Source organism: Tenrec ecaudatus, chromosome 9 (genome assembly GCF_050624435.1).
Source record: "Tenrec ecaudatus isolate mTenEca1 chromosome 9, mTenEca1.hap1, whole genome shotgun sequence".
Classification (NCBI taxonomy): Eukaryota; Metazoa; Chordata; class Mammalia; order Afrosoricida; family Tenrecidae; genus Tenrec; species Tenrec ecaudatus.
Genome location: NC_134538.1, coordinates 8,699,667 through 8,988,024, shown reverse-complemented (window position 1 = coordinate 8,988,024; position 288,358 = coordinate 8,699,667). Strand labels below are relative to the sequence as shown.

The 288,358-nt window shown below is 44.0% G+C and overlaps 2 protein-coding genes and 1 non-coding gene across 5 annotated transcripts; 2 read left to right on the top strand and 1 right to left on the bottom strand.

Annotated features, from left to right (window-relative positions):
- The first annotated feature begins 61,411 nt into the window (after positions 1-61,411).
- RGMA (repulsive guidance molecule BMP co-receptor a) lies at positions 61,412-85,721 on the top strand. The gene is made up of 3 exons (XM_075557883.1): positions 61,412-61,651; positions 78,743-79,242; positions 83,595-85,721. Exons 1-3 carry the CDS (start codon positions 61,576-61,578, stop codon positions 84,309-84,311), a joined length of 1,293 nt encoding a protein of 430 aa, XP_075413998.1. The 5' UTR covers positions 61,412-61,575; the 3' UTR covers positions 84,312-85,721.
- Positions 85,722-98,709: 12,988 nt separating this feature from the next.
- On the bottom strand, positions 98,710-258,107 carry CHD2 (chromodomain helicase DNA binding protein 2). 3 transcript variants are annotated; one of them, XM_075557881.1, is made up of 39 exons: positions 257,597-258,107; positions 257,125-257,255; positions 240,170-240,401; positions 233,823-233,909; positions 232,194-232,255; positions 225,665-225,772; positions 219,507-219,647; positions 217,054-217,187; positions 215,870-216,095; positions 214,292-214,392; positions 212,833-212,877; positions 212,483-212,661; positions 209,187-209,311; positions 204,383-204,599; positions 202,865-202,954; positions 201,837-202,027; positions 184,860-185,048; positions 163,674-163,836; positions 163,208-163,360; positions 158,854-158,925; positions 152,900-153,049; positions 151,725-151,873; positions 150,465-150,561; positions 149,959-150,051; positions 148,396-148,566; positions 147,402-147,577; positions 143,121-143,162; positions 142,063-142,202; positions 136,300-136,438; positions 135,979-136,129; positions 134,776-134,898; positions 130,925-131,053; positions 129,943-130,083; positions 123,549-123,683; positions 119,342-119,520; positions 116,850-116,949; positions 113,594-113,807; positions 110,263-110,503; positions 98,711-102,131 (listed from the first exon to the last, which is right to left on the bottom strand). In XM_075557881.1, the coding sequence occupies exons 2-39, from the start codon at positions 257,184-257,186 to the stop codon at positions 101,798-101,800; spliced, it is 5,481 nt and encodes a 1,826-aa protein (XP_075413996.1). In that variant the 5' UTR covers positions 257,187-257,255; positions 257,597-258,107; the 3' UTR covers positions 98,711-101,797. The 3 variants fall into 3 exon arrangements, with proteins under 3 accessions (XP_075413995.1, XP_075413997.1, XP_075413996.1); XM_075557880.1 differs by lacking the exons at positions 257,125-257,255; positions 257,597-258,107 and adding an exon at positions 253,510-253,985 and having other exon boundaries at positions 98,710-102,131; XM_075557882.1 differs by lacking the exons at positions 123,549-123,683; positions 257,125-257,255; positions 257,597-258,107 and adding an exon at positions 253,510-253,985 and having other exon boundaries at positions 98,710-102,131.
- A 21,486-nt stretch (positions 258,108-279,593) lies between these two features.
- Positions 279,594-279,703, top strand: LOC142457503 (U6 spliceosomal RNA). The gene has a single exon (XR_012786230.1). It is a non-coding gene; the product is annotated as a U6 spliceosomal RNA (small nuclear RNA).
- Positions 279,704-288,358: the final 8,655 nt, after the last annotated feature.

Sequence of the window (288,358 nt, the reverse complement as noted above, 5' to 3'; positions counted from 1 at the left end):
GCTAGTATTTATTTGAGAAATTATAATTACTATATGTTTATATTTTAGGACAAAAATATTTTTAGTTATGAGTAAAATAACTTGGTTACTCTTCTACTAAGTTTAGGCAGAAGAGGTAAAAATATTGCTAACAAGGTGGTCGAGTGTGCACTTGAATTAACAAGAAAAAGAAAATATGTCGAATCATTTTTGCAATCTGGATTTACTGATAATATTGATGGCGGTGGTGTGGAATAGCTGTTTTGCTTAAGTCGTAATAAAATTCTGGCTGTAGACAGCATGAAAGCAGCCAGACTAACATGACATCTGAATGCTAAGCAAGCAGCGCACAGCCGGAAATTGAAGAAGTGTTTTTGAACAACTTTTAAAATCTTCAAATAAAGAAAAATAATGTTTCAAGATATGTCTCACTGTCGACATAAAGTATGAAGTTGCATCGTACAAAACTTCCTATTTAATTTCAAAAACTATAAAGCCCTACACAATAGGAGAAGATTTTGTGTCACCTGCTATTATTAATATGTCAGAAATAGTCGATGCGGGGGAAATAAAGAGATGAAGTTCATAAAATTCCTTTATACAATGTTTTGCTTCCAAACAAATTTCAGAAATTAGGAATGACAAATTCCAGCAACTTTTTTTTACCAGGTTTAAGACTAGCCCAGAACTCAATGACATGAAATGAAACATCTGGCATTTCGAACATGGCACGGTTCAGATTCATGAAGGAAGCATACATGAGGCATTGTTGTTTGGTCACCCTTGGGAAGGGCACGCAAGAGGGGAAGATGTGTATCTCAGCGTTGATGAGTTGTTAACAAATGAAGGTTTACAGTGGGAAAACGGCATTGCCATCTGTACAGACAGTGCTGAAACAATGGTGGGTAAGAACGTTTGGATTTGTAGCACAAACTGAAGTCCATGGTCCTGGAGGCAGGAGGCAGGAAATCAAGCACCATATTGCACTGGGCAAATGGTGTTGGCCAAGAAATTAAAAAATATCCAGAAGACCAAGCAAATCTGTCGTGGTCGTGGTGCAACCAAGATGCTCCTTAGAAATGAAAATAGTGAGACTCCATCTGACGTATGTTGGCCATGTGTTCAAGAGCGACCAGCCTCTGAAAAAAAGAATGTCATCATGCTTGGTGTGATGGTTAGCTTCTGTGACAACTTGACTTGGCTGGGATTCTCAGGAGTTTCACCTTTAATGCAACCTAACACCGTGTACTCAACTCCTCCATGGAACATACTGTCAACAACCAAGCAGTTGAGAGACTAGGGTGGAGGGTAATGGAGGGAGGTGTCCTCAGGGCTGCGTGTGGCCTGTTCTTCTACAAGGAGATGCTCTGGGAGCCTCTTCATTTCTTGATGGCCTGGATCCTAGATCTGAATCATCAACCACCAGGTCTTTGTGAATGGGCCATCAGAGCCCACCTTGTCACCTGCCAATCTTGGAGTCATCCGCCTCTGCCTGCTTCCTGGTTTGTCAGCCTTGTCAGTGATACAGATAAGTAAAAGCTTCCAGCTTAAGTCCAACTCGTGGACTTGGGCCAACTGGACTCTTACAAGAGCTACTTGAACCAGTAGCTCTACAACTGTGCACACCGCTTTGTCTATCTAAATGTGTGTAAACATTCAAATACATATATACACACGTACATACAGATACACACACATACATATGTATGTTAAAGGAGTCCTGGTAACCTAGTGGTTACAAGTTGGGCTGCTAACTACAAGGTTAGCAGTTTGAAACAGCCACTTCTCGGAAGAAAGACAGGACTTTCTACTCCCATAAAGCGTCACCGTCACAGAAACCCACGGGGGCAATTCCACTCTGCCCTATAGGGTCACTATGAGTCAGCATCAACTTGATGGAATTGAGAATGTGTAAAAAGTCATCCCTTGTCTTGCTTCTCAAGAGACCAGCCTAACACACTTGGTAAAGTAGAAAATTGACAGCTTGACTGATGGACTGCCACAGTGGCTCCAACAGTGAGCTCAAATACAACAACGATGAGAATGGCACGGGACCAGGCAGTGTTTCGTTTGGTTGTGCACGGAGTCACTATATGAGCCAGAACCTAACCACAGCAACCTGTCTATTAGAGCAGGCTTATACATTGTGCGTTCTTACTCATTTGTGTCTGCCTACTCTGGTTTCTAAATGTCATGGTAAAGGTTATACTAATAGGACTCTATTGGCATTAATTCTTTTGATAATAATAACTTTTCAATAATACCCATAAGATGAATCTTAAAGACAAAAACTATGAGACTCAAAGTTGGGAAGTGATAGATGCAGCGTATGAACCCAAATGCTTCCTTTTGTCCCCTAGAATCAGTGTCTGTCCCCAAAGAAATGGTCTAGCCAGGAGTGCAAATAGCCCGGATTTAAATGCCAATCTGATGAGCTATAAAAGAAATGGTCCCAGCCTCTGCATTGTTATGCAAAATATAACACACAAAAATGTGCACATCTCAACTCATACACCGAACAGCTAATAAATACTCTCTGTGTGTACCATGTGATGATCTTCACAACAGAATGACAAGCCCTCCAAATTCCTAACCAGTTTCCTCATCCACCATATCCTAGCAGTTTCTTATACTTGGTACTCTCTCTCAGTTATATACTGTTCCTCTGAACTTCGCCGCCCATTTGTCCCTTTGTCATACTGCGATGATTTGTGTGATACTAAAATTCTGAAAGTTATGCTCCCCGTAATTCAAACATCCCAGGGTTACCCAAGGTGGGTATGTTCAAGCAGAGCTTCCAGACTAGGACCATAGGAAGAAAGGCTTGCTGATCTACTTCTAAAACTTAGGCAATGCAAATCCAATGTTTGCATTCTAGGACATTGATTGATACTGTGCTGGAAGATGAGCCCCCCCCCCCCAAATTAGAAGGCTCTCAAAAGATCCAGTTGTTGCAACTGTGCATTTGAGTAAAACAATAATTGTGAAGACTGTTTGGACCAAAGTTGTGTTCTATTGTACAGGTGGTTACCGTGAGTTAAAGCTGCCTCAGCAGCAAGTAATAATAACAGTGTGAGCCTGGCATGATAGTGGACCCGATTTTGTCCTGATTTTGGGGGTTGTCTTTGAACTTATCTTACTCTCCCCAATGTGTATTACCTTCATGGATATCCAGACTCCGTCCCATCAATCCAAGCTTCCTGGTCACTCATATATTAACAACCAAACCCAATCCAAAATGATCTCTGTGATATGTAGGCTTATTGTGCCAACCTGGCCAATAGGAGCATGTGGAATTAATAGGGTTGCAGTTTGGAGGGCAAAGAGAGAAATGGCTCAACAAGCCCCATCTCTCTTTCTCTTGCTCTCTGGTGATCAGACCAGTGTCTGGCTGCCTTAGCTAGTTCTCTTCCTAAACTTGTAAGCTACACTACCTGTGGAACAGCCAACCCATGGATCATGTCACTAGAGCTGGAGATTCCTTTGAGACCTATTTCACCATGCTACTGGTATATACATTGCTTGAGCTTGGAGTTCTCGGATCCTGTCATCTTGCTGTTGGTGACTCGCCCTGCTACCGGTGGCCAGACTGCCTGAATTTACCCTGAGAAGACTCAGCTGTCTGCTTCCTTGACCTTGGACCAAGCAGCCCTCGAGTTGAAGGACTTCCAATATATTAACTATTCCATGGAACTGAACTGAACTGAGACTTCTGTACAGCTGTGTGGACTAATTAGCTATTAAATTCTGGCATGCTGTATCTCTTGATCGATAGATGGATAGATATAATATATATACTATATATATATAATCGTAAGTGTCTTGGTTTTGTTTTTCTAGAGAACCCTGTCTAACACAATCTCCTTGCCTTTGTGTCTGATTTCCTGCCTCTACAGGGAATTTACAGTGACACTAAAATATAATTTAATGATCAGGACCCCTTCCAAGGTGATGGTGGTTGTTGAGGGCTGTCAAGTCAGTCCCAACCCACAGCAACCCTACAGAAAGAAACACCATCCCATCGTGCGCCATCCTCACAATTGACCTTGTGCTTGAGCCCATTGTTGTAGCCATTATGCCAATCAATCTTGTTGAGAGTACTTTCGCAATTTTGTATTTGTCATCTTGTCTTCCCTAGGAGGACTCCAAAAAGTCAATAAACCGCAGACTGCCTAAGCATGGATCCACCCCTTCAGAAATGAATTATGTATTTTGGAGACTGCTTGGTCAATTAGTGATGAGTTTGGGGGGAGCTGGCAGGTCATCGTTCTGCTATTTAAGCTGTGATCAGAGGAACAGACAGTCTTCTGTCCCACCTCTTCCGCTGTGTATCAGGCTCTGTGCCTCTCCCCTGCTCCACGTGGGATGTGCTAGCCTTGACCAGTCCTGCCAGGGTGGCCTTCAGGCAGGAGGAAAGGCCACGGTTCCCGGCTCAGCCACATGCCAGGGTGGAGGGAGTGGCCCGCCCAGCTCCAGCTGTGTCCACTGGGCTCTTGGGGAAGGGCCAAGCCCAAGCCAGATGATCTGACATGATGAAAAGGGAAATTCTCAGCATTCTTTCTACAGAAGAAATGTGCCAAATGAAATGCAGTGGGGAGAAGGAGTCTGGAGTTGTCTTGAGCAGCCAAGCACATCTTCAATTCTAACAGAATTAATACCAAATCCCTTGGTCATCTCTAATGGAGCTGAGTTCCACGGGGAACTGACATCTGCTATGGGGCGGGGACCTGGGGAGAGGGGCTCTTGGGAAGAACAGGGGAGGGTGCAGAACTGATCCCTGCGACGCTATCCCCATGCACACAGACTTCCAGTTTTAGAAAAACGCCTTCGCATTCCCAGAAATGACCCAGTGGAGCAATCAGATTACATTATTTTCTCCAGTCATCAATGCACAGCGATAGCTCCAGATGCGATGGGCCAATCCTTCGTGTTGAACTCTATCTTGACTCTCGGTCGAACCAATTATCCACACGATCCCAAAAATACCCTTGCTGGGGAAATGCTCCATCAAGCAGTCTATGCCTCCAGCCACCGAAGAGTTTGAGGAGTGTGGAAAAGGCCAGCCAGGACCCTCATTTCCTCCAAGGGCAGCAGGGGGAAAGATGGGCCCTAGTGGTGTTGTGGGTTGTAAATTGGGCTGCTAACCTCAAGGTCGGTCATTCAAAACCATCAGCCGTTCCATGGGAGAAAGATAACGCTTTTTACCCTGTAGAGTTTTGAAGTCTCAGAAACCCACAGGAGCAGTTCTATTCTATCCTATAGGGCTCCCATGAGTCAGAATCAACAAGGCAGTGCGTTTGGTTTTTGAGTTTGGGAGCAGAAGAAATCATGGCATATAGCAGAATCTGTGAGACCCGACCTACTTAGGTACAAGAATTATATAATCTGGCCCTTTGGCAAAACTAAATTTTCCCTCATGATTCAGCTTATAATGTCTTGCAGGAAGCCCTGAATGACCATCTCCAAACTTAAGGCTGAGCCAAGTACCTGCCCGACAACATCTCTCGGTAAGAACCATCGGTAATCAATTGCCAACAAATAGACGTTGACTCATGTGACCCCGTGTGTGTGAGAAGAACTGAGCGCCAGAGAACGTTTAATGGGTGAGTTTGGGAAGTAGATCACCAGGAATCTCGTCCAAAGTCCTGGGTGAATTTTTCATGAGTCACGGAACACAGGTGGTCGAAGAGATTAGCTAGGACAGTGGCCCACAGGAGAATGTTTATCCCCTCCACCATCCCCCACCAGGATCTGCCTCTATTCAGAGACAACAGACAAAGCCATTCAGGAACGCTGATCCAGAATTCCTTCTTCTATTCTTGGAGTGAGAAATCTAGGCTTTAATATGAAACCTCAAATATTTTTAATGTTAGCAATTAATCCAACCAAAAGTTGATGTTGTTGTTTTTGAACATGGGGGTGGGGTGGACAAACAAAAGATATCTGCAAACTGAATATGGTTCATAGACTGCCAGTTTGCCATGTCTGGTTTGGACCCGCTCCCTGAGCATCAGACCCACCAAGGCAAGCAAAATGATAGGACTGCACCCAGAGAAGGGCAGGAGGACAAATCTCCCCGAGTCCGGCATCCTCTCAGGACTCCAACACCATCTACTCATATCCGTGGTGCCCTCATGCACACAGAGAATGCATCTCGAGCTAGCACACGGTCTAGCACATCGCCTAGCACACGGTCTACACCACCCTGGCTGCATCCTCTTCTAGAAGGACACAGTTTTCTGAGGATTCCGACACAGGAATGGCAGCTGTCACCGTTACGGATCTTTTCACGTTGCCCCAGAATGTGTCTTGGAATCTGAACCTCTGTATCCGCAGATGTATTCTTGTTTGGAAATGCGGTTTTGACGTGTTAATTAGGTCATGCTGAACGCAGGCTGGAGGAGTCCAGGCAGCCTCATTTACATGTTTGTCTGCTAACACAAAGGTCAGCCGTTCAAAACCATCAGCTGCTCCATGGGAGTAAGAAGAGGCTTTCTACTCCCATAAAGAGTTACAGTCTCAGAAACCCACAAGGGCAGTTCTACCTTGTCCTCTAGGCCACGTGGAGTCAGCATTAGCTCGATGGCAGTGAGTCTGTTTTTGTTGGTGGTGGTGGTGTTGGTGTTTGTGTTGTCATCGTCCTTTTTACACAGCGTGGTTTCTACACCTAATTTTCCTGAGTTTATCAAAAGAGCGTGTGCGATACAGAGATAAACACACACAGGAAAGACGGGTGTCATGTAAAGATGATCTACAAACCAAGAACTACCCGAGACTACCAACAAGGAAAGAGTCAATAAGGCGTAGACTTTGACGTGGACTTTGAGCCTCAAGACTGCAAGAAAATGAATTTCTGTTCTCTAGAGCTGCCCGTTCATGGTATTTGTGTTAACTGAGACAGTTACCCGTAAAGCTGCCTGCTTCGTTTTAACTTCTTACTCTCTCACAGTCTGTTCAAAATCGCCTCCTTATTTTGATTGACCAAAGGACCATCCTAACTGACCACGCTCCCAGATGGAGATACGTTTTTTATTTGGGTCTGATTTGCCATTGTTGTGACGCCCATCAGAGACTGCAGCCTGTTTTCTTACAAGATTCCTGCAAAGTTGGTCCTCGGGGGCACGACAGAATCTCACCCCATCCTGGCACAAGAGTGGCCATGGCAAACATGAAATGGAAGCGCAGACCTCCAAGCTTTCCAGGCACCCTCTCCTCTCTGCCCCCCAGAAAGCAGCTGGAAACAGGTGTTCTCCGGGCTGATGGACCTCTACCATGCCCACCATTCCTGGGTCAGGCCCTGGGCTTCCTCACGCTTGTCCTGAAGACAGCACGCAGCTCATTGCCCATCCCACAGATGAGTAGACTGAGGGCCACAAGAGGAATTAAGTTGGCCAAGTAGCAAAGCTCAGATGGAGCCCAACTGGAGGCAATTCCAGAGTCCACTCTCTTAATACCACGAGCATTACAAACCCGGGGGCTGCTATTATAATCCCCATTTTTACAAATGGAGAAAGAGGCTCAGAGAGCAAGGATAGAACTTTCCTGAAGGTCACACGGAGCTGGCACAAAAAGCAAAGCGTCTGAGTGCATCCTGCCCAACAGTAAGCTGGGCGCCCTTGGACAATTCTAATGTCACTTCTGAATTGGAAAGTGGAAAATTTTACAATGATAACAAGAAGCAGAAGAAGAAAGTTTAATGCTGGCTTTGCTCTAATCCCTGTTAATCATGCCTTTAATTAAAAAAACTAAAGAAGTATGCCGGAGCGTGTTGCACCTTCCCACTCATTAGTACGTCTGATTCCTCCCCTACTTCGACTCCTGCCTTTATCAGTGAGCCTCACGCTCCTGTACTGTGAGGTTCCTGTACCAGCAGCAGCAGCAGCATCTGGGAGCTCCTTAGAAATGTGGACTCGCAGGCCTGCCCCAGACATGCTGCATCTGAACCTGCATGATAACAGAACTGTGGGCAAGTGGCTGCACAGGAAAGCAGAAGCACGGAACCCGGTGACCCAGAGAAAGCTGAGACCTGAGCAGATTTCAAGGTCGTTGCTTCTGGTGTCCCTAAGGACCGATGCACTGGTGACCCAGTCCTCCCCGTCCAGGTGGGAGACCCACATTGGACTCCCACTCCATAAACCTCCCGTGCAGCCTCCGCCTGCCAGGCAGTGAAGCCCTGGGTGTTGCTAGAACTGGATTCTGAATGGGGCTCAGTGGCGCGTCCTTCAAAAAATGGGTCCCAGTGGTCCTGTTCAAGTCGATCACAGCGATGGTACAAAAGCAGATGGAGTTTCCTTCTGTTCTGTTGTAGGGGGGCCACCAAGGGTGGGGGCCAACTCGAGCAGCTAACAACCCAGACAATGGCAACGAGTGAATGCTGGTTCCCTGTCTGACCACAAGAACAGCCCCAACAGAGGGATCTGCCCCAAACTCCTAAGGCCACATTTTCAGGCAAACAAGCCAGCTTTACAAAAGGTCAACCTGACACCTGAGACTTCAGCTCGCTCTCTACCTGGCCGCCAGACTGTTTACCTGGCAGCACTGCCTCTTCACCTGAGATGCCCACTCATCCTTCCGACAACGGCTCTAGGTCTGTGATTCCCAGGCTCGCAGGGTGGTGTCATCGTGGTGTCTTCTGAACAAAGGAAACCAGAAACAAAAATGATTAGAGAATAAATTTAACCTTGGCCATCTGTAAAAATTCACTCCAAAATGAAGGTAATGGGCGAATAACTGTGGGCCCTAGGGGCTGTCCATACAACAAAGCTAGAATAGGTTTGAAAATGTCCTTATAACGCCAGATCGTATGTGCCGCTGGAAGTTCCGTGGCCAAGCCGTGTGTGGTATGAGGCTGAGAGCAATACGTGGAGTCCCAGTTACAGGAAGGTCGGGGCTGTCAAACCTACCAGGAGTCCTGGGGGAGGTGCACGCTGGAGGGGGAGGCCCACGCGACCCAGTGCCAGAAAAGCAGGAAGCTTTATCCAGAAGGCCGCGCACGCAGCTCTTCCCAGGGCCTGCTGGAATTTCATTATCCTGATCATACCGTACAGATGGGAATTTAATAATTAATTAGGAAACAGCTCACCCCAGCGACCCCGTGCAAAGGGGATTATGCAAATCAGCTGAGATTGTGGCACAGGGCTGAATATTTTATAGTGTGTTTAATTTGCAAATATGACCCCACTGAGAGGGCTCAGGCAGGATGCCTATCATCGTAGTGATTATTATTTCTCATGCAAAACGACTTGCGTTTCCATAAAACCTTTTCCTTTTGACTGCTTTCACCAAACACTACCCACCCACCCCCCAAGAAATGTTATATTAAGAAGAATTAAGGGGGGGAAAAACAAAGAAGAAAAGTCACTGAGGTGCAGGAGAAAATTAGAAATGAAAAGACCTTGTTTGGCAAAAATAAAAAATAACCTGGACCCTGCCATTTGCCAGCCTTCAATCCCTGTTTACTCTCAAATCTCCTCCATACTGGGAATTCCTTTCTCCCTCGCCCTTTTGAGCTAGGCATCTGAAGTGTCTCTTCCTTGTGGCCTCACACTGCTTGATGTGTTCACTAAGGCACTCACTGACTCTGTGAGCTCCCCCAATGTGCTTCTCACAGTTCTCCTTGGCTTACATAAGCCAGAGTAGTTTTCACCGAGAGGAACCCTGGTGGCCCAGTGGGTACGAGTTGGGCTGTCGTACAACAGTTCCGTATCTCATAGACAATCACTAAATTCAAATAACACCAAACAAACCAAAAACCAGACCAGCATAGCTCAAAATACAGGGCCAGGAAAACATGTTTTGAGGAAGAAATGCTAATAAAGAATATAAAAGAATTCAACAGTTTAAGAGCCAGGTCAAGGAAAACACAGACAAAAAAACAGCAACAGAAGAACAACCAGACAACATAAATGGAATATTAGAAACAATTATGTGTTAGGTTGGGTTCTCGAGAGAAGCAAAACCAGTGGCACTTCCATGTGTTTGTCAATAGAAAGAGATTTCTACCAAGAAATGGCTTGTCCGGTTGTAGAAATAGGTCATTCCAGCCTGGTTCAAGTCAGGCTTCTCTTGATTCACGGAAAATGATGAACAGGAAGCAGGATGAGGAATCAGAGACACCAGGCGTCACATGCTGGTGGATGCAGAGGTCTGTGGTCTTTACATAATTTCATGCTGACTCTGATGGCAGCTGGAGTCCTGGAGATCTGTCCACTGGCACTGAATCCACAAGACTTTGTACCCACTGGCTTATGATCTTCCTGAATTCTGCACCACTGATTGCAACTGTGTGAGTTTGAAAACAGACTTATGGACTAGTATCGGACTTAGGGATTTTAGTTGGACTGGACTGGGATGTTTTCCTGATACATAAAGCTTCTTGATCTAAAGCTCTTTCTTACAAATATAGGAGTGTCACTGGATTTGTTTCTCTGGTCAACCTGGCCTAACAGAAGGTCCAAAGAAGGCTGAATGAATCTACCATCGGTAGTCCACTGATGACTCCTAGATCAGCGGACAACCAACCGGAGATCAGGGAACGAGATGCAAGCTACAGCTCTGGCAGAAAGCAAAGGGCCAAGGAGGAGTTGACTCTGCTCAGACTCTCTCTCTTATATAAAAAGGTATATGACACCGAGAAGGTGTCATCAGGCTGCAACCTTTACCCAGGAATGCCTACTTGACATAGTCCATAACCATCACATAAAACAAACACTGCAAATAGAAATCCAGAAGATTCAACTAAAAGTTTATTTTTTTTTGTCAATTTAGATACTGTTGATTTACTTCCCTTTATCGCCTTTTTGTTCTATTGATTTCATGGAAGACAGGATTAGTGAGACTGAAGACAAATATAGCAATGCTAATTTGTTAGAAGAATAAAGGAGGAAAAACAACAATAAGAATTGTGTGAAACATCATCAAGAGGAATAAATTCTTTTGTAATCAGAATTCCAAAACAGGAAGAGAATAAAGAAAAAAAACTTGTCAAAGATGTGATGGAAGGGAAAAAACAAAACTTGCTGCTATCAATTGGATTATGATCCGTAGCAACCTTATAAAGGGTTTCCAAGGCTGTAAATCATTATGGAAGCAGAAATCTCCCACTTTCACCACGGAGCAGCTGGTGGGTTCGAGGTTAGCATGTCCAAAACAGGCCCACAGTGCCACAAGGATGCCTTTGTTTGAAGAAAATTCCCCTAATATTGTGAAAGTTAAAAAGGTATCCACTCTAGAAGTTCAATGAGCCCCAAATAGGAGAGATCCCAGAAGAAAATCCCTAAGATATATCAAAATCAAACTTTGCAAAACCAAAAACAAAGAAAGTATCCTGAAATTTGGGAACAAACAAAAAGTTATCTACAAAGGTGAGCCGATTAGACGTGGCTTTGATTTCTTTGCAGAAATCATGCAATCAATAAGGCAATGAAATGACATGTAATAAGCTCTGGGTGAAAAATATTGCCAGTCAAAATGTATAAATCCAGGGAGATTTCCCCTCAAATACAGTGGCAAAATTAGGACATTCCCAGATAAACCGAAAATACGGGATTTTGTAAAAACCAGATGTGTCTTACAAGAAATGCCAAATCCTTTTTTCCAAAGGACCAACAACATCAAACAACAACCTGGTACTAAGACATGACAACATCACTCAGAAATCAACCCTGATATGAAAGTATCAAAAATAAAATAGATAAACCTACAGGGCTGAATTTAGGGAGCCATAGATATCAAATTGTAATCAGTGATAGCTACAACGAAAAAGAGGGAATAAATTACGCTATTATAGAATTCCCACATAGAAAAGGGAATCATGATAATACCATAATGGAACAGATAGCTTTAAACGCGAGAAGATCGTAATAAATCACAGCATTCTCATCTCAGTGAAAATTAATAAACCTTCGCACCCAAATGAAAAAAAGATGTAATCATAAAGTCTCAGTCAACATTAAAACAATAGCAATGAAGTAGATGATAAGAAAACTCATAAGCAAAAGAACTCAGCATAGAAAAATGTATTGCACGAAGAAACCATCAGCACCAAGCACAAAGAAACAGAGAGCAAAAGGAGAGGAAAAAAAGCATACCTATCGATAATTGCACGGAAAATAAATAGGCAGAATGCACCAGTCAATATTCAGAGTGTGGCAGAATGGCTAAGAAAACATGACTCATCAATACGCTCCCTACAAGTAACACACCTTGTACACAACGGCAAAAACAAACTTAAAATCAAAGGATGGCAAAACATATATCAAGCAAATAGCAACCCAAAAAAGAGCAAGTAGCTATACTAATGTCTGATAACAGATACTGCAAGGGAAAAGCCATTTAAGGACATTATATACTGATTGAAGAATCAATCCAACAAAAATAGTTAACTATAATAATACATCTATATACCCAATGAAAGGGCCCCCAAACACATAAATAAAACTTTAACAGAATTGAAGAGAGAAATAGAAACTCCCCAATAATATTTGGAGACTTTAATATATGACTTTTGATGAGGCACAAGAAATAAACTTTTGATGAGGCACAAGAACAAGAAATAAACTCCACAAATATTCAGAAGAACACAATCAACCAACATAACCTCATGGACTCATGTACAAAACACTCCAGCCAACAACGGCAGAATGCACCTTCTTCTCCAGGACACATGGAACATTTTCCAGTTCAGACCATAGGTCAGGCCACCAAAAAAGCCCCAATAAATGTCAAAATATTGAGATACTATAAATCATCTTCTCAGATTGCAATGCTATAAAATTGATATCAACAAAATTTAGATTGGGGGGAGCAAATATTGAAACCCTGAAACCTAAGTAACAACCTACTTAAAAACGGGGTAATGAAAAATTTTGTTCTCATGTCCTTAAAAGACATAAGAATGAAAACACCGCATATCAAAATCTATGAGAAACAGAAAAAGTCGTGTTCAGAGGACAATTTACAGCAACAAATGCACCCATCAAAAAAGAATAAAGACCCAGAATCAAGACTGCAACATAATACTTCCAACCATTTGAAAAAGAACAGCAAAAACCCAGAGCTACAAAAAGAGAGGAAATAATAACAACTCTCCCTGAGTGGGTTGTGACTCCTAGCCACCCACTAGGACAGAGCAGATCCCTGTGGATTTTCCAGATCGTAACTCTTTACAGGAATTAGAAAACCTCACCTTTCTCTCACTAGGTTGTGGTGTGCAGCCCAATGCGTAACCCACTGTGCTATAAAGATTAGAGTAGGAAAATAAATGTAAAATTAAAAAGCAATAGAAAGATTTAACAAAACTAGAAGTTGGTTCTTGAGAAGATTAATGAAGTTGCTAAACCACAGGCAAATTTAATAAAAGAACAAGATGCAAGTGACGCAAATAGGAAATTAAATAGAAAACTATATTCCAAAATATATGAAAACCCAAAAGACATGGAAAAGTCTGTAAAACCATACTAACTACCAAAATGAACACAATCGGAACAGGCACATCAAAGAAGAAACTGACCAGACCATTAAAATTTTTCCCAAAGAAATAGCCCTGGCCCAAATAGTTTCATCAGAACATTCTAGAAGGACTGACATTGATTCTACTCAAACTATTCTAGAACATAGAAAAGGAGGGATATTCCTGAAGGCATTGTCTTAAGCAAACATAACCTGATTTGAAATCCAGACAAAAAAAAAAGATTTTCTAAAAAGAAAATCTGTGTAAATGCCCTTAATTAGGTCAAGCATTTCTCATCTACTCATATTTTGCTGAGTTACCAGTAGACCACTATCTCTTATGAACATTGGTGCAGGAAATCCTAGCCAACAGAATCCAACAATAGCTTAATAAACTAGTACATCACACCAAGTTGGATTCATACCAGGTTTGCAAAGACAGTCCACACTAGAAAAATAAACCATGTAATCCGCACCACCAGAGAGAGGGAAAGAACTATCTGATCATATTAATTGGTGCAGAAAGGGCCTCTTACTATGTCCAACAACAGTTCTTGAGAATAACATGCTTAGCAATATATGAATAGGAGGAAAACTGCTTGATGTATACACAAATCGAACGGCCAACATTTGATTCATCAGAGAAAGAGAAAGATTGGAAGCATGGTCCTTGCAAATAGGAACAAAGCAAGTAACAGCCACTTCGGTTCGGTACTGTCTTAGCGTCCTCACCTGGAAAACCAAGCCCACTGCCGCGGCGCGGATGCTGACTCACAGACCAGCTCGGACACGGTACAACTATCTTTGAGCTGCCAGGACTGTAATTCTTTTATGGAAGTAGAAAGCCCCGCCCTGGTCCTACCTTTCTACCTAGAGCAATAAAGCAACAAAGGGAAATAAATCAACAGTATCTAAATTGACCCCCCAAAAAAAGAAATGAAACTATCTCTGTTTGTACAGGCTGGCGGCATCCCACAACTGGTTGTGGACAGGCATTCATTGTGCTCAACGGGGTTCTCACTGACTGGTTTTCAATCTCCAGGCCTTTCTTCCAGGGCGGTCTGAGTCTAGAAGCCGTAGCCACCTGTTCAGCGTTATGTCAGTTTGCAAGCCTCCACTCTCAGCAGGGTGGAAGCCGAGCATGAAGTGCTTGGCCTGGAATCAAACCTGAGTCTCCCACATGGAAAGTGAGAATTCTACCCCTGGACCCCCTCCTGCCCTGAAGTTTCCTCCAGGATGCCCTTCAAGATGCTCCAGGATGCTCTGCTGTGTGCCACGCAAAAATTCTGTAACCCTGGTCCACCCCTGCTTTCCGTGCCAATTCAGCAGGGCTGCCTGCTCTGGCCCTCGCAGCTCCCATCGACCCCGGGCCTCCCTTTCCCAGCAATGCTGCCTCGTCGAATCAACTTCATTAGACGGCTCTGGGCTCCCTCGTTTGCAGTCCAGGCTGAAGAAGACACGGCATTCCATTTTCCATCTCCTCATCTCTCTCCCTCGGTGCTATTTGTCATAGACCTGTTATTTCTCTGTATGAGGCCTGCTGGGACCCGGCTCCTGCCAACGTTGCTGAGGAAAATAAAAAGCTCTTGCACTTGATCGGGGCCAAACCTATACATAGACTTGACCCTCATTTCGGTTCCAATCAGAGCAGGAAAGAGACAGCTTGTTGTTGGAGGCTTTTGCTTCCTGGTATTGATTTTGGCTTGGACAGTGAAGGAGGGCCCTCGCGTTCCCTAAGCTCGAGCATGGGTGTATGTGGCCATATATAAGCTCATCCATTATGAATGCTATCTTTGAATTAAAAGACAGAGGGGGTGGGGGCGGGGGGACACCTAGCAAGAGAAACCAGAAAAAGCAGGCCGAGTACACCTATTCCAAAGAAGAATGAATTATTTAAAGCTCTTTAACCACTTTTTCAATTCATGGGCAACGTTTCCAGGTAGGAGAAGGGCGCAGCCTGCAGGCTCTGAGCCCAGCTGTTTGCTGCTGGGTGACCTTTGACTTGCACAGCTGCCAGGCCCCACCTTACCAGAGGAAGGCTGCAAGCCCGTTACCCCAGCCCTCCGCGGAGCTGGGCAGCAGACGCACCAGGGCTGTTGGGCAGCTGTTTGGTGTCCAGAACTGAAGATGGGAAAGAATGGTCTCAGACACCTGAGCGTGTCTGGCTTCCAGGTGCCCCCAGGGCTGCGGTGCTAGGGGTATGTCAAGTGGAGGTATAGCAGCAGAGCCCGCTAACACTTCCAGGAGGCCAATGCCAACCAAGATCAGTCGGAGGCCAATCTCTGGGAAATGAAGTCAGACTGACCTCCATCCTGTAACCTTTTATCAAACCTGGCACCAGCCATTCCTCCTATGACCCCCTGCAGGGCTCAAGAATTCATCATCATGGCCACGCGGAACGCAAGGCCATACTTCAAGTTAAGCAGCTTTCTTTTTTTTTTAAATCATTTTATTGGGGGCTCATACAACTCTTATCGCAATCCATGCATACATCCATTGTGTCAAGCACATTTGTGCATTTGTTGCCCTCATCATTCTCAAAACATTTGCTTTCTACTGGAGCCCTTGGAATCAGCTCCTCATTTTATCCCCTCCCTCATGAACCCTTGATAATTTATAAATTATTATTTTGTCACGTCTTACACTTTCCAACATCTCCCTTCACCCACTTCTCTGTTGTCCATCCCCCAGGGAGGAGGTTAAATGTAGATCCTTGCAATCGGTTCCCCCTTTCTACTCCATCACCCCTCCACCCTCCCCATATCACCACTCTCACCACATGTCATGAGGGGTTCATCTGTCTTGAATGTCTAGCCGGATTTGTAAGGTAGAATTGGGATCATGATAGTGGAAATGCGGGGGCAGGTTGTATGTTTCATCATTGCTACACTGCACCCTAACTGCCTTCTCTCCTCCTCAAGACCCTTCAATAAGGGGAGGTCAGTTGTCTACAGATGGGCTTTGGGTCCCCACTCTGCACTTCCTGTCATTCACAATGATATGATTTTTTTGTTCTTTGATGCCTGAAACCTGACCCCTTAGACACCTCATGATCACACAGGCTGTTGTGCTTCTTCCATGTGGTCTTTGTTGCTTCTGAGCTAGATGGTCACTTGTTTACCTTCAAGTCTTTAAGACCCTAGATGCTATATCTTTTGATAGCCGGGCACCATCAACTTTCTTCACTACTTATGCACCCGCTTTGTCTTCAGCAATCGTTTCAGGAAGGGGATCATCATGGAATGCCAGTTTAATAGAATAAAGTGGTCTTCCATTGAGGAAATACTTGAGTGGAGACCCAATGTCTACCTACCTCATCAATTTCAAGACATGGCCCCCCCACCAAGGTCACGAACTGAATAATCTCTTAGTTGGCTACAGACATCCCATTTGCATAGTCTAGAGTCACTTTGTTTGCAGTGTATTAACCCATTCCAATAAGTTACATACCAATCACCGGACAGGCTGCAGCCCAGAGCCAGGGATGGAGCAACCCCTAAACCCAAGAGGGGAGCTATTACAGCATCCAGTGCACCTTACAAAGTGCAACCTTAGTTGTGCAATGAATGTTCTCCTATTAAAAATGTATCTGGTGGGTTTTTTGTTTGTTTGTTTTGTTTTTTTAAAGGAACATATTTTGGCATATAGAATGAAAACAACAATCATCGATAAAACAGCTACGTAAAGTCAACTCCAGCTCAGAGCCAACCCATACGTGTCGGTCGCAACACACACCACGGGGTTTTCAGTGGCTGATTTTTCAGAAGTAGACCACCAGGCCTTTCTTCAGAGGTACCTCTGGGTGGACTTTAACATCCAACATTTTGGTAAGCACTAAGCATATGAACAGTTCCTATCCCCAAGGAATTCCTGACAGGTGAGGTGAGGGTACTGGGGGAAGGAAGGCCCTTACACGGCTCCTCTGCCTGAATATTTCTGCCTCCACTTGCTGTCCTTCAGGGAAGGTCAAGTCCATCCCAATTTCAGCCATATCCCTGTCCACATGGAAATTCGAGAAAGAGTACAGTATTAGCTAGGGGTTAAAAAAAAAGGAGAGAAGAATCATTTTAAGTTCCCAGGCTCATTGTATTCAAATAGCATGTGTTGTTGTTGTCATTGTTGTTATTATGTGCCATAGAGTTGGTAGTTGGCTCCAATCCAGAGCGACCCTAGGCACAACAGAACAAAACACTGCCCGGTCACACACCATCCTCACCATTGTTCATATACCTGAACAGTGTCAATCCATCTCATTGATGGCCCTCCTGTTTTTCACTGCCCCTCACACCTGGACCAAGAGGTAACATCATGATCAATGGAGAAAAGGTGGAAGCTGTCAAGGATTTTGTCTTGCTTGGATCCACAGTCAATGCTCATGGAAGCAGCAGTCGAGAGCTCAAGGGATGCATTGCATTGGGGAAGTCTGCTGCCCAAAAGTATTGAAGAGCGAGGATTTTGCTTTGAGGACTAACGTGCATCTGATCCAACCCATGGTATTATTCTCCACCACCTCATCTGTATGTGAAAGGTGGATGTTGAATAAGGAACACGGAAGAAAAGAATCGATGACTTTGAATTGTGGTCCTGGCGAAGAGTATTGAAAGCATGTACCATGGACTGCAGCAAAGACAAACCCATCTGTCTTAGAAGAAGTCCTGCCAGAGGGATCTTTAGAGGCAAGGATGGAGAGACTTGGTCTTACATACTTTGGACACGTTCTCGGGAGAGATCTGTCCCTGGAGAAGGACATCATGCTGGGTAAAGTGGAGCCACGTGTACCGTTTCCTAAATCCATATTCCCCAGTCTTACCTGGTACGATTGTTTCAGTACCTCTGGAGTGAGACTTCAGGAACAATTCTTAACACAGCCCCAGGTTTAGGAAGCAACACTGAGGTCTGGACTAGGTTTAGGAAGCAACATTGAGATCCCTGAACCAGTGGGTGCTCATCACATCCAATGGCCCTCTTTGCTACTGTCTTTGTGCTCAGGTAGTGACAGTTTCTAGAAGCAAGGAGGGTTTAGGCTCAAGCCAAGCATCCTTTTCTAAATTCCAACCCCGTAGGGCCCTCCTTGCTGATGAGAGTTGAAACAGCTTCCATTGTGTGAAAGTCAGCACTGACAGCTTGAGCATGATAGGCTTGATTACCCTATTTACAATAAGAAAAGTGAGACCTAGACAGAAGCTCATCTCTCTGTCTCCAAAGATTTTGCTTGCTCTCTCATTCACTCTACTAATTAGACTCTGAAAAGCTGAGCTGTCACTTTGATGACCAAGGACCACTTAACCCAAATCTTGGTCTCCTCATTCGCCTCATATGCATATGAAAGCCGGACAATGGAAAACGGAGCTGGTGCATATGAGCTGGTGCTGTCAGGTGCTGTTGAGTCAGTCCCACTCAGAGTGACCCTGTGCTGCGGAAGGAACCATTGTGCCCAGGCCTGAGCCATGCTCACAATTGCTGTGATGTGTGAGCCCATTGTTGCAGCCCCTGGGTCAATCCATCACCTAGAACAGCGGTTCTCAACCTGTGGGTCAGGACCCCTTTGGGGGTCGAGCAACCCTCTCATAGGGGTCACCCGATTCGTCACAGTAGCAAACTGACAGTGATGAAGTAGCAGTGAAAATAATGTATGGTTGGGCATAGGGGGTGTCACCACAACATGAGGAACAGTGTTTATATTGAGGAAGGTTGAGAACCAGTGTCCTAGAGGGATCTTTTTTGCTGACTCTCTATTTATCATGCATGATGTCATCTTCCATGGACTGGTCCATCCTACTAACATGTCTAAAGTATATGAGACAAAGTCTTGTCATCCTCACTTCCTAGGTGGATTCTGGCTGTACTTCCTCCCAGGCGAATTTGTTTGTCCTCCTGGCAGTCAGCCGTGTTTTCAATATTCTTCACCAGCACCGTAATTTAAACTTGTTCATTCTTCTCTGGTCTTCTTTATTCATTGTCCAGCTATCACACACATATCAGGCGATTAAAACTGTGTGGCTTGGGTCAGGCACACCTTAGTTCTCAAAGTGACAATTGGCTCTTGTGGATTTGTTTTCCTCTTCTTCAGCCTCAACCTGAACTTGTAGCTGATAAATGGTTAGAGTCTGTCTGTCCCACAGTCAGTACCTGGCCTTGTTTCGGCTGAATATATTGAGTTTCTCCATACTCTCTTCCCACAGATGCAGTCGATTTGATTCCTGTGAGGTTCAGATGGTGACGTTTTATGTGTATAGTCACCATTTATGTCATTGAAAATGATGAAGTTGTTGGTCTTGCAAAATGCAATCATGCACTCTCCACCTGCGTTTCTACCACCACAGCCATGTTTTCAACTACTGTTCCTTCCTTTTGGTTTCTAACTTTTTGAACCATTGTTATCTGCAAAAACTCCTGAATACAGCACGGACTGCCAGAAAAAGGAAAATAACAGCATTAGAAAAAATACAAACTTTGGTTTAACGCCAGAAGGGTTCAAGGTGGAAATTTCCTTAAATGAACTGGACTTTACCCCAACTCACCTGTAGCCGATGTATGGGACTGACATACTCCTTAACGTAAGGCTGAAATGCCCTAGTGTGGGAAGAAGCTGCTGGCTGCTGTGCGGAGGCTATGGGATTGGTGGTGGTTTGCCTTTGGTTCAAATCCAGTGCCTTGAGGGTGACCTTTGAATGCTTTTCTGAGATGAACATAGGAAGGGGTACCCCGCCCCCCCCCTCAAGGAAAACCCAGAAATTCCACTGAGCGGAGTTTTCTTATTACACATTTTTCACACTATGGGAGCATCAAGCAACTTGCTGAGTTAGTGCACCCAGTGGTGTCACCTGGGAAGGCTCTCTCTGATCACAGTAAGATTTTTCATAAAAGCAGTTTCACTCAAACCTCGTTTTTTGGGTTTGCTGGCTGATGTAAGGGACAGCGTGCAGCTGTAAAATTTTGTTTCCTGCTCAAGAAAAATGCCCTAGAAACGTTGTGAGGCTGAACACAGCTTACAAGGACAGCGCTATGGGAAAAAACTCAAATGTACAAGTGGTTTTCTCATTTCAAAGAAAAGGTGAAATATCGATTGATGACGAACCTTGTTCTGGAAGTCCGTCAACTGCCCACACAGATGAAAATGTCAGCTCTTCAGGAAACAGAGTTGTAAAACCAGAGACAGCAAGAGACTCTGGTATTCTCTTCTTTAAGCCAAGATCCATTTGATATTAGCAATGATACCCTTCCTTCAAAATCTTCTTCTCAATAGGCTTCAATTTCTGGCAGCTGCCTGTCAATGGACTGCTGTAACGATTTTTTTATTATTTTCTGAAAAATTGTATTTTTATGTGATATTATTCGAAAATTTCTGCATTCAACAAATTCTGTATTGTTAGCTCTAGATGGTAAAAAACAAAAAACCTCATCCTCGGGGATACAAAATTATGTATTGCTACATCTCCATCAAATCAGAGGATTTCAGAACTATGAGGGATCACTATTATATAAAAGAAATAGGACCAAAGAAGCTAGGCTACTCATTCAAAGAAATCCAGCCTTTATTGAACACCTACATATTCCACAAGGCTCCAGGATTGATGGAATACCGATGGAAATGTTTCAATAAGCTAATGAAGCTCTGGAAGCACTTACTCATCTATGCTACGGAATTTAGAAAACAGCAACTTGGCCCACTGACTAGAAGGGATCCATAATTTTACATTTTTTAAAAGAAAGATGACCCAACAGAATGCTCAAATTATAGAGCAATGTCATTGATATCACACGCAAGTGAAATGCTGCCAAAGATCATCCAACAGTGGTTGCAGCAATACATTGACAGGAGCTTCCAGCCTGGTTCAGAGGACTAAACTAAAGAATATCATTGCTTGCTTATGTCAGATGGGTCTTGGCTAAGCATACAGAACACCAGAAACGTGTTGACTTGTATTTTATTAAGTGTGTTAAAGCATTTGACTATGTGACTCATAACAAACTATTGATAGTCTTGAGAAGACTGGGAATCCCAGCAGACTGCACTGTGCTTCTGTGGGATCTATGGATCAAGAGGCAGTTGTGGGAACAGAACAAGGGCATACCCTATGGATTAAAAACAGAAAACATGTATGTCAGCGTTGCATACTCTCACCACCCTGTTCAATCTGACCGTGAGCAAATAATCAGTGAAGCTGGATTGTATGAAGAATAATATGGCATTAAGATTGGAGGAAGACTTATTAACAACCTGAGCTATGCAAATGACACAACTTTGCTTGCTGACAGGGAAGAAGACTTGAAGCCCTTGCTGATGAAGATCAAAGGTTGCAGCCTTCGGTATGGATTACAACACGATATAAAACTCTCAGACTGGGTCGGTCAGTCGCATCATGATAAACAGAGAAACGATTGGCGTTATCAAGGATCTCATGTTGCGTGGATCCACAGTCACTGGTCGTGGATGCAGCAGTCCAGAGATCAAGCGATGCACTACAGTAAATAAGTCTACTGCACAAGACTTCTTTAAAGTGTGGAAAGGCAAGAATATTACTTTGAAGACTAAGGTGCTCCTGTCCAAGCCATGGTATTTTCAACTGCATGTGAAAGTTGTACGTTGCATTTGAAAAATGAAGAATATTGAAAAGTACTAGGGACTACCAAAAGAACAAACACGTCTGTCTGTCCTGGAAGTACAGTCAGAACTCTGAGAAAAGACCAGGCCTTAGAGGAGGACATCATGCTTGGTAACGCTGAAGGGCAGTAAAAAGGAGGAAGATGTTCAATAAGATGGATTGACTCGACAGGAGTGATAATGGCACTGGACCAGGTCCTGCTTTCTTCTCCTGTGCACAGGGTCACTATGAATCGGAACCAACTCAGTGGCACATGAGTACACCAGCAGCACCATAGGCTCCTACCATCTATCTGAGAGAGAGAGAGAGAGTGTGTGTGTGTGTGTGTGTGTGTGTGTGTTCCCATGATGCCCAAAGCTATGCCACCTGTACTTCAAATGCCAACATGGTACTGCATGGAAAATGGGGTTCAGTGGCGTTTCCAGACTAAAACCAGTGAGGAAGAAAACCCTGGGGATCTACTTTTAAAAATCGGTTGATGAAAAAAACCTTGTGGATCACAGGATCACAACAAAGTACTGTCCAATGTGCTTGGTTCAAACACCTCATCAGGAGAGATCCATTGTTAGAAGACCATCGGGGAAGTGGGCGGTCAACAAGGATGCAGGAGACCCTTAGGGTGATAGCTTAACAGAGGTACTGTCATCCTGGTCTCGGACATGCCAGCAGTCATGAGGAGGATGGCCATTTCACCTGGGTGGACATGCAGTCCCTATGCATCGGCTCAACGGCAGCTCCCTATCGATCATCTACCAGGTGCCAAACTTTAGTCAGCCTTCTTTCTTCCCTCCAGTGCCCCAAGTCTGAGCAAGGACCAAAGTGAGGATAATGTCCCCTTGATCAGTTTACCCAAGAGGAAAGCTGATCACAAGAAGACACTTCTCCCGTCGAACCACAAAACGTCTTTGTCTTCTGAATTGTGAGGAGCTTGCAGAACCAGAGGTCCTCCCTATTTGCGGTAGACCTTACGAATATGTGTTCTTGCGAAGTCGGGATGAATTTTCACTTGACAGCTTGTGAATATGAAGATACACACTTTGCGTACCCATTTCACAAATGAGAACGCAGAGGCACAAGCAACTTAAGTAATTTGCCTGATGTCACCCAACTAAAGCAAGGTCATGTAACCCAGCAGCCTGGTAGGGAAGCTAAAGGTATATGCAAAGATTTTCTTTAACTGTAGTGGACGAAATAACCATCTTTTAACTGATGAACTGCCTGGCCCAACTCAATAATGCTTTGTTCCCTACATATCTGTGCTGCACACCCTCATTGCCTTTTTCAACAACCATGAGATTTTTTTTCTACAGAGAAAATATATAATTCAGTGCTTCCTCTAATATTAAGGAATTATTTCCCCTTCCCAACTCATTTCCAGTTTGGTCAGGTAAAGATTTAGGTTTGCTGTCCAAACAAGGTAAACCTCTCAAGGTTTCTGTCGGAGCTACAAGAATGCTAGGTATTTCAGGTTTTCTTACTCAGTGACTAATCTTTTGAACTGGTGAAAACTATTTTATTGTCTTTGAACTGGTGAAACACCTAAAAAATCTTAGGGCTGACTTCCTTGTAAAAAATAATAATAATACGCAGTCCATTGAATTATTTCTTGTGGCTCTTCTAGCCATAGCCTCTGTAACTGCCACCAAATGACTCTTCCCTGGTGAATCTGGTTAAGAGAAGATAGGGAAAAACTATTGATAGGATTCAGTTGTGGCTGTTAAACATGGTTAATTGAGATTGCCATCTTGCTGGGTATTAAATGAACCCTCTCAGAAGAAAAACGGTAGGTGGACCTCACTAGCAGCCAAAGAGAAGAGTGAGGAATAGAGTGTGCTCCTTGGACTCAGCTCTGTGCACTGAACCCCCTTGATCCAGGAGATGGTTTTTACACAGAGAAGGGACAGAAGGACAACAGAACCAGGAGCCAGAGCTTGAGATGGAACAGTGGTTGTCCAAGCCCACAGAGTGTGTAAAGCTGAGTGCTTAGGGACAGAAAGCTGTTTGGGGGAATGGCTGTCTCTGGGCACTTATAATTGGGAGAGCTGGGTTTGCTGACCCACAGAGCGGAAACTGGGTTCATTCCGTTTGAGGCTTATCGGGGAGTGGCATGCCTTCTGAGTATTTATCGGCAGCCCTAAAAATAAGCCTTTGTAAAAGTAAATCTCCTAATCGTGAGTACCGTCTGTGAGTTCTGTGTGGCCATTGCAGTGAATTTATGGAACCCAGGTGAAAACCAGAGAGTGAAAAGTGGGAGACAGAGCAGATGCGCTGATGCTGATGTCCCCGTTTGAGCAAAAATCAGCAAAACCCTTACCTCAGTTCCCAATGTGTCCATAGGACTCACTTTTTCCAATTAACTGAATTATCGTCAATCCAAGGTTTATCCATGACTTCCCTTAGAATTGTGCCTCCTTTTCTTAATTTTTGTGTTTTATATATTAAATATATAATTAAATACTATTGTATAATATTATATGGTTAAATATGTATAATTACAATTTTAATGACAGAGTAAGTTTATAGGTTTAAAACTGCTTAGCTGTGTTTTATTTTTAATCCATTAGATTTTCCTAAATGTGTTGTTGGTTCTTTAATTAAAAATTCAAGATAACAAATTAAGTGCCCTTTCTTAAGCATGCAACATAAAAATAAACTCAGTGTCGTCTGGTTGACTCTGATTCAGAGTGCTCCTCTGAGGCAGAATATCACTGTTTATATAGCGGCTGGCCGTGGAAACACACTGTCACCTCTTTCTCCTGAAGGCAGAGCGGCTGGTGGGTTGGAACCACCAACCTGTGGGCTCCTCACATCCAAAATGGGATGTATTGAAATGTTCCAAAACATCTTTCTAAATACCAAGACAAATGCATGTTCAATCTTGGTCAATCTTCTTGGATACAGTTTTTGCTTCTCATTTGTGCTCAAGCTCCACTTCAAACACTTGGAAACTGAAGGATTCGGAAAGATCATGAGAAGTTTCCATTGTCTTTTAATTCCATTTTTCTGTGAGCTTTTGCAAGCCCCCACGTGTATTAGAAATCCTGTGATGATTAGATTCTTGAAAAGATATGTAGACAAACTTGGAAACCTGTAACATGGAAAATGGTGAAGCAATCAATAACTTTAGAGACAGTCTGGACAGAAAAAGACAAAAAAAGAAACTGTCCGAGGTCACTTTTGACTATATTAGCTAATTTTAAAAAACTTATCACCTAGCGAACATATTGTAAGGGTGCACCCCCACGGCTTCAGAAGGGGTCCTGACACTGAATTTCCAAGTCACAAAGAAGTAGGGTATCTCAACCAGAAGCTAACAGGGCCCAAAGTCCCACAGGCTTGATAAGACAATGTAGGGGGTCACAAGTGTGCAAGTGAAGTGGGCAGTGCTTCAACAAGGACAGCCCAATGGCATTGAAAGTTTATTTGAGCCCTGATGCCCTAATGGTTCACCACAAGGTCAGTAGTTTGAAACTACCAGCCGCTCCTCAAGAGCATGAAGAGTCACAGTCTCAGAACCCTGTGCACGGACGGTCGACTCAGAAGCAGTGGATTTGGTTTCGTGAATTTGGGTGACTGATGAGTTCAAGAGGGTTTTTTCTTTCCTTTTCATTAAAAGTTCATGAACTCTTTAAAGCAGGTAGTTGTAGATTTTACTGGAAGCAATGACATCTTTTTCCAAGGACGGGGCTTTCCCAGTAGCATGGCCAAAGCGCATGAGACAAAGTCTCACCATTCTCTCTTTTAAGAAGCATTATGGCTGTACTTTTTCCAAGACAGATTTTATTTCTAGTTCTGTTGATAGTCCATGATGCACCATAATTCAAATGCACTGACTCTTCTTTGGTCTTCCTTGTTCGATGTCCAACTTTCGCATGTATAGGAGGCGGTTGGAAATACCATGGCTCCCGTCAGGAGCTGCTGAAAGAAAGGAAGACCCTCAGTGAGATGGACCGACCCAGTAACTGCAACTGTGAGAGCACACGTAGCAGTTGTGAGGCTGGTGCAGGACTCAGCAGTGTTTCCGGCTATTGCTATGAATTGGAACTGACTCAACAACACCTAACAATAACAACCTGGAAAGAGTCGAGGAAAAACCCTGCATGCATACTTCACTTAATCTTCCCCAGGGGTAATGTTTGCAAAGGCAAAATAGGCTATCAAACCCAGGATACTGATATTGATACAACCCACCATTCTATTCAGATTCCCCAGTTTTGACCTATATTCGTTTGCTTTGTGTGTGTTTACGCATGCTTGTATAAAGTTCTACATAGTTTCCCACCTGTATATATTTGAGTACCCTCCACCACAGTCAGCACAGTCAAACCAGAGGATCCATCCTCCCTAGGATGCCTTCTGATGTCCTTTATAATCATATCCACCTTTCCCCAGTCATACTCCCCGCCTGAACCCTTGACAACCTCTAATCTATCTTCCATTTCTAAAATGTGTCATTTGAAGTATAAGTGGAATCACACAAATACGCATACATACTTGTGATGACTGGATTTTTTTTTTTTTTTTTGGTCACTGGGCACCATTCTCTGGAGATTTTCCAATGCCTTGTTATTTCTGAGTCGTATTCCATGGTGTAGACGGACCACAGGGTGTTTAACTATTCACCTGTGGAAGACACGTGGATTCTTGAGGGATGCATTTTGACTATTATTAGCTGATAGGAGATTTGTATTGCTATAACTTGTTTCTTTCTCTAGGACAAATATTCAGGAGCACAATTACTGGGTATGTTATTTCTGTTGGCACTATGAGAACTGACTCAACACCACGTAACAACAACGTAATAGTTGGGTGTTTAATCTTCTTTTAAGAAGCTGCCATACTGTTTTCCAGAGAGGCTGTACTATTGCATATCCCACCAGCAAGGTATGCACAAGCGTGTCATAACCTCGCCAGCCATTGATGTTGTTACTGGTTTGGGTTTTAGCCATTTTAATTTTTTGTTAAGTTGATGTAGCGCTGACTCCGACTCATGAAGCCTCCATGTTTGTCAAACCCATGTTCAAGGTTAGACCAAACCGAGTGCCAACAAACCCACGGCAACAGATGGTGATCCTGGCGCACAGAGTAGAGCTGTTCTTATGGGCTCTGAGAATGTAACTCTTTAAGAGATAGGAAGCCATCGTTGCACCGAGGGGAGGCCAGTGGTTTCAAACTGCTGACTTTGAGGTTAGTAGCCCACTTACCGCCACTGTGTCCCCACGGCTCGTCCGTACACCATAGGTCTTGCCAATGACTGATTTTTCACCCAAGGCACATCTGGGTGACTCAAATCTCCAACATAGCAAGAAGCAGCAATTAGCAAACATCACCTGTCTTCATCAAAGACCTGACCATTCTGACAGGTGTGTGCAGGTAGCTCCTTGTCATTTGTTTTGCATTTCACTAGGAGCCCTGGTGCTCACCCAGGTAAAGTCCTCCGCTGCTAAATGAAAGATTGAAGCCTCTAACCCACCCAGTGGCTCTGTTAGAGGAAGACCAGGCAATCTGATAGTCCCCTGTGTTATGAGTTAGTTTTGAGATAGTTATGAGTTTTACTACGCATTCAACTCCACTGGGCCGCACCCAACCACAACCACAAAGACGATGGCGACTGGTATTGTGCAGGGTTTCCCCCTGGAGCTGTGAGTTGGAGGAGCAAAACTGGGATGGTTTAGTATTCTCTGTTGTGGAGTGGTACTAATAGCAAGGTCGGCAGTTTGAAACCAGACAGACAGACAGGGCTTTCTACTCCTGTGAAGAGTGACAGTCTCAGAAACTCACAGGGGCAGTTCTGCCCTGTCCTCTAGGGTGTCTATGAGTCAGGATGGACTCAAGGGCAGTGAGTGATAAACGAATGGCTACCGAGTCTCCAGCCAGGCCATGGAAGGGGACTAAGCACCAGTTGCCCCCAGGATACTTCCAGCTGTGGTCTTGTGTCTGCCACCTTTTTAAAGATTGTAAAAATGTACATGTCCTAAGCCCTTCCCTAAGCCCTAAATGTACAACGCACACACATAGCAGGAACTCCAGCGCAGCCTTGGGGGATAGGCAGAAGTGAGACCGAGGTTGGCAACGTCTCGGGGGTGCTGTGCCTCTTAGCCTCACCTGTGGGTCTGTAAGAAACAGGTCTTGGATGCTGAGGCTGCAGGTGCCAGCCTTGTATTTGGTACTTAGTAAGGTTGCTGCTTGATATAAGGCCCAGGAAACGGAGGTTATTTTTTCAGAGGGAGGGAGAGAAGGAAAGCATGGGGAGGGGAGGGGAGAGAGAAAAAGCAACGCTAGCTGAGCCGAGTCTGCTACTCAAATTGCAGTTGCCGGTGCCTCGTGGCACAGACGGCACGGATCAAATCCAAGATCGCACTACAAATGGGAGGATTGGGAGGAGGGGGCAGGTGGAATGGTTCTTCAAGAACATGAGACTGGCCTCTTCTACCCTAATAATCCACCTAAACCCCCCAGCACTCAGAGGAGCTAGCACCCTAACAGGGAGCCCGAAAGGCAGGCATCCTAGCCTTCATGCTGCCGAGCATCCACGGGGGGAATTATACTCGAGTAAAGCAAACTTCAATAGGTGTGATTGGGGTGGTTTCAGCTCTGATCTTCAGAAGCACCACCAAGAAATTTGGGACCCTTTTAAAACACTCATATTTATACCTTGTCTTTCCTGATGATTGCGACGTTAACAACCCGACCCGTAACCACTATGTATGTCGCCACGGCTTTTCCGTAGTCTATGTGAAGGGCTGATTTTTCCAAAGTAATGGCCCAGGCACCGCTGGGGAACTCATTCCTCCAACCTAAAATTAAAACGAAAGGTTTCTAAAATTAAAAACCCAATGTCCAGTCCCTGGCTACTTGAAAACAAGCAAGTTCACTTCCGCTGTATACACTGGCCCCTGAAATCATTTCCCTGGAGGCCCCGAGATTCCTAAAATGAATCCAGTCTAAGGAAGCTGGGAGGTGGAGCAGAGGAGGGCCTGCCTGCCCCTTTCCCCCTGGGATCCTCACAGGCCGATGGGCCACGGGACCATCTACTTTCCAAGGAGGCTGCTCCCATAACCCAGCGGTGTGCACCTTCCACGGGCTCTGCACCCCTGGCCTAGGGAAGGCAGCTGAGTTTGAAAGCACCACCTCCTCTTTGGGGTGATGCCAGAGAAGCCCACGTCCCCACTGCCAGTAAGGAAAGCCCCCTTCCCCCAGTATTTGAACTGAGTCGGGATGAGTCTCCTGGGGCTCACTACCAAAGTGTCTCAAGCTTCCCATTACACCCGAACAGCCAAAGTTCCACGAGACCCTGGCATTTCAAGTAATGGATCCAAGGATTTGGAGACATCACAGAAAAGAATTCTCCAGCCTTTTCTTTTGCCAGCAGGCATTTCTTAACCAGTGACTCCACTCTTGTCATTGTTTCCTTTAAGAAATAATGCTTTCACTCTTCCACCCATGTACACACACACACATGCGCACAGAAAGATAAAATCTCAGGATAAAAAACTGACTCTTTAGTTGTCAGTGTGGAGCTGGCTGTTTGAGAAACGCTGGCTTGGAGGCTCTGCCCCTTCCCTTGGGAGCCCTGGTGCTACAGTGGTTAGTTGTCGGGCTGCATGCTATCCGCATGGTCGGCAGTTTGAAACCACCGGCATCGCCGAGGGAGAAAGACTGGGCTTTCTACTCCTGTAAACCTTCTCGGATACCCACTGGGGCTCGCTCTGAGTCAGCATTGACTCGATGGTAGTGGATGTGGCTGTTTCATTGTTTGTGTCCCCTCCCCTGACTGCTCCCCTCCCCTGGGAACATCTGCATCTACAGCTTATCAAAGCAAGATGACTCTGCCCCGCCCTCCTGTCCGTGATCGTCTGTGGTCGCGCGTGCCCGTGGCAATGAATCCACTCCCCTGAAAGTTGTGTCCTCGTTGAAGAGAGAAGAGCAGGAAACACTGGACTCACAACAGAAACATCGTTCCTATTATTTAGCCATAGTAAAAGCCAAAATCCAAACCGGTTGCTTAATCGCATCCTCGAGGTTGGTTCCCGTAATGTTTTGTCTGTGACTTGGATGATATTTCAGCGGTGTGACCTGACAGCCTATCTTCTACAAGATACAGGAAGCGACCTCAGGCTCTTTACGAATCTTCAAGACTTCGGTGTGTGAGAAATGCTCACCAAGGCGGGTCAGTTTTCCGCAGCCGGCCCTGCGCAATGGGAGATTATTGTTGGCTTCGTTCTGATGAATTTCCTGTTGCCACCCAGGCTTGGTGCCTGAAGAAAAGCCCCTGCGGTGATTCCGCATCGATTTGTAAGACATCGGAAACCTTTGAAAGTGTGATGTGCCTGTGGCTGGGTCTGTAGATTGCCCATCTCTTACGATCAGCTCTCGGTGCAGATGGTCCCCAGCACTGCACTGTGAAATTTGTAGTGTGATGGGCGACAGGAAGGCGCCTCTTGGGGGCTCAGCGAGCGCGAGAAGAATCAACCTCCTGTATTAATTACAGCTAACGTCCTCCCACCTGGACATTGGCCTCTGGTTGTGAGAGTGGAAGCCAACAACCGAGAAAGGACTCCTGGGGAGGACCCACACCCCTCTCGAGGGGCCCCAGAGATGGACGGGTGACCTATCAGAGAAGAAAGCCAGGCACACAATGACCAACCGACAGAAGAAAAGTGCAATCTTTGATTTAATTTTTAATATAAGCTGATACAAGATTTTTAGTACAGAACTTGGGAAATAAAAAATAATAATTCTTCCACGTTTCTTAGGGACTGGAACAGAATAGGAACAATTAAAAATTGTCCTGGTAGGCGATTTGGTTGTACATGTCAAAGGTCAACCACACGCATGTTTTGGACTCAATTATCTCGCCCACAGAAATGTATCCTGGGGAATAATGAGGAATGTGTAAAGATGACCCTGTATGTGGACATCCACTAAATATCCAACAGTGGAAGCAGTTTAAAACAGCTCTGAGATATTTAAATCCACCACTGTCTGTAAGCTTGTTGTACTGTGGTGACTTGCATGTCCCAATGATGCTAGCAGGCATGCCACCATTCTTTCAAATTTCAGATGGGTTATCCATGGTGGCTAGGTTTCAGTGGAGCTTCCCAACTAAGACGAGGAAGAGAAGTCTGGCGATCTCATACAAGCCTGGAAAACTCACTCAGTGTTCGTATATAAGTGATACATAAACTTCTTTCTCTTTGAAGATTCCTTACAAAGGGGGGAATCTCTAGGGACCACACCAAGAGCTCCAGAAGCAGGTGAGACTCAGTTTCTACCTGGGGCCCTCATCCAAATAGTTAAGGAAATCCAACTTCCACACCCATGAGGTTCATGAGACTGACCAGAACCATCCCCTCCCAGCATAGCCTGGTCTGTCGACAGTAGGGCAGTTAGCAGATGTATGAGCACTACTTGGTACTCCACTAGAATGGAGAGTGCTGCAGAAAGTGGGGCACGGTCGTGCTCCCAGTAGATGTACATGGCTTCAGCTTAGCAGAAGAGGTGGAGAAAAGAACGGGAAGGAAAATGAGCCCCAGGTCTTCTGGGGAAATGCACTGGCTGTGAACTCAGCTGTATGTGTTTGAATCTCGATTCCACTACTCAGTCATCAATTCATTGAACTTCTTTGAGCCTCCGTTTCTAATAAAGTGAAGATACTCATACAGACCAAGCTCACAAGAGCCCTGGTAGCACTGTGGGTTAGGCATTGGGCTACTAACCACAAGGTCAGCAGTTCGAACCTACCTGCTCCTCTGAGGGAGAAAGATGAGGCTGAATACGCCTACCAAGAATCACAGTCTTAGAGTCTGTGTGTGTTAGTCAGGGTAGATTAGAGAAACAAATTCATAGACACTCATATGTGTATAGGAAAGAGCTTTCTATATAAAAAAAAGAAAGAGCTTTCTGTACAAGAGCAATTGAATATTGAGAAACCTTCCCAGTCCAGTCCAGATCAAGTCCATAAGTACGATATTAGCCCATATGTCCAATACCAAACTATAAATTCCTCTTCAGACTCACAAAACACATGCAATGACAGCGAATGCAGGAAGATCACAGGTCAGTGGGTGGAAAGCTTTATGGAACCAGTGGCAGCGGAAGCCTCTTAGCGCTGGCAGGGGTCTCCACGTGGCTCCTTCAGCTCCAGGACCCTAAGCTCCATGTGTCTTCTCCACAGGAATGTCTCCCAGGGAGTGAGCATGGGCCCCACCTCCAGTAAACTATTTGCCTCCTTATCGCCACCGCATGAGGTATTCAAGCTAAGACCCCATAGACAGGCTAAACTCCACCCCTTCACTCTTAAGTCTCAAATTGACAACAGGTTATGTAACTACCACACTCTGAAACCCTGTGTACGGTCATTGAGAGTCTGGAAGGACTCAATTGCAGAGGAGCGGGTTTTAGAGTACCGGTGTGAACAGAAGCATCCCTAACACATAGGAACGCAGTACGTGCTGGCAGGGAGGAGACTCAGTAAATGCTAACAAAACAAAACCCTAGTAGATCTGCCTCAGTACCAAGAAGCCAGCGAGACTCCCAGAAGCAGCCTCGCCCTCCCTGCCCAGTCACCACAAAGGAGTACGGCGTGCCAGCTGGCCCCACAGCTTCTAACTTGTCGAGGTTGGGGGTTTTGTGGGTGCTGTTGTGGGGCCTCTGAATGTGCTCACACGGACCACAGCCCAGCTGTTCTCCTACAACTGTGGTCGCTCCAGCCCTCCCACGATCTCGTGTCTGAACCAGTTGGCAAATCACTCAAAGCCTCACAGAAAAGTCAGCTCTCTCATCACCATCTATGTGATCCAAACTCACGAGACAGCGAGGAAGAACCGTACTCTTTGCTTCTTGTTTCTGGGGCGGGTAGGGCTGTGGTTCACAAGCAAAGCCCACTTACGCTTAGTCTTGATTATGGTTCTGACCATTAGACAGAAAAGAACTGGCCTTTGGGAAAGAAAGCTGGAGAGAAACAATGAGGAATTTTAACAGACTGGTGGAGCAGAGGGATAATGTGTAAGCTGCTCTTCAGGCAGGTGACTGGAAGAGAGGCAGCAGAAAGCCCACTCGAAAGTTCTTGGCAAGATGTTGTCAAAGGCAAGAGTGGGGTGTTACGTGCCCACGGGAACCCTCTGAGTGTCAGAATCGAACTCTGCTCTATAGTTCTCAGTGGTTGATTTTTTTTTTAATTTCCCTGGTGGGCTCAAACCTCCGACCTTCTAACAAACAGCCAAATTCCTTAACCGTTTGTCCCACCCAGTGAGTGAAATTAATTAGGTCATTCTTTTCTTACAATGTGCACAGGCATTGGGCGTTTAGCTTTACCAGATGTCCACGAAACCAAACTCGCTGGCGTCTAGTCCATTTCAACTCCTGAAGCGACCCTAGCAGACAGAGCAGCACTGTTTTTATGAGTTTCCAAGGCTGAAGATCATCATAGGAGCAGAAAGCCTCACTTTTCTCCCAAGGAGCAGCTGGTGGGATCGAACTGCCGTCCTTGTGGTTAGCTGCTCGAGGAGTAACATTCTCACTATGCCACCAGGCCATCAAATATAGTGATACCAGACCGGCTGAACTGATAGCTATCCAAGCCCCTTCCAAGCCTTGTGACTTCCCTCTGTGTCTCTGTAAGAACACTTACCAGCTCCAACACTATGAGGCTCCTCTCTCTTCTGGTCTGTGTAGCATTTGGGATTTTCTCTACACTTTCCCATGGATTCCTAACACCCTGGCCGTGCTCTTGATAGCATCTTGCCAAGAACCATTGCAGAATCTTCTAACAGGACTTCTGCTGCCTCTCCTCCATTAATCTACCCGAAGAGCAGTTTCGTCTGCATTATTCCTCTGCCCCACGACCTCGATAGCTCCCTGTTGCCCACTCTATAACCGAGATGCTACACAGCATGGCCTCTACCCGCTGTCTATCACATACCTCATTTCCAGCCCACACATTTCAACTACCAGTTTTAATCGCTCCCTATTCAATGTGCCCACTCTTCCCTGTCGCTGTACCTAAATTCAATCGGAACTCTGGTAACGTCGTGGGTTCTAAGTTGTCTGCTAACCACAAGGTCAGCGATTCAAACCCACCAGCTGCTCCTTGGGAAAGAGATTTTTACAGCTTTGGAGCCGCACCGGGGCAGTTCTCTGTCCTCACGGGTGACCACTAGTCAGAATCGACTTGATGACAGTGGGTTTGGTTTTGATTCGTCACCTTTGTTCGTGGGGTGCCCCTGCCTGGAATGTTCTCCCTCCTTCCCAGCCGTCCACATGCTAATTCAATGTTGGTTAGTGTTGCATATCCCTGGGAAGCATCTGACCTAGGAGGAAACACAGCTTCCTCTAGTCGGTACAAAACCAGCAGATCCCAAGTGGGAAGTCGAGGATGGGATAATGAATCTCTCCTCCTTGAATACTCAAACCAAACCAAACCCACCGCCATCTAGTACTTTCCAACTCCTAGCAGCCCTTTATAGGGTTCCCGGGAGTTTATGTAAATCTTTACTGGAACAGACAGCCTCGTCTTTCTCCTTGGAAATTCTGATTTCTCCTTTAAGTGCTCGTTGACTTTCGAATCTGAATCCATTTTGGAAACTGTAATGAGGATGCCACTCACCATGAAGTGTTTGGATAGAGGATGTACACTGGTACAGATGGGAACCAGAAACACAGGGAATCCAGGATGGATGATCCCTTCAGGACCAGCGCTGAGAGGGGAGATACCAGGAGGGTGGAGGGAAGGTGGGGTAGAAAGGGGGAACTGATTACAAGGATCTACATATAACCTCCTTCCTGGGGGATGGAGAACAGAAAAAATGAGTGAAGGGAGATGTCAGACAGGGTATATGACAAAATAATAATAATTTATAAATTATCAAGGGTTCATGAGGGAGGGAAGAGCGGGAAGGGAGGGGGGGAAATGAGGAGCTGATACCAAGGGCTCAAGCAGAAAGCAAATGTTTTGAGAATGATGATGGCAAAAAATGTACAAATGTGCTTGACACAGTGGATGGATGGATGGATCGTGGTAAGAGTTGTACGAGCCCCCAATAAAATGATTTTTTTAAAAAGAAGTGTCTGGATAAACCCAGCAGAGACAGCCCTGGGTGCTAGTCCTACAAAGAGTCCCATCACTTCCCTCTTGCACCGTTTGTCAGCTGGAGAGAAGTCCTTGTGCATCTGGCCCCAATCCCCCTTCTGAGGGTGCGCCCGCCTGGGGGCGGGCTCCAACCTCGTTTGATACAGACACTGCACGTCGTCCCATAGCTGGCAGCACCGGCTTCCCTGTGCTGCTGTGGTGCATTCCGAAGCTCCTTACACCAGACTGCAGCCCTGCCAGTCCCCAGCACAGCACCCTTCTCTCTGGCCCTGCAGCTCTTCCCATTCGCTGAGGGTTTCCAGAAGGGCTGGTCAAGGGCGGGTCAGCTGCAGGAGGAAAGATGGAATAACCGGGGAGAGGCACAAACTCAGCTCTCCCCGTTTTCCTGAGGACAGCTTGCAAACTCTTTCTTGACAACCACATATTGGACATGTGAGAAACTGGTATAGATGTCACTTTGGAGCTGCACTAGACGGTTACTCCCAACCTTGTTTTAATTGGTCTAGATACCTTTTAGAGGTGGGGTGGAGGGGGTGGTGAGGGATGGCTCTGTGGGTTAGGTGTTGGCTGCTAACCATAAGGTGTCTAATTCAAAGCCATCACCTCCTCAGAACAAAGACGAGACTGTGTGCGCCCATAAAGATGTGCAGTCTCCCTGAGAGTTGGACTGGACTGGAAAGTGAGTACGCGTGTGGAGCAAGGCTAAGAAGCCCTGGAGGCAGTTAAGGGCTCAACTGCTAACAAAAAAATTGATCCTGTGAACCCACCAACCACCCTAGGGAATGAAGGTCTACTCCTTTAAAGATTACAGCCGTGGACACCTATTGGGATGGCACTGTCCCCTGTCATTGCTTCGAGTCAGAACTGACTCAGTGGCAATGGGCTTGTCTTTTGTTTGTTTGCTTGATTTGTTTGTTTTGACTAATGTTAAACATTGCTTGTTCTAATTCTTAAGGAATTTAGGTTCTTTATAGTAAAATCAAAACAAAGATTCCCTGGGCTTTTCATGATTGTTTCTAGATTGCTGGTGGAAAGCAGGCAGATTTGCTAACTGGCAACATTTGCTAACACATCCCACGGCCCTATTTGACTCTGAGTGCTCGTGTGTGTATTCCCACTGCCTGTGCATGGTCCAGCTTAATCAAATGCTTAGTGAGCAGATTAATATCCATCGTCTTCCCCACGGGCACCTACACTCAGCAAGGTAAATATCTGCTGGCCGCCTCTGTAGTCCTGGGGTTGAGCTAAGAGATGTCTGTCCTCGTTTGGGCAGTGGGCTGCCTGTCTGTCCCCCCAAATGGGAAACCCCTGCTGGGTACTTTCCAAAGACATCACGTTAAAACAGGGTGCTCTCACTTACAGAGATTTTTTTTAATGCCAAGTTGTTTGAACGCACAGTAAGAAGTCTCGCTCACGGTTGATGCTCATTCAGACATTGCTGTGGAAGGCCAGCTATAGATAATGATACCAAGAGACCTTGGCTCCTGCCCTAGTGGAGCTTACACTCCATGGGGAAAGGTCAACAGGACGCCCTAAAGAATGCATAATTAGAGTGAGGTCCGGGCCAGAGAGTTGTCTAGCTTTCCAGGGGTCTTATTGTAATCCTCAGTGGAACTGAGCTATCAAAGCTGAACAAGGAAAGAAGGATATTCCCCCAAAGGGTAGAGCTGGAAGACACACACACACACACACACACACACACACACACACACACACACACACACCCCATCTAGTACAACTCCTCTATTTATAGATGAGGAAACTGAGGCCCTGCAAAGCTAACTCTGCAAAGGTCGGAGCTAATTTTAGACAAAGCAGGAACTTGAAACCAAGGCTCCTGAAGCTCAGCCTCTTCCTACTAAATCACACGGATGGTATTTTTATCCCCGCGATAGCTTAGCCCAATTCATTTGGCCAATAAACCCAGAAGAGTGACTTAAAACCACATCCCTCAAGACAACAGGCACAGTCGAGTTTCCATGTGGATCGAACCTCTTCATGCTTCAAATCTGAAAGGTTCTCATAAATCAACATCCAGGCGGTTTGCGTGCAAGAACGGGAAGCGTGCAGCCGTGTCCAAAGCGTCCTGGGCAGTGTCAGTGACAGTGCATTGCTAATTTGGGCGTGAGCTGTGTCCAAGCTGACTTCACGCCCCAGCTGGGGTTTCGGAGCTGCAATGGCGATTGGGTGGCTCAAGGAGTCTAGCTACCAGCCAGGGGTCCTTTCCCTGGGCGCCAGGAGCCTCCAGGGATTTACCCGCTGCTGCGGCGTGGTCTTGCTGCGGACAACGCGTGCATGCGCTGCATACTGAAAGGCCGGTAGCATGCACTTGCACTAAGTGTGTGTGTGCATGTAAATGTGCAGAGCTAGCCGGAGGGAATCTCGGCGGGGCACACCCTGACCCGAGGTTACCTCTGGAGGACGAAAGCGACGCGGAGACGTACGAAATGTCGCCTGCTTCTTACTCTGTGTACTACTGTGTTGTGTTACATTGTACGTAAGCACGTATTCGGGCGCTGTGCATTTAACACATAAGTACGGGTGGTTTAAAATAGAGCCTTAAAAATAGCGTCTCAGTGGAACAAAGGTGCATTTCCGCAGCGGCCCCTCTCAGGAGGTAGCTTCAGCTTCCTTCCCGGGAGACCTCCGATTTCTAAGTCCCCGTGGGCACCTTGGAGCTGAAGGGGAAATCAAGCTCTCCGCTGCCGGGGAGTCCGAAAGTTGGAAGGGCCGGGGTGGCAGCGGGGAGGAGGGGGTCACCGCACTAGTCCCCAACATCCCTTAACCCGAGTGTTAAAGGAAAAGTCCACGCTTCCTCTCCCCCCGCCCCAAACTGGAGCGATAAGAAGGGTGCGGTCACAGCGGGGTGGGCCAATTCTAGCGCGCACCTCCAGCCGCCCCCACCCGGACCTCGCCCCGCACTAGCCCCCCGCCCGCGACTGGGGCGCCCGGCCAGCCCCCTTCACCCCGCGCACCGCGGGCGGCTGCGGGCGGGGCCCGGGGAGGGAGGGAAGGGGGAGGGGCGGGGAGGGAGGGAGGGAGGGGGCGGGCCGGGCGCCCCGCTCTGCAGTTGACTCCCGAGCGCGGGCTGCGCTGCCGAAGCCGCAGGGGCGGGGAAGGCTGCTCCAGGCGCTCGCAGGCATGCAGCCCCGGAGCCAGCGGCGCGCCCCGGGCCGCTGCTGAGCCGGCCGGGGCGCCGGGGTCGAACGCCCGCCGAGCCCCTCCGGCCCTGCTCCCGGGCAGAGGAGCGGCGCCTTCCGCACCCGGTCTCCGCCGCTGGCCCCTGGAGTGCCACCCACCGCGGGCACAGGGGCTCATGCAGCCGCCAAGGTAAGCGCAGAGCGGGATCCGGGCACGCCGGACGACCGGCCGCCCCGACACACCGGTGACACCGGTCGGGGCCGGGGCACACTTCGGTCCCCCGCGCCCTGCGTCGGGGCTGGCTCCGGGCTTGTCCCTATTTGGAGCTTGCCTGCTTCCGTTCTCTTGCCTGGAAACTTTGTGTGCTTTGCATGTTGCGCGTGTGCCCTCCTCAAACGTCCTCCCGCGTCAGCCAGCAGCGTGCGTAATTGGGGACACCTGGCACGAGTCCCTGCCGTTGTGCTGACCGCCAGGCCCTCGGGGCGGCCGCTTCGCCCGGCCCGCGGAGCCCCGACAGAGCAGTGCCCCACCCCCGGCTGTCCCGCCGGGAACTCCCATTGGCCTGCGTCGCCCGGGCCCCCGCCGGCTGCCGGCGGATCTCGGGGCAAGCGCTGTCCCCGCGAGCACCCGAGCAGCGCGCAGGCAGCGCGGGACCCCGCGGTGGCCCCTGTCCCAGGATCGGACGCGCGAGGAGGTGCGGGACTCGAGTTGGGCACTAGCGGCCGGGATTGGGATCCCCGAGAGCGACGCTGGCATCCCTAAGTGGACGCGCGGGCGGGACACCGCGAGAGTCCGAGCTTGGCTCGCAGGGTCGCTCGACCTGGGAGGCGACTGGGGACAGGTGCATTTAGGGAGAGGCGGTGTGTGTACGGGGAGGGCTGGCGTAGGGGTGCGCTCAGATGTAATCCTTGATTGCAGCCTGTTAGTGTAATTGCATTAGATTTGCGCCGAGATAGGATCAGTTCCCCCAAATTGATATTTTAATGGGCGCCGCGAGCAGCTATTATGTGGTGTGGTTTCACCCGGCGTTGGAGTGTTTATTTTGCAGAGCGGGCGTCTGGCGGGCGCGTTCGTGGACGGCGCGCCATCTAGCGGAAGTGGTGAGCAGTTCGTGCCTTTGAGGCACCCAAATTGGGTGCTCTCAAGACGGAAGGCGTCTTTCCCCAACACCCCCAGCAGGAAGGCGATGGACTAGATCGGACGGTGAAGGGTAGAGCCCTTTTCCTTGTATCGATGATCCTGCCCAACTCAGCACGCCAGACACCAGGGGCAGAATTGTGGGTCCCATTGAATGGCAGGATCCTCAGAGCACCACCACTTTCTACGTTGGACTTTCAGTTTCCCGGGCGAAAACATAATCTAATAGCTGAAAGAGGGATCCTTTTTCCAGCTATGTAGCTTAGAGATTACCCCAAACCTATGCATGGACCTTGCTTTTCTCCAGAGGGTCACAGACAGGTGATTTTTCAGTCCCCACTGGAAAGGGTTTGTCTGTGATCCCGAGGGCAGCGGAATGGGAGTTGGGGAAGGACATCTTGTTAGCAGAGCACATCGACTGGCTGGAAATGACAGTTCTGCACATATCAAACAAGGGGTTTCCTGTATCGCCACACCCACACCAGGTGACCAGCAAACCCTCATTGTAAGCAAAGTGATCGCCAATCAACAATTGGGCTGCCTTTTGCCGGTGAGAAGCGGAAAGGACAAAGGTCGTGGGCATTGACAGGGCTCCCGGTGCCCCGTGGCTGGTGTCTGCTGCCCCCTTCCAGGTCAGATGACACTAGCAAAGAGCTGGTCCATGCCCTGTTCTGAAGGGCATGGTGCTTCCTTGTGTAGGACAGCATGGCTCCTGGAGAAGCTGTGAGCAGCGAGGATGCGGAGTGAACACAATGCTTCCTTTTCTCACATGCTCCCTTCGTTTCCTGACAAGGTAACAAATGGGTCCTTACACATCCGTAGGCACATCAGATGGTGGATGGCCTGTCCCCTTTCCTCATGATCCCGCGGTTTGCAGGACTTTATTAAATCACCAGACTGGTGAGGAAAGGGATATTACAGAAACCTGTAGCCTTCCTCAGGGAGGATGTATCTGCCCTCTGTCAAGGACCCTGTCCGGTTCTCTCTTATGAGCTCCTCAGTGCACGGGCTGCTGCCTCCCCAGTGCATGTAGTAATTACTGCAAAGCGGAGGTGTGGGCGCTTCTGTTGAATGTAACCATTTGACAGGCGCTTCCACAGAAGTGTGGGCCAAGTGCAAGAATTTTTAGACAGAGCTGCAAAATGCAATGAGTAGGAACCGAGCAGGCAGCCCCGTTAAGGCAGAGACTAATGCCAATCTTACAATGCGTCTCACTGCTCCCAAGAAGCAGGCGAGAATGGGAGCTGTGATTTCCATCTCTCAGAAGAATAAACTGATGCCCAGCAAGGCCAGGGCAGCCATAGGGTGCCCACAGACAGGGTTCTGCTGGTTTGAAGTGTTTTGTGTTTGGCTTCCCACCTCCCACCCTCCCAACTGTGCCAACAAATGAATTAAATCCAAGCACTTGCTCTGACCAAGTATGGTAGCAAAATGCGGTCATGCCTTAAAGCATGCAGAGTATAATATGTAAGGAGACACAGTCGCAGACATAATCTGTATAATATATCTGCGGTATCATATGTAAAGAGACACAGTCACAGATCCATGCGGAAATCTGCCGCCCAAATAGGAAGGACATGCCTAGTTGAAGCCAAGGACAAACAAACAACGGGGACTGTCTGTTGTTGTGTGAGATGAAAAGACACTGCCTCTTACAGCTCATTGTTCTAGACCTTGACTTAGCCTATCTCCAAGAGAACCTCTGGTGACTGATGGTGCGGGTGTTCTCCGTGAGTCTCTAGAAGAGCTTTGCTAGTTTAACCAGTCATTGTTTAGTCTTTCAACAAAGTGATTGTAAATTTAACCTGCAGAAAGGAGGCCCCAAGCCTTCTGACTTGTCTGGTATCCAGCCCCCCCCCCCCCCCCCCCGTCTGAAGACAAACCAAAAACCGCATTTCCCCCACATGGAATCGCCATCAGGAGAGACTAGAGCTGGGCCCCAGAGAGCTCTCAAGACTGGGACCTTGGGGGAAGCAGATTGCCAGGCCTTTTTTTTCCCCCCTGAATTCCAAAGACAGATGCCTCGTTTTCTTATTTTGACGGAGGGACCCCGCGGTTTTCAATAGCTGTTCTCAAAGCAACAGCACCAAAAAAGAAGCAATACACAGGGTCTTTTGCGGGGGCGGGCGGACGACGGAAACAGGGCTTTTGTACTCCCGTAACGAGTTTGCAGTGTAGCTGAGTCAGCAACTACTCCATGGCAGAGTTTCCTTGGTGGACAAATACGTGCAATTGTATTTTACTACAGCCCCCGGTTTACCAAAAAAAAAAAAAAAGGAAGCCACCGCTAAGTGGCCAACATAAACGCTTACTGTGTACTAACCTGCGTTGTAAAATTGTTACATCCCGATCACTACCGTAAAGAGAGAAAACGTAGCCAACACAGTGTGGGCGGGTAGCGACTACAGAAGGGCTGCTTGTGTTTACCTCTGTGTTCCAATTGTTTGTTGAAAGCAAAGCTCCAAGAAGCAGACCTGGCAGAAAACAAGGTTCCGGATTTGCCAAAGTCTGACAAGCCGGCCAACACATAAAAGCAAAGATCCCATCGGCAATCTGGAAAAGCAGAGCCCTCCCAGGGGCCTCTGGGGCCTCCACCCGACAAAGCAGGTATCCCCCACCCTCTGGGTAAAGTGCCCTAACACGCAGGTGACCGCCCCGCCCCCTCATGCCGGCATCATGTAGGAGTTCCCATCCAGCGTGGGTGCACCTTGCTTCTCATGCTCTCATCTCTCCAGATGGTCACCAGCAGGCTGGCTCCTGGGTGACAAGTAGCCCCGGAGACTTCTCAATGATCAGCTACACTTTCTAGAATGAGCCTTCCTACCTTCAAGTCCTGTCTGCTGATCCAGGACTCTCTTAAGTTGCTCAATCCTGAATCTTAGCTTGAGCTCCAGGCCACCTGGGCTGCTAATGTCGTTGATGCCCGGAGTGGATTCTGACTCAGAAACCCGGTGTGTGCAAAATGGAACTGTACTCAATATTGAGTTTTCCAGGCTTTGACCTTTGGGGAGCAGGTCACCTGGACTTACTTCCAGAGAGCCTCTGAGTGGAGTGGAATCTCCAGATTTTCTGTTACTGATCCAGCATTAACTGAGTCACCGAGGAATATGGGCCTGCTAGCCACCAAGTCTGCAGTGTGAAACCACCAGCCATTCCATGGATGAAAGCTGGGGCTCCCTGCTCCTGTACAGAGGCGTACTCTCGGGATCCCATGGGGGCAGTTCTGCCCTGCCCTATAGGGTCGCTGTGAGTCAGAATTGACTCCAGGGCATAAGGTTTTTTGAGAGAGCCACATACTCTTTGATGTACATCTTATGCTGTACACATCTTTGGCCCCTGTGTACAGAGAGGTAGCCCTGTCTAAGCCCTCAGCAAGCATTTCAGCGCCATTCCTCTTAGACTTTGTTTTTGAAGACGGTGTGGGCGTTTTTTTCTTCTGATAGCTGTTTTGGAAACTGCCCTCTCTGGCAGTGTGCTCATGCTGCCCGAGGCGGGCTCTTCACTGCCCTGTGTGGGTGAAAGGCAGGGGTTCTCACGAGAGGAGAGGCAAATGTGCTGAGTAGTCACCAAGCACCCCTGATATCGGGACAGCATTATATTCATTCATTGGTCTTTATAGTGGCTTGAATGAATGTGTTCCCTGATTTCCTGCCCCTTCCTGCCTTCTGAGCTTTGTTTTTGAGTAAGCCCCACCCTTGCAGTCTCCTCTGGTTGATTGTTTTCAGGAGTGTGATTGTTAATTTTGTAGGCCTGTTTCTTGTTTGGTGGAAAACTTGAGTTCGGTTGAAAGGTGAGTTCAGCTCCTGACTGGGTGTCTAAAGAACCACCAAGCAAAACCAAACGCACTGCCATCGAGTCAAATTCCAGGACTGTCCGTCTTTCTGGACACAGCCTCAGCTTTCTCCTGTGGAACTATGGAAGGGTTTGACCCACCAGCCTGCAGTTACCAGACCAGTGCCTAACGTGGTACCACAACCAGGGTATCCAACCATCTGGCCTTTTTAATCATTCTGAGTTTTGTCTTCCATTCTACCCAGGACCTTCTGTTGTCCCTCCCGATCCGAGTAGTCAGTAGAGGTAGCCAGCCGCTGTCAGGTTGTCCTGGTCTCAGGCTAGTGGAGGCTGAGGTGCAGAGCATCTGTCAGTCCTTAGGATGAGTTGAATCTTGAATCTCTGATTGTCTTCCATCTTTTGCTCCAGGTGGGGAACATCTTAGATAGCTACTCTCAAGCTTTCAAGACTCCAATCCTTACTCACAGAATAGGGTATAAAACACTGTGGGACAGTGTTTTAAGACCATCCTCAGGGACTCCCGTTGCTTCCAGCCAGGTTCGGTAGAAACACATAAGCAAACAAAGCCTTCCCCACTGGAGTGGTTCATTGTAAGCGTTGACTTGGCCAGGCTGTGATTCTCAGTGGTTTAGTGGACACGCAAGTGACTGCTGTCCAGTAATGGGGTCACTTTGCATGGTGTGACGGGAGATGATCAGCCAGTAGTTGAAGAGGGTGTCTTTGGGGTGGCGATCTGCCTCTAGAATATAAATGGGTATTCTGGAAACTCTTGTTTGCAGTCTCATAGCCTGATCTCCAGATCTCGGGACTGCAGCCTACAGAAGTCTCCTGTCTGCCACCTGACCTGGAGAATTGGGATTTACCAGCCCTCCTGGAGCCAGCAGAGGCTCCAACCTACCTTACAGATTTGGAACATGCTAGGCCGCACTGTGGGTGTGTGTGTGCTATTTTCTTGAAGTAGATACATCTCACTGATTCTACACCTTAAGAGAACCCAACTAAGACACCATGATGACCTCCCATAGATACAAATATATATATATATGTGTGTGTGTGTATATGTGTGTGTGTGTATATATATAGTCTTCATATGTATATGTGTGTATACACATATATATGCTTCAAAAAGTTTGTGGAAAAGTGGACTTAAAAGATACTGGGATTAAACTTTTTGAGACCCTGTCAGATATATAAAAACTCACTGTCTTAGAGTCGATTCTAACTCACAGTGACCCTACAGGACAGTGTAGAACTTGCCCTGTGGGTTTTTGAAACTAACTCATTAAGGGAGTAGAAAGCCTCTTCTTTCTCTCCTGTAGCTGCTGGTGGATTCAAACCACTGACCTTGTGGTTGGCAGTTTTGTTGACCTTGTAGTTAGCACTGGACCACCACCCCAGAGCTGAGCTGAAGGCAGTGAGTTGGAGGTAACAGGTTACAAACCGTATTGGGCACGTCTGAGATCCCCCTTGAAATCCCTCTTCTCTCCAGTGTTTTACCTGTCCCGGCGTCCTTAGTTTGCTGGTGCTGCCGTAAGAACATATTCCGCAAGTGGGTGACTTTAGAGAACAGGATTTATCTTCTCCCTGTTGCGGAAACTGAAAGTCCAAATCAGGGCCTCCTCGGCTCTAGGGAAGGATCCTTTCTAGTTGGTTGTCCAGTCCAAAGAGTTCTCTGGCCCTCCTTGGCATCTGTCTTTCCTCTGTGTACGTCTCTGTATCTATTCTGCTCTTTAATCACAAAGAAGTAACTAGATTTAGGACCCACCCTTCGTTAACCTAATTAACCTAACAAATTTCTGTTTCCAAACAGGATCATAGATGTAGGTAGAGATGAGGAGTCAGTGTACGTGAAGATAAATCAAGAAGTATTGTTATAAAAATCATAGAAACTTTTAATAAAGAAAAATAGCAAACTGTGAAGTTACTGCTTTTTGACATGTCCTCATCCTAAGCTCCGTACACTTCTGTCAGCACTGGGCTGCTAACTGAAAGGTCGGCAGTTCAAAACCACCAGCTGCTCTTCGGGAGGAAGACAGGGCTTTCTACTCCCGTCAGGAGTTACAGGCTTGAAAACTCACAGCAGCAGTTCCACCCTGTCCTTACAGGGTCCCTATGAGTCACAGGTGCTTGCTGGCAATGAGCTTGAGTTATGGAGCCGTCCTGGAAGAACTGTGTGCGCGCTTCCATTTACCAGGTCAGAGCGGCAGTTTGGGCTTCCTTAAGGGACTCAAATCAAATTCCTTTCCGTGGTTTGGAGTGTGGGAAACAAAAAGAAGTCTGAAGGGGCACAGTCGGGGCTGAAAGGTGGATATGGTGGGGTGTCCCAGCAGCGTTCTCAGAGACCAGCCCTTGACAACCCTGAAAGAGAGAGTCAGGTGCACGGTTGTGATGGGGGTGGGGGAGGGGGCTTCCTTAGGGTCACTTACCTGACCTTCATCTCAACAATACAATTTGACTATTCCTAAAACTTTGTAATAAGGCCCCATGATCATCCATTGTTTGTTGAGAGAACTCTATCAAGCTTAGCCCGTGGGGGATGCCCAAAACAGAGTTGCTGCGATGTTCTGAGCCGACCGACCTCTGCCGCGGATTCAAGTCTCTCCAGCATTCCCTAAAACACCTGATCCAGCTAGAAATGGCTGTTTCATGTGGGGCAGCGTTCCTGTAAACTTAGAGGAAGTTTCATTGATTTGGGAAGAGGTCCACTGAGGGGGGGGGGGGTTATTAAAAATAGGATATTAGCCCTGATCCCAGAATCTTTCTTTTCCTCAACACGCATGCATTGAGAAGTCACCTTACCAAGACGAGGACAGGTGCATCGCGCAGCCTCGGCGGGCCACGGAAGCATGCAGAAACAGGATTTGTGTGGCATAAACCCGTGCTCATAAAAAACGGGAACCTGCTAGCAGTCCATACCGACATAGGCTCATAATTTGAAGGGACCCATTTCAACCCATAATGCCAGTGGATCTCCACCATGGTGGCTCTGCCCCGCAGTTTGTGTACTTAGAAACAGTGATAGCAAAGCCTGTAAGATTCGTCCACAAACTTTTATTCACTTTAGCATCATAGTGCTAAGATAGCGGTTCTCAACCTGTGGGTCGAGACCCCTTTGGGGGTCAAACGACCCTTTCACAGGAGTCGCCCGACTTATAACAGTACAAAATGACAGTGATGAAGTAGCAACGAAAATAATTTCATGGCTGGGCGGGGGTGGGTGGTCACCACCCCATGAGGAACTGTATGAAGGGTCACGGCATCAGGAAGGTTGAGAACCCCTGCTCTGAGACCTTGCTGGCTGATTTCCTCCTGCAGGGATGCCATTACCAGTCCAGAGTCTGGCTCTCCACGGTGTTTGTGTAAAGCATATTTGCTGGGAAAGTTGCTGCCCCATGTGCATTGTTCAACCCGACAGTGGCATCCTGGAGAGGAAATAGTTCTTGCTAGAACAGGTCTGGGGTTACGGCGTCTCCCACCCAGGCTTGCGTCGGATTCCCTCAAGAGTATTTAAAAATGCATGTTTCGTGCTCAGAATCAGGAAAACGGCGGGGCTCCCGCAAAACAATTGGGAACTTGAATAACAAACATGCGTCTGAGAGGGTGGTCGTGTGTGTGTGTGTGTGTGTGTGTGTGTGTGTAAAATAGCCTTTCGTTTAAAATTTAATTTAATATCCTTTATGGAAGGAGGTGGAGTATAAATGATAATCAGATTTTGTAAAAGCGAGTGCGTTTTCTCAGAAGGTCTCCCTTTATTCAGAGGCGGCAGCTGAGTGGAAAGTAAAGCAGAGCTTAGAAGGCAGGCTCCCCTCCCCAAGAGATGTTTATGGGCTCCTAAACATCATTGTAAGTTGAGGCAGATTGCTCTTGCCCCAGAACTTGGGACTTGCGGAAGCTTCATTTTATGGATTAGTGCCACAAATGTACCTTTGCTATGCCCATCATACATGTGGACTTGAAAATGCTTTTTTCTTTACTGTCCCAGGGCCTGCCTGGTTTGGAATCTCTGAGTAACTCAAGGTCACATGGCAAGGGCAAATTAGATGCCACTTCCTCCCATGCTGCTAGAGTGTGACAATATTTTCCTTTTTCTCTGAGGGGGGCACTGTGAGAAAGGACATCCCTCAGCTCCAGGTACCCTACTTCATGAATAAATATTTGCAAGATGCCAGGGAACAGATTCCCACCCCACCCCCGGAGGCATAGTGGTTATGCATATAGGGCTGCTAACTACATGGTCAACAGTTCAAAACCACAAGGCACTCCAAGGGAGAAAGACGGGGCTTTCTACTCCTGTAAACAGTTAAACAGTCTCAGAAACTCAAGGGGAGTTCTCCCCCATCCTATGGGGGTCGCTGTGAGTTGGCATCGACTCGATAGCAGAGAGTGTTTGGTTGGTTTTGATTTTAAACGAAGGGCAAGCCAAACCCAAACCAAAGACCCTTCCCTGGCCAGTGGTGGTCCATAGGGGCCGAAGCCCGAGGAGCCTGGGATCTGAGCCGTGCTGGGAAAAGCTTGTAGACAGCACCACCTGTGGTGATCTGACACTGATGTAAAATAAACTAGGATGGCAGAGAAGAACGCTGCACAAGTTCACACGTTGGTTCTCTCTGGTTTGACCTGCCTCCCCACCTTCCATCATGGGGGACCTTCCCTAGTTCAGCTTGGTATCAGCCACTCTAAACAATGCTGAACTCGATGAATAACTTGTTGCCAAAGGCCCTCGGTATCTGTGCTTGGCACCGAAATTGTTCACTAGTCCAAGTGCCCAAGCCACTGGAGCATCTTGGCGTGAGAGACGCAGACTCGCCGTCAGTTCAGACAGTTGTCATTTGGTAGCTAAATGGCTCCCAGCTGTTTATTCTCCCAAGAGTTCACTGGGATGGAACGAGGTAAAGACTGCGCTGTCAGGCCAGGTGCCTGTGGTGTGTGTACCTGAAGCTGCTTTAAATTAGGGCTGGGGTTGTTCCAGACTGTGCGGAGCTAATGCTATTGAAGTAGAGCACTGTGGGTAATGTAGATGTCACCAAGGCAAACTGCACATCTGGTGCTGGTGAGGTCAGGCTTGGCAGTGTTCGGTGTGTCACGGAAGTCCGTCAACAACAGAGACTTGTGAGTCCTGGAAAGGCCTGTGTGGGTGTGCAGTAATGGGGGTCAGCAGTGAACGCGGGGGTTCCTGAGACACCCCATAAACACTCCTCTCGCACGGCACTGAAATTATTCGTCTCCACATCTGACCCCCTTATTAGGCTTCCCAGGTGGGGGGTGCGCTGTGGGCTGTTCGTCTCAGAATCCAGAGAACCCTGCGCTGGGCCGGGCCCAGAGCAAGGCCTCCGCGCTTTGTGCTTGTTGAATCAGTAAGAGGGGGGAAAACAAAAAAGAGTATTAATTTGGCATGTGTTGGGGGAAAAATGTGACGAACCTCCTAACACATTTAAAGACATATCCAGAGGCAAATAAAACCTGGGAATGTGTTTTAAACCCATTTGAACAAACTCAAAAAGGAGGTGAGCTCTAAGAGTTTGGGGGAAATGCTTGCTTCTGAAAACAACTCAAGTGTGTGTGTGTTGGTGAGGAGGTCTGTACCCTTTAATTACAAAGAGGAAGGGGCCCTTGGGGGGGGGGCGGGAGAGGGGGGAGGAGGGAGAGAAAGGAAGCTCTGGAGAAAACTACGATTGGAGGACTCCTTTGTAAGAATCTCCGAAATCAACAATGTTGTTGTCGTCGTTGTCGGTGTCGTTAGCCGCCCTTGGGTTGCCACAATGGGCGTGGCCAGCCCTTCTACAATGGGATTGGGCTGTTGTGGTTTGTAGGGTCTTTAATGAGAGATTTGCTTTAAAGTGGACCGCCAGGTCTTCTTCTGGGCCTGTCTTTGAAGATGTGGAAACGCCGCTAACACCCAGCACCAGAGCAACTCGACCGCCTCTGCTGGCCGCCACGTGGTGGCCGAGCATGGGGCTCCTTGACCCGGAGCCAGTCCCCCCATCTCCCACGTGGTGGTGAGAATTGCACCTCGGAACCACCCTGCCCCCTAAGCCCACGATCCCGAAGTTCTTCAAGCGAGAGTAGGAAGCCAGGACTCAGAATGTTGTGGAAGAAGACCCCACAGAGAGAAGTCCTCTCCTAAATGATCCTGAGAACATGCCAATCCAGGAAGCTCGGCTGCCGGCTGTCGCTAATGCCACCGCAGAGTGAAGAAGTCCGTCCTGGTGGCCAGCGGGACAGCTGTGTTCCCGTGGCTGCCACCACAAAGTGCCACCGACTGAAAGGTGGCTTTTAACGACAGGAATGAATTCTCAACTGTTCCGGAGACCAGAAGTCACCAAGTCAAGGGGTGAGCAGCGACAGTGGCTTCTGCAGGTTCTGCAGGGGCACCTGTCCCAGGACGGACGCTCCCTTAGCTTCACGAGGTTGCCAGCGATCCTCGGTGCCCCTTGACGCGCACCGTGAAGTGCCGCCGAGTCAGCGCCAGCTCGACACCCGGTGTACCATCCTCAGACTTGTGTGAGCTCGCTGTTGGCAGCCACAGTGGCCGTGTCTGGCTTTAAAGACCTTCCTCTCTTTGGCTGCTCCTCTCTACCCGGCAAGATGCCCTTTTCCAGCGAGATCCCTCCCGCTAACGTGTCCAATGTAGGTGAGGCAGAGGCCCTCCAGCCTCCCTCCCAAGGAGCATCCTGGCTACACTTCTGCCAAGAGAGCTTGTTTCTTCTTCCAGCCGCCCATGGGCATGTCAGCGTTCATCGCCAACACCTGATGCACTGTCCACCCGCATACGAAGCCATTGAACGTACCACGGCCTGAGTCATGCGCACCGTCTGTCTCAAAGTGACATCTTTGCTTTTAAACACTGTAAAGAGACCGCGTGCAGCAGACTTGCCCAATGTGATACGCCTTTTGTTCACGGTTTCTTCCATTAGTGCTGATCATAGATGCAAGTGAAAGGAAATCCTTGACAACCACAGTCGATCATGATGTTGCTCACTGGTCCGTGCCCCCTTTCTTCCTGTGGGTCTCTGTTTTCACGACTTTCCTACAAAGGCGCGGTGACCTTAATTTGATTCATCTGCGAAGAATCTACTCATTTTCCAAATAAGATCCATTCACAGGGACCAGGAGTTAGGAATTAGCTGTATCTTTTTTTTTTAAATCCTTTTATTGGGGGCTCATACAACTCTTATCACAATCCATACATACATCAATTGTGCAAAGCACATCTGTACATTCGTTGCCCTCACCATTCTCAAAACATTTGCTCTCCACCCAAGCCCCTGGCATCAGCTCCTCATTTTCACCCTCCCTCCCTGCACTCCCACCCCATGAACCCTTGATAATTTATAAATTATTATTTTGTCATATCTTGCATTGTCTGACGTCTCCCTTCACCCACTTTTCTGTTGTCCATCCCCCAAGGAAGAGGTTATATGTCGATTTGTAATTGGTTCCCCCTTTTTCAAGAGGCAGGCCAACCCCCAACACACGGACCTAGCAAGTCTCACTTCTAAGGCCATCTTGAGGGACTATCGAACGGAAAGTGAGATCGTGTACCCCAAACTCACTGCCATCACGTTGATCCCCGTGACCTGGGGGAAGAGCCGCACACTTTCTGCGAAGCACCTGAACCTGCCCATCTGTTAGCATTCTCAGAGGAGGCAGGCACAGGCTTGGAGAACAGGGAAAACCTAAGGATGGATTAGGTTTAGCTTGTCAAAATTCTTCCGAACACCCTTCTACGCCCAAGGTCACTCAGAATATTAAATCACCCCAGAACAAGGGGAAGGGAGCATCATGGATTGGAACTGCCCTTGGAGACCGGAAACAAAATATAGGATAAACAGGTACTTTTCTGGATGAAGAGTGATAAACAGTGGGGTTCCCCCAGGGATCGCTGGTGCGCCCAGACGTCGTTTACATTTGCATAGATTATCTGAAGGGGCGAATGCTGAGCCGCTTCCAGGCGCACAGACGAAGTGAACCGCTCTGTCGAGCGGGGCAAAGACACTGTGATTGACTTCAGGACGGCCTGGGAGTTAGCAGGAAGATGCCTGCTGAGCTTTCGCAGGGGCATGCCTCGGAGAGCATTAGGGGAACATAATCCAAGCTACAAGATAGACTGCCTGATTTATTTCCAGCCACAAAAAGGGATCTGGGGGTTTTTACAGAACGTTTGTTTGCAAAGGCTGTGCCGGACCAAGTGTTCAGAAACTGCTGCGCTGCATCCTGAAATGGTATCGGAAGCCAAGGCAACACGAGGGCCCCACCTGGGCTGCACCCAAAGCAGGGATTTGTATTGCCTTCCCCTCGAGAACATCTCTGAGAACTGTACCAGCGTGAGCAGAGCGACCGTCCCCAGCAAACCTTCCAAAAGAGGTTTGTCCTCCATTTATCCCCGAGGCTCTTCCCTGGAGAGGCAAAGCCAGGAGGGTGGTATGACGGACGTCTGTCAAACCTGGAAGGCAGGGAAAGGGGAGCAGGGCTGGTTTGTCAGGCCTGAGAGGACCAGACCTCCAGCAGGGTAGCCCTCCCAAGTTTGAAGCTGAAATTGAGGGACGAATGAAAGGGATTCCTTCCCACTCCAACTTGTCCATTGAAGCCGCTTAGTTCTTCCAGACAAAGGATAGGCAAACAGGTGCAGGGAGCAGGACCGTTGGGAAGGAAAGGGAAGTGGGCAATGGGGCTGTTCAAGATTTGCTACATTTGTGGCCAGTTAACGAATAACGGACGGGAACACTGCCCCCCTATCCTCACAGTTGTTCGTATGCCGGAGCCGTGGATCCAGCCCCTGCGGCAATCCATCTCGGTGTAGCCTTCGTGTTTTCACTGCCCTTCAGCTAACCAAGCCTGCTGTCTTTCTCCAAGGATTGGTCTCTCCTGACAATGGATCCAAACTAAGTAAGACCAAGTCTTGCCATCCTTGCCTGGAAGGTGCACTCTGGCTGTACTTCTTCCAAGACAGGTTACTTTGCCCCTTCAGCGGCTCATGGTCCTTCGAAAGTTCTTCTATGACACCAGCACTCAGATGCATAGACACGTCTTTGGTTTTCGTTATTCAGTGTCAAATTTTCACATGTATACGAGGCGATGGAAAATGCCATGGCTTGGGTCAGGCGCACCTTTGTCCTCAAAGTAAAACCCATGCTTTTCAGTACTTGAAAGAGGTCTGTGCAGCAGATTTACTAATGCAACCCCTCTCTCTGTGTTAGTCTGGGTAGACTAGAGGATCAAATCCACAGAAACTCATGTATAAGAGAGAGTTTTACATGAAGGGTGAGTGCACATTAAGAAAGCATCCCAACCTGGTGCTGTCCAAGCCCATAAGTCCAACATTAGCCCATCTGTCCGACACCAATCTACAAAGTCCTCCTCCATCTCACAAAACACACGCATTGACACCGAGGAGAAAACCCGAATCAATGAGCGTATAAGCATCTCAGCGCTGGCAGGGGTCTCCACATGGCTGCTCCAGCACCCTGGGCTGCGTCAGGGTTGGTGCATGTGGCTTCTCCTTGGGAATGTCTCACAGGAAGTGAGCCTTGCCAGCTGAAGCAGGGAACTGGCTAAGGCAGCTGCACCCTGGTATGACCATCAGCAAGCAAAAGACAAAACAGAAAGGTGAGACTCACCAAGCCACTTATCTCTGCCCTTCAATTAAGGCCACGTGTTTATTGGCCATGTTGGCACAATAAACCTTAACTATCTCACCGTCTTTTGATTTCTTGATTGCTGCTTCCATGAGCATTGATTGTGGATCCAAGCAAGCTGAAATACTTGACAACGCCAACCTTTTCTCCAATTATCATGATATTACCTATTGATCCAGTTGTGAGATTTTGGTCTTCTTTACATTGAGCCGCAGTCCATATACTGAAGGCTATAGTCGTTGATCTCCATCAGCAAGTGCTTCAGGTCCTCCTCACTCTCAGCAAGCAAGGTTGTGTCATCTGCATATCGCAGGTTGTTAATAAGCCTTCCTCCTATCCTGATGCCACATTCTTCTTCATCTAGTCCAGATGCTGTGATGATTTGCTCAGCAAACAGACTGAAAAAGCGTGGTGAGAGGATACAACACTGCTGCACACCTTTCCTGATTTTAAACTGTGCCGCAGTACCTTGTTCTGTTCACGCAACTGCCCCGATCCAAGTTCCTCAAGAGCACATTGGGAAAAGGAAACGAAGCCTCATTGCCATCTAGTCAATGACCCATGGTGACCCTGCAGGGCAGGGCAGAACTGCCCCAGTGGTACAATGGAGTCTTCTAAGATTCCCATTCTTCTCAAGGTTACCTACCCATAATTCATTATGGTCCGCACAGTCAAATGCCTTTGCATAGTTAATAAAACACAAACATCTTGCTGGTATTCTCTGGTTTCAGCCAAAATCCATCGATATCAGCAGTGAGATCCCTCACATTACATCCTCTTCTGAATCCAGCCTGAATCCGAATTTCCTATCAATGTGCTGTTACAACCGTTGTTGGATGATGCTCAGCAAAAGTTTGCTTGAATGTGATATCAACGGTATGGCTCTCCAGTCGGAGCATTCTATTGGGTCACCTTTCTTTGGAATGGGCACAGATATGGATCTCTTCCAGTCAGTGGGCCCAGTAGCTGCCTTTCCAGTGTCCTGTCATCGACAAGCGCGCGCTCCCAGTGCTTCATCAGCTTGTGAGACATTTCAGTTGGTATTTCATCAATTCCTCGAGTCTCATTTTTGGCTAATGCATTCAATGCGACTTGAACTTCTTCCTTTAACACTATTGGATCTTGTTCATATACCACCTCCTGAAATGGCGGCCTGTTGACTATTTCTTTTCGGTACGGTGACTCTGGATTCTCCCATCTTCCCTTGCTGCTCCTGCATCATTCAGTATTCTGCCCATAGACTCTCTCAGTATGGCAACTCAAGGCTTGACTTTTTTCTTGAGTTCCTTCACTTACGATAGGCTGACCATATTTTTCTTTTTGGGGTTTCTAAGTCTGGGTGTTGCACATTTAATGATAATATTTGGCTTTGTCTGCTCAAGCTGCCCTTTGAGAAATTTTCTATTCAGCTCTTTGACTTCCTCATTTCTTCCCTTTGCTTAAGCTACTCCAGGGTGAAAAGCGAGTTTCAGAGTTTCTTCTGACATCTACTTTGATCTTTTCTTTCTTTTTTTCTTCCTGTCTTTTTTTTTAAACATTTTATTAGGGTCTCATACAACTCTTGTCACAATCCATACATACATCAATTGTGTAAAGCACATCTGTACATTCATTGCCCTCATCATTCTCAAAGCATTGGCTCTCCACTTAAGCCCTTGGCATAAGGTCCTGTTTTTTCCCCCCTCCCTTTCCCCTTCCCCCCTCCCTCATGAGCGTTTGATAATTTATAAATTATCGTTTTTTTCCTATCTTGCCCTGTCCAAAGCCTTCCTGTCTTTTTACTGTCTGCCTTCTTCATGACTGATGGTCTTGATGTTCTCCCACAGCTCATCAGCTCTCCTGTCATTAGTGTTCAGTGCATCAAATAAATTCTCGAGATGTTCTCGAAATTCAGGTGGAGTTGACTCAAGGTCATATTTGGGCTCTTGTGGACTGGTTTTCATTTTCTTCAGCTTTATTCTGACCTTACATAGGAGCAATGGATGGTCTGTCTGTTCCACAGTCAGCCCCTCGCCTGGCTTTAGCTTCTCCAGCGTCCCTTTCCATAACTATAGTTGATTTGATTTCTGTGTGTTCCATCTGGGTACATCCATGTGTAGTCACCTTTTTGCGTTGTTGAAGAACGACACTTGCTATGAACAAGTCATTGGTTTTGCTCAATTCTATCACATGACCTCTGGCTTCTTTCCTATCACTCACTCCATATTTTCCAGCTTCTGTTCCTTAATCTTTCCAATTCTTACATCCCAATAACCAGTAATTGTCAATGTATCTTGGTTGCATGTTTGATCAATTTATGACTGAAGACATTGGTAGAATTCTTCTATTTTTTTTTACCACCAGTTTTGTGGTTGGTGCATCAATTTAAATAATAGATGGATTTCCGGAAGGCAGGTAGATATAATCCCATCACAGGTAGTATTGTACTTCATGTTTTATTTTGCAATGCCATTTTTTGACCAAAAAAAAAATGCTACGCTATTCCTCATGATTTTCATTCCCAGGCCGGTCAGTCATGTGATTTGCAGATTCCAAATGACCCACACCAGTCCATTCCACCTCATTAATGTCCAGGACATCAATCTTTATCAATCAATCCATTTTGTGTCTGATGGTCTGGAGGTAGAGGCTCATGGTTTCATGGATATCATAGCTAATGGGTCTGATGTCCTACTGTTCTGCGTGTAGTGACTGGGGTCTGAGAAGCTTGCAGGCGGTCATTCAAGGCATGACAAGTGGTCTTTCAAAGGAAGAAGAGGATTCTGGAATAGAAGAAAGATAGGCTTGTGTGGCTAATCGCCTCCATGGACAACTATCTCCTTTGCCATTCGGTTAGAACTGGAGGATGCCCAGCTACCATGACTGAACAGTTGATCAAAGAATCTATAGAGGAATCCTCATCAGAAGGGTGGGAGTATTGGGGGGTGGGGGAAGGCAGTACAAGATTTCAAATTTTCATGGACCCTAGATTTCTAGATCCAAAGAAGCCGATGAACCCCTAAAAACTCTTCACCTGAGATTGTCTTTAAACCCTAAACTAAAGGTATCTTGTGAAAGTCTTCTTAAAACCAAACAACATTTTAACTAGTTAAAGAGAGAGCTGCGCTGCTGACTGCAAGACGAGCAGTTCAAAACCACCAACGGTTCCAAGGAAAAAGGGCACCCATTCCATGAAACATCTACTCCCTGAAAGAGTTCAAGGTTCATGGGGGAGGGAGGGGGAAAAGAGGCGCTTATACCAAGGGTTCAAGTAGAAAAAGTTTTGGAAATGATGATGGGAACATTATGTACAATTGTACATTTGTATACAAATACAATTGTATACTTGATACAATGGATGCATGGAATGTTGTAAGAGTGTAAGAACCCCCAATAAAATGATCTTCAAAAACAAAAGTTTCAGTTCAGAAATTCACAGGGGCAGCTCTACCCTGTGCTAAGGGTCACTATAAGCCGGCATCTCCATAACGGTGAGTTTGGGGGTTTTAATTTGAGTAAAAAGGTTTGCTTCGAGCATTGGTCAGTTTTAAGAACCGTCTTTGTGGGATCAAATAGACACCACAAACTTGGAAGATTAGACAGGAGCCTTAAAGGACTGTGAACTGATGTTGCTGGAAGAGAACAACTATAAAAACGAGAGTGGGGGAAATGGTTGTACAACTGTAAACAGTGTCACTGGATTACACATGTAGAAATGGTTGAATTGCTCTCTCTCCTCCTCTCTCTCTACGAACACATCTTCAAATTCCAACCATCATAAACACTCACCCTCACCCAAAATTGCTACTTTTAAACCCATCCAGTGTAGGAATCAGAGACCAGATTAGTGCTAAGCTCTTCCCCTTTAGAGGAACAGTCTCAGAGAAGATTCTGATTGGTGTACACTCTGTCATGTGACGGCCACGGCATTCCTAAAAGTGACTGCTATCAGTTTGCATTGCTTTTACGCCTGATGGACTCTACCTGGTCCTCATGCACTAGTGGAGAACATGGTCCAGAAGTGGGTAAAGTTTACAAGGCTAGCAATCCTCTCTCTTTGGGCAGCCATTGGTCAGATTTGCACCCGCCATGCCGGAGATTCAAGTTTGCTTCTCAGCCAGTGCACCTCCTTACCAGCCATATCTGAGTGGCAGTGGAGGCATACTGGTTGCCGTGATACCGAACAGGCTTCAGCAGAGCTGGATTAACAGGCTAAGAAAACAGGCCTGGAAATCGACATCTAAAAAAGCAGCCAGTGAAAATTGTACATCACCGCGGTGCATGGGATGATCATGAATTGGGTCCCACTCGACAGCAGCCAACTGAGGGAGCTCGTAAAAAATACTGCTGCCTAGATCTACCCCTAGAGGTTCAAATTCATTTCCACTGGGGTCTTCCACAAGAATGAATTCCTCCCTTTCTCGAGGCCTGGGTGGGGCTCGCAGGTGTGGAACGCCACATGCGTGCAGAGCCTGCCCTGGCCTGGTACGGCTTTCCCAAGAGTCCTCTCCTTCCCACCTCACCTTCAATTCCTGTCTCCATGCTCCAGCTTCCAGATCCTGAGCAGGCCACGCCTCGGTACATGCTGTATTCATTGTGCCTTTCCCTGGAATCCTTTCCCGGCTCCCCCTCCATGCCCACCGCCTGGCACCCCTGGCACACTCCCACCCTGGGAACATGTCCCTCCCTGGTCCTCACCCCAGACTGGGCTGGCGGCCCTGGCGCCTGTGCGTTCTGCTTTATTGAAGATGCTTGTTAAGTTATCTGCTGCGCCTTGACTTTAAGCCCGGTGAGGACTTGCTCACCCTTGTTGGAGTGGCAGGCACGGAGCATGCAGGGCTTAGCTCTGCCACTTACGAGCCTGCAGGTCGGGTAAGTGCTTAAGTGCTCTTGGCCTCAATCCCCTTCTCTGGAAAATGAGGACGGTAATAAGCCGTCACTACCGTTGAGCTGATTCAATGCTGACTCACAGGAAGTGCACACGGCAGACCAGAACTGCCCCGTGGGGTTTCCCAAGACTGGTGGCTCTCTACGGGCACAGGTAGGCTCCCCTTTCCCCTGGAGTGACTGGTGGGTTTGAACCATTTGGGGTTTGAATCCTGATCACCACCTGGGCTCCACCGTGGATGATAATAGCGTGAAGAAGCTAGAGAGAGAAAGCACGTAGCCGGCCCCTGACTCAACGGAAGAGCTCATCAAATCATCAGCCAGGATCGCTGTCCTAACGGCTCTTAATGAATCCTGAATCGAGGCATCTTCCAAAGATGGCCCTGCCAGTCATGTCTTCCCCAGGCTCAACTTGTCCCGTCTTTTCCTACTGCCATCCTGCATTGGTTCCTACCAGCCATGTGAAGAGAGGCTAGAGAGTTGACTTCTTTATCCCTCCCAGGACCTAGGGCAGTGCCTGGCACCCAGTAGGTGCTGAATGAATGTTGACAGATGACTTGGGAATGCCCGGTGCATACCCAGAGGCCGACAAAGCTGGCGTCCCTGGGCACACCACGCTAACATGGGAACACCACACTGCTACCGGGTGGCTTCAGACTCACGCGGAAATTCTCCCTTTCCCAGGCTTTCTCCAGGGAAGAGCTTCACTGGGGACCCAGGAGAAAGGGCAGGTGATCAGATTGTGAAACAAGATGTTTGAAGTTGGCCACCAAACTAAGTTCTCCTAGAGACACGGCCAACTCGCAGAGAGCCCCTGCATGTCACAGACTAGAACTGCACTCCATGGGGGCGTTATTGGCTGGGTTTTTGAAAGCAGACTGCCAGAGCTTTCTTCTTAGGGTGGACTTGAACTTCCAGCCTTTTGGATAGCAGCTGAGCACATTTCCCACTTGCTTCATCCAGCAATTCCGAAGTCAGCTGCACGTTGGGTAACAAAGTTCTTGGGGTAAAATGGATGGCTGACTTCTAAACCCAAAATATTCAGGATTTATTCCTGTAGAAAATTGAGGAGTTGTCAGTAAGCTGTTTGGTCTGGGCTAGATTTCTCCTGATACTCTCAACTGCACGGCGGCCACATCTTCTCTGTGTGAGGTCCAAATTCAGCCGTAGTCAATGCACATTTCTCCTGAAGAAAACGCTACTGGCTGTCCTTTACTTAAATTGTTTGCTTATGTCCTAGACGTTGAATCTCTTCCCCCCACCCCCCTCCCCAAGTGGGTGCCTAGCAGGAACCCCGGGGGGACTCCCATGGCTGAGGGCTTGCATTTAGTTGCCCCTTACAGACCTGAAGAAACTCAGGTATGGATCTTAAAAGGCCTGTTCTTGCAGGTCCTCTTGGGCACGAGCTGCTGAAGGGCCTGCCTGCTTCCAGGTCTTCCATAGACTGCAGGGTTCTCTTGGGGACAGAGGGGAGCAGCCCGGCTTCCTGACCTAGAGATGCTGCAGCCCTGGGGTGGGAGTGGAGGGGAATGTTTATTCACGTCTTGGCTAATGGGAATGCTAATGGGTCTGTTCTCTCTCATTAGCCAGAGGCTTTAGAACCAGCTTGTGAAAGCAGAGTCCAGCACATGGTGTTTATTGGTGAACCTCAGAGATGGAAAGGCCACTAGGTGCCTTCATGCCGGCTGGCTTCATGCCTGAGTCAATGTCCCTGGGTTGGTACTGGAATGGACCGCTGTCTTGTGAGTCTGCAGAGTTAATTGTTGCCCCAGGACTGCCACGCTGGACTGAGATGGCCATGTAAGACGTGGACTTCAAGGCTTCCACTGTGAAAACCCTCAGTGTTTTGCTAACTGGTGGCCCCACATGAACACCAGCTTAGGGGGACTGTTACTTGCGCCTGTTGATGGTTGTTCTTGTTAGCTGCCCTTGAGTTGGCTCTGGCCCAGCTCCTTCCATGCCCAGTCGGGCACCACCCCTCTGGTAGGTTGTGGGTCAGACCGGAGTGATCCACAGAGTTTTGCTTGGCTGATTTTTAGAAGCACATCTCCAGGCCTTTCCGACCTAGGCCTTATGATAGATATAGTACGTCATGAGAAAAGTCTAAATTAGCTAACAACCGAAATTCTCCTCCCCCCTGGTTTACAGCTGGTTAGGCTAAGTAATGGGTTGAGCGAGGGGGGTCTGAGAGAGGAATTGATTTACTAAAAGCAATTGCTCCAGCCTATTTCATTCAAAAGAGCTTTCTCAGGAGAAACTACCACCAGCGCTGGAAACCTCCCAACCACAGGGACTCTTGGGGGGGGGGGGGAGAACACATTTTTTTCCCTGTTGGAAAAATAAGCGGCTGGGCTTTGAATATCTAAGTTTTAAATACCTATGGCATAAATAACCTTATTAAAAAGAAAAGGCCCTGTCAAGTATGAAATGATATATTAAATAGATTTTAAAAATTTAAGTTAAGGTAAAAACAAAATAAAAAAAAACAGCCCACAATGCTCTGGTATGGAACTTGCAGACATAGTGTCAGATAGGGAAGCAGACCTGATGCTGTTGGCGCGTGGAAAGCACTTTTTGCAGGTAAACAGACATAGCCTGAGAGAAACCGCTGGTAGTCACTGTGATCCATAACACACCTGGACCAGGCCGTCAAACTCCTTTGGGATGAGTGCTCAGCGATCTGGGGCTGGATTCCAGGTGTGATTTTCCTGGTGAAGGAAGTGTGTCCCCAAGGAGACACTAAGGTTGCTGTGGGGCAGCAAGAACTGCCGATGGAGGAACCTTGCCTGGTACCTTGGCAGCACCAACCCACCTGTCCCAGGACGTCCGCGTGTGCTGTGTGTGCTGTAAGTTTGGATGATTAACCACTTGACTGCCCCATTGGGCTCTGTGAATTCGTTTACTGGTTTATTATAATATTGGACAAGGAAATCTGACATTGCGGGACTTGTCAGTCCTATGTTAGGCAGCCTGATTAAAACAGGTTAGTGGGGTGCCTCCCAGGAGTGACCAAGTTTGGCCTCGCTGACACCATTGGAGCGCAAGTTTCTCCGAAAGGGGACCAGTTGTGCCCTGTGGCTGACTCCCCCCCGCCCCACCCACCCCGCAGGCTCCTCCAGCACAGGGGAGACCCACGCCCCAGGTGGCATAAATAGCCCAGGTCAGCGGGGCTACATTAGGGCCTGAGATCCAGCTCCAGTGCCCCCCCCCTGCCCACGCACGTATAACTCGGCCGCCGAAGTACCCCCCGCTTGTCGTCTCCCGTCCCCGGCACAAATTTGAGTGCGAGTTATGGAAAGGCTTGGGGGCGCCTTGCCATCCACCCTAAGCGCCCTACGGGGCTGGACGGTTTCAGAAACGGTGCCGGGTTCTGGAGATGGCGCGAGGGTCAGGGAGCGATGGCGCGCCCCGCTGCTCGGGGGGGTTGGGGTGCCCCAAGTTTTTCGGAGCGCGCAGCATCCAGGCCTCCGCGGTGCCCGCCGGGCCGACACCCCCCACCCAAGTCCTCCCGCTGGCCACACACCCCCTTCCGCGGGCCGCGGTGAAACCGGAGCGCACGGGGGCGGGGCCCGCGGGCGGGGGCGACGGGGCCGCGGCGACATTGGAGGGGGACTGAGTGATGGATGGCGAGGGCGGGGCGCCGAGCCGGGCGCGGGGTGGAGCTGGCGGGGGACGGGGCGGGGGACGGGGCGGGGCGCGGGGGGGGGGCTGGTCACCGGGCGCCCGCCGCCGAGGTGGACCGAGCCGCCGGGCTCGCTGCTCCCGCGGGTGGCGCGAGGCGGCCCTTTCTCCGCAGCGCGATTGATCCCGGTGCTCTTTTCTTCCCGACTCTTCTTCCAGGGAGAGGCTAGTGGAAACAGGCCGAGCTGGATGGACGGGTATGGGGAGAGGGGCAGGACGCTCAGCCCTGGGATTCTGGCCGACGCTCGCCTTCCTCCTCTGCAGCTTCCCGGCAGGTAAGGCGCGGCCCCGGGGGTCCCGGGCGCCGCAGGTCTGGGCCCCGCAGGTTCGGGCACAAATCGGAGCCGAACTTTTCCGACACCCCTCCCCTTCGGGCGCCCGCCTCCCGTTCCCACTGGTCTTTGTTTCCCCCGCGCCCCGCCGACCCAACCAGGGATGCCTGCGGGGGACCCGGGCAGGGACCCCTGCCGAGCTGCCGCGGGTGGTCCCTCGGCGCGGGCCGCCTCCCGGTCCCCGGCCTTACGAGTGTGGGGGGCCGGGGACGCGCCCCAAGTGGGCCCCGGGAGAGGGAAAGGCAGGGAGGCCAGGGCTCGGGGCTCGCGCTCCGGCTCCTCGCGCTGCAGTTTGCAAACCTGCCCGGCGCCGGGGGCTGGAGGGTGGGGCGCCCGAGGGCCTCGAGGCGTCCCTGACCGGCCCTCCTCGGGGACTGCGGCCGCCCGACGCGCTCGTCCACCCCGGGAAAGCGGCGGCCGCGGCCCGAGGGAGGCCAGATTGCCGTGTGATAACATCCCGCGTCGCTCCTTGTTTGTTTTGATTGTGTCCGAAAGGGAGAGAATTTCAGAATTAACGCCGAAAAAGCCCATCTGTTTCCAATGAATCCCCCATAGTTTTTCACAATGTTTTTGGCAGATCACTGCTTTCAAATTCCTCGGAGCCCGGACCTCTTGTTTTTGTTGGGGGAAGGGAGACTGACTCCACAGAGAAGCATTTGTTCCTTCCCAAACTCTCCGGTTCGGCGTCTTTTTCTTGCCTTTCGGGGGAAGGCACGAAACTTAAAACCCCGGGTCTGTTTTCTTGATAATGTTTCGTAAAACTTGTATTTCATTTTTGCCGTGCGCTGTTCACAGCCGGGAAGCTCCCGTGAAACTCTTCATCCCCATTTTCCAACTGCTTAAAAGTTCAAATAAACTGCGGTGGGCCAAGTGGTCCCCGTTGCAGGGCAGAATCGCCCGGCAATTTCCATTGTTTTGTGGGGTTCAGAGGTGTCTCCCCGCTCCACCCCGCACCCCAGTCCACCCCCTGCCAAAATGGGGTCGAGCGCTGGCGCTGCCCACCTACCCCCCCCCTCACACACCCCACCCGCCCCAGATGCCGATCTGCTTTGCAAGAAAGACTGCAGTTAGACTCGGGTTGCGTTTTCTCCTGCCCCTCACCGATGAAACTAGCAGGACTGGGCAGCCCAGACTCGGCCTGCATGCAAGTGGGGAGCCCAGTGTTAACTGGGGGAGACTGACCCGTTCACCTTCAAGCCAGCCCAGCCCCACGGGCTGCGGGGTTACACCGCCTGCTGGTGCACCTGGCTCCTTGAGCAGCTGCAGGCCGGGGTGGGGGGGGACGGGACGACACAACCTGGACCCCGTGGTGAAGAGAGTGGCAGTGCCCGGTGAGGCCTAGCTCCCTGTCTCCCTAATAAAACCTCCGCAGCGGGTCAAGCAGCCAAGTGCCTCCCCCACCCACGCACTCCTTTTAAAAGCCCACCTCTGGAACAGTCCGCACCAAGCCAGCCTTGCATTCCACCCCTCAACCTTTTTTAAAAGTTCATTAGAAGCGACCCCCTTCTTGAAAAAGTCGTTTTCCTTTCTGAGAGGCAGGCGCTTGCAATTTGTGTTCAACCCGGGTGGGGCTCGATCAAGATCCAGCCCTTTGGAAGTTTTATCAGATGGCTTGATAAATGGCTTTTGTTCCTTGTCTTCAGAGGGGGAGGTGATCTCCTCTTCAGGCTGAAATGGAGAAGTGGGGCTTAGGGGCCGTTAAAACAACACCTTCCCGCTCTTAAAGAGGCAGCACTTGTGGGCCCCTGGCCTGCAGTGTGGAAAGGAAGGGCTAGCCAGGCAGTAAGGCTCAGGAGGGAGCTGCAAGGGCCGGGTGGTGTTCTGTCTGTCAATTCATGTAGCCATCAGAGAACCGTATAAATGTATACTGCATGTTTTACAGTATCCCCGCCTAGTCTGAGGAGCGCCGGCGGGTTATATAAGTCACAACCCGAATTCCATCACTTTTGTTTCCAAGAAACCCATTTCTTGTTGGCTTCCCGGCTGGTAACCCAAACCTGGCAGATAGAGCAGATAGCTGGCGGCGGCTGTGCCAGATGGCTAAGGTTTCTTCTAATTTGAGCCCTTGGCAGCTGCCTTTAGTCAAAATTGCCCACCTTACTGAAAACTGAGATTCGACTATCCCAAAACTAAATAAACAGGGTGGGGAGTGGAGGGTGGGGGTGTGCTCCAAAACGTGTGTGCTCAAGAAAGCTGGGTCAAAAGACAGTTTCTGAAGGAGAGATGAAATGGGTCGTTTCCACCACAAAGAGGCTGCCTGTCCTGTGCTCTGGCATGCTGGCTGGGAGAGGGGCTACTTTGGAATATTGTCAAAGAATTTTGCAGGCTTTGGTGGGGGGCCAGATGAGAAAAGGTGGGAACTAAAGCTGGTGGAGGGGGTGGGGGGGCGTGGGGATGGGAGAAAGGAAGTACAAAGCGAAGAGGAAACACTCGGGGTGCCCCAGCTTGTTCCAGAGCAGACAGGTGGGGCGACGGATCCACGGGAGCTGCGTCGAAGCGCAGGTTTGCTCGTTGGTGCTGATAAAGTTGGGAGGCTGCCCAGAGGGAACCCACAGGGGCGTGAATTGGATTTCACATCATCAGGGGAGAAACGTGTCTTAACTGCTGCTAGACTGAGCCAGGGTGTGCGCTTACAGGGTATTGTACGCGTTCAAGGTGCACCCAGTAGGTCCCTCCCTCTGAGACAGCACCCAGTAGGTCCCTCCCTCTGAGACAGCATTAGGCCCGCAGCTGACCTGGGGTGGCCAGCAGCCCTTGCTCTTTCTCTGGGGGGGGGGGGTGTCTCGGGGATCTCTGCTTGGGCCATGATGTCAGTCCAGAGGACCAGAGTCACATCTACCTGGAAAGAAAACCAAAAAATGAGCCATTGCCAACTCGCGACCCTGCAGGACAGAGTGGAACTGTCCTTTGAGGTGTCCAAGACTGCTCTGTCCTATGGGAGTAAAGAGCCTTTTCTTTCTCCCGCACGAAGCGATAGGAGGCTGCAAAAACTTCCTAGAAGGGCCTTCTGCAAACACCTTCCACTTCAAAAATGCGGTTGAAGAGCAACTTTAAAACGTTCAGACCATGTTACTTTATTAAAAGCGATTTCTAAGGGAAGGGAAGTCCACCAAGGCCATAGGTTTGGGGCCTAGGGTCATGCTTGCTGTTCACTGGCTCCAAGCTACATACTCAAGCACACCATTCTGAAAACCAAGTGTTCTTCAACCAGCACACTGGCATCTTCTGGGAACTGACTGGAAATACAAATTCAAGGCACCCCCTCCCCCGAGACCTACCAAAGCAAATACTCTGGGGGTGCCAGTGCGGAAGTGGGTCTTAAGAGACCTGCAGGTTCTGCTTGCTTAAGGGCCAAATTTCAAGGACGACTGCCCTGCCAGCAGCCTGTCATGTTTCCTTGCCTCGTGCCCTTTGAATGTAGACTGCAGCTGTTCTAGGAATGCTGACCCACTGTGGGGAAACTGAGGCTTGGGGAGACAGCTCTGTGCCGTGTGGAAGTTACTTCTGTGCCATTAGAAAGGAGGCCACAGGCGTCTCTCACTATCAAGAATAGAGTATTCCTCTGAGCCCTTCTTAGCCCGGACTGTGTCAAGCAATACAAACAAACTAATATATTGGGGATATTTTTGTCAGACCTCAAAACTAAGCCACAATGTCTTTCCCAGTAACACAGCAAGTCTAAAGTACCACTGACCCACAGCGCGCACAGACAGAGGTCAGAGATTGGGCGCGCGGCGTAGTTCCCAGGGAAGGAGGTTGGCCAGGCCTCTCTCACTGCACCGCTCACCTCCACCCTCCCTCACTGCACAACCAAGGCTAAGCTTTAGTTCGCTTTTCCACATCTTTCCATTAAAGCCAAAATCCTCCCGGGATTTCCTTGGGGTGGGGAAAATAGGTATTAATGTAGGTTCTTTGTAAAAGTGAAGGCGCGTAAAGCAAACTTCCCAGAAGTGGGCGATTCCGGTATTTCGGGCAGAGCTGCTGTCCAAAATGAGGCAGCGGGTCAGGTCACTGCCCCTCCAGTTGGACTTGGTGTCACAAAAGGGAGGGTCAGATGATGGCCAGTTGGCAGAGCCAAGGGGCAGCTGTGCAACAGGCCAGGGGTCAGTGCAGGGAGCTCACTGAACAGAGCCTCGGCTTCCTAGAGAGCGGGGTGTCGACTGGGAATCTTGGGGTGGAAGGGAACTTGGAGGGGAGCAGAGACTATCCCCAACTTGCACCTGAGGCTGGAGAAGTGGCTAACACTCTTGGGGAGGGAGGTGGGGAGAGGGGACCAATGGGTTAAAGGCCACAGATAGAGCTGTTCCACGAGCTGGTGGCACATAGCTGAGCTACTAGCAGAAGGGTGATTGTCACGCGCCAACCCCCCTCCCCCAGAGGCAGTCAGACGAAAGGTCTGGTGGTTTGGTGCTGAACACCCCGTGGGGTGCAGTTCTGCCCTGACCTACCTGGGGCCCCCATGAACCAAAGCTCACCCATGGCAACTAGGTGGGCTCTTTGTTTTGCTTCAGGGTGTTTTTTGTAAATGTTTGTTTTGTTGGTATGCCACGAGGAAGAAGTGGCTCTGGAATTTCTGGGAGCAGCATCCATGTTGATAGGAAGAACAGAGCGGATTCCATCTCAGGACGACCTCATGGGTACCCAAGTCAGCCATGCCCCATAGGGTGCGATTCTTCCGAAGAGGCTCTCCAGGTGTCTCCCAGGGCCCTCCGGGCGGGCTCCACCACCAGCCCATGGGTTACCAACCCTTGTTCCATGACTTGCAGCACGAGCCCTGGTCCCAGGTCACACCTTGCCTCCCCACGGGCCACCACCACTAAACACCAAAACATCCCTGACTGGTGGGAACCCCTGGCCTGACTCACGCTGCTGCCCCATTTGGAATGGAGTGACCACCGTTCTGTCTTCTTGATCAAGACCCGAACTCAGTGCTGTGTGTTGGGGTCCAGTGCAGGCCCTGCACCAGAGGACTCCCGTATGCCCTTAGCTTTGCGGATGTTTTGGTGAAGGTGGTCTTCTAAATCCCAGCTTCGAGTCTCAAGGGCAGGCACCCCACTTCAGCTCCCTTGTCCTTTCCCACCCACCGCAGGCATACCTGGAACATGCCTAACACTGGACATGGGTTTGGGTTTTTCTTATCAACTGTATAGAGACCATAGCATTTTTTCCTAGAGATTCCTAATTTTTTTTCTGATTTATAACAACAGTACTAAAGGTCAAACAGAAGATACATAAGAAAACACAAATAGAATATTCAGCCTCTGAAGGCTAACCATCATGCATAAGGATTGTCACCATCATCCTTCACCATGTCATCTGGGTGACGCCATTCTGTCCAACGTGTTTTGGACCAGCGTACTCATTTTAAGAGGCCTTCTATTTATTGAGTGTCCACAATGCATCGAGTGCCCCAGTAATTGTTTTAAATACATCACTTCGTAAAACTCTCACCCTATCTCCCCGAGGATTATCTTTTCCGTTGTATTGATAAGGAAGCAGGTCAGAGAGGCTCAGTTTGGACAAGTGCAGTCACTGAGTTTGCTGGGGAGCATGTATCTAAGACGGGGACCTGCCCCACAGGGGTTCCGAGGCTGAAGTCGTTAAGGATGCACACTGCCATGTCTGTGTCTTCTGCGGAGGGGCTGCCAGGTTCACCCCACAGACCATTCCATCTGCTACCTGGCGCTTAACCACGGGGCCACCAGGATGCTCTCCCTCTAAGGCACTCAGGGAGGAAAGGAGGGAGAAGAAAAGCACTGAGGAGACGACTGGATCGTGGAATGAAGCGAGACCACGTTTTCCTTGGCCCTGGCTTTGGGGCCTCCTGTCCCAGGTACCATCTCTCTGCGGCTCAGCGTTCCAGAGAGGAAGGCGGGGTGACAGGACTGTAACTGCAGATTTTCCCAAGTCAGATAGCTGTCTTGTTTGCTTTTGTTTATTTGTTCCTTTTGTGTGCCGTTTCCCCCAGCAGCCGGATGCCTGTAAAGGGCTGCCTGCTCCCAGGTCCCTGCAGAAAGAACCCATTCTTGCTCCACAGGCTGAGGCTGTCCCATGAGGACAGGCTCCCACACGTGTGTGCACCAGCTGGCCAGTGTATGCCCTGCCAATGCAGGAGGCAGGCGGAGGGGAAGGCCGGCTGGGCTGGCCGTGAGGGAGGAGAGCCCCTGCGAAGGGATCCTGACCTGGAGCAGCCAGCCAGTCGGATGAGCCCAGGGTTGCTGAAGACAGCCAAGGTGGAAAATTATCATCTGGACCCAGAGCCAGAAAGGCTTGCACCGCAAGTCGGACAGTGAGGGGCCCGCCTGCGCGCTTCATTTCCATCTGAAGACTGGCACTGCCCACACCAGGGTCCCCACTGGATCCCCTTTGCTTGCAGCCTCTTCTAGCCAGAGGCTCTTGGGGCCCACCACCCCGCAACTGGCCAGCCCGACTAGCCTAGTGCCTCCCCTCTGTCACCCTGTCAGGCTTGCTGTGGATCTGGCTGGGCAGCCCCAGTGCTGGGAGCGGGGGAGGGCAGCCGTTCGGAGGAAAGCTGAGGTGTGCCCTGTTCTTGGCACCCGGTGTGCTTGCTTACAGTGACTTGGCACGTGTGGAGGCTGCGGTCCTAGCAGCGCCCAGAATCCAGTGCAGGAGAGGGCCTTCCAGGGGGAGCCCTGACTGCAGGGTCTGGTGGGGCCCAACCCTCCCCACTGGGGTTTGGCCTCTTCTGCCAGCTTCAGCAACTTAACCCTCCACTGCCCAGCGCCGCAACACCCACCTCCCCTGCCTCGGTCCACTAAGATTCTCAGCGAAGTGCCCTCTTTTCTCCTGTTGCCAGCTCCTGGCGGGAACCCCTAGAAAAGTCCAGTGGATTTAAGGGGTGGGAGACATGGCGAGCCATGAATAGTCATTTCTCTGGACTTGGCCTCCCTCAGACTTGAGAGAGGATCGCCTTTCCTAAAAGGCGGTCCATTTTGGCTGCCGGCAGGTTAGATAAGGTAAAGTCTGTTGAGCTGGTGAAAAAGCCAGTCCGTCCCCTGGGTGTGTTTCTTTCGGTGTCTGCTGCCAAGCACCTGGCTCATGGAGAAGATTCCAACAGAGGTGACACAACCGGCCGCCCCGGGCATCTCCTCGCTCCGGGAGACTCCTGAACACTGCCCGGGCCAGAGTGTGCCACACGCTGGCACACAGCCTTTCCCTGCCCTCTGCCAGGTTCAGTGCTAAGGACAAGGCACAGGGAAGAGGGTTGTGGGGCTACCTTTCAACCCCGCCTTCAAGGTTCAGAGTGACCTACAGTAGGAAGAGAGGCCGGGCGCCCTGCTGCCCCTTGGAGTCAGGGAGTGAGGAGATGAGCCCCATAGGGTTCGGGGTGAGGGCTGGTATTCAGAGGCTTGCTCTCCCCCACTTACCTCTGTCCCAGGTAAAGCCCTTGCCCCTTAAGTGGTTATACTTTTTTTTTTAAGTGGTTATACTTTTAAAACAGTGTTGTTGTTTTTTTGATCAAGCTATGGACTTACAGTCTGAATCTAGTCAGAATCACCTGAACCATTTAGACTATTAACCCCAGGTAACCAGAGCCCTGGTGGCACCGTGGTTAAGCATTGGCCTGTGATCTGCAAGGTCAGCAGTTCAATACCACCAGCGGCTCTTGGGAGGAGAGGGCTTTCTACTCCTGCAAAGAGTCACCAGTCCTGGAAACCCACCAGTTCCACCTATAGGGTCTCTGTGAATCAGCTCGTACTGGAGTTGGGAGTTCGGTTCACGTCAAGTAGGAACTGTGCTTCATAGGGCGGGATGAATGATTATTTTAGAAGTACATCACCCCACGTCCCTTCCAAGGTGCCCCAGGTGGAATCAAACTTTCAACCTCCAACTTTTCAGTTAGCAGTGAGCGGGCAATCCAGTTGCATCAATGACTAAAAAGTGAAAGTGCCACTGAGGCGCACAGATCATTGGCCGGAAGTGGCATCCCACCATTGGTGCTGAGAAAATGAGGGGGGTGGGGCATGGAGGAGGGTGGAGACTACCACCTTGGGCCACGAAGACCATTGCTGGGCATGTGGTTGGCAGATCGAAACCACAAGCCACCCCACAGGAGAAGGATGAGGCTTTCTACTGCCCTAGCCAGTTACAGTTCAGAAACCCACAGGGGCAGGTCTACCCTGCCCTACAAGGTCTGCATGAGTTACATTTGCCTGATGGCACTTGAGTTTGGTTTTTTGTTTTTGCTTTTGTTTTATTTTTTGAAGGAGCAAAACAGCCACTAGACGGTGACCTGCTCTCTTACCTCCAGCCTGGCATCTGTCTTTGTCCAGCGGCTCAAGGTGGTGGAAGCGCATGGGGAGAGACAAGGGAACTGCCAATCGCCCACAGTATGGAGCACGGGGAAGTGCTTGAAGCTGAGCGACACTGGCTTTGTCATGGGACACAGGCCTTCGGGTCTGGCTATCGATGGCTGTGCTTTCCTGCCTCGTGGCCATACTGTGTGCCCCTGCCAGGCCACTGTCAAAGCCCATCTGGCCTTCGAGCTCCGGTAGAAATATTACTCCTTTGGTTCCCTCCCATTGCCTCCATTCTTAAGTGTGTGCTACTGTTTACAATTCAGAAGAATTGCTTTGCTTCCCCGAGTTTGAAGGATTGGTGGCCTTCAGATGGGCCACTGATTGGTTCCTGGTGGCCTCCTCTGATGCAGGGTAGAACTGCCCCATGGAGGTGTTCTTAGCTGGGATCCATGGCAGCCTTGGCTGGGATCTCCATGGCAGCAGAGCACCGGGCCTTTCTTCCTGGGAGCCCCCGTTGAGTCCGGAATGCCAACCTTTGGATTAGCTGCCCAGCACCAATCGCTTGTGACAGCCAGGCTCCTCTGGGCTGCCCCTCCAGGACTCACTGGGTAACGATCTGGCACCGAGACTAGCTGGGGCTCGGTCCAGCCTCAAGCACCGCACAAGGCAAGTTAGTTAAGAAAGAGCTCAGAGCTTTCCACAAAGGACTAAGTGCCAGCACTGACTAAGCGGGAGGTGGGTGGGTGTTGTATTCAAAATAAACGTTACCCCTTTAAGAGGAGGCCGCTTTCCTCCCTCCTGGGGTCTCCCCACCCCCTCTCTCGGGGCCCCTGAAACCTGATCTAATCCCTTTGCACACGGGTAATTTATTGGTCTATTGGGTTTTTCTTGGTGGCAAATTGCATTGTCTTGATTCCCGGGTTCAGGCTCGGGAGCTGCTCCCCGCATTCCTTAGAAACCCTTTCTCTGGGCCGGCCGTTCACACCCCTCTGAGCTCAGCGGAATCAGTGTTATTGGGCTTCTTTGTTATGCAAACAGAGTGGTGATAATCAGGCTATTATTTGGGAAGATTGAGCTTGATTAACAGTTCAAAAGAGCTCTGAAAGCCGGCCTGTGAGTCGTGCTGGTGCACACACATTCTCACCCTGCAGGGGGCTGGGGGGGTACTAAGCACCCAGCCCTCATACTTTTCTGGGAAGCAGACAGAAACTCACGTCTCTGAGTTGATTCGACTCGGAAGAGACCCCAGGGCTGCCAGGGAAAGGAAAGCCATTCTCCCTGGCCAGCTGTGAAGTCGTTTCTCCTTGCCATGCCTCGTTCTGAGACCAGCCCCCTAATCCTGAAGTTCTTGATAGGACCACCTACATACGTACATCCCTGGGCTGGTGGAGGCCCTGCACTGCCGCCAGGGACGGTGCTGGGGTGAGGTTGTTTTAAAATGTCTCAAATCCTTTGAGGGGCTGTGGGCGTTAGAGGGCTCCAGGACCCAGCTGGTGGGGGGGGGGGGTCACTGTTCTCAGGGGACTCTCATGGGCAGCCAAGGTTGAAGTAGAAGGAGGATCCCCAAGGAAGCACATCTGTTGAGCTCTGTTGATAGCTGACGCAGGCTTGGATGTCAGCCTTCGCCGTGTGGCCCAGTGTGGGAGAAATATTGGGCTTTCTACTCCTGTAAAGAGTTACAGTCTTGGAGACCCACAGGGGCAGCTGGCTTTGAGCTGGCACCAACCCTCTGGCAGTGAATTTGGTCTAGTTATCAACAGAGTACTTTCCCCGTTTTCAGACTCAAGGGCAACTGCGTCCCTAGCAGGGCCAGGGAAAAGAGCCGAGGCCCTGGGATTCGAGGGTAGGAGTCCTTGGGAGGTACAGAGGGGTGGACTTAAAACTGAGCCACCCCACTTTCCACAACAGAGACTGGGCACCCACCCTTTGGGGGCCATCAACATCAGGGACCTCTGGTGTCCCCAGTGCCCAGGGGGAGTAGTAGCGTATGATCACAGAGCCAGGGTCTTGGTAAAGTGGGTTACACAGGGAAGCTGCCCGCTCTGGCCCTAATTCCGGGTGCCAGTAAGGAGGGTATCTGAGGGTGACTGCCAAGGGCCCCGCTGCCTCCCCTCCCTTAGGTCCTGGGGGCCCCTTTAGCCATCGCTGGGACCCCATGTTGTGAGCCAGGGCTGCTTGGTCCCCAAGAGGCAGAGAGCAGTCATTTCCCCCATGTCTATCCCGTACCAAGTCTCCCCGGGACAAGAGGGAAGGAGAGTTGGATTCCTTTTGGTAGCCCTGAGCCGGGCCACTGTCTTTAAGGGCCTCTAGATATACCCCTCTGATCCACAGTAGCTCATCCTAAAAGTTAGAGACCTTGCGAAGCCTTGGGGGAAGCCAACCTCGCAAGGTCGCACCACCTCATCTCATCTCCCTCCCATCTAAGGAATGGAAAAGGCGGTGCTTTTCCTGGTGTGTCTGTGAGGATGGCAGTCCCTGTGCGGCACAACCGTGTGTGCGCTGAGGCACTGACTGAAGGAGGTACCGTGGAAGAAAGGCCTGGTGATCCCCTGCAGGTCACAGCTCTCGCCATTTCAAGGTGGGGGCGGGATTCTGCTATGGAACGCAGGGGCCGCCCTTAGTCCGGGTTGCCAACTGGATGGCAGCTGTGATTGTTTCTCTTGCTGTAAGCTGGAGCTGCAGGTGCCCAGAGAGAGCAGGAGCAGAGGGGCACCGTGTCCCAGGACTAGGTCAGGGGAAGAGATGGAGATGGAAGCTCGTTCCGGTGGGGTCCTGGGCTCCCTGCTCTTGGAGTGCAATGGCTGTAGTGTTCAGTCAGTCCGAAGCCGGCTAAAGGGCTAGAAGGGGACGCTTTCCATCTGCATGAGCCACGCTGGAATAGCCCGTGTCCACCTGGCCAGGAGGCTGGCTGCCCTCCCTTTGTCCACCACAAGGCACAAGGGCTGGTCCGAGGCTGCCCCTGCTGGGAGGCTGACGCCCTCTGCGGCAGTGAGATCCGTTTAAACTCGGAAATGGTCCCTTGGACACTTGCGTCCGCACTGTCCAAGGTTCTTCAGCGGCGATTCAAACTGCATGTTTCAGGGTTTTAAAAGAGAACGGCACCTAAGAGCCAGCCCTTCTGGGGCCTCTGTGGCAGGGGACACCACAGCCCCCAGGCTGCTTTTTTGATGAGGGGCCAGGTTACATTTGGGTCACTGACCTGGGAGCGGGGGAGACCTGGGGCCAGGGGTTTAGTGGGGGGCAGGGAATTTTAGAGGAGACAGATTTTTTTGGGGGGGGCGGGCCATGGGACCCCTCAGTTCACAGCCCCTTGGGGACTGTCCAGCCCTGGGCAAGAAAGCCCCATTCGTATCTGTTGTAGGCCAGTACTACCAGTCATCTCCTGGATGTGGGGCAGGCATGCTCTGCCCACAAACTGGCCTCTAGCAAACTGCCTCCCCTCAGCTCTGTGGCTGGGGCATCTGGGCTACTGCCCTCGTCTGGGGCTTGTGAGAAGCCAGTAACCTGCCCAGGGCCCGGTGACGGCACGGCGTCCTTACTGTCATTGCTTTGTTGGAGAACTGCCACCCACCCTGCTGTCTCCTCTCCACTCCCCAGATCCACGTCCCAGTGCAGTCCTGGGTGGAGGCCCCCAGAGCAGAATCTTAACCTTGTGCAGCAGTGAAAAGGCACCTGGACCTCCCCAGGCATGGGGTTATATGAGACGTCAATAAAGGAGAGCAGAAAGCAGCTCTGTGCATGACAGACGGGGCTTGCTCTTCCCAGAAAGTGACCGTCTCAGAAACTGACAGGGCCAGTTCTCCCATGTCCTGTAGGGTCACCCGTCCTGTAGGTTTGCCCTCCAGCCACAGGGGCCTCTCCTTCTGGGGAGGAGACTTAGGAGAGTCTCAGGAGGAACCAGGAGAAAGGGTGAGGCTCCTCCCTCCTGTGAGGGAAAGTGAGTAGGTGGTGAAGCCATCTGGGTGCACCAGTAGCGACCCCTTTGGGGGTCAAACAACCCTTTCACAGGGATCACCGGATTCATAACAGTAGCAAAATGACAGTTATGAAGTAGCAATAAAAATAATCATGGTTGGGGGTCACTACCACATGAGGAGCTGTAGGAAAGGATCGCGGCATTAGGAAGGTCGAGGACCCCTGGTGGATAAGATGGTGTCTGTGGGTGCTGAGTAGATTGAAGGAGCTGCCCAGAGTCAGCGGGGGGTGCTGGAGTCCTCTCATCAAAGGGAGGGAGCAAGTGCAAGGGCTGGCCCCCGCCTACCTTATCCATGACTGGACTAGCCTCCGATCTCATGGGCTGCGAGCGAGCTCTCGTTTCTCACAGAGGCCTTGTCAGGGGCCTGGTTTGTGGAGGGCCTGCTGGACCCCAGCCTTCCTGGGCATTCCTGGCCATATAGAATTGGAGCAGAAGCAAGTGGGCAAGCGATTCGCCCAAGTTCCCAAATGGCTAGTAGGTGAGAGACCTGGACTTTACACGAGAGGTCCTCCCTCCGGTGGCCAGTGTCTGCTCGGGCCCTCTGTTGTGTCCTCAGCCCTGACTGATGACATGAGTTTCTTCTCCGGGTGACCGAGAATGGAGGCAGCCGAGTTCAAGAGGCAACCATGGAGAGGGGAGACACTGGGAGGGAGGCCCAGGCTCCTAGCGCCTGCCTGTCTGTAGAGAGCGGCCTCTGTCGCCCCCTGTGGGTGGTGGGTGGTGCTGCCACGCTTGCTGCCTTGCTCCCTCCTGCCCGCTGGGGTGGAGGGTGGTGAAGAGAAAGATAGAGGGGTCCTATGTGAGGGTTGACTCCTGGCTTGGCACTAAATTAGAGGTGTTCACTCATGGGAAGAACTGTCTCCTCAACACCCACTCCGCCTGCCATCACCCTACCAGTCCCTGTGGAATGGCAGCCCATAAGAGCCCTGGCGGTGTAGTGGGTGCTCATTGGGCTGTGATCCACATGGTTTGCAGTTTGAAACCACCAGCAGCTCCTCAGGAGAGAGACTGGGCTTTCGACTCCAGTTAACAGGTGTAGTCTCAGAAACCCACAGGAGGCCACTATGAGTCGGCCTTGGCTCAAGGCAGTGAGTTTGCTTCTTTGGGTTTGGCCAGAGGCAGGCACGCTCCAGACAGGCCGGGCGCTGGCAGCTTTACCTGGTTCCCTCCGTGACTATTGGAAATAAAGGGACCTGAACTCTCAGGCCTCAAAGTGCGGTCTGTGGGCTGAGCAGCCCCCTCACCCCCACCCTTGCTGGAGCTTGCTAGAGCTGCAGGCTCGCCAACCCCTTGGACTCCTAACTGCTTGCATTCTGGTCCGATTGCAGAGGGCAAAGGCATTGAGCATTGGGGCTCCCTAGAATGTTGGGAGCCATGTCTGGAGGGTGGCACTGCCTACTCATGACCCCAGGGGCTGGGAGGAATGCCCCCTCTTTAGGGCCCCTGGGTGGGGTGTTGCCTGTGTACTTCATACTCACTGGTGTACAGGAGCTGGGCCAAAGAGCAAGCAAATCTTTGTCACACACACACCCCATGAAAGCATAAGAGCCTCCCCCATGAAAGTCCCCACTTGGGGGATAAAGCCACACACCAAGGTCAGGCATGGGACCTGGAATATTGTCTGTAATATACTGCCCTGTGTTCAAGGTGACCCTGCCTTGGACAGCCATTCTAACCTTTGCCTCTCAGCCTTCTGTCTACACTGCAAGACCTACCTGGAGAAATAGCCTCTGGAGCCAGGGCCAGAGAGGATGCGTGTGTGCAGACCACAGGCCTCCTGGCTGATGGGAGCTGGAGGGGTGCTCGGGCAGTGGGAATGTGAAATGCACTGTGATTGGCTCTCAGGTCCCCAGACTGGATTTGAATCCTGCTTCAATTCCTTTCTGGCAGTGAGACCTTGGGTGAGAAAGTAAGTTAGCCCCACTGAGCCTGGCTTTGGTATCGCCAAGCCGTGGGAATGGGGGGTGCACCCTCCCACTGGGCCCTGGGAGGATATAATGCCCACAGCACTCCCGGAATCGAGTGGGGGAGCTGCCACCCACTGAACATGGACCTCAAGGAGCCTAGATGTCCAGGGCAGCTCCCGACTGTGCTGCGGGGAATTGAAATGTGCATTAGGGTGGGAATGCCTTCTCTCTTCCTTTGGTCTCTGTGAGAGCTGCAAACAGAGTGCCCCATGCTGGTGGACTTTGGGCAGAGCCGAGACAGCCCGCTTGCCAGTCTCCCTTCCTTCAATTCTCTTTGATACCCATCAAAGCAGAGTAGCTGGTTAGCACACAGTGACAGCTCCCAGCACTAACGAGGCTGCCAGAACGGCCACTGGCATCTGAAAGGAGAACCAGTAGCTAGTCACAACAGCCAAGGACTTCATTGCTGTGGATGCTGTGTGCAATGACTTGACTTTCAAATCGGTGGCCCCATGTGACAGTAGAGCTTCCCCATAAGGTTTTCAAGTGTGAGCTTGGTGGGAGTTGACTAACTACCACACAGGGAATACTCTGCACAGTGCCCTACCCCACCCCAAGTCTGCCTTTCTCCCTCCTAGGCCACGCTCGGTCCTCAGGCCGGGGGCTTGTCATGGGGCCATCCTATGGTTGGGGAACCAAGAAGACCTAAAGTTAAAGGATCCTGGGAGGGAGACATGTTGAGTAGCCAGTGGGTGAGGTGGCCCACAGCCACCACGTGTCCCTGCACAACTGCCACCAGCTACTCCGTCACTGACTCTCAGCCTTTAAGTCACCCTCCCTCACTACCATCGCGTCAATGCTGACCCACAATGAGCCCCTCTGGGTTTTCCGAGACTGTACCTGTTTAATGGGAGTAGAAAGCCCAGTCTTGTTCCCGAGGAGCTGCTGGTGGTTTCAAACAGCCGACCATGCGGGTCGCAGCCCAACGGGACCACTGTACCTCCAGAACTCTGGAGTCACACACGCCTCCTTTTAAATAAAGCTGGGGGAGAGGAATGTGTTTAGTATTGTATCCATTTTTTTATGATAATGTATTTTAGTTACCGGGTAGCTGGTGAGCGGGGCAGGTGATATCACCTGCCACCGACTTGCTGCTAGATTTTATTTTGTATCGTTCCTTTAATTGTGCAGTGTCAGGATTACCATGAGTCAGAATTGACTCGATGGCAGTTTATGGGTGGAGGTGTCCAAAGCAGGTAGAAGGTGTACAGAGTCTGATCCCCTCAGCTAGGGGGTCCTCTGAACCTCTCATTTCATTTCATGCACACCCCCCACACCTTCACTTCATGTTAACGGCTTTCTTGAAGGATTGTTGGTTTTAAAGCAAGACCCAATGTTTATTATAAAACAGGTTTCAAAAAACCATTTCTAAGTGAGCAGTTCAATGACATTAAGTACATCTACCTGCTGCACAGCCATCACCACCGTCATTCCGGCCCTGTAAATTCGATGTCCCTTAAGCAGGTACCCTGTGCACCCCCACCTCAGGCCTTGGTAACCACTGATAAACTTCTGTCTGCGCACCTGCCCATTCCAGCTGTTTCCTAATACACGTTTAAGTAAATATGTGATTCATTTTTTAAATCACCAAATGCCCCCTGAAATGGCCGGGGATCGCCTGCAGTGTTACAAACACAAGTTAGGGGGTGAGGGGCATCAGAGTCACAGGGGAAACTTGTGGATTTGAGAACTGGTTTCCCGGATGTTGGACACAGGTTCTTCAGCTTCCTGACACTTGGCTTCCTCCTATGGAGGCAGAGAGGAAGGTGGGGGCCCCAGTGCAGACCCCACGACACTGAGGGGGGCACAGCTGTTGGGGGAGATGTCCTCCGGCGGCTGCGGCTCCCATTAAATGTTCTCCTCCCTGGGTTTACCCCCAACTCAGTTTTATAAGTAAAAAGTCAAAGCCCAAGAAGCAAACAGACTCGTCCAAGGTCACAAACCATGGTGGCTCAGCCTGTGGTGGCATGGTCTCTCTCTCTCTCTCTCTCTCTCTCTCTCTCTCTCTCTGACACACACATACACATACACCAGTCCACACATGCCCTCTTGCCACATGCCGCTGTGCACCTGACCATTTGTGGGCATTGGGGGCTGCGCTGAAGAACCCCGAAGGGCAGGAGAGGGCAGGCTCCATGTGTGTAGGCATGAGATTGGCGTGTCTAAAAGCCATGGTCATCCCTGGCTAGTTACCACTGAGGTGTCAAAGCTTACTTAACAACAAGCAGCACAAGTACAGGAACGGGGGGACATGCTCCTCAGATGAACTGACGAGCCAGGCTGTGGACAGTGATCATGCTCTATTACAGTGTGGGCATGTGGTAGCTATGATACGTGTGGACTCCAGCCAGGACAGTAAACACGGTAGCCAGCATTCACTGGGCATTCACTGCCTACCACATGATCACTGATACTCATCAGTCTTGTGTGGCCCAAAATCCTTTGCCCGTGATTCTCCTCATATGGACCCAGGAGAACGGCCCCTTTCGGTTTCTTAGACTTTGCATCTTTACAGGAGCACACAGCCTGACCCTTCTCCCAGGGACGGCTGGTCGGTTGGAACTGCCAACGTGGCCTCGTGGTGTGGTTGGCAGTTCCCTGGTGTACTTAGTAGCATCCCATTTTTCAGATACTTATAATGAGGCACAAGAGAGCTGATTTTGCCCAAGGTCAATCCAGTGTCACATCTGTAACCGCGGGCTTAGCTTCAGTGCTAAATGTCTCAGCTTTGCCAATATTCTTGGGGCAGGCTACATGAGTATAAACTGACCTTTGACACCCAAGGAGGTGCCAGGCTCTGCCCTAACCCCGTGTCCCCATCTTTCCACAGCCACCCTGCCCTGCAAGATCCTCAAGTGCAACTCTGACTTCTGGAGAGCCACGTCGGGCGGCCACACGGAAGACGCCCCCGAGTTCTGCACCGCCCTGCGCGCCTACGCCTACTGCACGCGGCGCACGGCCCGCACCTGCCGGGGCGACCTGGCCTACCATTCGGCCGTCCATGGCATAGAGGACCTCATGAGCCAACACAGCTGCTCCAAGGATGGCCCCACCTCCCAGCCTCGCCCACGCACCCTGCCGTCCCCGGCGGCGGGGGACAGCCAGGAGCGCTCCGACAGCCCGGAGATCTGCCACTACGAGAAGCCCGCAGCTGCCCCCAACTACACCCACTGCGGCCTCTTCGGGGACCCGCACCTCAGGACTTTCACAGACCGCTTCCAGACCTGCAAGGTGCAGGGCGCCTGGCCACTCATCGACAACAACTACCTGAATGTGCAGGTCACCAACACACCTGTGCTGCCCGGCTCTGCCGCCACTGCCACCAGCAAGGTGAGGGTGAGGGTCAGGTTCAGGGTGAGGGTGCTGCTGGGCAGCCCAGGGACCACAGGCACGGCCCCCAGATGCAACTGCCGTGTTCCCATGCCTCAGTGTCCAAGGAGACACTCAGAAAGGGATATTCTGAGACTTCGGCCACGAGGGAAACCAAGCCGGAGCTTCTCCTGCCTGTGCCACGCGTGGGCGTGCGTGTTTGTCCTCCGTGGCGCAGACGGCCTAGCTAGCTCTTGGCTTCTAACCAAAATGTTGCCAGTTTCACTCAGTGGCTCAGCAGAAAGCCTGACAGGGTTCCCTGGAAAGGTCACGGCCTTGAAAAGTCCTTGGCGTCCAGATCTATTCTGAATCCCCTTGGATCGCCATGAGTTGGGGATCCAGCCGATACCATGGTGACCGGGGATCACTTTATACATGCCACACCCCCTGTTGCCGGGTGGATTCAGGCTCAGGGCAACGCTCTAGAGGACAGGGTCGAACTACCCCCTTGGATTTTTGACACTTCGTAGGAGCAGACAACCTCATGTTTCTCCCACAGAGTGATTGGTGGGTTTGAACCACTGACCTTGCAGCCAGTAGCCCACTGCATATATAACCCATGGTGCCACCGGGACTCCCAACAATGAAGCATCTCAAAACCCACTGCCATTGAGTCGATTCGACTCGTGGCAATCCTCTAGGACAGAGTAGCCCTGCCCTTTTGGGTTCCCAAAGCTGCCTGTACAGGGAGAGACAGCTGCATCCTTCTCCTGAGAAATGGGCAGGGGGTGAGGGGGTGGAACCACTGACCTTGTGGTTTGCATACAGCACACACACACTCATAGCCAAGACTCAGGCAGTGGGAGCTTTCCAGGCCCTTCCTGATCCACTTCCGAGAGAGGATCTCTTGACATCGTGTTCTGATCCAACCAGAGGAGGCTGGTGCCTCCAGGGTCTCGATGAAGGGAACACACCACCCGCCACCCTCCTCTGCCACCCTAGGCCCTGCCCACCAGAGACCAAGGGCTTTGAGCTGGCAAGAAGGACTCGAAACCCAGGGCCCTGGGCTCCCTTTCCTAGAGACACGCATGTTAGAAGGCAGTGGCTCCACAATGCCCGTCTGGTTCATGAGGGCCATTCCATTTCTCCTGTCCCTCTGCGCCCTGGGGAGGTGCCCTGCAAAGGGACTTGGCAGTCAGGGAAATGGTCCAAGCCCTGGCTCTGGCCTCCGCTGGCCCTCACATGGCACCAGCGAGGCTTTCCTGGGCCCTGCAGTTTGGGAGGAAAGGGAACAAGCTGGTTCTTGCTCCGTGGACACCTTCACACACAGGCCTTCAGTCCTGACCGGTGCTGGGCCTGCTTCCCCGAGACCCTGCCATAGCCTACCGCCACCTGCCCGGTCAAGACAGAGACGGACAGGGAGCCCAAGGCCACAGCTTTGACCCCAGCATCCGATGCCCTTGGAGAGGTGTTCCTTTGCCCTGCGCCCAAGGTGGGAAGGGGCCTGCCCCTCCCAACCCAGGGTCATGTGGGCACCACCTTAGGGCCCACAGACACACATTATGTGCCCATGAACAGCTGTGCTTTCCAGTCAACGAGTCAGGGCTGCGGCCCCATTGTCTGAGAGGTCAGCAGGGGTGGGGGGGTCATCACAAAGTGGAAGGAGATCTTGCCAACCCCACCCACAGCCTGTGCCTGGGCTTGGGACACCTGATCCCACCCAGCTCCCCGCAGACCACACTGGGCCCTTGATCCCAGACACACTCTGGGACATCAAATGAGTGAGCCATTCATTCATTCATTCTTGGTTGGTGGTCACTCGACCAGCGTTTTTTGTTTTCTGGGGGGCGGTTCCTGCTCTGTGTGCAGATTGCTGCTGGCCACTGGGGAAAGGGGGCTTCCAAGGGGGGCAAGGGGCACAGCAGAACATGGCTGACCCCACCCCTTCCGCTCTGACCAGGGCCCATCTCTATTGGTCTTGGCTGAGATCTCTGTCCTCACTGCAGGCCCGAAGCGGGCCCAGCCCAGCCTCCTCTCGGGTGTGTGCATCCGCTCAGGAGCCCTGTGCCAGTGCCGCTCGCGCTGCTGCATTGCCCCCCCCCCCCCACCTGCAGTTCTTGGGCTACAGACCAGCAGAGGGGGGAGGGACAGACTGGCATGTGGCCGCGCCGTGGCCTTTGGGAGCCTGGCTCTGCCCAGAGCATGCAGCGGCCGAGAATGCCCTTGGAGTCTTCCACGCACATCTTCTCCACCCCCCCCCCCCCCAGAGGGAAGAGACGGGAGGCAGGCAGGGTGAGAGGACACCCTGGTGGATTCCAGGGAGCAGGTGCTGAGGGCCCAGGACCCTCAGAAAAGATCTGGAAGGTAGAGGCCAGGGTGTTTTAGCCTCCAGCATCATGGTGCCTGTGCCCCTGCAGCCAGGCCCTCTGCTCTGAGTGGTGTTGGCCAGGCCTTTCCAGCTCCCACCCCTGGCCTATTTGTCCAGATAGCGGGGGGTGGAGCACATACCGCCTGTTGATGTATGAGGGTCTCCCTCTTCCCAGCCATGCTAGTCACCCCCCATTTTACAGGCAAGGAAGCTGAGGTGTCAGGAGGTCTCCCCACCTCCATGCCCTGCCCCCTACTCTCCCCTGAAATGCCTGCCAGCCCCCCCTCCACGGGAAACCTGGAGCGCCGTGGGGACTGAGCTTGTGAACTGCCATGTCCCGCATGCACCCCAGCCCTTGGGACAGGGCCTGCCTTCGCAGTGGGCCCAGGAATCAGTTGTGCCCGGTGGGTGGGGACGAGCCCTGGGGGGGCAGCACAGGCAGGGGGGCCAGTCACATGTGTGGGTGCGTTGGCAGTGCGCCACCCCAGCTTTCGATAGGCCCCCTTCATGCTGTTACTTGTGGTTGGTTCCCTGGCACGGACAGCCTGTCGGCTTTCCAGAAGACAGTCTCCACGGACGGATGGCGGTTAGAGTTGAAACCAGCCTTTCCTCTTCCAGCGAGACGGATGGGGCTTGGAAAACAGGACACCGCCCGCCCCCCCCCCCTTCCCGTGCCTGTGTGGCCCTGTGCACACCACGGCAGGGACACAGAGCCCCTCCTTGTGCCCCCCCTCCTCCCCATGGCAGGACCACCCACTACTCAGACCACCCTGGCTAGGCCCCCACAGGCAGCCCCTCACTTCAGGATGGAGAAGCAGAGGGAGCAGGAGGTGGAATCCTGTGACTGCTATTTTCTCAGCGGAGGCAGACGAGGGGGGCTCCCAGCTGGCTGGAGGGGCTGCAGGCACCTGAGACAGGCGGCCTAGCCAAAGGGTCTGTGGGGCGGGCGCAGGCACAGGCCCTGCCTTAGAGCTGGCGAGGAGGCCGTGGCATCTGTGTGTGTCTGGGCCTTCCATTCGGGGTGGGTCCAGAACATGCCCCTTGCCGGCCGCCCTGCATCCCCAGCCAAGGGCCTACAAAATGCTGTGTCGTCTTTGCATCGGTGTGGTTGTCGTGCGGCGTTTAAGATTTCTGTGGGAGTAGGCCCCCCCAAAGTCCCACGGCAGCGCTGCCCCTCGCTGGGCTGGCATGGGGGTGTGGTGAGCCCAGAGTCGAGCTGCTCCGGCCAGGTTCCCATTAGCTTCTGCAAGTGCTCATGTTGGAACTTTCTGCAGCACCTCCCTAGGCCTGGGCCCCCCAAGTTCCTGCCTCTGTCCTCAGCCACCCCTGGGGTGCAGTCAGATCGACTCCCCTCGGTGGCTCCCCCTGCCTGCCTTTCCCCACCAGAACTGGTTTGGTTGCTTCCACGCGGGGGCCCTGCCCTTGAAGTAGGTTGTAAAGCCAGAAAGCTGCTCACAGAAAACCCAAAGTCATTGCCATCGAGGCGAGTCTGCTCCCGTGCGCTTACGAGGCTGTAAATCATTACGGGAGCAGAGGGCCTCCTCTACCTCAGACGAACTCGCAAGAAATGCCTGCAGATGGTTTCTGCTGAAAAGCGCTACGGGTCACAAGGGGCCCTTGTTCCGTTAGCATGAGAGGGGTGCCTGACCGCGGGAGGCCTTCACAAGCCCTTGTCGGACTCCGTAGCCACTGCCGGGTAAGTACTGGACTGCTGACCTCAAGGTTGGTAGTCCAGTCCACCGTAGCAGTCCGGTGCTTACCTGGAAGTGCACGGGGCCCCTCTTGCTTTACTTGGGAACTCTTACGTCGAGAAGAGTGCAGAGCTGCGGCCCAGCTTGGGATGTGCAGGCCAAGGGCATCTCTTCTCAGTCCAAAGCACCTTGGAGGAGGCTGAGCGGGGCCTGCTCTCCCCACAGCAGAGCACCCTGGGTGGGGGGGGGGGGCATCTTCTGACCTGCTGTCGATGGCGCCAACTAACCGCCTCTCTTCTGCCTCATCCCCGTAGCTCACCATCATCTTCAAGAACTTCCAGGAGTGCGTGGACCAGAAAGTGTACCAGGCCGAGATGGACGAGCTACCAGCTGCCTTCGCCGACGGCTCCAAGAATGGCGGGGACAAGCACGGGGCGAACAGCCTGAAGATCACCGAGAAGGTGTCGGGACAGCACGTGGAGATCCAGGCCAGGTACATCGGCACCACCATCGTGGTGCGCCAGGTCGGCCGCTACCTGACCTTTGCCATCCGCATGCCGGAGGAGGTGGTCAATGCGGTGGAGGACCGGGACAGCCAGGGCCTCTACCTTTGCCTGCGCGGCTGCCCCCTCAACCAGCAGATTGACTTCCAGGCCGTGCATGGTGCCTCCACGGAGGGCCAGGGCGCCCGCAAGCCGGCGGCCTCCAGCCCCATGCCCACAGCCCCTGAGACCTTCCCCTACGAGACGGCCGTGGCCAAGTGCAAGGAAAAGCTGCCCGTGGAGGACCTCTACTACCAGGCCTGCGTGTTTGACCTGCTCACCACGGGCGACGTGAACTTCACGCTGGCTGCCTACTACGCCCTGGAGGACGTCAAGATGCTGCATTCGAACAAAGACAAGCTGCACCTCTACCACAGGACGCGGGAGTTCCCCGGGCAGGCCGCCGCCGCCCCCAGGCCCCAGGCCCCCCGGGCCCTCCTCGGCGCCCCCCTCCTCCTCCTCCTTGGCCTGCCCCGTGTGTTGTGGTAGGACCTAGAGCCATCCGTCCTGGGTGTGCAGGCTCCTGCACCCTGGTTTCTCCGAGGTGCCAGTGCAGATGGCCGCCGTTCTCTGCAGCCCGCACTCTGCAGGAGGTGGCCACGAAACCAGTGGGTGTGTGGGACGGTTACCTCCGAGCTGACGTGGCCCGCCACCCACCAGCAAGGGCTGGGGGGCATTGGACATTGCCTCAGCCCCTAGTGCACGTGACAAGGTTGTGGTGACTGGTGCTGTGATGTTTGTGACAGTAGTGTCGTGCGAGAGGGAGGGCAGCTCCCCTCCGCCCCCACCCCGCAGTGTGAATGTGTAAAGCAGAGGCCCCCCCCCCCAGGCCAAACCCGTCCCCACTGCCAAGGAGACAGACACTGGGACCCATCAGAGTCCACCCCCCGCCCCCTGAGATGCACTGAAACAGGCGAGGCCTCCTGCCACAGGCTGGCAAGGGGGGGGGTGCCCCGTACCACCACCCCCCCCACACACATGCACACGCACACAGGCCTGCTCCGCTCCGCCCGGAGGCATCAGTGAACACCCATCCCCAAGCAGGGTGCCAGGGCGCCCCTCAGCCCCGTTAGGAAATTGATGGCATCTGTTGGCCCCACCCACCAATATCCTGATGACCCCCTGGGGAGCCGGCCGAGGGACAGTAACTGCACTTGCTCCCCCCCCCCCCCCCCCCATCCCAGTGTGCATAGGAAGTTGGTCCTAGGTCTCAAAGTTTTTGAGCAGGCAAGGGACACCCTGTTGAGCGGTTTCCTCCTGCCAGCAGAGCCCCTGGGCAAGGTGTGAGCAGAGATGTTGGACAGGGCCAGCTGGCCTGCCCTGGCCCTCTGCTCCCTCGGCACCTGCCGGATACAGCCTGGCCTCCCCCTTGTCCCGGGGAGGGGAGCAGGGTTCCGCCCACCCCATCATGGAAAGTAGTCCTGTCCCTTAAACCCAGGAGAGAGATGCCGCCATGAGTGGCCCTGCTGCTGTCTGAGAGCCCGGGGCCAGCATGGGCCTGGGCTCCCCCCCTTGAAGACCATCTTCACGGACGCCCTGCAGTCCCACACTGACCACCCGCCCACCTGCGTCCCGGCAGCCCCTCTCCTGATCCCCAGGGACCTCACATACACTGGCCCCGGAGGCTGCTGAACTGGCGTCTCCCCACCCCCCTCCGAGAGGTCCTGTTCTCTGCCAAAACAGCGGGGTGGGAGGGGAGGGCCCCGGCCGGGCCCTTCCTGCTGGTGGTTAGCTGGCCCCTGTGTTGGAAGTGAAAAGTAAAGCACTTTATTTTGGTTGTGTTGATCGCGTTCTGCTTGGAAGTGAGCCCCTCGCTGTGTCTGCGCGTCGGTAACCCACGTGGAGCTTCACTGCATGTACATACTGTACATTATTTATTAACAGCTAAATGCAAGTAAAGTTTGGGTTTTTTTGTTTTGTTATTTATTGGGGGCGATTCCTTGAGTTTCTTTCCTGAGCGGGTTTCTTGGAGGGTGGAGGGTGACGGGGGTGGTATCGGTGGCCTTTGGGGTGGGCGGGCGATGAGCCGGAAAGCCTGTTGAGAATGCAACCATTTAACAAAAGATTATTTTCCAATAATCTTTGGGGCATGGTGGACCCAGGTGCCTCTTCTTGATCTGGCCATGCTAGAGCTTAGTAGTGGAACTCTGTGGTCACATGATTGGGGGACACAACAGACCCCCCCCCCAGGAGGATGCTAGCGGGGGGGGCGGGTGGCTGGAGATCCAGGGTGACCATCTCGCCTCAGTTCTATGAGGACAGTGGTCGAGGTCACCCTCCCTGTGGCATGACCAGCCCCAGAAGGCCGGCTTTCCAGGTACCCCTCAATTTCTGCCTTGTCTGCGCTGGGCCGAACCCACTCCCTTCACAATCGGGACCAGCACCCACATCAGTATGAGGACCACAGCTTTCATGAGGCCACATTCACTGCTGAGATCCGATGCCATTCCATCCTTAAAACTCTTCCAAGATGAGTTATACACCCATTTGATGGATGAAGAGACTGAGACCCAGAGTGTCCCCGTGCCCAGAGTTCCTAGCAAGGGTGGGGTCGAGAGATACATCTAGATGCATTTTACGGGAAGATCCTGCTCTTGGCCTTAAAGTGACACGCGGCAGAATCAAATGAGAATTGAGAACTGCTAAGTCAGGCCACGCTTCTGCTCGATCACCTAGCTCCGAACCTCCATTCCCTCTGAGATGGGCAGCGCCCGTTACATGGGGTGGTTTAGCAGTGTGATGGGTCGGTTCCTGTGAAGGACATAGAACACAGCCGAGCACAGTGTCCAGTGAAGGCCTTGTCATCCCAAAGCACCACATGATGGGAGTGGATGGGCAGGTGGGGAAGGGGGTACAGCAGCTCCCAGAGCCTGGGTAAGAGGTGACCTGAGAGACTGGCAAGGGGCGGAGACCAGCGTGAACGTGGCACCAATCCTCGGCAGCACAGGACGGCCAGACGCTGGAGGAGAGAACTTCCACCCTGGCCCCTTGATCTTCACAGGATCGCTTGAGAACGTGGGTGCCTAAGGGGTGGGGTTAGAGAAATGCAGAGTGGGGCCAGAGGAAGCCCACGCCTCTGAGCCAGTGGCCCACACTGGCAGCACCAATACAGTGGCACCAATACAGTGGTTGTCCTCAGAAATGCATGGGGATGAAGGGGTGGACATCAGTGAGGTGGCAGGGCCGTTGGCAATTAGATGATGCCCCAGAACACGATGGAGAGCGCAGGGCAGATTGGAAGGAAAGACTTCAGCCTGCCACCAAAGGGAAATGCTGTGGACACTTGCCAAAAAGAGTCCTGGTTCGGAAGTGTTTCGGCACCCCTAACAATCCAGCTGGGATCCTGCGCCAAGGACCAGCCAACTAGTTGCCCTTATGAACATGGAGATTTGCATTTCATCTTGAATATGGAACACGGCATCTTTAGCCAAATGATTCCCTAGAAGCAGCTTCATCGTGCACTGCGGGCTGGGGGTGTGGCAGAGACACAGTCACATGCCCCTGCCCCAACTTCCTCCAGACCACGGGCGGGGCAGCGCCTGACCAGGGGGCGCCCTGGCACACCTCGCACCGTCCTGCCCACTTGCCTGGCCGGTGTGTGAACCGAACTCTTGGAGTTCTTACTTTGCAGAGCAGAGGGTCATGTAGGGAGTGGGAGAGCGGGGGCTATTAAACGGGATGAGAGTCCTTTCTCATGAAGGGACCATTTCTGCGGTGACAAGGATTAGCAGCAAACGGAAGCAGAGGCCAGCCCGAGGCGAGCGGCGCAGGGCACTTGGGCCCCCGCGGCAGGCCCACTTGGCAGCTTCTAGAAGGAGCTCGGGGCCCCTGCTCGCTGTGTGGTCTCCCGCGAGTTGTTGGAGCCTCAGATTCCTGTGCATAAAATGTAATTATGAGTGCAAACCTCCCGCCGTGCGCGAGCGGACGCTCATAAATTGCCTCGCAGACGGCCCTGTCAGAGAATGAAGCTGCCACCCCAAGTGGCCATACCCTCCCTCTGCCTGCGTATGGTTCGTTCAGGAAATACAGAATAAGCAGCTGTTACGCTGTAGGCGCTGTGCTGTGGGTGACAGCAGCGGCCCCAACACTGTTTCTTGTATTCTCGTGGCAGAAACAGAACCGAGTCCATAAACGCCCATTCGTGCACTGCCATGCCCAGTGGTGACGCAGAAAACAGTAAAGATTCTGAGAGACAGCCTGCAGGGTGGAAGAATGGCAGCAAGTGGCTTTCCTCTTCCATGGAGCCAGGAAGGCTCTCTTTAGGGAATACGTCCCGCACAGATCTGGGGAGAGCCTTCTAGACCCATTCACAGCGCCTGGTCGCACTTGGACAGTTCAGAGGGCAGCAGGAAGCCCATGGAGGTGAAACAGGATGGGACGAGGGGAGAGAGAGTCCGAGGTGGGGTTTACAGAGAGCGAGCAAGCAGTGGTGGCCTTGTAAGCCAGGTTGGGGGTGGGGGGTGGACTTGTTCACCCCAGTTGCCCTGGGAAGCTGTTAGCAGACTTGGAACGTGGGAGCGTTATGTCTGACTTGAATCTTAAAAGAATTACTTCGTGTCCAGTGGCATGGTGGTTGACCGCTTAGCTGCTCACAGAGGGCCGTGGTTCACTGGAGCCGGCGGCCGGCTCGGTGGGAGAAAGCTGCAGCTGTCTAAATCAGAAAACAGCCCGGGAATCCCGTGGGGCCACTCAATTCTGCTCTGCGGGGTCTCTGTGTGGTGGAACGGACTCATGGCAACAAGTTCATGGAAGAGGGGAGACACCGGCCGTCAGAGGAAGAAGGTGGTATTGCAGGAGTCCAAGCCAAGGTCGTGGCAGTGCCAAGACCCTAAGAAACGGTCGTCAGCAGGTTTCGCGAGATACAGTGGGGTTTGCTAAGCGTATGGACAAGGAGAGAACATGAAAGGGAGCAAAATGAGCCCCGGGGGCAGGGAGCCAGAGGTGCTGGGTCAATAAATGGAGGTGCCGTTTCCTGAGACGGGGCAGATCGATCGGGGACACAGTAGAAAGGACTGAGCCATTCAGTTGCATCTCATGTTGACAGGTCAATGAGGCAAGCTTGGCGGAGCAAAAGAAGTGCCATTCTCGTAGGAGAAATCCAACCGATTGCTCTAGCGCTGATTCTGGCTCCTGGTGAGGCCACTAGGTGTTTACAGAGCGAAACTGTAAACTCCATGGGAGTTTGGTCTAAGGAAGCGAGTACCAGGCCTTTCTTCCGTGGCACTGCTGGGTGGGTTCAAACTGCCAACAAACCTTCAGATAAGTAGTTGAGCGGAAACAGTATGCACCTCCCTGGAACACCCCCCTCCCCCCAGCAGAAAGATGTGTCCTTACAATGGACCACGCTAGTGGCAAAGAAGACAGAGGATGTCTGCTGGATGTAAGTGTGGGAGGGAAGGCTGCAGAGGGCTGGTTCCTGCGGGGACTTCTGTGAGCCTTCCCTGTGGGCTTCACAGCACCTTCTAAATTGCATGTGGACCGAAGTCCTGTTATGATGCAAATGAGGCTAACGTTAAAACGAACCCAAACCCAACCTAACTCACTGCCACCAAGTCAGTGCTGACTCACAACGACCCCTGTGAGTGTCCGAAAGCGGAACTGTTGACAGGAGTGGAAAGCCCAGACTTTCATCAGGAGCTGCTGGTGGCTTCCAACTTCAGACCATGCGGGTCATGCGGAACCACTCCACCACCAGGGCACCCAACGTGACAACGAAAGAGGAGAGAAAACAAAAGCGATCGCAGGGAGTCTTGCGCGGAGTAGCACCCACATCTTTTGGCTACTCGAGCGGGCAGAGACCACGGGGGCGAGAAAGATTCAGATTCAGCTTCTGGGTTGGCCACTTGCTAGCAGTGTGCCCTGGAGCCTCAGTTTCCACCTCTGCCAAATGAAGGTGGCGGTTTCTACAGCAAGGGTGGCTAAGAAGACTGCTAAGAGGAAAGAGGGCCACCAGAGTATGGAAACATGAGACTATAGAAGAGGTACAAATCTAAGAAGGCCCTGAGCCAACCATACAGTCTCAAAGGTGCTGGCTCCCTCCCTCCTCCCCCACCTCCTCACAGTGAATGATGTAGCAACGTATGCATTGACGAAACCTCGATGGTTGGCTCCTTCACACAGGAACATGGCCACAGAGAAACCGTTTTGTGCCGCCAGCTTGCACCCAGGCTGGTACATGGGAGTTGGAGGCAGGGCATCTTGAAGGTGTGCCCCACCTCCTGCTTCACAAACCTGTGACCCCCACCAGGCCCTCTGAGCACACGAAGGCAGGATCCACATTTTGTTCCATGCATCAATCTCTTAGGTTAAGGCCTAGACACCTTTGGTCTGATAGGGGTCACTTGTTCGACTCTTAGAACAATTCAAGCGTTCTTGACTCAGCCCCTGCTTGGGCCAGAGAAGCTGGGTGTTCTGGTCAATGACAAAACAATGCACCAAGCCCTGGTCAGCAAGCTAGAGGTACCCCTGCAAGAGCCAGAGTCTGAGGACGAGAAGCCCTGCGTGGCCAGTGGGGCCTCCGCAGGGTGACCGTGGTCTTGAGCGGCCATCAGCTTCCCCAGGCAGACAATCTCTGTGATCCCAGAGGTGACCCAGCTGCTGGTGATGGGTGCCACTCCTGGGGCGCCTAGGCAGAGCCCAGCCGACATCGGGACAAGCACTCGCGTGCACCAAGTTTTCTGTCAAGTGCCCGATCCCCGAATCCCGTACTGGTTTGTTCCAGCTGAACGCCATTCTTGGCAGGAAGTGCTAGCGAGTGGTGGAGAGCCGGATCCCCGGCAAGGATCGCCAGCCTCTCACCCAGCGAGAAGGAAGGATCTGGCCCACCGGGAACCAAATGTCAAGGTCTCCAGGGCCAGGACCCTTTCCCCCCTGAGCAAAGCAGGGCAGATTCAGCCTGTCACCCTCTTGAATTGACGCATTCTTTCTTTTATTTACCGCGGAGCCCAGATTCATCTCAAATGAACCCCATCTTCTACAGGCGTTGATTTTGTTGATGTAGCATCCCAACAAAAGTAGCTCCTCCTTCCTTTCCAACGCTCTCCTGGGAGCTGCCGCCATCCCCTGTGTGTCAAGTAATGGTGGTTTTTGTTTTATTTGGGGGGGGGGGCGCATCCTGAAGCCCACAAACAATTCTAATGTGATGGTGTTGGGGATTCAGCAGTGATCCTGCCCAAGGGCGGTCATTCCAGCAGGGAAAGAGATCCAGTTCGATCCAGGGCGCATGGGAGCCATGCGGGTCATTGTGAGAAACGCCAGGGGTGGGGATTCCGAATACTGAAGAGAAAAAAATTGGCAGAGGAACTTGGCCCAGCCCTGGCCCTCACAGAGTACACTTCCAGTCCCCTGACCTTGAGTCAGGCATAGACTACTTCGAAACCCTGTCTTGTAGGGTCACCATGAGTTGGAATTGACTTAATGCCGGTGAGGGGCTTTTTGGGACAGACCGGGGTAGAACCAGGGCCTCGGCACATGGCAGTGGTGCAAAGACATGGGGCACTCAGTAGTGACAGCAGGGCAATAGCGTCATCATTAATTTGATGGCTGACAAGCTCGTAGGGCTGTGTGAATTCTACCACTTCCCAGCTGTGGGGCCATGGGCAAGAACCTCATTTCTCTGGGCCTCAGCTCCTCAACTGCAAAAAAAGGAATAAAGCCTATCTCCTGGGATGCTGGGAAAGACCGTCATGGATCCAGCCTCTGGCAGCTGTAGCCCTGCAGTCATGGCCCCTTTCACCCACAAGGCTGGGTCCTGAGGAGCGCAGGGCGGCCCAAACACAAAATGCACAGAGTCTTTCTACGGGTGGCTAGAAACTGTTTGTGATTTTAGCTCCTTTCAACTAGAAAATCAAGTTGCTTTGACTGCTTAAACCCAAGCCAGACTAGAAAGCCAAGAAAACTCAAACTGCATTCGTGTCAAGTGCTCCGTACGGTTTGTGGGCCTTCTCCCAGCCGTGAGGCTGGGATTCTGTTATCACAGCGGCTGCAGTCCTCTGCTTGTCTGCCATTACCCCCAGGCTGCCAGTCATCAATGCACCTCTAATGGACCCCACTCTTCTCTCCTCTCCTCCCTTCCAAATTATCTACACTTTGCTTAACTTGATTTGAAAAGCTGTCATCCCAATGAAAAAAAAAAAATGCTTCCAGAGAACACCCAGACCTCTCCACCTCACAGTGCATTTCTCTGTAAGTCCCACATGTGGGGCATAGAGATGCGTGGCTGCCTGGCATGGAGGACATTAATCAGATGAATATTTGAACCCACCGCAGACAGAGGGGGACACCGAGCAGTGGGGAGTTGGGTCGAGGGAGAGCGGGAGGAGCATGCCAAGAGGAGGAGGTGGGCTGGGTGCCCCAAGCAGTGTGGTAGCAGAGACCGCACTGGATCCTGGACCTGCTTTTCCTGGGCTGGGGCGGGGCGGTGGGAGCGGGTAGGGGGGCTGCCTTTGCTGGAGATGCGATCGTGACTGTTGGCTATACAGGGGACTACAGAAACGGTGGGAATGCCACGATCTCTGAGTTCCTTTTCCCTACAAACTTCCTGAAGCTCGTTGCCACGTCACTTGTGGCAGGCCAGATTCTGTTATAAATACTGTAATCCTCACCTGTTCTGGGGTGGGGGAGCGGGGACCCTCACATTCAAACATCTATAGACAAATTTATTAAGCCATCCAGACCACCACCAGCAGGCCATCACGGTGCCCAAGAATGCAAAGAAACATATGGACATGGAGACAAAGGACGCTGACCCAGCATCGGGATCGGCTGCAGACCAATTCCTCAGACCATTGCTGGGAATCTTACAACAGTGCAGACAGAAAAGCTTACACAATTGGTTCAGGGCCTTCTGACAGAAGCAGTCAGGGTATGACGGGCTGTGAGACCCTAGTGCCCCACCCCCATCGAGGGCACACCCCGGCAGGTCCTGGAGGGGGATACTAGCTGGGGACTGGTAGTCTTAAAACTCTGCCTGAGAACCGAGCTTTTCACATTGGTCAGAAAGAAGTTGGAGAGACTGAAAATAGGCTTAGGGCTCCCCCTGTGAACAAAGGCCTCCACAAACTAAGGACTTCTCAGAATGCACGGTCCAGAGCTCTCTCTAGGTCGGTGATCCCACTCGTCCCAGTCCCAGTGAAGACCTGCAAGGTTAACAAGCTGTCACCATCACACAGCAGGAACCTTTAGTTGCAAACCACAAGGTCAACCGTTTGAAACCACCGGCCACTCCTCAGGAGAAAATGAGGCCCTTCTATGCCCATAAAGAGTTACAACCGCCCCTCCCCCCAGAAGAATTTATTTCAGAGGACAGCACTGAATCTGCAGCTCCAGGAGAGGGACCTGTCTGATCACAGCACGTGGGAGCAAATGAACAGGGAGGAAGAGAGAGTGGAGCACATCCTGGCCCACCAAGCCTTGAGGGTGATATTCCCGCTCAGAGCAGCCAATCCACAGAGGACCATATGGCCCCTCGTTGACCCATAGCCCTACAGGGAACAACACTGGAGACACAGTGTGGGAATTCCGCCTGATCTGATCCCACCACACTGAGGCAAAACACTAAGGGTGTGGAACAGAACAGCAAGGGAACAGAGCAACAAAGTCCCCAGGGAATGCCAAAAATAGACTTTGGGGCCAGAGCTTGGCACCCCAACAGACTCAACTGGAAAACACGCCTAAAGGCCAACAAACAGTCCTTGAGCTAACTATAAGCTTTTCTTTCTTGTCGTTTTGTTGTCATTGGCTTACTGGTGTTGTTGTTTTGTTTTCTTTTGTTGCTTGGTTTTGCTCTGTCTTGTTTTTGTGCATGTTACTATCTCCGCAGGTCTGTCTAAATAAGATTGGCTGGATGAACAATCTGGAGGAGAAAACAACGGGACCAATAGTTCCAGGAGGACATGGGAGAGGGGGAGGTGGGGGAAAAGGTAGTGGTGTTAACAAACCCAGAGACAAGGGAACAAGTGATCCAAATCTGTGGTAAGGAGTGTGTAGGAGGCCTGGTACAGTGTGACTAAGGGTAATGTAACTAAGAGGAATTACTGTAACCCAAATGAAGGCTGAGCATGATACTGGGACAAGAGGAAAGTAAAAGGAAATAGAGGAAAGAGCTAGGAGGTAAAGGGCATTTATAGATGTTTAAATATAGGCATGTACATATGTAAATATATTTATATATGACTATGTGGAAATAGATCTATGTGCATATATTTATAGGTTTAGTATTAAGGTAGCAGATGGACATTGGGCCTCCACTCAAGTACTCCGTCAATGAAAGAATACTTGGTTCTATTAAACTGGAATTCCATGATGCTCACCTTCCCAATACAATTGCTGAAGAAAAAGCAGGCACATAAGTAAATGTGCTGAAGAAAGCTGATGGTATCCGGCTATCAAAAGATATAGCACCTTGGATCTTAAAGGCTTGAAGGTAAACAAGCGGCCATCTAGCTCAGAAGCAACAAAACCCACATGGAAGAAGTACACCAGCCTGTGCGATCACAAGGTGTCAAAGGGATCAGGTATCAGGCATCATCAGAATAAAATATCATATCATCGTGAATAAGGGGCAGTGCGGGATGAAGACCCAAAGCCCATCTGTAGGCAACTGTACATCTCCTTATGGAAGGGTCTCAGGGAGGAGATGAGCCAGTCAGGATGCAGTGTAGCAACAATGAAACATACAACTTTCCTCTATTTCCTAAATGCTTCCTACCCACCCCCACCCCCACTATCATGATCCCAATTCTACCTTACAAATCTGGCTAGACCAGAGGATGTACACTGGTACAGATAGGAACTGGGGACACAGGGAATCCAGGACAGATGATCCCTTCAGGACCAGTGGTGAGAGTGGCGATACCAGGAGGGTGGGGTGGAAAGGGGGAACCAATTACAAAGATCTACATATAGCCTCCTCCCTGGGAGACAGACAACAGAAAAGTGGGTAAAAGGAGACATCGGACAGTGTAAGATATGACAAAATAATAATTTATAAATTATCAAGGGTTCATAAGGGAGGGGAGAGAGGGAAAAAATGAGCTGATGCAAAGGGCTTAAGTGGAGGGCAAATGTTTGAGAATGATGTGGGCAATGAATGTAGAAATGTGTTTTACACAATTGATGCATGTATGGATTGTGATAGGAGTGGTATGAGCCCCTAATCAAGCGATTTAAAAAAAAAAAAAGAGTTACAACCTCAGACACACGACAGGGCAGTGCTAGCCTGCCCCATAATGTCGATGAGCCAGAATTGACTCGATGCCACCGAGAGAATCACACAGCAGTGAGGAGGCTGGTTGAACACGATACTCTGCCCCCGCTCTGCCCCTTCTCCCCTGATCCTCCTGCCTGGTGCCGGGTCCTGGGCTAGAGCTGGGCTGCCCTCTAGCCGGGCCTAGGTGTGTCCCAGCCACCCTCCATGCCACATCATGAAATCATGCCTTGGTGGTTAGGATGGAGTCACTCTCTAAGCCGCCAAACACCGTGGGTGGCACAGATGGCTAAGTGTTCAAATGACTAGCCAAAATGTTGGCGGTTTCAAACCTACCCTGAGTTGCTTTCAAAGAAAGGCCTGCCCCGTTGCTTCTGCTGTGGATGTCAGTTCTAGTCTCCCCCATGGGCTTGTCAGAATCCGCTGGTTTCTGGGTTTTGAGCCCCTGAGCACTTGACTGCTAACCAAATGGTCTGAGGCTCGAATCCACCAGCCACTCCACAAGAGCAAAATGTGGCAGCCTGATTCCAGACATATTTACAATTTAGAAACTCAGCAGGGTAGTTCCCCTCTGTCCCACACGGTCACCGGGAGCTGGCGAAGACTCAACAGCAGCAGGTGATTTAACATTCCACCACCATGCTTCTAGGGCAGCGGTTCTCAACCTGGGGGTCACGACCCCTTTGGGGGTGGTCCAATGACCCCTTCACAGGGTTCGCTTGATTCGTAACAGTAGCAAAATGACCATGATGAAGTAGCAATGAAAATAATTGTATGGTTGGCGGGGTCACCACGGCATGAGGAGCTATGTGAAAGGGTCGCGGCATGAGGAAGGTTGAGAAGCACTGTAATCTAGTGTGTTCAGAAATCCAACAGTGAAACGTTAACACCTGGCATGGCAGGGCCTTTCAAATGCTGAGTGCTACACACACACACACACACACACACACACACACACACACACACACACACACACACCATGCCCCCCTCAGCCCTTCCTGGAGCCCCCAGCATGGGAGCATCCCGCTTCCCTTTCCCTCTGTACAACCAGCAGCTGCCTGAGGTCACTGGGTAGCGCACCCAGGACCAGCGCACCCAAGGACCCCGGTGGGCATGGTGCTCCTGCCGCAGACGCATAGCCCAGCTCCCATGTGGCCTCGAGCCGAGGTAGGGAACCCAGGTCCCAGTATGGTGGGGGAGGCAGCGATGAAATCCTGGACGTTCTCACCTTGGAAAGGGGACGGGCCCAGGCAGGCCAGGCAAGGCTATTCAGAGGACACCAGCTGAAGATGATCATGAGGCTCTAGATTCAGCTGACAGCACACAGTAGGCTTGTTCTCGGGGTTTCTGAAACAGGAAACCTTTACGGGAGCAGAACGCGTCAGATTTTCTCCCTGGGAGCAGCTGGCGGTTTAAACTACTAATTTTGTGCTTCGCAGCCGAGCCCACCCCATGTACTCACCACTAGGCCCCATGACGAAAGGGAGAAACCAAATCCACTGCCAACGAGTCGGTGCCGGCTCACAGGGAACCTTTAGGAGCGGGTAGACACCCCGGTGAGTTTCTAAGAGGCAGTTCTTTACGAAAGTAGAGAGTCCCGTCTTTTGCCCCCAGAGCGGCTGGACACTGCAAACTGCTGGCCTTGCAGTTAGCAGCCCCATGTGTCAACCCTGTGCCCCCCAAGGGCTCCATCCAGGCCTCCGAGATACGCTCAAATATGAGGCTGCAGAGCCAGGCTGGAGGGGGAGGGGGGCTTGTGTGTGTGTGTGTGTGTGTGTGTATTGGGCTGCCGAGAGGGGCCAAGGAGATTAAGGTGGGTGTCCAAAGAAGCAGTAGGAGCATGTGACACGTGGCTGCTGGGAGGGAGGGAAGCTGGGTGGAGGACATCACGCAATCTGAGCTGTAGCTGCAGGTGAGAGCCAAGCAGGGCAGCACCAAGCCTGGCTGCCAAGGCCCCCGCGAGGGTGACCAGACGCCAGCCTCACCGCCGCACGCACTGCCCTTCGGCCTCCTGCTCCCAGCCTCCTCGCGGTCACAGTTGTGCTCTGAGGGAGGGGGGAGGGAGGGGGGTTTCCACCGTGGGAACTGTTTGTGGGCCTGTGCTGCCCTCTGCTGAACAGTCCTGGAAGCACACCCAGTTTCTCAGGATGCTGCATTTTCCCCAAGCATGCGGGCCCACCTCCCGCGGCAACTGGGCTCTCAGCAGCGACAGCCAGCGCTCCCCCCCCCCCCCGCCCTGCCCCGGAGCCCGTCTTTCCACTGCCTTCCAAAAATAATGGCAGGTGTCCAGCCCACGGGGCGCCCCATCTCCGTGACAACCTGACGAGCAAGCAAGGGAAATGAAGAAACGTGTGCAAACTCTCCCCATAGCCGCTGGCGGTAAGGAGTCCAACCTTGGCAGGGTCCCCACACTGCAAGTCATGGTGTGGTCAGAGGCAAAGCGTTGGCCAGGTCACATCCGTCACACACACACACACACACACGCCCCATGTCCCCACAAGCACATATCCGGCTGGGAAGTCACCAAGACTCCCAGATAACTGACGGGTTCTCGCAGACAGCGACGGGGCAGACTGCACTGGGGTCCGCGTTCATGGGGACCGCAGGTCCCTCCGGCTGCCTCCCTTGACCAGTCAATTTACCACCTGCCGTGGCTATGGAATTCCAATTCGGTAACGTCCCCGCTGCTGCTCCTTCAGCGGCTCGGTTTGGAGCCGGCAGCCCAGACTAGGCGCTGGCGGCCGCTGTGCCTTGGGCATCACGGAGTGACCTTTCTGTGGGCGGGAAGGGGCGGGCTTCCAGTAAAAGGAGCGTTTGGACATCAGTCAGAAGTCTGCTGCTGTTGTAACTCTTTGTAAACGGATTACTACATTTGTTCTTAAAATCAGATGGCCCCAACGTCCCCCGTTTGAGTTTTGAGTTGCCGCAGGATTGTGTTCCTCCGTGGGCAGGAATAGCTTGGCCCTTGGGCCTCCCTGGAGCTCCGGGCCCTGGCACCGGCCCCTCTGCCCACGTGCGGCGGGCCGGTCTCCCGGAACACTGCTGCTCTCTCCACCCAATGGTCAGGGCGCGAACTCTTGGGCGGGCACATAGGCCTGCCAATTTTGGTACCCAAAACTGGAGGCTTCACAACTGGTTTGGTTTCAAAGCCATTCAGGTCTATCTGTAAAATCCCACTCCGCCTGCAAGACAGGCCCCTCTGCCTCGGCCCCAAGCTAAACAGCGAGGTAGCAATGGGTCCGTGTTTCCATTAGGAAATGTTCCCCCCAACCCCAAGAATGAATCTTAAATCCCCCTCATGGCTGCAGGATGGCGCATAAAATGGATTTTATTGAACAGGGCGGGAACCCAGATTGTCAATGCAGCCTGCCAGTCTTCCCAGGACCCTCCCCGTGGGGCCAGGAAGACATGGGCGGAAGTGAAGGGCAGCCCTGAGCAAACGGCTGTCCGCAGCCAGCCAAATCAGCCTTCGAAAGGCAGGGCCATGGGCTGTGGGTGAAGTTGCTCAGGCCTGGGGACTGCAGTTCAAGCCCAGGCCCGGTGCACAGGAGAGTTTGAAGCCTCCTTTTCACGGCTGCCCCAAACTCTGGACGCCCCAGGCACACACAGCCCATACCAAATGCAATGCCAAGTGTCAGCCCGATTCTAGAAATCTGTAGTAACACTTTTTAATACACAAGAATCAAAAGTACAGCAGTTTTACAATGTAGGAAAATTTAATACATACTATATAAACAACATTATTTACATCAGAAATCACTAGGACAGTGGCATTTTTTTCCCACAAATATAAATTAATTACTGTTTAGTCAACAGGGTTTAAAAGTCCACAATTGTACAAGAAACAACAGCCATCTGGCCCCAGGCGAGTGGGGAGTGGATGGGCTGAAGCAGCCTGGAGCCTGGTCATGGTCATCTGTGCCCGCCAGCAGCCAGCGGCCCACCAGGCGGCTCCGGGCTGGGCTGGGTCTTGGTCTGTAGGTTGCAGTGTCCCCGTGTGCATTCTTACGTCAGTGGCGTCAGCACCACACATCCGGATGCAAAGGCAGACACCGGGCTTGAATGTCTACTGAGGATGTGCAGTGTCTATAGGTCCCGCCCAAGGGCTTGGGGAATGGCTAGTGGGAGAGTGAGCTGAGGGAGGCAGCTAAGCCAGGGGAGCAGCCCGCCACCTTTGGCGACCTTGGGGTTTCAGTCTAATGTGGTAATCCTGGTTTCTGTTCAGGGTTGACAATCCCCCTCTTCCTCAGCCCCTGCTACTTCTACCCAACAATTAAATCCTGCAGAGCTAGACTTCATGGAATACCATCTTCAAAGACGCCTCTGGCAGCCTCTCAGCCACAACCGAGACTTCTACCTGTGCAAACTTTGGGTTTTCAGTTAGGCATACAATTTTCATACTGATTTAAGTCAATGAGGAAATGCCCTTTCCCCCAATCCGCTCTTGCAAACATAATCCAACACCTAAAATAGAAGTTTTGATGGGGATACTGTCATTTTACAATCAAATTTAACACTGATCTGGTTGATACTGCCTTTTGCTACATTATATGGCACTAAGCGTCCTGAATGTGAACAAAAGGAAGCTCTTTTCTCCTCATGATGAGATCTTTGAGCAACAGCTTTGGAAATAGATGGGCAGGCACAGCTTCCTTCGCCCACCCTCCATCTGCAGGAGCAGCTGGCTCCTCTAGGGGGCACAGTTTGACTTCCCAAGGAAAGGGACCCCTGGGCCCACCTCTCCCTCGACCTCCCCTAACTCAAGGACCTGCTAAGCCAACTTTAACCTTCATCTTTGGCTTGGGCAAGACAAGCTTGGAATGGTATGAATATTGCCAGTGAAAAACTAAACTGGTAGGTTACTTTGTGGCCAGAGTAAGGTCTTCATCTCCTAGCTGCTCCCACTGGGCATTCCCAGCAAGCCCTTGGTGGGCTGGCTGTGCTCGGGTGGCTCCTCTCCAGATCACGTGTGAACAACCAAGTGCCACCAGAGGTAAGTGCAAAGGTGGTGGGGCCAATAAAGCTCCAACGCAAGTCACAGGGACCGGCTATCACCCGGGAATTCCCTTCTGGCAAGCCGCTCCCCCACGCCCAACATGCCTCAATGCTTCACTAGGGCGGGTTCAACTCGGGTTTCTGAGTGAAGGCAATAATGGGGCTGCCCAGAATACCAGCAAGTAAGTGCCCATGACCTTACAAAGTCCCTACAGGTTAGTGCTGGGAGGTTCCCCCCGTGGGAGCCCACAGGAGGTACGAAACATTGACATTTGGCAGGCATAAATTTAAGATACAGGCACACCGTATGTTCAACCCGTGGGCCGTCTCATCTAGACAGGCCTCTGGCTATGCTAAAAATACTGGCAGAGCTAGTGTTTAAAATGAGCAAAGCTGAAGGCCCAGCCCAAGCATCCAAACTGCAAAACGTGCTTGAAGGAAAAGCCCACTCCTCCTGCTTCATCAGTGCCTTGTGCATAAACAACGTGCCTCGTGGTCCTGCCTCAGTCCAATCCTCGTTGAGTCTTACTACCCACGGCTCCGTCACCCAAACCCTGGATGCTGATCCTGGGGGAAGAAATAGCTTGGGTTTGTCTGCAGACTTTACTTCATGATCTTAACAAAAGAAAAGAACATCGAGTATAATTCTAATAACCTTCAGCTAGCAGTAGAAACCCGTTCTCCACAAGTTAACTTATCTCATCAGACCAAATACTGATCGAGAGGTGTGATTCGGTATCCTCTGCTTCACATTGTGCACAGGAAACAACGAAGGTGCAGCTGCACTCCGACCTACGCAGCGCCGAGCGAGCGCCTCCTCGCCACCGCACTCCCACAGCCCTGGCGCCACCATCCCGGCAGGGCTGCTGCTGCTGCCCTCTCCTCGGGATGGACAGCCCACCACAGTAAGCAGAACTCCACCGGGAGTCCGGGTTCCCTGGCGTGCACACGACACCCTCCTTGCCCTCCCACCTTACACCCTCATCCTGCCGCTCCCCAGCCAAGCAAGGCCCATGCTGACTTCAATGTTGCCCAACTCACAGTACTCCAGTCGGCCCAAGGAAGCCCACTTTCCCGGCCATAGGGGGGAATGGCGGTGGCCCACTCGGGAGACCAACTCTGAAATGTACAAAGACGGTGTGGGAAAGATTAGTGTCAGTAGGAAAGAGAACATTTGTGGAAGTCGTTTCTCTTTCTCTTTAGGCCCCGCCTCCCCATAGGGTGCCACATCACCAGGCTCGAGTGTATCAATTCTCCCAGAATACACGAGGGGCTGCCCTTCTCCCCTTCAAGCCCTGTGAGCCAAGAAGCCCACCGTTCTCCCCCACAGCAGCAATAATCACATACTAGTGAATGAAATCATCGCACTCTGCCCAGTCAAGTCCTGGCAGCCTCCACTCATGCCCTCCCCCCTCCTCCCGGGAACGCTGCTGGCACTGACCATGGACAGCGCTAGGGTCCCCTCTTCCTGCCCCGGGGACTACCCTTATACCGCTGGTACACACAGTCACCACTTCCTGCTAGCACCCATAAAAGTAGGCGGCCAGAGCGAGGCTAGAATGAGATGGGGTGCCAAAGTGCAGAAGCAGTGACCCAAATCCATGCTGGACCAGACACAAGCCCCCCTCGGTGAAGGGCTCCTTCAGCCGGTGAGCTGACGGGCAGCAGCATGTCCAGAAACTCATCACTGGTCAAAATTACTGGGTACTGTTGGATCAGACCAAGAACATCCAAGTGCTTGATGACCCCAGCTCTTCCCTTTCCAAGCTGTTGCTTAGGTTTTCCGAACATTCCAGTTATAATCCGGGTTGTTTTTCTGTTCTAGTGATCTCTCCAAAGGAGACCTGTGATCCAGGGGTGACTTGGAGTCGTGAGGCGATTTCTGAGAGGGTGGTGAGCGAGGGTCTGAGACTCCGGGGTGCACTGGGGGTAGAGGCTGTTTGTACTCTCCCAGTTTGTCTGTGTGGAAAGAGCGGTAATGGTCCGAGGGTCCCTGGCCATGGTAGCCCATAGGTGGCCGGTGATCAGACATTCGTCGGAAATCCTGCTGGTGGTAATTCTGAGGCCTAAATTCATCAGATCGCCGTCGCTTGGAGTCATGATGGTGCCTGAAACAGAAACCCAGGGATCAGCTGAGACCGAAGGTAGCTTCCCATCCACATCTCTATCCCCCATCGGCTTGGCCTCGTGCTCTCATACTCAGGGGTTCTTCCAACAGACTCGAGGGCAAACGTTAACATGGTTAGTCCCCTAAAACCACCTAAACTAAAGCAATAATAAAGGAAAACCCATCCTACACAGTGGCCGCAATCACACCCTCACGAGAACACTGTTTCCATTGAGCTCTAGAATCACTGATGGCCATGTAAACTCATGCTCTCTTCGAGGAAACCCTGGTCGGATGCACAAACACGTGCCTATTACAGGAGCCACTCTAAGGGGAACATGAGCCATAGAAATTATTTTATGCTATCAGTAACAGCAAAGGAATGATCCACACGTATGCACACACACACACACACACACACACACACCCTACTGAAGAGTGCAGGGTTAAATGCTCTGACCCCTGCAGCAGAAATCACACTATTTCTGCTCAGCCTCAATGGGAGGCTCTGGTCAAGAACCCTGCAAGAAAGAGAATCTATTTCTTTTCATGAGAGGACATTCTCAGGAATTCACGGTACAGGAGGAGAAGTATGTGTTCCTTGAAAACAATGAGTGTTGTGATTTCAAGATCTGTCTGTGGTCATGAGATGGGTCTACTTAAGTACTCCCAATGATGTTACAGGAGGGCACAAGTCTTACTTTGAAGTAAAAAAAAAAATGTGCCTGGTCTGACATTGGGGCAAAACACGAAGGGCACAAAGCAACGAAGTCCTGGAGCACTCTTCAGAATCAGACGACAGGGCTTGGCACCTCATCAGATGCGATCGGAAAACATACAGAAGGGTCAGCAGACAGATGTGGAACTATGCCCTTTACCCCCTTCTTCTTCTTCTTGTCTATCGGTAAAAGAGGAAAGATAAACTATCCCCAGGAGAAAACAATGGGCCTGATGGTTCTGGGGGGCCAGGACAGAAGGGGGAGGTGGAAGAAAGGGAGGGGGCAGCCAACAAACCCAGGGCCTAGGGAACAACAAGATATCGAAAACCGATAGCAAGGAGGGCACAGAATGCCTGGTGGGGTTTGATCAAGGGCAATGTAGTCGAGAAGAATTGCAGAGAGCCGAATGAAGGTCGAACACGGCAGAGGGATAGGAGGAAAGTAAAAAGAAATAGAGTAAAGAACTTGGATGCAAAAGACATTTATAGAGGTACAAATATATAGGTATGCCACATGTAAATATATCAATATATGATAGGAATATAGGCCTATGTACATATATTTGTATGTTAGGTATTAAGGAAGCAGACGGACATTGGGCCTCTACTCAAGTCCTCCCTCAACACAAGAACACTTTGCTCTAATAACCTGGCATTCTGTGAAGCTCACCTTCCCGACACTATTGCTGAAGACAAAATGGGTGCATGGCAAATGTGGTGAAGAAAGCTGATGGTGCTTGGCTATTAAAAGATTTGGCGTCTGGAGTCGTAAAGGCTTGAAGTTAAACAAGTGGCCATCTAGCAGGGAAACAACAAAGCCCACAAGGAAGAAGTAGACCAGCCTGTGTGATCACGAGGTGTGAACAGGATCAAGTATCAGGCATCAGAAGACCCAAAACAATCATACCCAATGGGAACAAGGTGGGTTGGAGTGGAGACCCAAAGCCCATCTGTAGACAATAGGATATCAAGGGTCACAGAGAAAAGATCAGCAGACAGGGTGTAGTATAATAGCACCGACAAAACACACAACATCCCTCTAGTTGCCTAATGCCCACCCCCCACTCTCAGCATGACCCCAATTCTACCCGTGGCTAGACTGGAGCATGTACACTGTCAGAGATAAAGAGTTCTCGACACACAGAATCCAGGACAGATAAATCTCTCAGGAACACAGGATCAATAATGGGAGCAGTGAAACCATGAGGGCAGGGGGAAGGGGGGGATGGAGAAGAGAAAGGGGGAATCAATCATAAGGACTGACATAACCCCCCACCCACCCAAGGGGGATGAACAACAGAAATGTGGGTGAAGGGTGACAATGGATGGTGTAAAATATAAAAACAATAATAAAACATTTTATTAGAAAGTAAGAGAGAGAGAGAGAAAGATATGTAACTTCGGACAAGTCACTTGGGTCTCCCCAAGTGGCTTTCTTAATTGGCTTTCAAAATCTGCAGGCCTAGTCTGAGTCCTCAAAGGCCAGATGAGACACCCAGTGTGGTCTCCTGTGATCTGGAAGGGGGAAGAAGACAGCCAGAAAAGACAAGGCTCTGCCCAATGTTGGGCACAATATGACTGTCACTAGCATCTTCAGCCACCATGGATGCTAGGTTAATTACTTCCAATTAGTTAATAGTCAAGAACAGAGATTCAAGAGGACATTTTGCACAAAGCACACAAGTACTAGGGCACTAGACTCAAAGTGGCTCATTTTTAAAAAGGGGACTAGAAAGCACATTGTATCCCCTTACTTGAGCAGGAACAGATAGAAAATGAACCGGTTAACCAAACTCACGTCAGATATAAACCTGTCATCCAAAGTTTTTCCTTTTTCCGTTAGCCTAAAGTACAAAATCTTGCGGCTGCCATTAAAAAAAAAATTTGATTACATAGCTACTGTGTGTCCCGCATGGTGCTGGGAGGCAGCAGTGAAGAGGAGACAGTTGACCTTGGCTTCACTGGCCAGTCTCTGTAGCAGACTACGGTGGGTTGGGCACTGGACAGCTAATCCTAAGGTGGGAAGTTCAAACCCAGCAACAGTGCGGAGGGAGAAAGATGAGACTGGTTGCTTCTGGAAAGTGTGAGGAAGCGGCAGATAACTACTACCTCAAAGTTATGGATTTAGAAGTCATTGGACTTTGGTTCAAATCTCCTATTCTGAGGGTGCCCGACACTTAGCAATTCAAGACTACCATATTATTTGTGGTTTCCAAACTCACAGGCATAGTTCTGCCTTAGTGAATGAGCATTATTGAAAGTTTCACCCTAGCTCCAACCCCCATCAGTCGTGTAGTGTCCAATCACTTGAGTTTTTATCTGTACAAGTCAACAATCCATGTATTTTACTCTAAAAAGCTGTCCGATGTATGCATACTTTCCTTTTCTCAACAGTATTTTAAATTGTGAACCACTGGAAAAATTCATACTATCACTAAAGTTACCGTGTGCCCCATGGGGATGATTTATAACAGTCCCCAATAAAATTAGAAAGATGAGCCAGGGGCATAGGTAAGCCATAACTATATGAATGGATTTTGAACTCATACTTAATTGTAAGCCCTACTCTAAGAACAATTCATTTTCATGATATAGCCATATTCAATATTCGCCCTGATGAAGAGATCACTGCAGATATAGTCAAGTGTAGTGAAGAAATCATAGAGTGCCTGGCTATCAGAACAAATAGCGTCTGAGGTCTTAAAGGCTTGTCTGAAAACAAGTAGCCATCTCAATTAAGTGTCCACACAGAAAGAGTACGACCGCTTTAGTGACCCAAGGATTGTTAATAATGAAATCCAAGATGGATCAGGACCCACTGCTCTTCCTCTAACTGTAGCAGCCTGAGGTGACCTGCTAAAATGGTTCACTACTCGCTTGACCCAGAAAACCCTACAAAATCCTGCAAATCAAGAGGGTCGAACCTCCGGGTCCACTTCAAGAACACCCGTGAAGCTGCCCAGGCCACCAAAGGTATGCATATCCGGAAAGCCACCAAGCACTTGAAAGCCGTCACTCTACAGAAGCAGTGTGTGCCTTTCCAACGGTACAATGGTGGTGTTGGCAAGTGTGCCCAGGCCAAACAGTTGGGTTGGACCCAGGGTCGGTGGCCCAAAAAAGAGTGCTGAATTTTTGCTTCACATGCTTAAAAATGCAGAAAGTCATGCTGAACTTAAGGGTTTAGATGTGGATTCTCTGATCATTGAGCACATGCAGGTGAACCAAGCCCCCAAGAGGCGCCGCTGGACTGACAGAGCTCATGGTCGGATCAACCCATCCATGAGCTCCCCTGCCACATCGACACGATCCTGACTGAGAAGGAACAGATCGTTCCCAAACCAGAAGAGGAGGCTGCACAGAAGAAAAAGATTTCCCGGAAGAAAATGAAGAAGGACAAATTCACGGCTCGGGAATAAATTAGGCTTAAAATAATAAAAGTTAAAAGCAGGGAAAAAAAAATCCAAGACGAGTGGAGGGAAATGTATTGGACCTTAAAATCTGGACAGGCAGTTTGCAGAAGGTGGTTACAGTTGATAGTGAATACCCAAACTTCACTTGCAGTGTCACCCACATGGATTAATTAAGCCTTTAAAGAGAATCTCCTCTGACTCTTCCCCAAGGATGTGAGTGGCCTTGCTATCAGACAGAATACATTGTCAAGTGGATTCATGCCGATGTAATAAGGTTAAAATTTAACACATTATTTGCTCTCCCTTTTGACCCATTTAAAATTTGTTCTAGTTTTTATTTTCTGCTTTCTCTTGCTTTGAATTTTTTGTGTTTTACTTTGTATTGTTTTTGGGGGGTGAAGGAGGGTACGTTTTTCTTTGTATTAAAACCAGGATAGGTAAATCTTCTCAGAGTAACTGGATCAACAGTTTCTTAGGGTGATGGCAGGGGAAGTTGGGGAGAAATGGGGAACTAATAATAATGAGTACAAGAAAGAGGAACAAGTTCTTAAATGGTTTGTGATGATAACTGTACACAGTTCTTCCTAATATGTTCACCCACTGAATTGCATGGCCTATGAATTATAGGTTAAAAAAACTGCTATGAGACTTTAAAACATATTTACAGCCACAGAAATGCTACAAAGCAGCAGTTCTCTTCTGTCCTGTTGGGTCACTTTGAGTCTACAGCCGGGAAAGCCACCTGACGCAGTGGGGTCGGCTGGTAGCAAGGCTGAGCCATGAGCACCCCCTCAGCTCTGCTGTAAAGGAGTAGCTGCATTTGCCTCCGATCACTCCTAGAGCCGGGGCCAACTCAGCCCACGGGAGGGGTCAAAAGCAAAAAAGCCCACTGGGGCCAGATGAGACAAGAGAGAAGAAGAATGAGTAAGAAATGAGGGGTACAGGGTCCCCTGTGAAAATGACAGCTGCTCTTCAACCTGATGTTACCACATCTTCTGGAAGAGAAAAAAAGGGAAGACACTGAAATGTTCATGTGAAATTTCCCCATTTTAATATCATATATATATATTACTGCTAAATATGTCATATTGCTACAAAGTTAAAAAAAATTTTAAAAGCCAAAGCCTTTTGCCCTAGTGCAGCGGAACAGCAAGGGAATGGAGTGGCAAGGTCCCCAGGGAATGCTGAAAGTGGACTTCGGGGCCAGGGCGTGGTGCCCCAACAGACTGGACTGGAAAACGCTCCTAAGGGCCAGCAAACGATCCCTGAACTAACTACAAGCTTTTCTCTTGTGAACTGTTTTATTCTGTTCTTTGTCAGTGGTTTGTTTTTGTTGTTTTGTTGTCTGGTTGTATACTGTTGCTTTGTTTTCCTCTGTCTAGTTTTCGTGCATGTTAGTGACTCCACAGGTCTGTCTGAATAGGACAGGCTGGATGAACTATCTGGAGGAAAAACAACGGGACCGACAGTTTTGGGGGGACTTGGGGTGGGGGGGTAGGGGGGGGTAAGGAAGTGGTGTTAACAAACCCAGGGACAAGGGAAAAACATGGGACCCCAAATGGTAGAGAAGGGGGAGTGGCAGGCCTGGTGGGAAATGATCAAGGGTAAGGTTGCTTAGAGAAGAGGTATACTCTAGCCCAGGTGGCGATGAAGCATGGTAGTAGGGCAGGAGGAAAGTCAAGGGAGATGGAGGAAAGAGCTAGGAGTCAAAGGGCATTCATGGAGGTCTAGACAAAGACATGTACATGCAAATATATATAGGAGGATGGGGAAATAGATCTATGTGTCTATATTTATAGGTCAAGTATTAAGGTGGTGGAAGGACCTTGGGCCTCTACTCAAACACTCCCTCAATGCATGAATACCTTCTTTTATTAAATTGGAACTCTATGATGCTCACTCTCCAGACACAACGGCTGGAGCCAAAGTGTGTGAACAAGTAAATGTGGTGAAGAAAGCTGATGGTGCCCGGCTATCAAAAGAGATAGTGACTGGGGTCTTAAAGGCTTGAAGATAAACAAGCGGCCATCTAGCTCAGAAGCAACAAAGTCCACATGGAAGAACACACCAGCCTGAGTGAGCGAGTGGTCCCAAAAGGATCAGTTACCAGGCATCAAAGAACAAAAAATCATATCATTGAGTGCACACCTCCATGATAGGATCGCTGAAGACAAATGGGTGCATAAGCAAATGTGGTGAAGAAAGCTGATGGTGCCCGGCTATCAAAAGAGATAGTGTCTGGGGTCTTAAAGGCTTGAAGGTGAACAAGCGGCCATCTAGCTCAGAAGCAAATAAGCCCACATGGAAGAAGCACACTGGCCAGTGCGATCACGAGGTGCCCAAGGGACCAGGTATAAGGCATCATGCAAAAAAAAAAAAAAGATATAAGTGTGTGTATGTATGTGTATATGTATATATATATATGTATATATATATCATATTAAATGAAGGGGGAAGTGCAGAGTGGAGACCCAAGGCCCAAGTGTCGACCAATGGAGATCCCCTCATAGAGGGGTTTAGGAAAGGAGATGGGTTAATTAGGGTGTGAGGTAGTATCGATGAAGAACACAGCTTTCCCCCGGATCCTGGATGCTTCCTCCCCCCAACTACCATGATCCGAATTCTACCTTGCAGGGCTGGATAGGACAGAGGCTGTACACTGGTGCATATGAGGGTTGGAGGTACAGGGAATCCAGGGTGGATGATACCTTCAGGACCAAGGGTGTGAGGGACGATGCTGGGAGAGTGGAGGGTGAGTGGGTTGGAAAGGGGGAACTGATTACAGGGATCCACATGTGACCTCTTCCCTGGGAGAGGGACAGCAGAGAAGGGGGGAAGGGAGACTCCGGATAGGGCAAGATATGACAAAACAACGATGTATAAATGACCAAGGGCATATGAGGGAGGGGGGAATGGGGAGGGAGGAGGGGAAAAAAAAGAGGACCTGATGCAAGGGGCTTAAGTGGAGAGCAAATGCCTTGAGAATGATTGGGGCAGGGAATGTATGGATGTGCTTTATACAATTGATGTATGTATATGTATGGATTGTGGTAAGAGTTGTATGAGTCCCTAATAAAATGTAAAAGAAGAAAAGAGAAAAAAATGATTAGGGCAAAGACTGTACAGATGTGCTTTATACAATTGATGCATGTATATGTATGAACTGTGAAAAGAATTGTATGAGCCCCAATAAATTGTTAAAATTAAAAAAAAAAAAAAAAACAACAAAAAAAAAAACAAAGCCTTTTGCCCTAGTTCGACTTGGTAACCCTTGCAATTTCACACCATGCAAATTGGTGGCATTCTAGTCCCAGAAGGTACACTTTCAAGAGGCTCTAGGCATGATATTGTGGGGTCCTGGTGGTCAGGAACCATGGGCTGGTACCCACATGGCGATCCCTGCTACCTAGGCTGGCTGAGAGTCTAGCAGAGAGCTCAAAAATTGGGGTTAATGATTCTAGCTGATTACAAGTTCTTTCTGCAGTTCTTCAGAGGCAGAAAGAAAACTCTTTTCTTAGACAGATGAAATGAGAAGACCACCAAGACTGCATTCATGGTCCAGAGCATAAAACTAAAACATTGCTTTCAAACCCCCCCCCCCCATTCACCCTATTCCCCTAATAGCCCCCCTTCCTGAGTGCCTTTCCCTGGCTTATATCTATCTACTCCCTGCTTAGCTGGTTCCTCTTCACAACCCATGCTTAACAATCAGCATCTCCTCATCTTCCTCAGCTCTCAGAAAAAAATTTTTTTAATTCCCTACCCTCTACTATCCTCTCAGCACACAGGGCCACCTGTCCTGTCATCAAGATTCCTCTTAACAACCGGAAGACACCTTGATGGCAGGGGCATCTGATCCAATTTGGTATCCCTAACTAGCAGGGCTGTGCTGGCCCGTCAGAGATGTTAAGTATACATCTGAACATCTGATATGTCCCTCCTCTCGTGGAGTACAGAACGTTCCTGGGAGAGTCAGCACCTGGTGGTCTGGCCGTTCAGCATACCTGTCATAATAATCTCTGTGTCCCCGATGGTCTCGGTCACTGCTGTACTGGTCGTAAGGCCTCTTTCGAGACAGGTTGTTGGGTCGGTAGCTCCCAGAGCGGTGGGAATCCATGTGCCGCCGGTCCCCATAATGGTGGTCCTTGTACCAGTGCTGCTCATACTGATGGTGACGCTCGCTGCCCCATGGTGGGTTCCCGCCACCGTAGCTGAACTTCCTGTCACGCTGCCAGTCTCCTCGATCTGTAGGGGTAGAAAGGCCTGTAATGGTGAGAAACGGGGAAGGTCTTGCTCCCACCACAGCTGTCCCTGAAAGGCTGACACAGATAGCCAATGGGCTTCCTGTTCTGTGACCTTGTTGCTGTCTGTTAACCCCAAAATGGGATGAGCCCTAACACTCTTGCCCTCCACATTTTAAGACAAAAGTAGACCCGTCACCTCTCTCCTTCTGAAATGGTAATTAAAACGGTGGGTTTTCTTTTTCCATACCATCTTACCTTTCTGGGGCAGATAGTATGAGATTTCAAGCAAAAGAACAACAAAAACAGTAACTTGACAATGCGTTTTACATGTTCAAGACAGTATTTTTTCACTGACATATCTAGAGTTTATCTGCCTGCAGGTCATCTTTCTTGATGGCATTTATTTACCGATTCTTAACATTCTTCCCTCGCCTCCTTGCCTGGGGATGGCGGCAGGGGTGGGGTGGGGTAGTCAAGCTTCAAGCCTGCGGCTGCCAAAACGAGTATGACTCATAGCAACCATAAAGGACAGAGTAGAGTCACTCGTATTTGGATTAGAAGCTGAGCACTGCCCCACTGCACCACGAGGGCTGCCTTCGCTTCTCTGGAGTGGAGGCTGGAACAATTCAAACTGTGAGCCCCGTTCTCCTCAAAACAAATAGACACGTGGAACTCGTATTTGAAAATGGGGTTTTTGCAGATGAAATCATGCTTGGAATCTCATTCTAGACTTAAGTGTGGTAGCCCTTTCACACAAGCCCAAGAGGGTGAAGCTGTGAGACAGGGAAGAAATCCACACAAAGACAGACGCAGAGGCTGGAGTTACACGAACACAAGCCAGTGCAACACACCAAGCACTGCTGGCAGTCACCAGAAGCTAGACGAAGAAAGAGATGGATTCTCTCTCCCAGCCTCTGGGAGAAAGCCGCTGACACCCTGATTTGGACTTCTGGTTGCCAGAATTGGGGGAGAATAAATTACTGTTGTCTATGGCCCCCGGATTGCGGTAACTTACTAGGCCTCTGAAACTAGCACAAGAGGCCTGACCAAAAGCAACTGGGTGGCCTTATGGTAAATCAATCTTTTCCCTCCAACTGTACTAAAAAAACAAAGACATGTTATCAAATAAATGTCTCTCTACTCGCTTTGTTGGTCTTTTAGCATCTTTATATAGAGCCAAATCAAAAGAATACCAACATTAAGGAATTTATGCAGTTTAAATAGCCAGTCAGTCAGTGGCTCAAGTTTATTGCTGTTCATGGGTGGACAAAACCAGAGGATCAAGAAGTGAAAATGATTTACTGCTCAACACACAAAAAAGAACACACAGCAACAAAGACAATGACAATGTCATTTTAAAGATGGCTTCAAGCCAAATGGGAAGTCAGCTCAACCAGGGCATCAAGGTCTGTGGAATAGAGATGCTTAAAATTAAAGCTATATAATTTATTCCCAGACTAAACTGCAATGGTTTTCCTTTTTCTTGAGCATACCATGAGGTAGGTCACAGGTTAGAAGCATTGCATGATTAAGGTGAATGCCCAAGTTTTACCTAAGACTGCAGCTAGCTTACCCACTGAGTCAATTCTGACTCATAATGTCCCCATAGGGCAGAACTATTCCCCAGGACTTCTGAAACCGTACATACCTTACAGAAACAGACAAGTTTATCGTTCTACTTTAGAGTGACTGGTGGTTTCAACTGCTGACCTTGTGGTTAGTAACCCTATGTGTAACCCACTAGGCCACCAGGCCACCTTGCAGTCAGCTTATGAAGGTTATCAAATCAGTGGCATGACGAAGAACACATGAGCTTAATACCCAGAAAAAGTTAATGCAACAAATGCAGCCAGACTTATTGAGACGCAGGAGATAATTCCTACCCATCTTGTAACATCATGCAATTTTCCTTCCCGTAAAATAAATTAAATTTAAACTACTTAGATTTCTACAAGCTAATAACATGGCGTGCTGGCATTCAGGTACTTACCAAAAACAAAGTGCTCTTGCCCAAAACAAAATATATTAAAAATATTAATTATCTGTTTAGAAATGCCAAAGAACAACAAAATCAACTAAGACAAGAAGGACTAAGACACCAAGGAAGAGAAAACCTAAAGAGGGGCTGACTTTTGTGGCCACGAGGACACCTGTCTGTGGGGATGGGGTGGAGACAGACCCAGGGTGGTCTGCGCCATTAAAGATGCAAAGTCTCAGAAGCCCTATTTACAGCAGGGTTTTCCAAAGGGGGTGAGACCACCCCCTGGGGCCACTGGAACAATCCAGGGGGGGCAATGCAAAAGTAAATACCCACACTGTATCCCAGAGTATGGCCTACAAAAGTTGTTAATTGTGAGAGGACACAGAATACTTTTTCTTTCTTTTTTTCTGCAAAGAGGGCAGCAGGCCCAAAGAGATCGGGAGCCTCTGCTACACAGGGTGGGAACTGACAGACCCAGCGGCAGTGGATGTTCTGTCCATGAGCGTGTGGGTTATGTGCAGCTGTTTGCTGGCACGAGAAGGAACACCATCCTCATACATGTAATGTTTTCATTTCCACAGACCAAACCCCCAGGACAGGAATAATGTCAAAGGATATCTGTTATTAAAAGACTGTAGTAACTCACTGCAATTTGCATACACTGTTTCTTCTCATTTTTGCTGGTCAGAATGGACAAAAGATTAACTTACTGAACAACAACAAAGAAAGATCTGTATTTTCTTTGTAGGTCATCTTGTCATAATAGCTGTTTGAATTTCCTCTTCTGTGTGAATCCGTATTTCTAATCTTTGCTCGTGCTTTTATTTGGTTATCTCTTGTAACTGATTAAATAGGGGTCTTTTAATATTAGCAGTTTTGACCATGTCACTGATACGTAATGAAAACTTTCTCCCTTAATCTATCAATTGCTTTTTATGTTTGGTGGTTATATTTCTCCTAATCCAAAATTAAAATAAGTCTTCAATCTTTATTTTGTGCTTTCTCTCAATAAAGAGAACAAGATGTTGGAAAAGAATAAAGTTGCTCTTTTTGGAAAATGAAATGATTCTTTCCTTAGCACCTCTTTTAAAAAACCCAGATAATGCCTACCTGAATTACTAAAGTGTCTTTTGTTGGGGTGATTGTAGTTGTCTCTTGGGTGTCCGTGCATCTGTGGGCCGTGGGAGGCAGGCAAATGAGGCTTCTGAGAGTGAAGGTTGTGTGGGCCATGAGACTGAGACATCAGGGAGTCCCGGCTTGAACCAGAGGCCTCTGGTCGAAATGGTTTTTTACCACCAATCATATCATCTTTCTTCTTTTGTTCCTGTACAGAGAAGAGAAACCAAAGACCGTCAGCATCCCTGGCCTGCTTACCAAGGCAATCATTTTAAAATTATTTCCCTCTGGACTAGCTGTTGAGCTCAGGGACACTAAGGCCATGTCATAGCACAGTTCAGGCACAACATTCTACCTGCTAATTTGGGGAGCAGCGATTGCAGTCTTAAAGGTGCAACTCATCCAGAGGACAGAAGAGTAAAGAAAAGCACAGGACACACGGAAATAATTAAGTCCAATAGACTAAAGGACCATTAGCCTCCAGAACCTTCAGACCAGAAGAACTAGATGCACCTACCACTAACTGCTCTGAAAAGGTCCCGGATAAAATGGGAGGAAATTGCGGAACCAAACTCCGAATTGTAAGAGAAAAAACTTACAGGTTGGACCAGACTTACATGGTTGGTGGGACCAGCTCCCCCCCTCCCCCAGCCCCATCCCCTTGCCCACAAGACTATGGCTCTTAGTGATCCTTCAGGTCTGTGTTAAAATAACCAATCATTACAATCATAAGGGCAGCATTTATCCAAGCACAAGGTGCAGAGGATTAGGAAAGGAGGAGCAACAGAAATAGGAAAGAGGGAGACGTAGAATCAGCAATTCTGAGTCTACTGATACATTCTGGGGGTGGGGAGAGGGAGGGGGATTGCAGTGGATGAATGGAAACAAAATGTGCATTAATTGTTGAATGTAAAATTATGATCTATAAATGTTCAACTAATTCACAATTGAGTTTATATCTACCTACTATATCTCACCTGTTCCTCATTGCTGGTTTACCATTTTACTACCATCTTACTAAAAACTGCTCATAAATGTTAATGAGTTCACACAGCATGACACAACAGTAATCTAGCTGCTGACATTGACCTGACAGAAAAGCCTCTACTGATAAATCCTACGCATGGACTACATTAGTGTGCATAATCTGAAACGGGAGCCGGGCCATCAGTAGTCTCACAGAATCATCTTGAACCACGCAAAACCAGAACTATTAACTTCCTTGAGCTAATTACAACGAACCACTCCTGGCAGTGGGCACTACCTTGGACATACTGTCAGGAGAAACCAGTCCCTAGAGAAGGACATCACGTGTGGTCAAACGGAGGCGCAGGGGCAAAGAGGAAGGACCACCTCAACGAGATGGACTGACACCATGGCTGCTAGGAACCAGTCTACGTACGGAGCAGGACCGGGCAGCTTGTCTTCTGTTGTTTGTGTGAAGGGTCGTTATGGATTGCTACTGACTCGATGGCACCTATCAAGTGCAGTGGAACTAGTTCACATGCCAAGTTCATTAAGGTGGACATCCTAAATGTTTGAATAACTGCTTTACAACACAAATGTTTGATATAAAAGCATCAGAAAATACAGTTTACAAAAAAGAAACAAAGTGAGCTAGAACCAAAGGACAGTTACCGTTAAAATTTGGCCTACATCTCTCCAGCCTGTTATACATATATAGATTAAAAAAAATACTACTCGGTGTTATCTATTTTCATTTAATAGATTATGAAAACCTTCCCATGCATAAGTATTTTTCTACTTACTTCCTTAATGGTTGAATAGTACACCCTGATAATGCATATATGGACATATCATAAAGTATTTTCTTACTTTTGGATACCTAAGATACTTCCTTATAAACATCTTAAAATCTCTATGTCCTTTTTGCTTGAAGTTAAACAAGCGACCATCTAGCAGGGAAGCAACAAAACCCGCATGGGAGAAGCACACCAGCCTGTGTGATCATGAGCTGTCGACAGGAATAGCATCAGAAGTTCACAAACAAGCAATCACATTGACGTGAAGGAGCGTGGACAAAGTGGAGGCCCAAAGCCCACCTGTAACATAACTGGACTTTAACAGGACAAGAGGTTTCCAGCCACTCTCAGCATCATCCTTACTGCTCGGGCCGGTGGTGAAAACGTTAATGCCCACAAAGACTCCGTGACAAACCTTTGGAGCATGTTAGAAACCAACTGTGCAAGCACCTCAGAGGATGGGTGGCGTGCACAGTGGAAGGTCGACCATGAATAGGACCCTTCAAACCATAAGGCCTCCCGTGACATCAACTCTGCACTCTGTGCCTGTCGTCCCAACCCCATTTCAGAGTGCGTTGTTGCAGGATTAAGGTGACTGATATGCCGAGTCTCCACTTTAGTGAAGGATGTGACTCGAATCACGCCTTTTGCCTTTTTGCGGGTACAGTCTGCTGAAAGGCAAAACCCACACTTCCACATAAGCATGAGCCATCTCCAAAGAAGAGGGAAAGAAATCCCAGGACGAAACAAAAGAAGTCACCCGTGGAGCACATTCAAGATCTCTCTCTTCAAGTGGCAGCGGCTGAGACCAGAGGCACTTGAGGCTGTGGTATGGGGACCAGGAGACAGAACAGAGGAGCCAGCTGAGATCCAGCACTGAGCAAGGAGGAGCAGGGACAGAACAGCACCAAGACTGAGACACTGAGGCAGGGAAGCCAAGGGACCACCTGGCTTAGAGCCTGGGGACTAGCGAGGGACGTGGCTGTTGGCTGAGACCAACGCCTCTCCTTACTGTTTACTGATCCTGACTGTGGTAACCTGCTGACTGCGCTAATAAGCCCCCTTGATTGTAAGCACTGTCTGGGAGTACAGTGTGGCCACGCCATGGATCCTGAACCCAGAAGAGACATGGAGTGAATGCTGTGGAAGGAGCAGTTGGCCAGAAGCGGGGAAAGGAGGATGGAAGGTGGAGACACATCTGACCTATGTCTGTGGCACAGGGAAGCCCAGTACCTTTGACTCAACAAGAAAGACTGGCCTGCAGCAGCCACCAATTAGTTATCCACACACTGAACACAGCAGCAGGCTCCTTCATGCCCTTGCACTCGTGCTTCCATGGGACACGGGGGCCAAGAGCCAGTGGCCCTTTTAGAACCACAAACCAGTGAGCTTATGACGACCTGCCCAGCAGGTGAAAAAACAATAATTAAGGATTTATTTCTTTGGGATGGGTTTTTAAATTTTACTTAGAATTAAATCTGTTTTACCTCCTCTTCTTGCGATCTTTTCTTATGAGCCATTTTGTATAACTTGTGCAATTTCCGAGCATCAAATTCTGTAAACTTAGAAACAAAAATCCACAGGTTCCTTAAAAAAAGAAGAAATGATCAGTTCTGGTAAGTTGCAGAATTAATAGAGCAATTTCGTTCATCCTTTTTATAAATGGCAACCTATTGAACTTTGCTGTGATTCAGTGCTCTCCACCTGAAGAACTTAAGCTACAGGAATATTCCTTTGGGTGTTTGCACCAAGTTTGATGGCGAGTTCCGTCTCAGAGCTAAAAGCCCCTCCAGTTCTCAACAGTGGCGCACATGACTCTTGCCATGTATCCCATTATCACCACCATCTCATCTCCCAGCCTGGGATCCGCGCTTCCTTCTTTTCACATGCAGCGCTCTCACCTCGCCCTAGCAGGGCATTACTGACAAGAGAGAAGTCATGCCATAAAATGAACCTGAGACACGGGAGGCAGAGTGGGCTGGAATAAGTGATCCATGCCTCGCAGATCTCCTCCAGGGTTGTCTTTCTATGCCACTGATGGAACACCTATCTTGGCTCTCCAACTACTAAACTGCTGCCTCAGGTGGAAGGCATCCCTTGGGCTTTTTATATCACAACTCCAGTCCTGACTACCTCTTAAAACTACACCTCTACCCATCCCAGCATGGCCCCACTTCCCAGTCATTGCAGACGCACAGACACGCTGCATTTGAGCCTATACTGTTCGGTACACGCTTCCTTCTCTTTGGGACTCCTACTGCACTTGGTCTTGCCTTCACCGTTCATGAGGGACAGTTTCTCAGGAGTCTTGCTATATGATAAACTCTTAAAGGGAACGAACCTTCTTGTGGGTTCTGCTAGCTGAGAGTGTGTGCCTGCTGAACATAGACAGCTCTCAGTGGCTAGCAGGAAGCCAAGGGTCACGGAGCTGTGCACTAGGATAACTTTCTCTTATCTTCTAACTGAGATTACATCAAGTAGAGAAGGCCAAGTGCAGGCAGAATTTGGTAACAGTGTGAAGAGGAAGAAAAGTGCTATTTTAGAAACTATCCCCTTTCCCATGAATGTGAAGCCTGCCATGAATATCAAGGCTAGAAAGGGCTTTTAAAAATTCAATTTCCTATCAAACAGCAGTCCACTGGCAAAGGGTGTATCATTTAAAGATAAATAATGACACTGACCATGAAATGTGTGCATATATCAAAAAGTATTGATACAACATCTATTAAACAGTAATATCACCATATAAACTACGTCTCCATCTACTGCTGAAGGAAGTGGTCCATCTCCGTAACCCTTCCTCCCTAACGATGCCTGTGCACCTTGATTTGCACCTGGCCGAGTGGAAGTTTGGGCATCCTCAAGGGACTCCAATTGAGTTTGGGGAACAAAAGAAGGGGCGGGATCAGGGCTGTAGGGTAAAGATTCCCAAGAAAATTCTTGTGGCCGAGAATACGCAGTTGTATCGTTGTGATGCGAAAAAATTTTAATGGAAATGTTTTATTCTGTTACATATAATGTCACTATGAGTCAAAGCCAGGGGAAAAATTTCTTGACACAATTTTCCTGGTCCTTTTAACAGTTTTAAAATGATTTCTTCATAATAAGCCCTTGAGATCATCCGGTGTCCTTTGATAAGATCAATATTACCGCTTTGGAGTTGAAAAACCATTGCCACAACCTTCTGAGCTGACCTCTATGCCTTGCATTTAGCTGGCCCAGCAGACCCTGCTTCGTTGGGCCTTGTATTATTATTTTTGAGGCCCCCTAAAGAGACTAAGACATGTGTATCATTAGGAGAACTAGTCTGTAGACATACACCGATTGCCAAGTTGTCTTTTTGTTTTTGTTCATAATAAACCTCTGCATGTATGAGCTGAAACCCTAGTATCAATACTCTGTGATTGACCCTTATAAATGAATTCAAAATCACTGGGTTGTAGAAAGATACTTAACATTATCATTTTCTCTTAGAAATTCCACAAGTCTTCTAAAAATCTCAAAAGTGCCCATCTACATGAATGAATGAATGAATGAATGAATGAATGAATGAATGAAAAAATATACACACACACACAAGCCATGTCTTAGAAACCAAAGTTTTGATTAAGTGTCATTTCACCTCAGGGCTTGGTAGAAAACCAAGAACCATTCCCATGTCTGCACACTAACTTGAGGTGGGTAAGGTCGTGACAAAATAATTTCTACCCCTTCCAGCAAGAGTGAGTATTTTGAGAATGCCTGACATATCCAGTATTACTCTTCGTCTTTAGAAATGATATCACCCAACCTACTAAAAAGTGGCCTGGCCTTGTTCAGGAGGAAGAAGGGGAAGCCTACAGGTACGTATGTTGTCAAGAACTGGTTTTTGTTAGCAAATTTTTATCAAGTGGCTCTTCCAACCCTTCTATGACAGAACCAACCCACACCTGCTGGCTGTCAAAGCAAAACATGCAACCACATGGCCCAGATGGGTTACCTCCTCCACAGTTTGATGTGCTCCTGGTCTGAGTAGGCTTTAAGGCATTCGGCTATCCGGTCTCCGATTTTCAACAGGCAGTTCCGGGTGTGCTCCAGCTGGTCTTGCACATTGAGTCCCTTGTCTGGCTTGTCCAGCTGTTTCAGGGCCTTTTTCACGGGTCTCATCCTCTCCTTACACTGCAACAGGACAATGGAGTTCAGACATGAAATATCCGCAGCCACAAACGCTTCTTTGGTCTTTGTGTCCTAAATTCCCACATCCCCTGTGGCATACTGTTGCTAGAGGAGGGGAAGGACATCCAGCACCCTCACGGAAGAGCTCTGAAAGCAACTCTGCTGCTTAGTTAGCCCTCTTGAAATGCTGCTTTCTCCTCTGGAAGGAGGACATGACCGTGCCTCCCCCAAGGCCATTATAAAGATCACATGAAAAGCCAAGTTACAAACCTGACCGGAGAAGCTCCCTCTACAAACTACTTAAAATGATACCTGCAAGTCCTTTGCTGTTATGTGTCATTGAGCTGCATAAGGACCTTACACGAGCTATACTGTAATACACTGTATTGAACAATATTGTAGAATACATAGTATATAGATAGAAGGAAATGCTGCCTGGTCCTGCATCATCCCCACCACTGCTGCTATGTTTTAGTTCATTGATTCAATCACGTTTCAATCTAAGTTAGAGGAACCTATGGGAGAGACTTCTGGACCAAGGAATATTATCTCTCCACAAGTCTAATGAAAACACTAAAGGGGATGTCTTAAAAGGGGCAGAGAGGATCAACAAGAGTGAAAACAAGAACAAAACACTGGCAGCAAGGGAAATGACTGACTGGTTCTGGGAAAACGGAACCCTAAGCCAGCCACCTGAGAACCAATCTGATCATACTACAAAATTGCCCAAATGTTAGGCAGCTCTGCAAATAGGGAGTAAATGCTAAAACATGATGAAAGACAGCTTAAGAAGTACCAGAGGCATGTCAGCCTCTGATGTGGTCTCCCAAGCAGCGAGGCAGAGAACCTGTCTAGTGCTTAGGCAAGATCTGAGTGGACCTTTCATCGTATGCATTTTTAGTGCACCCAGTGGCCTCACCTGGGAAGGTTCTCTGTGGTCACAGTGAACTTTCCCCTAAAAGCAGTTTCACTCAAACCTCATTTTTTGTGATGGCAAATATAAGAGAACAGCATGTGGATGTGAAATTTTGTTTCCTGCTCGGGAAACATGCCGCTGAAACTGTTGTGATGTTGAACCCAGCTTACAAGGAGAGCGCTATGAGGAAAACTCAGGTCCATTCGGACGTCCATCAAGTTCCCGACCCGTAGTGCATTTGGACTTCATCCCCCAGGTCAGACTATCAAGCTATCTATTTTGAGGTACTGAAAAGATTGCATCACTGTGCGATAAAAAAGGCCTGATTTGTGTACACGGGGGACTGGTTTTGCCACCACAACAATACACCTGCTCATGCAGCCATCTCAGTGCACCAGTTTTTGGCAAAAAAGCAGCATGCCTATTTTGCCCCACACACCTTACTCACCTCATTCTGTACCGCTTCTTTTTGTTTCCATGAATGAAAAGGGACATGAAAAGATGGAAGAGGTGAAGAAAAAAAACGAAGGAGGTGCTGTCAGCCATCCAAACAGAGGCGTTTGAAAAATGTTTCCAAGAATGGAATCACAAATTTGACAAATGTGCAATGGAAAGTACTTTCAAAGTGATAAGGTTGTTTTGTAAAAAAAAAAAAAGGGGGTAAATAGTTAGGTTTGGGGAAAAAAATTCGTTTTTTGTTTTTTCGGGGGTTTTTTTTTGCATACCCTCTCGTATATCACCCACTTTATATGTACGTTCCAATAAGCACTTCAGCAGAGTAGCCCTCCCCTCAGCTGGGCTCAGCTTCTCACGATGCGGGTAAAATGAAAAGACTACTCAGTAGCTGCCATGCAGCCCTACGCTCGCCACCCCAAATCCAGACTCTGCACGCATAGCGACACTCAAGATTCGAATCACGACGGGCAAGGGCGCACGTATGCCTCAGAGGAGGTGAAAATACTTCCACTGGAGGGTAAACCTGGTGGAGCAGCCTCCCACGGAAAATAAAAACGCTTAACAGCACTTACATAGAACCCTCGGGGAGAATACACCCGGCATTATGTTCCTAATTGGACACTGTGCACCTAGTTTCTCTCCAGCCCGTGGTGCTCCCGGCTGTGCACAATATGCTACTGAGACTTTGACTGTCAAGGCTCACAACATCCTTCATAGACCACACCACAAGCATTCGACGTGCAAGTCCCACTAAGCAAACGGCTTCACCTCAAACTTACTCCTAACAGATTTAAACCCTTTTGACTTGCTGAACTTCCCTAGTGTGAGGAGCAGCAGGTGACTGCTATCCGAATGTTTTAGAATTAGAGGTCAGTGGACTTCAGTTCAGCTTTGAAGGTACCCAATGAATGGTGGTCCAGGACTACCAAATATTTAGTTTTTAATGCTCTACTTGCAGTCTGGAGGCATGGTTCTGCCTTTGTGCATGAATGTTACTGAAAGCTTTGCCCTAATCCCCACTGAAGTACAAGTGAAAATGTATACATGTGCACATGTGCGCACACAAAGCCCTGGTGGCACACTGAGCTATTAATAGCAAGGTAGGTGATTCAAATCCATCATTCACTTCTTGGGAAATGAGGTTGTCTGCTCCCATGAAAATTTACTGTCAGAATAATCAATGGCTGAGGATTTGGTTTTTGATACACAGGCATACACACACACACACACACACACACACACACAAACATATACACATACACACATGGAAATGGAAATAAATGGATATTTATTGTGGAATTTTCCCACAAGCTTTTTGAACCCCTCATATAATATATGTGTATACAAAGGAGCCTCCCAAAACATATGGGAAAATTCCATTAGCTTTTCATTGCATTTCCCACAAACTTTTTCACACACACGCACACACACGCACGCACGCACGCACCATGGAGTTGGTTTCACCCCTAGCAATACTATTTATACCAGAATGAAGCACTACCCAACCCTTTGAAAGTCATGCATTTCTCTTTTGGGATTTGAAAGTTGTCTGTGCTTTTCCTTTCAGAATGAATTAGCTAGTCCAGTGAACTATTATTTAGGGGAAAAGGGAGGTGGGGAAGGAAATTATTGACTGCACTACAGTACACTTCCAGTTAGAGGCTAAGGGACCCTGTGGACACACTGGCCTCTAGCTAAGGCCATGCACGCCCTCCCTATCCTCTTCCCTGTGCCCTATAAAGACATAGCCATGCCCTATCTGTGAACACTGAGAGCCCTAGTAGCCGAATGAGCGATGTGTTGGGTTGCTAAGTACAATACTGGCAGATCACAACCCCCAATGACTACACAGAATATGAGGGTTCCTGCTCCTGCAAACATTTCCAGCTTCAGAAACTTGGTTACTGTGGTGTCACTAGAAATCAGAATCAATTTGATAGCAATGGGTTTTGTTGGTTGGTTTGGCTGGTTGGTGTTTAGCTTTTGACACCACAGCATGAAAGGTGATATTCCATGTTCCCCACTGTTGTAACTCACTCCGCCAGGCTGCCTGGGTTTCTGCAGGGGAGAGTCCTCGGCTCACCATTCCTTGCTCTTGGTCTTCTGACTACAGTAGCCTCTGCTCCCTCTTGAAATGCACATTACCCAGTACCCTCACAGGTCCTTGGTGGATACCGTTCCTTTGTTACCTTCTACTCTTCACTCATAACCCAACTCCAACATGACTTCCTGATCATGCCTCCTTTGATCCAGTCCCTGCATCCTACCAGCTCTTCCTCCAGAGGCACAGCGGTACTGCCAACACGATGTGTGTAGTACCCCATCTCCTTTACACAGGCGTACACTTCTACGGCAGGGACAGTATCTATTCAACATGGTAGTCCCAGGGGTCACAGCCACGCAGAGGAAGTACTCAGTCAAGGTTAGCTAAAGTGAGCACTTCAGTTTCCCAACTGAAGAGTGCCCTTCAGAGCCACTGAGACCTTTTGGACGGGTAATACAAACAGCGATCCAGCCCTTAAACTAGACACCAAATAGGAACATTTCTTCCTGCCTGTCTGTTCTAGAGACAAGGTCTTCCAGGTCAGAAGCAATGTGTTTCCAAGCTAGTATTTTCATTCTTCCATCAGAGGCTAGCACCTGCGATTTCAAGACTTACTATGCTGAATGTCTCCTGGTCCAGGTCGTCATCCTCATCCTCTCCAATGGGGACAGGCTCACTCCCTGCGGTAATATGAACAGGACCCTGAGATCGCTGGGATTTACTCGAAGATTTGGCGTCACCACCTTTAGGCTTTGAAAGAAACAGAATGGGTAAATATATAATGGCCTCAGGTAATAAAAAAAGAATTTTGTGAAATCCCCTGAGGGAGCATGAAGCTAAAGCTAAATAAGCTGAATTATGCATCGTTTCGATTCCTGTCTCTCAACACAATCAATTAGAATTTCAGCTTCATCAATGCTTCTATAAATGGTACAAAAAGGCCAAGATATTAGGATCATAAAATGATAGAATGCACGGGGAGCACCATGTAGCAACTTTTATTAGTAAGTTTACAAAAGGACAAACACTTTGATCTAAAGATGACTACACCTGTAATGGTAACTAAATTACCTGAGTTATTGGCATTACCTAAATCAACAAAATAAACCCTCAAATTAATAAGGCTACATGTCTGATGATTTCATGTTCTAACATTTAAAAGGACGAAGCAATAGTCTACACTGTGTGATTGAATGAGAAGGCTTGAAAAGTTCATGGAAAATTCCTTTGTCTTTTAATTTCATTTTCCACATTTTTGAAGTCCCCTTATACATCAAAAGTATTATCTGAAAATCATCCTAATAAATCATTGACAGCTGCTATTTCAAATATGTAGTGAAACTACAAACTCGTGGATGAGAAGGCCTCAAATGAACCGGAGAGTAGTGGCTACCTCTATCTAGGAGGGAGAGGAATGAGACCAGGACAAGGAAACAGGTGAAGCTTTAAGGACCTGCAGTAATGCAGTGGTTCTCAGCCTTCCCAATGCCGCGACCCTTTCATACAGTTCCTCATGTTATGGTGACACCCCCCCGCCCAGACATAAAATTATTTTCGTTGCTACGTCCTAACTGTAATTTTGCTACTGTGATGAATTGGGCGAACCCTGTGAAAGGGTCTATTCAACCCCCAGGTTGAGAACCGCTGCAGTAATGGGTTCATGAAATACAGACTACTCTAGTTAAAAGGAAAAAAACTACTTGACATAACATGAACACATGTTACCAACAGGTGTAATCTATGAGTAGTGGATGAAATAAATGTTTTAACTATTATTTTATTTCAAAATTAAGAGCAAACCTTTAATGTGTAAATGTGTTAAAAGCAGTAAACACTGAAGTTATCAAGGATTTCATCTTGCTTGGACCTACAATCAATGCTCAGGGAAGCAAGATCCGGAGATCAAATGAAACATTACACTGGGTAAACCTACTACACAAGGCCTCTTTAAAGTGTTGAAAAGCAAGATGTTACTTTGAAGATTAAGGTGCGTCTGATCAAGGATATGCTATTTTCAAGTGCCTGATATGCATGTGAAAGTTGGACACTGAATAAGAAAAACCAGAGAAGTGATGTATTTTAATTATAGTGCTGGCAAAGAGTATTTCGAAGTAACATGGACTGCCATAACAACAAACCATTGTGTCTTGGAAGTGTGACCAGAATGTTCCTTACACTCCAGGAGGGCAAGGATTCCTCTCAGGTACTTTGAACATGTTTTCAGAAGAGACCAGTCCCTAGGGAAGGACATCATGCTTAGTAAAGTAACAGGGAGAGAAATGGAAGAACTACTTTTACACAGGCCGCAACGAGTGAGAACCAACTCAAGGGCACCTAACAACAATTAATATGTAGGATGGAATACGGAAGATGCAAAAAAAATCACTTATTTCTGGGTAATCTATGAAAAGATGTAGGACGCAAAAAGGAAATTTGCTGATGACTCCAAAACATCAATTCACTGTATGAAATTAATCTTCCTACCAGAAAGAAGCCATTGCCATATTGGGGGTGGGGGTGGGTAGGTAAATTTGTTCTTTATACTTTCATTTTAAAAATACCTCACTTAGGAAGAAAAAAAATTTTGAATTTCCAAACCTATTACAGAGCCACAGTAATTTTCAAAGACTGTATTGGTACAATAATATGTACACAGACCAACGGAAGAGATCCAAAAACCCTGAAATAAATCAATCTACTTATAGACAACTAATCATTGAAAAAGGGCCAAAGAACATTATATCTTCAACAAATGGTGCTGGAAAGACTGGTCTCTATCTACAGAAGAATGAAACAGGATCAAAGACCTATAACTCTTACAGCTATAAAAATACTCAATGAGAAAATAGGGACGTGTATACACATACTATTAAATATAATGCACAAAGCACACATAGAAGACAAAATGGATGGCTGGGGTCCTGTGTGCATCAAAAGATAACAACGACAACAAAAGATCCCTAAGTGTGTTAAAAGACTTCATCATAAGAGTAAGAAAATTCATGGACCAGTTAAAATCTTTAGCAATAACACAAAAAAAGCAAAGAACCAACCTTAAAATTTATAGAAAAATGTATTACCTCAATAAGCAAAAAATAATCCAATTGAAAAGTAGGCAAAGGACATAAACACACACTTCACCAAATATGATATCCAAGCAGCTTACATGAAAAAATGCTCATAATCCTAAGCTATCCAGGAGATGAAAATAAAAACACTGGTGAAGTATCACTGTACACCAACAATGTGACAGCCCAATTCAAGAAAACAATAAATTTCAGAGAAGGTACGGAGAGGTGGAAACTCTCCTACACTGCTGGCGGGTCTGTAGGTAAGTACAACTATTGTAGAAAGTGAGAAGGTGTGGAACGTGCCACTTCTATCCCAAACAATGGGACAGAAATGACATACGATTCAACAATACTGCTGGGTAGATACACTGAAGAAGTAAGAGTCATAAGCACGACTATATTCATTACAGCACTGTTCACAATAGCAAGAAGTTGGAAAGAGTCTTAGTGCCCATCAGTGGAAAAATGGATAAAGAAACTTGGGTGCGCACACACAATGGAATACTATTCGTCACTTAAAAACAACGAGGAAACCACAAAACACCTCCGACATGGATGGGCCTGAAGAACATGACGCTGGGTGAAGTTAGTGACGCATGAAAGGGTAACTATTGTAGGAGCCCACACGATAAGGACAAAATTGAAGACAGAGATGTGCATACCAAAGGGAACAGACTTTGGCGGTTCCCAAGGAAGGGAGGGCAATGCTGGGAAGATGAAGCGACAAACTAGAAGGCTGTCAGGTCCTGACATAGGTGAAATGGAGAATGGAGGTCCACTACAGGGAGAAGAGAAATCAGAGGAGGGGTGGGATAGGACACTAAGGCGAGGGTTGTAGACACGTGGTTTGAACTACTGAACACAGAGTTGATGGTTGGAAATATAAATCCCCCCACCTAATTCATAATAAAAAATTCATCAGAAAAAAGGAATACACTTCTTAGGGGGCACATATGCAAAGGTGTTAGTCAAAGTATGGTCAATAACAACAAAAAAATTGAAACCAATTTCAATATAAATTTAAATAGTTTCTAATATAATCCAAAAAATGGCTTCCATTAAAGAATTCTCTTAAGCAATTATTTACTTGTAAACTGAATGTATTGCTTTTTAACATATTGTTAACAATACAAGGCGTTACCAAAAAAAAGGGGGGGGGATTTTTTTTCTCAAAGCTATGTATTTAACTTTTTTTTCCACACAAAACAACCTGATCACCTTCAAAGTACTCTCCATTACACTGAATACATTTGTCAAATCTGCGATTCCATTCTTTTTTTTTTTTTTTTCAAAACAACAGATCAAAGATTTATTGGTAGAAATAGATCTCTAGTACATACTTTGTTTATATAAAGTGTACATTCTCTTAAAGGTTTTCATTATTATTTTGGCCTCCATGTGAACTTAACTTGTTATCTAAGCATCTGGTTCTTTTTAGACTTTAAATTTTAAAATTAGAGAAACCATGCATATTATGTACCTTACTTAACCCGAGGGATTGTTTGCACTTTCAAACGTTACCAAAATAGGCTGAACTCAAGTTATATAACCTCTATGTTCTAAAATTCCATTTTTCATTTCTGAATAAAGAACTACTCGATCAACGTGACATATTGCTTGCTTGCTAAGAAGTCAGATTGTCAGACTCGCTTCATTCAGTAAGGTCTATATTTCATGACATTTTAATCTACTTCCTCCCAGAGATGAACTTTGTCAATGTTTAACGTTGCGATTCCATTCTTGGAAACATGTTTCAAACTCATCTGTTTGGATGGTTGACTGCATCACCTTCCTCGTTTTTCCTTACCTCTTCTAAGTCATCAAATCACTGTCCTTTCGCATCCCTCTTCATTCATGGAAACAAAAAGAAGTCACAGGGAGCGAGGTCAGGTGTGTAAGGTGTGTGTAGCCAGAGAGACATACTGGTTTTTGCCCCAAAAATGCCTGAGATAGCTGCATGAATGGGTGCATGGTTGTGGTGGCAAAACCAATCCCCCATCTGCCACAAATCAGGCCTTTTTGTTACACACTGTTACACAATCTTTTCAGAACCTCTATATAGAAAGCTTGATTAACAGTCTGATCTGGTGGAATGAACTGCAAATGCACTATCCCCCTCACATCAGAAAAACAAATGAGCATCGTTTCGATCTCGATTTCACTTAAGGAGTCTTTTTTTGGGCGAGGTGATGATCTTCCACTGCCTTGATTGATGCTTGCTTTGGGATGCTTAGAATAGCACCATGTCTCATCACCAGCAATGACCTTGAGAAAAAAAGTCTGGGTGGCTTCGGAGCTGGTCTTTCAAAGCACAGCATGTTTCTACTCGACACTCTTTCCTGGTCAGTCAGAACCCAAGGCACAAATTTCACAGCCACCCTTCTCATTCCCAAATCTTCCTTGAATATTCGCTGAACCAAGCTCCAAAAGAGTCCAGATAACTTCCCCATCTCTTCAATGGTCTGTCGACAGTCTTTGAGCGCTGTGTACAAATTTCATCAACATTTTTGTCCATTTTGGAAGCCGACAGAAGTCCAGACGAAGTTTGTCATCAATCTACATTTCACCTTTTTTTAAACGAGAAAAACCACTCGTACACTTGAGTTTTTTCCCAAAGTGCTGTACTTGTAAGCTGTGTTCAACATCATGACAGTTTCTGTGGCATTTTTTCCAAGTAGGAAACAAAATTTCACAACTGCACACTGTTCTCTTAGATTGGCCATCACAAAAACGAGCTTTAGTGAAATTGGTTTTATGAAAAAATTTACTGTGCCCAGAGAGAACCTTCCCAAGCAACACCACTGGTTGTACTACCTCAAGGAGAGCTGCTTGATGCTCAACTAGCAGGAAGAATGCGCACTATGAAAGCTCTGTCTAGCGGAGCTTTTTTCTGTTTTGTTTTTTTTTCTCTGGAGTGGGGGGGTAAGGGACCCTCGTATATTGCTACAGTCTAATCTGATTTTTCTTTAAAACACATACTTCTAGGCATTAAGGCAAGAATTTCACAGGTATACATTAAGAAATCTAATAGAGTTATCTCATCACTGGGGTAGTAGAATTACAAGCAGTTTTCTTATTTATATATTTCAATAATTATGATTTATATATTTCAAAACTAATGATTAAGGATTATTTCCGAAATATATTCTTTAGGAGCCAGCAAGTATGGATGCAATACTTTGCTGGAATTCTGTGGTTTGGAATGGATTTTCTATAACTCCCAATTTGAAGCTTATGTTAACAGCAGGGCTTTATTTCCATTCTACTCCCAAAACTGTTCACTGTTTTAAATCCCTCCAACTGGTTGAATTGCTTTGTGGATTGTGTTTCTCCCATGAATCAGAGGACATTTCTAGTTGTGACAGTTTAAGTGCAGACTTCCTTCACTTGTCCTAACTCATTCACACACACCCCTCCACCGCTTGGAAACATGTAACAAAAGATTAGGTAAAGTTCTTTATTATAGAACATCATCTCTCTCAGCAAGGAGGGTCAGTGGCCTGCTAAAGGCCCCTCTTCCTTTTGGGATAACAACAACAACAAAAAAGACAATTAGTAATTATTTCAGGATCTTGAAGCCCCTTTTCAGTTTCTTTTATTTTTCAGTTTGGGGCACATACCCACATATCATGTAATTCAATTCAACCATACCAAGAATTGTGCAATCCTTACCCCAATCAATTTAAGAACATTATCATTTTCCTGATGGTGAAATCACTTTTAGAATGAGTTATGTACTCACAATCATTTCTAGTGGTCCCTCCCCCTGCACACGTACATTGTTTGCTCCCCCGCACCCCCTCACTCTCTCACCCTCCCCTACCTCCACTATAAACCCTTGCATCCGTTCTTATCAATATGTTCTTATCTTCCCGTTTTTAAGCCCTAAAAATGTCCAAAGCTCTGCATATTTTAATAAGGATGATGACATCAAATACCTTCTCCTTCTTATCTTTTGACTTCTTCCTGTCTTTATCCCCTTCCTTGTCTTTCTTGGAACTCGTTTGTTTCTCTTTGTTCTCCTTGTTCTCTTTCTTCTTCTGTTTCTTTTTCATTGGGCTTTTTTCTAAGCCATCATCCTAGAAATAAATCGGTTCCCAGAGATATTAGCTTTGGTCACAAAGTTTAGATTCGATTATTTTCCAGAAAAGATCTGTTGCCCCAACGAATCACCTCTGCATCTAGCATTCTAGCGACCACTGGCTGATCCCATAAAGTCAGATACTCTCAATTTACATCTGTTCCTATCATTTCCACAGAAACCCGTGACATAGCATTATTTTCACTTCACATTTGCAAGAAACGCACAGTCAGAGAGACTATAAATCTGCCAAAATCAGTTAGCAATTGCTAATATTTGAAGCATGTCTATATACCTCACAACCGTGCGATTTCCTATTGTTAGTCTTCTTGGACATAATCTCAAAGTACAACTACATTCTAAGGATAATGAAATAAAATCTTTTACAGCTATCACTTACCAAAACAAACAACTGACTGAATGGCAATAATTAACTTTTTACTTTGAGTAGGTCAGGGGTTGCAAACTGCTTAATTTAGTTTGGCCTCATACTACCTAAGCTGCCGAATACCTGTCTCCCTTTCCATTAGGCATGAACTTTCTGGGTAACCAGAGTCTTCACCACTCCCTGTCCTACCCAAGGCAGAAGCTGAGTGGCACTGCCATTTATCATTAAAACATATAATTTCCTATGAATCTTCATTTACTTCTACTTCTATGAAACTGCAGTTGCTAACAAATGAACCACTGAATCCTAACAAAGTAAACGAAGACACACCTATTCTATATTTACTTTATCTACTCCCCAAACACATATCAAAAGATTCTCCCTAACAGATGGCACAATAAATGTAGCCCCAAATACTAACAATAACCCATAGCTGACGTCCAGTCTATACCTTCACTTCACCCTCCTCTGATGGATTATCGGAGTGCCGCGGGGATGAAAACTCAACTCCATGCTCATCTTTCAGCCTGGGCACTTTGTTCTCCTTCTTGACGCGAGGCTTTCGCTTCTTCAATTTGGCCTGGGAAGGGAGAGAAATAGACAAAACCATAAATCAAATTTCTCAAAAGCATAACCAAATAATGCTAAGATTTTCTGAAGCAGAAAGAGTCATGGTATTCAAAGAGAGAATTCAAAAAAAAAATCAGAGTAGTCCAATTAAAAGAAAAATGAAATGCTGTAATATTAGTGTATCTCATATACTACATAAAAACAGTCATACGCTTTGGCCTATTAATTCCTTTTGGGATTCATCCTAAAGTCAGAATTCAAAAGAAAGATAAACACCTCATCTACAAAGATAGTCATGTCAAAAATCATATCATTAGAAAACCTAGCAGAGTACACTCAATGTAAACATGGAAATAGGCTAAAATAGTATCTACTCTATGAAACATGGTGCAGAAAAGTAAAAGAAGTGTAAGCACAATCTAACCTGTCTCTCCAGAGACAGGATGACCTGGGAAAGGTCATCCTATACACAAAAGGACACACACTACAAGGCATGGGACATTGATGATGTCGCCCACTAAAGGGGAACAAATACAAATGGCATACCTATGCAAACATGCACAACGAGGGTTCCCAGGGCAGACTGCAACTGACCGTGTCTCCTAACTGTGACTCCCTCTATTGCTAGTCCTGAATGAAAGTAAGTTGGGGAAACCAAACAAGATAAAGTCTCAAGATGGAGACACAGTGTGGGAATTGTGTCCGGTCTGCTCCCCAACTCCCACACAACAGGGTGAAACACAAAGGGAGCCCAGAGAGCAGCCAGGGGAGAAAAGCAATGAAGTCCTGAAGGAATCCCAAAAATAGACTTCAGGCTCGAGGGCATGGCTTGGCACCTCTACAGACATGATCGGAAAACACACATAAGGGTCAGCAAATGGACCCCTGGAACTATTTATAGGCTCTTTTCTTCTTCTTCTTCTTGTCTATCTCTATAAGACAGGCAAGATAAACAATCCCGAGGAGAAACAATGGGACTGATGGTTCCGGGGGAACAGGAAGGAGAGGGAGCCAACAAGTCCAGGGACAAGGGAACAAGAGATCTAAAATCGATGGCAAGGAGGGTGTAGAATGCCTGGTGGGGTTTGATCAAGAGCAATGTAGCCAAGATGAATTACTGAGAGCCAAATGAAGGTCAAACATGTTAGCGGGACAGGAGGAAAGTAAAAGGAAATAGAGGAAAGATCTAGGAGGCAAAATACATTTATAGAGGTACAAATATAGGAATGCACATGTTTAAATATATAATGATAGGGATATAGGTCTACTTATAAGTTAAGTATCAAGGTAGCAGACATTGGGCCTCTACTCAAGTCTTCCCTAAACTCAAGAACACTTTGTTCTATTAACCTAGCACTCTGTGAAGCTTACTTTCACAACAGGATTGCTGAAGTCAAAATAGGTGCATAGGCAAATGTGGTGAAGAAAGCTGATGGTGCCCAGCTATGAGAAGATACAGCATCTGGGGTCTTAAAGACGTGAAGCTAAACAAGCAGCCATCTAGCAGAGAAGCAACAAAGCCCACAAGGAAGAAACACACCAGCCTGTGTGATCACAAGGTATCAATGGGATCAGGTATCAGAAGACCCAAAACAAACAAATCATACCTGATGGGAATGAGGGGAGTTGGAGTGGAGACGCAAAGCCCATCTGTAGACAACTGGACATCCCCTCACAGAAGGGTCAAAAGGAAGGGATGAGCGAGCCTGGGTGCAGTATAACACCGATGAAACACACACATTCCTCTAGGTATTTCATGCTTCCTCCCACCCCCCCTCCCAACTATCATGTCCCAGTTCTACCTTACAAATCCGGCTAGACTAGAGCATGTACACCAGTACAGGTAAGAGCTCTTGACACACAGAATTCAGGACAGATAAGCCCCTCAGGAACAATGGGAGTAGCGATACCATGAGGATAGGGGGAAGGGGGAGAATGGTGAGAAAGGGGGAAACAATCATAACGATCGACATTTCACACACACACACACACACACACACACACACACACACCCCTAGGGGGACAAACAACAGAAACATAGGTGAATGGAGACAGACAACGTAAAATAAGCAAATAATAATTTATCAAGAGGTCACAAGGGTGGGAAGGTGTGGGAGGGAGGAAAAATAGAGCTGATACCAAGGGCTACTCAAGTAGAAAGAAACTGTTTTGAAAATGATAGCAACATCTGTACAAATGTGCTTGATACAACTGATGTAGAGATTGTTCTAAGTGCTGTAAGAGTTCACAATAAAATGATTTCCAAAAAAAAAAATCTCAAGATGAGTTAATTAGCAACCTAGTTAATAGTTTTCATGAGCAGGTTAAGACTAGTTTTCTGAATTATCTGTGAATTCTAATTACTCGTTCTATCTCTGAAACCCAGTAATCCAAGGAACCCAAGAGTTGGGTATAACTATAGGCAAACCCAGTGATATTCCACACAGCAACCAGAATTTTCCTTCATACTGAGGAGCAGTATAAATAAATAGCAACGGTGTGTCTGGAATAATAACACTGGGAAGGAAAGAGAACAATGTGAGACAATATTGACTTTGTGAAAGTATTTGTAAGAAATTTGCCAAAGAACAAAAAATCATATCATTGGCTGCACACCTCCATGAAACGATCGCCGAAAACAAACGGGTGCATAAGCAAATGTGGCGAAGAAAGCTGATGGTGCCCGGATATCGAAAGAGATAGTGTCTGGGGTCTTAAAGGCCTGAAGATAAACAAGCGGCCATCTAGCTCAGAAGCAATAAAGCCAGAAGCACACCAGCCTGTGCGATCACGAGGAGCCAAAGGGACCAGGTATAAGGCATCATGCCAAAAAAAAATAATATATATATATATATATGTATATGTATATATACCATAGTGAATGAAGGGGGAAGTGCAGAGTTGAGACCCAAAGCCCATGTGTCGGCCATTGGAGATCCCCTCATAGAGGGGTTTAGGAAAGGAGATGGGTCAGTCAGGGTGCGAGGTAGTACCGATGAAGAACACAGCTTTCCCCCAGATCCTGGATGCTTCCTCCCCCCAGCTACCATGATCCGAATTCTACCTTGCAGGGCTGGATAGGGCAGAGGTTGTACACTGGTACATATGAGGGCTGGAGGCACAGGGAGTCCAGGGTGGATGATACCTTCAGGACCAAGGGTGTGAGGGGCGATGCTGGGAGAGTGGAGGGTGAGTGGGTTGGAAAGGGGGAACTGATTACAAGGATCCACATGTGACCTCCTCCCTGGGAGAGGGACGGCAGAGAAGGGGGGGGGAAGGGAGGCTCCGGATAGGGCAAGATATGACAAAATAACAATCTATATATTATCAAGGGCTCATGAGGGAGGGGGAGCGGGGAGGGAGGGGAAAAAAAGAGGACCTGATGCGAAGGGCTTAAGTGGAGGACCTAATGCAAAGGGCTTAAGGGCAAATGCTTTGAAAATGATTAGGGCAAAGAATGTACAGATGTGCTTTATACAACTGATGTATGTAAATGTATGGATTGTGATAAAAGTTGCATGAGCCCCTAATAAAATGTTTAAAAAAAGGAATTTGCCATGAGTTCTGGGGCAATTCTTAAATTAAAATTGCTATCGCTATCGATTAAAACTAGTCTTAAAGGAACACCTGACCATGGGAAGATGGATAAGCAGATGCCACGCCTGGGAGGGCATTTCTTTTCCTAGCCCACTGCAGATGAGAGTCGCCGGCCTGACAGTCAGCCCCACTCACCGCTTCTCCGCCTTTCACAGCGCCTTTCTTCTCCAGATCCTTCCTCAGCAACTTCAGTAAATAGTCCACTCGCGTCTGCAGCTGCTTGCCCTGAGGCTTTTTATCGCTTTCCAAGGGCAGGATCTTCAACAGGAGAGAAGAGAGACACCCACCACCACCCGGCACCCAGGTTAGCGCACTGAAGAAGCCGAGACCACAACTCCTGAGCACACTCCTCGCCCCTCCCCAACCACCCAAGAAAGCTTCAGATCCTATCTCATGTCCATGGCTCCCAGCTGCTGGCAATCCCTGACGAGCCATTCTTGTTACACAAAATGGGATGGAGTAATCCAGTTCTCCCACTGGCTCCTACCTGTGCTGTTAACAGGGTAGAACAACTCAGGTAGGAGGGACTTGTAGGCTTCATCTGCTAGAGCATCCCAGCCGTCGTGGATTTCCTCCTTCCAGGAGCAGGGACTCCCTGGAGCTAGGTTAAAGCTTCATTTTAGATTTAAAATGCTTCTGAGAGCATTGCTGGAGAGCATTAAGCGATGCCAGGACATGATCCACTCCCTGCTATCCAACTGGACCTCTGGTCCCCACTGGATTTGATCTCAGGGTACTGTCACCCTCTTAGAAGCAGCAGGATGAGCGCTATTGAAATGCCAGGCAAAGCCCTGCTGAGAGCACAGCACTGAGCAAATTTCCCTGCCGTCTGAGCCTGGCAGCTTTCCTTCCTCACATTCTAGCCACGCCCTTTCCACTTCAGAGCCAGGCTCACAATGAATAGGTTGGGCAGCTTGATTTTGTGGGAGAAGTGCAGATCAAGTTTAATTCCATTACAAAAAATGCCAAGTTATGGATCTTTCTTCTTGATGTATTCAAGTAAAATGCAGTTGGATAAAGCCAAGAAATGTTCTTAGTATTAGGTTTCTTACCCCTGGTATTTGGTGTAATGAGATGTCACCAAAAATAAGATCAGAACTTTGATCCCTCTTATAATTTCCCAAAATTCTACCTGGTTATTAACGTCCCTTTGATCTCTCCTGATACACAGGGCCATAGGTCACTACAGATGCTAGTATCTCCAAGGATAAGAAATCCCAGGAATTTTCTACTGTACTCATTTTAAGTTTTTATTATAGTGACGTCATGAAGTTTATTTTGTAAAAAATATTACACAGCCAATTATCTTGAAACCTCCGGTGTCACAAAGCTACTTACTTTGTCAGTTAATTTAAGCTCTGGATCCGTTTTAATTAATTCCCAGTTTCCATAACCATGTTCATAAATTCCCAGCAAAAGGCGAGAATCCTCCTCTATTCCCCATTCAACATCAAAATGTGCAGCCTTGACACGACAGGTCAAACAGTATCTAGAGGGATTTCAAAGCCAGAAGCACATTAGAATAGCCTTTCTGGTTTTGGAAATGAATACAATGTTAAAGATTAAAACAATGAGACCACCACATAATTCATTCTAATTTCAAATCTGTTTCCTTATGGATGGTACCAGCATTCAGACACGTACACAAAACACACTCACTTTTTTTTCTCTTCAGGGTCCACGGGGATAGATTTATGCAGCATCTCAAACTCTTCTTCATGCTGGATAATGGATTTCACATTAACCTGAACCCCTGATATTTTAATTGTAGGGCCTCTCCTTTTCCCTGGTCCTTTCCCTAAAATTCATTAAACAATGGACATTAGATAACATGAGAGTTCACCAGAGCTCCGCAGAAAGCATCAGTCAGCAAGCCCTGAATGCATATTCCCTCCTGTTTAATTAACGTTAGTTAAAAATTATACTATATGGAACAAAAATGGCTTAATACTTATAAAGTAACCTCCGAACAATTACTTTAAGATTTAGAAATTTTCTTTTTTAAATACACTGAGATTTACAATTATATTTTAATTTCCCTGTTTGTTTTTCACTATTTTGCTTCCAGAATTAATGGACAACAGAAGCTTCTAAAAATACTGTGTTAACTCTCAAGTTTCTTTTATATTCCCACACTAGCAGAGTTCAAAACAAAATAAAGCAATAACCTCAAAGGCTTTAAAGATGAATCATTGCTTGATCTCAACTTTGAAAGAGGAAAATCAAGTTAACACCTAACACATTGGAGGTGATAAATAAAAGGAAAGCAAAAAAGGTTACAAAAGCCAAATGTCAAATTAAAATAATCCTAAAAAAAACAACAACCTTTAATTCCCTGCCACTGAGCCCATTCTGAGTTAGAGCAACACTCTAAGACAAAGTAGAATCGCCCCTGTGGGTTTCAGAGACTAACTCTTTATGGAAGTAGATAATTCACAGGAAAAAAAGTGCATATGACCCCCAGTGTGAAAAATGCTCAACCTCTTATTAGGAGGAATGGACATCCTATACACATAACACGTTTAAACTATCATGTTGGGAAAATTCCTAAGTTTGAAAACATTGTTTAGAGGAGACTAAGAAGAAACAGATATTATCATATGTTGCTGGTAGGGCTAAAAATTGTAAAATTAGGTGAAACTCTTGATTCTAATTCTAGGTATTTTATTCCTACAGTTACACAAATACAAAATGATACACACACAGTATTGCATACTACACTATAAAACAAAAGATTGAAACTCTTAACTGTTCAGCTACACGAGTCTAATAAATTATAATATACCCATGAAGGATTTTGTAGCTTCAAAAAAAATTCAGGCAGTTGATGAAGCTCTGAAATCATTGCACTAAGATAATCTTTAAACCTTAAATATACCCGCTGAAGTCTCCTTAAAATCCGACAGTACTTGAGCTTACCTAGAAAGAACCTCTGTAAGACCTGCCTGTAGGAGAGCCTATTGACAAGAAAGAGCATCTCAGAAACTAGGTGGGACAGTGGGGTGAGGCTAATGAGGAGCTCAAGAAAGGAGGGCAGACTGGCTGCACACCTGGAGGAATGTGATCAGTATCAATGAGCTGTTCATGCAGAAATGGTTGGATTGGTATATGTTCGCATAAAATATTTTTTTCCTTTTAAAGAATCAGACATTGAAGAAAAGATAAACAATTTTAAATAAATGATGTTAAGATTAACAGTTGTCATAATGAAAAAGATAAACTGAACATGAAACATGAAAATCACCAAGTCGATCAGAAGACCCCCAAGTAAAAGAACCCAATCATAGAGATTCATAGGAGAGGGAAATGAAATAAATAAATAAATAAAGGTATACTATTTTACATCCTAGGTATACAGAAATGTTTGTACCTGACTCAAAGTCTGAAAGTAAGACTATCAACAAACCAACAGATAAAACTGTCAACTTTTACCAGATAAAAAGTTCCTAAAAATTAAACAAAGTTTTAAAAAATGGGCAAACCCACAGTGTGACACTACTTGGTAATCACTTGGATGGCTATTAGTAAAAAAAAAAAAAAAAAAAGGTAAATACCAATGATACAGAGAGATTAGAATTCTCTTTGATGGCTGCTGGTGAGATTGTAAAATGTTTCAGCCACTGTTAACAACAGGTGGAGGGCCTGGGGGCTCAGGATTATATTGAGGGGACACTAAAGTCAACTGGCATAAAACAGCCCCTAAAACAATGTCTACATCCTACTTTAGCGAGTGACTGGGGTCTTAAAAGTGGGTATGCTGCTATTTAAGATACAACTATTGGTTTCTCCCTATCCAGAGCAAAAAAAAAAAAGACAAAAGAAAAACAAAATGAATTCAAAAGCCTAATGGACAATGGGAACTCCAGCCTCTAGGATAGCAGTTCTCAACCTGTGGGTCACGACCCCTTTGGAGATCGAATGACCCTTTCACAGGGTCACCTAAGACCATCAGAAAATACATATTTCCTATGGTCTTAGGAACCAAGACACTGCTCCTCTATCCAACTCCAGGTATGTGTGCACTGCCCACATGCAGGTACACCCATATACAAGCACCAGGCATGAAGACTGTTACCCACACTACACCATGCTTCAAGACAAAATTTCATTTATTTGTAATTAGAAATAAATATTTCACAATATATAATTACATACTGTGTTTTGTGATTAATCACTATGCTTTAACGATGTTCAATTTGTAACAATGAAAATATATCCTGCATATCAGATATTTTCATGAGGCTTTAGAACAGTAGCAAAATTAGAGTTATGAAGTAGCAATGAAAATAATTTTATGGTTGGAGGTCACCACAGCATGAGGAACTAAACTATATGAAAGGGTGGAGGCCTTAGGAAGTAAGGTTGAGAACCACTGCTCTAGGACCTTGAGATTAGAAGAGTTATGTCTTACACTATCCAACGTCTCCCTTCACCCACTTTTCTGTTTTCCATCCCCCATGGAGAGGGTTATGTATAGATCCCCATGATTGGTTCCCCCTTTTCTACTCCTGGTATCGCTACTCTCAGTATTGGTAAGGAAAAGATATGAACAGATAGTTCATAAACTAATAATAAAATGAAATATATATAATGCTTACAAAGATGCACAATTTAAATCATTAGGAGAAAAAAAATCAGATACCATTTTTCATCTACCAAATTAGCCAAAATTAGAGTATTTGGCTATGTATTATGTTTATGAGGTTAGTAAACAGCTATCAACACATATTGCTAATGTTAATATAAATGGTATCAAATATGAAGAATGAGGCACTATTTAACCCAACTTACATGTACATTTTCCCAATGACTCAACAATCCCACATTTAGAAATTTAAACATATACTGACAGAGCGATATGGAATGGTACATTGCTTAATTATGGCTGTATTTGTAGTGGCACAAGACTGAAAACAACTCAAATTGTCATTACTGTTGGACAACAAGCTGTAAGCAAGCAACGGTTCGACTGCCCATCCAGTGGAATCCTGTACCAGTGAGAATCCTAACAAGATGTCATCTCCGGACATGAACACAATGAAGTGCAGCACAGAGTAGCAGCTTGTGACCTTCTAAATGAGGAGGGGACTGTAACTGCACACACATGCACGCATGTGTTCACCATCTTCAAAAGGGCCAGTGAAAGGACAAATGCCAACTAATAAAAGCGGGAAGGAAGAGAACAGGGAAGGGGGACGGGGATGAAAGCAGGATTCTCCAAATGTATCTTGTTAGATTTTGGATCAGATAAATGTGTTGTCCTAAGTTAAATTACAAGGAAAAAGGTAAGCTCTAGTAATTAAACATTACTACAAATTAACCTAACTGTATTAAGTTATTAACATAAACTCCTAAAGAAGAGTATCAAATAATTTTAAAATACAAAATTTTCACCATATATTGTTAATGAGATGTATTCGAAGAACAAAAAGAAATACACAGAAATAAAATTATTATTTAGGATTACCTATTAGGTACCAAGATTTTCAGCGTCAAATAAAAAACCCTACAATCTTACATTTGAATTGAACTCTCAGTCCAGACTTAAAGTACAGTAAATATTGGTCTACAAGATATGCAGTTACAGAAGAAACAAGCTAAAGAAGTAGGAGATGCAGTAATTAGCCAGGATCAGATGCAAACAAGCTTGCAGGAAAAAGGGGGGTGGGGGGTTAGGAATGGTTACAGGGAAGTAAATCCAAAACATGAAACAAGATAGAAGAAGCAAGGTGTAGAACAGCGTGGCTGCCCAAGGTCTTTGATGTTACAAAGTGACGACAAACAATAAAGAAACACATTACAAAGCTTAAGAGTACTTTGTGTTTATTCTGAGTGCTAAAGGACACATTCGGATCAAACCATTAGTTATTTAAGTTCTTTCACAAAGAAAGAAAAATACATATTTTTTGAAACTTGACCACAAACTTCAATCATCTAAAAGGGGAGATTCCAGAACACAAATACTTTATTACTCAGTAATAGCTAGCACAGGAAGCCATACTACATGTATACACAGAGTCTTAATCAATTAATCAGCCAAACCCTCTGGTACATGCATTCCATTATTTCATTTTACAAATGAGAATTAGTGGGACAGGATTTACTCAAGGGCCTATAATTAAGATTTCAGGCAACTGGCTGCCGCTAGAGCCTAAATCAAGACTGTGTCTCTTGCCTTACTTAGCAGTGAAAGGGGGACAACGAAATGGGGAAATGGCACAGGCTAACTAGAGTCTAGTGAACTGGAATGACAAAGCTCATTTCTTTCTGGGAAGTTGGCTGTGAGGGTCTCCTACAGCAGCCCTCCCCTCATGAACATCTCCACACCTCCCACTTTCAAAGAGGTACCACTGGGGCCAAGCAAAAGCAATTTCTGATCCTTGAGTACATTAGAGGTCAAGTTCAATTACAACACATTCTAATGCTATGAAAAATCTGTGGCAACACTGTTTAACCATCCAATACTTTACCTATTTATGTTAACTCTCTAACTCCAGTATGCTTGGTATGATATGTGTATCTGGTGGTGCAACAGTGTAGTTTGGGGAACACTTAAAATGGAAGTCTTTGTAACTTCACCAAATGATTAGGTAGGACTATTAAAAGGTGGAGTTTCTGGGTCCCATTAAGAGGACTGGATGGTTTGCTGATAATGTAAGTAAAGTACATGGAACCTCTGGGGTGGCACCACACAAACAGGGTATATGGAATTCTAACATGAGTGTTGGTCAGTTCTGCCACCTAGACAGGCTTAAAGTGGGTCATATCTGGGAAACAGAAAGGCAGAACTCAATACCATCAAGAAAGAAGAATGAGAGGAGTAATTTTCTTTGGATCCTCAGATACTCCAAATAAACCACCTGGAGACCAGAGACAGACACACAGCTGTGACATGAGAGCCATAGCAAAGATGCAGTGGGGATACAAAGGCCATGAAGCAGAACCAAGAGCATTTGATAGGAGGTGGACTTCCCAACCCATGGCGCAAGAAATCTGAACCCCTCTGGCTGAGGCTTACTGGTAGAATGGGTTTTTAATCAACAGAGCTACACTCGCCCAAGTGGGGCAGACCAAGGGACCAGTGACTGGGTTGTCAGACCAGGGTGTGCCCGCAAGCATGCTTAAAAGAAGACTGCCCTGACCAACTGACCAAATAGAGCTGTACCCTATGTGGTCGTGATCCTGAATTTTAACTATTTCTCCAATAAAACCAATAATTAAGAGTATGAACTGTGAGTTGTGTGTGGCCACTGCAACCAATTACCAAATCCAACAAAGAAGAACGTGCTATGGGAAGGACAGCTGGTGTCAAAATTGGTTTTAAAAAAAGCAACGTTGGAAGGCCTGTCTGACCGTGGCCTCATAGGAATAGCCCAGTAGCAACAGAAATCCTAGTACACAACAGGCAACTTACTCACTCACCCTCGCTGGCGTTTTCTTTCAGCTGTTCTTCATATTCCTGCATTGCTGATGCACAGCTGTTGTGAATCAGTTCACCCAGGCGTTTCAGATCTGCCACAGACTTATCTACTAACTCAGCATCCCGAGCTATGCACTCCAGTCTGGACAAGGATAAATATTGGGATATTTCAAGATCTTGGCCCATGTTCTAATGTCACATAAATCAGTAGGTCTCACATTAGGTTGCTTTTCCCTACTTACCTTTGTTGGCTATTTTAAGGCAAATGTCCAGATATCTGACAGACAAAATATTCCAGACTAATCTATACCCTGTTCATTTAACTTGCTCACAAACAGACATTTTTCCTCTGGGTAATAAGCAACCGAACCGGAAAATTGAACTCCACTTTCTGGGTTTCACCATTTCCTCTCCAAATGCAGCAGAGGGCAAAACAAAACATCCAGAATTTTCACCCACTCCAAAAGTTTATTAGGAGAAGAAAAGAAACTATTTCCTTTAAATCAGTATTAATATGTAGATATGGAATTGTTTAATGAATTTTTCTGTATACTTCTAGAATACAAACAAAACTTAACCCTTTTGGAAGTTATTATTGGCAAAGTATTATAAGCTCTTTGTACTTAAACCTGACAACAATCGTATTAAGATGGAGATGATTACAACATCACAAAGAACCCTTTACTTTTAATATTACAAATTCGACAAACTAGATTAGAAGGAATAAATGCATGTCATTCTCAGCAGGAGGTATCTCAGCATCACGGTTGGTTATGTTCCTTTGTACTACCCTGTTGAGATTGCTTCCTCTTTCTCACAACAGGTAAGGTCAGTGGTAGGAATGATCACATCTGATCATCTCTGCCACCATTCTCCAGAGTCTCACACAGTGACTTGTAAACACAGCACCCAATTAATGAGCTATATTCTTTTTAAAAAAAGTATCCACTAACAAAAAGGCTCCAGAGTATGACTATTAAATAGAAAATATTTTCCTGAAAAGTCCTACTACATAAATAAAACTGAAAGAGATTTATAAGAAACTAATGAGCATAATTACCGTTCAAGAGGGAGACCAAACTTCTTATAAGCCTTGATGAATCTAAAAATATGATTAAAAAATAATGCATTAAAAAACAGAGTGAAACTTTAGTTATATTAATAACTATATTTCAACATATCCTGTAATGGTATATGAGTCATATAAACTGTCAAAAATAAATTAGGCATAATCTTTCTAATGTTACAAACTGACAAATAAACACCTTTGAAAGTAGTATCGACATAAAATAATGAGTACTAAAAACAAACTTAAATTTGAGATTAAATTCATCCTTAGAGACTGCATGTAACTGCTTAGAGACAGTATCAACAACCGTGTCTTTGAATTCTGTTACCCGTTTTCAAATGTACATGTGTATGGCTTTGCTTCTCTCAAGACGGCAGTCTAGCACATTAGAAATGGAAGTGGGAAACAGAAAGAGTGGGTGAGCTAAGTGCTGGTACACAGAGGGGTTGCAATGGGAGAGCTGAAACAAAACGTGCATGAACTGTGGGATGCAGAACTGGTCATCTGCTCTGTAAACCTTCACACAATCCACAGATTAGTAAGTACAAGTTTAGCAAAAAGATGTTGTATTAAGCAGATGGGCTACCAGGCCACCAGATGCAACAGACATGGACGATAACCCTGGAAACCTGAGAAGCAGACTGAGTGCCAAGTACTGAGGAAAAATGCGTACAGGGACACAAAGAAACCACGCATTCATTGCCAGCCACCCTAACAGGGCAGCGTAGCCACTCTGAATTCAGGCTGCGGCAGCATTCCACTCACAACAGCAACTTTGTAGCAGGATGCTGGTAGCTGACCAGTAAGAATGATGAACTGTTCCTTGTCCTCCACACTCACCTCTTCTGGCATTGGTTTTCTATCCAAATCATCAATAACTTTGACATTTTATGCATTGGCCTAAGCCCGTACTTTATTGAAACTGACTTTATGTCCCTTCAACAGTGGTACAAATGCTGCTTTTATGCTTACTGATTAGCAAAATGCTCAAAGGAGAAAGTCCAGGAACATATGCTATTTCTCCAACTTTTCTTTCCATTAGCATAGGCCTTGATAGTCTACCATCTTCATATCCATGTTTATAGCCTTGCTCGCCTTCGTTTCTGGATTGGAGTTTTCAGTATCAAGACCTTTTTTGATATCATTGAGGGTATAAGTAGCAACAAAAATGTCAAAAGTCATCTCGAGAAGATGAAGCGTTATGATGAAATGCAGTCTTAGATTCAGAACACTAAGAGAAGCACACACTGAGCATATATCAAGCTAAAAAGAACTGAAGAAAGATGTCAAGCTTTGAGTTATAATACTGAAGGATTCTGTAGGCAAAATATACAAAAAATAAATTTAAAAAGGATAGAAGGAATACCGATTCACTGCAGTAAAAAGTACTGGTCAACATTCAACCATTTCATGCGGTAGCATATGATCATGGACAAAGCGTAATGAAGGAAGAAGTCCGAGATGCACTGAAAGCATGATGGGGTGGGGTGGCGGGGGTGGAGGGAGGAGCCTCCAGGTGAGTAAATGAAATGTTCCAATGTGCTGATGAAACACTGTAAGCACTCACTTTTGTCTATGCCAAGAACTTTGGAAGATAGCTACCTGGTGAACCAAATCAAATAGCTTATATATTTGTGCCCATGGTAAAGAAAGGTAGAATGCAGAAATTATCAAGTAACGTCATTAACATCTGATTCAAACATAATTTTGCTGAAGATCATTCAACAATGGTTGTAGCAGTGTATCAACAGGGAGCTGCCAGACTGAAACCAGATTCAGGAAAGAAAAGGGAACAAAGCTGATTTCATTGCCAACATCAGCTGGATCTGGGCTGAAAACAGAATACCAGAACGGTGTGTGTGCTTTACTGACTGCAAAGAAATGCGACTGTGTGGATCATAACGAACCACGGACGGCATCGAGAGGAAGGGGAAATGCAACACACTTCACTGTGCTCATGCAGAACATGTACACAGATTAAGAAACAGCTGTTTCAACAGAACAAGGAAAGAACTGCAAGGTTTAAATTCAAGCAAGAGGTGGGTCAGAATGTCCCTTAGAAGCCAAGACAGTGTGGCTTCATCTCACGTACCATGCACATGTATCAAGAGGCAAGTCCTTGGAAAAGGAGATCATGCTTGAGGCAGTAAAAGGTCAGCAAAGGGGAAGACTCTCAAGGAGACGTCCTGATACAATGGCTGCAACATGGGCTCCAACGTGACAATTCTGAGGAAGGTACAGGACGGGGCAGTATTTCACTGTGTTGTACATAAGGTCATTATGAGTCAGAGCCAACTCAGGGGCCCCTAACAACGAACAGTGCAGGTGTTCCAGTTAAGGAGCAACTTGAACAACTCTACCACACATCGTTAACATGCATTTTATTCAGTACAAAACACTGAAGAAGATCAGATCACATCACATCAGTGAAGTCGTACTTTTAATGGCTGTTGTGAAAATAATGTGCAGTTCAATTATCATGTTCTAAGTGTTGAACAGTGCCCAACTTTTTATTTATTCTGACTCCCAACCCTGACAATGATTATATTATAGGATAGGCTATGCCAAACCAAACTCACAGCCATCAAGTCAATGATGACTCACAGAGGCTATATCTATTTCTGGGAGTAGAAAGTCGTCTTTCTCCCAAGGTGCTGCTGGTGGTTTTGAACTGTGGACCATGAGAATGGCAGCCCAACTCATAACCACATGCCACAAAATACTGTATTGAACAATCAAGTGAGTATCTGTGAGTGAACATCTGACAGTAACATCAGCTAATTACGTGCTGCAACACTGTATGTATTAAAGAGCCATGGTGGCATAGTGGTTACACATTGGGGTGTTCACCACTAGATCAGCAGTTTGAAACCACCAGACCCTCCTTGGGAAAAAGACAGGGCTTTCAACTCCAGTAAAGAGTTAGCCTTGGCATTCTGTGATGCTCACCTTCCCGACACGATCACTGTAGACAAAACGGGTACATAAGCAAATGTGGTGAAGAAAGCTGATGGGGCCCAGCTATCAAGTTATCGCGCCTGGGATCTTAAAGGCTTGAAGATAAACAAGTGGCCATCTAGCTCAGAAGCAACAAAGCCCACATGGAAGAAGCACACCAGCCTGTATGGTCATGCGGTGTCAATGGGATCAGGTTTAAGACATCTAAGACTCAAAATAAAACTATACCCAAGGTGAATGCGGGGTGTGGGGTGTGAGGGCATGGAATGGAGACCCAATGCCCATGTAGACAACTGGACATCCCCTTACAGAGAGGGCACATAGGGAAGAGATGAGCAGTCAGGGTGCAGTATATCACCGATCAAACACACAACTTTCCTCTAGCTGTCTGGTGCTTCTTTCACCCCACTATTATGACCTCAATCCTACCTTACAAATCAGATCAGACCAGAGCATGCACACTGCTACAGAAAAGAGCTCACAACACAGGGAATCCAGGATAGATAAACCCCCAGGGCCAACAAGGAGAGTAGAGATACCAGGAGGATTAGAGGACAGTGGGGGGAGATAGGGGGAATCAATCACAAGGATCAAACTAGAACCCCCTCCCAGGGGGGCGAATAATGGAAAAGTGGGAGAAGGGCGATGGAGGACAATGTAAGATATGGAAAAAATAATCTATAATTTATCAGAGGTTTGTGAGGGAGGGAGGGGGTGAGGGAAGAGGAAGAAATGGGGAACTGATATCAGGGGCTCAAGTGGGAAGAGAATGCTTTGAAAGTGATGATGGCGGCTATTGGGCAAATGTGCCTGACACATTGGAGGATGTATGGACTGTGATAAGATCCCACAATCAAAGTATTACAGAAAAAGAGTTAGCCTTGGAAACTTACAGGGACAGGTCCATCCTGTCCTGTAGGGTTGCTATAAGTTGGAATCAACTCATTGGCAGTGAGATTCATTTTTGGAACAGTAAGAGGTGCAAAAATAAACAAACCAACAAAAAGCGCACATACTGAGGGTCACAAATGTTGCCTGTTGTAACTGGAATGTGTTGCAATTCAGGAACTAACTGCAGTGCCCAGTTGGGTTTTATCCCCTGGCTAATCATTCTTTGTAAAAATGTTCTGACTTATCAGAGGATAAAAGGGGAACGAGAAGGCATGAGAAAAATTATTTGAATGGAGTTAAACCCTGGAGATTTGGGAGAAGCCTCAGGCTCCCTTCTTTTCTTGTAGGTATTAGCCTGTCTATGCTGTCAAAACAAGGGATCCAACAAGAAGCTCCAGGGAGAGCAGAGCCTCCGCCACAAACCTCCGAATTTCTGCATCCGTGAAACCCTCCACAAGGTCCTTCCGCACGCTCCGGGGCCGCCCTCTGCGCTTTGGCTTCTTGTCATCATCGGAGTCATCCGTTTCACTCTCAGAGGCAGAGGATCTCTGGGCCTGCCTCTTAGATTCAGTATCAGAATCACTGTCGTTTGTTTGAGCCTGAAAGAGGTAGGAAAAGCACACTGTAGCAAGTGCCAAAGAGCCTACCAACTAGCATCTGGGCACCTTTGGTGCTCAGAATTTCCCACTGCCATCAATGTTTCTAAAGGTACACGTAACATACGGAAAAAAACATGCTCGGCACATTTGTACGTTCAGAGTATCAATTCAGAAAACAGTTATAGAATTAAAGTATTCTAGATTCTAGATTCATCCTAATTATCATTGGGCAAGTTACTTTACCTCCTTGTGCCTTTGCTTTCTATTGATGAATTGGTTTCCCACAAGTATTAAATGAATCAGTGAATGAAAAAGCACTTCGAATTATGCCCGGTTCATAGTATGTGTTAATACATGGTAGCTAGTATTAGCTAATATTGATTTTCTAGGATCACCAGCAAAATTGGGTAATGAAACGTGTCCTACCACTTTAAGTCGCTGAACAAATCCAATTAGCGCATGCAATGGTGTTCTGTAAACATGAAAACTTTGTTACTTTCTGTAGCTGTAATGTAATCTAAGTAGGCATTTATTCCAGGTGCTAAGAACACGTTAAAAAAATATCTGAGTCTATAAAAGTAGATGTCAGTGCCAATTAGAGCCAGATTCTTAGAATTAGTGGATCTAATCTCAAAGGGAAAATATGACGAATGTCTGTCCAGCTCAGAACCATTTCGGCCATTTCTCGAAGCCCAAATGTCTGATTGTGTGCTCAAGAGCCGTGCACAATCTCCTCTGCTCAGTGTCCTGCCGAGTAACCCTGCCCTGCAACCTCCTCCTCAGATAATTCTTCCCCTTCTTTCCTCGCACGTAATCACCTTTTTAGTGGAACTCCGAATTCGAGGCAGCATATAAATTTCCTCCAGCTCCTTCTGCCGCTCCTCCTCTTCTACTTTTTTCCTTTGCTCCTCTGGAATGATCTCGTCCCAGTCCTTGCGAGGGCGTTCTTCCAGCTCTTCCTCGTCTTCCATTGTAGCAAAGTTGGCAACCTGAAAACAAAGGAAACCCATTTCTTCATTTCTTAACACACCGCCGACAAAAACACTTTCTATCTCAGTGCGACTGTTAAGATGTTTTGAATATTAATAGGACTCCTGTTGAGATAAGCATATACATTTGTTTTCTATTACTCTCCTCTATCGTGCCCCCAAACTAACATCCTCACGTTTATCGGAACTTTTGGAGAGTAAAGTGGGAAAACAGAAACAAGGATATCATTCACCTCAAAGTCTTACTATTAGATCATATGTATTTTCTAATCAAGGGATACTATCTGGCAAACTTAGATTTAAGATATTAAAATCTTAAATACCTAATGGCATCCATGATGAACATTTCAATAAATTATAAATTGCTACTGAATACAGCTCATTTAACCCTAACACAATGCGCTGATTTTCTAACTAGTTGTCTTTATTTTTACCAAAAGCGCAAAGTTAAAGTATATAATGACTCCATAGTGCTCTACAGTGTTAGAAAAGCAGCCCAGGGGGCCCAGTGGTTAGACGCTGGATGGGACCCGCTAAGTCAGCAGTTTGAATACACCTGCCGTTCCGTGGGAGAAAGATGGGTTTTCTACCCCCCCAGAGAGAGACAGCCCCGGAAACCCCGTACGAGCAGTTCTACTCTGTCCTAGAGGGCCTCCGTGAGTTGGAGGTGACTGGAGGGCAGTGAGTTTGTTTTTGCTTCTTAGTGTTAGTAATAAAAATGAAAACAAAACGCAGACAACTCGAGAAGAAAAAAACTGGGATAATTGTCTGTCATGTGAAATATTCTTTAACATTAGGTCTTTATTTACTCAATGTATCCCCAAAAGAAAACCATCAAAGTGTATGCATTTCAAAGAGCTAGACTGCGGTTACACAGTTAACAAACCAGTACTGACACCTTTTTCCTTTTAAAAAAGAAAAAAAAAATCAGGGGCTTCAAATATTCTTAGAAAAACAGAATTTAAAGAAAACAAAAATTTTCCACAAACTTTTTGAAGCCTCCTTCCTAAATCCACTTCCATCAACTGAGCAAAAGTGTCCTAATTTTCACCTAATTGTCACACCTTTGATCTTCCATCTTTCTTTGACATCAAATCTATTAAGGTGTTCTACACATCTATCAGTTCATCCCAGAGTTCACACTATTACTCCACTGACGGCCTCCTGTCAGTCCTCTTCACCGATATTTTTCCCCCTCTACACTAATTAGGCAGGAAGAAGCACACAATGGCTGGTGGTTACCTTACAGGGAAGGACCACAGAGCCTGCATACGCAACATGCTTCTAACTCTGAGTAATTATCAGGTAGAGGAAAAGAAAGTACTCACAGAGATTAATCATTATGAACCCACGATCAATGCTGAGAGTTCTCTTCCACAAAGATTTTCATACCTTAAATTGTGACAGAAGCTCATCTGTTGCACTTGTTGATATTTCATTCTCTCTAGTTTCTGCCAAGCGCAAAATTTCATCAATATCCATTTCCTAAAAGAGCAAAATCAACATAATAGGGAGAAAGGCAACAATAGTGATCAGCATCCTGAAAACGCTTTCTAAAAATACATCACCTCTCCTTTATGGCATTCCATTTAATTTTAGAACTGCAGCTCTGTATTATTTAATTTTAAAACTTCAAAATATTGTTGATAGAAATGACAAGAAGAAACTTTAGAAAAAAGAGGGGCAAAAGTGGAATTTTTAAAAAACAAGACAGAATCTTCATATATTTTCTCATTTTTTCCTATTTGATTTAATAAGAACTCTATGCTCCAAAAGAAAAATGTGAAACCCACACCTTCTTTCTTTATAAATGCCTTAACACAAACTCACAATCTGCCAAGAAAAACTAAGATCTTTATCAACAATCACAAACCAGGCTTCTCTGCATTCCTAATTACCTGAGGCTCAGATTCCTCCCCTTCAAGTTCCTTGAAGAGATCCTCGGCTCCAAATTTCAAAATCGCGGTCAGCTCTTCTTTATTAAACGGGTTCGAGCTATGGAATTAAATGACAGTTGTGATCTCATGAAAGTAAAACTTCTCTAAGAGGTCCTATTTCATAGATGTACCCTTTACAAAGGCGTCCCATGATGGGTGAAAACACGCATTCTGCCCACAGGAAAATTATTTCTCAAATATTTAATATTCTATCCAGATAAGTCTGTGCCAGTAATCCTACCCTAGCAGAAGACAACATAAAATTTAATTCTTTTCCCGCTGGTTGATCTATTCCATGGTTAACACCAAGATAGCCTAGTCGATGTAAAAGAAGGGACACTTCTCATTTTTCTCTTTGTCCTTGTCTCAAAAATTAACCATTCTCTAGAATTTTCAATCTTCTCAACTTTGGTGCCAAACTTTTCCCATCTAGGGCATAGCTTCCCCCTACTTATTTGACCTACTGCCCCCTTTTTTTCAGGGGGAAAAATTTACTCAGCAACACCCCTGGCAGCTAAAAACTTTTATACTATTGACCATAACAATCCAAGATAAGGTGTAACTCTCTGCTTTTGCGCCCCTCCAATCGTTCCAGCATCTTCCAGAGACAGTATCATCCACTTTGGGAAACAATGGTCTAGGTTCTTCTTGAAAGGAAAAATTATCTGAAAATATGCTATTGAATATTCTGTGAATTCTATTGATGTGAATTCAATTTTAACATAGCTTCAGGACTGACCACAGTAGAAACACTCAATAGTCTGCCCAAAATTTAAATTCTATATGACAGAAGTGACGGATCTTAGGAAATAACAAAAAAATCCACAAAACATTGTTACAGATAGGAAAATAGCATGCCACCTCAATCCAATTCTCAGTGCTAAAGAGTCAAAAGCATCATTTGCCAGCAAGTCGTAGGAAATCACCAGGCTCTCTCTGCTGCACCACACACCACATGTAGAGAGAGAGACAGTGGCCAAGGCACAAGAAAGGAAGATAAGAAGAGGTGGCAGAAAACATGTGTGCACAAAAGAGGGCGAGGGTTCAGGTACAAGAGAGAGCACGTAAGTGAGAGAGAGCAAGGGGACAGCGAAATAAAATGAAAACACCATCTCCTTATAGTTCCGGCCTGGCCTGGTCCAGGAAATTGGTGCCCTCGTGCTATCAGTGTTGATGCACCACCGAGTGGATGGTGACGACATCGCCCTCTCTGACACTTACTTGGATCTCCCAGAGTTGTTCTCCAGGACAGTCCGGCCCGTGGTGTCCATGCGCTGAATGACCAGATGGTCCAATACCATCTTCTTTTTGGCTCGTTCTATGATCTCCTCCTCCACAGTCCCCTTCGTAACTAAGCGGTAAATATTGACCTGCAGGAAAAGAATTCTTATACTAAAATCTAATATAAAGGAAGCTTTCCTGACTAAAACCCAGGAAGGAAAAATAAAGAGGATTGGTTCTCTATGAATCACAGTACGCTGTCTCTTCAGGCAAACAGCGTCACGCTCTGCAACAGGTCACATTCTTTTATTAAAGAATCATGAGAGCCTTGTTCTAATAATAAGAATATTGGCAAAGATGACTGAGTTTCATCAGTGAAACATTTCATCCAACCTGAATCTTTGTTCAAGTGTGAAATGTAGGAGGCTAATTAATGCTAGAGCAGACTATAAGATTCAAATGTGAAAAAGGCAAACATAAAAATATTAAAAGATTTAACAATTTCTCCGTATTAAAGTGAGGAAAAAAAGTTGGCATCATTCTCATATACCCATCACGGGATATACTCAAAGCATTACTAGTAGGGTATTTCTCTTCTGCAAGTAGCAAAGAAACCGTTTACCTTAAGAACAAAAGCACTTCCCCTAGAAACTCTGCTAACAAACAGAAATCTCCCTTGGGGAAACAATAGCAAAAAAGGGGGGGGGGGAGAACCACATTTTATTGTTTTGTTTAAATCATTTTATCGGGGGCTCATACAACTCTTATCACAATACATCAATTTGTAAAGCACATTTGTACATTCGTTACCCTCATCATTCTCAAAACATTTGCTCTCCACTTAAGGCCTTGGCATCAGCTCATTTTTCCCCTCATTCCCAGCTTCCCCCTACCTCATGAATCCTTGATAATTTATAAATTTTTATTTTGTCATATCTTACACTGTCCGACGTCTCCCTTCACCTACTTTCCGTTGTCCGTCTCCAGGGAGGAAGTTATATCCTATAATCAGTTCTCCCTTTCCACCCCACTCTCCCTCCACCCTAGGGGAATCCAGGATGGATGATTCCCTCGGGACCAGTGGTGAGAGTGGGAAAAAAACATTTTGTAGACATCAGAAAAGGGCTGAATTCTCCACCAGGTTGGAGCACATCCAGAAGTTCCCCCACACTCACCTGCTTCTTCTGACCAATTCTATGGGCTCGGGCTTGTGCCTGCAAGTCATTCTGCGGGTTCCAATCAGAGTCAAAAATGACAACTGTGTCCGCTGAAGCCAAGTTGATTCCCAGACCACCGGCCCTTGTCGAGAGCAGGAAACAGAAGTCCTGTACACAATGCAATAGACTACTTTATGCAGTGGCCTTCTCTGAGACCGTTTCCCAGTCCAATTAGCCCTGACACTTGGAAAACCCTGCAGGTGTGAAGAAAAGTGAGATATGACGGACAAACTTTATGGAAGCCAGAAAATATGGCAGGGACTCAATGGCAGATTATATTTTTCTTTAAGAGGAGAGAATCAGTGCAGTAAACTAGGGGACGGAATAGAGTCTAACAAAGTAGTGGCAACAAGGAAATTAGTTGGCCGGAACTAGTCATACGAAGTTAACAAGAAAACAAACTGAATTAATAAGGGAAGGAATTGTTCCAGCAAGGCCTTCAGGACGTTTATGTTCTGGATGAAGGTGGATTATGCCAGGTAAAAGAGTCAGTATAAACAAAGTTGTTGTGTTGTTCTATGTAAACCGTTTGTCAGTCTAGTGAGGAGAAACGATTACATGTTGGAAATGCCGAGAAGCATCGATCCTCAGCATGCAAAAAGGAAACCAGAGGAGGTTTAGGGAAAGAAACAAACCCATGTGTGTAAAATACCCAGGAGGCTTTGACTCATCCCAACAGAAGTAGGCCAGGCATACATCCCCTTTCCTGTGTCTGAGTAAGCAGGAAGATAGGGCATAGAGGAAAAGAATAAACTGTACGAGACAGAAAGAAATGAAAAGTCACTAAGATTTCTAATGATACAGAACGTGATTGTGTATATTAAAGTCCTGCCACTCTTCCGTCACACAAGCAGCAGCACTCAAAACCCGGTGCTTCGGTCTAACCTCAAAAGTGTGTTTGACATCCATTTATAAATGGAATGAAAAGGTCTCTATATCTAACAGTCACATTCAAAATTATAAAGTGACAGAAAAGCATAAAGTCCACAATCATTAAGGTAAAGAAATAAAACCCAGAGTTATTTCATGGAGTTAAAACAACTCCAATGAAAAATTAATTATCCAAATAGTCACAAGACATCTTCTAGCACTAATAGAGGAATTTAGCAAAGTTTCAGGGGACAAAGTCAAAGATCAACCAACAAAAATCATTTGATTTTTAATACAATGGAAATCATAAAGTTAATGGGAAATTAGGAAAACAATTTACCTAAGAATAAATTTAACCAGGGACATAAATGATATATACAATCAAAATTATAAAATACTGATGAAAGCAACATCCAAGTAAGATTTAAGTAAATGGAAAGCTGTCTCAAATTCATGCACAGTAAGATTTAATGTTGTTTAAGGTGTCAATACTACCCGTCCCAAATACTACCGATCGATTACACACAATCCAGATCAAAATCCTGGCAGCCTTCTTTACAGGAATATGCCGACCAATCCTCAACTCTACATGGAAAAGTAAGAGGACTCCAATACCCAAATCTACGTTGAAAGAAAGAAACAAAGAACCCTTTCTGGTTTAAAAACTATACAGCTACAGTAATCAAACCAGTAACAGTAAATGGACACATACATCAATGAAACTGAGAATCCAGAAATAAACCTACACATTCATTGTCAACTCACTTTCTTCTTTGGTCTTCCTTATTCAATGCCCCACTTCATATGCATATGAAGTGACTAGTCTTTGATGTGACATCTTTGCTTTTCAATATATCACAGAATCTTTGGTAGCAGATTTGTCTAATGCAATTTGTCACTTGATTTCTTGACTGCTGCTTCCATGGGTAATGATTGTGGACCTCAGTAAGAACTATCAGATGAAATAGCAATTTCACACCTATGTATACACCCAAAAGACTTGAAGCAGAGACTCAAAAGAGAAAGGTCATTGCAGCCCAATTCACAATAGCCACATGATGGGAAACAACCTGCATGCCCATCAGCAGATGACTCGGTCAACAACATGTAATGACTGTTAACAATGGACGAATACAGCCACTAAGAGAAATGAAGTGTTGGTGCATGCCACAACATGTATGGAGTTTGACAACATCCTGAGGGAAGTAAGTTATTCACTAAAGGACAAATAATGTACTACTTCACTTACATAAAAAAGGCAAGAGAAGGGAAATGAAAGGAAAACAAAGATTACTAGGGCCTACCAGGGCAGGAGGAAGGAAGAAGAGGGGGCTTACTGTGATGGAGAATTCAGAAATTAAGGTTAGGTATGCACCGTCCATCATTTGTAACTGGTGTCAATAAATTTCACACCTATGAAAATTTCAATTGGGACCAGTAATGTTACAGGTATATGTATTTCCAACAATGGAGAAAAAAAAAAACCACCACCAAAAACCAGAAAGCAGATGCTGGGTTGCTTATAGATGAGCATCTCATTGAATTTGGGTCCTTGATTTGGAGGTTTCAGGTCATGGTTTCATGAGATATCCCTGTTAACTCTTCTAATGACATGTGTAGTGCTTCTGCCCGACCTCTTAGTTCACTGCATACTTCCTGAGGTCTTAAAGGCTTGCAACAGACTATCCAAGGTAAAATCATACTTCCTTATCTACGACAACAGAAGAAGAAAGGTCAGCGGTGGGAGTAGAAAATGGAATGTGTGGCTAACATCCTCCACAAACAATTGCCTCCTTTTCTATGAGACTAGAAAACTGGATGGAGCCTGGCTATTATTACTGAACATTTTCATCAGACTCAACAGAGGAAATCTGAGCAAACAGAGAGATGTACAGAACAAAATTTCAAATTCTCATGGACTCTAGAGTTTCTGGAGTCATGGAGGCAAATGAACCCATGAGATTACTACCTTAAAATAATCTTTAAGCCTTATACCAAAAACATCCTCTGCAGTCTTCTTAGAGCCAATCTTCATAGTCTATCTTAACATTACTCTTTTAAGAATTATCTACATGGGATCAATATAATTTAGGTAAATAACTTAAGTGACAATTGATCAATGTTAATGAGGAAAGAACCACTTAGGAAAGGAGGATGAGGATTGAATGTATAACTCAAAAAATTTAATCAGTGTCCCTAATTATATCTGGAGCAACTGTTGAATTGGTGTATACTTACCATCTATATTCTCAACAAGTTTTTTTGGTAAAATCTCACTTAGCAATTTGCATAGAAACTGTCAAATGAGAACACGGCTGGTTGTAATAAAGCATAATGAATTTTACTTATTATTTATATTAAGTACTGATTAGCAGGTGGGTCTGTTATCCTTTGGATGAAAACACCAAGAGGTAACACACATTGACTATGACCCTGAAGAAGCCTACAAGTAATTTAATGGGTACTGCTGGAAGAGGTTCCAAAAACTTACATAGCCTCTGCGAACCGAAAAATCATAAAGATAAATGATACTTCATCAAAGAAAATATGAATTATAAATTCTTGTTTTGGTCTATTATCAAAGATTTTTACATTATGAAACTCATTAATACTAAGGGTAGACTAAAATGGAAATACTCATCCACAAATGGTATTAGTAGTATAAGGTATCTGGAAAAATCAGCAAGATACTTCAAGCATCTTTATACAATGCACATACTCCATTAAGTAAGCATTCACAAATAAATTAAATGGCTAAGTGCACAATGGCACAGGTTGAGAATTTGAAAACCTTTAATAACAGAAAAAGATGTTTAGTATATAACTTAAAATGAAAAGAGACACAAAACTCTAAATAGCTTGATCTCAGTATGAATGGAAACAACCTAAATAATGTTAACAGCAAGTTGTCTTGGGGATGGGTATTATGTACAACTTTTCTTTTACTTTTGTCCCCTCCAAATTTTTTAAATGAGCATTTAAAAAAATAATCTCTCTGAATGATTAAGTCTGTTCTGATTGAAAACAGATGTAAGTTTGCAGAAAATGGTGGGAAAATCTATGTTCGATCTGTATCCAATCTAAGGTAAGAGGGTTGATTGAAGCTAGAGAAAATGAAATTTTAAGTTTTTTAAAAACATGCTCAGCATTATCACAAGCTGAAAGAAATTATGAAAAAAAGAAATCAAATCCCTAGTTATAATACTGAAGGATTCTATATTGAATAAAGATAGAAGGGATGCACAGATTACAGTAACGAAAAAGAACTGGTTAACACTCAGGTATTTCAAGAATACTTAAAGTTCCATGAGCTTCTAGAAAGACAAATCTGCCTTGAAGAAGTACAGCCAGAATTCTCCTCAGAAAGAGGGCAGAGAGATTCTATCTCGTGGACTTGGGACATGTTGCTGGAAAAGGACCTCATGCTAAGAAAAGTAGAGGGTCAGGGAAAAGAGGAAGACCCTTGGGGAGACGGAACGGCACGGTGGCTGCAATGAGGAGCTCGAGCAGTGCATGTGAGGACGGACAGAGCTGGGCAGTGTTTCCTTCTGCTATGTACAGGGGTAGCTAGGAGACAGAACTGATGAGACAGCACAACAAAACACGTTTTTTCCAAGAAAAGACCACATAAAACATTGATTTTCAGAATGATACTCATACTAGTTTCTACATTAAAAGTAGGAAACACAAAAGCAAATATTTTTAAATAATGAAAAGAATAGAATAGGAAATATTTATTGAGTATGTATCTGCTAGAGATTTAAACCTTACAGCAATTTTATGAAATATGTATTAATTATGATTTCACAGTTGAAGAAATTGAGACATGAGGGAAAGGAGAAATGGAAATTACATGGTGATTGTTTTTAGTAATTTAATTCCTTATACTGTTAGCCACTCCTTGTTTCTAAGTAGCTTGGTGTCCAAAGCCCCTCAAGAAGAACTAAAATTCTAGGCAAATGCAGTAGCAAGAATCGTATAGTATAAATAAGATTATCTTGTGAGTCTAGAAGCAGAAGGGATTACCATCTGAAGTAACAGACATGGACAAAACAAAGTTTGTTACATATCTTTGGAAAGTAGGGAGCCAAGTCTGCTTTATCTACACAAAATAGGGGACTGGGTTCTGGAAATTCTAACATTTTCTATGAAACACTTCTAGTTCTACTTCTGGATCCCTCTATTTTATCTACATTAAATCTCTTCTCTTCAACTTCTCTCCAGTCCTATGGCTCGTAATACTTTGATTTGCACAAACTACCTATCAAATTATGTCCTGGGGGCATAGTGGTTACTCATTGGGCTGCTAATCCAAAGGTCAGAAGTTCAAAACCACCCATACCGATCTGCTTGAGAAAGGCAGGCTTTCTCCTCTAGTAAAGACTTACAGTCTGGGAAACCCACAAGAACAGTTTACCCTGTCCTATTGGGTCACTAAGAGAATCAACTCAATGGCAATGAGTTTGGTTTGGTATGCACAAACTGTAATGTTATAGTTTCTGACTTGTCATTAGTCACTCTTCAATAGATGCATCAAACCAAAATTATTTAAAATGCCAAATCCAAACAAGACACTTACTGACAGAAAAACAGTTATTAGCCAAAGCAAGAATCTTCAATGACACCAAATTAAGAGAGCACCAAGTAAGAAATGGCACCTGTACTTTTCTAGACCCAGTCACCAAAAAGTATAAATTCAGAAATCTTTCTTGTTGCATAACATGTCAAAATTCACCCTACTGGACCACCCTTCCTGACCTCCCATCCTTCCCTTGCTGTTCTCCGAAGAACAGAACACGCAATTGATACCAAAACTACTCTTTCATTCATCAAGCATTATAAGATAAGCAAGCATGTGTGTGCCATCTGAGGTAGCAAACAAGCTAACAAGCATCCTCTACATGAGGTATTTCTCATCCCCTTCTCAAGGTAGAGGAACTGCATAATAAATTGTTTCAGAAGCAGAAGGCATTAAGCTGGAAAAGCTTTCCCCTTTATAGAGAGCCCAAACTGCCCGCAAAACAAAGCCATGCATAGTATACCTCAGATCCATCTGCATTGAAGTGATCCAGGGCCTGCTTTCGGATCTCTCCCTTGATGGAACCATCCAGACGCTGTAAAAATATCCAAGAAAATCATAAGGCATTAAGGTCAGCTATACCAGAATAGAACAACAGACCTGCAAGCTTTTATCAACCCAACACGCTCTGAGTAAAGATAACCAGCATGCACTGGTAAAGGGCTGTGCTTACAGCACACCCTACTTGACAAGCTCTCCAGTTACAGACTCGAGGTCGGAAGTTTAGGATCCAAAGGGTTGTCTTAGGTTTATCCAAGGATCAGAATGAGTTTAAGGGCCTGTAGGGAGAAAGAAATCAGCCCAATCTTTGCCTAGCAACCTTGCTTGCTTCCACAGCTGTAGATACTTAATAATGAGGGCCTGCAGGAAAATGACTGCACAGCAAATGTGGCTAACAGTATCAGAGTTACGAGGTTATTAAGTTCCATACATAAAAAAATAATTGTTTGGGAGGCATTTTCCTGCCATATTAAGAATGTTGATTACATATTTCACCTCTCCCAGAGGTTACCCTGGGAAATCAGAGCAAAGTGTACTAACAAATTCTATTTAGGTAGGCAAAATACATCTTCCCCAGAGCCCCTGGCATTTAATAGCCACATCTAATTCTGTTAAGAGTGCAGGTCCTATGTCAAATGTTGAAGACTTACTACTCCTATGTGCCTTACATATAAAGGACTTCTCCTTATTATAATCATTTTCATATTTCCTCCCCTCATCCTTACCAATCAAAACAGCTCATTTTGTAGAGGTAACACCGACTGAGAAAAGCCATCATTTGGCCAAGGATGAATGACTGGCTGGTAGCAGAGTCGGGAAAGACTAGTTCTCCACCAGAAACCCAGAGGGCGGAAAGCAAATGCCTTTAGCTTGGACTTCGTCCTTCAGTGCCATCAGTCACTGATCCATATACATCCCTTGAAATGGTGGGATGTCAACTAGTTCTTTTTGGTGAAGTGACTCGGTGTGTTCTTTTCCATCTTCTTTTGATGGTTCCTCCATCTTGAATATTGTGCATGTTGTTATTTGGTTGTTGGGTGCTATCTAGTCAACTCTGACCCATAGTAATCCTATGTACAGCAGAACAAAACACTGCCTGGTCATGTTATCAGCCTCATGGTTGCTCCAGTGCTCAAGATCACTGATACAGCCACTGTGTCAACCCAGCTCATTGAGAACCTTCCTCTTTTTCATTTCCTTCCACTTTGCCAAGCATGATGTCATTCTCTAGGGTCTGGTCTCTCCTGACAATCTGTCCAAGGATATAAGGTGCCATCTTGCCATCTTTGCCTTAAAGGAACACAGTGGGCTTACATCTTCCAACAGATTGGTCTGACCTTTCAGCAGTTCATGGTATTCTTCTCCGGCATCACAATTCAAATGCAACAATTCTTCTTCGGACTTCTATATTCAGTGTCCAACGGTGACATGCATTATGAGACAATAGAGAAAACCATGGCTTGGGTCAGACCCACCTCATTCCTCAAAGGAACATCCTTCCTCTTCAATACTCTAGAGAGGCCTTGTGCAGCAAATTTACTTAATGCAATGTATCTTTCGATGCTGCTTTCATGACCATTTGATTGTGGATCCACACAAAACAAAATCCTTGACAACTTCAATCTTTTCTCCATTTATCATGATGTTACCTACTAGTCTAGTTAGAATTTTCGTCTTCTTTAAATTGAGTTGCAATCCACACTGAAAGCTACAATCCTTGATCTTCATCAGCAAATGCTTCAAGTCTTCCTCACTTTTAGCAAGCAAGGTGGTGTCATCTGCATATCGCAAGTTGTTAATAACCTTCCCCTAATCCTGATGCCACATTCTTCTTCATATATTCCATCTCCTCCGATCATTCGCTCAGCAAATAGACTCAAGTACGGTGAGAGGGTATAACCCTGCTGCACACCTTTCCTAATTTCAAGCCCTGCAGCATTCCCTTGTCTGATGGCACAGCTGCCTCAGGCCCGTGTGCAAATCCTGAATGAGCACGATCAAGTGCTCCGGAACTCCCACTCTTCTCAAGGTTATCCAGTTCATTGTGGTCTACATAGTTGAATGCCTATGCCTAATAAAAGGCAAAAACACATCTTTCTGGCATTCTCTTTGATTCAAGAGCCATCTGATAACAGCAATAATACCACATCTTCTTCGTAATCTGGCCTGAACTTCTGGCAGTTCTCGGTTAATGTACTGCTGCAACCACTGTTAGGTGACCTGTAAGATTTTACCTGCATGCAATATCAATGATACCATTCCGTGGTTTCAGCATTCTGTTGAGTCATCTTTCTTTGGAATGGGCACAAATATGGATCTGTTCCAGTCAGTTGGCCAAGTAGCTGTCTTCCAAATTTGCAGGCATAGAAGAGTGAGTGCTTCCGGTGCTTCTTCAGTTTGCATAAGCCTTTCAATTAGTAGTCCATCATTTACTAGAGTCTAACTTCCTAGTGCACCACTGGTTCTTGCTCATGTGCTACCTCCTGAAATGGTGGACTGTCGACTAGTTCTTTTTGGTACACTGACTCTGTGTCTTCTTTCCAGCTTCTCTTGATACTTCCTGCATCATTCAATATTTTCCCAATAGAATCTTTCGAGATTTCAAATCGAGGCGGGACTTTTTTTAGTTTTCTCAGTTTCAGATACGCTGAGCATGTTCTTCCCTTTTGGCTTTCTAATTCTAGGTCTTTGCGCATTTCATTATATTTGGCTTTGTCTTCTTGGACTGATGCCCTTTGAAATTTTCTATTCAGCTCTGTGACTTCACCTTTCTCGCATTGACTTTAGCTATTCTACGATTAATAGTAAATTTCAGTGTCTTCTGGACATCCACTTTGAAATTTTGTTTCTTTTTGTTTACAAAACAACCTTATCACCGTCAAAGTACTCTCCATTATACTTTATACATTTGTCAAATCCTATAATTCCATTCTTGGAAAACTTTTCAAACTCATCTATTTGGATGGTGGATAGCACCTTCTCTTTTTTTTTATTCATATATTCTATGTCATAAAATCATTGTCCTTTCATGTCCCTCTGCATTTGCGGAAAAAAGTTGTACGGAGCAAGGTCAGGTGAGTAAGGTGCCTAAGGCAAGAGAAGCATGCTGTTTTTGTCAAAAACTGGCGCACTGTGATGGCTGTGTGAGCAAGTGCATTGTCATGGTGGCAAAACCAGTCCCCTGCCTGCCACAAATTAGACCTTTTTGTCACACACTGTTTCGCTATCTTTTCAGAATGTCTAAATAGAAAGCTTGATGTAACAGTCTGACCTGGAGGAACAAGTTCCATATGCACTACAAGTTGGCATTTTTGTCTGTTAAGGAAGCCAATGGACATCCACACGAGGTTTATCATCAATTGACATTTCACCTTTTTTGAAACAAGAAAACCACTTGTACACTTTAGGTTTTTTTTGGGTTTTTTTTCTCCCAAAGTGCTGTCCTTGCAAGCTGTGTTCAACATCACAAAAGTTTCTACAGCATTTTTCCTGTGCAGGAAACAAAATTTCTCAGCCACACGCGTACTCTTAAATCCGCCATCACCAAAAAAGAGAAACTGCTTTCAGGAAAAAATTCACTGTGACCAGAGAGAAACCTCCCCAGGTGACACGACTGGGTGCACTAACTCAGAGTGAGTTGGTCAATACTCACCTAACAGGGAAAAATTCATACTAGGGAAGCTCAGCTCTGACCGGTGCAATTCTGGTTTTTTGCGTGCACAGATATTATCCTGTTACAGACAGTATTATACTTCAGGAAAGATCTTGAAATGTTCTTTTTGTTGATGTAATGTCATTCCTCGTGAATCTGTCATTTCTAGCATATTAAATTCAAGATGTCTGATTGAAAATGGCTAATACCAGTCTACTTCAACTCACAAATGTCTAGGATATTAGTCTTTATTTACGCCACTTTTTGATGACTTGTAGTTTTCCTTTACACCTTCCGAGTTCCTATTATAACAGATGTTCCCAGTTGCCTATCAGCAATGAAGTGCCCCAAGCTTTCCTCCATCCAAGTTATTAAGGTCAGCTCTACTTTGACAAGGCAGCTCTTCCTCAGTCATACATTGAGTGCCCATCCTTTGACAATGCGCTGCTGTTGGAAACCATTTGAGGCATTTCAATTTTGGCCTACTGAGTCAGAATCAGCCTGATGGTGTTGGGTTTACGGAAGACAAGGGAGTTTTAAAAACTAATCTTGAGCCTTAATCTTATGTTTTTTCCAATAAAACTCGTTTTCTGCATTATGATAGTTCAGCAAGCAAAGTACACAGCCCAATGAGAAAGATTAAGCAATTAAGAAGCATCATTACCTGGAATGGATAGTGCTTAATAGTTAAGTATTCAGCCAAGATGTCCAACATCCTCACCATCTGGGAGAAGATAAGAACTCTATTTCCCCTTTCTCGAAGTCTTGTCAAAAGTTTGTCTAGTAGAATTAGCTTCCCACTGCTCCTGATCAGAGACTGAAAATACAAAGACATTCTCCGTCATCACAGAGCTCATAATTTTAAATCATCTTTCAGCTTTCTGAAGTCCTTGGTAATCTGACTGACCAGCAACTTCTGGGGGAAAAAAATCAATTTTTGTTTTTTATATCATGTCTGTGTCATTATACTTTGTTTTTTCAATTATTTGTTTAACCTTCAGTTATATGTCCTTACAAAACATTTTTGGTGTTTCTTAAACAATCACCAAAGACGAAATGTCTTTTTTAACCAAAAGTCACCTTATAGAAAGCAAAGTATTTTTCAGAAAGTAATTAGGAACCATACACACCTGAAGAATCTCCTGTCCATTTTCCCTTTCATTTTCTTCAGGAGGCTTAATCAGATAGCAGTGATTGCAGCATTTTTTCAGTTCCATCACAATATTAAGGAAACCCGATGTGCTTCCTCTTGTTCCTTTGGCTAAAGCCTTGTAATTTCTCGTCAGAATCCACCTGCAAATAAACATATTATCGATGATGCTGAATTCCAAAGTAGAGACTGGAGGGCACCACAAGATAACAAACAACAGTAGCATTTCTGAAAAACTTAAGGAAGATTTAAGGAAAGGTTAGGACAGAAACGTTTTTATTTTGTCTCCTATGACCTAACTAGAATCCGTCATTTCTCCAGTAACATTAACCACACTACTTATTCTACTGCTTATCTCAAAGTCACATGACTCACAGAATATTAAATGGAAATAATATATATGCATATATATACACACACAAGACTGTCACTAAGGCACTCTTTGTTGCAAACGGAAATGGGAGAAAAGCTGTCCAGTAATACAAAATTGATTAAATAAAGATATACTATAGAGATATGCAAATATTTTATCCTAATTTAATACTAAACTTAAGGTTTAGTATATGAAACAATTTAAATGTCTTCCAAAAGGTAGATTGGTTAAATTAATAGATATACATACATATCCACAAGAGGGTCCTATGAACTTTTAAAAACAAGAAATATCTTTACACTTCAGTAAGTATAAAGCTTAGATAGAGAAAAGTGCATGTATATAGATTTCTACCACTTATCTAAGAGGAAGAGCGTGGAAAGGCAAAATTTATTTTCTATATTTAAAATAAGAATTTTAAAAGGATAATCATTAAATTTTTAAAAAGTGCAACAAAACAACAACAATAAAAACTAGGGGGGGGGGAGAAGAGCAAAAGCAAGTGGGGCAAAACATTGTGAAACAAACCAGGCTTTGTAGTTTGGACTTTGAATTTAAATAACTATATAACAAAGTTAATCAAGCATCAGAAAAAATAAATGGAATGAAAACAAGCCCCTGTGTTTCCAATTGGTAGCCTACCCATAGAGAAGGGCAGCTATCTCTACTTCTTTAACGCTTGTCTACTCGTAATTGGATAAAGCTTAAAATTTTTAGAAATATGTTTGTTGTTCATATTGTTTAGGGTAGTCATGACACTGTTATTCGAAGACTATTATGCGGGAAAAGTGAATTATACTGAAGTACCTAAAAACTCAGAATTGTGATATGGGAGTGAAGACATTAAGGAGAATTAAAGCTCTATTGACATTTTAAGTGAAAAAGAACTCATTATATACTTTATCTTTAACACCAAGGAAATGAATGTCTTAACTCCGTCCACTGAAAAGGTCTGTAAATGATAGCCATCCAGAATTAAAATGGGAGGCTCTAGTTCTAGGGCAGAAGATGTACAAGATGAATCTGCATCATATTATCATTACAGAAAGCAAAGAAGCAATCAAAAACTACTGGGATTATGTCAAAAGGATAGAACTAAGGTGAATAACCTCTCAGTGGCTACAGATGAGATGAGAAGAGCATGAGTCTGGGAAATTAACAGCAAAGGAATGAAATTCATCTTACATATGAATCATAATCAAAACAAAATTAATTTCATGGTCAAACCTTTGGATAAAGCACTTATTTTTTTTCTTTTGGAATGTCGTTGAAAATTATACTTTTGAGAGGATTTCTGGCAAGATGATGACTGAGTAAAACATACCAGAGGGACTCCACAGAAATCAGCATGGGAGAGTTTCTAAGAAGGAAATTCCACACACTAACGGGTCACAGGAGGAGCATCATAAAGATAAGGAGGCACAGAACCACTAGATTTTGAGGAGCTGGGGGCTATAAGCTTACCACAGTGGAGGCTGGATAGGGGTTTAAACCTTAGCCCCACCACTATCTCAGCCAGAGCCTGGATCATTTGGAGCCAGCTCAAGGGCTTTATCTCAACACATCCACAGCTTGCTTCCCCGCCTAGGGGCAGGGTTTAAACCCCTCCAGTCCAACTGTCAGGGATCAGGGCTCAGTTACATTGTTACTTTGTTTTCTCTCTCTGGTCTCTTTCCCAACAGTCTCTACCACCTCAAGGCAGGGTTTAAAACCCTCCAGCCACACGGTCAGGGATCGGGGCTCAGCTATATTGTACTTTGCTTTCCCTCTCATCTCTCTTTTCTCCAACAGTCAAAACAGGCTCTGTTTTTCTTTTCTATTTTTTTTAAATCACTTACTGAGAGCTCTTACAAAGCTTACTACAATCCATACATCAATTGTTCAGGCATATTTGTACGTCATTCTTTTCTAGACAGTTACTTTCTGTTGAACTATTGATATTAGTTCCTTTTTTCCCCCTCTATTCTTTTTTTTCTTTTTCTTTGCCCTTCTCTCTCAAATGCCACTGTCGACCTCCAGACCACTCCCTTTAGCCCAGGGCATTTACACTTGCCCTCCACCCAGCTGGGAGAGCTATACACTCTTCAGCTTAACCCAAGGCTGCAGAAAGTCTGCCTACCTTCCTCCAAGGAAATCCCGCCCACCATCTACCAGGGAAAAGGCCGCTCACCTTCTTCCGGGGCCAATCCTGACCAGCCCCAGATCTGTGTGGGGGATATTCCACTCAACTTCTTCAGGGAGAAATCCAGCCTGCTTGGCTGGGGAAGATCCTACCCGTCCTCAGTGGTTCCACGCAAACGAGGGAACGTCCTCCCATGAGCTGTAGTGCTTCACAAGGCCTAAGGCAGCTTGTGCAACACCTGCCAATGCTCCACACTGCTGCAGAAACCTCTGCCCAAACTCCACGGGGATCTAGACGGCTAGGGCAATTTTGCCCACCATTCGTAGTGCTCTACACCAAAGCAGGCACACCCACCTGCCTTCTGTGTAACTCCCATAGCAGCAGGCACCCCCGCAAGCCCTCTGCCATGGGCCACACCATCACGGCCGCTTGTGAGGATCACCCAGTACACCACCATCCTCACGGATCCACAATCACCTAACCAGCGTCCCGAGAGGACCATCCAACTTGCACTCCAAATAAGAGAATACAGCATGACTAGGGTAAGAATGAAGGCACAGGAGGCTAAAGCAGTAGGCCAATTGTATAGTGCAATTAGCTGAAGGAAATTCGAAGAAGCATTCCTTTGAGTCTCCCTGAGAGAGCCCAGTGCTCTTCGACTCTCTGGAAAATGACAACTGGCTCCTCTAAAACAACATAACACAAACAGCAATCATCCCAAACAACCTCAGCAAAAACACAGGAGAAACAAAAGGCAATGGCAGAAGATGCCCCGAGCCTAACATGCATAGAAGAAGCAGACACTGATCTGCCACAGAAAGAAATTTTCAGAATGCTACTTGGAATCATACAGGATATGAGGGAAACAATACAAAAGGATGAAATGATACAGAAGATAAAGACCATAGGACAAAGGGAAATACAAGAGCTGATGGACAAGGTAACAAAAACCAGTAGCAGACTCAAGGACTTCGCCAACCGACTTGAGGAGGCAGAGAATCGCGTCAGTGACCCAGAGGACAGGAAAGACAAATGCAAACAAAACTCTAATAAGATCAACAGAGAAGCTGAAGAAAACCCAAGAGCTATGTCTGATGCTATGAAGAGGAAGACATCAGAGTAATTAGATTACCGGAGCAAGACACAACAAAGAAGTCATCTGCAAAAATAGTGATAGAACTCTAGGAGGAAAACATCCCCAGCTTAATGAATGAAAACCAGGCAACCATTCAGGAGGCTAAGAGAACACTAACTAGACTGAATCCTAATAATAAGTCATCAAGACACATAAGTTAAACTTTGAAGAAAAGGAGAAAATCATAAGAACAGCTAGGGAAAAATAAGAAATCACATACAAAGGTGCCCAAATAAGAATATGTTCAGATCTATCAGCAGACACTAGGAAGAGTAGAGTGGAGTAACATACGACAAAAATTGAAGGAAAATAACGCAAACCCAAGAATATTCTATCCAGTCAAATTATCTATCAAGAGATGGAGAAGAGTCTTCCCAGACAAGGAAAAATTCAAAGAATATGTTAAAAGATACCCAGCCCTAAAAAAGATCCTTGCTGACCCAGTATGGGCAAAAGAAGAGCACTCACCGAGCACAAATAAGAGACCAAGACATAGAACAACCTCATCCAGAGGGCAACAAAGAAAAAATAGCCGTAAATATAGGGTAAATGTTAACAGTGTAATAAAGTTTATCATACCTGGAATGTCTACTAGAGAAACTAAAATGAGTAATTTCTTAAGACTTAAAGGCTTACAATATAAAACAACAAATTTTACACAAAACAATGTACCGTTTTGGGTACAACATTACTGACATAATTAGACTGCCAGGGAGGTTAAGGCATAAAGTAAAATGAAACACACACAGCACAATGAAACACACACAACACACTGATGATAAAGGGAGATAGGAAAACACCCAACACAAAAGATATAAGATGACATCACAGAGTCCACAGATGGATGTAATAAGCCTGAATACCAATGGACAGAACTCAGGCATTAAAAGACTGAGGCTAGCAGACTGGCTTAGTAAACACAACCAATCAAACTTCCGCCTACAGGAGACACATCTGAAGATAACCGACAAAACTAGGCTGAGAATCAAAGGCTGGAAAAAAAACATACCAAGCAAACAGAAATTTTTTTTAAAGCACAGGTTGCAATCCTAATCTTGGATAAAATTGAAATCCAAGTGAAAACCATAAAAAGAGATAAGAAGGGGCACTATATAATGCTCAAGGGAATGGTAGACAAAGAACCATTAAGCATCTTGAACCTATATTCCCTGAAAGAGACCAGCTTAATGTGACAACCAAATGCTCCAAAAGATGAAAAAAGAAAAGACAGTCTAAACAATTACAAAAGGTGACTTTGATAAAACGCTATCTGAGAAAGATCACCAGGAAAGGATAGAGATCTAAACACTAAAATTAGACAATTGGACCTGATAGATATTCACAGAGCTCTGCACCCAAATATGTCGAATATGCATATATTTAAGCACATTGATCTCATACAGACCTCTCTCTAAGCAATGTGCCATAAGGCTGGAAAGCAATAGAAGGAAGATAAAGAAAATGAGGGTATACAATTGGAGGATGAATAACTATTGCAAAAGGAGTGTGCACTGGCCCTGATCAGAGATGAAATTAGGAAATTTCTAGAAACCAACAAGAATGAGAACACGAAGTACCAAAACTTATGTGACACAGCAAAGGAAGATTCATAGCAATACATGATCACCTGAGAAAGGAAGAGAGACTCATGACTGATATGCTGGCACAAAATTTACAACTAGAGCAGAGGCAGCAGGACATTCCTACTAATAGCAAACAAAAAGAAATAATAAGAATCAGGGCTGAGATTCAGGAGAGGGAAAATAAGAAAACTAAGGAAAAAATTAATGCTGCTAAAAGTTGGTTCTTTAAAAGGATATATAGAATCGACAGACCACTGGCAAACCTAAACAAAGACAGAAAGGAATCAATTTCAATAGCAAGTATGAAGAATGAAAGAGGGGAAATTACACCAGACTAATGAAATCAAAAGGAAAATTACACAGTGCTTCAAAGGACTGTACTGCAATGAATTCAACAACCTAGAAGACATGGAAAAATTCTTGTATAAACAATACCAACAAAAAAATCTCCCAGGCCAGATGGCTTCACAGGAGAATACCACCAAGCACTCAGGGAAGAACTGACACACCAATCCTACACAAACTCTTCCAGAACATAAAAAAAGACAGCAAACTGCTAAACTCCTTCTATGAAGTTAGTATAACTCTGACACCGAAACAGGGCAAGGATCCCACAAGAATTGAGAACTACAGACCAATATCCCTAGTGAGTATTGATGCAAAAATCGTTAACCAAATACTGGCCAACAGAATACAAAAGTACATAAAACAAATTATTCACTATGACCAAGTAGGATTCATGCCAGGGATACAGGGATGGTTCAACATACAAAAGACCATTGGTATCAAATGCCACATTGACATGAAAAACTGTAACAACCATATGATAATATCGATAGATGCAGAAAAAACATTCAACATCCAAAACCAATTCCTGTTTAAGACATTCAAGAAGATATGGATAGAAGGAAAATGCTTCAATATAATACTAGCTATATATGAAAAACAAACAGCCAATGTGGTAGTCAAGGGAGAAAAGACAAACAATCCCATTGAAAAAAGGAACCAGACAAGGATGCCCACTCTTATTTAACATCGTACTAGGGGTCATGACAAGCAACATAAGGTAAAGCAAAGATATCAAAGGTATTCACCTGGGCAACAAAGAGGTGAAGCTATCAAGATTTGCATATATGATTTTACATATGGAAAATCCCAAAAGCTCCACAAAGGGAGTACTAGAAGCAACAGAGGAATTTAGCAGAGTGACAGGATACAAGATCAACAAAACGGAAGTCTATCGGACTGCTATACACATCAGACAAAACCACAGAAGATAAAAAAGGTGGTACCCTACACAATGGTCAGGCACAAAATGAAATATCTAGGGATATACCTGACTAACAAAAGATTTGTATGAGGAAAATGACAGAAGACTACGACAAGAAAGCAAGAGTAACCTCAATAAATGAAGGCATATCCCATGCTCATGGATTGGAAGTCTCAATATAGTAAAGATGTTAGTTCTGCCCAAGGTACTATGTAAGTTTAATGCAATCCTGATACAATTACTGACATGTTTCTTCAAAGAAATGGAAAAACTGACGGCCAACTTCATATGGAGAGGGAAGAAGCCCCGAATTAGCAGAGAACTCCTCCAGAAGAAGGACAGAGTAGGAGGGCTTGTTTTACCTGACTTTAAGCAGATATTATACAGCCACCAATAGAAAAAGCACTGAAAACCCAGAAATAGAATCATCAGCATACAGACAACTGATCTTTGATAAGGGTCCAAAAAATATCAAATAGGAAGCAGATGCCCTCTTCAATAAGTCATGCTGGACAAAATGGTTATCTACCTGCAAAAAAATGAATCAAGACCCTTATTTCACTCCATGTACAAGAATAAACTCAAGGTGGAACACAGACCTTGAGGTAAAACACCAAACTATTAGGGCCATCAATAAAAGAATAGGCACAAACCTGAGCACTTTGGCGCAGTGAGTCCATAGGCTATCAGAAATAGGAAAGGACACAACTACAGATGTGTCACAAATTGACAAATGGGATATTCTGAAGATAAAACACTTGTATACATCAAAAGAATTCACCAAGAGAGTAATAAGACAGCCCACGGACTGGGAAAACATCTTTAGCAATGACACACCAGACAAAGGCCTCTCTACAATACTCTGCTAGCTTCCAAAAGAAAAAAACTTATTGCCCACTGAGGAGGTGGGCAAAGGACCTGAAGTGAACTTTCACAAGGGCAGAAATCATAATGGCCGATCAACAATGAGATACCACCTAACACACTCAAAGATAGCCCAATTCAAAAAGTCAGAAAGGAACAAATGTTGAAGGGGCTGTGGTGAGATAGGAACTCTCATCCACTGCTCGTAGACCTGTAGGTATGTACAGCCACTATGGAAATTGATTTGGCAAAATCTAAAACAGGTGGAAATTGAGCTACCATACGGTCCAGCAATCACCCTACTGGGCATATACCCTAAATAGGCAACAAACAAACCACAGCCAGACATCTGTACTCCAATGTTCATCACGGCATAGTTCAAAGGAGTTGAAAACAACCCAAATTTCCATCAACAGATGGATTGAAAAGCTGGTACAAACATACAATGAAGTACTACGCATCCCTAAAAAGAGTACATCAGTGCATGGGAAGAACTGGAGGAAGTCATGCTAAGTCAAGCACAAAAGGACAAAACGGGATGCTTAAAAAAAATGCAAAAGGGCCATAGGGAAAGAGCTGCTGTAAACAAAGATTTCTGGGGTGAGGTCCAGGTAGTATGGCAGGGTCTAGACTAAATCCTGGGATACCTATGGTAGCCAACTAAAAGGAGGAAAGGAAAAGAAAAAAAGACATGGGTAGTGGGGGAACAGAGCACTAGCCCACCCAAGGGGAGAGTATTGTTTATATTTCCACAGGGAGAGAGGGACCAGATTTCAACCTGGTACTCACTCCAAGACATCAATGTAATATACCAGCATGAAGCAGGGAAGCAATAGAGAGGTCTGAGGGGCTGGCCCCAATCCCAATTACGTGGACAGCACCATCCCCATCCCCTGCTCGCCCCCCCCCCACCAGAATAATTCACTTCAAGGACAGCACTGAAGCTACAGCTCAGAGTGAGGGACATTTCGAAGGGAGAGGAAGAAGAGTGTGGCCCACCACGATCTGAGGTCTATATTCCCACGCAGACCAGCCAAAGCACAAATAGGACCATAGGGCCGGCCCTACTACAAGACACAATGTCCCTCACTGACCCATAGCGCTACGGGGAACAAGAAGGGAGACAGCGCAGGAATTGCGTCCAATACGACCCCACCACACTGAGGCGAAACACTAAGGGTGTTCAACAGAACAGCAACGGGAACAGAGCAAGACAATGTCTAGGGAATACTAAAAATAGACTTTGGGTCCAGGGCATGGCACCCCACCAGACTCGAGGAGAAAACAGTCCTAAAGGTCAATAAGCAGACCTTGAACTATTTACGGGCTTTCTTTTTTGTTGTTTTCTTTTGTTGTTTTGTTCTGTGTTTTTTTGTGTGTGCATATTATTATCTCTGCAGGTCTATCTAGGTAAGACAGGCGGGATGAACAATTTGGAGAAAACAACAGGAAGGTCATTTCCAGGGGACATGGCAGAGAGAGAGGCGGGGGGAAAGGAAGTGGGAGTTAATAAGCCCAGGGACAAAGGAACAGCAAGTGATCCAAATCCCTGGTGAGGAGGGTGTAGGAGTCCTAGTAGGACTTGTTCAAGGGCAATGCAACCGAGAGGAATTACAGAAACCCAAATGAAGGCTGAACATGATAATGGACAAGAAGGAAGTAAAAGGAAATAGGGGTAAGAACTAGAAGGCAAAGGACATTTACAGAGGTCTAAATATGGAAATGTACTTAAGTAAATATATTTATATATAATGATAGGGAAATAGATCTATGTGCATATATTTATAGGTTTAGTACTAAGGTAACAGCGTGACATTTGGGCCTCTACTCAAGTACTCCCTCAATGCAAGAACACTTTGTTCTATTAAACTGGTATTCCATGAGGCTCACCTTCCTGACACAATCGCTGAACACAAAGCAGGTGCATAAGCAAACGTGGTGAAGAAAGCTGATGGTACCCAGCTATCAAAAGATATAGCATCTGGGGTCTTAAAGGCTTGAAGGTAAACAAGTGGCCATCTAGCTCAGAAGCAAAAAAGCCAACATGGAAGAAGCACACCAGCCTGTGTGATCACAAGGTGTCGACAGGATCAGGTTATCAGGCATCAAAGACCAGAACAAAAAATCCTATCGTTGTGAATGAAGGGGAGTGCAGAGTAGACACCCAAAGCCCGTCTGTAGGCAACTGGATATCCCTAGAATGTTCGCAGGGAGGAGATGAGCCAGTCAGGGTGCAGTATAGCAATAATGAAACATGCAACTCTCCTCTAGTTATTTAATGCCTCCTCTCCCCAACTATCATGACCCCAATTCTACCTTACAAATCTGGCTAGACCAGATGATGCACACTGGTACAGGTAAGAGCTGGAAATACAGGGAATCCAGGACAGATAAACCCCTCAGGACTAAATATAATGAGAGTAGCGGTACCAGAAGGGCTAACGGGAATGTGGGGGACAAAGCGGGAACTGATCACAATGATCTATATACAACCCCCTCCCTGGGGGACAGACAACAGAAAAGTGGGTGAAGGGAGATATCAGATAACAAAACATGACAAAATAATTTATAAATTATCAAGGCTTGGTGAGGGAGGGAGGGTGGAGTAGAAGGCAGAAAAAAATGAGGAGCTGATACCAAGGGCTCACGTAGAAAGCAAATGTTTTGAAAATAATGATGGCAACAAATGTACAAATGTGCTTGACACAATGGACATATGTTTGGGTTGTGATAAGAGTTGCACGAACCCTCAATAAAATAATTTTAAAAAGAAAAGAAAATTACACATTTATTTTGCCTTTTGAATATGAAATTTCCCTTAGTTCATATGAGGAAGTTTCTTTCATGGAGGTATTCTAACTAATAAATGATCAAACTCACTAATTCCAACTCATAGTGAAGCTATATTAATGATAGTAATAAAATTTAGCATCGATAATCCCTAAAGAATTAACAAGGAGTCCTAGTGACAGTGTTTACAGCCCTCAGTTGCTAACCAAAAGGTCCATAATCTCAACCCACCTAATGCCTCATGAGAGAAAGGTGTGGCAATCTGTTTCTATGGAAATGACAGCACTGGGAGTCCAATGAGGCAGTTCTACACTCTTCAAAGAGTTGCAATCAACTAGACAGCAATGGGTTTCACTTTAGGGAATTAATACTGTATGATATTACCAGCAAATGGCAGCTGTAATATCATAAAAAGAAAATGAAATTTTGGTGAAGGAATCCACCTGTGATTCTCAGTCAAAATCAAATGACTCAACTGATCTCCAAATAAACATGAAAGAGAGTTCAGAGGAAAATGCTAAAGTGATGGCATGGCACTGGAACCAGCAAGTACAGGCCTTGAGGAAATCTGTAAATTATAGGCTAATTTTCTTCACTTAAATAGGAAAAGGGGGTGGGGGTAGGGGTGCTAAATTTATTGTTCAAATAAAGTTGAGATACACCTTATATACCCGTGGATAAGCCGAGCCTTTCAGCACAAAAAATGTGCTGATATCTCGCGGGTGACTGCCGTTTCTACACTGTTCATTTAAAGCCCCGCTGACATTGCAGGGGTTTGAATGTCTGTTTACTCACATCTAACCAATCAGAGCTGTCCTATGACGTGGAGAGCTCCAATTCGCAGAAGCATCTGTAGTGATTCACTTACTCCGGCAGCTGAACTGGTAAGGATGTGTTGGTGGCTGGGCTCAGTCTCTCCCCTCTGGTCTCTGTGTTAATTCACATCCTAATCCCCCTCCCTCCTCCCCACTAACACATGATGGGGGGGGGAGGGGAGATTACCATGAAAGTTCTTTTTCAAAGTCTTGTTTTTTTATCCTATTAGAAATGGATACTCTTGAACCAAAACAAAAACACCGGTCATATGAGACTGGTTTCAAAATGAAGTTTGTGTCAAGAGCAGAAGAGAGCAATAACAGTATTGTGCAAGTAGGGAATTCTGTGTTGACGAAAATCAAGTGAGGGAGTGGCAGAAAATGAAGACTGACTTGGAACAGATTCCAAAAGCTAAAAAAGCTCGTCGTGGTTTAACATCTTTTGATGGGGCTCTACAGAGTGAATTGCATAAATGGGTTATGGAGTGTCAAAATGGTTACTGTGTAACACACATGGGAATCTGCATACGTGCTCTACAAATGGCTAAGGATGACAAATATCAAGCACCAGGCATTGGAAAATTTGCTGCATCAGCAGGATGCTGTACCCGCTTCATGAATAGGTTTGGCCTGTTTGAGACAAAGAACACAGATTTCCCAGAAACTGCCACAAGACCTTGAAGAAAAAATTATGTCATCCTAGTCATTTATTATCAAACAAAGAAGGATTTATAATTATGACCTGGCAAATATTGGGAATATGGATGAAACTGCCATGACTTTTTATCTTCCAAGCAACAGAACTGTGGCAAGTTTAGGAAAAAACAACATTTTTCTCAAAACCACAGGAAATGAAAAAAAAAACACATTACAGTTGTTCTATCATGTTTGGCTAATGGAACTAAGCTGCATCCTGTCATGAGTTTTAAAAGAAAGACCTTGCCTAAAAAGATCAATTTCCCACCAAGAATTACTGTGTGTGCACATGTTAAAAGCTGGATGGATGAAGATGGTACAAAAAAATGGCTGGGAGAAATTTGGAACCAATGACCAGGAGCAGCCTTAAAGAGAAAGCCATTGTTACTTGTTTGGGATTTGTTCAGAGCCCACCTATCGGATGACATAAAAAAATTGGCAAAATCTAGTAAAGTTACTTTAGCCGTTATTCCAGGTGGCCTTACATCTGTACTGCAGCCTCTAGATGTATCTTTGAATAAGCCTTTTAAAGACCGTGTGCGAAGGATGTTGCGTGAATGTAGGTCATCTGGTCAAGCCCGACTACCAAAAGGAGTCAATCTCATGAAGCCTGACATAGAGTTAACAGCAAAGTGGGTTCGAGAGGCATGGGAAGACATTCCAGAAGACATGGTGCAACGTGCCTTCCAGAAATGTAGTATTAGTAATGCTATGGATGGCAGTGAAGACTGCGCTTTGTACGAAAATGACAGCAGTGATGGTGATGACGGCGATCTCAGTGAGGACAGCATCTATGATGACCTCACACCAGCTGAAGCTCTGCATTGGGATACGGATGATGATGAGGAATCCAGTTTTGAAGGATTTTAACTCTTTACATTTTAGCTTGGTTGCTGATTTTAAGCTCAGGGAATAGCACTCTTAAGATATCATTGTTGATACTTTGTTTTTGTTGAACCTATTTTCCACTAACTGTACTGGTTTACTAATGTTAAATGACTTGTCCTTCTATTTAAAATAAATATTTAAATACATTACCCCACTGATGTCTCAATTTTTAGTAATTTTATTTTCATTTGTTTTGATTATTGAAACTCACCAATAGCTTCTGCATTTTTCACCCTAGGCTTCTACTCAAGTCAATCAGTTTTTCTGGTTTCCCAGGTAATAATTAGGTACCTCAGCTTATACTCGGGTCGGCTTATATTCGAGTATATACGGTAGTTAATTATAGCCAATGGGTCTTATTTAGATCTAAGTAAGCAAAATTGTGTGTTCATAAATGTAGTAATGTAGGATATTGTACAATAAGTATTGCTACAAAATCATAGAAACCTTTATTAGATAGAAAATATAAAAATGTGAAGCTATTGTTACCTTATAGATACTCCATCTAGCTCTATACATTTCTTATGGCAGTGTTTCTATCTCTATTATAATCTTTCCCCAAAGAATTCTGTGCCCTTTAATTTACAACAAGCCAAAACAGCAGTTTGGTATATTCAAGTGACTCAATTTTATTTCTTTGAAATGCTCTTTCCTCAATTTGGGGAGCAAAATAAATTCTGAAGGGGCAAGATCAAACTTGTAAGATGATGGAGTAAGATTTACCTAGAAAATCTTCATAGGACAGTCCTTGCTACCTTTGAGAATGAACTAGTGCATTGTCATGATGTGAAAAATACTGACACAATTTTCATACCCTTTTCTCACCAATGTACACTTCTTTTAAAAAAATTTTAAATGTTATTTTTTAACCAATGTATATTCTAACTTTCCTAAAACTTCTTCCTAATAATTTGCATTATCATCCTGAGTCCTTTACAAAAAATGTATTAGGAGTACCCCTTTAGGATCCCAAATGTCTTCCTGATCTTATGAGATGACTTCTGTGCCTTGAATTTAATTGCCCCAGGAGATTCCTGTTGAAGCACTACTTTGAACCCTGCTCTTTGACTTGTAGTGATAAATCCAAGGCTTGTCCCAGATTTCAAGTTCTTCTATAAAACCATCTTCATTAAATTCATTATTACATAAAAGATTGCTGGCCCCAACCCGTGTAAAGCTGACCCCCTCACTAGAAGAATGTGCTACAGAGGTCAACACTGACGCTACATGCTGGGGAGAAGGGCCAGCCTGTCCAGCCCACGGGAGAGCAAACTAAGAAAGGAAGAGAGAGAGTGTGAGGGACACGACCCCTTTTAGGCACCCCAAGTCCTTAGGTCGAGCAGCTAAGGCACAGAAAGGACTGCCAGGCCAACAAAAGCTCAAGAAATGATGTCCGTGCAGTGGAGCATAGTGCTACAGAGGAAAATATGGGGACACAGAGTGGGCTTTGAGTGTGCTGCCTCTCCCACAGTGGGGCAGAAAGGAAAGGAACATTATAGACCAGCAATGGGAGCTGAGTCACGAAGCCCCTGAGGAATCCCAAAAATAGACTTTAGACTCAGAGGGACAGTGCCTAGAGACCTGCTGGACCAGTGGGGAGATAGTCATGAAGGTCAGCGGATACACTAGGAACTATGTATACGGTTTTTGTTTTGTTGATTTTTTTTAATTGTTGTTGCTGTTGTTTGTTTGTATGTCGGTTGGTGGGTGTTTTGTCTTCATTGTTGCTATTTTATCTATCTATATAAGATAGGCATGAGAAGCAAGCCCAAGGAGAAAGCAATGGGACCAACAATTGGTGGCGTAGGTGGGGTGGGGCGTCTTGGGGGAGGAGGAGCTGGGGAAAGGGAGCAGCGAGCAAACAAGGTCATCGGCAGGAACAACTAGGGATCTAAAATTGGAAGGTGAGTGGGCCATAGAGTTCCTTCCCGGTAGTGGTGTAGCAACCGTACACTAGCCATGAGAAATTACTGAGAGGCAAACAAGAAGTGAACATGGTAGTGGAACAGGAATAAGGTAAAAGGAAAAGAGGACAGAACTAGGAAGCAAAACTATTTATGGAGGTATAAACATAAAATTGTACATATGTAAATATATGAATGCATAAAAATAGGGTTAATATGGCAATGCACTGAGGTAGTGGATGGACTTGGCCTCTACTTAAGTACTCCCTCAACACAAGAACACTTTGTTCTAATAATGTGGCACTGAGTGATGTCCAATGCCTCAACACGATCGCTGAAGACAAACTGGGTGCATAAGCAAATGTGGTGAAGAAAGCAGATGGTACCTGGCTATTAAAAGATATAGCGTCTGCGGTCTTAAAAGCTTGAAGCCAAACCAGCAGCCATCAAGCAGGGAAGCAATAAAGCCCACATGGAAGAAACACACCAGCCAGTGTGATCATGAGGTGTCGCGTGGAACAGCCATCAGAAGTTCAAAATAAACCTCATCAAGGTGATGGAGAGAGGTCAAAGTAGAGACCCAAAGCCCGTCCGTAGATAATGGACGTCCCTGCACAGAGGGGCTGCAAAAGAGAAAATGCATCCAGGGGGCAATTTAGCACCAATGAAATATATAACACTCCTCTTGTTCTTTAATCCTTCCTCCCCCGACTATTATGATCACAGTCCAACTTTGTAACTCCCATGTGACCGGTGAACAAACAGATGACAGTTTTCAATATATAGAAGTCAGGAAAGCCAAACCCCCTCAGAAACAGTAATGGGAGCAATGATTCCAGTAGGATAGGGGAAGGGTCAAGAAGGGGTTAAAAGGCAACGGATGACAATAATGGAAGAATAACCCCCATCAGGTTGGGGGAAACAAATACCAAGATAGTAAGTGAAGGGATAGAATGGGCAGTGAAAGATATGTACAAATAATAACAACAATATACAATATATTAAGGGTTCACAGGGTGGGGAAGAGGGGAAAAAAGAAGAGCTGATATGAAAGGGCTCAAGAATGATAATACTTAGTAATTGCTGATGCCAACAATTGTACATGTCTGCTTGTTATAATGGATGTATAGATTGTTATAACTTATGTAAGAGACCCCAATAAAAATGACTTATTAAAAATAAAATAAATTGTGTTGGCCAAATCAGGAATGAGCATAGCCTTGGGACTACTGCTTTCTGTAGCGGCTGTAATTCTTGAAGAGAGTAAGGGGGCTGTGGGTGACAGCACAGAGCCCACCACAGGGCAGTCCAGTTGGAAGACACACATGTGCACACGGGAGATAATAATGCACTGTCATGAAAAATAGAATAGGGTTAAATACGGGGCTCTACATAGACAAAGGGACTCCAAGGGATTGCAAATGGCTAGTATACTGGCTGCTAAGTGAAAGGTTGGCAGTTCAAGAAAGCCCAAAGATGCATTATAAGAAAAGACTATAAATTTACAAGGTGGCTTCAAGTATGGAAAAGTGAGATTGAAAGATAATGAAAAATTTCCAGGAACTTTCCAAAGCCTCACTATACTTTCCCTAGAGTCAAACATTAAAAACCCTACAAAGCACCATTCTACCCTGACAGCCATGTGGGTGACCATGCATTAACATCAACTAGATCAGTGGTTCTCAACCTTCCTAATGCTGTGACCCTGTAATACAGTTCCTCATGTTGTGGTGACCCCCCCAACCATAAATTTATTTTCATTTCTACTTCATAACTGTAATTTTGCTACTGTTATGAATCGGGCAACCCATGTGAACGTGTCCTTCGATCCCTAAAGGGTTCGCGACCCACAGGTTGAGAACCACTGAACTAGATGAAGCTGGTTGATTTTATTGGCACATCTAAAAGAGGTATTTTTCCACAGCACTGAAGGGACCAAGGAAGCTTCTTTATAGAGAATGTTGCATGTAATAATAATAATGTCATGAAGGGCATTATATAGTTACATAATTTCATGTCAATTAGATTTAGTGGAGGGGTAGAGTTTAGTCTGTCAATTAGGTCATAGCCTGATGATGCCCATGGCCTTCTCATGAGGATTCTGGGAGCTTCCTCTCTTTCTCCCTGAAGGCAGACCACACACTCTAGACACTCAAGAGAGTTGGAGCAGCCAAACGGAGACCCAGGCCAGCACTGAGATGCTTCCACCACCACTGGATCCATAAGACTGTGCAGCCTCTAGTCTGTGATCTTCCTGAATTTTGCATCGCTGCATGTGGCTGCATGAGTCTTAAGAGATTTATGGACTAATGTTAGACTTGTGGACTTGATCTGGAATGGGCTGGGATATTTTCTCAATATGCAAATGCTCCGTGATATCAAGCTCTCTCTTACACATAAAAAATCATAATAAAATAAGGGGAGGGTATTCTTTCTATCTCCACAGGAAAGGGAGACAGAGACTAGGTTTCAACCCAATGTGCCTAGACGTTAATACAACATACCGGTAGGTACCAGGGAACCAATAGAGACGTCTGCAAGCTGGGTCCCAATCCCGACTATGTGGACACCCCCCAGCCCTCAGAAGAATGTACTTCAGAGGACAGCACTGGGGCTACAGCTTGGGGAGAGGGGCAAGTCGAATTAGAACACACGGGAGAAATGAAAAGGGATGGAGAGGGAGCAGAGGACATCCCGGTCCGCCAGACATGAGGACGATGTTCCTGCACGGAGCAGGCAACACACTGGGAGGACTGTAGGGCAGGCCCCAGCACAGGACATAACGTCTTTCACTGAACCACAGCGCTGCAGGAAACAGCACTGGAAACACAGTGCAGGTAGAGTACACGGTCGGGCCCCATCACGCTGGGGCTGAGCACTGAGGGCATGCAGCAGAGTGATGAAACCCCTGGGGAATACCAAAAATAGACATTGGAGACAGAGTGTGGCATGAGTGTAGCATCCCATCACTCAACTGGAAAACACTCGTGAAGGTCAACAAACAGCCTTGAACTACTTATAGGCTTTTCCATTTTTTGTCAGTGGCTTTCTTTTTGTGATTATTTTGTTTTTGTTGTTGTTTTGTTGGTTTTTACTTCCTTTGCCTAGTTTTGCCTAATGTATCTGCATGTCTATCTAGGTAAGACAAGTGGGATAAATAAACAAATAGATTGGAGATGAAAAGAATGGGACCGATGATGGTTCTGGAGGTATATGGGAGAAGAAGAGGTGGAAGAAAGGAAGGGGGTGGGGGACCTACCCAGGGAAAAGGGAACAATGAACTTAAATCAGTGGAAGATAGGTCAGAGGATGCCTAGTAGGGCTTAAGGGCAATGTAGCAGTGAGGAATTACTAAAACTGAATGAAGGTCTAACATGATGGTGGGACAAGAGGAAAGTGAAAAGGAAATAGAAAAAAGAACCAGGAGGCAAAGGACATTTATAGAGAGCTAAATACAGCCATGTACATATATAAATATATATATAATGAGAGGGAAATAGAACATGTACTCTTATCTGTATGTTAAAAATTAAGGTTGCAGATGGACATTGGGCTCATCGACTCAAGTACTCCCTCAACGCAAGAAGAGTTTGTTGTAAAAATCGGCATTCTGTGATGCTTACCTTGCCAACAGGATCACTGAACATAAAATGGGTGCATAAGCAAATGTGGTAAAGAAAGCTGATGGTGTCAGCTATCAAGAGATATCGCGTCTAGAGTCTTAAAGACTTGAAGATAAACAAGCAGCCATCTAGCTGAGAAGCAAAAACGTCCACATGGAAAAAGCACACCAGCCTGTGGGATCATGACTTGTCAACTGGATCAGGTACCAGGCATCTAAGACCCAGAACAAAATCATACCCAATGTAAATGGGGTGGGGGTGCAGGAGCATGGACTGGAGACCCAATGCCTATCTGTAGACAATTGGACATCCCCTCCTCACAGAGGAGTCACAGAGAAGAGTCAAGCCAGTCAGGGTATAATATAGCACCGATGAAGCACACAACTTTCCTCTAGTTCTTTTGTGCTTCCTTCACCCCACTACTGTGACCTCAATTCTACCTTACAAATCGGACTTGACCAGAGCATGCACACTGCTACAGATGAGAGCTCACAACACGGGGAATCCAGGATAGATAAACCCCTCAGGGCCAACAAGCAGAACAGAGATGCCAAGAGGATTAGGGGAGGGCGAGGGGAAAAAGGGGGGATTGATCACAAGGATAAAGCTATAACCCCCTCCCAGGGGGATGAATAATGCAAGAGTAGGTGAGGGGCGATGAAGGACAATGAAAATATGGAAATAATAATCTATAACTTATCAGGGGTTTGTGAGAGAGGGCGGACAGGGGAGGGATGGGGAAGAAATGTGGAGCTGGTGTCAGGGGCTCAAGTGGGAAGAGAATACTTTGGAAATGATGATGGCAGCATATGTGCAAAGGTGCTTGACACAGTGAATGAATGTACAGATTGTGATAAGAGATGTAAGAGCCCCCAATAAAATTATTTTTTTAATAAATTTTTTAAAATGCTATTTGTAGTACAGACCTGGATCTTATGTAAAATTCTCATCTTGAAAAAGAATTTCACTATTAAAATCCTTCCGTTAAAAAAAGACTGATAAATCAGTTCTCTGAAGTAGCTGATCTTCCTACTATACTTTTGGCATTCGTCAAGCAAAAAACTTTGAGGCCAAGATGCCTGCTTAAAACTGGAAATGCTACAAAATGTGGAGCCCAACTTCAGTAGCTCTCACATTAAATAGTAATTCTATAGATTTCCTTCAACAGGGTCTGGACTTCACCAGTTTATTCATTTAACAAGCTGAATGTCTTCATCCTCCCTCTTAGCTCATCCTTAAGGTCTTCCTGGTTTTGTTGAAATGCCTTATTGGTCTAACAACATAGTTTTATGTGAAGCAGCATTTTTAAAACATATCGCAAAACTTCAATGATTTAGAAATTTGTCCATTTGTGTTATGTTAAAATTTGGCATAACTAAACTTTTTAAAAAATCCATTTTATTAGGGGCTCTTACACAATCCATACACACATCAATTGTGTAAAGCACATTTGTACATTCTCAAAACATTTGCTTTCCACCACTTAAGCCCTTGGCATCAGCTCATTTTTTCCACTCCCTCCCTGCTCCCCCGCCTTCCTCATGAACCCTTGATAATTTATAAATTATTATTTTCTCCTATCTTGTACTGTGGGACGTCTCTCTCTACCCCCACTTTTCTGTCGTCTGTCCCCAGGGAGGAGGTCACATGTAGATACTTGTAATAGACTCCCCCTTAGCAACCCACCCTCCCTCCACCCTCCACCACTCTCACCACTGGTCCTGAAGCGATTATCCGCCCTGGATCCCCTGTGTTTCCAGTTCCTATCTGTACCAGTGTACATCCTCTGATCTAGCCAGATTTGTAAGGTAGAATTGAGATCATGATAGTGGGTGGGTGCAGGGGCAGGGAAGGAAGCATTTAGGAACTAGAGGAAAGCTGTATGTTTCATCGTTGTTACATCGCACCCTGACTCGTCTCCTCCCCAAGACCCTTCTGTCAGGGATGGCCACTTGCCTACAAATGGGCTTTGGGTCTCCACTCCGCACTCACCACCTCATTTTCTTTTTTTGAGGTACCCAATGAGACAGCCCAAAATTTCAAAAAAAAATTATTAAAAGATACTACCTTTCCAGAGTTCAAACCACTTAGTAAATATTCCTTTTTTCTAGTCTCACTCACTTCCTGCCATTAGGTCAGTTCCGGTCTTTCGGATACGGTAGCACTGCCCCTGTGGGTTCTCAAGATTGGAACTTTGTAGGAATACAAAACCTCACTTTTTCCCATGGAACAGCAGGTGATTTCAAATTGCCAACCTTGTAGTTAGCAGCTTCATAACTAAGGTTGTGAAAAGCATGTTATTTATCACTCTGTCCCAAATCCAGCATTTTAGCTTAAACATATTACCTGACTGTTGTCTCCTCAGAGTATTGTGAAGGCACGACTACTCACCTTCCGTACAACTGAGTACTTCTCAACTTCTTCAATGAAAAAAAGCATGCGGCTTTCATTATTTATCTTTGTCTGCCTTGCCGCCTCACCTAGCAAGGCTTTGGCAAGAATGTTTACAGAAATTTACAGATACAATTCAAAGTCATTTTTCTATTCCCAGTATGGAGCAGGGTGTCTGACATATTGCAGAAGCTAAGTAAATGATAGAATGAAGGATAAAGAAGAAATAGACAAATGTCTGAAATATGCCTGTAATATACTGGTAGGAAGATTAGTAGTAGAAAGAGTTAATGTTTAATTTCAGGACACTTATGTAGTGATAATTACTGTTAACTAACTAGTCACCAAACTGAAATCAACTCACTACAATCAAGTTGATTTGGACACGAATAGAACTGCTCCTGCAGGTTTCCAAGACTCTAAATATTCACGGGAGTAGAAAGCCTAATCTTTCTCCAGAGGAGCAACTGGTGGCAGGCCCTGGTGTGTAGTGGGCTATGCATTAGGCTGCTAACCATAAAGTCAGCAGCTTGAAACTGCTCACATACTCAAATTAAAAAGCAGGAATAATAAAGACTCATCTTTCTGAGCCTAAATAAATTACTATTTAATTGTACATTGAAACTTCAATGGAGAAGGCAGCTGATTTGTCAAATACTTGTGTGACGACATTAATATAAATGCTATTCAGGCCAGGTAAGAATTTACTTACTTGTAATACTGCTTCTGAAGAGCTGACATCTCCACTCGGAGAATCTGTTCTACTTTGGCAGGAAGGGATTTCTCCACATCCTTCTTAACTCTCCGGAGAAGGAAAGGCTCCAGCACCTTATGAAGACTCTGGTAGCCATTCTCTCGCCCTTTCCCATGGTCTTCCTCGAAATCTTCCCAGAACTCAAACCTAAAATAAAATAATAAATGAATATTTCGTTACACAGAGGGGGGAAAAAGCATTTTTTCAAGTGAAAATTTATTTTTAAATGAACTTATAGAACAAATAACAATAAAAAGGTCATCTTTTCCTATAGAGAAAGCAAAATTAATTAAATTGTCACTAACCCTGGAATGAGAGAGGGAAGATGAAAATAAAAGGGAGTATCAATGGAATAATCGACTGTGTCAGATTACACTAAATACAGGTTTCCATTACTGAGCCTGAATCTGGAGTCTAAAAATACTTCAGTATCTCATGCAAACAGGTTACAAATTAAACACTAGAAGTTTGTTTTATGAGGCAATATATAAATTGTGGGAAAAATTAAATTCAGAGTTACACGAATAATTCGTGGCAATTTCATTACAGCCCAAAGACAAGTAACATAATGTTCAATAATAATCATCACTGTTCCTAGATTGGAGCATTAATGGACTATATTCATTAACTAGATGATAGGCCAGACAAAATGTCCAAAAAATGATAATTTTTGATAATAGAATTGGGTATATACTATAAATTAATTCGTTTGAATAGGTGAGAGAGTATGATACTAATTGAGGCTAGAACGGGAAACTCAAGTCATTGCCCCACAATCTGCTCTGTGACACTAACTGACCCTGCCTGCTAAACGCTAGTTGAGTTCTAGACTGAAAAAGCCAAGTGATTTAAGGTTACTAGAGTTCTGTAGGCCCAAATAATTAAGTTAACATTAACTATTGAAAGAGACAAAAAGGAACTATCAGTGCTATTAATTCTGTCACTTTCTGGTAAGATGGAAAAATCACAGACTGCCACTAGTGCTGCCGTCCATAGTTAACTGTCATTTCTGAGCTCGTGCGCGCCTACACCAACATCGCCCTGAGTAACACCCTAGTAATTACCCCTGGCTTAGACAATATGCTCCTTGGGAGTCGAGATCTAAAAATACAGTATCAACACACCTGTATCTGAAGTAAATGGTGATTTTTATTTATGCTTCGTCACACTATTAGCCAATGTTCCATAAACACAGAATAAGTGAGAAATTACAACTAGGTAAAGAAGATTAAAAGAATGTAAACTGAGCTGTCTCAATGCTAGCAATACCACACATCACACACAAAATAAGTGAAACTGGAAATCTGTAAGGACTACCATTCTACCAAGGTATTTTCCTGACTACCCAGGAGCCAATTTCAAGAGACTGTTTTAATGTACTTGACTCACATTACAATGCATGAAAACTACACTACTGGAGTCTCTCGGGGGGGGGGGGGGTGCCAATAAACACTACTTGGCTATTAAGATAATGGAAGTTTTGAGTTCACTCAGAACCCATTTTTTTTTGTTTTGTTTTTTTTTGTTTGTTTTTGTTTTGTTTTGTTTTGTTTTATTTTTTTTAAACAATTTATTGGGCTGATACAATTCTTTTCACAGTTCATACATATACATACATCAATTGTATACAGCACATCTGTACAGTCTTTGCCCTAATCATTTTTTTTCTCTTTTCTTCTTTTACATTTTATTAGGGACTCAAACAACTCTTACCACAATCCATACATATACATACATCAATTGTATAAAGCACATCCATACATTCCCTGCCCCAATCATTCTCAAGGCATTTGCTCTCCACTTAAGCCCCTTGCATCAGGTCCTCTTTTTTTTTCCCCCTCCCTCCCCATTCCCCCCTCCCTCATATGCCCTTGGTAATTTATACATCGTTATTTTGTCATATATATGTCTGAAAATAGTGTGGGTTTGTTCGGGGGTGGGTTTGTTTGTTTTGATTTGCGAAGAGAAATACTTTCTCAAACACTGTGTTTAACTCCAGTGCATCACTGCTTAAGGGATTCAACAGGCCCTATGGGAAATTATGGCTGATATTACCCAAAACGTCACCTCTAATAGAGTTATTCAAAATTCCTCCCTTCAATCCTGGAAAGTGGGGTGAGTATGTAGGATGTCAGTTGTTCACCAGGGACAGAAAAAGTTAATGACAACAACTGGGGAGTAAGCAGCCCTCCATTTCACTTCACCACCAAGTACCCAATAGCAAACTGTGGCCAAGGTCTTACTTGTAAAAATGGTACCACATGTTTTTCTATATCAGCACAGCTACTTCCTATGCCTTAAAACAGGCTTTTGCCCATCTTGATGGTGTTTTGAACAATCCACTTTTTATCTTATTAGATTCTTAAGTTAAAGGTACATTGGTTTTGGCCACAGAAGCCTTAAAATTAAATCTTAGATCAACTGCTTATTAACTGAAATGAAGGACATGTTATCTCTATAAGCCAATATAAGTGAATGGGGGAGGGGGGGAGTATGGAGTAGAGACCCAAATACCATTTCTAGGCCACTGGACATCCCCTGACAGAAAGGTCTCAGGGAGGAGACGAGCCAGTTAGGGTGCGATGTAGCAACTATAAAACATACAACTTTCCTCTAGTTCCTAAATGCTTCCTTCCCCACCCCCCACCCACCCACTAACATGATCCCAATTCTACCTTACAAATACGGCTAGACCAGAGGATGTACACTGGTACAGATAGGAACTGCAAACACAGGGAACCCAGGGTGGATGATCCCTTCAGCACCAGTGGTGTGAGTGGCGATACTGGGAGGGTAGATTGGAAAGGGGAAACAGATTACAAGGATCTACATGTGACCTCCTCCCTTGGGGGGACAACGGACAACAGAAAAGTGGGTGAAGGGAGACGGACAGTGCAAGATATGACAAAATAATAATTTATAAATTATCAAGGGTTCATGAGGGAGGAGGGAGTAGGGAGGGAGGGGGAAATGAGGAGCTGATGCCAGGGGCTTAGATGGAGAGCAAATGATGAGGACAATGAATGTACAAATGTGCTTACTACACAATTGATATATGTATGAATTGTGGTAAGCGTTGTATGAGCCCCCTGATAAAACAATTTTTAATAAAATAATTTTTTCATAAAAGCCTTTATGAAACATGAGAAATAACTATTTTTGGTTTATCAAGATTAAATATCGGGTGCTCATGTATAGGAACACTTTAACGTTAAGTAAATATCATTATTATTTAACGTGATCTACAGATTTAATGTAATCCCAATCCAGATTCCAGTGGTATTCTTTAAAGAGATGGAAAACTAATCACCAGCCTCCTATGTAAAGGATAAGAAAAGCCCTACTAAGGAAGAAATAGTAGGAGCCCTCACCTTCCCAGACTCATAATCTACCACTGCCTCATCACTTTCATCAAACCAGCCTGATACTAGCTTAACAACAGATTCCAAGAAGAATAGAACAGAACCCAGGAATGAATCCATTGGCCTATGGAGCAACTGCTCTTGACAAAAACCCAAACTGATGAGACAGAGAAGAGTCTCTTTAACAAATGCAGATGGAAAAACTTTAGATAACTATTTGCAGAAAAATAAGACAGGACCTTTTTCTCACACCACGTACAAAAATGAATTCAATGATGGAACAAAGACCTGAAGTAAACCTTTAAACTATTCAAAGATCATCAATGAAAAATTAAAAAGACACCAAGCGGCCCTACATATGGCATAAATACAGTAAAAAATATAACTGAAAATACAAAAACAGAAGACAAAAAAGATGACTAAACCCTCCTAAAAATATACTTATGTACATAAAAAAATTCACCAAAAATATGGAAAAAGCAGCAACAGACTGAGAAAATAAATTTTGGTTATGACATACTGGACAAGAGAATAATCTTTAAACTTATAATAATTTGAAAGTAAATGAAAACACCTCAACAACAAAAATATAATCCAATTTAAAAATTGACAAAGAGCACAAACAAAAACTTCAAAGACATTCAGGCAGCCAACATACACGTGGCAAAATGCTCACAATTATTAGTCCTTAGAGAGCGACAAATCAAAACAACTACAAGATATAATCTCAGATGATCATTAACAACAAAGCTACACACACAACAAAGAAAGCAGCCTTCCCTTTGCAGCCTTCCCACCCTGCAGAGAGGACTGCAAAGTGGTGCGATCACTGTGGGAAGCAATGCGGTGCTTCCTTACAAGGCTGGGTACAAACAGCATATGATCCAGTAATCCTGGATGTATAGCCTAGAGAAATAGGAGACCTGACAACCAGATAGATGCACATCCATGATCGAGGCAGAATTAGCAACAACAAAAAATGAGAAACCAATGAATGAATAAACGACTGTACATACACACAATAGAACGCAATGCAATGTTAAATAATAATGGTGAATTTGTGAAACACTTTAAAAAATAAGGAATTTGGAAGACATTAATGCTTACTGAATCAAGTTAATCACAAAGAAATAAATATTGAAAGAAAAAAATTTAAGATCAAAAGGATAAATCTTACTTGAACGGTTACCTTGTCAGCCGATCCCCCCTCTGATGTACACTAGGCCTGATCTGGTATTCAATATTTTCTCTATTTTTTTGTATTTGTCTGTTCATTTAGAGGTTTATCTCAGATGTGTTATATCATTGGGAGTCACCCTCTTGAATTTGTGTTGTATGTTTTTCTGATTTTCAGTATATGAAACCCAGGCTTGATGAACTTATAGGGACAGCAAGTAGAATAAGGTGTTTTGTTTTGTTGGGGGGGTGGTAAGTGGAGGAGGGGTTTTAAAGGTAGCCAATGTCAAATTCAGAAAGGAAAAGGATGTTCTAAAAACGGATTGTGGTACTAATTGTACAATACGGCTTGGTGTGATTGGACTATAGTATAATATGTTATCTATACTAACTCCCAATAAAACAGTTTTGAAAAAATTTTAAGTTTTAAAGAATCAAGAAAACTTTTTCACATAAAAAGCAGCATTATTAAAAAAGAGGACCTGATGCAAAGGGCTTCAGTGGAGAGCAAATGCTTTGAAAATGATTAGGGCAAAGAATGTACAGATGTGCTTTATACAGTTGATGTACGTATATGTATGGATTGTGATAAGAGTTGTAGGAGCCCCTAATAAAATGTTTTTTTTAAAAAGCAGCTTTTTTTAATGATTATCAGTCAGGTAAATTACTAGACGCTAGACACGTTAACTTGGGTAAACTGGAAACAATATGCATAAGTTAGTAAGAAATCGTTAAGACAAGAAAGACAAGGACGAAGTACAATATTACATATAAGAGATGTAAAATACTGTTATAGACACAGAGTTGCAATAATAGAATTATGAAAAATCCACAAAAGTGGATACATAGATACACAGCTGAACACAGGCAGGAAGGTAAATGAAACTATAGCCATGAACATATAAGGATCAGACAGCTCATATATATGTGTTGCAAATATAAACATAGTAGAGCACACAAAATGCAAACTTATGAAAACACCTTGGCCGTAACCAAACCTTGAGGAAATGAGTCACTAGAAACCCAGGGCTCATGACAATTGTCTCGGGACAACAAGATCAATTGGCACAACCTAGTCCATAAAGAAAATGCTCCACATTCTATTTTGGTAAGTAGCTACTGGGCTCATAAAAGTTGGCCACTTTATAGTCTAACTTTTGGTTTCTCCCCATCTGGAATAGAATATGAAAGAAGTGGAAAACAGTCTCGTTTAAGGGGCTAATATAACATGAAACACTTAGCCTCCACGACCGTGAGACCAGAACTAGGTGGTATCCACCAACCACCATGAGCGTGCAGAAAGGGAGCACTGACAGAGGACCGGACAGAGTGGGAGAAAACTGTGGAACAACATCCGCAATAATTTTTAAAACCCTGGCTTCCTGGTCAGATAGAAATGTAAAAAGGATGGCCTTCAGTCACCGTCTGGCCTGCCTGAACTCACTTCCATGTCTCAATGTTCAGACATCAGTAGAAAGAGCTATAAAAGATAAATATTAACAGTAAACAGGTAGATAGTTCCTTTGAACAATCAGTCTTTCAAGATCCAAAGGGCACTACTTGCTCAAGGACAAAGTTCAGACTAAAGATCTAGAAAAAAAGACATTGCAGAGCAGCTGACTGATGTAAAATTGTGAGAACTGCAAGCAACAACATGAAACAAAATTGGCATGAACTGCTGAATGGAAAACGGATTTACTCTATAGACCTGCAACCAATTCATAATAAAAGCTATAAAGAAGAGAAAAAAACGAGAAATCAAAAATGAGAAAACATTAGGGAGCAAAATATATGAATGGGCTTCAGAAACTTCATACAAAAAATTCCATTATTTTTAAGTGCGTTTTTCAATATACTTTTGAAGCCCCCTCGTATACAGAGGTCAGAAAGTATTGCTACTTGAGTCCCAATTCAAACATATATTTTCATTCCCAAAAAATGTGTTCAAACATGTCTATGTAGTCAGTGGACAGCTGAAGTTCAGTTCTCACTATTGGTTTCCTCATGGAACCTTCAAAAAGAGGCGCAATAAGAATAGTGGTTTCGGGAACAGAGCAATGAAGTCCCCAGGAATACCAACAATAAGACTTTGGAGCCAGGGCATGGTACCCCATCAGACTCAACCAGAAAACACTCCAAAAGGCCAACAAATAGTCTTTGAACTAATGTGAAACAAGCTTTTCTTTTTTGTTGTTTGTTGTGGGTTTTTTTGGTTTGTTTTATTTGTCATTGGCTTTTTGTTGTTGTTTTCTTTTATTGCTTGGTTTTGATTTATCTTGTTTTTGTGCATGTTAGTATCTCTGCAGGTCTGTCTCAATAAGATAGGCTGGATGAAAATCTGGAGGAGAAAACAATGGGACCAACAGTTCTGGGGGAACATGGGAGATGGGGAGGTGAAGGGAGAGGGTGAGGTGGAGAGAAAGGAAGGGACAAGGGAACAAGTGATCCAAATCGGTGGTGAGGAGAGTGTAGGAGGCCTGGTAAGGCGTGACCAAGGGTAATGTAACCAAGAAGAATTACTGAAACCCAAATGAAGGCTGAGCATGATAGTGGGATGAGAGGAAAATAAAAGGAAATAAAGGAAAGAGCTAGGAGGCAAAGGGCATTTATAGAGGTCTAAATAAAGGCATGTACATAAGTAAATATATTTATATATGAGGATGGGAAAATAGATGTGTGTGTGCACATATTTATAGGTTGAGTATTAAGGTAGCAGATGGACACTGGTCCCCCACTCAAGTACTCCCTCAATTCAAGAATACTTGGTTCTATTAAACTGGCATTTCATGATGCTCACCTTCCCCACACAATCTGATGACAAAGCAGGTGAATAAGCAAATGTGGTGAAGAAAGCTAATGGTGGCCAGCTATCAAGAGATACAGTGTCTGGGGTCTAAAAGGCTTGAAGATAAACAAGCGGCCATCTAGCTCAGAAGCAACAAGGCCCACATGGAAGCACACCAGCCTGTGTGAACACGAGGTATTAAAGGGATCAGGTATCAGGCATCAAAGAACAAAAAATCATATCATTGTGAATGAGGGGCAGTACAGATTGGGGTTCCAAACCCCATCTGTAGGCAACTGGACATCCCCTTACAGAAGAGCTGTGAGGAGACAAGTCAGTCAGGGGGCAGTGTAGCAACGATGAAACATACAACTTTCCTCTAGTTCCTAACTGTCCCCTCCCCCCACTATCATGATCCCAATTCTACCTTACAAATCTGGCTAGACCAGAAGATCAGGGAATCCAGGGCAGATGATCCCTTCAGGACCAGTAGCGAGAGTGGCAATTCCAGGAGAGTGGGGTAGAAAGGGGGGAACTGATTACAGGGAGCTACATATAACCTGCTCACTAGGGGATGGACAACAGAAAAGTGGGTAAAGGGAGACCTCAGACAGTGTATGATATGACAAAATAATAATTTATCAATTATCAAGGGTTCATGAGGGAGGGGAGAGCGGGAAGGGAGGGGGAAAAATAGGGAGCTGATGCCAGGGGCTTATGTGGAGAGCAAATGTTTTGAGAATGATGAGGGTTACTGATGTACAAGTGTGCTTTATACAACTGATGTACGTATGGATTGTGTTAAGAGCTGTATGAGTCACCAATAAAATGATTTTAAAAAGACTAGTGGTTTCAAGGTGATCTGCCAATATCATTAAATTCAAGGCAGATACATCAGCTGAGTAAGCTATGGGAACTATTTCCACCAAAGGGGGAATCTTGATAAGGTTTTTTTAAATAACAAAGGAAAATTAAAACAGCTTTTTAAAGGAAGAAATTTCAAGAAAATTGCTTCTGTGAGAAAAAAAAATTTAGAAAGTCATCCGAAGGAATGTTTTCCATCATAATGCACCTGTTCATTTTTCAAAGGTAAGAAGGGTTGTCTTATGAGAATTTTGTAAGAAAACTTTATGCCATCCACACTTTAGCCCTGATCTTACAACTTCAGGCTTGAATTTATTCCCAAATGCACAGAACATTTCAAAGGCACACAACCCTAATTCTTTGAGAATGCTATTGTTTTAATTTGGCATAAATCAAAAGGTATAGGATTCTTTGGGGGAAAAGGATTAGGAATAGAAATGCCCCTTGCAGGTGTATATAGACTTAGAAGATGTGTCGAGAAACAGAGCCACATTTTGACTTTTTATTTAATAACGGTTTCTATGATTTTGTAACAATGCTTTCTGACTCACCCTAATATATGCAGATATATATAGACTTAGATACAGATGATGTGTTAAGACAGGGAATCCAGTATAGATAAAACCCTTCAGGGCCAACAGAGAGTAGACACCAGGAGGATTAGGGGAGGGTGGGGGGAGAAAGGGGAATTGATGGATCATAGGATCAACCTATAACCCCCCAACCAGGGGGATGAACCATGGAAAAGTGGGTTAGGGGTGACAGAGGATGATGTAAGATATGAAAACAATAATCTATAACTTATCGAGGGATCTGGGGAGCATATATCAGGGGCTCAAGTGGGAAGAGAATGCTTTATGTGGATGAATGTATGGATTGTGATAATAGATGTAAGAACCCCCAATAAAAGTATTTAGTAATTTTTTTTTAAAAACTGGAGGGGAAAAAAATAAATTTAAAAAATAACAGAGGAAAAGGGTATAAATACAGTACACTGTAACTCTGAATTCAAGAAAAAAAACTAACTTCAGATAACAGAATAAGAACAGTGGGTGTCACATGGAAGAAGCACACCAGCTGTGTGATCACAAGGTATCGATGAGAGCAGGTATTAAGCATCAAAGAGCAAAAAAGCATAACATTGTGAATGGGGGGGGAGTGCGGAGTGGAGACCCAAAGCCCATCTGTAAGCAACTGGACATCCCCTTACACAAGAATCACAGGGAGGAGACGAGGCAGTCAGGGTGCAGTATAGCACTGAGGAAACATACAACTTTGCTCTAGTTCTTTAGTGCTTCCTCACCCCCACCCCCACTATCATGATCCAAATTCTACCTTATAACTTGCTAGACCAGAGGATGTACATTGGGTACAGATAAGATCTGGAAAGACAGGGAATCCAGGACAGATAAACCCCTCAGGGCCAACAATGAGAGTAGCAATACCAGGAGGCTAAGGGGAAGGTGGGGGAGAAAGTGGGAACCGATCACAATGATCTACATATAACCCCCTCCCTGGGGGACAGACAACTGAAAAGTGGGTGGAGACGTCAGTGTAAGACATGACAAAATAATTTATAAATTATCAAGGGTTCATGAGGGAGGGGACAAAATGAGGAGCTGATATCAAGGGCTCCAGTAGAAAGCAAATGTTTAGGGAATGATGATGGCAACAAATGTACAAATGTGCTTGACACAATGGATGGATGGATGGATGGATAGATGGATGGTGATGAGAGTTGTATGCAACCCCAATAAAATGATTAAAAACAAAGAAAAAGAACAGTGGGTGCCTAGAAAGCTTAGCAACTGACTGTAAGGTAACATAAAGAAACTTTCTGAGAGGCTGGAAATTTTCTATCTTTTGATCTAAATGTTGGTTTTGTGAGTTTATGCTCGCTCTTCACAAAATTTAACAGACTGCTTAAAAAACATAAAAACTGTTTTTCTTCTCCTGTTAAATGTTACTCCAATAAAAATAACATCACCTCGAAAACAAAAAATAGATGTGTCTAGAAACAGAGTCATATCTTGATTTTTTATTTAATAACGGTTTCTATGACTTTATAGCAATACTTTCTTTGAGTTACCCTAGTATATAGAAATTCTCAGTACTGAAAACATATTTGTTTAAAAAAATAGAAAGTTATTATTTCTAATTCTCTGTATATTATCTGCTTTACAACATCCATCTTTACAAACCAGTGTGTCATACTGTGGTGAATTATGTAGCTGTGAGGCTGGAAGCCATGTCACTGGTATTTCAAATGCCAGCTGTCACCCAGAGTCAGCAGTTCTCACCCTGTGGGTTGTGACCCCTTTGGGGGTCAAGCAACCCTCCTTTCACAGGGGTCGCCCGATTCATACCAGTAGCAAAATTAGTTATGAAGTAGCCACGAAAATAACTGTATGGTTGGGGTCACAACATGAGGAACTGTATTAAAGGGTCACAGCATGAGGAAGGTTGAGAACCACTGCCCAAAGTGAAGACAAGTTTCAGTGGAACATAAAGACTAAGAACAGAAACCAAGGAGGTGGTGGCCCACTAGAGGAAGGAGCTGTGGAAAACCTGATGCATAGTTCTGAAAACCTCTCAGATCCTTCCGAGACAGTGCCCAGGATGAGGCTGCGCTTATTAAGCAGAGTCTATCATGGGGACGTGGATCCATTAGCGCCTGCAGGAGCGGAGCATTCAGGGTCTTCATTTTCTCAGGGATACAACTCCTGGTAAGGAGACACGGCTGCAAAAAATCTGCTGATGATCAGCACTTGGAATATGTGAAATATAAATATGGAAGTTTGAAGTCATCAAAAATAAAATGGAACGCAGAAAGATCAATATCCTAGGCAGTAGTGAGCTGCAATGGACTGCTATCAGCCATTTTGAATCAGAAAATCATGGTTTACTCTACTGGGAATAATATAATCAAGATCAGTGGAGTGGAATTCACTGACAAAAAGGACATTGTAAAATCAATCAAAAGTACAATGCAATTTGTGATAGCATTTTTTATATCCACCTTCAAGGAGATCCAATCAATATTAACATTATTTGAATTTATGTAGTAACAATTAAAGCTAGTGATAAAGAAACGGAAGTATCCTACCACTATCCTAACACTATTTATAAACACTAAATAAATGGATATGCAAAGTGTGCTTAAGTAAAATGGAATACTAGTCATCCAGTAGAAGAAATGAAACCTCAATACATGTTAAAATATGATGGAGCTTGGAGCCATTGTGCGGAGTGAAACAAGTCACTCATAAAAGGACAAATTAGTGGTTATCAGGGGTGTGAAAGGGAGGGAAAGAATGGTTTGACCGTGATAGAAACACCACATTAAGAATAGGGGTACGCTGCGCTTTGGGAGTTGCTGGTGCTGCCGCGGCTGAGGAACCCGTCCTGCTTGGGAAATGGTGTGTGAGAACAGTGAAAGGGAACATGGTGCTGCCGTCATGCCAGATACGTGGAAGACGGAGCAAGGGTCACCACACAGAACGTGGTAGAAGAAAGGGAAAAGAAAACAAAGCTTTGACTTCAAAAAGAGCAAGATAGAATCCCCACGGAAAGAGTAAGTTCTCTGCCTGCAAGATTTGCAAAAGTTCTGTGCACCAGCCCAGTTCTCATTACTGCCACAGCTGTGCCTACAAAAAGGTTTGGAACCAAAAACTTTGAAACAAGCAAACTCCATCTACTTACTCATGAGGTCTCTGGAGTTCTATGATTTTAATTTCTGCTTTGAACTGCTAAGGCTTAACATAGATGTGCAAATTACAAAACAACTTGTTTTTAACACAAATAATTAAGTTTGGGATAAACTGTTCAATAGTCATTAATTTGCTCTCAAGAAGGAATAGTAAAAATGTAATTAGTTTCTGTCTTAAGTTGTTATTTTTCTTAACGAACATTTTATTTGACTAAAGTATGTAGCTAATTTAATTGGGGGGTGGGGAATTTCCCAGTTCTGAATGCATTTTAATTTCACATTATTCATGCAGTCCCATTGTTTTATCTACTTCTTTTGTGAGTATTGCAAGAACGAACAGGAGATTGTTGGTACTTTGCTCTGGGCCTGGTATCGATACCTGTGATTCCTCCCTTCTTTTCGGTTGCATACCCAAGTCCCTTATAGGTTGTCTTGCTCCCTTGCTGCAGTTACTCAGGGATTTTAACTGTCTGAAACACTGTTGCCAAATGCTCCTTTTGTACTGGCCCAGAGTCAAATCAGTGACTCTTTAGATGTGTGAACTTGGGTTAGTTACTCTTGATGTAAGATTCCCAGTTCCTTTGATATGAGAACAAGGAAGACTCAGTATGTCCCAACTGATATACCAGACTTCACAAATACATATGTAAACGTTACCTTAAATTCAACTGTCATTGAAAGCCTGAAAAATAAAGTGTTTGTCCATGATAACATGTAATAAGTTTATTTTCAGTAAAAAAAATAGGGTTACGCAAGCCTATTATTTTAATTGCTGTCAACAAGTTGTACACCTATAAAAATTGAAATAGAAAAAGTTGTATAATCGATATATATTAGCAATAGCCCAAAAAATAGCTATTAAGGCTGCTTATGGGATTTGATGTTTTGATTTACGGTCATGGTTTCATGGACATCCAAGTTAAGTGAGTGAATAATATATTTACTACCTCAGTTCTACCTCCCTGGTTCATTATGTAGGGGTCTTAAATGCTAATAGATGGCTGTGCAAGGGACAGCCATTGGTTTCTACTCACTGGAGCAAGAAAGGAAGGAGCGATAGGAATAGGAGGAGGATATGGAATGTGTGGTTAATTGCCTCCATAAACAATTGTTTCGTTGGCCCTAAGGCCAGAAGAACTGGGTGGTGCTCAACTATCATTAGTGAATATTCTGATCAAAGATTCTATAGAAGAATCCCATCCCAGAACGGAATTTTAAGTACTGTATATACTTGAGTATGAGCCAACCCAAATGTCAGCCGAGGCACCTTATTTTACCACAAAAACTGCATAAAAATGTGCTGGAAAACTCGGCTTATACACGAGTAATATGATACTCAGGGAAATCTTACATCAAGAGTAAGAATTCATGTATTGAGAGGAGGAACAAGTCAGAAAAGGAAAGTACACCAGTAGGACAATATACAACCAATATCACTAAATATTACATGTGTAAACTCTTGGATTGGTGTATGTTTTGCTTTATTTCTAAATAAAAGCAAAATAAACATTAAACACTTGAGAGGCCTTGATAAGGAACACACAAAAATTTGCATAAATTTTAAAAGGCAACAAAAAGTGAAACAAAGATGAGTAAATATACAGAATGCAAATAGTGAAATAAGAGTCTGAATTAATCATAGCCATAATATAATATATATGGACACATTAAATACACCAATCAAAAGGATTGTTAGGCTACATTAAAGAAAACTTAAGATCTAACTATACACTGTCTATAGAGACATTTCAGACTCAGAGAAAAAAACAATTAAGTTAAACGTCAGAAAATGGTGTACCACACACACAGTACCAGAAGAGAGTTGAGAAGTTACAGTACTATCACACAAAATCGACTTAATGAATAAGAAATATTAAAAAGCTTCAAAATGATGAAATGATCACTGTATCAGGAAAACACAGCCATGACATAGAAAATGAACAGAGAAAAAACTGAAAGAAGTAAACCATTCAACAACTATCGTTACACATTAAAATACCTCACTCTCACCATAAAGTCAGTAAGAACGCAAAATACTTGAACATCATTACAATCTACAGAAAATTCTACACAACAGCAAAATAAACAGTCTTTTCAAGTGTACACACACCTCTAAGATGGAGCATTTAATTGATTTAAAACCAAAACTTTAAAAAACAAAAATTAAAACCAACTGATATTGAGTTGATTCTGACCCCTAGCAATCCTACAGAACAGGGTAGAATAATCCCTGTGGGTTTCTAAAACTCTAACACTGTATGAGAGTAGAAAGCCTCATCTTTCTCTTGCAGCTGGTGGTTTTGAACCGCTGAAGTTGTAGTTACCTTCTCGATGTGTAACCCACCCCGCCACCAGAGTTCCTTTAAAAATAAATTAACTCAGAAATTAATTCAAAGCATGTTCTCAAACTAAGCTACTAAGATTAAATTAGAAATCAATTGAGAGATTCTCAAGTAACTAGAAATTATAGAATTTATTAAAAATCCCAGTAGAAATTAAAAAATGCTCAAGAATCAAGACTGAAACACGGCATATATCAACATTTATACAGAGAAAGATGAAATTTTAAACCTTTAACCATCTATACTAGAAAAAATGTCTCATATTAATAATGTAAACTTTCACATTAAGAAAGCAGGAAGAGTACATTTAACTGAAAAGTAAAGATAATAAAGATGAGGGAAACAAACCCTCAAAACTAATGGAAAAGATAACAAAAGACCTAAACGGAAACAAGCAGACAATCCAATGAAGTCAAAAGTTGGCTCTTTGAAAAGATCAAAATTTAAGTAGAATGAGAGAGAGACAAGACGCATATTACCAAAATCAAAAAGGATTTTGATCTCTACAGATCCTACAAAAATGAATAGGATCATGAAAGAATAAACGACTTTTTTGCTCACTAATTAGATAGCTTAGATAAAACCGATAAACTTGTAGAAAGACATAAATTAACACACTGAGTCAAAAAGACACAAAAGATACCTATAGACACAAATTGAATTAGTCATTACAAATTTTCACACAAAGTCAAGTCAAAGCCTTTACATGGTACACTATTTGCAAAGAAGTGAATATCACTGATGTAAATATTTTGCTCAGAAACAAACAAGGAAGAAACACTCCAAGTCCAGTCAGTCAGAGACAGCACACATACTCAAAGAGAGCGCAGGATTCAAAAGGAAAGACCTGCAACAAGAGCCACCTCAGTCCAGCAACTAGAGTTGCCAGTAGTAAATGAAGTGCTCCAGTGACTCTCTGGAGCTGCATTTGTTTAGTCCCAAAGAATTGTTTGTGCTTAGCGCAATCTTATCGCGATGATAATGTTACAATATGCGCTATGCACCCTTGCCTCACTAATAAAGAAGACTGTTCTTGGCAAATAAAATTTCCCTTCGAGTGCACTGGCCACTCTTTTTCTTCAGGTTGTCCCTCACTGCAGGTCCACACCGAGCTGGACGGTAACAAGCAACCAAAAACATTTTGACCAAGTAAAATTTACTACAGTTTGGTTTTATTATCTAATTACCCGAAATATCTTAATACCCTATCAGTTGAAAAACAGCATAGAAACAGGAATAAAAAGCATGACAAAATCCTTCACCCATTCATAATAAAAACCCTCAAGAACAAAGAATTTAAAATAACTGACTCAGACTGATAAAAATTCACTACCACTGAGTTGAATCTGAATTCAATTAAAAACAAAACAATACCCCAGTGCCATAGAAACCTGGTGCGGACCCACTGTCACCAGGATAGAGCAGAACTGCCCCTGTGGGTTTCCTAAAGCACCCTCATCATCTTCTGCAGAGCAGCCTGTCATTTCAAACTGCTGACCTTGCGGTTACCGTCTTTAACTCACAATCACTATCCCAGCAGGGCTCCTTAACCTGATAAAAGGCTTCTACAATGATAGGGGAAAACTGCATGTTTATTCCCCAAAAAAGATGGAGAACAAATCAAGGATGCCTGCTCCCACCAATTCTAATTAATAACTGGAAACAATGGCCAGTACAATGAGGCTTAAAAAAAAAAAAAAGCAAAAGGCATCCAACCACATTGGAAAAGATGCAGCAGAGAGCTATCGAGTCAAGGAGAAAGCGCATTCCTCACACCAAGAGCAGCAATGGCGTGGCATACTAAGAAACAGGGAGATGGCGAGGAGGGTTGACGCATCAGTGATACAGAGTGGTAGGAGATAAGCCAGTTTATTGTCAAGGGGCAGACGGAATAGTCTTCCAAATTCGGAGAACAAATCGAAGTTGGTGTCATGGAAGACCAACAAATAATTTCAAGTTTAAGAAATGTGTACCATTTCTACCATAAAAATATTGTCAAATCGAAAATGAAGGCATCCCACAGTTCTTTATTAAGTTTAACTGTTTGAATAAAACCTAACGCTGGTGCTTTATTGATCTCTGGATTAATGACTGACTTGGATTTCAAATGTGCTTAATGCTCGTCAGACTGTATAGCTTTATGTTTCATTTCGATGATACTGATTCCTTTATGCCAAGGAGTCCTCAAACTACGGACCGTGGGCCACATGCAGCCTGCCGAGGACATTTACCCGGCCCACCGGGTATTTTTGCCCCCTTTGTTTTTTACTTCAAAATAAGGTATGTGCAGTGTGCATAGGAATTTGTTTACAGTTTTTGTTTTGTTTTTTAACTGTAGTCCAGCCCTCCAACGGGTCTGTGAGACAGTGAACTGGCCCCGTTTTAAAAATTTGAGGACCCCCTGCTTTATACCAACAGTGAAAAGTCTGATGTGTTTCCTAGTGCAGTTATTTCTCAAATGCGTGACTCCACTCAAATTTCTGGTTGACAAACTGCCATTTCTCCCCAACAAGTGGACTTCTCTGGCTCGGTCATGTATTAAACCACATTTCACTACTTTTGTTCCTTCCTCAGTTTAGTGCTTGGCTTTTCCCCAAACCATGCCATGTGTTTTCACTAAGGTCCAGCAAGACAGGTAAAAGGCACTGGTATTCTAGACATGCTAATAGGTTTTGAAATACACAGGAAGGAGCTTACTTCTCCGGCATAATAAAGTGCAGCAAGGACCAGAGCTCTTTGAGGGAATTCTGAAGAGGGGTCCCCGTAATCAGGAGCCTATGGTTGGACTTGAAATCAATCAGAGTTTTATACAACAAAGAGTCATCATTCTTCAACCGATGGGCTTCATCCACTCCCAGAAAGGCCCAGTTAATACTGCCCAGCACAGTCTATAGTAAAAACAAAACAGAACGAGCCACCAGGTCAGAAGGGAACCCAAGAGTTTTTCAAGTGTTAATTATGTCTCTAAAATTACCATCACAAAGGTACACATAGACATGTTTATTCTTCAGCATCTTAAACTACATTAGGACTCATATTTATTTTGCTGATTACATTGGGGAAGGTCTACTCAAAAGTGAAAAATCATCAGCATCTAAAAGGCCTAGGTAGGTCTCTTATACCAGGTATTGCTATGTGTCCCTTGACAATAACAAAAAAATTGGTATACTGGGCAAAAAACAAAAGAAAAACACATGACTGGTTACTCTCTCCATAATTACGATTCTTTTTTGCTTATTCTGCACCCCACCTCTGAAGTATGGAAACACCAAGAATCATGAAACGGAACTTATTTGCACTTATTGTCACTAATGAACACTATCTACTACACAGCATTCTTAGTAACTACACAAAGAAAAGCTTAAACAGCTTCATTTTGCTTTCATCCTTACAGAGGCCATTCACATATGTTCTGTATCTTTAATAACTGTATGATGGAAAATGCCCCAAGATGGTATTCAAGCCTGGCTACATTCAAGTGGTATTCAAGTCACTGACTAAAATACCAAGGTAAATTATTGAATCTCCTTTCATCCTGTCAACTGGAGTTGGTAATCTAAGGACCCTTTCAGCTGTGCAGCTTTTTATTTAATTTCTAACCTCAAAGCTATTGGTAAAGCTTTGGTTTGTTCATTTGTTTCTTTAAAAAATTTTTTATCACAGCACACACCTACCATTAGAACAAGGCACCCCATATAAAAACCTTTTAGTTATCAATTACCTACCTTATCTTTTAAAAGGATTTCATAGGTTGTTATAAGTGCATTGAACTTCAGCCTTTTGGTTTGGGAATGAATCCATTCATAGTCCCTAATCTTTAAGAGGGAAAAAAGGGTAATTAAGATAAAATTTCTACTTGTGCCTTTCATTACCATTACGTCTTGTCACAAAATGCTACAAAGATGTGTCAATAAATCTGATTAAAATTTCATGAAATTCCTATACATCCTAAATTGACTAAGTAACCAAAGAACATTGCAACTAGAGTTCCAGTCAAAAGACAGATCACTGAACAGTGACAATCTGACTGCCAGAATTCAAACAACTGGGCCACAAGGCACATTTGACCAAGAAATGCCTTTCTTCAGCAATTAAATCTTAGTGACTTGAAGTAATCTAGGGTTCTCACTGAAGAGAATTTTCTTAGGGAAATGTAATCTGATACTCTTTAGGTAGGGTAATACTCACACTTACATTAACAAATGAACTTCAACTCTGTGATTCAGTCTGAAATTTCATTGTCCTTAAGAGTAGGAAGATGTATCCCCAAGAAAAAGGTAAAGGAATCTTATAGGATGAAAATGTAATTTAGTGTGAATGCAAATTAAGTCCATGTAAAGCAGTGATTCTCAACCTTTCATAGGGGTTGCCTGATTCATAACAGTAGCAAAATTACAGTTATGAAGCAGCAACGAAAATAATGTTATGGTTGGGGGTCACCACCACGAGGCACTGTATGAAAGGGTAATGGCACTAGGAAGGTTGAGAACCACTGATGTAAAGGAATACACAAAAACTGACAGAGTCAAACACTGTATAAACGAGCAAACAGCTAGCACAAATAGTTCCTTTGCAGTTTTATTGCCAAGTGAGAAACTGAAGAACGAGATCATCTAAGTCTGCTGGTCTACAACTACTACTATTATGCTTAAAAACTCAAAATTAGGCAGTGTAATCTGCCAGGATTTAAGTTAGATATATTTAATGAAAATATATTTGAGTTAACCTGAAAACATACAGCTCAAATCCGTCTCTTGCTTACTCGGCACCACAGCTCTAAAGCATGGAAATACCAAGAGACACGAAACTGAACTTGTTTACATTTATTATAAACAATTAACTATCTACCACAAGTAACTGTCATTTCTTCAGCCCTGGAATGGCATAATAACTCCATTTTTACAATCTAATATAAATAAGGTAGGTGGTCTTGAGTATATAAAAATGAGAAAAAACTTAATAGTTATACTTTAGCTTTTTTTCAAATAATATGTGCATATTAAAAGAGTCTGAATTGTATTTTTATGATACATTATGAAGGGGCTTCAAAAAGCCTGTAAAAATATTCCATTATCTTTCAATTTCCTTTTCCCATGGACTTTTCGAGGCTCCATCATCCTTCATTCAAAATCTGAGACAGAGCAAACCATCAGAGTACTAATTTTACCAGACTATCATAGTTTTAGGTCAATTTTGAAAATTTTATTTACAAGTCATCTACCCAACGCTCTTTGTTTACACACCGTGTTTCTGCTCATGAGGTCACCGATGTAAACGACTACATTAATCTCTGGAGCCCAGACCTCAAACTCCCTCTGCCATGAGGTGAGGGTGGACAGAGGGACGACGATAAGAAAAGGCCCATAGAGCTGCTGCTGATGGGACAGGTAGGAGAGGAACGAGATCGTCTGGATGGTCTTCCCCAGGCCCATTTCATCGGCAAGGATCACACTGTTACTTCTGCAGGGGGGGGGGGGGGACAGACCAAAAAATGATCAGTTCACAAAACACAGACTTGCAAAAACAGCTGTGACACCAACGTCTCACAGTGCCACCCAAGTAAGCAATCTGTTGTGAGTTTCACCGGCAAACACCTGTAGGAAGGTACATGAGGAAGAAAGCGACTAATAGCAATTGATCTGATTAATTAGACTTGCAAAACACTTAACTTGCAAAAAGTTTTTAACATAGATTCCTTACATAAGAGAAATCAAGTTTGGTTATTTTGGTACGTACAAGCAACAGACCTTGGGTTCCATCATTGTGTAATACAAAGGCAACTTGGCTCCCCACCTTGCGGTGAACCTTACAGTTCCTCAGTCTTGTCTTTACTCAACGCATCAACCCCTCTCTCCTGCAAGGTGTTTAATGTGGTAACACTACTACCTGCAATTACAGACTACAGATACACAAGATTGGCTTTAAATGCAACACAGTCTAAACCAGCAACGCATGCATATAGCACATGATACTTCTGCTGGACCTCCTCCTGAACCTACTGAATCAGACCACCAGGGAAAAGCTTCTGGGACCCGAATTGGGAGTAAAGTAGACGGAGAACCTGATGTGGTGGTCTTGGACTCTACGTTGAAAACAATGATCCAGGATATGCGCTTGATTTCAACAAGGGATTTGGATAAAGACTGGAGATATAAGAAGTTAAAAAAAAAAAAGACCAGTGTAAGAAAAGTATGGTCAGGAAACAGAAAACTGCTCCTGAGACAGAAAATAGGAATACATGTGTGAAACCAGTGACAAATCGTTGGACAATGGAACTAAACAGTTGTTGAAAACTAGTCCACTGAAGGTTTACACACATACATAGTGTAGACATGTGTAATTAGTGAACTGTAGAAAAATAAAATAATACATGTCAAGATAACCAAGATATTTAATTCACCAAGTTTTTTAAATGGTTTAAATCCTATCTGTCTTCTATGTATGTGCAAGGTAGAGGCAAAGCATAGGAAGTAACAAACAGAACATTGGAAGATAGGAGCGTGAAGAAGGGCATACCTTTATAAATCTCAGGAACACTCAATCTTGTTCAGATATGGGTATTCCCTTGATAAATTTCCTTCCTGTTTCTCACTTTCCCATAGCACAAGGAGAAAACAGGGTCAGTTTTTTCCAGCAGTGTCCCCCTCCCTACCAAACTACTACATCAACAGACTAAAAGCTTTGAATAGATTTGCCATTTACACAAAGTCAAGCCAAAACAGCCTTAATGGCCATAGTCTATTAACACCTTAGGGCCCTTTACAGTTGATTTTGAGCTGGTCATTTAAAGTAAAAGATGCTGGTCAGGGACTATGCACGAAACACGATAAAATACTGGCCAAGGTACATAAAGCCTTTGTTATAAAGAATTCTCAAATGTAAAATATGAGAGTTAAGTCCCACTTCCTTTTTTTTAAATTGCATTGACTTGATACAGTAAAATATTCATATTGAATTACTTCATCAGCTAAATCTTTATTTTTAAATAAATACTTTTATTGGGGGCTCTTACATCTCTTTATCATAATCCATACCATCATCCAGTGTGTCAAGCACATTTGCACATATGCTACCATCATCCATTTCAAAGCATTCTCTTCCCACTTGAGTCCCTGATTATCAGCTCCCCATTTCTTCCCCCTCTCTTCCCCGCCCGCCAGACCTCAAGAACCCTTCATAAGTTTTAGATGATTATGATTTTCATATCTTACATCGTCCTCCATCGCCCCTCACCCACTTTTCCATTGTTCATCCCCCTGAGGCGAGTTATAGGTTGATCAAGACCTATCATTTCTTAAGGTTCCATTTGGCATTAGAGCTATCCTTTAGGAAGAAAGATTAAACCCAACTTTTCTCTGAAAGCAAAGTCATTTCCAAAAACTTAGAATGGCTGTATCTAATACAGGCTCTTAGTCATACAAACAGAAGTTTCTCATGAACTCTAATTTTCATAACAGAAAGTTATACTAAAGTATTAAGTGGTTCTTTTGGGAAACTTTCAAATGGATCTCTGTAGTTATAAACTCCACCATTGGTCTGTCAGCTTATCATACTGTGGTGGCTTGCATGTTGCTGTGATGCTGGAAGTTATGTCACTGGTATTTCAAATGCCAGCAGGGTCACCCAAAGTGAACAGGTTTCAATGGAGCTTCCAGACTAAAAAGAATGAAAAATAACTCAGCGCCCTCCACTTTGGAGGAAAGAGCTGCTTGAAAACCGTATGCATAGAATTCAACTGTGTGGATCATAAAACACTATGGATTGCCTGGAAAAGAACAGGAATTCCAGAATAATTCCCTGTGCCCATGAGGAACCTGTACGTGGATTGAGAGACATTTGTGCAAATAGAGCAAGGGACTACTGCATGGTTTCAAATCAGGAAAGGTGTGCATCTGGGTAGTAGCTTCTCACCACACGTATCCAATCATGTGCTGACTAAATAATCAGAGAAGCTAGATTATTTGAAGAATTTGGCCTCAGGATTGGGGGAAGGCTTATTAACAACCTGTGATATGTAGATGACACATTTTTTAATAAATAATTTTATTAGAGGCTCTTACAGCTCTTATAAACCATTCGTACATCAATTGTTATCGAGTACATTTGTACAAATGTTGCCATCATCATTTCTAAAACATTTTCTTTCAACTTGAACCCTTGTTATCAGCTCCTTTTTTCCTTTCCTTCCCCTCCACTACAACCCTCATAAAATCTTGGTAATTTATAAATTTTTTTTTTTATAACTTATTTTTATTTCCATATTTTACACTGTTTGCTGTCTTCCTTCACCCACATTTCTGTTGTTTGTCCTCCTGGGGACGTCAATCATTGCAATCAGTTCCTTTGTTCCCCCCTCTCCACTTGCCTCCCCCATACCCTCTTGGTATTACAACTCTCATTATTGGTCCTGAGGGGTTTATCTGTCCTAGATTCTGTGTGCTAAGAGCTCTTATATATATCAGTGTACATGCTCTGGTCTAGCCAGATTTGTAAGGTAGAACTGGGGTCATGACAGTGAGGAGGAGGAAGCATTAGACAACTAGAAGAATGTTGGGTGTTTCATCGATGTTATACTGTACCCAAGCTGGCTCGCCCCTTCCTTATGAACCTTCAGTGAGAGGTTGTCCAATTGTCTATAGATGGGCTTTGGGTCTCCATTCCAAAGCCCCTTGTTCACATCGATATAGTTGTTTGTTTTGGGTCTTCTCATTCACATCGATATGGTTATTTGTTTTGTGGTTTTTAATGCCTGATCCTGTCAACACCTGATGATCACAGGGGTTGGTGTGCTTCTACCATGTGGGCTTTGTTGTCTCTGTGCTAGATGGCAGCTTGCTTAACTTTAAACCTTTAAGACCCTAGATGCTATCTCTTCTAAGAGCTGGGCACCATCAGCTCTCTTCACCACATTAGCTTATGTACTCACTTTGTCTTCTGGCAGGTGAGCATCACAGAATGCCAGGTTATTAGAACAAAGTATTCTTGCATTGAGTGAGGGCTTGAGTAGAGGTTCAATGTCCATCTGCTACCTTAATACTTAAGCTATAAATATATGTACATAGACCTATATTCCTATTATATATTTACGTATTCACATATGTACATACCTATATTTATACCTCTATAAATGTCTTTTGCCTCCTATTTCTTTCCTCTATTTCCTTTTACTTTCCTTCTGTCCCACTCTTAATGTTCAACCTTCATTTGGCTCTCTGTACATCCTCTTGGATACACTGCACTTGATCGAACCCCACCAGGCACTCTATGTCCTCGCTGCCACTGATTTTAGATCTCTTGCTGTTCCCTTGTCCCTGGGTTTGTTGACTACCTGCTCTCTTTCCACTACCTCTCCCTCTCTTCTGTCCCCCCAGAATCATCAGTCTCGTTGTTTTCACCCCAGGATTGCTTTTCCTGCCTACCTTATATAGATAGACATGAGAAAAATGAAAACTACAACAAAAAATAACTACGAATAAATAGTTCCAGGTCTGTCTGCTGACCCTATGAATGTTTTTTTGATTGGGCCTGAAGCAGTGCCAAGACCTGCTAACCCAAGCCCAAAGTCTACTTTCACAAATCCTTGGGGACTTTGTTGCTTTGCTCCCCTTGCTGCTCTGTTGTGCTCCCTTCATGTTACCTGGTTGGGTTGCGGGGGGGGGGGGGGGATGTCAAAATGGGCACAATTCCCACAGCGTCTCCAATGCAGAGCTGTGGGTCAGTAAAGGGGCATTGAGATGACATAATCTTGCTTGCTGAGAGTGAGAATGACTTGAGACACTTGCAACGATTGCAGCACTGGATTGTAGTATGGAGTACAACTTAAAGTAAAAAAGTATTACATTACAAAGTACTTTTAACTTTAAAGTAAAATGGTAAACTATATATGCATTAAAAATCAAGAGAGATTTCTTAATCATGTCTTTTTAAAAATTTTGGTAACACAACTCAAAAAATTCACTGTCATCAAGTCGCTTGGTAGTAGGTATTTACAAGTAACACAAATTGCAGAAACAGTAAAACAAAATTCCAAGCACATTTTCTACCTACTTGCACCAGGAATGAGCAAGCCAGTTGAGACCTTCTAGCTGATAATCACGGAGCTCCAGATTCTCCCCTCCTAAATATGCTGGCTGTTTCTTTAAGGCCACAAACCGGGGCCTCTGCTTCAAGGCCTGAAAAACAGAAATTAACAAAGCCAGGTATGAACAAACATTTCTTCCTGCTCCTATGCTAAATTGGTATAATTTATGTACTCTAAGTGAAGGAATAAGAAGTTAAATTTCACATCTGAAATCATCAACCCCTAAAAACAGTACCATCACCACCACCACCACCCTTTTCTTCATGGGCTCTATTTCCAAGGCTGGGTTTCACCTTGAGACGAAGTACTTTTTCGTCATCGGATCCTTTCCTAAGTCCGCACTATCATCCCACAGCACTTCTTTTTATCACATCACCTCTAACCCCCATGGCAATGAAGTCTCCAATTTTCATAAGAGTACCTATGATCTTACTGTCAACATTACCAAATACACCTCTAGGAAAATCTGTCTTATGCTAAGAAAGCCTTGTACATTACATTTTCAAATGTAGCCTCCCTAATTTGAACTCCCCAAGTATGGTTTTGTTTTCAACGATGCCCTTTCCAACATCAAAGGTTTGAAGAATTTCAGTGGCACAATGGTTAAAGCAGTAGGGTGCTGACCAGAAAGCTGCTGATCAGTAACTTAGGGGGAGAAAAGACCTAGTAATCTGTTCCCATACAGATGCTTGTCTGAATCATGACCCTATGTACAAGAGAAGTAAACGATGCTTGCTTCTGTTTCATCCTCACAGTTGTTAACTACTACGTTTGGGTCCATTTTTGCAGACACTATGAGTCTTTCTCTTCTGCTGACAATGTACTAAGCATGATGCGGTTCTCCAGGGAGGGTCCCTCCTCACAACATGTTCAATGTGTGTGAGAGCTAAGGAAACACGTGGCATTTCTACTCTGTCCTATTGGGCCACCGTTCAGTTGGAACTGACTCAATGCCACACAATAAAAATAAACGTGGTTTCTGTACTCAAATCCATTTGGAAAATAGTTTTTAAAAAGTTATTTCATTATCTTTATGTATTAACAGATTCCCTTACCATGAGAGCAAAAGATATAGATAGTGCTTGGGTATCATATGGAACAAATATTCTATAGAAGACTCACGAAAAGGGATAAAACACACAATACAATTTCCAATTCTCATGGAAGCCTTGCAGATATACGTATTTTTAAAAGACAATCTTCAAACCTAAAACCATGTCTTCCTCAAATCAAGCACCACTTTAATGTAAATGTCTGTCTGACTTTGGCACGATGTTCTTTTAAGAACTATCTATGTGAAATCCAAGTGACAATAAAAGATTAGATAGAAACATTAGGGGGCATGAGCTTATGTTGATGACAGGAACGAGTGAGAAAATGGAGGAGGGCGTATAACAACAAGAAGAATGTAATCAATCTCACTCAACTGTACCCACAGAAACTGTGGAGACTTGAATGTGCTGCTGTGCATATTCTCTCAACAATAAAATAAATAAAATTTAGGGGGGAAAAAAGACAATCCTAGCACACATACACAAACTGAGAAAATTACAGCTTGAGAAGTTTCCAAATACAGTGAAAGAAATGATTTTTGCTGCTCCTGACTTCTCAGGGATAACAGATGGATAGTAAATTTTATTCAGGAGTATTCTCCAAAAGAATTTGGGCACAAAAGTCTTTTTTCAGGGAATATTTCCATAAAGATTCGTATTCCATTAAACTTCCTAACAGACGCAAGGCGAAGAACACGTTTACTCGTGCTTACTCACTAATCTGCAGGGAACAGTTACACAGATTAGTCCCGACAGAATCGCAAACAAGTCTAAGTGTTTGCTTATTGGATGGCACATCCCTGAGAGGGACTATAAATTTGACAAGAGCCTTTAATTCTACAGGAAGATATTATGGGACTTAGAGAGAGACAGAGGCCAGCCATACCTACATAAAACATTTTAAAAAATATTTAAGTATCAAATTGTACAATATGTGAAATATAAGCCAATAAAATTATTAATTTTTCACTGTAGATTCATAAGCAAGCACCAATAATCTGTGCTTACTTTTAATCTCTGCTTGCTTTGCTATTTGGGATCTTGATAGTATACTTGATAGTAGGTGTCCATCTAGCTGTGCCTGTAATCGGATTCCCTACACAAATCCCCAAAATTGCAGTTGTCCATCCCCTTCTAAGCCTTCTCCATAATGGTTCTCCTGTGTAACTCTTCACTCTTACGACTCCTCCCTTTTTTTCCCACACTAAATATGCCCGGCTTTCTGTGACGTCTCTCTGGCTGAACCTTCTGGCTATTATAATTGCCGACTCCAGTCTCCACCATCGTGCCATTGGATGAAGCTTTCTAACAAAATACTGTCTTCATTTAGCTTCTCTACCCACTAAAGTAAGCATCCCAGCACTCACAAAATAAAGTCAAAATACTTTTCATGATATTCAAGACAATCAACATTTCGATCCACATGCACTTATCAGTATCACCATCGTTTCCAACCCTTTCTTCTGAAAGAACTGTGATTACACTTTAAGAACATCTTGAAAGTTTCCATGGGAGGCCAATACACGTTGGGCCCAGACTTTGTCTAGGCAGTACCAATGCATTCTCCAAATGCCAGGGCCAGGACCAGGTTCAAGTGTTCAATGGCCATTGAAGCTCACTTTATTCTATCTGTTTACTTCTCAGAGCACGTATTTTCTTCCAAATTCTTTTGACTCCTCAAGCATACTTTGCTTTTCAAAGACTATGAGCTGGTGTCCCTAAGAGAAAATCAACTTCTCAAAGACAGAACTCGTAGCTTATAAATACTTTCATTCACTCTGAGCAGCCAACTACACCACTTTATAGACAGGATAAATTTGAGAGAAAAACAGGATTTGGGGGGGGGGGTGGAGAGGGCGGAAGGGGAATTTACGACTGAACCAGCAAATAAAAATCTGTATGTTTATTTTCCATCTTAGAATTCGGTGAAAGAGACCCTCTTTCCCATTCTTTCTTTTTTAAAGTGCTTAAATCCTCTTCAAGTGTTCCCCACATTATCCCTACTTCTAATTCTATAATTGTAAGAGCACAGAATCAGCGAAGGGGCTGAACGCATCATTATTTTTAATATTAAGGTTAAGTCCTCTTTCACTTCAAAAGGGGAATCAACTTTTACCTTTATAATATTTGCTCTTTCTGATATCTGTGTGACTCACCCTTTATATCAATATATCTTTCCCATAAAAAACAAGAGGCAGCAATCACCACACCTTGCATTCTCTTGTTGGGATGGCTTTTGAGTTGTTCCTACTGTGGAAGCTGTCAATACAGCTCTGGAATTTCTTCCCAATCAGGGCTTCATCTTCCCAGCTACACTCTGAATAGGGCAGTCCCATCCATTTGCATAGATACTCGGGTTCATTTGAAGGTGCCGGCTTCCGACTGTGAGCTATTTCATACATAAAAATGTATAGATCAGAAACCAATCAATTAAACAAGGGAAATGATATCTTGTTTGATGTCAAATCCATGAAACATCAGTTAGAAATACAGTAAATATTTTGTGAAACATGAACTGCTCCTAAATGCTAAACATTTATAAACAAGATTACTTGCTTACCTGGAAAATCTGTTTGACCCAATGTAGATTTACTTGTCTTCACAGCTAAATAAAATGAGAAAGAAGTTATTACCATAGCCAAAGGGGAGGGAATAAGACAACTGGTCTTCAAAATACCAAATTATACTAAGGTGACTAGACGTCCGCTTTGAGCGGGACAGTCCCGCTTTTTAACAATTTGTCCCGTGTCCTGCGGCGTTTTTAAAAAGTCCTGATTTTTGGAAAGAATGCACAAGCTAGGGTATACGGTTTTTGGCTGCCATGTGGCTATTTCGCCAGGATATGAGTTTTATCAATGGTGTCCCGCTGGTGTCCTGCTTGACCAATGCTAAAATCTGGTCACCTTAAATTATACCCACTTAGCACACAAATACACACTACTGTCTCATAGCTTTAAGAATAAAAGCAAAAAAATTGTCTTTAATGGTCTGTAACTACCATCCTATTTCTGCTCTCCTTCATAACAAAACACCCCAGAAGAGTTGTTTATTACCTCTATTAGCTCCCTTATTCTTCTGAACCTCCTACAATCAAGACTACACCCCATAAACCTATAAATCTACCACAGCAGTCCCCCATCCCTGAAAAAACACTCATATAGATTGAGTCATAGGGGTTTTAAGACTGTACATCTTGAGAGGGACGGGGAGTGTCAGACATCCTCATCTTTCTCCCTGAGAGGCGCTGATGGATTTGAACTGCTGACCTTGTGATTAACAACCCAACGTTTACCCCACCACCCCACCAGAGCTTCCTTCACCAGCACTGCACCTTCTGCCAAATTGCAGGATCAAGTCTCAGTCTTCGTCCTATCTGACTACCAGTCTCCTACTTCTCAACCATATGAAGACCTTGGCATCCTCTGTTTCTCTGTCTTTCTCTCGTGGCTCTCCCTCCTCTCACTCATTAGCTGTTCTTAATTTCCTTTGTTGCTTTCTCCTCTTCTTTCTCACTTCCAAAACCTATAATGTCCCCAGACTTCCTTTCATACCACGCACACTCGATTTCTGCTTATATATCATGAAATCTTGAGTGTTAAGTACTACCTACATTTGAATAATTCTCCATGCTAACCCTCCAGCCCCAGTCAAGAATTCGTTTCACCTATGCTACCAACTTCAACAACATTTTCACTTAGTGCACCAACTCGAACCTACTACAAATAGCAAAAGGAGCTCTTCATTTCCCCTCCCAGAATCAGATTCTCCCTTAGTCGTCGCATTTCAGGAAAGGTACCTCTGGTCTTCTCCAAGTATCTGCACAAGCCAAAAGCCACAGCAGCATCCATGATCCAAACTTACAAGCAAATCAGGTTGGATTTTTTCCCCTCAAATAAATCTAAGCTATTTGTCAATTCTCAAAAGAAAACCTACAAAAATGCATTTATTTACATTACTCCCAAAAGCAAGAGTCTTTATTCCTTGGATGAAACTGCTAGGATAAGTTTCTCTGTACTTACCTATTATTCTTTCTACTATCTGATACTGTTTGTTCAACTCTGAGGCCAGCTCTTGTTGGCAGTTAAAGTATTCTACATCTTCAGGAGAAACTTTCCCTAGCCTGGATAAAAAGTACACAGAAAAAGTACGTATTAATTTTTGGAGATTCATGCACATAGATCAAAGCAAAAGTCAAAGGCAGGAAATAAAAACTTACATTTTCTCCCCTGTCTCTTAGTAATCTTTTACTAACTAGTAATTAGGCTAGACCTTACCCACACCAAAAATATATAATTATACTTTTTGAAAACTTAATCATTGGTTACTTCGGTTCACCTGGCTAAGGTGACCTTATCCACAAAGAAAGTTAAAAGCAACTTTTCACTGACAAATTTATAAATCTAAACAAATTAGGAATAATGAAGCTGTCTTCCAGATTATGAAAAAAACAAAAACATACCTTTTCTCATATGTTTATGGGTTTTGAGAATGATTTAATGTGGCTTTTTTTGAAAACTAGTTATTCTTACTTCCAAAAACCTTTAAAAGGAAAACAGCAGCAACTTGAAATTAGATTATTACTATTCTTCTGAGGATTTTTAAGGTTATAATTGCGTTTATAACCTACCCCTGATGTGATGTTTAAAGCTGCCATCAAGTCCATTCCAAGTCGTGGCCACCCACGGTGGTACAGAGCAGAACTGCTCCCCCTGGTCCTCCTCGGACAGAGCAGACTGCCCAGGTTTTCCTCACACAGTATCAGTGGGTTGGGGGTGGGGTTGTACCGCCATCTTTAAGTTTAATATCAAGCACAAGCCACCACCTAGGGAACTTAGCCCCGTAACTCAGGTATATAAATAATATAATCTCTGGTTTGCTAAAAAGGATGCTTTGCATAGTAGTGACATAGGCATTAGACCCCATCTGTTTCTAAAAGTAACACAGAAGAACCTGAATGGCATGCCTTCAGGATGACTTAATACTCAAGACAACTTCACTAAGGTCTGTGGGTGCTGTTGATCCAGACATGAGGCTCCATATGGACTCTAACATGCCCACAGAGCTAAGTATAATGCACAATTATAGTGTCGGAATTTTTTGAATTGTCTCCTTCCTACCATTACACAGATGGTGTAAAACCCAAATTTTAACTTCTGTGTATGATAATCCAGAGTTCTAAAATAACAATCTCTCAGATCTACCCACACCAAATAGCAAAGTGCTTAGGATTAAGGCTCTAGCCTCAGGCTGCCAGAACTCAAAGCCTGCCCACACTTGGAGAGCTGTTGCTGGCTAACTCTGGGTCTTGACTTTCCTATAGCACAACAGGGACCACGGGAGTATGAATGTCACCGTTTGATTGTAAGGATTAAAGGCATGATATGTGGAAAATGCTCAACTAGTATAGTCACTATTAAACTTCACACACTTGGTCACTATATACAAATGCATATGTCTTCAGATCACAATTTTATAAAAGTAGAAATGCAAATAGCCCAAAGTCCATCTGAACAAAACAGAATTTGAGATCTTGCATAGCTGTGTTCTCCCCTTCTCTCAGGCTGCAAATACACTTAAGTCTAGGATGGGAAATGTACCATTGCTTGATTTCATCCTCTTTCTTCTTGAAGTTCTCTAGTTTTTTTAGGCCCTTCACTTTCTGTTGCTGTAAAGATTCTTCACTCTCCCATGTGCTGTGGATATATGACCAACCCTTCCATTTGATGAGGTATTGGACTTCACCTTCATCCTTTTCACTGTCAAAGTCACCACTAGGGTCTCCATTAGCTTCTACTGCATAGACTGTAGTAGAAGCTCCAGTTGCTGCAAAAGAACCCAGTTAAACGTCAAAGAGAGTCTATTAATAAACCAGACCTTAGAAAACTTCCCAAGTAAGCAATGTGATGCGTCTCTTTTTTGGATAAAGCACAAACAAAATGGGAATATAAAACTACAAAGGGTAGAAGCAATTTCATCGCCCCCCCAATAAAAAGCTGATTTTCATATTTAATAAGTTATTCCAAAACTGCAGGTAAAGTAAAAAAAAATCCTGTGTCCAAATATAGTAAAATTGAAATGGCAATATCTTTTCATTCTGGCCCCTACTCGTTTAGAAAATAAATCCCTTTCCCCATGAATATTAAGAATAGGTAAGATAATTAGAGTACCTCACCTACCGACCCAGCCAATGATCCCCCTCACTGCCCAACTCTGAAGTGAGATGGAAATTTTTAAGGAAAAGGAAAGGCATTAAGCATCCGTTTGTGTTACTTCATAAACGGTTACTTTCCAGCACGGAGCTTCAAGATATCTCCATTAAGAGTGAGAAGACAACCCTTAAAAGAATGAACCTCCCTCCAGGTCCCTTAGCCCTCAAGCCCGCACGGTGGGAAAAGAGGAGAGGGAAACTGAAATGGACCTAGGAGCCTCGCGACAAACAAGGTCACTTCAAACAAGCAACACGCAAAAAGAGAAAAGAAAATGTACCTCTATCGCTTGATACTTTTACCTGGACATTCAGAAACAACCAAATAAAGGTGGAGCTGCTGAATGTTAAAGAGTAAATACCTCTACTACACTATGGCTTTCTAATGACCTTACTTTTAAAATCCCTAACTTATTTTGAACATAACCACTGGTCGCCAGCTGTGGAACTTAAGGACGTGGTTGAAAAAAGACTTTCATGTTGAACAATAAAGTGAGTATGGACTGAAACTCTTCGGTTAAAACTCTGACCTTAATAAGCAGCTACAAGAAGTAACTAGTCCCCAAAGGCACATACCTCCTTTTTTGCCTACTCTCGAATCTAACACCTTTTCAATAGTTTCACTATTATCTTGTTGCTCATCAAGTCCTTCTCCAGTCATTTCAATGAGGTCATCCGAGTCGGTCTCAAAGTCATCATCTTCTTTGTAGCTGCAAGACAAATGATATGGGCTAACTGAGAAGCTACCACCGTCAATACCATCACTAGACGAAGGGACCGTGCGCGTGTGTGTGTGTGTGTGTGTATGTAAGAGAGAGAGATTTTCATGAAAGTTCACAGAACAAATTGGTTTTCTATTCAGCAATTTAAGCATATTCTGTTTCCCACGATATGGCAGCACTCTTCCTACTTCCTTCTTGTGTTTTCCATTTCCATCCTTTCCTACACCTTCCTGTTTACAGAACTTTACTTGTGGGCAAACACGACCGCCTTTTGACCTCATACAACGGAATGCTCTAAGAAATACATGCCTCCCTGGTATTGCTGCTCACCTGACTGGTCTGTCTATTGTTTGACTGAAAGTTGCCTGCAGGAGTTGGCGGTGAGATCAGCTCCATCTTTACAGTGTGCCCACGGACCACAGTCAGGGGGCAGAGGGGCAGACACACCATATTCTGTTGATCCCAACATAATATTTTATAGATCAGCCAGTCATTGGACTTTAAGAGATTTTTGTTTCTTTTCCTCCTTAAAGTATTGCTTATTTATACATAAATGCATAGAGTTAACTCACATTTCAAAATAAATGCTAAATTTAATTCTAATGCCTATGTAAAGTACGATACAGAAAACTAATGAAAGAAATAAATTGATCTCATTTTGTTTGACGAAGAGAAACGCTTCATTTAAAACATTTTGACTCTCTACTTGTATCTCAATAGGAAAAATATAAAATTCAAGTACTCCTGAATTGTTGAGATAGTAAATGTCTATCATACAAGGGGGTAGCCCCCCGAAAGTCTGGAATCCCCCCCCCCCAAAGCTACATATTTAATTTTTTTTTTTTTTTTTTTTTTTTTACAAATCAGCCTTATTACCTTCAAAGTACTCTCCATTACACTTAATACATTTGTCCAATCTGAGATTCCATACTTGGAAACATTTTTCAAACTCATCTGTTTGGATGGCTGAGAGCAGCACCTCCTTCGTTTTTTTCACCTCTTCTACATCAAATCACTGTTCTTTCATGCCCCTCTCTTCATTCGTGGAAACCAAAAGAAGTCGCACAAAATGAGGTCAGGTGAGTAAGGTGCATAGGACAAGAGAGGCATGCTGTTTTTTGCCAAAAACTGACACACTGAGATGGCTGCATGACCAGGTAGGTGCACTGTCGATGGGAAAACCAGTCCCCCATGTGCCATAGATCAGACCTTTTTTGTCCCACACTGTTACGCGATCTTTTCAGAACCTCTACCTAGAAAGCTTGATTAACAGCCTGACCTGGGGGAATGAACTAACTCCAAATAAACCATCACCCTCACATCAAAAAAAGATGACCACAACAAACAAAATGACCACCAGGTTTTTTGGGGTACCCCTCTGTATGTTTACTATGAATGGTTTAGGAGACCTACCAAGGAAAAAACATTCTGGATGCAGTCCAAGGAGTCCAAGGGGCACCACGGTTAAACCATTTCTGATGAATGGTCCCAGGTTTAAGGAAGAAATTTCAACCCGCTAGCCACTTCTTGGGAGACAGATGTGACAGTCGGCTTCAGTAAAGATCCAAGTCTTGTAACCCTACACTGACCCATTATGTCACTGTGAGTTGGAATCAACCTGAAAGCAACAGGTTTGGGGGTCTTGTGGATACAATGTGACATTAAGAAAAAATGCTAAGCTATCCATTAGTATACTCAAAAGATTACCATATTTTGTAAATACTAACTGAGCACCACTGAACAAGTGACATCTCCAGAGCTCAGTTTTTCCACACTACTTAAACCAAGAGAAACCTGCATATCCTACAAGAGAAAGTCAGATGTCTTTTGGTTCCAATAAAATGTTTGCACGTATATACTCCTTTATTTCACTTTCTACTAATGAGTCATATTCTGCTAGCAACCTCAGAAAAATGATATCCAAAGTACCTAAAGATCAATAAATAAGTTGAGCCTCTGAAAAATCAGTGATTCATTGAGCAATCCAGAATTGCACTGTCTTCAAAATGGCTTTTCTGAAAAAGCAGTGTGTATGAACCGAGGACACTGCCACTAAGCCACAGACGCGACATGGATTTGGAGCAGCTCTTTAGAGAAATGGCAGTTTGGCATGAGCAGCCGCCAGGCTTTGCTTTTCTTTCTTCTTCTTTTTTTTGCTGCCATGCTTTTCACGTGCTTTCTAGCTCAACTTTTGCCCAAAAGCGGACTGAATTTATGAATACAATCTCAGGACACATCAGAAGCAAATTTGAATCACCAGCACTTTTTGCCCTCACACCCAGGAAAACCCTATGAGACACAATTTACCTAACATTTTTAGCTGCTCGGCGACGAGTTTGCCTTTTAGGAGCTTCATCATCTTCATCATCGTCATCAGAAGAATCTTGTTTTTTTCTTTTACCACGCTGAGGCTTAGACTGCTTTTTAACACGGGATTTCGGTACTGTTCTAAAATAAATGAAGAAATCATGGTAACGTTTTTACTCTATCATTTCATGTCTACTTCAAATCTATACAACTTCCCAGAAGAAACAGAGCATATGTAGCATTTACTTAGTTACTAAAAATGCGCAATCCTGAGTAACACTCCCTAAACTTCTCATTCACCTTAAATATGTGTTTTCAACAAGAGCCCAAAGGTCATTCTAATGCTTCTAGTCCTCAGTCAGAGTTCGGAGACCATGTCTGCATTTTCTTTTCTTTTTATTAAACATTTTATTAGGGGCTCATACAACTCTTATCACAATCCATACATATACATACATCAATTGTATAAAGCACATCTGTACATTCTTTGCTCTAATCATTTTCTTTCTTTTTTTTTCTTTTCTTTTTTTACATTTTATTAGGGTCTCATACAACTCCTATCACAATCCACACATACACATACATCAATTGCATAAAGCACATCTGTACATTCCTTGCCCCAATCACTCTCAAAGCATTTGCTCTCCACCCAAGCCCTCGGCATCAGGTCCTCCTTTTGTTTCCCCCCCCCCTCCCCGCTCACTCCTCCCTCATGAGCCCTTCATAATCCACAGATTGTTATTTTGTCATATCTTGCTCTATCCGGAGTCTCCCTTCCCCCTCTTCTCTGCCGTCCCTCTCCCAGGGAGGAGGTCACATGTGGATCCTTGTAATCAGTTCCCCCTTTCCAACCCACTCTTCCTCCACTCTCCCAGCATCGCCCCTCACACCCCTGGTGCTGAAGGTATCATCCACCCTGGATTCCCTGTGCCTCCAGCTCCCATATGCACCAGTGTACAATGTCTGCATCTTTCATTAGCATCAAATGAGATGTTAGAACACACGTGCACGGCATATTGCTGATGATACCTTTAAAGGGCAATCTGTAAATATCTATATCACACTTACAAACACAATTCAACTCTTAATAATTTGTGCTAAAAACATACACCCTCACAGGAATAAGGTATTCACTGTAGTCAGAACCAACCAGACAGCAAAAGGTTTTAGTAACCTCATTTGCGATAATAAAAAAAAAAATCATGAAGAGGAAACCCCCAGAGTAGTGGTTTCTCAACCTGTGGGTCAATGCCATTGGGGGTCGAATGACCCTGTCACAGGGGTCGTCCGATTCATAACAGTAGCAAAATTAGAGATATGAAGTTGCAATGAAAATATTTTTATGATTGGGGTCACCACAAAATGAGGAGCTGTATTAAAGGGTCGCAGCATTAGGGAGGTTGAGAACCACTGTCCTAAATGTTCACCAACTGAAACAAGTTTAAAATGAATGAAATATTGTTTAACCATAAAATCATTATTTTCTGACCAACCAGGCCATGAGGATGATGTTCCTGAGTAGAGCAGCCAGTCCACAGAGAGAACAACATGGCTGGCCCCACTATGAGACATGATGCCCCTCAGTGACCCATGGTGCTACAGGGGACAGCACCGAAGACACAGTGTGGGAACTGCACCTGACCTGATCCCACCATACCGAGGCAAAGCACTAGGGGAGTGCAGCAGAACAGCAAGGGAATGGAGTGGCAAGGTCCCCAGGGAATGCTGAAAGTGGACTTTGGGGCCAGGGCGTGGTGCCCCAACAGACTGAACTGGAAAACGCTCCTAAGGGCCAGCAAATGATCCCTGAACTAACTACAAGCTTTTCTTTTGTGAAGTGTTTTGTTTTGTTCTTTGTCAGTGGTTTGTTTTTGTTGTTTTGTTGTCTGGTTGTATACTGTTGCTTTGTTTTCCTCTGTGTTGTTTTCGTGCATGTTAGTGTCTCCACAGGTATGTCTGAATAGGACAGGCTGGATGAACTATCTGGAGGAAAAACAACCGGACCGACAGTTCCGGGGGGACTTGGGGTGGGGGGGGTAGGGGGGGTAAGGAAGTGGTGTTAACAAACACAGGGACAAGGGAACAACATGGGACCCAAAGCGGTAGTGAGAGGGGAGTGGCAGGCCTGGTAGGGAATGATCAAGGGTAAGGTTGCGTAGAGAAGAGGTATAGCTGTAGCCCAGGTGGTGACGGAGCATGGTAGTACGGCAGGAGGAAAGTCAAGGGAGATGGAGGAAAGAGCTAGGAGTCAAAGGGCATTTATGGAGGTCTAGACAAAGACATGTACATGCAAATATATATATGAGGATGGGGAAATAGATCTATGTGTCTATATTTACAGGTTTAGTATTAAGGTGGTGGAAGGACCTCAGGCCTCTACTCAAGCACTCCCTCAATGCATGAATACTTTTTTATTAAATTGGCACTCTACGATGAAGAAAGCTGATGGTGCCCGGCTATCAAAAGAGATAGTGTCTGGGGTCTTACAGGCTTGAAGATACACAAGCGGCCATCTAGCTCAGAAGCAACAAAGCCCACATGGAAGAACACACCAGCCTGAGTGATCACGTGGATCCCGAAGGGATCAGTTATCAGGCATCAAAGAACAAAAAATCATATCATTGGCTGCACACCCCCATGATACAATCGCTGAAGACAAATGGGTGCATAAGCAAATGTGGCGAAGAAAGCTGATGGTGCCCGGCTATTGAAAGAGATAGTGTCAGGGATCTTAAAGGCTTGAAGGTGAACAAGCAGCCATCTAGCTCAGAAGCAATAAAGCCCACATGGAAGCACACCAGCCGGTGCGAACACGAGGTGCCAAAGGGACCAGGTATAAGGCATCATGCAAAAAAAAAGTATATATACCATAGTTAATGAAAGGGGAAGTGCAGAGTGGAGACCCAAGGCCCATTTGTCGGCCACTGGAGATCCCCTCATAGAGGGGTTTAGGAAAGGAGATGAGTCAGTCAGGGTGCAAGGTAGTACCGATGAAGAACACAGCTTTCCCCCAGATCCTGGATGCTTCCTCCCCCCAGCTACCATGATCCAAATTCTACCTTGCAGGACTGGATAGGGCAGAGGTTGTACACTGGTGCATATGGGACCTGGAGGCACAGGGAATCCAGGGTGGATGATACCTTCAGGACCAGGGGTGTGAGGGGCGATGCTGGGAGAGTGGAGGGTGAGTGGGTTGGAAAGGGGGAACTGCTTGCAAGGATCCACATGTGACCTCCTCCCTGGGAGATGGACGGCAGAGAACGGGGGGAAGGGAGACTCCGGACAGGGCAAGACATGACAAAATAACAATCTATAAATTATCAAGGGCTCATGGGGGGGGGGGAGCAGGGAGGGAGGGGTAACAAAAAGAGGACCTGATGCAAAGGGCTTAAGTAGAGAGCAAATGCTTTGAAAATGATTAGGGCAAAGAATGTACGGATGTGCTTTATACAATTGACGTATGTAATGTATGGATTGTGTTTTAAGAGTTGTATGAGCCCCTAATAAAACGTAAAAAAAAAAAAAAAGAAAATGAGGGCAAAGAATGTACAGATGTGCTTTATACAATTGATATATGTATATGTGTGGATTGTGATAAGAGTTGTATGAGCCCCTAATAAAATGCGTTTTTTTTAATTATTATTTTCCACGTACTGATATGAAAACATTTCTAAGATAAGGAAAGACAAGTACAGAATGGGATGAAGACTACGTACCACAAGGGGAAAAGATCAAGAACTAGCACATATATGATGATCTACTGAGACAGACTGGGAAGAGGTATTTCTTGGAGTGATTCCGATGCACAGCCAAGTCAGAGCTATAGTCCAGGAGCTCACTTGAGGGAATTCTTCCCCAAATAGTCTATCAAAGGTGAAAATTGCTGAAAGGAAGGGAAACAGTTGCTGTTATACCTACTCTACCTAATCCTACAGAGGTGGATCAGGGATTAGGAAAATAACAGACACAACTGAGAAGGCAATATTGAGAATAAAATTACAGAGCTGAGAGATTAAACTCAAGTGGAAAAAACCAGACAAACTCAGATGAATTTCACTGTGGAATGCAGGAACTGCGGCTGTAAATAGCCAGAAATTAAAGATTTTAGACTTTGGGGTTAAGAAGCCATATCAAGGACACTTCACAGGGACCCTATAAAACAGGCCAATTGTAGTGGTGTGCTGGGTTTTAAGTTGGGCTACTCACTGTGAAGTCAGCAGTTCAACTCCACCAAAAAGCTGCGGTTTTGTGCTTCTGTAAAGATGTACAGCCTGAGAAGTCCTAAGGAGTAGGTCTATTCCATCTTATAGGGTGGCTAAGAGTCAGAATTGACTCAATGCAATTGGTTTGTTTTATTTACACAGATAGTTACCTATCTAGAGAATATTTTCTATTAGCTAGGGATTTATTTACAATGAGGAAGAATATATTTTGCCCAGTAATTTCACTTTTTTGAAACTCAGATTTAATATTCCTATCATCATGTGGCATAGTGGATTGATTATACAATGGGCTGTTATCCACAAGGTCGAAAGTTAGAAACCACCAGAAAGATGAGGCTTTCTATTCCCAAAAACAGTTAGTCTTGGAAAACCCTGTCCTACATGGCTTATACATGTCAGAATTGACCCAATGGCAGTAAATTTGGTTTTCTTTTAATTACCATCATGTCAATTATAAATGCTTGTCTAATCCCCTTACGGAAGGATCACAGGGAAGAGACGAGCCAGTCAGGGTGCAGCATTATCAACAATGAAACATACAACTTTCCTCTAGTTCCTAAATGCTTCCTCCCCCCACTAACATGGACCCAATTCTACCTTGCAAATCTGGCTAGACCAGAGGATGTACACTGGGTACAGATAGCAACTAGAAACACAGGGAATCCAGGGCGGATGATTCCTTCAGGACCAGTGGTAAGAGTTGTGATACCGAGAGGGTGAAGGGAAGGTGGGGTGTAAAGGGGGAATCAATTACAAGGATCTACATATAACCTCATCCCTGGGGGATGGACAACAGAAGTGGGTAAAGGGAGACGTCGGACAGTGTAAGATATGACAAAATAATCATTTATAACTTCTCAAGGGCTCATGAGAGAGGAGGGAGCAGAGAGCGAGGGGGGAAAATGATGAGCTGATGCCAGGGGCTTAAGTGGAGAGCAAATGTTTTGAGAATGGTGAGGGTAGCAAATGTACAAATGTGCTCTACACAATTTACGTATGTATGGATTGTGATGAGTTGTATGAGCCCCCAACAACAAGAACAAAAAAAACAAAGAAAAGAAACAGAGGAGAGAAGCATCTGCTACATGCTTTTCATATGCCAGGAACCCTGCTCATTTCTTCACATGTTGATTGCATTGAATCTTGTGAGGTTTAGACTAACTTTATCCAATGAATTAGGTCTTTGTTCTCTATTCTGGGAGACAGTACCACTGCCCCAAACAAATGTTGGAATTTCCCTAAAAAAACTAAAAATAAATGTTCATCTATAAAAATTACTCATAGCTACAGGCCATAGAACAGGCAGTAAACAGGATAGATCTGGACAGTAAGGCACAGTTTGCCACTTCATCTTTTTAATACTAAAAGAAGGTAAACTTTTCCTGGTATTTGTCTGCCTCCTGTCTCTCACCACTAACCTGTGTTACCATCTGTCTGAAACAAATAATGAAAATCCCCTGTATTTCAGCCTGCCTCTGTCTTTGCATCCTCCGAACTTTGTGCTTAATGTTTAAATAAAGTAATTAACAGTAGAGTAAATGCTTTAAACCTGCCACTGTTTTTAACTTATGAATTACTTCTTCCTAAAGTAATTTTTACACTAGTTAGACATAGGGAGTTTTTTCTTTTTCGTTTTTTTTTCCCCTTTGGGGGAGGGCTGTTTTCTTTAAGTTAAAAGGAATGTTCTGCCCTCCTGTCTCCGTCTGCCGAAGAATAAGACTCGATAACCATTCACCATCAGTTACACACCATTTCAACATCCACATTGACTTAGCCCATTTGTGGTAACCCTATGGCTAGGGATGATATAATGTGAACCAAAGACTTTCAAAGCCCAGAGTCATATCACACTGTAGTTAAAATCATGGCGATTATTCCACAATGCAACGTACGCTAGTCCAGAGCACAGAGGCTCCGGCAAAAACACAGTCCCACCTTCTGGGGATGGGTCTCCTGGATCTCACTTTCTTTTGCTCGGGCTCACTCTCTGCACTACTGCCTGGATCCTGGTCACCTTCTGAGGCCTCCCGTTTCCACTTCTCTCTGCAATCAAAAGCAAAATGTTTTGTCTTACGTTCTTCCAGGTAAAGAACATGAGAAAACCAACTTCAATCTGACCAGCTCAAAGATAGAACATGCATATTTTAAATAGTATGCTAAAATAATATATTCGAGATCCATTTGGTTTGACCTGTGATCCGTGTAGTGCTATTTTAAGAAAAATTTTAAAATAGTAACTAAGATGTATTTTTTTAATAATTTGCTCTAACACCAGAAAACTGTCATTCAACTTCTCATGTTCCATTGTGAATTACTACTACCACTGACAAGGTAATAGGCAAAATATCTATTAGACCAGTAGTCTTCAAATCTCACTGTGTATCAGAACCACCTACAGAACTTACTAAAACAGATTCTGAGCCTTTGTCACAGGATTTCTGCTCCATAAGGTCTGGGGTATGGCTGCTGATTTGAAACTTGAGACTAACTAACCTAGATACGAAGGAGCCTTGGGGCACAGTGGTTAAGCACTCAACAATAAGCCAAGTAGTCACTGGTTCAAACCCACCAGCCAATCCACGAGAGAAAATTGTAGCAGTCTGCTTCCATAACCCTCTGGGGCAGTTCTGCTCTATCCTGTAGGATCACTCTGAGTTGGTATAAACTCAAAGGCAGGGGGTTGGTAAGAAGGTTACGTACTAGGTATTTCAACCTTGTTAGACAAAACAGTCCCTCAATTTACTTTTCTATAATCAACCAGATAATCTGTGTAACTAAGGATGTCCCTTTACTCCATGAAATTGTACAAGGCTTAAAAGCCAAATCCTCCAGGAACCCTACCTACCTCAGTTTGTCAATCTTACATGAAGACCAACACAATTCATACCAAACCTAGCTCAATTTTCACCTGTAGAGAAGGAATTTGTAATAGGTACCAGGCGTGAAATTCCTAGGTAAAAGGTTACAGACAAGTACCTGTAGTTTCTTGATCAACAACAAAAACTACACTTTGGGGTCTCTGCCTAGGGAATGAGGTCATGCTACAGACAAACGTTGCCGAGGTCTAAAGTCAAGTGGAAACTCCTCGTGGAGAACAGATGAAGGTATGAACTAAAGAGTGGGAGCACGTTGAATGGAGGTGGCTGCTCTGCAGACTACTGAGAAGATTCTACAAGCTACTAGAGTCACCCTATCCCTGAACTGGCAGGGACGAAGGCTTTCCTAGTGAGGTGTTTTTATGGGCATTACTCAAGTTCTCCTAGCACCTGGTGCCTACATATCCATTCCATCTCTCCAACATTAGCTGCTTTTCTTGCAGGTAGAAATTTTTTTGTTGTTTTATACCAGAGCTTAGCACATAGGGAAAGAAACGGACTTCTAAGACAGTAAGGCCTACTACCACTTTTCTAATAAATTTACTCTCTTCAAAACAAAGCCCTCCTTATATTTAATCTCACTATTGGGCACCTATCTTATTCTGCTTCCCTAGAGTCTAGAACAATACATATGTGCTCAAGAATTCAAAGACCAGAAGGTGCTGGCATGCGTAGGCGTTTTCTTTTAGAACAGGTCCCAAAGAGTTTATCTTTCAAAAGAAGCTCACAGTCAAACTGTGAAGTGGTTTATTGGGAAGCAAGCTTGAAAGAACATTAAGACTCAGGAAAGAACAGATCAGAAGTGAAGGATAACTCTCCAGGAATTGAGAAATTAAGCGAGCAGTCAATGAGGACCCCTTAGATAACTGTGGGGAATTAACATGGCAGCAAACACTATGAAAGTGGATGTTGAACCTAGAACTTTCCAGTGAAGTTACAGATCTACAAACCTAAGACGAACAGAGGGACTAAGAATCACCAAATATGAGAGGTGATGAAAAAAATTGGCAAATCAACTGGTTCAAGGCCTTCAACACAGAAAAGGAACAGAAGCCCGATGAGAATAAGTAGCTTGTTCATGGGACAAACCCCCAAGTACTCCAACCATATCCCACCTAAAACCAAAGAATATGAACAGAACGTCTTATACATGCTTAGGGGGAGCGAGGGGGACTAAACAATGGGCTTGACTTTCTCAAGGCCTAGTTAAATTTGTACTTGAAATCTTGCTATAATGTTCAAGTATGAAAAAGAATAAAGTAAATTACAAGCATCATTACTAAAGGTTAAGAAAGCAATGATGGTGAGAAGAATGCTAAGTTACCAAAAATTATGCACCTCCTTTATAGGGCTCTGTCGCATGTTAAACGACCATTCAGTCTCACATTTCTTACAGTATATACTCAAGTGTAAGCCAATCCAAATATCAGCCGAGGCACCTCATTTCAACCACAAAAATCGCATTAAAAAATGTGCTGAAGTTGTAACTCTTTATGGGAGTAGGACATCCTGTCTTACTCCCATGAAGTGGCTGGTGGTTTTGAACTGCTGGCCTGGCAGATCCCAGTCCAATGCATCACCACTATGCCAACATGCAGATTAATGATTGGGGCAGGGAATGTGCGGATGTGCTTTATACAATTGATGTATGTATATGTATGGATTGTGATAAGAGTTGTATGAGCCCCTAATAAAATGTTAAAAAAAGAAAAGAAGAAAAAAAGAAAGAAAGAAAATGATTAGGGCAAAGAATGTACAGATGTGCTTTATACAATTGATGTATGGATTGTGATAAGAGTTGTATGAGCCCCTAATAAAATGTTTTTTTTAAAAAGTGCTGAAAAACTCGGCTTACACATGAGTATATATGGTACTTCTTATAAAATCTAATTTTTTATAAGGAAAAGTAGACTCTTCCACTGAGTTGCTGCAAAGGGGCTACAAGGAGGAAGAATCTAAGCTAGGAGACGCTGCGGGAAAAAGCTACGTGTATCAGAAAACACGGGAATTGCCAGAGCTAACCCTAATAGAAGTTACAATGGAATGGAATTTTTGCAACAAATTTGAAACTGAGGAGGAAAATGCCCACGTTTAGCAAAAAAGTCCCCAAGACAATGTAAAGAAATATTTTTAAATCAGAATGCAAATCAACTGGATATAGTTGATTGATAGGAACCTGGAAAGACACACAACACAACAAATCTAAACTGTTAAGGAAAAAAGACATGGACAAAAATGACTTTGAAATATGAGAGTGCTTCAAGAAGTTCATGACATGATTGAACTAAAAGACACAGCAATGTTGTGACAAACGGTCTGAGGGCCCCACCCCGCCCCGACAGTTGCCAGGGCTTTGGCTATAACTGTCTCTGAGAGGCAAAAGAGGGTAGTTTCTGTCTCTCTCACTTTAGAAAGAAAATTGGAAAAATGAGGAAGCAGCTAAACCTCAATTCTCAGCAGGTTTTTCCCCCCACATAGGATGGCATTCATGAACAAGTTCCAATTAAGAAAGGGCTAAGAATTCCTTTTTACAATGTGAAGTCTATAATAACGTCCTGATTCAAAACACTAAGCATAGCTATGCTACCAAGAAGAAAGCATCATGTGATGATGGCTCAGGTATTTTAAAATTCCAGCTGGGAGAAATGATTATGGAGCCATTAGAGTTTGGCTTGACCTAACACTTGCATCAAAATTAACCAGCAAAATTACAGACAACATTTGCCAAACCTGGATAATAAGTATTACATAAAAAAGAGAATTTAAAGATAAAACAGCATGAGGGAGTTAAGTAAAGTTCATGTTTAGTTTGACTATAAATCAGGGATTACCCACTGAGGCCAGGTCAAGTCCCATAAATGGGGAGAGATGGCGAATCCATGGCCTACGCAAAGGTAAGCTAACATATAAACTGCTAACATGGGGTAGCGATGACGGGTTTTTTTCTAACATAATGGTACAATTGCTGCCACCACCAGTTTCTTTCTTTTTTTTTTTTTTTGCCATCAGTTTCCTAACATATTCTTTCTTCTTGAACTCGCTATCAGCTCTTTATCATGCCTTCCCCCACCCCACCCTCTAGGAACCCTAATTACAATATTATGCATTACTGTTTTTATTTTTGCTGTATCTTACATCTTCCAGTGTATTCTTTTACCTGTACCTTCATTGTCATCCCTCACGTGGGGTTACACAGTCCTCATGGCTGTCAGGTTCCCCTGTCTTCCTGTACCCTCATGGAATCATTGCCCCCATTACTGTTTCAAAAGGGTTATAGCTATCTTGGCTTTCTTGCATTGACTGATCTTGATTATACAAATGGACCAATGCAGGTCTGACAAGAATAATGAGGTAAAACAAAGTCCGTAAGGGGAAGTATATAATACAGATCTAGAGGACAGCTATGTGTTCCATCAGTGCTATACCTTAGAACTATCCCTTCCATGTGTCCCTTCTGCAAGGGACTGTCCAAGTAAGTTACAGGTGGATTTTGGGTCTCCACTTTGTCCACACTCCTTCACATCAATTTTATAAACACACATTTCTTATACCATTTTTATTCTTGCAACTTTTCTCAAGTCTAACCTCAATTCCCCCAAAATTAAATTCCTTTTGAAGAAAAGCAGGTCTAAAATCTCTACAATTTTATAAATGAAAGCAATTCCCAGGATTTATACTTCTTAATTTCCACCCCGAGTCTATCAATTCTAAACTCAAAACAGCATATTACACCTGCTCAGATCACAGGAAGCCCAATGTTATTGTGTCTTGCCAATTTAGCAGGTGTACCGACTCCACTGAGTACACTGCTCTCGAGATGAAAACTGTCTCAGAAAAAATTCCCGAGACCACCCTGCCCAGTTATCCAAAGAATGGCAGGAAGCCCAGTGCCCAAACACATCAAGCATCAGAACAACTGTAGCTCATGGTGAATCCCTAAGAAAAGCCCGGGTATGGAAGCTGGAATATAGAGGTGACACGCCAAGCTGAAAATAACTAAGATACTGTACTCAGCAGAAGGGTCATGAAGGCCAGTGAATGTTGCAGACTTTGAGGAGCTCTTAGAACTGGTAAGAGGAAGACACCTAAGTACTGAAGCTGGACACCAAGAATGTCCATGTGCTATTTAACTCACTACCATTAAATTGAGTCAGACTCACAGTGACCCTGTAGAACAGAGAAGAATGAATGGTCCCTATGGATTTCCAAGGCTGAAAATCTTTTCAGAAACAGAAAGCGTTCTCTTTCTCCCATGAGATTTATTATAAAGAAAAGCATGATGACTTGCACAGCTCTTTGTAATATATTTAAGCCACTGAATTGCATGGTACATGAATTATGACAATGAAACTGTTTTAATAAAGAAAAAAAGATCAAAAGTACAGAATTTACTAGAACTGATCGTGATTGCACAACTCATTTTAAAGGCTGTTCAAACATGGGGGAGGGCGGTTGCCCTAAAACTGATGTGGTGGTGATTGTACAATTCCCCTTGATAGGACTGAACAATTGAAGTATTCAATTATATGATATGTAAATTATGCGTCAATAAAAATGTTGGGGAAAAAACACATTTTGTTTTATATAAACTACATATTGGAAATGGGGAGAACAGCTCACTGCACAAGAAAAATAAGGAGAAATGGAAACAGGAAACAAAGGAAATGGGATAAGTTATTGTACAAGGTGACTGCAATGTATGAGTCACAACAAAATAGGTATGATGAGTATAAACTAATAAACTACTACACAGTACACATCTTTACATAAATCACAGTAAGAGGAAGTAAAAACACTGGCTTTTCCCCCACAGGTTAAAGTCATTAAAATGCGATGCTAAGGGCTTCACATACACCATCACTCAAGAAATCACTGGAACGTAACTAGATGGTTGGTGCACCTATGTCCCAGAGAGTGGTCAAGACTGACATTTCAGCAAAGGCCTCAATAACAGAGTAGAAACACAGACTAATGTCTCTCGAGCAGCCATTAAACTAGGGTAGAGCAAATCCTTGTTACATTTTTCTAAGAGGATCTGTAAAATTTAGATAGTCAAGGGATTCAAGGCATTTAATTCTCAAAATATTTATTCACTATTTTAAAATAACTAAGAAAATATAAAATCTAACACGTGTCAGAAAGTAATGCTACATAAGCATAAAAATAATCCATTATTAAGATGTTTCCTTGCCAACACACAGAAAAAACTTACATGAAAATTGGCAAACTTAAAACTGTTCCTTAATTAACTAGAATAGAGAGCCGGTGGAAAAGACACTATATACTTGGTATTACAAAGGAAATTCTTGGGCTAAGCAAACAAAGACTTTGGAGTTTGTCCCAAGACAGACCAAACATATGGTCCACATGCTTAACTGAGACTCTTAAGCATACAATGCTGCAGCGACCGTAGCAAAGTCTGAGAAACCTCAACTCGTGAGAGAACAGCAGACTCTGGGACCGGGAGTAAGCTACAGACACAATGAAGGGCAGGTCCTGAAACGCAAACATGTCCCTAAATGGCTTCAATGTAGGGAAAAAAATGCACAACTACTGGATCAAGTAAATGCCCCCCATGAAAGACTTACTGTTTTTTCAGTTGCCTCTGGCCTCTTCTTTTTGGGCTGCCACTCTCAGACCCGCTACTTGGCTTCAGTTGGTGAGGGGGGAAAATGATCACAGACTTTAATCAGAGTTCTTAGGGACAAGAGTGTGCCCTGGCCCAGCAATCTAGTCAATACAGCATTACTCAGTAGCAGTTTTCAACTGAAAAAACTCACTCGTTTCATGGAGCTCACTCTTTTTGTTGGAAATTCTTGTCTGTTATTACTGGGTTATCTCCAGGAAATATTTGTCTTAGCTTGAATTCTAGCACAACACTGTCCAGTAAACTTTCTGCAATGATGGAAATGTCCTATCGAGACTGTCCAATACAGTAGTCACCAGCTTACCCATCACTCACTAGAAGTGCAGCTAGTGTTGAATTTAAATTTAATTTAATTTTAATTCATACAGCTTCAAAAAGCCAAATATGGTAGCCATACTAGATGCTGCAGATTTAGAAAATCATATGAAAATGCCACATTTAGTGTGCCACAAAAGACAAGGACAACTGATCGATTTCATTTCAGACTCAAAATGAGCATGAGAGAACCAGGAGCCATCCGAAGTTGGCCAGCAGTGCCAGGCCCAGGAAAGTGCGCCAACATCAACACTGCACAGCACTTTTCCCCAAAATGAGACCAAGTAGAAAACTACAATGCTCTCAGTCTCCTACAAAGGTGTCAAGCACATAACAGGATTGCTGGAACAAATCTGGCTTAGTAACTTAGTCCTACACAATATAGAGAAAAAAAGCTTAGGAAAATCAGTTCAGAAGTCAGTCAAAATAAAACATCACAGATGCATATATCACAGCAAATTAGATTTTAGAAGTACACAAACCTATAATTATCACTATTTCACTTCTATCAAAAACATGTTACATAGCTAAGTATAATAACATCTTTCTCCTAAGAATACAGAGAGGGGAGATTTTACAGTGAGACAGAAGTGCATCTCTTCAGAATCTGTCCCAAAAACTAAATATAAAGGAAAGAAATCAAAATATCACACAAACTAAGAAAGGTATTAGTCTGAATCTACTATGTCTACAAGACACAAGAAAATCCACTACATAATATTCACTTTAAAAATCACCAGTCTATTCAATCTCTCACAATGAGATTAATTATGTTTGAAACACATTTAATTTTAAAAGTAACTGAGTGTTTCACACTAGAAGTGACTTAGAAGGCTAAAATTAAGGAAATAAATAAAACACAACTTTCCTCCATTTAGGAAGAAATCTGAAAGTATTTCCATTATTACATTTACTTACCACGCAAACAAAACCTAGAAGCATCCAGGGAAAAATCAATTAACCTCGCTATAAAGCACTTCACTATGACAAACTTTAAATAGATGAATTTTTTAATAGAGTTTGAGGCTAGTTCAGTATAACACTCTGGTAAATATTCAGTATTGTATAATCTTTCTGGTCCTAAGTTTTCTCAACTGAACTAGTATCTTCACTTAGTAGTCAGAGAATGTTCACAGTAAGAGTGACTAAACTCCCATGCCCAGAACTTAGTATTGTTACAGGTAATACAGACCAGTCAGAAAGGATGAGTGAGGTAAAGGAAGTCTAAAGGTATCCCCAGAAAAATCTTCCTTACCTCATCCTTAATATTAAATCGTGAAGGTTCTTGTCTACTACGGCTTGACCGCCGCACCCCATAAACATCAGGATACTCTTCCCACATCTGTAAAATTAACAGACCATCAATTAATGAATCATTTTCTTGACCCACACTATCATGTTCACTATTCACATTATTATGACTATTATCCTTATTCCAATATTTATTTCCATTTAAGAGAACACAAGTAACTAAGTAACAAGTCAATAGCACCTATCAAGAGGGGGCCCTGGTGGCAGAGTGGGTTAAGTGCTAGGCTGTTAACACAGCCGGGAGTAGCGCAAACCCAAGGAGCTCCACGGGAGAATAGTGGGGCAGTCGGCCTCTGTAAAAATCTGCAACCATGGAAACCGTACTACGGAGCAAGTCTACTCTGCCCGACAGGGTATGAGTTGGAATCAACTTACCAACAGTGAAAAAATATCAAAGTAATTCTTTTGTTTGAGACAATTAAGTATCATCTTTGATAGGAGTAGGACACAAAACCCTAGAACACATTGTCAGTGCCTTTTAAATTAAGTTAGATGTTATGCGTTTGTCCATCATTGAAGTACAGGAGTAAGTCTAGAAATACTGCTAAGGTTCCAGTTCAAACAAATTGGGACTTAATCCAAAAAACCATGCTGAAGCCTGTCTCTAGAAAAAGTAGTCAGCTAAGCTCTGTTATACACTTGTCTTGTCTCATTAAAGTGCCTTCAAAATGAAGTCCAATCAAAACAGTGGCTTCAGAAATCTGCAGGAACACATCAATTCAAAGCAGGGAAGTCAGTCCATAAGGTCATGAAAACTGTTGGAGAGAATCCCAGAGGTATGATCATAATAGATTTTCTCTAAGAACATGGGACCAACATGGAGGCTCATTAACAAACAGGAAAATTGAACTGGTGAGGAAAGGCTTGAAGAGCAGAATTGGTTTACATCATGATGCAAGTGTGCAAGTGCCAGTCCTAACTGTCATCTTTTGGGGAGGAAATTATCAGGTCTTCCCCACTGTGCTAACAGAGCTCCTCAGCAAGAACAACTTCATTTCACTGCTCCTACCATCCTCCTCTTCCAACCTCGCAGCAGAACCGAAGGGTCTCAGCCCAATAAGCAAGGATGATGCTAGATATAGAACTTATTCACATGGTCAATCCAATTCTGTTGGTAGTTACAAGCACTTTTGTTTCATATCTTTAGCTCTTAAGTCATACTGCAGAACTTGGAGGTAATTTCAAATACTTTATATTATTATTTTTAAAAACTGAGTATTCAGAATATAGATTCGTATCTTTTTAAATCATTTTATTGGGGGCTCGGACAACTCTTATCACAATCCTTACATCCATCCATTGTGTCAAGTACATTTGTACATTTGGTGCCATCATCATTCTCAAAACATCTGCTTTCCACTTGAGCCTTTATCAGCTCATTTTTAGTCTCTCTCCACCCCCCTCCCTCATGAACCCTTGATAATTTATAAGTTATTTTGTCATGTCTTACACTATCCAATGTCTCCCTTCACCTACTTTTCTGTTGTCCATCCCCCAGGAAAGGGGTTATATGCAGATCTTTGTAATCGGTTCCCCTTCTACCCCACCTTCCCCTTAACCTCTTGGTTATCACTACTCTCATTGGTCCTGAGGGGCTATCTGTCCTGGATTCCGTGTTTCCAGTTCTTATCTGTACCAGTGTACATCCTCTGGTCTAGCCAGATTTGTAAGGTAGAATTGGGATAGTGATAGTAGAAGGGCTGGGGGGGGGGGAGGGGGCAGTATTAAAGAACTAGAGGAAAGTTGTATGCTTCATCAGTGCTATACACCCTGAATGGCTCATCTCCCTCCCCCCCCCCCCCCGTGACCCTTCTGTAAGAGGATGTCCAGTTGCCTACAGATGAGCTTTGAGTCTCCACTCCACACTCTCCCTCATTCACAATGATATGATTATTTGTTCTTTGATGCCTGATACCTGATCCCATCAACACCTCGTGATAACACAGGGAGGTGTGCCTTCCATGTGGGCTTTGTTGCTTCTGAGCTACATGGCTGCTTGTTTATCTTCAAGCCTTTAAGACCCCAGATGCTATATCTTTGGATAGCCAGGCACCACCATCTTTACATTTGCTTATATACCCACTTTGTCTTCAGCAATCGTGTAGGGCAGGTGAGCATCATGCAATGCCAGTTTAATAGAACTAAGTGTTCTTGTAGTAAGGGAGCACTTGAGTGGAGGCCCAATGTCCGTCTGCTACCGTAACACTAAACCTATAAATATATGTACATAGATCTATTTCCCCATGGTCATATATATATTTACATATGTGTGTGCCTGTATTTAGATTTCTATAAATGCCCTTTGCATCCTACTCCTTTCCTCTATTTCCTTTTACTGTCCTCTTGTCCCACTGTCATATTTAGCCTTCATTTGGGTTTCAGTAGTTCCTCTTGGTTACATTGCCCTTGATCAAGCCCTACCAGACCTCTTACACCCTCCTCGCCACCAATTTTGGATCACTTGTTGTTCCCTTGTCCCTGGGTTTGTTAGCACCCACTTACTATCCCCCGGGCCCCCTCTCCCATGTCTCCCCAGAACCATGGCTATCCTGTTGTTTTCTCCTCCATATTGTTTATCCTGCCTGTCTTGACTAGATAGACCTGCAGAGATAATATGCACAAAAAAACAAGACAGAGCAAAACAAAGCAACAAAACAAAACAAAAAACCAATGACAAACAGTTCAAGGTCTGTTTGTTGACCTTTAGAAATGTTTTCCGGTGGAGTCTGATGGGTACTCCCTTGGGACTTCCTTGTTCTGCTCCCCTTGCTGTTCTGTTGCACACCCTCAGTGTTTTCCTCGGTGTGGGGTCAGTTCACGTGCAATTCCCACACTGTGTCTCCAAAATTGTCCCCCGTAGGGCTATGGGTCAGTGAGGGATGTCAAGTCTTACAGTGGGGCTGGCCAGATAGTTCTCTCTGTCCATTCGCTATTCTGAGCAGGGTTATCGTCCTCAAGGCTTGTTGGGCCAGGATGTGCTCCACTCTCTTCCTCCCCCTTCATTTGATCCTGTGTGCTCTAATCAGGTATGTCCCTCTCCAAGCAGTAGCTTTAGTGCTGTCTTCTGAAGTAAATTCTTCTCAGAGGAGATGGGGCTATCCAAGTGATTGGGATTGAGGCTGGCCCCTCAAACCAGTTTGTTGCTTCCCTGCTTCATGCCAGCATGTTGCAGTCACATCTTGGAGCACCAAACTGAAGCCAGGTCCCTCTTTCCCTATGGAGATACAAACAATACCCTCCCCTTGGGTGGGTTAGTGCCCTGTTCCCCTGCTTCCCATGTTTTTTTTTATTTTCCCCCTCATTTTAAGTTGGCTACCATATGTACCCCTGGATTTGGTCTGGTCCCGGCCACGCTACCTGGAGCTCACCCCAGGAATCTTTGTATACAGTAGCTTTTTCCCTGTGCCCCTTTTGAATTTTTTTTAAGCTTACCTCAGCAGACTCATGTTGTACTTGTCCTTTTGTGCTTGACTTACTTCGCTTAGCATAATTTCCTCCAGTTCTTCCCATGCAGCAGTGTGCTTCATGCATTCATCACTGTTTTTTAGGAAAGCATAGTACTCCATTGTATATATGTACCACGGTTTTTCAATCCATTCGTCTGTTGATGTTAATTGGGGTGGTTTCCATCTCCTTGCAATAGTAAACTGTGCCACGATGAACACTAGCACAGATGTCTGGCCGTGTTTTGTTTCTTGCTTCTTCAAGGTATAAGCCCAGTAGGGGGATTGCTGAACCATACAGTAGCTCAATTTCCATCCGTTTTAGATATCGCCAATCAATTTCCATAATGGCTATACATACCTACAAGTCCACCAGCAGTGGATGAGAGTTCCTAGCTCACCACAGCCCCTCCAACACTTGTTGCTTTCTGATTTTCTGAATGGGCTATCTTTGAGGGTGTTAGGTGGTATCTCATTGTTGTCTTAATTTACATTTCTCTTATGGCTAATGATTGGGAACATTTTCTAATGTTGATTGACCATTCGGATTTCTGCCCTTATGAAACTTCTGTTCAGGTCCTTTGCAATTCGTTTTTTTTCTTTCTGGAAGCCAGTACAGTATTGTAGATTTTAGTAATAAGGTCTTTGTCCGATGTGTCATGGCCAAAGATTATTTCCCAGTCCATGGGCGCTCTCATATTCTCTTGGTGAATTCCTTCGATGTACACAGGTGTTTTATCTTCAGGATATCCTATTTGTCAATTTGTGACTCATCTGTATTTGTGTCCTTCCTTATTTCTGGTAATCTCTGTATTCCCTGCGCCAAAGTGCTCAGGTTTGTGCCTATTCCTTCACTGGTGGCCCTAACAGTTAGGGGTTTTACCTCAAGGTCTGTGTTCCACCTTAAGTTTATTCTTGTGCATGGAGTGAGATGAGGATCTTGCTTCATTTTTTCTGCAGGTAGATAGCCATTTTTTCTAGCACTTGTTGAAGAAGGCATCCACTTCCCGTTTGATATTTCTGGGCCCCTATCAAAGATCAGTTGTCTGTATGCTGATGATTTTATTTCTGTTTTTTTCAGTTCTTTTCCATTGGTCTGAGAATCTGTCATTATACCAATACCATGCGGTTTTGACCACTCTGGCTGTGTAATACTTGCTACAGTCAGGTAATGCAAGCCCTCCCACTCTGTCCTTCTTCTTGAGGAGTTCTCTACCAATTCTGGGCTTCTTTCCTCTCCGTATGAAGTTGGTAATTATATTTATATCTTCAAATACACCCCCTGTCCAAAAACAACCAATCACTTCCAGTTAAGTCAATTTCAACTCATAGCAATCACATAAGACAGGGTAGAATTGTCTTTGGGTTTCCGAGGCTATAAATCTTTACAGGAGTAGAAAGTCTCGTTCTGCTCCCTTGGAGAAGCTAACTGATTTGAATTGTTGGCCTTGCACTTAACAGTCTAACGTCGAACCATTAAATCACCTGGGCACTTAGAATAGTCTGACTTCAATAAAAATTGTAGTATATACTTTATTTCATAAGCCTTGGGGGTACAGTAGTCACGCATTGGGTTGTAAACTGAAATGGTGACAGTTAAAAACCACCAGCAGTTCCTCCGGAGAATGATTGGGCTTTCTACTCCGGACGGCTTTTTTTCCAGCAGAGTTCCAGTCTCAGAAACCTACAGGGGAGGTTTCTAACCTATCCTATAGGGCTCTAACATATCGGGTCACTACATGCTGGCACTGACTGTGAGATTTTTGAGAAAGACCTATTATTCAAAAATATTTTAAGAACGAGTCCTTTTATTTCAATGATTCATTGATTCAAACATCCTTTCAAATTGAACATTTTAAAGATCATTTATAACTTGTGACTTGAAGTAATTTATTTTACAAACAGAAGGCATTCTGAAGTGTGGATATCAATAAAGCACTCAATTAATTTCTGCATTTTGGAAATTTTGCTGAAAGATGCCTTTCTGTTAAGCCAAGAACACATAGCACAGCCTAGGTAGTTTTTTCCCCCTGAAAGATAATACCCGTCCATTATTGAGAAGAAAAAAACTTAAGCTTTTATCATGATTGTCAAGTAAAGCTTTACAAATGCATTTTATAAATCAAGCAGAGTCATATTCTAATATCTTAATAACAGTGATTTAGCAATTTTTCTGACTATGAAAACATTTTAAGCAATAGACCAAAACTATGAAAATTTTTGGACCAGTAATTTGATTGCTCATGTAACTGAGTATGTGCCTTCTAGCCAAGATAAGTAACTATTATCAAGTAGTAGAGTAGAAAGCAGTACTCCATTTCTATCCACAGACTGACTGTATGTTACTAGGTTACTAACGAGTTCCATTCCTAATCTGTCTTTAAGTCAAACTTGTACGTTAGTCAAAACAGTTCAGTACACTTCATCTCCAACATCAAGTAGTCAATGTTCATCGCAAGTATAATGTGTGGGGCTTCAAATCATTTCTGGAAAAATTTAATTAAAAGATAATGAAAATTTTCCAACGTCTTGAAGCCTCTTGAATAGCAGATAGCCTTTTTCAATGTGTACAAAATATTTTAAAATTCCAGCACACTAAACATCTAACATAACACAGTGATAATAATGTTTTAATGTGTGCCAATAAACAATGTATGTTATTACAAATCATTGTATATACCTAAAAACTTTAACACAGTAAAGTGTATGGGGTTAGTTTGCAACTCAGGGTATTATGCAAGATATATGTAACCCAGGGAATGAATGCAAATGGAGTTTTCCATGGAAACTATAGGCCAGCTAGCTGGTACCAGCAGAGCAAGTTCTTTCTATATAACAAAGCAGATACCTTCTTCACATCAGCTATCCGTTCCTTCTTAGAAGTGGGCTTCTCTTTGGCTTCTGGAAGGGCTGGCTGGGATTTAGAGCCTGCAGATTCACTTTCAGAGTCTGACTGGCTCTCCGAAGACTCAGAACTGCTATTTGACTCGCTGCCATGTCCACTTCCTGGGTCACTGCCCTGCTCACTTTCCGACTGGCTGCCCGAGTCTGAAGCCGATGCTTCTTCAGATGCTGAATGACTAAATGTTTAAAAAATAATTTAAAATGTTGAAGAATCTGTTAAGTAGCAATTATCAGGTTCAAAGTTAAAACAAAAACAGAACAAGAGTAAATCAATGAAGTTACACATACAAGAATGCAATCTTGTTGCAATTAATTATTCATGGTCTCAAAAATAGGCACACATCACACTTATCTAGGAAACTTTCTAGAAAGCATACACATTAACCCCAACACAACGGTCCCGCCTTGGAATCACACACACGAAAGGCCCCAGACATGGTAGACTCAACATGGAAAACAAACAAAAAGGACACTCTCCATTCTAATGTGAATGTCTGGTTAAGAACTGGTTCCAATAATCCAGGAGTCTTCTGCTGGCCACCACACATCCCTGTCCCTAACTCAATTCAAACACCTCTCAGGAAAAATTAGCCTTGGGAGGTAGGTACATTAGATCCAAAGCCACGTACAATGCAGTCAATTGCTTTTTTTTCTTTCCCTTTAAGCCATGATCTTGTTAACTCCCACACAGTAACTATCCAAATACAGTGTGTAAAGCTTGGGCAGGGTTTGGGCAGTTGATTACGATGAAAAAGGTAGAAATATCGTGACTGTGGCCTCGGAAAGAATTGGATTTGTCACTGCTGGAATTAAGAGGGCTAGCTAAGGTTGAAGAGAACCCGCGCTGTCATCACAATGGCATCGGGCAGAGAACCTTTTCCTTTGAATTCAAGTCCCACAGATCCCAGAGCTGAGAACCTCCGAGACCCAGAAAGAAAGGGGTGAGAAGAGACTTCCCACAGGGCTCACAGCTGCGACTTCTGAACGCTGAACAACTTTAAGGAACCACAGACACTGTGGTAGTTAAGGATTACATCAACCAGACACTCCTGGCTAGGTCTTTTGTGATGTCCTTTCTGTGTATTGTTTTGAGTATTGCCCATAAAATCTTATTAGGCATTATTGTTATCCCCATCCAAGGGATGAAAAATCTGAGTTGGTTTAATGGACTTAGCTACAATGACAAATATGGAACGTGTGAGTCCGGGGTGGGCGCCAGGGATTCTAACCCAAGTCTGACTGTTATCACAAAGGTCCAAAACTTTAGATTCAAATTTTTTCAGTTATATAAAACTAAAAAAGCCATCATTCAGGCATCCCTGTAGCAAGTGACCCAACACTTTGAAAGTCTCACTAGATTTCTTAACCTTTTGCACAGTATCTTGGCTTCACTAAATCTACACCTGTTTCCAAACAGACTAATGGTCTCCTTATAATTAAAATTCTTCAATACTTTTGCCAGTATTTTGTCATCACTGAATGTCCACCTGTAAACAATCCGAAGGTGGGCACCAGGCACCAGGAAAGAAAGAGGAGTTAAATAGTGCAGCTTCTGGCATCCTTGAGCTTGGGTTCCAATTCTAGATGATCTCTCCTCAGGCATCTTTTACCTATGCCATCCTTTATCTGTTTAGGGTCATGACACTACACAGTCAGATGCTAGTTATAAAACACTCCACATATACCTGAGCCCCACCCAAGGAGTCCTGGAATCGTAGTGGGCAAGCAGCAGGCTCGAAGCATAAGGTCAGCAGTTTGAATTCACCAGCCACTTCACAGAAGAAAGGCTGTGTCTGCTCCTGCAAAAGGATAATTCTACTCTGTCCTGCAGGATCACTGTGTATCAGAATCATATCAACATCAGTTGGCGGTTTTCATTTGTCTTCCCTATAAAATACATTTCCCTAGAGCGACAGAAGAATCAGGAGGAGAAAGAATTGAAGTGTGTAGCTAATTGCCTCTTTAAACCCTGGTAAAATCTAATCTCAACATGACCTATGAATCTTGGCCTCTGTCAATTTTTCTAGCCTCACCATTCAAACACTGCGCCCCTTCACACCGATTGCTCTAGCCACACTGAATACTGGGTAGAGTAAAACCCCCAACCATGGTATTTATGCTTAAGAGTCAATCTAAATATCTAAGGCTAACTAACACTTTAGGTGTGACCTTTCCTAAGAAAACATCTTTTGCATTTTGCTACCCTAACTTAGGATAAGAAATTACAAACGATGTTTTCTTAGGAAAGGTGATACCAAAGATACCATTAGTCTGCTAAAGATAACTGAAATTCCAATTCAATCAACAGCCTTCGACTGTTCTGTTCCGTAAAACAGTAATCACCGCAGACACAATGGCCATGTACCATAATGTCCCATGTCAGTGTATGTATGAGCATCTCAGTCCCTTTTAACTGCTTCAAAGTGTGAATACTGTAAATTTCATTTAAACTTTTTCCTACAAATGGACAATTAGGTTATTTTCAAATTGTACACTACAACCAATACACTATAAACATCTGTGATACTTTATTATGTATTTCTAACTAGGTTATTTCCAACTCATTCACTGCAACCAAGAAAACTGCTACCCGTCCTTGTATAGCTGTGTATGTCTGTGTTTGCGATAATGCATACAGCCATACTGCTAGGAGCGCGCATTAGTGGAAATGCATTTCAACCAAATTACTGATTCTAGAAAAGTGGATTCATTTGAAATACTTCATGGATTATTTGTGTAACCAAACCCAAGTAAAAATAAAGACCAAATTAAAAATAGTCTATGTGTTAAGATACCTCTTTGATGGTATGGCCACTTGAGAGACAGACCCAACTTGGGAACTGCTCTCTCACCTGTCTTACTTCCTGCTTCCCTGAGCTACCTTGAGCGCTGTGTTGTCCTATAATATTCCTGAAGACCGTGAATCCACTCAAGCTTCACCTACCAGGAGCTTCACGTATCTGAAGATGATGTTCAGCCAGCACTGGACTCAGGACGTGAGCTGGACATTTTTGACATTAATTTTTTTCTTGATATAATAAATTTCCTTCATGCGTATGTACATGTGCACACATCTCACTGCTTTTCTCTAGGAAACAGCCTAATATAATAAACCTGAGAGCTCAGGAGGGAAGATGAGAGCTGAGGCCTTTTAGTGGCATTTTGTGTGAAACTGATTAATTCATACTTCTTCATTATCCATGAGGACTTAAAATAAATTCATGGAAAAATTCCACTATTGTGTAATTCGTTTCACAAATATTTGAAGACCCCCTCATATAATGTCAAAAATTGTTCAAAGTCAAGCCAACAGGAGTCAAACCCAAAGCTCTCCCAAACTTATAAAATATGAACTAAAGATTTATAGTCTCAAAAACCCTTTAAGGTTGCTATTAAGTTTAAGTTATCAACTTGATGCAGTGGGTAGGGTAATGTAAATAATTTTTCATTTTATTTTGGCAGAGCAAGCCAAATTTAATAAAATTGATTAAAATATTGGGGGTATATGCTTTAAAATACGAGAATAAAGGTATTATTTAATTTGCAGATGTCTTCTAGCAAGACACGTTCTTAAATGCTGAAAAGGAAAAGGAGAATTTTTACAAACAAAAGTACTTTCATTTAAGGCACGTTCTCTCAGGAAAGGCAGCTTTCTAATCCCATAAAACTTAATAGTTTTGTTTGAAAATGGGGACAATTATACAACCCTTCTTGATATGACTGAATTACTTAATTGTGAAATATGTGGATGAAGGGCTAATAAAACTTTTAAAAAGATTTAGTCTTGGAAACTCATGGGGCAGTTCTACCCTATCCTATAAAGTCACTAGGAATGAGCATTGACTCAATGGCAATGAGTGAAGTCAGTCAGGTCTGTCTTATTAGCAACTCCCTCAAATTTCCTCAAAATCTATGCAAAGTTTCCATTAGTATCTAATATATAACTAAATGCTAATAGTACTAAACTGTAGCTTGATAACAGTTGTGGCTTATTTAAAGCTGTAGAGGCCAAAAAAACCACCTACACCTCTGATAAAGGGGTAAATTGAGATGAATTGATCCCTAAGGGGTACTTTCACTAAGGTTTTGCTTAAATAAGAAAGTAACATATTACCTATTTTCCAGTGACAGTAAGTTTTAAGACAACTGAAAATTGAAATCTTCAAGGAAAACAACTTTTTATGAAATTCAAAATTCTAATTATAATTAAGTTTCTAATTTTTGATTGAATAAATCTTAGCTACAAGGGAAATACAAAAAACAAAAGGGCTGTAATAAAAATTGAGAATATTAAATTCAAATAGAAAATACTATGAGACAAAAGTTCATTATAAGTATTTGTAGATACTTTGAAAACAAGCAGCATTATGGTTTCAGTTTTTTTTATTTAACTACCATCCCCACAACCACAAGAGGGCAGTAGAGTAACATTTCTCTTTTGAAAGCTTGTGCCCAAGAGCAGCCATTTAAGCACTTGGTGCCTGTCTCTTTCTAACTTTCAAAATGGCTGAACTGCTTTGCAGAGCTTGTGTTTGGGGAAAAAATGCAAAACCAATAGCACTGCAATGCCATAAACTTATTTCTAAACTAAGCTAGCATAAAATTTTTGTCATGTGCAAAATTGCTTTAATATCCACATTAAATCTTGTATCATTATACAATCCTCTAGATGCTATAATCAATTCACTAAAGTCAGAAAGTCTTGATACAAGGCTCCCAATTCATACATGGATGGGATTTATTCCCAACAATTTATACTGCAGTGGATGGCTGCGAGCAAGCTCTCTCAGCAATGTACTCACTAACTGCCCTCAAAATCAGATCCATCAGAACTGGCTTGATGGGAAGGGCGGCTTTGATGGGCCAGTTAAATTCAAGGCAAAGGTCAGCTCAGATGGTGAAGCCAGTTTTGTTTGTTTCTGTAGGATCTGTTGTATTTTTTTAGAGGGTGGGGAGAACCACAAGAGTAATCTTGACAGACTTCTCTAAGGGCACAAAATAATCACAAGGTCGTATTAGGAGGAGTTTGAATTAAGAAAATTGAAACTGCCATAGGAAGGAAAGTGCCAGGAAAGGTCACTGTAATGTTTTCCCCATCGCAGCAATGTATCTGGCTCATCTTTCAAGAGAGGGCTGTCCCAGAGATCGTTTTCTTGGGAACTCATGCACTCACAATCCATCTAATCGCAGTGTCCCTGCAACCTCATTAACTTCCCCAAAGAACACAGGAGGACCTATTTAAAGTACCATTTGTCAAGGCTACAATTCTTCAGAGATGGAAACACCACCACCTTCAGCAGTGTAGAGTTTGCTGCAGGATGCTTCCTTTGTTAGAAAAGAGCTTCATATTTTGATACTTTTATTTAAAAGAACTGTTTCTATGATTGTTGTACCAATATTTTCTGTTACTTTAGTACAGACCAGTCTTATCACAAATATACCCCCACACACACACTCTAGTCTTTATTATTTAAATCACACTATTAATTCCTAGGTCAGCAGTTCTCAACCTATGGGTTGTGACCCCTTTGGGGGTCCAAGGACCCTTTCACAGGGGTCGCCCGATTCATAACAGCAAAATTACAGTTATGAAGTAGCAACAAAAATAATTTTATGGTTGGGGGGAAAATCACCACAATATGAGGAACTGGATGAAATGGTCAAGGGATTAGGAAGGTTAAAAACCACAGCTCTATATGATATTGTTGCCCTTCTCAGACAGTTTCTTCAGGTAAACAGATTATCTAACCAGGGTTGATGTGTAACACTCTACATCATTCCTTCACATCACATAAAGCAGAACAACAAAAATCAAGTCACAATTCTATCCCAACCCCAGGGTCCCCAGCACATTTTTCTCAAATAGATTGCCAGGCATTTCTTACAAGGCATCTCTAGGTGGAACCACCAACCTTTTGGTTAGTTACTGAATACATATTAACTGTTTATACCACCCCTAGATATTCAGTGTTATTTTAAAAGTAACCTGTAGACTTGGAAGAGGAATTCAGCATTATGTTAACCTCAAAATATGAATATGAAACCTGCAGATTCAAATCTGAATATGTACCCTAGAAAAACTGAAGTATTAAAATGTTTCATTTTCCTCATTAAAAAAAGAAAATCTCATTGCCTTCAAGTTGATTCTTGATTCACAGCAACCTGATGTGAGAAGGAGCAGGGATAAGCAAGAAGTTTACCAACTGTGTAAAATATGAAATATTCATACTTAAATAGTTATAATAAAAATGAAGGAGGCCTATAAATATCAATGTGACAATCTTTGGAAGAATAAACATACTATATAATCATTTATGTAACTCTTAAAACAAAAGATTTTATGAGCTGTGTACACTTTTTAAATGCCAACATTTTTATATGCTAAGTCCATGAGCGTGATAATAGGAAGAAGGGGTAAAAGAGAATTCTAATTAATAAACCCTCTGTCAATACTATGAACCCTCTCTTTCCAGAAAGACACATGGTACAAGAAAAAAATGCACACAAAATGCTGCTTTTAATTTCAAGGCAAATCCTATTGATAGATCTAGATTAAGACAGCCAGGAGTAAATAGAGAAAAATCTACCTTTATGTTTCTCAACTTCTCAACTGACAAGTCACTTTAACTGTCTCATGCTACTTCTACTCCTCATAACCAATTAGCATTGAGCAATTGTAAATCGCTTACACCATACAAACAACACCCAGGCATCAGAGGAAACATCAGAGGAAAAAATAATTACAGCAAAGACTAGATAACCATTTCACCCGAAACCTACTTAATAAGAAATCTGAGAAGGCATTAAAGATTATACAAATGACAGGTTAAGTTTTCTCCTCAGATAAGAACAGAGTAAAAACTTGTATAAGTCACCAAGCTCTGAATAACAGTTCTATGTGGAGAGCTCTAATTAACAAAGATATCATCAACTATCGCAAGAATACTTACATCCATTTAAGACTCCGAGGATAGTGGGCTAGTTTGAGGGGGGTTCTTTACGCCCTCCCAGGCTCATCTTTCATGCTATATAATCTTTTAAGATTACTGACAATATTTTCAGCAACACCCATGTTCTAAGAAGTTTGAAAAAGCCTGGTTAAACAATGACCTCAATACTACATGTGGAATCTATATCCGCAGTGTCGTAGGAAGTAAGGTCCCTAAAGCAGGGCATGAAAAAAACAAAAAAAGGAGGTAAGCACCAACTTTCCAGGGTCATTTTCTGCAGCATTCTTCCTAACAGTGAAAGCTCACTGTGGTACCCGCAGTGCTAAAGACTCGGATCTCGGTGCACAATCATGCGCTGACATTCTTCATGTAGGGGCTGGTCCTATGTGCTGCAGGATTTTAACAGCAACAGTCCTGGCCTGTACCCACCAGATGCCAGCAGCACCCTACCGCCCACCGCAACACCAAAACTATCTCCAGACATTGCCACGTATTTCTGCGGAACAAATAGCTTACACTTACAAAGTACTGCCATAGGAATACCGTTTCTTTTCAGCAAGAGCTAACACCAAAATCTACCTTTACTCTTATTTTTTAAAAGATGAGTGAGGTTCTCTACTCGATCCTTCAGCAGAATGGTGTGCCACATACCCACTTTTCCAAGCAAAAGACCTGGTAATGTTTAACTAAACCAAGTTGGGGAAAAGAATGTAAGGGAAGTGGAACGCTGCAAGAATACAGTCTATAACAACGCCCTCCATACCTCAAATTTACAAGTTACTAGCCACATATTGTCCCTCCACTTGAAAATCAAATCATCTTTCTCTAAATTGAAGAAACGTTTTAATTGCTTAAGATTCTCAGCACGCACTGCACTGAAGGATTTCCCCACCCTGACCCACTTGGGGCACTTCTCTGATGACTGCAGCCTTCCGTCCCCCTGTACACCACCTGGAGACCTGGGAGCACAGCGGGTTACAAGGCTGCTCGTGACAAGGTCAGCAATTGAAAACCACCCGCTGCTTTCTGCTCTCCAGAAGACTACAGTATCAGGAACACAGTGTCACTGATGAGTCTGAATCAACTAAGACAGGAGTGAGTTTGGTTGTTGTTGTTGGTGTTGTTTGGGGAGTGTTTATTTTATTTTACCCCACACCACATAATCCTTACAATATAACAGGTGTGGGGCCATTTAAAAAAAATTCTCCCACGAGGTTCTGATGCAAAAGGCCTCTTGGGAACCAAGTTTAGAACCACCCTCACCAAACACATCAACAAAAGCAAAGAAAAAGCTCACGAACTGATAGCAAATCCAAAATGTGTGTATCGCAATAGAAGGAATCAAACTGATCAAGGTCAAGCATCTGCTTAAATCTCTAGTCATTCCCATCCACCTACTGCCAACTCCCACCAAGGGAATCCCTTTTTGATGGCATTTAGGATGCAGACTCACTGAACACTGGGTTTCTGGCGTAACCTATGCAATTGAAATGCATTGGTTTCCTGCAGTTCTGGCTTCTTCAAAAGGGCCTAAACTCCAAACCCACTGCCACCGAGTCACTTTTGACTCACAACAACCCTACACAGGGTTTCTAAGGATGTCAATCTTTGAGCAGATGACCTGATCCTGCTCCCAAGAAAGGGCTGCTGGGTTTCTACTGTCAAGCTTATGGTGAGCAATCCAGTGCTGAGCAGACAGGACCACAGAGCTCCCCTTAAAAGAAACCTAGTGAATTTCTAGATTTTTATTGTACGCTTCAGTCTTCTACATACTTCCCACTACCTACCTCATTTATTTACTTCAATAAGCCCTGGTGACAGTGATTACAGTGGGCTGCTGACCCCAAGTTAAGCAGTTCGAAACCACCGACAGCTCCAAGGGAAAAAGAGGTGAACATTGTAAGACATGACAAAATAATAATTCATAAAGTATCAAGGGTTCATGAGGGCTGGTGTACAGGGAGGGTGGGAGAAAATGAAGAGCTGATACCAAGGGCTTAAGTGAAGAGCAAATATTTTGAGAATGATGAGGGCAACGAATGTACAAATGTGATTGACAATTATGTATGGATTGTGAGAGTTGTATGAGCCCCCAATGATTCTTTTTAAAAAAACACTTTCCTTTCACTGCCCTCTTCATTCTCAGAAACAAAAAGAAGTCGCACAGAGCAAAGTCAGGTGAGTAAAGTCCAAGGGGCAAGAAGAGCCCTGCTGTTTCTTGCCAAAAACTGGCACACTGAGATGGCTGCATGAATGAGCAGGTGTATTGTCTTGGTGGCAAAACCAGTCTCCATCTACCACAAATCAGGCCTTTTTGGTCACACAGTATTATGCAATCTTTTCAAAACCTCTAAATAGAAAGCTTGATGAACAGTCTGACCTGGTGGACCTGGTAGAAAGAACTCCAAATGCACTATGAATGGACATTTTGTCCATTTGGGAAGTTGTCGGAGGTCCAGAATGAGGTTTGTCATCAATCGACATTTCAACTTTTGAAACAAGAAAACCACTCCTACACTTGAGTTTTCCCCATAGCTCTGTCCTTGTAAGCTGTGTTCAACATCACAACCATTTCTGTGGCATTTTTCCCAAGCAGGAAACAAAACTTCGCAGCTGTACACTGTTCTCTTAAATCGGACATCAGAAAAAGGTTCCAGCAAAACTGCTATTACAAAAAAATTCCCTGTGACCAGAGAAAATCTTCCCAGGCGATGGGACACCACTGGGTGCACTAACTCTAGAAGAGTTGCTCCTTGCTCGCCTAGTGGGAAAAATGCATACTATGAAAATTCAGTTCTGCCCAGAGGAATTCTGGGTTTTGGGGGGTATCCCAAGTATAGTCCTAATAGAATAAAGCTCTACACTCAATCAAATGTATAGTACTAGGCTGAAGACTGATTACTAAAAGCAAGCTACAGCCAAGTAGCTAATGGTCATTAGTGCTTTTAGTTATATCTAAGTATCCCTGCACTTTGCATAGTGGGCTTCACCATTCACACTTGTATACACCAACAACCTGTGGGAAAATGAGGCAGAAAGAACCCAGAAAAGCAATTACAGAGGTACGGAAGGGAGACAAGGGGCATCTATCTATCTCTTCAGAGTAAATGCCAAGAGGAGCTCTGTCTCTTAGAGGATGTTCCAGTCCAGGAAAGAATCAACCATATGCTCCACATCAAAAGGTTGCCTAATCGGATAAAAAAAAAATTCCTCAACAGGTTAACTGCTTAAAGCCCAGGTCAATTCATTTTAAAGGGCCTCCTTGCTTCCTACAATCATTCTTACAAATCATTCTTCCTAAATGGTCCACCCAGGCCCACCAAACAGTCAGATGCCAGGGTATCAACCACTGCCCTCAGACACAACCTGGCTCTTGAAGGAATGTTACAAAGTGCAAGAAAGGGCACAAGAAAATAACATAAAGCAGTTAAGATACTTGAGGGCTTTCAAGGTGCCAAATTTTGCTCGGCGTTTTAGTCATTGAACAATTTTAATTAAGTATCATTACCATCCATAATTTACAAATGAGAAAACTCCAACAATACATGCCTCCTGGCCTAGTCCTGACACAAGGGAAATTTAAACACATTATCTACCTACCTACACATCCATTGCAATGAGTCAAGTCTGACTCACACAGATAACCCCAATTTTCTTTCATGGAGCAGCCAGTGGGTTTGAACAGCCCACCTTATGATTTAACACCCTACGACAAATGCAATACAGATGGCAAAATAGCCCATTAAAACTCAATCTAAAGCCAAATGAGGACTATGCTTAGGAGACTGCCTTAACTACAGTTCCCTACTGTGAGATCGGTGATGCCAATTTCCTCAAACTCTGGAGGGCCTATTATCAGACAGGGTGCGCAAGACAAAATGTTTGAAGCAGAACCCAGAAGATGCTGCTGAAAGACCAAACATGTGACCCTTACCCAAACATTTAAATAAATGGCTACACTGAAATAAAACGTAAGAGCAACGCTAGTTTAATGGCCTGTGTGCAGCAGAGACCTCCATAAAGCATTTGTTTTACAAAGAAAGCTTCATCCCCCAGCTCATAAACTGCACACCAGTGTAACCAACCTTTCAGAAAAGCCTCTGCCCCAATCTTGCATAATCACTTAAAATTTAAACTTTTAAGGGAAAAGGTTTCATCAGTGATAAAGAAAATACTGATTACAATAAAGATTGAACATCTGATGCTTGATTTATGTAGTTCTGGCTTAAACGAATAGCCTTGAAGTTCTAAAGCAAGTAGCAATTTGTAATTTTGCTAAGGCATAAATAAATTTGAATTCAATGCTTTCTCTGGCAAATACCAACCACTGCTGGAGGGAATTACTCAACTAATGGTCACCTAGCCTAAGTATGTCAGCAAAGTTATTTTTTTGTATACATGACTTTTTTCCCCCTCAAAGGTTCTTTCTTAAAGTGACTTCTCCCCATTAGGTAGTCTAAGTTTTTGGAGGGGGGGGGGGTAATAAAACAAATTAAAAAGTATATATTTGAACTGATGTCTCACAGACACAAAAAAGTTTACAGAGAAAAACATAATCAAAAAGTAAAGTCACTCCGTGTTTATGTGAAGAACACGTTTTCTCTATCAAACCATGTGGAAAACGGAGAGCATGGATGGAAATCACAGGTGGCCTACCTAGGAAAGTCTCCGGAGCGCCAGTGCTTGCTGGAAGTGGGGGTGGGAGAAGGTTGAGGGGATGGCAGGCAATAAACTGCTTCTCCAGGGTGCACCTCAGTATGGTCAGCATGAAACTGATTCAACCTGTAGACAATGATTTCTCTTTCCCAACTAAAATTCCTTTGCAAGTATTGATTGCTTGCCCACGTTGTGATTTAAAATCTCTAAAAAGGGCTCTATAATCTCCCAAGAAACAAATAGAAATTGGAAGTTTGAGATCTAACAAACACTGGTTCTTTAAAAAGCTCACGGGTACCAAGACAACTATAAATTTTAGCATGATAACCATGCTAAGTCATGAAGATATGTTGAACTACAATACCTGTCTGTACTGGAGAATGTGCTAAAATGTTAATGCAATCAATCAAAATCTAATGCCAGGGAACACTTTATTCTTATAGAAGGTGCACTTGAAAGACATTAAGTTGGTCATTACAGAAAATTCCTGTCAAGACTTAAACATTTTATACTAATGAAGTCACCAAAATGTTTAGGTATTCTATATCCAATAAAACATATTTGAACATAAAATGAACACTTCCATAAAACAAGTTATAAAATTCAGCTGTGCTTAACCTAGTTTCCAACAATCTAATATAATCTCACCAAGAAAACAAAATGTAAATTTACAAAACTATAAATTCCGACCAATTGTACCTGCATTTTATTCACAAAATTGAGACGCGCCCAAGTAAACAATTCTACCAACATTTGGCAGGTATACATCTTTTTAAGTAGCACTTTTTCAACTCACTCCTGAACTGTGACCTTCCTTCATGACAGCTTACTAACTACTCATTTCTGTTATTGCTGAAAATATTCGTAACAAAATTTTTTTCAAGGTGGTGTTACTAGATGACAGTGAGTTAATTCCAACTCAGTGACCCAATGTACAGTAGAACAATACTGTCCAGTCCAGTGCCATCCTCAGAGGTTTATCAAGGTACAATAATGACATTCACTCATTAACATAGCCTTCCCTGATTTTTTTTCTGTAATTATAAATGCAAAGCCTCATTTTTAATTACGGTGAATGTTACATATATGGCTTTCTAAAAGCCAAGGATTATTTATGAAGATAATGGGAAAGACAATGGAAATTTCCACCGTTTTAAAACCTCCTCAAGTTTTGTGTACACAAAAATTCTAAATCCTACCAATTAGGCAAACCCACTGCCAATTTTGGAGCCAACTCAAGACCCTGTAATAGGGCAGAAATTGTCAAAAAAAAAAAAAGGTTGTCCAAGGTTGACATCTTAACTACCTATTCTTCCTCCCGTGTAGTAGTAGCTGGTGGCCTGGTTCCAACCAACTCTTCAGTTGGAAAAGACTTAGCGTGTTCCTCCTGTGCCACGAGGGAGAGCTCCTGACCAGGACTGCTACTCAATTCGCTTTTAGAATGGGGACTCTGAAAACACATGTTTTCCAAGACTTTAATCAAGCGATTCCACTAGGAACCAACTTTTGGAAGTCACTCACTGTTCAGCAACTATTAAAGCTTGACAATTCCTTCTGATGCTTATTTACATTGTGCCTAATGCTTTATTCTATACTTTAAGCAGAGTTGTGAAAAACCCTAACACATTTTCTATTCAATGGTAATCTCTAAAATACAAACCATTTATTACATACTGACCTGAAGTTTTCTCCAGCAAAGGTTAACTGAGTACAGTTATTACAAGTAAACATGGATGCAGGCAAGTTCAAATACTCTTCCCTTTGCTTTTGAGGCATGTGAAATAACGCTGTTAAAGAGTTGTTTCAGTTAAAATTTTAAAATCCCGTTGACGAGAAATATTTTTCCTTTCTGGTCACAAAATCAGTTCACCAATAATTTTCACACGTGGCAGAAAAAAAAAAACATTACTAGGCTATTCAAAAAGAAAGCGGAAAAATCTAATTATCGGAAAGTTATTTGAAAATATCATATTAATGCCTTTCACTTTTTTTGGACGAAAGCTGAACTCTACGGAAACACATTCCCAGGTACTTTAAGTATGGTGGAAATGTAAAAGCAAAGGCGGAAAGAACTTGAGAGAAATCCGTCGGGAAAACAGCCGCCAACCGGAACGTCCAACGAACATTCCGGGCCTACTTCCCTCGCCGGACCAGGCTGACAAGCCCGAGCGCTAAGAGCTCCGGCGGAGTAAGCCCCCGCCCCTCACCCACCCTCGGCGCGCACGCAGCGGGACGACGCCGCGCTAGCTCCTCCCTCAAGCGAGCGCCTCACGTCACAGGGCGGGCCTGTTCTCGACGCGCCGCCGTTGACCCAGCTGTTACCAAGCGCGCGCACAGCCAATCAGAGCTCGGCGCCAGCGCCGGCCGGCCTTTGAACTCGGCACGGCAACTTCCTGCTGTTTGGCGAGTACACAGTGCAATGCAGTATGTCTGTCAGCGCTGCGGCACAAAGGAACAGCCATTTTGTGACTGAGCTGGACCTGCACCAAGGTGCCAGGGGCTCACAGAGCGGCTGCCTGCTCCAACTACCGAGCTGTCTTTTACTGCAACCTCAGGAAGTCAATGAAAAGATGTGAAGGGAATAAAGAGGTTCTTGGTATTTCAGGTTCTTATTCTGTTTATTTTCAGTCTTCTCAAAAACACCACTTTTAAAGAATTGTCATAAAATGGCTGCCACGTAAACTGCCTATTCCAGTCTAAAAGCAATGACAAGTGCCATTTCTAAATAGCCTCAGCATTTTAGAATCACTGCTAAATGTTTGATCCAAAAACTGATGATTTTTACCGCATCTCAGATTATCAAAATAAATTTGGCTCAAAGGCAGACAACTAGAGGGTAGATTTCATACTGTTTTTTTAAAAGTTCTTAAATTGCACGTTAGCATCCTAGAACATAGCAGTCTGTGCAGTCCATCTACATTCCTCGTTTCCATTCTTTAGCATTCCTGATAGCTCCTAACTGCCAGCTATTTAGATAATATATGTGATAACACAGTTCTACAGCTAACAAACACCCTTCAACATACTGAGAAAACCTAGGCACCAAATATTTAAGCTTTTTGAAAGTGAACTTTAATCTTCAAAAACAAATTGCAACAATGAAATTAAGCAGTGATTACAAGCGTATACACAATAATACAAACATATAAACTAAGATTCGTGCTATTTCAAAAATTGGGAAAATAACTGACTTAAAAAAAACTTATACTCAATCCTAAAATGATTCTCACACCCAAGTTTATTTGATCTGCAAACTCCTATCCTCTCCAGTGGCTCAGGCAGCATATTAAGTATTTTTCAGGAGTTCCTAGATACTTGTGGTCAAAGAAACTAAGTCCTGGCAGAGAAATTGATAGGGTAAAAAACCAAGTACTAGTTTACCATAACTTCACACCCTCACTAGAAATCACATTAATTTATTTTATTAAAACGCCATTGAAATCCTTCAGCTTGAGCAATTTTGAAGGAAAGTGATGTCACAATTACATAGATGTAGTAAAATAATTCAGGGCAACCGTAATTTAAAAGTAACTCCCATCTTCTTTTCATGGAATCTCTCCAAATATTTTTGTACATTCATCAGGTAGATGATTCAAAGTTTAACAAAACTTATTTAAAAGTATTTCAAAACTTATTTAAAAGCATGCTTCTACTTCAGTTGTTAGCCCATTGCCAGGAGGCAAATATATGACATCTTCCATGTATTTTTCCAGGTGAGAGTAGAAGTATCAGAAGTGGGGGCCAACTTGGCTTGACTGTAAATTAGAAAGCACAGTCTCCTGTGATGTGAACCACAAACCTTGCATAAGAAAGCCAAAACCCATGTGTGACTATGCAAATCACATACACAAGGGAATAAGAATTTCAGTTATTGAGTCTTTAAGAATATGTGCAATATACCTGTGGGTTTCCTACTTCTTCTAATGATCCTAACTTTCCAGAAAAATTAGTTCATGATTAGTACAAAAGATTTCTGTCCTAAACATAACCTAAGGAATTAAAGAGCTCAGTTCAAAAGATGACAGTCCAAAATAGCCAACATGCAAAAGAACTTGGGAGCATATTTTTTAAAAGATGAATTATTTTGAGATATAATAAAATACAAAAACCGACATTTGTAATAAACAAATCCCATCCAAAACTTGCAAATTCACTAGTCTAACAAAGTATTTTTACTAGAGAACAATTTTAAGGTAGAACTGGTTTTAAAAAAATCACTACGAATCTTAACTGATTTAAAAATTACAACAATTTAGAAAAATATACATGAAGAAATGCATTCATGTACCTCTTAAACTGGTATACATGCATCCAACAACAACATCCTAGAGGCTTTTTTCACTAAAAAAAATCCTTCAGCAAATTCACAATTTGTACAAACATTTATAAGCTTCATACAATAAAGCATTCCAGGCAACTGTCGAAATAAATCAGGAAATTTTAAAGCACCTACAACTAAGGATAAAATTTATGTCAACCAGAAAGCATTACCAGAATATAAGAATACAAAAACACACCTTAAAATACCTTAAAATGTAAAATCTCAATTGTAAACATAATGACAATAACAAAAGCTAAGCTTAAGTATAGTAACAGTATTCCAAGATTTCTGTGATCATAAGCTTCATTCCATAAACACAGAAATTGTATCTATCAAGTAAAAGTTCTGGTAAATCATTATCAAAATATCTTAAAAATGTCAAGAGTATCCAAAGAAACATAGTCAAGTGAAAATATAAACTGATAGCCATCAGTCAAAGGGTCCTTTTTGCAATTTCATTTTTAAATGTACATTTTTTCATTCATACAACTTTCTCAAATGCCTATTTACTATACTTTACTACCACAAGGCTCCTCTATGGCCTTCACTTACAAGTTTGGGTATCCTGATTCTTCAAAGAAAAAATCTGCCTTGTATGTAAAATGGTGCAATGCAGCAATGGCTAAACCGACAAGGTCATTTTTCTGCAGCACAAAAAAATCTGAAAACTGAAGTTTATTGAGAGTAAAAACTGTGATTCACAGGAAAGGTCCCTTTGACTAAAGGTACCTTACCTTTTGACTGCTGTTAAGAGGCCTTCAGTCACAACTCAACTTTCATAAATTGCTACCAAAAAATTAGGGTGTGGCATATTTGCAATCTCAAGGTCATGCTTTAAAAACACGAATCTAAATTAGCAAAATATTAAAAATAAAGCAGTCAGTAATCCATGTCTGGTAAGGTAAACAATGTAAGCTGAGGTTTCCCCAAAAAAAGAAACAACAAAAAAGGAAGAAAGTTCATAGCTCATACCTCGATACATTGCTGTGTAGCGAACTGTCCTCCTCTTGGCTTTTGTCCTTATTTCTCATCATCTTTTAATTCTTAAATATTAAAGGGGAGGGGAGATCTGTTTGCTTTGAAGTCCTGTGCCCAGGTATTTACTGTCAAAAGTTGAAAGAAAGGTAAGGTCCCAGCTTCTACGGATGCTTTTTATTAACAGGAACAAAGTCCTGACGAGGGAAGGAGTGTTACAATGCAACAACGGCAGGCACCAGAAAAACAAAATATTTCCATTTTCCCTTAAAAAAAATAAACGGGTGCGATAAACCGAGCGGGGGAAACATTACTATCAATAAAGAAAGTTTCACAAAGTAACACACTGGGTACAAATAACAATCTCTCTATCTTATTGCGTCATCCAGGAATTTCTAATGATTTCAGAAAATAATACGAACTTAGACATGTAAATCTTTTAAATGATCACTAATGATCATGAACTTACCTGATCCATGTAGTAGGTCCAATGCGAGAGTCCTATGTAGTAGAAAAAGATCTGATCCCAAATAATTAAAAATAAAGCGAAAGTCCTCCGTTAAAAAATGAAAAATAAATTAAATAGTCCTCAAATATGTTAACAGGTAAAAAATAACCCTGCAAAAATTAATACTAAAACGGGTCCGGAAGGAAAAAACCTCATTAGGAGAGCGCACAAAAATGGAGGTGCGCCATGGCTTCTAAGCTGGAAAAAACAACGACCTGGGCTCTCAGTACGGCTGCTTCTTTCCAACAAGGCACGAAAAGAAAGCTCTTAAAAGCTGCTTTTCTCCCTAAAAAAGGTCGGAATCGACCCCAGTAAGTCACTAGGAGAGGCAGGGGGCTGCGGGGGCCCCCTGAGGCTGCCTGAAAGTTAGGGAAAGTTGCGTAAAGTGAGGCGAAGGCAGGGAGCAGAGCGCGCTCTCTCTAAGGCACAGCCGCCATCTAGAGCCTCCTTCCCAGCTCTGAGAGCTCTGCCTTTGATTGACACTCTCTACATTTACCCCACAACTCAGGTGATGTACCATAGACCCACCCCTTCATCTCCACCAAAAAAAAAAAAAAAGATCCTGCATCCCAGGGAGTGAGGACCCCCACCCCCACACCTCTTTACCCCACCAGACCACCCCATTAGGGGGAGGGGGAGGGCTTCATAACCCCCTCCTGGCTTAAACACCCTTTCTAAGCCAGAGAGAAATGTAATTTGTTCCTTTTGTTTAAAGATCTGCTAAATATTTCAGTCCTTGAGCTAAAATAACTTCCTTTCTGGACAGGAAGTGGTGCTCTATCAAGCCATTTTGAAAAGGGGGATTATTCTTAGAGAACCTACAGCTTAATTTAAATATTTATTTAAGTAGCAATTTCTTTAATTATCCCCATGGGTAAAATTGTTTCTAAATAAAAGCAAAACCTAAATTCCATAAATCAAGTCTTGCCTTCTAATTATGTATAAATATCATATGAAAACAAAATTAAAGGGAGAATTTTCCATCCCAACTGGAAGGGGTAACTTCTGCTACTCAAGAGCGCCTCCCTAGTGTTCAAATGCATTACAGCAAAAAAAATTATGCAACCAGCTTTTATCCCAATTATCTAATAATTTCTTTGAATTTCAACAAAATGCTTTAACTCATTACATAAACTTGGAAGCTTTATCAAAAAAAAATTCTCAGGTGTTTACATCTTACATTCATTTGTAGAACACGAAAGTCTCCAAATTCAAGAATATGAGCGTACTATACTCATCTTTAAACCACAAACCCAAGAAACAACACAAACCAACAACTTTTCCCTTAAATTTCAATTCTAAGTATACACCCATTTCAACACTGGTAAATAACTCACATCATGTGGCTACTTAAAATTTTATATCATGAGATCTGAGGAAGCAAACTATAAATCTGACTCAAAAAACATATTCAACTTTCTTTCACCAAATACTCTAAACAGATAAAATGAAGTAAAAGCACACACACACACACACACACAAAATCCAATTTACTATTCTAATTCAACATGCAATCAACCAGACTATATCCATTTCCATCACTGAGGAAACTCCACTTTAGATTAACACCCAACAAAGCAACAATGTTGTAACCAAGTAAATGTAAAATCCATCCTCAAACCAACTCAATACTCTATTCCCCACAAAGACAGCTTTTGTACCAAAATCCAAATCCAAAATTCCACTTCTGAACGAATACAAGGAACAAACACAAATCAGTAAACAAGAACCCATGTATTGCTTATATATGCTATGGTCATTGAAATTAATCATAAACATATTAACAAAAAGATTTATAGTATATAAAAATGTCCATATATAACATGAAAATAAAACCATCCAAACCATCCTTTCATTAGGTCTATCACAATAATGGGTACCATCTTTAAAACAGCATTTGAAAACAATAATGAAAACCTGGTATTCACCTGGCATTTGATATAAAAAGTAATTTAACGGCATATCGTTCATTACCGTAATCTGAATTCTCAACTGTAGAGAATAAAAACCATATAAAATTCTCATATTTACCCAAGAATTTAAGCCTTTTTATGATTATACTACGTCTAGCCTATAAAACCAACATATCTCTGAATATCTACTGCATGCACTTCAATCCACTGCATAGCATACAGTCATAAAATTGAAGAATATGGGTAACAGGGTCCTTTTCGATCAACACAAAATAACACAAAGAAATACTGTATCTCACTCATCTTGAATTGTGGGACCAAGGTATTTTGCATAAGAAGTTCATTACAATCTCATGACATTTTAAAGATTCTGTTACCTAATGATTTAAAGGTTTTTGCCAAGGAATTTCAAAAGAGCACAATGAAATTGCATTTCATTCGTGTGACTATTCCTAAGAGCAAGCAGTCATGGCTTTGTGAAGAATGTAGAACATTTTCCAGTACACCATTTCCATCTAACCAGCTTTATTCAGTGTATATTAGTGCTCCCAAGGGTAAAGGTCAAATCGTTACTAAGGCAATAAAATTGAACATTTAATGAAACAATTTTTCAAAAAAAAAAAACCAGCACAAACAGAAAATTTTAAAAGTTAGAAATTTTATTAAGGTTAACATACTCATACAAATTTAACTGTAAAACCATCCAGGCATACAAGCTATCGTCTGTTATTAATGTGCCATCTTCTTCAAATGCCAAGCATGTCCTTGTTTTAATAATTCAGTCTTTAGAAAGTCAAATCCATTGTCCATTTGGGTTCAGTTAAGAAACCTATTATCTTCTTTCAATTCATGGGATCCATGTGAGAGGAACCCTGTCTTGGTTGTGTAAGATCACAGCAATTCTTGGATTAATCCATTTTCCTCAATTCCCCAAAGTAGGCAGCCATCTTGATTTCTGAGGTAGGGTCCATTTGAGACTCTTCAAGCTGACTGGGTGCTTTATGAAAAAAATTAAAAGAAAATAATGCTGTTGGAATACCAGTGATCTTAGTCTTCAAACAGAGAAAATCCACCCACCTAGAAGATACCCTTTACCACCAACCAGTTTTAATTTGCATTAACGTTAGGCCATGGAATTTGTAAATGAAAGCTGTATTCACAGCACTCAGGGTTGATTTAGTTATAACCTCACAGTGATAGAATCAAAACATTGTATATAAGTAACAAAGTTTTGTCATAGATACATTTGTATCCGCAGAGAAGTGTCAGTGAAGTCAAATGTGTAGTACTAACACTGTTATAAAAAAAGAAAAATGAAATCCTAGAAAGCCAAATTACAGCAACCTTGAAGATTCAAAATCTCAGTACAGAAAACTTCCCAAGCTTCTTCAAAAACTTAAGGAATTTTAAGGAACTAAAAAGGAACAAAAAAAATCAAAGCAGTGGATTTTCCATAAACATATTGTTTCAATAATGCAAATACCAATAAAGACACTATCATTGTTATCTGTATATAATGAGAATGCAGGAAATATGTAGTCACCATGAAAAAATAGCAAAAATACGTATGTCCACCTAGCTTTAAGGTTTGTCACAAAACACTTTATAGGCATTCTAATATACAACTTAAAACTTAAACACTGCAAAAATATCCAATGTTCCTCAGAAAAATATTTTTCTTAAATAATTTGAACTGAAGAAGCTAGGTGATTTACTCATATAATTCTGCTTCATCATGACCAAATATTAATTGCAAAATAAGTTTTCTTAAAACCCTGAGCATCACTAGACATTTCACAGCTATCCAAATAAATAATACAGGCAGAGCAATGGACTTGAAATTAATTAAATATAAGCATAATTTGGGAAATTAGGTAACTTCCTTATCCCCAAAACAATAATTGACATATGCTATCATAATACAAAAATCTCCTAAAATTATTCCATTTGTCAGTAGACATCACTACACTGGAAATAACATCAATAACTATTACTCCTGTATAAATTGGCTAACATCGCCAGCCTTAAAATAACTAAGTAACTCATTCATCACCCTTAAAAATAAATTATCCCATTTGATATAAAAATGGAAAACTAGATTTCCACTCTTTAAAAGTTAACTATAAAACAATTTTTCTCCAATCAAAGACCTTAAGTTTAACTCTTTAAATCAAGTTGACCATGACAACACTATGATAAACAATGACACGGAAAATGCACTGACAAAAAGTTACAATCATTTCAGCACCTAATGGTGCACTAAATGGTAAACTCAATGCTTTATCTCTTTCTACAATGGCACCAGATGAAAAGTTAATCTAAGATTTGTTTTCAAAGCCATTATCTTAAAAGAATGAAGAAAATTGGAGATTATTAAGCTATTTTCAAAAACTGTCCACCTTTATTGTGACAACAAAGATTAGAAAATACCACGGCAAGTTTGTCATAGTATCATATACATTCAGTACTTATTTAAAATGCTTTTTGAAAGTCACAAGACTATGACACAAAAAAGGCAGGATCAAGCTGCCTCCAAGCTAAAGGTGAGAATTTTGTTAAAAAACAAACTCAAAGATCAAAGTATCTTAAGGAAGAATTTAAGAAATGATCCACTTTAAGATCATAAAATTCTAGTCTTGTAAAAGCTAAAACTACAAATAAGCTAGATTTAAAAAATGAAACATATCCAACATGAGGTTTGAGTCTAGACGTTAATACAAGCCTTATTAGTCCCTTTAACCATTAAAATGAAAATGCTAGTAGAACCTACCCAACTTCATGAGGCTGACCTGAAGGTTAAGTCAACTTGTGCCTTTCTAATAATACTTAGAACCATGCCTACCACGCACAAAGGCCCCAATACATACTTACTACAATTCAGATGTACTAGAAGCTACTTCTAGTAAAGTTATTTGGGGACCCAGAACGACCCTTACAGAATCAAGGTATTCTATATTCCAATCGGAAGGAAATCTCTCAAGAACACTTGGGTCAAGTATTTTAAAACATGTTCTGGTTTGAAAGCAAATTAGTCTCGCATCAAAATACAAGCTAGGTAGGAGACTGAAGTCAAAATCCCACTCCATTTCTAGCTTCAGTAATTTGGGAGTTATCATAGATAATACCACGAGTGTTATTTGTTCTGTATGCCAACTTTTCAAACTCAATTATGTGAAGCTAGTAGTCATTTTCACTGTAATATCGAATAGTTTACGTGTCCTTTTAGTATAAAAGGCTTATTCTAAAATACTAATTCCCAAGAGCAAGAGTAAAAACTTCTATGGCAACCTATAAATAACTGCTGTCCCTCAAATTCCCAAATACTTTCCAAGGGGGCTTCAGAAAGTCTGAGGAAAAGCGCAAGGTTCCCACAAATTTGTTGAAGCTCTCTTGTAATGCAGAAGTTAAGAACACAGAAGTGCACGTGGAGGTCTTCTCTTTAAATCATACTTCAATATATTTGTTCTACAACACTGGAACATTATAAAACTGTTGGTTAACACTCAATTGATTCATCAGATGACTGCAGTTTAATTAAGTCTCCAGCTTGTCCCAATTTTAATACCAAAGAAAAACTGTAGGGAGTAGGAGAGTAAACAAAAGGAAATTGATCCTTAATTTTTTCAAATGAGTAGCTATCATACAGCTACTATTTATTATACAAATCTAATTTATATTACTTTCAGACCCCCAAAATTATTGCAAACCAAAGGAACAAAAAGTACCAAGTTACATTCAGGAACAAATTCATTCTTCCTATCATATAATTAAGATGCTTAAATATTTTGTCAATTAGTTCCATCATCTTTGTACTACTCTTTAAATCCTGAGAATTCTATTAAGGAAATTCTGAAAATAGGTCCATATAGTTTATTACCCAAAAAAGGAAAAAATGAATTTGCCATAAAATATGTATTAGCAAACGAATATCCTAAATAAAATGAGCTTTATAAACTATAAAATTACTTTTAATAAAATTGGCTATCTGTTAACCATCAAGATCAACATACAACTAAGAAAAGGAATCTTCTTAAGGTTTTATAATCAATCATTCCGATTGTCCCTATCAGTCTAAAACTTAACTGTAAGTACCAGTGAAGAAACTAAGCGTTACACTTTGTTACCTTCAATTTAAAAATACCCTCTTTGTTTTTGAATCAAAGTTTTGGTTTTCAAGCACATATAAAAATTTGCACTTAAGGCATTACAACTTGTATTTTAATAATCAGTCTCACTATGCTTTTAAATTAGACCTAAGCATGAATCACTTTACATTTAATTACATCAAAAAGCATTTATTGAGTACATCACTATGTGACTCTTTAGAATAAATTAGACTTGAGATTATTGATTGTATGAGTGGAACTTCAAAAAAATTTTGGAAAATTTCTGTATTATCTTTAAACTAAATTTCTCCATGAACTTTTAGAAGACCCTTCACACCACAGTAAATACAAAAAGGAACTATTTTGTAAGCCCCATTTGTCATTTCATAGCAACCGTATAGGACAAAATGGAACTTGTCCCTGTGGGTTTCAGACTGTAACTCTTCATAGGAATAGAAAGCCCCATCTTCGACTCAAAGGCAGTTTTGAGTTTGTTTGGGAGAGGTTTTTTTCATTTGACATTTCTGATGGTGTGTTGGGGAGGCAATGCATTGTTACCAAAAGGTCATCAGTTCAAACCCACCAGCTGCTCCACAGGAGAAAAAACGAGGCTCTATATGCCTCTACTATCTTGAAACACTCTATCCAGGATAACCATGAGTCAAAAGTGACTCAATAATAGCAGTGTGGGTGGTAGTTGGGTTTTTTCCCCCCCTTTTCTTCTATAATAAGCCATTTATAAGGAGCTCTGTTGGTACAGCAATTACGTGCTCTGCCACAATCAGATCAGCGGTCCAAACCCACCAGCCCAACCCATGACACATATGTGGCAGTCTACATCCACAAAGACTTACAAACCCTGTTGTCAGAGTTCTACTCCGTCCTTATTGCATTACTGTAAGTCAGAATTAACTTGCTTAGTTTTTTAATTTAGTACTGGCCTTGGAAGCTGAAATAGCTGTAAGAAAAATAAAATGTATCCCTATTAGAACTGAGATTCCCTAATGTGTTCAACAACCAGCAGTAATTATATATCATATCTAAGTCTTGTCAGTAATCTTTTTGGAGAATTCATTCAAATTCATCAACTTGACCTTCCTACCAAAGGTTTCCCCAATTCCTTAAATTGGAAGTTAGGAACCAACATTAGAGGTCTTCTAATATCAAAGCCCATCAAATCTCAAATCGGGCTGAGGGACTTTAGGTGATTTCCAACAGTTTCACTGACATACAATTCACATAGCCACCATTTCAGATTGGATCACTTTCTTAAGAACTGTGCAACAGTCACCACCGTCAATTCTAAGACATCTTTTCTTCCTTGTGTGCTTTGCTGTTTGCTTCCCATTTCGATTAGCCCCCAAGCGGAGGGACTTTTTGTTAGGCTTTAAAGTTTAAGAAAATGTCACAATCAAGTAACAGAAACTACTAATTACAGCACTGAAATGCACTAAAAAGTATGGTCAATGACCAAAAACAAAGCAAGGATTTCTGAGTTCTACTGAGAGAGAAGTTGAGGAGAGGTGTAATCTACAACAGACTGGCAAGATTTCTGTAAATGGACAAGGCAATCAATAGTTTAACCTTTGTGGTGACTGGGTACAACAACACTCAATTCTGCACTACTGTAGTGGCAAAGCAGCCACAGACAACAGCTAAATGAGTAAGAGCATGACTGACTTCCAATAAAGTTTACTTACAAAAATTAGAAGTAGTTTGCCATTATCAAACTAAACCTCATGTTAAAATATGTTGTGTGATCATGTTCACACTGGAAAGCAGAAAACATAAAGTTTAAATAATGCAATAAGTAAAACTTTAATAATTATCCTCATAAAGGAACTTTGTATTTGTCTTGTGTAATAAACCCCTTTATATATTTTTACAATTTTGACTCAATTACTTGACAGTGCATATTTCAATTTTTAAAAGATATTAAGGATATAAAATTAAACTTACTAAATGCTCCCAGCGTCTATTACTTTTTACAGGCCTCAGGATTCACATTTCTACAAAAAGCAAAAAAGAATATAATTTTATATCTAGAAGACAAAAGTAGATGGAATATTGTAATATATATCAAACTTTTTTCACTCTCACTCACACAGTAGTCCAAAAAATCTAGGTATTTATGAACAAATGTCCAAACGCTCTATTACTCTTTAATAATCTAATTTCACTTACTTGTTTTTAAGCTACTTTCAAGTCTTCTAATAGAAAACTCCCATGACCTGCCTGCAAGTAATTTTCTTTCCTTAATTTTACCATGCTTTACATTAGTTGTACTTTAAGAATATTCTAAGATAAAGTGCTAGATAATAAATTTATTAATAATTATGTTATTAGATTAATAGATTTTGTTAATAATTGTGTTAATGTACTAAATACAAACGAACTTTCTAAAATACATCCTAGTTAATAAAAATATTCTATCCATACTTATCAATTGTTGAGCTTAAAACCACTCCATAAACTAAATGCAGAAAACAATGATTCTATAATCAGAAATGGTTTTTGCATCCATGTATGCAGGCTTTATATCAGCAATCTCTCTGCTCCTTAGGTATGATTATAACATTGACAATACATAATTTATTTTTAAAAGCTGTTTAAATTTTCGATGAAAACGCAGCAATTGCAGGTTTTTAAAAGGATAAAAGTTTAAATTTAGAAATTACCAATTAAAACTAAACTATACAAATGCTAGCCCCAGTCCAAGTTTCAAACCATAGCACTTTTAATTCTCAAAATCTAAAATTCTTTATAGTCATTTTGATGAATCATAATCAAGAAATGGGAAAGATGGATTTCAAAATTACCTACAGGGGTAAATATACAGGATAAGGGTATCCTTCCAACAAGTTAAATTAGGCAAATTAAAATAAATGGATTTAACCCAAAGCAAAGAATGGATCAGATTTTCATGAAGGAAATGTCATATGAGAAATCCTTCACATTGATCTGGCATGGTATTTGATAACATGACATAACTGGCTTAAATACATCAACAGGCACTTGTTCAGAAAGGCCTATAGATCTGAACTACTACTATACAATGCAGTTCTCTTATGGCACACAAGGGGTCGTGATGAGTCAGAACCAACCAGCGTGTTTGGTTTTGAGGACAAGTATGTGCCTTTGGATTCTAAGCCATCCAAAAACTGGATAAAGACTTGGATTTCACTAACACCAACACAAAAATTGACACCAATGCAGTTTATAGCATCTCCTTTCCAAAAAAGGATAAAGTTGGAAATAATGCTTTCACTTCTTTGGGTGGTGAACATAGGAAGGGGCCCGGTCTACAGTTAAAGCTGTCAACAAAAATAGATATACTACACGTCTCTGTAGCTAATCTTAATCTTTTATAAAATTATGTTTTCCATCTTAGTTAATGTGGCATAGCTGCTACACCTTGGGTCAATAGTTCAAAAACACCAGCTGCTCCTCAGGAGTAAGATAAAGCTTTCTACTCCTAAAAAAACTTACAATCTTGCAAACCCAAAGGGACAGTTTTAATTAGACTTACAGGGTACAGTATGGGTCAGAATTGACTCGAAGGCAGGGAGTTTGTTTTGTGTTTTTCTCTTGGTTAATATTAAAATTATAGTATGGTATAAATAACCACTTTTGTTGATGGTCCATTATTAATAAAAAGGAACTTACCGTACATATATTTTTGCATATGCCGAGTTTCAGCACATTTCTAATGCTGTTTTTGTGGTAAAATTAGGTGCCTCGGCTGATTTTTGGGTCAGCTTATACTTGAGGATATACGGTAAGTCAATTCTTATATATTGTCATCTTTTTACTTTTACACATTACTTCATTTTGCTACCTTTGTTAAGCCCTTAAAACAGCATTAACCAAAATCTGAGAGCACTGAATAAAAGTACAAAATAAGGCAGCACAATAGCTATTAGTAAGAAACCTTACCCTCACAAACAAGTCACAATAATTACACAAAACATGACTTGGTTGATAATTTAAGATGACTGCTATATCACACACAGTAAAGATTAAAATTGTTCTTCAGGAAATACCCAGTCTCAAACAGCTTAATTTCAAAAGGAAAAAGGAGTATTTTCAAAAACACAGACCTATCTAGCTTTATGCTACAAAGCAAAAATTGTATAATAGAAAACATTCCACTTGAAAATTATATAAACGAGTCATGTATGAAAACCTGTTATCTATGAGATTCAAAATGCACTGACATGTCACTCTAAAATAATATCAAATTGTAAAAGGGAATGAAAATATGCCTTGAGCTACTCAATCTGGAAGAGAAACTTATTTGACAAAATGAGGCTATTTATCTTTGGAAAGTAGACTTACAACTGATTGTACCAGACATGTAAATATTAGCCCACTTTGCTTACACTCTTGATAACCAACCGCAAGTTAGCTAAAAATACTTTAAATTTTACATCAAACATATTTAATAAACCACAAAAATAAAATCAATGCTTTCACTGCAGCTTCTAAATCTCAATTTTTAAAACATTATTGCTTTATTAGAATAAATTTCCCAGTATCTAAATTCATACTAATTACTATTTTGGAATATATCTAAATATCAGTTGGGATCAGGTATAATTTAACTTAACCCATCTTAACATTATATTCCAATAGTTTCATCACAAAACACCTTATTTGCAATGCAAATATTTAGCTACCCTAGGTATCCAGTTGACATAACTAAGGCATGCCTTAAAATTTTTTGAGTTACTTTAAAAGCTGAGAGGGATCTAAAGAGATTATTCTAAATTCCTTATACAAAGTAGACTAGGGTCTAGAAGGAATAAATTAAGATTACAGATTAAACAAACTTAAATTAGAACCCAAGTCTCCAGATTGTGGAATCAGTTCTATTTTCTACTGTATCATACTTCTTCATTAACAATGCATGACAAATGCTAGCCTATTCAATCCACAAATCTATCCAAATTTTTATAATTCAAAAATTCCAAAAATTTATAGTCCAAAATTCCAAAATAAAAACAAATGCTTACATATTTTGGTTCCTAAGCATAAAAAAGCGGGGTAAACTAACATTTTACCTTTCTCACAAAATAAAGCACTTTGAAATGACATAATAATAATTGGTATTTGTCCTAAATTCGTGGATTCTTTCCATCAGGACATTTGTTCACTATACAAGGTTGGCTCAGTTTACTATTTAAAGTATCAGGAGGCTGTATTCCCTTAAATTGGAAGATTAAGGATAAGATTACTGTGTAATTTATGAGGGTTTTTTTCTTGGGGTAAGTAGAAAAAACAGAACATTTCAAGCCGCCTCTGGCCATTTTATTTTTCTTTTCCATGAATCAAATCACTTAGATATGTTACAAGGAATGCATTGCAATTTATACTTAACATTTATAATATGCTCCAAACAGGTTTCTATTTTAAGAGCATAGATTCTCATTATTTTTAATAGTACCAAGAGCCAATCCAGTACCTGATGTTTTTACACAGGAAAACCTAACCTTGGATATTTGTATTTAAGAATCATGGGGTGATGGATGTTTTTTTGCCTTGGGCTATCTTTAAAATACTACAGTTAACTGAAAACAACATTTAGTTTTATTTTGCACACTAAACAAATAATTTGAGCAATGTGTAAAGGGTTAAAAAGAAAATACGCTAAATGAAAAGCAAAAAATATTAGTTTTGTCACTTATTTGAATCTTTAAGAGAAGCCAACATGGAATATGATTTTACTTTAATTGGACATAAATTTCAGGATACACATATCCTCATTTTAATTATTTGGTTGTGCTATTCTTTAAAATTTCCCTTTTTATTCCTTACTACGTATTTTATCTATCAAATCACTAAGTATAAATTTCATATAAGCCTAAATTTCACAATTCAGTACTAACTTATGCATAGAGTATTTCCTTAAAATTAACAGTGGATGTATTTTCCCATTTATGCATTCAGCTTTAGGGAATTGCTTATTTGGCATATTGGGCACAAGTCAAATGATATTTTTCTTTTATGCTTTGCAATTACTTGGGTACATATTAAGTCTTTTTAGATACATTATTCTATTTCAAGAAAGATGTCATTTTTGTACCTGGTTGAAAACAAATTCATGAAAGTCGGTAGTATATTTTGAACGGAATGTGAAGGAATTTGAAATCCAGATCTCTTAAGTTAAGGTCAGTAAATGAAAAACTCCTAAGGTCAATTTTAAAATGTCACCTGCATCATCTTCTTAAAAAATGCTTTTATTTCTGATTGTGAAGATGTCCAATTCTGACATCTACGATAGCTTTAACCATAATTCTGAAGCATCATTTTATCAGGAGGTATCGGATGCCTAACTCTGGTAAAAAATGGCACATACTGAATATTTTTATACAAAGCTGTTTCAACAAAAGATGGAAAAGAACCTGTTGGGATTTTCCTCATTTTTAGAACTAATCAACAGTAAGTTTACTTGGAAAACTTTAGTGATTCTTTTCTAGTCTAAAGGTTGGTGAAGTTACTTACCTGCTACATAAATAGATTGCTCCAAAACTCTTTTCTTCTTCAAAGCTAAACCTCCACCTTCATCTGTTTTCAAAATGGGAAAAAAACATCAATGCCCTAAACAATTTACTGACAAGCCAATAAATAACAAGTGTTTTAAAAATACCTACATCTTAAAATATTCTTCCTAAAATCTATCAGTTTGAAAACAATTAGCTCAAAATGTCCAATAAATTTTTAAAGATTAAAATTCTTTGCATGGTGTATATATATATAAATCAGAGCTAAAGTATGTACCGGTACATGATTTTCCTCAAACAAGTTTTTTACTTCCAAAATTAAGGCTTAAAGTACATTTAATATTTTAAACTATTCAAATGGTTAAATTACCAAGCCTAATGCACATTACTTTCACCTCTGTGTGCAAAGGTTTAAAGGCTTTATAAAATTACATCAGATATTACTTTTTTAAAAGTGCACAAATACATAAATCTTCACTGATGGGAAACAAATCAAACACCAAAATTGAAAAAGCGAAACTCTTTATTTTTATAGTAATCAAAATGTGCTCAATCTTACCTTAAAACAGTGCTATCTCTTCAGAACCATCTACCACAAAAATTCATTTTAATCTTGTAGGTTTACCTTTGGGAAAAAAAGAAAAGATATATTATGATTTTTAAGCATCTTTTGGTCCAAGTTTCGGTAAGCAATAATATTCCCATACAAAGGACAAATATTTAAGAGATCTATAAAATTTAAGATTGCCGTTATGTCTCTTCCAAACATCAGTCTTTGTTTCCCTCATCTTTGGGCTGCATAGACAAGCTTTAGGGATTAAAGCCCTGAGATTTAAAAAATAATTACAGTACATTCAAATCTCTGGAGAGTGAAGCTTAGGGCCTTGTTTTTCTCTTTCCCCTTTGGATGCAAAGCAATACATACCAACTTGGGGCTATTTCACCATTTTTAAGGACTGAATTAATCTTAAATCTTCCTTTGCCCTCTAGAAACACCTTTTAAAATTATGATCAAAAATGAAATCCTGCAAGAGAGAACAGTGAAGTTAAAATGGCCACTGGTTACTTTAAATTTTAAACCACCAAGTTATTTGATCTCATGGAGTGGGATATTAACTTTGTCTTTAAAGCAAGATTAAAACTTGTAGTATCCGTGACCTTTATGCAATTTCAAAGCAGGGTCTGGCACATTTTCAGTCTCTCCCCTTCCCCCATTTATCATGTAAAAGGATCTCATGATGGTAAACTGCTAGCAATTATTACACAATTCCTTATTCACAAAAGATTCAAAATATCCATTTAAGACCAGTTTCAGTGTTCAAAATTTCAAGAATGTTTACTTGCAGAACCAAAATGGACACGTACCAGAATCTTGAAAAATCAAGATATTCGCAACTCATGAAACCACTGGTATACTATATAAGAGCTATTTGGAAAATAAATTCATTTTACTACCAAACATCCTCAGAAACTTGATTGCATAAACCGGCATCTTTGATTTGAAAAATACTACATACGCATGCCTGACACTTATTTTTACCTAGATCCTGCACCTTTACAACGGAAGAGCGACCATCGAAAGACAAAACTAAAACATACAATTGTTTGTGGATTTGATTTGTTCATTACACTTCAATTGTGCCTTATGCAACTTTTTAAACCCATTCACTACAAATGTAGCAAAACAAAAATTTCCGAAACCACTACAATTTCAGAATCTCCGATTTAAGCACCATCCACCTAATTTTTATACATGCAACAAACATGGCTCCTCTTCATCGCCCATCACCGATTGCAGCCCTACTTTACTATTTACACAAGAAAGTAACTTCACGGAGCGATTTCACGGTAAAATGGTTTCTTGGCCAAGTATTGCCGACTACGACCTGTGCTGGTAGACAAGATTTAAAAATAAAATAATCCACTTAAACTTTTAAAACTCTAGAAACTGACTTGAGAACGTCCTAACATTTAGGGGCTTCGAGAAGTTACAGATAACGGCTCCTGGTGATCTTCAAAAAAAGTCTCTTTTTTTTTTTAAAGGGGATGGCAAATGACCTTGTCGTTAACTCCGGGGGTAAGGTAAACTATCAAAATCCAGCGTCATCATCCAGCACCGTAATTATCTCATTAATCTATTGCCATGAAAGAGCCTGAACGAAATAGCAAACTTGTCTTCCGATTTTCTGAAAACCCAGCCGCCCTCCTCCAACTCGCGTTTGTTGGTGGTTGTTTTTTCTTAAAGAAAGGTAACCTTTGCGTCACAATGGTTTCTACGAAGTAAAAGTTAACACTGACAATACAGCCCCCTTTCAAAAACGGCTTTGAAAGAGTTAAAAGCCAACACCCAAAAACGGGAGAAGGGGGTAAAAAAAAAACACACCCAAGTTTTATTTTTTTTCCTTTACCCACCGTCGGGGTTCCATTGTTCTTTTAAATTCAACCAGGGGGATGGGTTCCCACCTACCCGGGCAGAGGGGAAGCGCTCCCAGGTGGAAAATCTGAAAGGGATTTTCACCCCAAATTACCAGAATCACTCACCCAGGCTGCCCGACAGGGAAGCTCCTCGGCGGCCGGTCCCCTCCGGCCTCCGGCCTGCGGTCGCTGCCCGCGGGCCCGGCGACCAGCCGCCCCCCGCCCGCCCCGCCGCGGGGTCCCGGGCGCCCCGGGCCCGACCCCCGCCGGCGGCCCCCCAGGGACGGCCGGCCCGGCAGACCCAGCCCGTCACCCCCTCGGGCTCCGGGCGCGCTCAAGGACATTGTGTTCTCCCTCCCAAGGACAAAGGACAATAAAAGGCGCTGAGAGCCACTCACCGGTGCTGGCCGCTGCCGATGGCGCGCGCCGGACGACGTGAGCGCGGCCCGCCCGCCCCGGCCGTGCAGGCCCCGGGGAGCCGCCGTCGCCGCCGCAGCCGCCGCCGCAGCGACCCTCCCCAACCGCGCGGGCCCGGCCGACCGTCCCCGGGGCCCTGCGGGCGGCGCGCGGCCCCCCTCACCGCCGCCGCCGTCGCGATCTCCACAGCCGGCGAGCGGCCCTCGGGCAGCTCCGCGCCGGGCCGCGCACCCCCCGGCCGCCAAGGCGCGCCTGACAGCTCGAGGTGCTGCTGCCTCTCCGGCCATCTTGTGCCGTGTGTGTGGTGTCTCTCTGCCGTCTCCTCGCTCAGCCTTAGCTCCCTCCTCCTCCTCCTCCCCCCTCCCCGTACACCACACAACATGGCCTCTCCGCTGCAGCGGTGGCTGCGGCGGAGGCAGGAGCGCCGCCGCGCTCTAACCTCGTCCCCTCCCCCACCCTCCCCGCCTCCCGCCCGCAGCCCGGGGCCCCAGAGCGCACGCGCACCGGCACCCGCCAGCCGCGTCCATTGGCTGAGCCGACTTCCTCCCATGCCTTCGCGAGCGCGGCCTCACGCACACTCGTTGGCGCTCTTCCTCCCGCCCAACAACAGGTCCTCCACCGCTATTGGCTCGTGCTGACGCAGCCCCGCCCCCTACCGTGGTTTCCCTGACGATAGGCGGGCTTTACTGTCGCTCACCGTTTTGGCCCCCGCCAGCGATTGGCGTGCGGTGGAGCCCTCCGATTTGGAGCTGAGCTGAGGGCTGTCTTTGAGCCCTGCACTGCGGACCCCTTCGAGCCCCTTGGAAGGGCCCCCGATCCTGGCCAGGCCAGGCTAGAATGAGTATAGTGCTCAAGAAATAAAGGGCTTCGTCGTTGGAAAAAGCTCTGGATTCGGTGGTTCCAAGTTAGGATGTTTGCCTTCTTTGGGAAAATGACTGACAGGATGATGGGCAAACAGGATCAGATCCATACGCCTCGGACCAGCAGCCATATCTCCTTCCTCTTGTAGGACTCCAGATTTAGGGTTCCAGAATCAGGGCCGGGGATTTCACTACCAGCAAGCGCATCCTCCTAGCCGAGTATCTGAATTGAAATACCAGTTATTTGAGCTTTTGTAAGTGAATCAGGGAGAAACAGTCCCTGGGGAAGGACATATTGCTTGAAGTAGAGAGGGGAACAACAGAAAAAGAACCCTCCACAAGATGGCTGCAATCATGGGCTCAAAGGAAACATGGTGAGCATGGCTCAGGACTAAGCCCGGTTTTTGTTGTACATAGCTTCACTGTAAATTGGAACCGATGGCGCCTAATGAGTTGCCCATGGTCCATTATTGGGAGATAGCCTAACAGCCGTATGATCAGTATCCTGGGAACTTAGTGATTCAGTACCCTGGTTAACTTCTGCAGTGTTTGTTCAAAGTGTTGATAATTCTGCCATCAAATCACTGCTGACTCAGTAGCAACTCTGAAGTAGAACTGCCCCCATGGTCAACCAGACGTACAGTAGTAGAAAGCCTCACCTTTCTCCTGAAAAGCAGCAGGTGATTTGGAGCTAACTTTGTGGTTGCAGTCCCACTAGAAACCCAATATGCCACAGGTCTCTTAAGTTTCTGGTAAAGCATCTGTTAAAGATTGAACCTGAACAATCACAAAACCTAAGAAAAAGGCGGAACAAACTTTTATTTCTTTTAAGCAAATGTCGCTTTTAGTATCTCTTCCAACTGGAAGTGCCTCTAGTCAGTTTATAGGAAAAACTTAAACCTATACTTTTACCTACGTATACCAGGAATTGATGGAATATCATTTGAAATGTTTCCACAAGCTGATGAAACACAGGAAGCAGTTGCTGATCTATGAAAAGAAATTTGGACGATAACTACTTGGTGAACTGACTGGAAGAGATCCATATTTGTATCCATTCCAAAGAAAGGTCCTCGAACAAGATGCTCAAAGTATAGAACACTATCATTCATAACACTAGCAAGTACAATTTTGCTGAAGATCATCCAACAATGGTTTCAGCAGTACATTGCCAGCAAGTTGCCAGAAGTTCATGCCAGATTCAGAAGAGGGCATGAAAAAAGGGCTATCACTGCTGATGTCATAGACTCAAAGCAGACAATACCAGAAAGGCATTTACTTGTGTTTTATTGACTATGCTAAGGCGTTTGTGTGGATTATAACAAACAATAGATAGCCTTGAGGAGAATGGGAATTCCAGAACACTTCATTGTACTCATGAAGAACCTGTACGTGAATCAAGGAGAAATTGAACAAACAGAACAAGGAAATGCTGCATGACCACATTTTTCAATCTGTATGCTGAGCAAATCATCAGAGAAGCTGGACCATAGGAAGAATACGGATCAAGATTGGAGGAAGGCTTCTTAGCAACGTGTGATGCGCAGATGACACGCCTCCCTTGCTGAGAGTGAAGAGGGCGTGAAGCACTAGCTGAAGGAGATCAAGGATTACAGCCCTCAACATCGATTACAACTCAATATAAAGAAAACCAAAAGCCTCACAACTAGGCCAATAGGCCACATCATGATAAATGGAGAAGATCGAAGTTGTCAAGGATTTCATCTTGCTGGAATCCACAACCAATGCTCATGGAAGCAGCAGTCAAGAGCTCAAGTGACCTATTGCACTGGGTAAATCTGCTGCACAAGAACTCTTTAAAGTGTTGAAAAGCAAGGAGGTCACTGTGAGGACTAAGGTGCACCGGACCCAAACCACAGTATTTTCATATGCCTCATATGCATGTGAAAGTTGAACATTGACTAAGGAAGACAAAGGATCATCAATGAATTTCAACTATGGTGCTGGTCAAGAATACTGGAAGTATCATGAACTGCCACAAGAACACACTAATCTTTCTTGGAAGAAGTACAACCAGAATGGCCCTTGGGTTTGAGGGTGATGAAACTTTGTCATACATACTTTGAACATATTATCAGGGGAGACCAATCCCTGCCGGACACAATGCTTGGTGAAGTGAAGGGGCAGTGAAAGGAGAAGGGCCTGTGACAAGATAAGAAGGCCCTTCACAACAGCAAGCTCAAACATAAGAACAATTGTGAGGACGGCACAGGACCAGGCAACAAAACGACTGTTGTAATTTTGAATCAGTACCGACTCGATGACACCTACTGCTCTAAAGTGAATCAGGATGGAAAAAGTTTCTCTCCCACTGCCAGCATTTCAAAAGCTTGCTTCTTACGTTCTCCTGAGACCCAGTCTCTGTGGTTAAACAGGTATCAAATGCATGTCTGTCAAAACGTTTGTGGAAAAATCCCTGGGTAGACTGGAGAAACAAATCCACAGAAACTTGTATGTATAAGAGAGTTATATATAAAATGTACCTATAAAAGGTACATTAAGAAAGCGTCCCAACCCAGTCCTATCCAAGCCATTAAGTCCGACATTAGCCCATATTGCCGACACCAATCTACAAAGTCCTCCTCAAACTCACAAAGCACAGGCAATAACTCCACATGCAGGAGAAAGCCGAATCAGCATGTAAGCATCTCAGCACTGGCAGGGGTCTCCACTCGGCTTCTCCAGCACCCAGAGCTGCATGAGGGTGGATCCATGTGGCTTCTCCTCAGGGATGTCTCGCAGGAAGTGAGCCTTGCCAGCTGATGCAAAGATCTGGTCTGACCATCAGAGAACAAGAAAGACAAGGTTCACTGAGCCATTTATCTCTCCTCCCTTCAATTAATCCCACGTGTTTATTGGCCAGGTTGGCACAATAAACCTTAAACTATCACAGTTCCATTATCTTTTTATTCCATTTCCCACTAGCTCTTTAAAGGACTTGCTTTCATGTGGGGCCTAGAAACTAGTGGTTAGAGGTTTGAGTCTTCCTGAAAGCACCTGAGGAGCCCTGGTGGTGTAGTGTTAGATACTGAGCTGATAGCCACAAGGTCGGTGGTGCTAAACCATCAGTCTGAAAATGAGCCTATTTACACCTGTAAAGATGTTAAAAGTCTGAAACACACCAGGAAAGTTCTACCCTGTACTATAAGTTTGCTATGAGTTGGCATTGACTCGATGACAGTGGACTTGTTTTGAGTTTATTTTGGTTGTGTGTGTGTGTGTGTTTGAGTGTTTTCTTTTTGTAGAGATACCTTGAAAGACTTGGTGATCTAATTCTGAAAAATGAATGTATGAAAATCATATGGACCTTAAGTCTCCCTTGAAACACATGTGGTTGCCATGAGCTGGTTGGATGAACTAGTTCTAGCCCCATTTTTAAATGACACAGTTATAAATTGACTTGAGTCAATAAAACATTAGCTCCTTAGGACAGAATTGGAACTATAATGTAAATCTTTTTTGACTTTTTCTAGTTCCTGTTGGATTCTTCCTTTGGGTTTCTGTTAGGCAACTTACATATCTTCCTTGCCAATATCATTTTAGCTCTAAATAGTTTCACAAAATAAAATGCTTCTTTTAGCTAGAAACACAGGGAATCCAGGACAGATAAATCCCTCAGGACCAACATTGAAAGTAGCGATACCAGGAGGGGAAGGGGAAGGTGGGGGGAGAAAGGGGAGGCCAATCACAATGATCTACATACATATAACCCCCTCCCAGGGGGGTGGACAACAGAAAAGTGGGTGAAGGGAGACATCAGTCAGTGTAAAACATGGTAATTTATAAATTATTAAAGGTTCATGAGGGAGGGCATTGGGGGAAGGGAGGGGAAAAATGAGCTGATACCAAGGGCTCAAGGAGAACGTGCTTTGAGAATGATGAGGGCAACAAATATACAAATGTGCTTGACGCAATGGATGCGTGTATGGATTGTGATAAGAGTTGTTCGTGCCCCCAATAAAATGATTTTTTTAATGCTTCTTTAACAAATGTAATTTTCTCATTGTAACCAGAAGGTTTCCCCTACACAGTCTAGCTTTAAAGGATGTGGGTATGCAACAACTCCATTTTCTCTGAATTAAATCCACCCTGAAGCCTTTCCTCATTGTTCCTGGAATGTTCTTGCTGTGTACAATGTTCCCTCCCATTTCCCTACTTCTCTTATGAATACCTGCAATTCATCTGTAATTCTGCCTTTCCAGTTCTCCACTGAGTACTTCTGTGCTTGGAAAACAGGCCTAAGCAAGCCATAATTAATGATAGTTAGTAATGGCTGACTCAGGTATTAGAGACATGTACAGACATTATGCTTAATCCTCAATGAAAATTAACTCAGGGGAGCACACAACACCCCAAGTGTGACTATTATCCCCGTGTTTCTAATTAAGAAACTAAGAAATGTGCCTGCTTCAGCAACACAGACAAGGGGGTACCCCAAAAAGAAAGGGGGGATTCTGCTGGGCAGAACTTTTGTTGTGCCCATTTTTCCTGCTAAATGAGCATCAATCAACTGGCTCTGAGTTAGTGCGCCTGGGAAGGTTCTCCTTAGTCACAGTGAATTATTTTCATAAAAGCAGCTTCGTACAAACCTCATTTTTTGTGATGGCCAATTTCAGAGACCAGCATACAGCTATAAAATTTTGTTTCCTGACGAAGGAAAATGCCGCAGAAACTCTTGTGATGTTGAACACAGCTTAAGAGGACAGCACTGTGGGAAAACCTCAAGTATATGAATGGTTTTCTCATTTCAAAAAATAGGTGAAATGTTGATTGATGACAACCCGCATTCTGGACAATCGTCTACTTCCCAAAGGGACAAAAATGTCGACAAAATTCATGCACTTTTCTCAAAAACCCACAAGGAACCATTGAAGAGGTGTGGAAGTTATCTGGACTATCTTGGAGCTCAGTTCTGTGAATTTTAATGGGAGATTTGGAAATGAGAAGGGTCTCTGTGAAGTTGGTGCCTAGGGTTCAGACTGACCAGGAAAAATAAGTGTAGTCTGGAAAGATGCCATGCTTTGAAAGAACAGCTCCGAAGTGACCCAGACTATATCTCCAATGTCATACTGGTGTCCAGACATGGTGCTGTTCTTACAATCCAGAAAGCAAACATCAATCAAGACAGTGGAAGAAGTCATCATCACCTCGCCCCCAAAAAGCTCGTCAAGTGAAATGAAAGATCGAGACGATGTTCATTTGCTTTTTTGATGTGAAGGGATAGTGCATTGGGAGTTAGTTCCACCAGATCAGACCATTAATCAAACTTTCTATTTAGAGGTTCTGAAAAGATTTTGTAACAATGTGCAACAAAAAAGCCTGATTTGAGGCAGACTGGAGGAGGCGTGGGGAGTGATTTTGCCACTGCAACAATGCACCTGCTCACTCACACAACCATCTCAATGCGCCAGTTTTTGGCAAAAAAAACAGTATGTGTCTCTTGCCTCATGTACCTTCCTCACCTGACTTCACTTTCTATGACTTCTTTTTGTTTCTGTGAATGAAGTGGGACATGAAAGGACAGCGATTTGACAAGACGTAGAAGAGGTGAAGAAAAAAAACGAGGAAGGTGCTATCAGCCATCCACACAGATGGGTTAAAAAATATTTCCAAGAATTGAATAGCAGATTTGACAAAAGTATTAAGTATAATGCAGAGTATTTTGTAGGTGATAACGTTGTTTTGTTAAAAAAAAAAACAGTTTAAAAAAATAAATTCCATTGGGGTATTTTTCGGGTACCCTCTCATATACTAAAATTGGAATGTTAACAGAAGATTAGCATGGCCCGTGCACAAGGATGACATGCAAATTTGTGAAACATTCCAAAATTTTTAAAAAGAAAAACTGAGGAACAAGAAGTTTAAGTACCTTGCAAGAATTCAGATGGCTATAAAATATTGGAGCCAGAATGAACCCGAGTAATGAGATATGGAAAAACCTTGAGTTAGACATCAAAAGTAAAGAATACATTCAGCTTTTCTCAAGCTGAAAGAACTGAAGAAGCAATTCAGGCCTCCACTTTCAATATTGAAGGATTCTGTGGACAATTCTTGAACCACGCAGGAAGAAAGCATCAATAGAAGATCGAAGGAATACATAGAATCACTACCAAAAAGGACTCCATTAATTCAACCATTTCAGGAGGTAATATGTAACCAAGAACTCCTGTTACTGCCAGAAGAAGTCCCAACTGACCTGGAGGTATTGGCAAAAAAAAAAAAAAAAACCCAAAAAAATAGAAATTGGCAGAATACCAACTGAAATGTTTCAACAAACAATTACTGAACTGGAAGGACTCAATTATCTATGTCAACAACAATGGAAGACAGCTACCTGACTGACCAACTGAAAGAGATTTATGTTGGTGCCCATTCCAAGGAAAGGTGACCCAACAGAATGTAGAACTTATCCAACTAGATCACATGCAAATAGAATTTTGCTGAAAGATAATCCAAACCATTTGTAGCAGTACGCCAACATCAGAACTGCTAGAAATTCAACCCAGAATCAGGAGGAGGCAAGGAACCAGATGGATCTAGACTGCAAGCAGAGAAGATCAGAAAAATGTTTACTTGTGTTTTATTGACTATGGAAAAACATTTGACTATTTTAATCTTAGCAAATTATGAGCAGCATTGAGAAAAATGTGAATTTAAAGCACCTCATTTTGCTCCTGCAGAACCTGTACATAAGCCAAGAAGCAGTCATTTGAACAGAACAAGGAGCTACTGCGTGACTTAAAATCAGGAAAGGTGTGTCAGTGTTGTATCTTTTCACCATATTTATTCAAATTATCTGAGAAACTGGACTGGATGGAGAAGAACCTGGCATCCGGATTGGAGGAAGCCTCATTAACAATATTTGAGATTCAGATTACAAAATCTTGCTTGCTGAAAAACAAAGAGGACTGGACATACTTACTGATGAAGATCAAGAACCAGTCTTTGATATGGATTCGACTTCAATACAGGGCAAAACCCCTCACAATGAGGCCCAATAAGCAGCAGCAGCATAAAACTAAGAAAAGATTAAAGTTGTCATTGTTCATTAAAGATTAAAGGTTCATCTTCCTTGGCTCCACAAGCAATGCCCATGAATGCAGGAATCAGGAAACCAAAAGATGTAGTGCACTGAACAAAGCTGTCGGGAAAAAAATCTCTCTAAATGTTGAAGAGAAATGAGGTCACTTTGACGGCTCAGGTAAACTTGCCCCCAGCCATGGTATTTTAATTGTCCTGTTTGCATAAGAAAAATTGAGGAGTAACTGATGTTTTTGAATTACGGTATTGGCAAAGAATATTGAAAATACCATGGACTGCCCAAAGAATAAACACATCTATCCTGGAAGAAGGGTAACCAGAACGCTCCTGAGAAGTAAGGATGGCGAAACTTTGTCTCGTACAAATCATCAGGAGGATCCCCTGGAGAAAAACATCATGCTGAGTAGAGGGTCAACAAAATAAGAGGAAGACCCCCACCCCAACAAGGTACAGTGACACAGTGGCTGCATGAATGAGGTCAAACATAATTGTTAGGAAGGTGCGGGATTGGGCAGTGTTTCATGATGTTTTACATAAGGTCCCTGAATCAACTCAAAAGCACCTAGCAACAACAACGAGGCTCCAGGGCCTATGAACCTATCCCAGTTTCCTTCTGAAACCAGCCCCTTTTCTAAATAAATTGTGCAGCCATCTGATTTGTCAGCTCCCGTCTCCTCCATTCAAGTAGACCCCCTTCAGAATCACACCTCTGGCCTAAAGGGAGTCAACTCCCACTCAGGAATTGTAGGACAGAGTATAGGATGCAGTACACCTGCTCTCCAGGGTTAAGGTTGCAAATCTTTCCAGAAACAGACTGCCACAGCTTCTTCACATCAGCAGGTGGATTTGAAGCGCTGCCCGTCAACTAGCAGCCCAATGTTTCATCCACTGTGTTAGAAAAGGCTAACTCAGCTTCCAGACCTGGGTTCCACTCAAGCTCATTGCTATCCATCTCCTGCCAAGGAGATTGCCTCTCTTGCTTCATTTTCTCTTTAAGTTGTGGTTGTTATTTGTCCTCCAAACAATTCTGACCCTATGTGACAGAGTAGAACTGTCCCTTAGGGTTTCCTGGAATGTCATCTTTATGGGAGCCCATCACCAGATCTTTTCTCCCATGTAGCTGCCCCTTGGTTCTGATCTCTGGCTTTTTTATTAATAGCCACTCACTTACCCATTGCCCCACTCTCTTACCCAGTAACTCGTAACCATTGCACATCCTCTCACTTTGATTGTACCAATCGATATAGAACTGATTCAGACTCACAGTAAACTCCCCATCTTTCCATTAGCCCCCAAGCACTTAACCACTGCACCACGAGGGCTCTTTCAAGTATAGACTGACTTCTTTTTATGAAGATATGGCTTGGGCAGGTTACGTAAAACAGATCTTCTCTCCCAAGCCTATATCACATCTAGCCTCCTTTTTAGAGAAGGTCATTGAAGCTTTGTTCCCTATCACGCATGATAGCCATAAATTCTTTTATCCTATCTCTGGCATGTGTTCAGTCATCCCTCCTTAAAACTAGACTAGCTCTGGGTCTGAAATTGAAAGCACCTGGCAAGTCCTACCCACACCATGATTCTTTTTCATGCTAAGTATCATCTGCCAGTTGAAAGAGAAGCAGACCCATCCCCCACTCCCCAGCCTGCATCATAATTAGCTTCTATTTCTGTTGTTTGCTCACAGGAGAAATTCTAGAGCCTACTCAAGTTTTGGCTTACTGAGAGGAAAGGCGTCTGTGTGCTCTCAGTGGTCCTGTTTCTTCTAGACAATTGTGTCCAGAAAAACACACGAGTGGGCAGAGCATTCATGAGGAAAGCTACAGAGACTTGCTTACACTTGTGGCTGCAGGGGAAAATAGGGTAGGTACAGCCCTTTTCAAATGTCTCCCCTTTGTGACTTTAGTGTTTCAAACCATAGTTGCCTTTTTGAATTAAAAAGAAAATGAAAAACACAAAACTCAATCTGCAGTACTTATCGTTCACACTTTTTAAGTTCACACTATTAAAGATAACTTTTTATTCTTTTCTAGTTGATTTCTCTGAATTTTTTACAATAATCATGTTGTGGCAGTTACATAATCTCCTGTCAACTTAAGTGAAGTGGTGTAGTCTAGCTTGTCAATCAGGTCATAGCCAATGATGCCTGTGTGGGCCTGGCCTTCTCCTGAGGATTCTGGGAACTCTTGGAGGCGGGACACACACTCTCTCTGCTTCACATTCTGCTGACAAGCCAGCCATGTGAAGCTAAGCTGATGGCAGCCAGAGCCCTGGACCTGGAGGAGCCACGTGGGTAGCCACACCAGCACTGAGATGCTTCCGAAAGACTTTCACCTATTGACCTGTGATCTTCCTGCTTTTGGCATCATTGCATGTGCTGCATGAGTCTGTAGAAGAATTTATGGACTAGTATCTGACATATGGGCTAATATCAGACATATGGACTAACAACAGACTTAAGAGCTAAAATCAAACATATGGACTATACCTGGACTGAGCTGTGATGTTTTCGTAATATACAATTACTCTTGGATATAAAACTTTCCCTTATGATCAGGTATCAGGCATTAAAGAACAAAAAAAATCAAATCATTGTGAATGAGGGGGAGTTCAGATTGGGGACCCAAGACCCACCTATAGGCAACTGAACATTCCCTTACAGAAGGGCCGCGGGGGAGGAGACGAGCCAGTCAGGGTGCAGTGTAGCAATGATGAAACATACAACTTTCCTCTAGTTCCTAAATGCTTCCCAACCCCCCACCTCCCATCACCATCAGGACCAGGATCCCAATTCTACTTTACAAATCTGGATAGACCAGAGAATATACACTGGTACAGATAGAAACTGAAAACACAGGGAATCCAGGACAGATGATCCCTTCAGGACCAGTACTGAGAGTAGCAATACCAGGAGGGTGAAGGGTTAAAAGGGGAAAACAATCGCAAGGATCTACATATAACCTTCTCCCTGGGGTGACGGGCAACAGAAAAGTGGGTGAAGGGAGACGTCATACAGTGTAAGATATGACAAAATAGTGATTTATAAATTATCAAGGGTTCATGAGGGAGGGAGAAAGGGTGGGGGAGGGGAAAAACGAGCTGATACCAAGGGCTCAAGCAGAAAGCAAATGTTTTGAGAATGATGATGGCAACAAATGTACAAATGTGCTCGACACAATTGATGTATGAGTGGAATGTGATAAGGGTTGTACGAGTCCCCAATGAAATGATTAAAAACAAAAACTTCTCCCTTACACATGTGTGTGTTTCCAGATTTGTTTTTCTAGTCAACCCAAACTAACACACATGTAACTCCTTTTTATTTTTAGATAAAGTAAGTCTCATGGGAAACTCAGTACCTCTAGAGCTGTAAGCATTTCCTATAATGTCTCCAATGGATCATACAGATATTTGGCAGATGAGAGGGGTCTGCTGCATCCCTTGCAAATATAATAGGTCTTTAGGCAACTCTTCCTGTGCAGGTGAACCTTCACAGGCCTATCCCCTTTGTTTTCTCCTCTGGTGAGGAGGAGGAGGAGATGCCAGTGGGGTCTGCTTTTCTCCCTGCTTTCTTGGCCCTCTTTCCTCTGGGAAGTCTTTCTTATAGGATGTCCTTGGTCCAAGTCAGAAACACAGGCTTCTCCAGGTTCCTGCCATTTGGCTCTTGCACTTCACGGTTCCCCCAGCTCCACAGCCTGTCCCTGATTCCCATGTAGATTGTCTTATTCCCAGTACACCCGCTGCTCCTTCTTCACAAGTCTCCAGAAGATACTACGCAAGGAGTTGATGCTCATTTGATATTTAGAATAGTTTTTCCAGACACATGTGTTGAGTTGCAGCTTGTGTTCCAGGCAGTGGCACAGAAGAGCAGGAGGTTCTGCGTGGACGAGAGAGAGATCTTCCAGGGGAAAAAGGACATGAGATTCAAATATTGTCTGCAGGGATAAAAACAAAGACAATCCTGGATGAAGGAAGCCATCAGCTTGTACAGAGTCCGAAACGGAAACTCCTGATTCATATCCATGGAGTTCCTGAGCTATGATTAGGGAACCAAAAATAACCACCAGATCCTAATTGCAACTTCCAGGGATGGCCAACTGGGTAACATGCCCTTGTGTTACCTTTCGATCCTTTTTCCATCCCCACTCCCCCTACTCCTACTTCCTTGGATCACTTCTCAAGTAAACTAACTTCATGCATTTCTTTGACTTGGCTTCTGCGTTTGTAAAACATCCTACAAGGCCCAATCTCCCACAACTTCTAAAGAACTTTTTAGAAACTCTGTTTGTTTAGAAACTCTTAATAATGAAAACCCACCAAGGAAGCTAGACTTCTAAAGAAAACGTCGCGAAAGGAAAATAAGGACCCAAACAAACAAAACTAACTTGGAGGAAGCATCAATCAGGCAGGGAGATTGTTTTTAAATTTTAAGTTACCATTATTTTCAAAATGAAACAATTATGTAACCATGAAACAAGGAAGAAATGCTATAAATATAAACAACTTAAAGAATCAACAAGAACTCTTGGGAACTGAAAACATTATAGCAGACCGGGAAAACTCGGTAGCTAGAATTAGTGACGTTGGAGAATACTCACAGAGAATAAAGCAGAGAAAAGTCAGAAATGGACAATAAGAGAAAAATTGGAAATAAATCATGTAGGTTAAATATATTGTGTGTTGTTGTCAGGTGCTATAAATCAAGTTCTACTTCATAACGACCCCTAAGTCCACCAGCACAAAACAGTGCCCAGTCCTGGACCATTCTCACCACTTTCATCGCGGAGTTCATTGTTGTAACCACCGTGTCCATCAATGTCACTGAGGGTCTTCCTCTTTTTCACTGACCTTCAACGTTACCAACCATCATGTCCTTCTCCAGGGCCTGGTCTGTCCTCATGTCCAAAGTATGTGAAGGGAAGTGAAGATCGTGAGCCTTCTGGAGGCACTTCTTCAAAGACAGATGTGTTTGTTTAGGGGGAAGACCATGGTGCTTTTAGTGGTCTTCACCTACACGTAATTCAAATGCCTCCATTCTTTGAGCTCCCTACTCATTGTGTGGTTTTCATGTGTATATGAGGGCATTGACAATACCATGGCGTGGAGTCAGGCTCACATGAGTTGAGAAAGAGGCATTTTTGTTCTTTTAATATATTAAAAAGGTCTTCCACAGAAGAGTTTCTTATGCAATATATTATTTGATTTCTTGATTGCAATGAGTGTTGATTATAAACAGCACTCCACATAAAATGAAATCCTTGTCCTCTTCCATCTTTTCTCCGTTTATTTCGATGATGTTTATTGGTCAGGTTGTGACGATTTTTCTGTACCTGGAATCATAAGAGTTCTGGGGGGAAAAAAGGAAACAAAGGTACTAAATAAAAAAAGAATCATCAATTAAATAGTCCAAGTGAGGCTCCCAGAACATGACTTACACAGTTAAATATATAACCAAATGTCAAAAAGCAGCAGATGAATGTTGTGCCGCCTGGAAGACTATGGCTAATGCACTTACAGGCCATGATGAGCTGGTACAGACAGAGCAGCCTATTCCTCGGGCCTCACCTGCCACTTCTCCAGTGCCTGTCTTATGCTATTATTAAAAAAATCATAGCCACTGAGCCAATTCCCACAGCTCATTGAGTTTCTGAAACTGTTCATCTTTGTGGGAGCAGACAGAGGAGCAGTTGAATTGCAAACTTTACAGTTAGCAGCCTCAAGTTGAACCCACATTTCCACCGGTGCTCCTTGCCTCAGTCGACGCTCTTGGCAATACCCTCAATGGCCTGCATCTAGGATACACTCAAGACCAGAGGAGGTTCTGATCGATATTCTGGGAAGATAGCCCCCAAACCCAACCCAACTGCCACCAAATCAATTCCAATTCATAATGATCCTATAGGACAGAGCAGAACTTCTCCTGTGGGTTTCCAGGGGTGTACTCTTTATGGGAGCAGGCAGCTTCGTCTCTCTGTCATTGAGTAGCTGGTGGATTTAAACCTCTAACCTAGCAGTTAGCAGTCCCGTGTTTACCTGAAAGGATCGCCAGTCAATCTATAGCACAGAAGTGATTCTGTTTGCCTTCAGGAGCCTTCATCTAGCAGTGGCCATATTACCCTGACCTGATTCAACTAGGTGTATGTTTGCTACTCCGTTTTTCAAGATTAGGAAACTGGTTAGCCATACTTATTCAAAAGCAAACTCAGTTCCATCGAGTCAATGCTGTCTCATAGCAACCCTATAAGACCAAACTGTCCCTTTGGGTTTCCAAGATTAACTCTTGGTGGGACCTCAATAGAGTGGACCTCATTCTGGCCCACTAAGCCTCGACGACAACACTCCTGCTCTGAGCAGCTGGAAGCTAGGGCCGGCCTCAACACAAGACACGACGTCCCCTTAATGACCCACAGAGCTGCAGGGAACAACACTGGAGACACAGTGCAGGGAGTGAGTCCCATCTGACCCCCATAGCGGGGGGGTCATGATGAGAACACAACAGAGCAGCAAGGGGAGCAAAGCCACAAAGTCACCGAGGAGTCCCAAAGATAGACCTCTGACTCAGCGGGCAGTACTGGGCACCTCATCAGACCTGGTTGAAAGACATTCATAAAAGTCAGCAGATAGACCTGGAACTATTTATAGACCTTGTCCCCCTTTTCTTTATTTTTTTATATGTCTGTGTATATAAGATAGGCAGGATAAACAATCCTGAGGAGAAAGCAACAGACCAATGGTTCTAGGGGACAATGGAAGGGGAGGATGGGGAAAGGGAGTAGGGAACCAACAAACTCAAGGACAAGAGAACAACAAGGGATCTAAAATCAATAGCGAGTGGGGTGTAGAATGCCTAGTGGGGTCTGATCAATTGTAATGTAGCCAAGAGGAACTACCAAGAACCAAATGACAGATGAACATGATAATAGGGCAGGAGCAAAGTAAAAGGAAACAGAGGAAAGCAGTAGGAGGCAAAAGCCACATAGAGAGGTATAAATATAGGCATGTACATATAAGTAAATATATCAATATATAAAGATAGCTGTATTAGTCTATATACATGTTAAATTATTAAGGTAGCAGATGAACTTTAGGCCTCTACTTAAGTCTTCCCTCAATACAAGAACACTTTGGAGCTCCGGGATACCTTCATGACACAACTGCTGAAGACAAAATGGGTGCATAAGCAAATGTGGTAAAGAAAGCTGATGGTGCCCGGCTATTAACAGGTATAACATCTGGGATCTTAAAGGCATGAAGTTAAACAAGCAGGCATCTAGCAGGGAAACCCACCAGCCAGTGTGATCACAAGGTGTCAATGAGATTAAGTATCAGAAGATCAAAAACAAACAATTTTATTGCTGTGAAGAATAGGGGTCAGGGTGGAGACCCAAAACCTGTCTGGAGACAAATGGACATCCCCTCACAGAAGAGATACACAGAAAGGATGATT

Excerpts from the sequence above, each read along its gene's own strand:
- RGMA (XM_075557883.1), top strand. The coding sequence starts at position 61,576 with ATGGGGAGAGGGGCAGGACGCTCAGCCCTGGGATTCTGGCCGACGCTC. Across the intron at positions 61,652-78,742 it reads CCTCTGCAGCTTCCCGGCAG|CCACCCTGCCCTGCAAGATC; the intron begins GTAAGGCGCGGC and ends ATCTTTCCACAG. Across the intron at positions 79,243-83,594 it reads CCGCCACTGCCACCAGCAAG|CTCACCATCATCTTCAAGAA; the intron begins GTGAGGGTGAGG and ends TCATCCCCGTAG.
- CHD2 (XM_075557880.1), bottom strand. The coding sequence starts at position 253,607 with ATGCCTCAAAAGCAAAGGGAAGAGTATTTGAACTTGCCTGCATCCATG. Across the intron at positions 148,567-149,958 it reads AGCTTCTGTCACAATTTAAG|GTTGCCAACTTTGCTACAAT; the intron begins GTATGAAAATCT and ends CTTTGTTTTCAG. Across the intron at positions 123,684-129,942 it reads CAAAAGATAAGAAGGAGAAG|CCTAAAGGTGGTGACGCCAA; the intron begins GTATTTGATGTC and ends TTTCTTTCAAAG.